We start from the raw sequence: 287,537 nt of genomic DNA, 5'->3' as shown, positions 1-287,537 counted from the left end.
GCTACAAAAACACCCAAAAGTACATTCTATGTCTTATGGAAGGATTACATCTTCTAAATCCTTACTTGTACTTGCATATTAATTCAACCAACAATTGGCTTCCAAACTAGTTATGCAATTCCTGCAGAGAGAAACTCAAACATCCAAGGGAAACACAACAAGAAAACATGCGTGGGGTGTCATTCTCCTTTAAACCACTAGATGGCAGTGTGTAACAATCCCATGAGAGCAGAGGAAGGTTCAAACGTTAGACATACAAACATAGTATTTTTGCTCAATGGCTACCTCTTCATTTATCAAAATTACATGTCTAATTCCTGAAAGACACAATTGAATCATTTGATTTATTCTCTTGTGTGATTTCACAACACTCCGCCTGCAGTTGTTCTTACTTCCCCATTTTTCTCTCCATCTCCATCCCATGACTTCTGCATTAATGTTGACCTGCTCTCTCTCCATATCTTCCTCCACCATTCTCCTCTTCCTCTTCCTCCTCCTCCTCTTGGTGTCCCCCCTGTTAACACACACACACACACACAGTCACACATCACCCCTAGCTGTGTCTACTCCTGCTCCCACGATTGAGACGACGCGCGGTGTAGGGCCTGTGACCTTCATGGTGGCTCAGATCTGCGGCTGGCACTGATTTCTGATTTAGTGTCGATCCGCTGCGCTTGTCAGGGGCTGCGAGGTGCTTTCCATGCGGTAATAGAAAAGCTCAAGGGCAGCTAGAGAAAGGAGGAGGGGGTCGGTTGAGGTGCAGTGAATGGGTTTTTAGATTTGGGGATGGTGTGATGCTCTGTTTGTTTAACTGTCTGTCAGATACCTGAATGGAGAGGTCACATGTGTAGACTCCAGAGACGTGAGTCAGAATGTAATTAATTAATGCAAAAGATGAGAAAGAATGTGATCCAAGTACAAAAGCATGAAGACGCCGTGAGGCACAATTATGCTTCGTTTTTTTACAACATGCTCATGAAAAAATAGCTGACATGCTGCTTTTAAGCTTGTTTACCATGTTCAACATCTTAGTTTCGCGTATTATCAACCTAACATTGACTACTTAGCACTACACACAAAGTACAGATGAATATCAGTATAGTTTTGCAGGTATTTTGTCGTGAACCAAAGTATTGGACACATCACATTTCCCGACCTGATGGTGTTGCGAGGTGAAAAATCAGAGAATTACCAAAGCTACTTCAATTCATCCTCAGGGGGACGTGAATGTCTGCTCTAAGTGTCATGACACTCCAAGACTCGTCAAAATATTTCAATAAAAATACAAAAATATTAACAAATATCAACCTCATGGGGACTCTTGAGGAAAAGTCCAGAGTCTTAACCAAAGTCATTAAGCTCCATCATCTGGTAACCATGAACATCTTATTCAAAGTATGCACAGTCCATACAATAGATATTGAGATATTTCACAGAATACATGAAGAATGTGACCTGTTGGTGGCGCTAGAGGAAATCACCAAAGACAGATTCATCCTCTGGTCTCAGGGAACATTTGCACTCACGGTAACATTTTGGAAATGATAGTTTTACTGGGAAAGTATGACGTCTGTCTCAAGGAACACCTCACTAGAGGTGTGTCCCTCTCCTTTCATCATCACCACTTTGTACTCGGTCCAGATCGACCACACAGGACATCACAGTGCTCTGTGGTATGCGGGGTTCATAGGGTCATGGAAAACCTGGAATTTTAAAATGGTTATTTCCAGGCCTGGAAAAGTACTGAAAAATCTCCAATGTTTACCAATGCGCTCTCAAACTGGCACATTTTTCTTGCTGTAAGTGAACGCACCTTAGCTGAAAAGACATGCATGTTTTTTTTATTTTATTCAAACTATTGTATCTCATTCATTTGTTTAATTTAAGGTTATACTGTATGCTTTGAAATTCTTCTTGTTAGTTCAAATACTACATGTTCTCAATTTCTCATGTATGCACCGAGATAAAAAATAAAAAAAGTTTGGTCATGGCAATTTGGTTTAAAGTCCTGGAGGAGTCCTGGAAATCCATTGGTCAACATGTGTGTGTGAACTCTTGGTGTGTGAGTGATCAGATGTGAGGCCTCCGCCGGGCAGCACTTTGCCCGACCTGCATGGCGTGCTGGAGACCATGGATCTGGATGTGAAGCCGTGGATTGGACGAGATGGGGCCTCCGATATGAACGGCCAATGGAAAGGCGTCTCTGCACTGCTCTTGTAATCATCCAAAATAATGTTAAACGCATGGGTATTTTTTCCAAGCAGGCCACTGACTGGTCGATGCATTGAGTGACCGACAGAGAGGCATTCGGGGTTCACCGGGAACAGATGGGGGGGGGGGGACAGGTAAGTGATCCTTGAGTGCAGCGACTCGGCCCGGTGCAGACGAGGTGTCAGATATGACCAATGGCAGGAATCAGCTAAGAGGTGAAGTTGTGATGCGATGGCCAACCAAAACACTCCGGGCACTAAAGACCAGAGTCAGGAGCGAAGCCTCCGGATTCCCTTCCCCCCCCCCCCCCCCCCGTTCTCCCCACTGTAAGGAAAACAAATGGTTATTATGATGGAAAAGGAATTAAGCTGTAATTTAACAGCGGGGGCCGGCGACAGTATTCGATAACGGGCTCCCTCCCTCCCTCGCCGTTCGGAGGGGTCGTGCAGAAGAGAGTCTCGTACTTGACCAGCACACTTCACTGTCCGTCTTCATCTGGCGTTCACTGTGTCCTGCTTTACCCGGCGAGGCCTCGCGGCTCACATGAGATCTGCACTCAGGAATTCTATCTGTAATTCATATTTCCTTTTCTTCTTTTTTTTGCCGATAAACCCAATATCTCCCTACTTTCCTATCCTTATTAGCTTAGCCTATTAATTCGCCCATCCAAAAAATAAAGTCACATACACTACCGTTCAACAGTTTGGGGTCATCCAGACAATTTCGTGTCTTCCATGAAAACTCACTTTTATTTATCAAATGAATTGAAAATTGAATAGAAAATATAGTCAAGACATTGACAAGGTTAGAAATAATGATTCATATTTGAAGTATTAATTTTGTTCTTCAAACTTCAAGCTCAAAGGAAGGCCAGTTGTATAGCTTATATCACCAGCATAACTGTTTTCAGCTGTGCTAACATAATTGCACAAGGGTTTTCTAATCAGACATTAGTCTTCTAAGGCGATTAGCAAACACAATGTACCATTAGAACACTGGAGTGATAGTTGATGGAAATGGGCCTCTATACACCTCTGGAGATATTTCATTAGAAACCAGACGTTTCCACCTAGAATAGTCATTTACCACATTAACAATGTATAGTGTGTATTTTTGATTAATCTTATCTTTATTGAAAAAACAGTGCTTTTCTTTGAAAAATAAAGACATTTCTAAGTGACCCCAAACTTTTGAACGGTAGTGTATATAAGTGGTATAAAAAGCATCTGTTCACAGTAGTTTTGACCAAAAGTCACTCAAACTAATGTGAATAGAGACTTTGTTGGGACTATTTCTTTCCGATTAATACACATTTGGTGTATTAGTGAGTATTTACAGCAGCAGCACATTGTATGTATGAATGTATGTTTTGGCTACACAGATAATCTCTGCGTTGCATTATTAATAATACCGTGTATTATTTAGTATGTCAGAGAAAGATGCAGTGGGTCTGCAAGTAAGAAGTAAGAAGTACCAGGATGTCGTGAATCCGGTGGCGTCTTGCAGTTTGTAAGCCAGCATCGGGTTATTCTGACCCGCAATCATTCGTGCAGCAGATAATGTCAGTTAAAAGGTCAAAGTTCAAGATGCCATGTTATGAGGAAGTAGCAGGAATGTATGTATGTATGCATACTGCATGTAACACTGCGTACTTATTCGGGGCAGCTGCAGTATAAAGAAACCGATTTGGAACGCAGTGATAACCCGTGAGCAGAATAATTAAATGAAGAGACGTCTGCACGAGCTAAAGGGACAACATCTGTGCGAAGATACATTTCAGAACAAGCCTTTTGCTTCAAGCATATCCTCAAAACACCAAACGTGAAGACCTGCTGCTCCAGATATAAACGGCTCACACTGGGGTTCTTCATGTCAGGTGATTAAACACGAAAAGAAAACACAATATATATGTAGATAAATCTAAATGTTACACACTGTACCATTAAAGGGCCAGTTACCCCCGAATAACCAAACAACTTCTCCCTTCTAATGATATTTAGCCATGTAATTGGATTGTATCCACTTTATTTGCAAGATTTGAAACATCTGCCTCGGATACATTTGTTAGAGGATTCATTCTTATTTTAATTGTAATGTAATGTGTGTGTGTGTGTGTGTGTGTGTGTGTGTGTGTGTGTGTGTGTGTTTGTGTGTGTTTGTTGCAAAAAATACCATTTAAAAATGCAATTTCTCCAGAATCATTGACCCAGTTGTTGTTTTTTTGGTTATTTTGATGATCCACGGAGCAGTTTTCACAATGAGTATGTGTTTCATAGAAAGTAGTTCCAGTAACTGACCCTTGGAACCTGCGCGGTGACTCTTGTGCCCTGAGACCTAATTAAAACCGAGTGCGTGTGGATCTGATTGGAATATATATGACACGTAATCCAGAGGGTGATGGTCTGAAGATGACCAGAGGAGATGCCTGAGTGTATTCAGGCTTGTCACTTTGATTTGTCACATGGGTATGAATGTAATTGCTGTGTTTCAGTCATCATAGGTTAATTATCAGCCTTGACCTATTACGTACACACACATGCAGACACATGCTTTAGACATGGGGATGGAAGAACCCTAAAAAAAAAAAAAAGTTAGAAGGGACACAGCTCATGTAAAGCTGCCACTTCTCTTTTACTCGTCTTCCTCGCCGTCTCACTGATCACCACTGCCTGTCTCAACCCTCCAGGTCCCCCCCCCCTCCCTCCCTCATCTGGTGACCCGCTAATGTTCTGTTCATTTTCTCTTATGAATAGATAATGGGCAGAAATCAAATCTCTTCATTTGCATGTAATACAATTAAGACCTCTTCAAACGATGACAAATGGAGGCAGCAGCGAGGTGTCAGTCAGCCTCGTCAGTCAGCCTCGTCAGCGGCAGCGGCGGCCAACCTCCTCCGTTCTTTAACGAAAAAATTAATAATAAAAAAAAACCTCAAATGGAATTTTCTCGCCGCCATCTGGCATAACAATCACCGAGACACTCCTGGAGAGTCTGCCTGTCGAATGAAATTAAAGATCTCATGAATTTGGATTCACAGCGTGGATGTGAAGCCACTACCACCCCCACCCCCCCCCCCCCTCTAAACCCTCCAATAATTACATATTTTTACACACTTCAATTTCAAGAAAAATTTGGATTTTGTGGCCCAAACTGATCTCAGAGATTAATTTCTGTGTTTCCTGATTACATTATTTAAGGACAGACATTAGAAAGCAGGTCATATTTGTGCTACTTAAAGGATAAAAGTCTATGTCCATGTGTATAAATATATTAACACTGTTTTTACTACTTATCCCTGAAGAGATCCCTTTATGCTATCTAAGCTTCATGAGAGCGGTGTCGGTCTTCTCATCAAGTTCACATGCAAAAAAAAGGCAGATGCAGTATTTCCCAAATGTCTCCAAATGCTCATGTTTCCAGTTATTTATTATCATATGCAGAGGAGCATGTTGTTATCAATGGATCTCAATTTCGCTCAATAAATACGTTTTCAAAAAACATCTTGGTTGTAGAAAATAATCTAATATACACAAGTGCAGAAGTTTAAATATAGAGGTAACATATTAGAAATGGCAATGAATGAGCTAAATGTAAATACAAAGGTATTAATGTAATGAGGAGTTATAGAATATATTATCCATAAAGGTAAATTGACAATGTAAGGGTGAATTAAAATGACTACAAACAATCACATTATCAGTTATTCGTTGAAAAGAATCTGAGACATTTTGGGGATATGTGATGATTTGTTTGTGTTTATTTTTCTTCAGATGAGAAGACTGATACCATCGATGTCTGTATGCAAGCTAAAGCCAGCAGTCGGTTAGCGTAGCTTAGCATAGGGACAGGGAAAGTGACTAATCAGCACATCTATTTTTACTTTGTATGTTGTTCTGTCAAGACGGGAATTAGGCAAATTGTGTTTTGTTCAGACAAAATAATGGAAAACAAATGAGGACCCTATAATTATTTAGATTTTTAATATAGTAGGCTGATGCTAATTCATCAATATAAACTCACATAAATTTAATTTAGACTTCCTTTCCCTTATTATATGCACACATAAACATGTGAACACAATAAATATGTACACACACACACACACATACACACACCGTCTCTCTCTCTCTCAAACACACACACGGAAAATTAATGAGCTCTCATTCATAATCCCGGACAGAGAGAGCCGTATTCACCCTTGGATGGTTTATTGACTGATTTCATTTATTTGTGTGGAATAAATAGGAGGTAAACATTGGCTCGCTCTCGCATTGTTCCGCGACACAATCGCTGCACAGCATTCTGGGAGAAATGATCCCACCGGCAGCGGGGTCACTGATTGGCTATACCTCGTCAGTGTGTGACAAATTACCCAATGAGAAATAGGTTACCCATTTCCACAAACTAATTAACCTGCGTGATAGTGAAACAGATTATTACATTTATGTAATATTATTTCACATCTGTCGCTAGACTGCAAAGATCTTCATCCGTGTGCTTCCCGGACTCTTTTTTCTTTGTGATTATAATCCAGACATCATGGAAGCTCTGCCCTTTACTGTCTGGTTCATGGAGAGGGACTTGTAGTATTTTACAGGATGATCGACAATACATTTATTTTAGCGATATGTATTGTGTTTATAACTTAGGGCTTTCATGATATTATCTTGTATTGTGAACGGCAGTTTTACCTGTAAAGCCTCTTTGGTTTAGTGCAATTCTTTAAAACATTGCTCATGGGTTAAAGGTGCAGTGTGTCACATCTCTAAACAATTAGAATATATTATTAGTGACTATGTTTTCAGAAATGTATAATCACGTGAAAATAAGATGAGTTGCATGCGTTGGAGACCTGAGAATGAGCCGATTCTACCGAAGCCCAGATTGGACAAACCAAGCAGGCGTGAAGTTTCCGTTGGTTGCAATCTGTAACCTCGCCACTAGATGTCGCCAGATCCCCAAAGTGCTGGCCCTTGAAAAGAGAAAGGTAACCGAGTCAAGGGACACAGAGAACCTGCTGACGACTATCTTCAGTTTAAATGCGCAGTGGTGCATGTGACCACAAAGAGTAAAGGCGTACAGATGACAGGTAAACGTGGATAACATGGATACAGCTGCAGTAGCTGAAGCAGGTTAAATAAGTCTTAAAGGTGACATGCATGTGTTGTTTCTAAAACATCCTTGTAATAATGCAGTATATATTTGAAGTATTAAAATCAATGCCGCTGAACCGGTGATTTTTTATTTTATTTCATGTATTCTGCTCCCTTTGTCAAAACCCGGGGCCTACGTTACCCACAATGCAATTCTAAAGCCAAAGGTTCTGTCTGAGATTCTGGTGGGTTGGCCTGCAGCAGAGATGAGTAGCGGGTTACAGAGGTCTCACTCGTTCTTTTCTTTAAATCAAATGTCTAACTGGTAGTTTTCTAGAGAGAGTTTTCAGTGATCTTAGTCCAACTTGAAGTTCTTTCATTTCGGGTTTTCATTTGAGCAGGTTTGGGATTCATATTTTGTGTTTTCAGCTAAAAGATAATAAAATGAAGTACAGCACCTTCGGGTCCTCTGCTAATTTATCAGGTTGGTCCTCACTGAGATTGAGTTTGACACCTCTGATTCTTGCCTATATAATTAATGGGAATTGAGCCTTTTGTGTAGAGTTGCTCCTTGATGACCTATATACAGGACTGTCTCAGAAAATTAGAATATTGATGAAGTTCTTTATTTTCTGCAATGCAATTAAAAAAACAAAAATGTCATGCATTCTGGATTCATTACAAATCAACTGAAATATTGCAAGCCTTTTATTCTTTTAATATTGCTGATTATGGCTTACAGCTTAAGAAAACTCAAATATCCTATCTCTAAATATTAGAATATCATGAAAAAGTATACTAGTAGGGTATTTAACAAATCACTTGAATTGTCTAATTAACTCGAAACACCTGCAAGGGTTTCCTGAGCCTTGACAAACACTCAGCTGTTATAAATCTTTTTTTACTTGGTCTGAGGAAATATGAAAATTTTATGAGATAGGATTTTAGAGTTTTCTTAAGCTGTAAGCCATAATCAGCAATATTAAAAGAATAAAAGGCTTGCAATATTTCAGTTGATTTGTAATGAATCCAGAATGCATGACATTTTTGTTTTTTTAATTGCATTACAGAAAATAAAGAACTTCATCACAATATTCTAATTTTCTGAGACAGTCCTGTATATATATAAAAAATGTAAATCATACTCCTTGAATTTAAATTGGAAATCTGCAAATGATAAGTTTTCAGATAAATGTATAATGGAGTAAAAGAAAAAGTACACTATTTCCTTCAGAAATAAATATATATTGTTCAAATGTCACTTCTTTTTTTAGCTTAAATGAGTTACTTGTGAGCTTTGACACGTATTTCCACCTTCTCCTCTTCTTCATGTCTTCTCTGACTGATGATGAGGTTAAATACATTTTTAAAAACTTTACATTTCCTAGCAAAGTCTGCACTTACTTTCTTTCTGACCTTTTTAACTGATTCAACAACAAAAGTGGGTTGATTCGTGATGTGACGTAATTGAAAATGATTTTTATTTGATCATTTACATTTAATTGATATAAACATGTCCATGAAACAAAAATGGTTCAAACATTTAAGAAAGTCATAACTTCATAATAAGCACAGACATACTGGTTTTTTTCTGGAAACAGAAGTTATCACAAACCGACCAAATGGGAACAAGAGTGCTTCCGCTACACAAAACATCCTATATAACAGATTATAGTTAAGTCAGTTTCCATGTCTTAATTTATAGTATTTCCCGTGTTTGTTTTTTTGTTTTTTTTGCCTCGGACAGCACATGCAGTCAAGTCCTCTTCCGTGATGTCCTGATTCCGAGGGGAATCTTTCTTCCTTTAAACCTCCAGGTGTCTGAAGGTCCAACATCCCTCCTCCCGGCGTTTAGAGGCGCGTGCTGTGCAGCAGGTGGGAAATAAAAAGGCATCACAACCAAGTTTTTATTTTATTTCAAAGTATCCCCAGAATTTGTCTTCAAAAGAAAAAAACAGTCAGACACCAAGCAAATGTCTCACTGAAAGAACCAGAGGGCCGCATGTGCCGAACAAATGAATAAATACAGGAACAAATAAGTTAATTTTAATAGATAAATAAATAGTTGCCACGTGGCTACATGCGAAATAATAAGTTATATCTTAGAACAGAACCCGTCCGATGCTCGATGGATCCATCTCCTCTTGTTTGTGATTTGTGGAGGAAAAATAAATAAGATGTGCTCTGAGATTTCATATTTGATCAAATATCCTGGTTGTATTTCTCCCGGCGCGCCGTTCGGATGGATGTGGATGCAGAAGAAGAACTAAATGCAGAAGATCTCGGCGGAGAAGAAAAAAAACATCTGTGCGCGCGCGCGCGCGCGGCCCCTGGTCACTAGGTGAAGCTCATGGACACTGTGTGCTCCAGCGCTTTGCGGCGCAGCGACGCGATGCTTGTCCCTCTCCACACCTCACTCTCCGGGGAGCTGCACAGCTGCGGCGAGTGGGTCATGTTGGTGGGGCCCGAGAGGGACGCGGGCACCATCCCGGGGAAAGTGGGCTGGTAGAGGTGCGACTGGAGCCCGGAGCCGTTCGACATGTTGGACAGACCCATGGAGTTGTGCGGCTGCCCGGCGCCGAGGCTGCACTGGGACAGCGACTGCGCCATGGCCTGCTGGCGGCCCAGAGACGGCGGCAGCTGCAGCTGAGACACACCGGGCATCCCCGCCGTGGCCCAGCGGGTGTCGTTGGCGTGGAAGGAGCACAGGCTGTCGCCCATGGCCACGGCCGCCGCCGCCGCCGCGGACGGGAACTGAGACAGGCCGTGGTGGTGCGTGGGCAGCAGGGTGCCCGGAGACCGGAAGACGTTGGAGGTCTTCTTGCGCTTCTTCCACTTGGCGCGTCGGTTCTGAAACCAGACCTGCAAGCAGCGGGGGGGCGGGGGGGGGGGAGAGAGAGAGAGGCGGGGATGAGTTATAGGAGCAGCCGTGGGGTGATGGCACCTCGGCGGGGTCATGTTGTCACGAGTGCACATAAAACACCGATGGTGACATCGGTCTGTGGTGATGATGATGATGATGATGATGACGATGATGATGATGTGAACCACTGGCGATAAATCTGCTGCTGATTTATTTTTGTTTGTTCTTATCAACTTGTAACACTCATTTACATTGTTATCATGTAGTATCACATTAATACAAATAAATTAATAAATACATTTATGACATCTGCCTCTCGGGACTAGATGAGAAATAGCCTCTTGGCTATACCTCTGGCACATTTACAGAATCCCGTATCAAATAAACCAAAGGGAAAACATTTTTTAAAAAAATAATAAAACCATGGATTATATTTGGATTAATTTCGTTATCTCGACAGGTTCAAGAAGCTTCCGCCTCTCTGAGGTCACATCATTTTTTATATGTTTTTTTTCTTCTGATTTTCCCTCAATAAGTTGACATTTTCATTTTTCACTTTTATGTGTAATTATTTCGATTTTGATACATGTGTAAATTAAGTTTGGGGCTTTATTTTTTTTAACACAATAATTTGAGCCCACATTACTGCTTCTTTTTGAGTCATTGAACACAACGCAGTCATGATAATCAAGACACCGGTATTACTGTGACAAACACACTGCGTTATGTGTGTGTGTGTGTGTGTGTGTGTGTGTGTGTGTGTGTGTGTGTGTGTGTGTGTGTGTGTGTGTGTGTGTGTGTGTGTGTGTGTGTGTGTGGGGGGGGGGTCATTGAGCTCTATGTACGTTTGGTAGTAAGCGCGCGCGTCTTTATGATTAATGTGAAGATTTGCTTGAGAAAGTGAGGCCTGGTAATAAGACCGGGAGGATCTCACTTCCCCCGGTTCCTCTCCACGTAGCCAGCCGTGAAATCCGGCCTGAAATGCATTACACTTCAAGAGAAAGAAAACGCCATTTCTCATTGCATTGAAAAAAAAAAAGAAGAAGAAGAAGAGAGAGTGATCATCCCTCCGCGCGAGATCTGGACTTCCTTCTTATTCTCATTCCATTCCTATTATATAGAAATATAAACCCATGCAATAATAATAATGTTAATGGCTATTGGAGTTTTATTTCAGAGTTTCACGTTTGCTAATGTTGTGGATATTTTATCTGAAGACGATAGAAGTCACCGAGGGCATCACAAACACACACACACACACACACACACACACACACACACAGTGAAGTAAATTGAGCTCCATTGTACAAGGTTCACGTCGGAGCAGAGGGTTTTAGCTGAAGTAATTAAGATGGAAACATAATTCAGATCAGTGTCAGATCATGTTTACCTGAGATGAACGCAGACGAGCCAATAGTGAATAAAGTCACCGGAAATAAGTTATATAGTGATATTATATAATAAGCGTGTACATTTTTTTGTGTTTTTGTTTTTTAAAGAGGAAATCTCGTGAAGTGCAGAGGACGACGACCGGATGTGTTGTTAATTAATTAACGATCTGATCTCAGGCGGTAATAACTGTCATGTGTGTGCGTGTGTGTGTGTGTGTGTGTGTGTGTGTGTGTGTGTGTGTGTGTGTGTGTGTGTGTGTGTGTGTGTGTGTGTTAATCTGCAAGTTTGAATCTCAAGTCACTGTCATGCCCTTGGGCAAGGCTCTCTCACTCTCACACACACACACATTTTAAAAAAGCATGACTTCAATAACAACCATGCTGTTGTAGTTTTCGTTTTTTGGTGAGTACAATTGTGAAATATAATGTGTCTGTTGTATATTAATATTTTTGTGTTTTATGTTGTAGGCTAGAATATTATTCAGTGTCACTGCTAATTGGAGAAGATAAATACACGTAAAGTTAAAATAACTTAAATTAAGACAACATATGTTATTTTAGGCTACCTAAATTACAATACAATACTTTTAGTTCCTCCAGTAATAAAATCATAACACCGACGGCTGAAATCAGAACATTTAATTATACAGCCATTAAAAATAATTTTAATGTCAGATTCTTTTTTTTAAAGCAAATTTACTTTGATTATTTATGAGAAATTCCTCATTTTAGAGGGTGCATTTTTTTTAAATGTAAAACAATTATTTAAACAAATGTACAAATGCTCATTAAGTGAACCCAATAAGACATAAAATAAAATAAATTAAAAAGTCGTTCGGAGGGATTTCATTTATATATTTCCGACAATAAAGCAGGTTTAAAAAATATATGTTTGTGTCTTTAATACGCGGATATATTCTGACCTCCGGCGTGTCTCGTGCATTTGATGCTGCTTTATGATTATAATATATATGTTTGAGTCCCCGTGACTTCCTCTCTGCCTCCGCCGATGAAAACAGATCCATCCCGCCCGTCTGTACCTGCACGCGGGACTCCGTGAGGCCGATCCGCAGCGCGAGCTCCTCCCGCATGAAGATGTCCGGGTAGTGCGTCTTGGCGAAGCTCCTCTCCAGCTCGTTGAGCTGCGCCGGCGTGAAGCGGGTCCGGTGCCGCTTCTGTTTCTGGCTCTGACTCTGGCTCTGGCTCTGGCTCCCTCCTCCGGACTGGTTGTTGTTGTTATTGTTGCTGCTGCTGTTGTTGTTGTTGCTGTTATTGTTCTGCTTCTCCTGCTCTTTGCTGTTCACCTGCACCGCGTTGGATCCTCCACCACCTCCTCCACCTCCACCTCCTCCGCCGCCGCTGATGTCGTCGCCCGGGAGCATCGTGGCTCCTTCCACGCCGTCCGAGCCCGGGCCGAGCTCCCCCCCGGAGTGCCCGGGGTCAGGCCCTCCTCCGCCGAGCCGGCACTTCAGAGCCTCCCGGTGGCCCAGCAGCTCCGCGGCCGCGTCCTTCATCCCTGCGCAACACAAAACACACCGGGTGAGATTTTTTGCAATTTTTTAAATTTTATTTAACACATTTTCTCTGGGAGGAAAAAAATAAACACACGGTTAGAACAATACACTTCTCATGCAACACGTTATTATTTGCTGCAATAGAAGAAGAAAAAGGATGCGCATACATGAATAAACAAGCTTTTAAAACACATGGTGCAGAAATGTGAAAACACAGCAATCAGCGCCTGCAGCTCTTTGAGAGAGACAACCACAGCATGCGCATTACAGTCTGCTCCTTAAATACTCTTAATTAAATTCGATTACACAGATATCTTAGGAAATTGTTAAATCAAATTACGCGGTAATATAATAATAATAATTACTTTTCCAATGAATTAAGCGAGTTTGGCTCACTTCGGTCACATTAAGAGGGAATAGGGAGCAAATTGACAACATTCAGAGCTTGATTTAGGATTTTAAAAAGTGCCTCCAGCTTACAGTAGAGTTGAAGACCGGAGTTTGGTGATGATAACTCACCGAGGCGAGCATCCAGGAGGTCGGCATGAGATAGCATTGCGCACCGCTCCAGCGCGAAAGTGCTATTCCCAGCTAAAAAAAATATATCTCTAGGACTTTAACCTATTTAAGAAATATATATAGACTAAATGAAAGCAAATTCGGGTTGTGGTTAAAAGGGAGGTCCGTTGCATTATAATGTAGTTTAGAGAAATGGGGAGGCGCTTAACAGCGGAATGAACCCATGAGCTTCTCCAAACGAGAGCCAATCAGAGATGAAGCCTGCGGTATGTCAGCTTTAGACCCCCAGCACCACCTCCTCCTCCTCCATCCTCCTCCTCCTCCATCCTCTCACATGCACAAGTTCATTCCTCCTCATTCCTGTAATTGGCTTTGATTTCTCCTCCAAATTACATCCAATAAAATAACCTGATTTAATATCATGTGTGAGAGCTTTCGACCCGTTCAAGAAATTGTTGGATCACCACAATGTTTGTTTAATTGTGCATGCTGCTCTGTTTTTGTCTTCTTTTTAAAATTTATTTATATAAAAATAATGACAGTACACGAATATATGTGTTTATTTATAGATGAGGATGAAGGCTGCATTGAGATGCACCTTGAATATGAATTTGAGTTTATAATGTGATATTTTGGTCTCCTTGATGATATTGTCGACCTCTTCAAAGACACTGAACGCCTCTTGGAGACCAAGTGAACCTCCTCTAATATTTCCCAGTCAGCCAAACAACAAACTTTATATAATTCTAACCAGGCTCTCATTTTCAAGGCCATTAGGCTTTTATGTAATTAGTGCAGCCGAATCTATAAACGCCTTTATTCCACATATCGGATCAGTGTTATTAGTGGTGATTTACTAGTATTTAGGCACGACTGTCAAGAAGGGAGGGACTTGGTATAAATGATGTGTGAGCGAATTAATTCGGCGGAAAGTGGAGGGAGTTCAACACGAGCCTTGAATGCTTGGAGAGACCCGAATTTGCAACACGAGGAGGAGGCCTTTAAATCTAAATGATTTATTCTCAATGAGAACAGAGGAAAAAAAGTAAAGAGATCCTTTTATCACTGAATAAACCGCCATTAGACTCAATTAGCACACACACATCCACGCGCACACACACAGCCTGCCTAAATATTTAAGGACACAAGTAAATCAGACACGCTTCAGGCAGATGTCGGGACGTTTTGTGAGCGAGCAGGTTTTTATTTATTATGTGCCAGAAAGAAAAAAAAGTGTTACAAAAGAGGCGTCCGAGCGTGAAGAAGCTTCTTCTTCTTCTTTTTTCTTTTTCTACTTCATAGAGGCGTCCGTCGCCTCCGCGCTCGTCTTTTATTTGTCTGCAATCTGGTGGCACGAGGGGACAGACCGGGAGGGGACGGACCGAGCGCGAGGCGTGTTGCGTGGGGGAGAAGAGCCGCTTCCTCGGAGGAGATGATGTGCCGATGGTCGGCGTCTTTCTGCCAAAAAAGGAGGAGGAGGAGAAGAAGAAGATGATGTGCATTTTGGAGATATTTCTCTCTATTATTTATTTTTTTAGAAGCTTGACTTTAAGGTGGATTTAAGGCTCCAACAAAGCGTTGATTTGTCTAAATATTTCATTTTTTAAGGACATATTAACATAATTATAAATACGTTATTTTATGCTATTCGTGTTCATAATCCGGTGCAAAATGTGGTTTTTATGTGTTTATTCTCGCGGCTGAAAGCCTATAAAGGATCATTTAAAGTCGTCCCAACGCGGGATGATGGACTGCGCGCTTCACTTTACGAGCCTCCGACAGCTCAGCGCTTTTATGGCTGCGTGTGCAAACACAAGTGCGCGAGTCCTCTTGTGGCGGCGGCTCATATTTAACCCCAAAAGAGACAGAGGGTGGTGGGGGGAAGACAAATACATAAATATACGATGATATTTAGTTTGATATTTACAAGCCGAGAAAAAAGCTGCACTATAATTATGTTTTCATGGTAAAGTGTCCCCCCCCCCCCAAAACCCCCCAAAACAAATCAACACTTTATTTTGCTTGCTGCTGCCTGTTATGCAATTTATTTAGTTGAATTGAATCTTGCAATATTTCGTGCTTTATTCAAACGTGCTGGATAATACAGAAATACTAGTAATCAATGCATCGGAGACGTAAACACAAGTTGGTGTTATTGTTATTATATTTGGAATGTGACCCAATTTGGAAGTTGTTGATCCTAGATGCAATGTATTTAGTTCGACTAATTCAAAGGCCTCATTTCACTTAATACTGTCAATAGATTGTGCGTGTGTGTGTGTGCGTGTGTCTGTTCGTGTGTGTGTGTGTGTGTTGAAGGTCCTGGTTCTGCTGACTTGCCGAGGCTGTAATTAGGGTAAACAAGGAGCACCGCGCCGTTCGCTACATCTCTCCACTAACGCGCTGACATCCATCTCATCCATGACATAAATAAAAATAGACAAACAAATTCGCCCCCTGCAAGTTAATGCGGTGCATCTGTGCGGAAAGTAGACGCTTTCACGCGCCGCGGAGATGAAGAGTGACTCTTAATAAAGGGTGGGAAACAACAACATACGAGTGTGATACTGTAATGTGAATGACGCATCAAGGTTGAAGCCTCGGAGGCTTTCTTGTACCTCCAGATTTACGTGTTTGACGCACAAGCATCAGGCGGGGCTCGAACCTGTGACCTCTTGGTTTACACTGCAGGCCCGGCTGATTCTATTTTCTTCCTCTCCTTCTTCTTTCCTCCCCTCTGCAGTCCGTATTCGCTCAATTAGAGATTTCTGAGGAGAAAAGAAAACAATCGATCCTCCATCTGCACGCGGCCCAGTTTAACACAGCGAGAGGCACGCGTCGTGCAGCCGACGCGGCGACAAGTCACGGCGCGGAGGGATCACGCAGGAGCAGCCGAACTACTCACTCTCCGCGGAGGAGAGAAGAGGGAGAGCATCTGAAGACAAACTTTAACGTGCACAAACTTCAGCGGCAGAAAAGGACAATGTTGTCACACGCGCGCGCGGTGAAACGCATCCGTCCTTTTACTTCTGCCGCTTCCGCGTTGCTTCTATTGAGATGACTGGAGGCGGCAACGCGCCGCTTACACGTCATGCATACGGCTCGTGTCGTCAATATTCCGCGTATAAAGCCTATATTTAATATCAATATACTCTTAACATATTGCTATGATCTTGTGACTATTTTCGGATTACTAGTATACTGAATTAGTGTGTTAATTAATACCATATGCTCATAATGTATGAGAATATTCATCTGGAAAGTAGCCTTTTAAAAAGTACATTATTTTAACAATTTTCCCACTGTATTTTGGAGTAAAAGTACCATAACATGACTTAAGTAAAGCCCACTGTATCACCATTACGTGTACAGCAGTTGAGCTCATGCAGGCCCACACTCGTGTGATATCGTCTCATTATTCTCTCTCACTGTGAGATTGGAAGTGTCAGGTCAGCTCAGAGGTTAGACACAGGCCAAATCCTCCATTTAGTGCTCATTGTATAAGCCCACAGTTGGTTTCTCTGATCATTCAGAGCAGACGAGCCCAACGGTCTTAAAGCAGCGTGTTTTTAGTCACACAGCACCACTAAATGAGATAATGTGTGAGTAATAGTTACTTAATTTAAGTAGCATTTCAAAGTACTTGCACTTTCCCTTTTTTTAATGCTTCTAGTCCACGTTTCAGATTGAGATAATTGTGCTTTTTAACTATTCATTTATCTGACAGAGACTAAAGATTTTTAAAGAAACATCAGTTTATAAAACAAGATGCACTTAAGCACCCTCCAAATAAACATTGAAATACTTCTTATTCACGTATTAGCAGCCTAATAAAAAAATCTAATTGCGCAATAAATATAACTGGCTGGGAAAAAAAGGGATTCGCGAGAGCTTTTATTTTGGTAGCGTACGTTAAATGTTGAGTATACTTCCGACATGGGCTGCACCGTGTTACCCAGCAGCCACTGCAGCCGCAGCCTGCACGGGGTCCTCGTGGTCACACCGACCCGGATGTAGCGCCCCGCCGTCGCATGTCATGCCTCAATTAGCGCCGCTGCCCCCCCCCCCCCCCCTCTGGACGGTCTCGATTAGGCCGTGATTTATCCGAAAGAAATATAATTATACCTGCAAATAAAATAATCAGCATTGAAGAGCGATTTCCTTAACGAGACGGAGCGGGGTGGATGTCACGGAGTGGCGGCGCCTCATTAGGGCGCTAATGAGACTTTGGGGGTGATCCCGATAATTATCAGAAATCTGTAAAATAAGGATCAAGTCAAATGTAACCTTAATTTGTCTGGCAATTGAGTTCATTTATTAGTATGACTATTTAGGAAGGACTCCGCCTGAAGGAAAAGGGGTCGTTATGTTAAGGCCATTTGGGGATAATAGATGAAACTGCACGTTTTATCATTCCTCTTTTAAACCGACCCCCCCTCCCCCTCCAAAAGTAATTCCTCTTTATTGCAGCTTCCATATCATATAACAACACACTGCAATTAACTCCATCAGTTAAGTGCTCAAAGCATCAGTTTATTAAATCCATTACAGAGAGAAAGAAAATTACATCCAACAACTTTGATAATTATCCCAAAAGAAATAAACAATCGTTCAAAGTTTCACAAATATGATTATTTTGTGTTTTATGTAACTTAAGGTTGAATATATCTGTGTTTTGGACACACAACACAAGTTAGAAAGGAAACGTCTTATTTTTTCTCCTGACATTTCAGAAACATTGATCTAAATAATGCAGTCGTGAAGCTTTAGTTAAATATTCTCGGACGCGTCGTCAGCCAATAAACGTCCTGCAGCCGTCAGCCCCTTTGATAAACATATAAAAAGAATGCAAAATATAATTCAGAAAAGTATGAATGTAAACGGTCACGTCATGGATTAGTGTTCCACCAGGGTCAAACCCACACCATTAGAAGTGATGGTCAGAAAAGACACACATTTGCGTGTGTATTACATTTTTGTCTTTTGAAATCTAGATTGGGCATCGGTAACAACAACAACAATGTACTCCTCTGCTGTGAATGTTTTACGCCTGTGGGATTATTTTTCTTTGCACACAGGAGGAGCGTGATCAGACGTGGTGGCACGTTAACGGTAAACAGGAGAAAATAATCACATCGAGAACGGATTCGCCCTCGGCGGTTTGCAAACAGGGCCTGACGAAAGGAATGAACATTTAAGAAGCAAGTGAATCTCACAGTGAGAACAGAAAACAGATCAGGAATCATCCTTCAAGCTTCACAGACTCCAACATTTTTCGAGCCTCTTTGTACTCCTCCAATTCGCCCAAATCCTCTTCGGCTTCCTGGAAAGACACAACACACACACACACTGAGTTTTATTTCCATTTTAGAACAACGTCGCCATCTCCTGCACACAAGAGAGGAATTACGGCTACTTAAGAACTACGCCGCAACTTTTTCCTTTTGAACCAAAAGTGGCGTCGTGGTGAAAAACTTAAATCCCGAGGTCACATTTCAGTCAGTGTCACGTGACGGAGATCAAACGTTTAGCAGTTACGGGGCGTCCGTGCCTTTAAAATAGAGTTCCTGCGGCGGTCACCGGAAAAAACGACAGCGTTGCTAACGAGCTGCGATGAGCGTGTGCATATGTGCACGTCTGTCTGGAGGAGGAGGAGGGGGAGGGGAGGATGCTAATTCCAGGTCAGCTCTCACACCGCCAGCCGCCCGACTGCTGCTCCGCTTTAATTGAGATGACACCGAGACACGCACGCTTACGTGTGCGTCATCAACCCGAGCCCCGAAGGGAAGAGACGCGCGCTGGGCGCCGTCACGCCGAAACGCCGTCAGTTGGTGCAACGTGTGACACGTGAACGTAAATCGTGTGTGAAATAAAGTTTTCCCGACTGTCTTTATCCGCTAATATTCAGTAAAATATACAATCGGGACGTGGGCATTAAAGCTTTTCGAGTCGCCGATCTCTACCGCTAATGCACAGCGGTTCAGTTCCACTACGATGCCTTCAGGCTCTGTCCAGTGAAAAGGAGTACTCTCATGATGTGTCCACATGTACAATGTAGTTGTTGGTTGTCTCAAGGTGCGTTCACACCAAAAGCGAAGCGATTTTTCGCTTCGCCCAAAACGCGAGAGTTCACTCGCTCGACCGTTCGCCGTGTTCTCGCCATGAGCGTCGAGACGCTCCACGAGGGGCGGGGCTTATCTCCGCGTCTCGTCTCCGTAAATTTTTTCGCTTTTGGTGTGAACGCACCTTTAGAAGGTAACAGGTCGCATTAAAACACAATAAAATGACGGCTGTGTCTGCGTCAACTTGTTTGGAGAACTTCTGCCTCTGAAAGGACAAAACACTATAAATGGATGCAGCTTTAATTTATGTAAATGAGTCAAATATTGATCACTGTCCACTTTCACCTAGCAACAAAAACATCCGTGGGTCAAGTGCCGTTCCAGATCAGATTTGGTTACTCAAGCACTAAAAAAGGTGCCTGGCTGGACGACGAGGTGAGGAACATATTTGGTGCTCCGCCACAGTGACTGTCTCCGTCGTCTCCCGAACGCAAACGGCCCGAAGGCGTCCGGAGACTCAGCGACACGGATTTGTCCCGCCGGGGAGGTTCACTTACGAGTAACTGGGCCAGGTCTTGGTGGGCGACGGTCAGACGTCGGTGGCAGTCCGGGACCATCATGTGGGCCTCCTGCAGAACCTCGATCTGAAACCACACAGAGGGATCGGTTCAATGAGACCGTCGTCACAAACACGAGCATAAAGCGAAATGGGCGTATGCCGCGGTTAACGTTTTAGAATGAGCTGGCGGTATGAAATATGTTATTGAGTTATCGATCGCGCCGCGAGGAGGTCCTGGGGGGGGGGGGGGGGAGACACCGCCCTGATCCGACTGACACACCTGGATGAATTAAGAAAACCGGCAGAGCCGAGGGCACCGTGATCAGGCGTGAAGCGGTATTACTACGCCTGGAGTGAAACTGTGTTGGGGGGGGGGGGGGGGGGGCTTTCACAGCCACGGTTGGTGTGGAATTCCCCCAGCTGGCACCCTGAAAGAGCAGAGAGGGGTTGGCTAACGCCGTCACTCACTGACAGATGCTGCCTCGCCTCGCCTCTGTCGAGTCACACGTGTCCATTACACGGCCGCGCACACAAACAGGCAGTCGGATGAACTCGTCCGCGGAGGGCCGGGCCGAAAGACGACCATCGGAGCCGGGCCGTCCGTCCCGATACGGTGTTGAAAGCGAGAGAAAGGTCGCGGCGCCCTCGGCGTGCGGTGGAATGATCCCATCAGGGCGGGATGACGGCGACGCTTACGGCGCATCGATTCCATTAAAACAAAAACCTCTAATCCATCCCGCCGCAGACCTCTCATCTCAAACCATAATCCATCTGGCCTCCCAATCTCTCCCGTTTAACGCCGGCTGCTGCCGCTCGGCGAACGAACAAACAAAATGACACAAAAAAAACACGGAATTTTAATGTTGCCGGGTAAACATCATCAGAAGCGCCGCCGGCCGGCTCCACCGGGGCGGGAAGATCCAAAATCAACTGGGAACCAGTACCCAACGGAGCGGGCCCGACACATTTAGCAACGTCGACATACTCGGCCGTTTTCAAGGTCACCGGGTTTCAGATTTAATCTTTCGTTCCTCTTTTTATAGATGAATTCATAAACAATGTCGACCATCTGGGCTCGACTACAAAAAGCTGTCGGAGCCTCAACATCGACAGCGAGCAGCTGTGGACGGTTAATCTGCCCCAAAGCGACGGACAGACAGAACCTGAAGAACTGGATCTTTACCAGTCAGATGTGTGAGCATGAACTGACTCCCTCCTCAGCGATTGTGTAAATAATTATTGTTTTTACGTCTGTTTTTTATTTTTTTAATGATTTTATGAAGTGTTTTATCGTAACCTGTAAGTTTATTGCTTTTTTATTATGTTAATGTGTTCACCTCATTCTCCTTTAGTGAAGGCTGTAACATCTGGCCACAGGGACCAAAGCTGAAATTTAGCCTTAGCTAACGTTAACACATTTACCCATGGGTTGATTAATGTGTATGGTCCCTTTTCAAATAAAAATACAACAAAAATATTTAAAAAAACATATTGCCGTTTAATATTCTTATTAATTGCAATTTTTCGTTCTGTATTCCGGGTTTAAAGTTATGAAAGAAACGCGTCGTCGTGTAAAGACGCACAGGTGAAGTCAGTGTTGAAGATGAAGACATGAAGCAAGTTCTCAAACCCTCAGCTGCTCTTCAGGTGCACACGATGAAGGATGGAGGGCGGCAGCACGGCGAGAGGAGGGACACTAAATCACCGGCATGTCGGTAATTATCAAACTCTTCTAAAGTAACATGATATAATTACATCTGCATCAAGCAAATTACCAAATCACTAATGGTTCCCCTCTCAAAACCTAATTCTTCATTATCACTGTGGACCGACCTCATTACGCCAAAGAAGAGAGAATCCACTTCCCCAACTAGAGAGAAAAACCTCTTCACTTACCGGCTGAGAGCGCGGGAGAAAACCCACGATGTGGAAATGGAGCACGGGGAGGTTTTGGAGTCGTCGTGCGGTAGCGGCACGAGAGCCGCGGGTTAAACTACAGAGTTTAACGTCAACCGTCACAGTGCGGAATAAAGTTTTCACCGACGATCGCCATCCGCCGATATTCAGTCGAATGTGAGACGGCGCGTCGGGTATTTCTGCGTTTCGTACGGAGGTTCGGTCTGGTGACACGATGATGTGTTCAGGCTCTGGTCGGTGAAAAGGAGCACCGGGAGTTCATGTCATCTCGTAAAATGTAGTTTTGGTGAGAAACTAGATTACACAGGGTTCTTACACATTTTGACCAGTGGATTTCCAGGACTTTAAACCAAATTTCCACGACCAAACTGAAATCTCGGTATAAACACGAACAATTTATAACATGTTGCGTATTGAGAGCGTACACCGGCTTGTATTTTGAGCGTCTTTCTTTAAAAAACTAATTATTTCACTCGGCGTAAATGATGTGATTATAACAACATTTCCATGACTTTTCCAAAACTTTTATGACTTACGTTTTTTCCATGACTTTTCCAGGCCTGGAAATGACCATTTTAAAATCCCATAAATTTTCCAGGTTTTCCATGACCGTACGAACCCCGATACATCCGGTTGTTTTTAAGAAGTTTACACAGCATCATGAATAGATATTAAAGATGAAGAATGAGCCGTTTACACTAAGCTCGAAGCAGCCGATAAAACATTAAAACTACTGATGACAAGATCGGTTTTAATACGGTTACCGACTTCATAGCGGTTGAAATTATTTTTGGGACGGTTGCAAATGTTTCCCCGTCTGGATCCTCGTCGTCCAGCTGCGTCAACGACCAGGGATCTCGAAAAGTTCGATTATTTTCGTTCCGATCGCACGGCATCAGAGGCCCACGCACCTGCTTCCGGAGGACGTACTCGTCTTCTTTCTCCACCCTCATGCGCTCGACCTTCTCCTCCTGCTGCGTCGCCTGGGTCATGTAGCAAAGCTTCTCCTTCGCCAGCCTGCCGGACGGGAAGAGAGGAGCAGACGGTGCACAGTTAAAAAGTGTCGCTGTCCCGTTAGATAGGAAGCGGAAACGCACGGCGGGCGATATCGGCCGGATCGGGATTTTAAAAAAGAAGGTTTTTATACAGGGTTCTTACACATTTTGACCGATGGATTTCCAGGACTTTAAACCAAATTTCCACGACCAAACTCAAATCTCGGTATAAACATGAACAATTTAGAAAATTGTGCGTATTGAGAGCGTACGCCGGCTTATATTTTGAGCGTCTTTCTTTAAAAAAAACATATTAATTATTTCACACTTGCCGTGAATGAACACGTGATTATAACAAAATCCATGACTTTTCCTAAACTTTTATGATTTCAGTTTTTTCCAGGATTGGAAATGACCATTTTAAAATTCCAGGACTTTTCCAGGTTTTCCATGACCGCACGAACCCCGATTATAAAAAGTCGGGCTGCGATGGTCACCTTCGACAGAGCTCACCCATCCTCATTCTCCCCAACGTCCCTCTGACCGAGGGGGGGGGGGGGGGGGTCATCTCCCGAGATACACGCCTCGACAACAACCCTAAACACACCGCATGCAGTAGAGTCGGATACGATTTTAAAAATAGCAAATCGCTCTCGTTCATTTATCGTAGACATCTCCAGAGGCAATTAAAGATTCTCGGTAAATGTCGTGCCATCAACTTTAATCAATCATTATTTGGTTATGCCTTTGTTTAAACACATTCTAAAAAGGTGAGACTCTGCAGTGACGCGGTTCACTTCATAAATCATAAATTATTGATAACATACGTCTTTCGTCATCATTCGGGCCGCACGGCAAATTGAATTCTGATTGAATTAATCGTTACCAATTAATTATTCAAATGAGAGAATTTCGAGTGTCACACAGAAACTTTGACTGAAGTTGCGCGTCGGCATCGTTACGCGTCGAGTAAACGGGCAACAAGACTAATAAAAAGGCTTTTGACGCGATATCCTCCCCGAGCTTCTCCGACTCCTCGATTCACCTCCAGCACACAGATCCTTTTAGAGATTAATTGATCATCAATTTAGTCCCTAATTTGCACCGAGTCAGGTGGTAAAACAGCCTCTTTTCCTTGATTGTTAGTGAAAATGGGCTCGAGTGCATTGATACATTTTGATTATTTATCAATTACGGGCCAAATGGAAGTAAATCTATTAAACAGATTCCGACCCTGATTGGCATAATGGAGTTTGAAAATATCGCTATTGATAATGATTCACAACTAATAGTCTCTTTCCGGCGGCGGCGGCCCGTCGCAGTGACAACACAGATTACATTTTTCATAAAAATGGGCTGCGTGAGCGTAAGTGAGTGATCCTTCATTAATCAGGAACATCATCGGAGGACCTTCCCTCCACGATGCGCCGCTCCTCGCTTCGCCGAGGATGCCGACGGCGCTCCGTCATATTCTAACATCGATTACTCATTCTGATCCGGTTCCATCAAGAAGCTTTTTAATAAAAAAAACAGCCACCATATGCAATAGCTGCGTGATGCAGAGTGAGCGATGTCAGCCGCTCGGAGTCAAAGGAGGTGGCGGAGAAGAAGGGGAAAGACGGAGGAAGGAAGGCTGGAATAATTTGAATAAAACTGAAGGACAGTCTAATAACAAAATGTCCATTCCTCCCGTTTTCCGAGGCCTGATGTTAATTTCTTATTTCTACTCAGACTTGGAGCGCGGCGTGAATGAGGGGTGGGGTCGGCGGCTGGTTTTTAAATAGACCTGCCACCTCGGGCTTAATGGAAAAGGCAGCTCGCTGGAAAATAGAAAAAGAGGAGAAAAAAAAGGGAATTAGAGCCAGCCGACACATTCGGACCGCCTCCTCTAGCACTGTATTTTTGAGCCGCGGTTGTAGTCTGTGCCGGCACCGGAATGACAAAGGCAAATTACTGTTGTCATTTTATTAAGGGCATCCGCCTCGCTGGGGCAGAAAAGGCACTGACTGGAATGTGCGGGAAAAAGCAACTGGAAATAGGGTCCCGGATAAAGGAGCAGGCAGGTTCCCTCGAAACTGTGATGTATGAAAAGGGGAGGAGGGAAGAGGGAGAGGCAAGGGAAGAGGAGAGACGAAGGAGAGGAGAAAGAGGGATATTATGAAGAGACAGAAAGCAGTGACAGGGTTCTTACACATTTTGACCAGGACTTTTCCAGGACTTTAAACCAGATTTCCACGACCAAACTGAAATCTCGGTATAAACATGAACAATTTAGAACATGTTGCGGATCGAGAGCGTACGCCGGCTTGTATTTTGAGCGTCTTTCTTTAAAAAAAACATATTAATTATTTCAAACTCGGCGTAAATGATGCGATCATAACACATTTCCATGACTTTTCCAAAACTTTTATGATTTACGTTTTTTCCATGACTTTTCCAGGCCTGGAAATGACCATTTTAAAATTCCATGACCTTTCCAGGTTTTCCATGACCGTACGAACCCTGAATGACATTTTGACCCCAGCAATTAAAACCTCCAGAAAATTATTATAATTAATATTGTTTCCCAAGTTTAAGTGTGAGGTACTTTATGTTTGTTTGTTGACTACCTAAATAGCCCTTTAAATATATAAAAAAGTTGATATTTCTTATATGTTTGACAGTGAAAAACAGCCTGGGGTCAAATTGACCCCAAAGAACACCGACATTAAACATTGAACGGGGTCAAATTGACCCTAAAGGTACCAGGAGGGTTAAAGCTCCATGTCAAGATGGTACCTCTCTGGCCAACAGAGGTGTAATATCTGTCGTATCCGATCGGACACTCAACCTCAAAAACATCGGACAGGTCGTTCGGGGAAACACGGCTTGATGAGGAGCACCGTCGTCCTGTTGTTTTCCCTCCACTGGACACATTATCCGCTGTGGGAAAATCCAGCCATCACCACCACCTCGGGGAGCCCGTTAGTAATCAGGCCCTCATCAAAACACAATCGATAGCACATTACACGACCACCGCTGACGGGGGGGAATTAGAAGTCTGCCCGATCGACGGAAAAAACTTCGAGCCTATGATGAGGACATTATGCAACGCATTTAGCTCAGAGGATGACGAGCCGTCTCAGGCCGCGCGCGCACGGCTACGTTTCCATTTTTAAAACGCACGTCCTTCCCTACGTTAACATCTGGCGTCCGCACTTAGTCCAGAAACCGCGGCGCATTTAAAGAACGGTGGCGTGGACAAAAGCAAAACTACACCGTTTATTCAACATGTAAACAGAATTAAAGGCGTCGCTGACTTTGTCGTCTTTAGTTTTAGCTGCTGTGCAGTTAAATTCATCCTTTTATAATTCTGCTACTTTCTACATGCAGAGGATAAAAGCCGCTATTGGACATTTGCAGTCCCGGTTTTTGGCTTTGTTCTGCACGACTATTGAAGAATTCACAAAAAACTGGAAACAAACCAAAGCAGAGATGTTCTCCAGTACAACAGGGACCTCCATGAGAGCTACCAGCGTGAGAACGGTCAACAACGAAAACAAGTGAGACACGCGTGTTGATAACATTCTGTTTGAAAATAAACGATCCTTCATGACATTTGAGCATTTTAATAGAAATAAATAGAAATTCATAACTCTTTTGTCCTGTAAAGGTGCGTTCACACCAAAAGCGAAACTATTTTTTCGTACGACCGAATCCCAAGAGAAGTCAACGTACAGACGCGATATTTTCCCGGGCGGTAGTGGTGAGCTATTCTGGTGGATGAAGGAGATGATAACGGTCTTTACGGAGACGAGACACGGAGATAAGCCCCGCCCCTCACGGAGCGTCTCGACGCTCATGGCGAGTGAACTCACGCGTTTTGGGCGACGCGAAAAATAGTTTCGCTTTTGGTGTGAACGCACCTTTAGAGTTGATTTTGTCAGACACACAATTAAGACAGAAAAATTCTTAGGCTACTTTCATCTTCAGCTCGAAAAAGATGCAAAACAGTGAAGAGGCAGTGGGTCAGAACATGGATTACATTTCTGCCATAATCTTTCTCTAGGAAAATAATATATCTGGGGAAATAACTGTTATTGAATCACTTGATTCCTGTGGATGAATATGATGAATCACTAGAGCTGAAGGAAAGTCAATAAATGACCAATTAATTAATTTGGAAATACTTTGAAAAACACAAGAATAATTTCACATTTCATTGATTTGAAACCGAAGTAACGAATATGCAGATTAATACAATTTGACTTGCAGTCATTCAGTGTTTGTTTAACCAAAATCCCAAAAGAACTATTTAACTCGACTGGTAATTTTATTAATCTAATATCTTCCTACTTGCTGCTACGAAAATAATAGTACAAGCTTTGGTGTGTTACGAGTAATGATCAACACAGGATCTGTAGATAGATAAACATTACAACGACCTAGATGAGTTTGATTGGGTGATATATAACCTCTGGTTACCTAAGGGTATACAAATATCAAATAAATCATTTCTTTGACCAGAGAAAGTTAGATGAATAGGAAAAGTAATATTAAATACAGGGTTGGTACACATGTTGACCAATGGAATTCCAGAACTTTTCCATGACTTTAAACCAAATTTCCATGACCAAACTGTAATCTCAGTGTGTACGTGAACTTTTTGAAATGTAATATTGAAACAATGAGAATTACAAAGCATACAATATACCTTAAATGAAACAAATGAATGAGACAATAGTTTGATTAAAAGAATAAACATTACTATACATGTTTATTCTTAGAAACACATATAAATGATTATTCTTTCAATCAAACTATTATCCTTTATGTGCAAATCCATCTGTTTGGACTTGGCGTACGCCGGCTTATAATTTGAGTCTTCCTTTCAAAAACATATGAATTATTTTAAACTCGACGTGAATGAGAATGTGAATATAACAAATTTCCATGACTTTTCCAAAACTTGTGATTTAAGTATTTACCATGACTTTTCCAGGCCTGGAAATGACCATTTTAAAATTCGATGACTTTTCCAGGTTTTCCATGACCGTACGAACCCTGACTTTTCAGTCATTGACCAGATACTCAATATCAAAAGCCTCACACACTGATGTGAACACAAGAGATTTGTCAAGATGATTTGTTCGTGCAGATCCATTATGGATCAGAATTGCATGTTTTGGTGCAGCAGGTCGCGATGCTGCGTCATAACGGTGCAGCTATTTCCTACATCGTCACACGTGTCCAGTCAGCTCAGACCTGGGGGGAAGTTATGCGTTATGGAGATTAAAACAATAACAGAACACGACGACGGTTTCCCAACCAGAGGGCTCGAAAGCCCCGGGGTAGAGTTGAAGAGCAGCCGGACAGACGCTCCTCCACGCGCGGTCCAACGTGGAGCTAGCTTGTCTTCCCCGGCTAAGCTAGTTAGCTTGCTACAACTGGCGTATGTACGTGTTTAGCTTCTTTTTTTTGGTACACGTTAAATGGTCAAACTGAAACCAAAAGACCACCATACCTTCTCACGATGCCGGTTTTGATCTTAATCTGTCGTATTCTTGGATCTGCCATGGCTGTAGATTGTAGATGGAACGAGCGGTCTGTATTTGACTGGCTGGAAGGCAGGGATGACGAGCCGATGGCAGATACATCGAACTCCAGGAGCGGATGATTGTCGAGTGGGTCGATCACGATGACGGTCCCAGTATCTTTTTTTTTTAGATTCAATTTATATTTTAGAAAGAATACATAATATAATATAATATATAAAATAAGAACTGCCGACATTTATTTAATAATAACAATCATTCTATTATTAATAATAATAATAATAATAATAATAATAACACCCTTTTATTTTATTTATTAAAATTGAAATTGAAATGATTTAAACCAGATTGTAAACATCTGCACGGAGATCAGAGGGTATAGCAGATATGAGGGGACTATTCTGTGACATTTGGTGATGATTTGGTGAAGCCTCGATGATCACCAACGTTAATCACAGAGTTCCCCAAGGTTTTGTGCTTGAACCAATTTTATTTACCATATATATGCTTCCTTTGGGCCATATTATCAGGAAACACTCCATAAACCTTCATTGATGATACTCAATTATATCAATCGATCAAACCAGAGGAGACCAACCAGCTCGCTAAACTTCAAGCATGTCTTAAAGACATAAAAACATGGATGACCTGCAACTTCCTAATATTATACTCAGACAAAAAAGTTGAATCTATCTATCTATCCATCTATCTATCCATCTATCTATCTATCTTTCTATCTTTCTATCTATCTATCATGTGTTTCACTGTTTACTTAATGGTTCAATTAAAGAATAATTAGATTAATTATTCAGCAGAATGGCCTTTCAACATGCAGTAAAATAACACACTTAGGTATCAACCCATAAGAATCCCGCTCTAAATCTTTCTGTGCATTTAATTGTGTCTTCTAACATTTAGTGTCAGTGAGCATTAAACTCTACAGACACATATTCAACGCTGTGTGTAAGTTAAAGTTTTATAAGCCCTTCTCTTTATTTACACAGTATATCACTTAAGCTAAACAATTGACATGGCTTATAAAGCTGTTACAAAGACAGCACATTAAATATCATTTGAATCTTTGTCCATCTGATATTGATTTGTGTGATCTATGAAAAATAATCAATTTCATAGTTTTCTTCAAGGCTGAGTGTGTCAAAAGCATATATATATATATATATATATATATAAATAACAATCCAGTCTTCAGCATGCCAATTTCATTCTAAGTTTATCTTACTCAACTACATTTCTGCACATTATGGTGCAACAGCTTGAACTCTAACAGTAGAAAACTTATATACAGATGTTACAAAGACACCTTTAATGTCTTCATTTATCATCACAACTGATCATAATAACAGCTTGACAGAGGGAATACATTTACACTTTTTGCTTCTGCAAATAAATCCACAACACAATCTGTCTCCTTAAAAAAAGTTGTTAAAGAATTTGCCGTATTATTGACATAAGTTGGCTTTGTGGTTTTCGTGTTTCTTCCTCTGTCGAAAAAGCAAAATACTTCATCATGTCATAATGATAAACATGAAAAAGATTTGAGTGCTCGAGTGATGCCAAAAATTAAGAGTTAAAACAGTGTATGACATGCTGGTGTATACTCCAACCGAAACAGCTTTATGTGCATCTAAAGACACAAAGTCAGCATTATATTGGTGGTGATATTATTTGAAATACAATCCATCCTTAATACAACATAACTGTCTTTTTAGATCTTTTCTTACATACCGAAACTCAAATTGATAACATATACTGCACATATTGCTCAACACAGAGATCAACCAGCACAAAGAGGGGTTAAATTACAGAAACATGCAGGACCAGGATTGGAATCAGTTGCTATTAATTTATATTAAACCAAGACTAAATAGGTTAACACAAGAGGGGAGAAACCCGTTCATTCTCTCTGCAACCGGAACGATCTCATGGTGCTAGATGAGATTTACTATGCATTATGCACAGCGTTATTAAAAAGAATATATATATTAATCCAAAAGGTGTAAACTTGTCTAATATTTATATATATATATAAATTTACATGTGTATATATGTATATATATAAATACATATATACATATAACTATATATATACATATAAATATATATATATATAATTTATTTTTAAAAAGAAAATATATTAATCCAAAAGGTGTGAGCTTGTCTAATATTTATATAACTATCTATATGTATGTGTGTATATATATACATATCAATAAATAATATTATTTATTTAAAATATTTATAAATATATAAACATATATATAATATATATGATATATGTAATATATATAATATTATATATAATAATATGTATTAATTACAAAATGAAATATATATGTGTGTGTGTGTGTGTGTGTGTGTGTGTGTGTGTGTGTGTGTGTGTGTGTGTGTGTGTTTCTCCCCCAGTCGGATACAACATGGGGCAGGTTTCTGGGTTTCTGCGGGTGCGCGCGTGCCTCCTTCAGGCCTGCGTGCACGGGAGCAACGAGCACGAGACAAAAACCAATACCGACTGAAGCTGGTGTGATTGCATCTGAGAGGTGGGAAAACCCCGAGCTCTTTACCCCCAGGCCCCCCTGCAGCTCCACGGACGTTGATTATTGGTATTTTCCGAGTTTTCCAAACTAATAAGTGGCACTATCAAGCATTTGGAAGCGCCGCGAGACTACAGACGGGCTGCTCGGCTTAATTGATATTGAGCGAGGCGCTGGTATAGCGCGCGCGGGGCCGCTGCTGGGTAATTTGCAGTTTAATCAGCGTTGGTAATGAGAGCCGCTGATTAGCGCGGGGTGGAAATAAAAGAGAGTTACAAGGAACGTCTGTCAGAGTCCGGTGATAATTCACGACTAATTGTAATGATTAGAGCAAACTGGATGACTTTGGAGTTTTCTAATGCGCCGCGTGCCTGTGTGTGATGTGTGTGTGTGTGTGTGTGTGTGTGTGTGAGTGTACTTGTAGTCTTGTTTTTGTCTGAGCGTGCATGTGTGTGCACGTGTACTTGCAGTATTTCTATTGTATATGAGCGTGCATGTGTGTGCACGTGTACTTGGAGTCTATATGTTATACATGAGTGTGTATGTGTGTGTGTGTGCGTGCGTGTACTTGGGGTCTTTATGTTGTATATGAGCGTGCACGTGTGTGTACACGTGCACTTGCAGTTATATATATGAGCGTGCAGGTGTATAGATGTGTGTGTATGTGTGTGTGTATGTGCAAATGCAAGGTAGTTATATCCCTAAAAAATCAGATTTTGGCAATTTTCTCCATCAGAAATAGGGTAAGGCATCTGCACACCGAGAGATGGAGAGGGAGGGAGAGAGAGAGAACCAGGCTGAATCACATAGATTTGATTATCAAACCAAAGCTAATTTATAACTGAGAGGAGGAGGGAGGGAGGAGGAGAGGAGGAGAGGAGGAGAGGAGGAGGAGGGGCGGGGGGGAGGAAATCGTTGATGGACTCTGCAGCAGTGAGAGCGAGATGTATTCCTCGAGACGTGCTCGGCCACTGCTGGAATAGCAAATGAGAAATTAGTGAGAAATGTGTGTATGAACGCCGACGGTCAATTAGTGGAAGGCGAGAGGAAGAAGAGGGGAGGAGGAGGAGGAAGAGGAGGCGAGAATATCAGCTGGTACTCTCACCCACACACACACACACACACACACACACTCACACACGCCTTCTGTCTTCCTTCTCTCAGAAGCTTCATGTGATTTCCTCTGAACTATAATACAAAATGGGGGAATAACATCTCTGACTGATGAGAGAATCAGAGAAGTGTTTTATGATTGGCTCGATTTCCTGGACCAATCACAGCCCTTTAAAGAGTCAGTTCACTCAACTTAAACCATAAATGAAAAACACTTAACTGCAGATATAGTTTGTATTTACTCTGACAAAATAAAGCACTGAACATTTATCATGGATATGTTTTTCTTTTATTCCAAACGTCACCGTGAACAGTTTTCATATTCTTCTAGTTCAGTTATGGACATTGGTTCTTATTAAAAGTTTATTGTGGCTCAAGTTGTTTTTTTGTGTGAAATATGTCGCACACACACACCTGGATCCAGAATCATCAGTAAAACAGTTTAACCCTTGTGTTGCCTTCGGGTCAATTTGACCCGATTCAATGTTTCACCCTCCTGTTACCTTTATATTTACTAACATATTTTACCCTTGAGGTCAATATGACCCCAGCTATTAAAATAATTAATATTGTTTTCCAAGTTTAAGTTACTTTATGTTTGTTTGTTTTACTCAAAGAACACCGACATTATAACATTGAAAAATCAAAAATTGACCAAGACAGGAGGGTTAATATTGTGAATTCACAAATGACCCGAAGGCAACACAAGGGTTAAAACACAACACGCTGTTAGGATTTAATAAAAAGTTAAATAGGCGACGTTAAAGTTCTCCTGTCGCTCGGCACTGAATAAAGGCCAATAAGTTCAAATCAATCAATCAATCAAACAATCAATAAGATAGAAGAGAGGGACAGTCTTGCTTTTACTGTAATGTGCAAAGAGAGATACAGTATTTTATTATATTTTTATGTTTTGAACTATCTGGACCTTGAGTCTGTAATAAAAGTTTGATTGATTGATTATAAACTTTTTATCTTCACAAACTCATATTGTTGACACACATTTTACAAACCCCAAATCATTATATATGTATTAACACACACACATATATATATATATATTAACCTTTCCATGCAAAGTATTCATTTATCTAAATATTGCGATATTTTCAATAAAACAAAATAAAATAAATAATAAAATAAAAAATAATAAAGTTTTGCTGTATTTGTGTGTAGAAATAACAAGACTTTAAAAAAGTACTGCAAACTGTTCTGTAATAATACTTTCAGAAATTACCTCAAAAGATCACCGTTGTATTTCTTGTATATTGTTGGTTCTCTTTATTAAAAGTGACAAAAATGCAGAGTTTGTGTTAAAAAGAAAACATATCGTGCACGTGGGCCATACAGACAATTTAAAAAGTGAAAAACAGAGACAAAGGTCAGCAAAGGTCAACCGACTTCAACAATGAGGAAAGCTTAAAAAAGAAAGAAATGTAAACCTGAATCGTGAACATTGTGATGAGAACGAGACTTGTGGTTAAAAAACTATATTTCTCCTGAAATGAATCAGTTCCTAGTTTTGTTTGCTAGGAGGCCTCTTGCCCCCCCCCCCCTCTCTCAGGGACCCCCGTTGGCTCCTGAAACCCTTTATTTTTTTTATTTTTTACAAAACCCTTATTAAAATGCATAAGGCCTCCCTGGGCTCCGCAGCAGCAGCAGCACGGATGACTCGTTTGGCATCAGGTGTGATGTGCCACTAAAGTGACCTTCTCCATCTGATGCCCTCCGACACACACACACACACACACACACACACACACGCCTGGCAGGAGCCCCGATCGATTCTCCCGCGAGAGGGTTATCTATATGTGGTATTTTAATGTCACGGAGTCAGGCCAAATTGATAGTGATAAATATTTGCCGGAAGATTAGGTGAGGGGAGCGTGCCGCGGGCGCTCCGTCTCAGACCTGTAACCCCGGCAGAGCTGCTCCTCTCTGTGTCGGATTAGCCCCATCCATCCAGTGTCAATGGCTGTCTTGTTGAGAAAATCAGTGAGTAAACACGGCTGACAGAGAGAGAGAGTTTGTGTGTGTGTGTGTGTGTGTGTGATAGGCTGATTACTCATACAAATAGACTCCAAACTCCGCCTGGTCCCTCCAGAAATGTGTTCTCCCTCTGTTCACCTCCTCTCCTCTTCTTTTTTCTCTCTCTCCTCTCCAATATTTACTCCCCCCTGCTGTCTCCGAGGACCCCTCCCCCCTCCCTCCAGCTCCACCCCCTCCAGCACCACCAGCCTGTCCTGCTGTTCCCACTTTGTCCCCCATCAATCACCGCACCATTGTGTCCTGGATGTTATATAGAGTGACTTAATATCCCCTCCTTCATCTCTATTCACTCCCAGACACATTTCGCTCGGGCGTCCAGCGCTGCGGCCGCGTTCCTTATTTATTTGTTTGTTTCTCGTCGTCTCTCTTGGTTTTATTGTTTCACTTATTGTACCGTTGTAACCGGGTTTAAATGCTCCGTCATGCTGCCGTGGGGCCTCCTGTCGTGTTGCGTTGCATCCGTAGGTTTACACAGTCAAATAATGTGTGTTAGTTTAGTCTGTTATCCACGTGAGATGAACCAGGAAATATAAAGGCCGAGTTATATTCACGTCTTTGTCTGAAACCTGACCTGGTAGTTTAGTTGCCTCAACTTCACCAAGTAGTTCAGTTGCCTCAACCTAACCGAGTAGTTTAGTTGCCTCAACCTAATAGAGTAGTTCAGTTGCCTCAACCTAACCAAGTAGTTTAGTTGCCTCAACTTAATAGAGTAGTTCAGTTGCCTCAACCTAATAGAGTAGTTTAGTTGCCTCAACCTAACCAAGTAGTTTAGTTGCCTCAACCTAATAGAGTAGTTTAGTTGCCTCAACTTAATAGAGTAGTTTAGTTGCCTCAACCTAACCAAGTAGTTTAGTTGCCTCAACTTAATAGAGTAGTTTAGTTGCCTCAACCTAACCAAGTAGTTTAGTTGCCTCAACTTAATAGAGTAGTTTAGTTGCCTCAACCTAACCAAGTAGTTTAGTTGCCTCAACCTAACCAAGTAGTTTAGTTGCCTCAACTTAATAGAGTAGTTCAGTTGCCTCAACCTAACCAAGTAGTTTAGTTGCATCAACCTAACCAAGTAGTTTAGTTGCCTCAACCTAACCAAGTAGTTTAGTTGCCTCAACCTAACCAAGTAGTTTAGTTGCCTCAACTTAATAGAGTAGTTTAGTTGCCTCAACCTAACCAAGTAGTTCAGTTGCCTCAACCTAACCAAGTAGTTTAGTTGCCTCAACCTAACCAAGTAGTTCAGTTGCCTCAACCTAACCGAGTAGTTTAGTTGCCTCAACCTAACCAAGTAGTTTAGTTGCCTCAACCTAACCAAGTAGTTCAGTTGCCTCAACCTAACCAAGTAGTTTAGTTGCCTCAACTTAATAAAGTAGTTTAGTTGCCTCAACCTAACTGAGTTTCCTGTAAAGTCAGAAGTTTATTTTGAAAGAATATATAAATTGCATGTAACTATAGTGGAAATTGACCAACACAGCTTAACTGTAACTTTACAAAATCTATCTTACAAACTGTTGCATGAAGACACGTTGCTTATTGCCTCACTTTGTTTTCAAAAAAATTGCAAACTCTGTTTTTAAAGGTGCTATATAAATAGTTGTCATGATTATTAGGAGGAACAGGAGAGTTGTTACTGCAATAATGTTCAACATTTTGCATCATTCAATGCTTTCCAAACATAAATGTCCTAAATGATGATCATCTCCACTTGGCTTTCTAATAAGATGGGTACCTCTCTCGTGTGTTTGATAACATATGAAGCTAGAGTTAGCATAACGACTGCACTTATTGTAAGTCGCTTTGGATAAAAGCGTCTGCTAAGTGACATGTAACGTAATGTAATGTAACAAAAGGTGCTCTTTGGTTTTTGAACTAATTCATGTTAATTGGTGAGTTTTAAATCTTCAGCCGGGCTAGCTGTCACCACCTGTTTCTAGTGTTTATGCTAAGCTAAGCTACATTTACTCTGTGGTTTAAAGATTCTGGTTTTGGCTCAATGTAAAGTCCCTGCAGACTTTTCTATGTTAAACTGGAACATCTTTCTCTGAAACCAAAACAGTTTAATAATTGTTGCATGATCGGTCAAATGGTGCAATCAACACTCGAGCCATTTGCCAAATGTGTTAATTAACATGTAAAGTAAATATAAAATGTAGTTTGGTTCGAATGACAAGGCATTTGCCAAACAAAAAAAAATAAATTCTAACAAGCACACGTTATATTTACAATAAATTATCAAACTGGCTGAAAATCTAACATTAGTAAATTAAACCAAAAAAAGAAAATCAACTAATTTCCTTTATGTTTATAAAACTTAAAACATAACACATTTAAAATAATGTTATTAAATTTTCAGCTGCAGCACTAAAGCACATTTAGTTAAATCCACCGGAATTGCCCATTTTCTCTCCTTTTTTCTCTTTGCCCTCCGCGGTAAATGAAGACATCACATCTCCAACGCCGTCCTCGTATTTTATGACGGGCCCCTGACAAATAGGGCCTCCCCGCCACGCCCGGGTGGGCGCCTTCATTCCGGACTTGGCTTGTTTACATAGCAGCAGCACCGTTTCCACGGATTAAACAAATCACGGCCCGAGGGGGACATCCATAATCCGCCAACGGGTCGCCAGCGAGACAGTTATAAATGCCTGTGTCTGGTGTTCGGGGGCTGGAATAGATGTCCGTGTCCAAAGATGACCTTCCCTGAATGCAGCACCCACCGCTCCATGCAGTTTATTATGGGATAGGGGAGGGGGAGGAAGGGAGGGGGACAGAAAGAAATGCTTTGTCACAAAAATGTTTTATTGTGTTTTTATTAAAGGGCTCGTTATCACAAAAAAAGAAAGAGAAGCGGGGGTTCGGAGGAGGAGGAGGAGGAGGAGAGAGGCTCGGTGATGAGAGCCCATCACCTTTTATCAGCTTCCATCACTCTCTGAATGACTCTGCGACACCTGCAGTAATAACCGGAGACGTTCCTCCCACGAACACAGAGGCCGGCGAGGACGACGGGGAAAAATATTGTGAGGATCTCGGACCAATTTCGCTCCACCGTCCCCACATCACAGCCTCGTGAATTGTTCAAATTCGATAACAAGCACTTTATTCGCGTTATTATGCAAGTTAAATTAGACTTTTGCTTAAAAGCAAATAAATAGATAACCGACGCAGCGGCATTCGGTGGCTCTTTGAATAAAAATTTAATTTGTGTGAGAATTTGTTGTATCTGTCACAAATATTCACATTTAGCGGCGGTAATTATTTGATAGTTTCTGCAATTAAGACTTAAACGGTTAAATTTGGAACTGTGTGGAGGCCTAATTGGCCTAAATGCAATATTTTGCATATTTGCATGATGAGGAAATTGGTAGAAAATTGTGTTCATTCATTTGTGAAAAAAAACCTATGAATTATATGAATTTGAAAGGTCTGTTCCTGCAGTCTGTGGCTTGGCTGGCGGCTCCCAGAGGAGCCCGCTGGAAAGTGGGGCGCAGGCGAGGGGCCAAAAGGAGGAGAACGGTTTTTAATCCAACTTTAACTTCGTAATCTGGCACCTGTAATGATTTAAATTACTTTCGTGCCGTTAGGCGGCACTTACGGTCCAAGTGGGTATGACCGAGAGGTTCGTGAGGAAGGTTGGTGGATTGGCCCCAAATACACCACAATGTGAATTCATCCGCCCCAGAAAATAGTCCCTAATTTCACTCTATACTCCTGATACCTGGTCATGCTTAAATTTATATAAGCGCTCGAGTTTATAGATACACATCTGTGCACCGTCACTTCTTCCATTTGAAAGGTCAAAGGTCACAAGCAGCCTGTTTGAACTTCTTGCTTCTTGAAGTTGAATCTGAAGGTTCCCAGATGTTCCGATGTTTCTTTATACTCGTCGTTGTTTTGCCTCTCTTTTTATTGTTTGTATTCGATGAGAATTTTGCCGTCATTAAGGTCATTTTCCCCTTTAACGTCCACAGATGGCGGCTTGTTATTAGGTGCACAACATACGCTGCAATTCTCCGTGACGACAAAAAAAACTTTCACAAGTTTTCTGTCATCGACCTATGAACACGTCTGCTTCTCTTCATAGTTAACGTGGGAAATGACGAATAAAATGACTGAAAATTCGCTAAAAAACGCAGCAAACAAAACAGCCAAAACATACAATATGTTTAATTAAAAACTACCATTTAGAGGCCGGAACAGATGAGGCATTAAGCGTCTGAGATGAAGAGATGATCCTGTTGCTTTATTAACATACCTATAGTGTGTTATAACCTGCTTATAACGTATGGTTACAGTTATAAGCACTCAGAAATATCCATAATGCTTTATAACAATAATTGTATCACGTTAGAGAACATTAATAAAGATATAATACTTGGCAATGTATTGTATTGTATTGTAATTCACATTATAATATATTATGTGTTTAGAATACACAAACATAAAGCATTATAATGTGATTATTTGTTACTTCTCATATGGAAAGCATATTTTATAATTCTAATTATTGCTCTCACAGTTATTCTTTATCCGTTTATCCGCCGGCTTCCACTCGGGAAGAGTTTAATTAAAATGTCTTTTCAACGTGTTTATTAAATGTTTACATGCTGCGTGTGAATACATGTCACCAACGACTCCATCTCTCTGAAACACAAACAACATGTTGATGCATCACTGACGCTTCGGCCTCTCTGTTGACACAATACAAAAAAACACACAAAAACAAAGAACGTCATTAAAAAAAAAGGAGAATCTGGTTTCTTTATGTTTTTCCGTTTTGAGGATTCTTCCGCATTTATTGCAATTTGACAGATCCAATTAAAACCTCCGGGGGAGTGGCCTCAAAACAAACAGCGCTAGTTTAATGCAAAAAAAGAAAAAGGTTGAGGGTCTGGATCCCGGGGCGATGAAGAGGAGCAACACAGGGACTACTTTTTCACGGCGTAGTCTCTTCTCTGTGCCGTTCCCCAGAAGCTCATAAAGCTCAGACAATAATGATCCCGCCATAGACTGTAATGATCCCACCATTTCATGGGGTATTACACTATAATGATGATAGTCCTCCACATTTGCATCCCATCCAGCCTTTAAGCTGCCGAGCTGCACCTCCATCTTTTTTTTTTTTTACCTGGCACGGGTAATTTATAGAGCAAAGGCGTGAATAAGCCGCTCTGGAATAATACAAGGCGCACTTAGAGTCAGCCGCGGAGATTTATTACGGGAGGGCGAAGCCCAGAAGGCAAATAGAAATGTTCGTGGTGTGTGTGTGTGTTTGTGGTCGGTGTTCAAGAATGAAGACATCCATGACAACCCGCCAATGACAGCACATAAAGGATGATGGGGAGCTGGGTGTGAGACCTGGGAGGAGGAGGAGGAGGAGGAGGAGGAGGAGGAGGATAAGGAGGAGGGAGGAATCCTAAAAATATTTGTCTACACACGAAAGAAAGAAAAAGGTGTTTCTCGACTAGAATTTTTTCACCAGCGTTCTTTACAAACAGAGAGACACGTGCAACACAAAGACACGACGAGGAGGAGGAGGAGGGGGAAAAAAACAACAACGCTGTGCGTATTTTACTCTGAGAGTTAATGGGAATAAAATACCTTGGTGGATGAGTGCAGATGTGTTTGATACAAATAGTCATTTTCCTATTTGCTGCCTCATTGAGCATGATGAATGATGGGAGTCAGGGAGGCGGCGTGATGAATGGCAGCACCTTGGCTCCATTGCATGCCCTATTGATTCTCCTTCTTTATTACTCCTACAACCCAGCTGGCTGCTCCTGCCCTCCCTACACTCTCTCCTCTCCACTGGGGGGGGGGGGTCTTCTTCCTACTGTAAGGGCCCACCTCCTATGTGCGTGTGTGTAAACAAGCATACTGTCTGTGTGTGTGTTTGTGTGTGTGTGCTGCTGGGAGTTCATGGATATGGGGGGTGGGGGGTGGGGGGGGAATGAGTTTTCTGATTAGCGGATTAGAGGCCAACCGTCTCTAATAGGGACTTGTCTGGGAGCTGCTTAGTTAGGAGGAGCTCTCAGGTGACAACGAGGGAGGAGGAGGAGGGGGAACAAAATCAGACTTTAAAAGTGTGAATTAAAAGAACGACAAAGGGAGACGGAGTTTCCACAACTTGCGTCGAGGGTTTTGAGACGAGGAAGAATAAGACATGACAATTTTTTCTATTAATTTTAATGTAACGCGTATCAACTTTCCCTCAGAAATGTAAATCCTTATAAAACGGATATTAAATCAATATAATATATAAATAATACGTCGCACAATTAAAACATGCACCAGAGCAGACAAAGATATGCACGATGGGAATATTTAGCTTCATGCAAAAACTACAATGTAAAATTATAGAATTATAGAATTTAACACAATTAAATTACGCATTTTTGCAATGAGTCATTTACGACGACACACATCTTCACCTTTTCTACTTAAAAAAATGAAAGTATTTCACACAATACTTTTAAAATTGATATTTTTGTATATATTTTTTTATACAAATCCCAAATCTGTAGACGTCGCACTGGGTAAAATACTCCGTTATCATCATAATGAATACTGTAGTTTATTTGGCCTCAATCCCACATGCACCGAAATAAATCACCGGCGCACCAAGTGTGGATTAATCCGCCGCTGAAAATAGTCCCTAACAAACGTACTATTTTGTCTCGTTTAACCCTCCTGTTACCTTTAGGGTAAATTTGACCCCATTCAATGTTTAATGTGGGTGTTCTTTTTTAAAAATATATTTAAAGGGATATTTAGGTAGTCAACAAACAAACATAAAGTACCTCACACTTAAACTTGGGAAACAATATTAATTCTAATAATTTTCTGGAGGTTTTAATTGCTGGGGTCAAATTGACCCCGAGGGTAAAATATGTTAGTAAATGTAAAGGTAACAGGAGGGTTAAGCAACGTTTGATGAAGCCCTCCGTGTGCCGGTTGATTTGGGACGTTATTTAGCCTTTTAAAGAATGAAAGCCATCCATCATCTCTGTTCTTCAGGCCCACCGGTCACCGGGTTAGAGAACACACTGTTGGAGTGGAGCCTTCAGAGACTCGCCTGGAACCTCAGTCCCTCCGGCTCTGTCAAAACAAAAGACCTGTTCATCCATCCGTCCTCTCATCTGAGTCCACATCTGAGGCCCACGACGGCGGCGGCGGCCCCCCTGTGGGGTTTTATATTTTTTCTCTGGAGGCGCGGGCGTGTCGTCTCAGAGTCTTTCTGCAGCCTCCCGTGACGTCGTCGGCCGAGAAGCCGACGCGGAGAAGGTTGAGATAAAGGTCACGACAAGGAAGGAGGAGGAGGAAGAGGAGGAGGAGACGCATTTGAAGCTCCACTTCCAGACTCTCGAGAAGGCGCCGTTGATTTATGTTTCAGTAAAGACTCTTCAACACAAACAAACATCTGTTTTTAAACCCAACTGTGAAGTTTATTTTGAAAAGCTGTCTGCATGGAACCAGAGACATCCGACATGTCGTTGCCGGACTTTGATAAATGAAACGCGTGAACATTTCTGGATGATCATCTGCATTCTCGAGCAGACTCTGCCTCCTCGGGGTCGGCGAGGACGACACCTGTAACCATGGTAACTGGGCACATCATAGATGGTGACGGCTGCAGCCAGACACGAGAACAAATTGGAAGACGGGCGAGGACGAAACGAGACTGAACTTACGACTTGAGGAAACAAAAACTAGAGACTCAAGATCAGACTCAACTCGGGTCAGTGAATCCAAGTCCCTGATTTGGAAAACAATACTCATTGAAAAAATAATGGGCAAACTCTGCAACTGATGAATTACATTTGGATTCATTTCCTAAATGGGGCGAGCTGGAGATAGAAAAGATCCCGACCAGTAATATGCAAACACATATCACCCTCTGAGCCACACACACACACACACACACACACACACACACACACACACACACACACACACACACACACACACACACACACACACACACACACACACACACACACACACACACACACACACACACACACACACACACACACACAATGTATCTATATATATATATATATATACACATATATACATCATGTATATATATGTATATATATGTTTATGTATATGTATACACACACACATCTTCATCTCAGACTAAATTACAAATGTTTCAGTGGATTAGAGTTGCAGGACATAATGAAGCAGTGCGGCACGCTGAGAGATGATTACCCAGCAGCATTGCTGCCGCTCTGCAGCGCTGCGAGGTGAGAGAGAAGATGAATAGCCAAAGTACAAAACCACTGACCCCTCAAAAGTTTCATTTACCATCTCCCCCTCCTCCTTGTATCTCCCTCCCCCTGGTTTTTTTTTGGGTGGGGGCTTGGAAGAGGTAATCATCTAGGGACAGTTTTGGTGGGTTTGATGAATGGTGTGTGTGGCTTTGGTGCTCGTACACACACACCTATTTATCTGCTCCGGGGCCTAAAAAAAACAACAAAAAACCCAGGCGAGCGGAGCTGGAGATGCGGAGCATGCTAAAGCTTTATTGAGTCACCAGGGCTAGCTGGGAGGGGGGGAGACAGAGCATAGGGTGGGGGGGGGGGGGAGCGATGGAAAAGAGGACACACCGCCTGGCTGGGAGACGTGGAGCCGATCAATTTCCCCCTCGAGCCCATCAGTCATGTCCTCTCACTCTGTCCGTTTCTGCTGATGACACACTTTCTCTGCCCATCGGCCCATTTCCAGGCGGAAAAAGAGGAAAAGTCGAGGTGTGTGTGTGTGTGTGTGTGTGAGAGAGAGAGGGGAAAGAAGGCACACCTGGGGGTCGTCCGAAGGGAGCGTCGTGGAAGACGGAGGCTGGCTTCTGTCAAAGAGTCCCGTCCTCCCCCCCCTCCCAGGAGTGCGAGCGTGGGACGGAGGAGGAAGGAGTGTGTGTGGGGGAGGGAGGTGGAGATGGAGAGGGAGGGGGGGGGCAGAGCGGAGGGCCCTCAGGTGAGGCCCGACTCGGCCTCCTTCTCCCCCGGCGTGCCAGCGGAGGTGGCAGCATCCAAAGCCTCGTCAATGCATAATGCATGAGAGGCCGCCTCCTCCTGACAGGCCGCTCTGCCGCCTTCCACTCCGGCAGCCCGCCCGCTAATCACAAACGACACATCCCAATGTCCAGACACACACACATGCGCACACACACATACAGGCAGAAATTTACTAATCAAAAAGTGTATTTCCTAGAGGCTGACTCCCAAGAGAAATCCAGCTGGAAGAAATTGGAATAATTTATTAGCTTACAAGTTTTCGTTGACAGTTAGCCCGAGGCTATTTATCTCAGTAATAGAGAACGTCTCCAATGTGGCAAAATTGACCAAATCAAACGGCTTTGATCAGAAAATGAATCTGGCAAGGCTGTCTGTCTCTGGGTGTCCCGCGAGGCGAGCGGGGGGGGAAACAAACAACAGCGAGAGACAGAGAGAGTAAGACGGAGAGAGAGAGATTGTTTAACAAGTGACCACGGGGAGTGAAGGATATAGGCTCACATTGCAAGTGAAATCTCTCGCTATAAATTATTATTAATTCAACAAAAAGGGAGAAGGGCGGTAGACGCCGCCGGATAAATAATGTGACAGCGGTGTAAACATCAGAGCAATCTGTGGAGTTTACGGTCTCTCTTCATCGAGACGGGAACAAATCAAATAAAAAATGCTCCTGCAGCCGAGCAGATGATTCACTTTACGGTGACGAGACAAAAGACGGAGAAAGGTCTCCGTCCTCCGTCCTGGGTTTCTTTTTGGGGTCCAAAACGTGTTCATCAACCAGATCAATAAATAAAAAGTAAAAATAAAAAGAGGGGAGGTCCAGCAGGTGCTTTATCAAACAGGTCAGGACCATTATGAGGCAACACATAACGGACAGCGAGCTAATCGGATATCAAGGAGACAAAAACACTTCCGGTCCAGGATGAAAATAAAGTGCTGGATTTTGCTCATGAATGCTCAACTTTTTGAGGTTTTTTAATGGAAGTGAATCAAGAATACTTCCCAAAAACAATTTGAAATGCTGCCTTTTCTCAGTGAAATAATATATGTATATATACATATACCTGTATATATATACACATATATATATACATACATATGTATATATATACATATGTATATATATATTATACACATATGTATATATATATACATATACATATATATGTATATATATACATATATATGTATATACATATATATATGTGTATATACATATATATATATATGTGTATATACATATATATGTATATATGTATATATGTATATATACATATGTATATATATACATATATATATTTGTATATATACGTATATATATCTACACATATATACAGGACTGTCTCAGAAAATTAGAATATTGTGATAAAGTTCTTTATTTTCTGTAATGCAATTAAAAAAACAAAAATGTCATGCATTCTGGATTCATTACAAATCAACTGAAATATTGCAAGCCTTTTATTCTTTTAATATTGCTGATTATGGCTTACAGCTTAAGAAAACTCAAATATCCTATTTCTAAATATTAGAATATCATGAAAAAGTATACTAGTAGGGTATTAAACAAATCACTTGAATCGTCTAATTAACTCGAAACACCTGGAAACACATTTTCAAATGTTTGATTTTGTTTTGCTGTTATAAATCTTTTTTTAACTTGGTCTGAGGAAATATTCAAATTTTATGAGATAGGATTTTAGAGTTTTCTTAAGCTGTAAGCCATAATCAGCAATATTAAAAGAATAAAAGGCTTGCAATATTTCAGTTGATTTGTAATGAATCCAGAATGCATGACATTTTTGTTTTTTTAATTGCATTACAGAAAATAAAGAACTTTATCACAATATTCTAATTTTCTGAGACAGTCCTGTACATATATATGTATATACACATATATATACATATATATGTATATATATACATATATAGATGTATATATATATACACGCATATATATATACATATGTGTATATATATATATATATATCACACATATATATATAAGCCACATTCCGATTCCCCTGAAGCCGAACACACTTCCATCCCTCTCTCCGTCACTCGGTCTCGGTCTCAGTGACAAAGACACTGAGGCGAGCTGTAAAACATGCTTTTGACACGATCCCCGCGGCACGCCTCTCACCGTGAGGGACACATCCATTTGCCGGGCGGACTGACAAGACGGTTCAAAGGGTCGTCAAGGCCGACGCGGAGAGAGAGAGAGAGAGGAGAGAGAGGGACAGTAAACGCACCACAACCGTCTCAATTAGCCGGGCGGCGTCGGGGCCTTTTGATTCACGGGGAGCCCGGAGACGGGTCTCATTATGTTAAATGCGTGTCAATCAAACGCGGGCAAACAACACGATGGAGATGGAGGAGGAAGACGAAGAGGAGGAGAGAGGAAGTGCGACGCGCGAGGAAATAAGACGAAAGTTTCACTCGAGTTTGTCGAACAACAGCAAAGTCTTTCCGGAAGCGGAGAGCGAACACCCGTTGGATCGCAGAGGGGAATTTCTCCACAGACTGGCATTAGCATTGACCCCCCCCCCCCCCTTACTCCCCACCTCCACCTGTTCCAGGCCTCCCTCTCCTCGTCCTCTCCAATCTATCCGCCTAATGAATTTTTACCTGGCACAGACTGTTTTAAACTCCATTTGGACTCGTGCCTACAATTACCTCCTCAGAGTCTCCAAAGTAACGGCGCTCAGCCTAATTAGTATGCATTATCAATTAACAAACTTAATAGCTGGCAGATTGATTGGATCCTCTGTAGAAGGGGGGGGAGGGGGGGGGGGCAGCAGAGCTGAAGCGAAACACAGAATGAAAAATCATCTCCCTCCGCACTTCTCATTTCTCTTGCACGACAGATTCCTTCGTTCAGATGTCGCACGTGCGTACGCGTTCGAAGGCGGGCACGTTGCTTTTTCAGAGTTGTTATCGTCGTTAAAAATCCATAAAATGTGCAGAAATATGAATATAATGATGAATTTGAGGTAGTATAATAGAATAGTGGATTGCTGATGGAGAAATACTGCAGAGGAAGAAGTATTCTGATCTTTTACTGCAGTAGAAGTAGTAAGAAGGTAGTATTATTGGAACAAATGACTTGGGTGTTCTTTTATTAGATATTGGATTATTGTAATTCATATTTCTGATGCATTCATGAGTAACATTTTACCGTCTTAGATGTTGGAGGTGGAGCTTTATGCTGTCGGGTACTATTCAAACAATATATGAGCAATCAGGTAAGATTAAAGGCAGAGTAAAATCTACAAAGTAGTTCAAAGTATAAAGCACGACAACTTAAATACTAGTAAAGTAAACCCACAGTTAAGTACATGTACTGGGGTTCCTCCTAATGACTGCACTTCACCTACTTATGTCGTAAAAAAAAAAAAATGATGACAAATACTGTCATTTAGGTTTTAGATAGATAGATTTTATTAAATACTTTATTAAAATTTCAGTAGTTCAGTACACACAACAATAAAAAAAAACAAAAACAAAAAATAAGAAGGGTTTAAGGGTGGTTAGGGTGAACTGTTGTAGAAAGAGCCTCATAGAGGCAGGAATTCTCCTGTATCTCTCCTTGTGGCAGCAGGCAGCGGAGGAGACGTCTGGAGAAAGTACTCCTCTGTCCCTGTAGGAGGTGGTGGAGAGGGTGGTCCGGGTTGTCCAATAGAAGTGTGTAGAAAGTTAAAATATTAAATACATATTATACACACATACCAAATAGGTATAGATATATAGAAGTACTCAATTACAAGGACAAATACTGCAATACAAAAGCCATTTATAAGTAAAAGTACATAGTAGCACCAAGGTCAAAGTATACCCACTATGCAGAAAAATGCTAAAGAAGTTATAGTTTATATTACTATTGTTTGATTATTATTAAGTATTGCACTGTTGTCGTTGGTAGAGGTGGAACCGATTGATTATTTTGATCTATAAGAATGTTGTTTTATGTTGGATCTTAATCAACAGCTGTCACATAAAGAAGTAACAATGTTCCCTGCCTAGATTGTCGTGGTGTAAAAGTATAAAGTAGCATAAAATAAAGTATTTTATACTTCCTCGCCACACACACACACACACACACACACACACACACACACACACACACACACACACACACACACACACACACACACACACACACACACACACACACACACACACACACACACACACACACACACACACACACACACACACACACACACACACACACACACACAGAGAGAGTAAAAGACACTTCCTGTAATTCAGTATTAGGAGCCTCATGAAGAAGAAAGGCGGCTGACGGAAGCCGCCGGCGGTGAGAAATGAAACGGCGTTAAGTGGCAGCCGGGGGAGGCCCGTTTGGCAGAAAGCAGCCAATTTGTCAGGGAGATGAAAACGACGCTTAAGGCGAGGATTCATTTCCTGGACATTGACGTTCGCCGTTAAAATTTGTGCTGCCCGACATAATAAAAGTCGCTGAATGGAAGAGGAACGTCTGCATTTTTCACTCCTCGTAATTAAAAACACTTTAATATCGCTCCAGAAGACAGACGAGTCCTTTTGTGTTTTTAAAACCTAGACTTCAACCAGACTTCTATGTCTAAAAAGTCGAGTTCTAGTTGACGTGTATTGTTCGGGTGCCGCGTGGCGATAGTAGTCAGAGTTAAAGCCGGCTGCTCCTTAGCAACACAACCGGTCCAGGCTCTTTAACGGCACTGCTCGTTGGTGAATAATCCACCTTAACCCTCCTGGTACCTTTAGGGTCAATTTGACCCCATTCAATGTTTAACGTCGGTGTTCTTTGGGGTCAATTTGACCCCAGGCTGTTTTTCACTGTCAAACATATAAGAAATATCAACTTTTTTATATATTTAAAGGGCTGTTTAGGTAGTCAACAAACAAACATAAAGTACCTCACACTTAAACTTGGAAAACAATATTAATTCTAGTAATTTTCTGGAGGTTTTAATTGCTGGGGTCAAATTGACCCCGAGGTTAAAATATGTCAGTAAATATAAAGGTAACAGGAGCGTTAAACATTAAATGGGGTCAAATTGACCCTAAGGTAACAGGAGGGTTAATATCGCTCTCCGTCCACGCCGCTAACGCCGGAATAACATTCATAAACGCGTTACCGAAACGCGCTTGACAGACTCGTTTTAGATGCAAATTGGCCGATACGTCTTCGGGCTTTAAGTGCGCCGTCCGCCGGCGGCGCGAAGAAATTACCGCCGCATCGATTCTCCGCATGCGCGTCGTAATGAATCCAAAACGTAGTTTTTTTTCTTCTTCACCCGATTCAAATGGTTTGATTAAAGAAACTCGGGCCTATTTACATAAATATCAATAAGAAGACATTATGACAATTACCCGCCCTATTGGCCACAAACTTTATATGCTTGAAAATATACTTTATTTTCATTAGGAAGGCATGAAATGCAGTCATTAGTGCATTCATTAAAGCCACTATAAACAATTATGTGGGTTAGTTTTGCAGTTATCCTGTAATGGGTCATTGTTGTGATGGCGTCAACACCGCAGTGAGACTAATTTCTACACAACGCCACTTAGGGCGGTGCAGAGGCCCGCGGCGCCACCGGCGCCACACGGAACGCCGTTTCGTCTTTTGTGGGAGGGTTTCTGGTGGGGGGGGGGGGAGGGAGTCCGGAGGATAAAAAAACCAAACAAAAAACAATCTATTATCTGGTGCAAACACCGGTTGTCCAGATAGTTCATAGCGCGGTAATACAGCGGCAGAAATGTGCTGTAAATGCAGGGAAGCAGCGAGATTGAAGAGTCACATGCAATGAGTGTCACCTCAGGGTGGGGGTGGGGTGAGTGGCCCTGGAGTGGGGGGGGGGGAGTTAGGGGGAGACAGAGGGGGGGGGGGCGGCTGCAGCAGGACTTTCTAAAACACTGCAGAAACTTTAAATGAAAAGAGAAACTTCTCTTGACTTTAATGTTAGATACAAGTTGGACTATTATCTTAAAAATAAAACGTTTTTAAAAATGTGATTTCACAAAACCAGTGACGGACCAGGAATATGAATGGATCGATACTCTCAGATTCTCAGATGTGAGGATTTGAATGCATGTGATATTGAATGTAGTGTTGGGTCATTTCACTGATCAGTGCAGTCCTGGTTCTGGTTCCCCCGGGTCTCCCTTCCCTTTAGGGGGCCCGGCATATGGCCCGGGTCTCCAGGTGATGGGGTCGGCTCACAGTAAAGTAAAGCCAATATTTTAACCCACAATTCCTTTCTAAACCCATAACTAGGAATATGTGTAGGCTAAACCTAACTAAGTATTTTCACGATATTTTATTAAACCTAAATTAAGTATTTTCACGATATTTTATTAAACCTAAATTAAGTATTTTCACGATATTTTATTAAACCCAAGTATTCTATAGCTGTTTTTTAAAGTCTTCCTAATTATTTTCACGATCTTTTCCTGAACTTAACTAAAGAGTTTCACGATCTTTTCTTTAATCTAACTCCGAGATGTTTACGATCTTTTCGTGAACCCAACTTTGAAGATTTTCAAAATCTTTTCGTGAACCTAACTTTAAAAAGTTCACGATCTTTTCTTAAACCAAAGTAATTTCCCGATCTTTCCCGAAACTTAAATAAGTCGTTTCTTCTGACGGAAGACATCAACACTAGTTGCTTCATCTTTTTAGAAGGCCTGAAAAAGTAAGCAGAGCGTTTTATTTAAACGACATACTAACCGTTGTAGGAGGACACGTTGACCAATCGCAATGTCTGCCCCTCAAAGCGACACTGTTTCTTTAAGAACATCACGTGGGTGAACACACTTCCCACCACTAGTAAAAAGGTGCATTGTATTTGAGCTTTGAGGTTCAAAGAGACACCTCAGACTCCATGGAGGATGTAAACCAGACCAATCGAGGACCAGCCCACGGCTCCAGATTGCGTCTAATCGACTGAGAGCACCTTTAAAAAGATGCGAATGAACGACTCATCGCTCGCCTGATGAAACATCGGAGGGTTCGAAATGGCCGATGCACGATTGTGTTCCTTCACAAATGACCAAAGCAAAAATTAGAAATGATTTTGCTATGAAATATCAAGGAATGTGTATATATATACAGGACTGTCTCAGAAAATTAGAATATTGTGATGAAGTTCTTTATTTTCTGTAATGCAATTAAAAAAACAAAAATGTCATGCATTCTGGATTCATTACAAATCAACTGAAATATTGCAAGCCTTTTATTCTTTTAATATTGCTGATTATGGCTTACAGCTTAAGAAAACTCTAAAATCCTATCTCATAAAATTTTAATATTTCCTCAGACCAAGTAAAAAAAAGATTTATAACAGCTGAGTGTTTGTCAAGGCTCAGGAAACCCTTGCAGGTGTTTCGAGTTAATTAGACAATTCAAGTGATTTGTTTAATACCCTACTAGTATACTTTTTCATGATATTCTAATATTTAGAGATAGGATATTTGAGTTTTCTTAAGCTGTAAATCATAATCAGCAATATTAAAAGAATAAAAGGCTTGCAATATTTCAGTTGATTTGTAATGAATCCAGAATGCATGACATTTTTGTTTTTTTAATTGCATTGCAGAAAATAAAGAACTTCATCACAATATTTTAATTTTCTGAGACAGTACTGTATATATATATATATATATGAGAGAGAGGGGGAGTAGAGCGAGCATACATGGGCATGCGTTTCAGTCTTGTGTGTGAGCATGTGGCTCCTTCGGCATTTTCCCCCGTTTTTTTTTGTTGCATTGATGTATATTTCGTTGTCCGCCGGCTTAATTTTGATTTATAGTCCGTCCATAAATTAGAAAAATATGTTTTAGAATTCCATGCCGCGGAGAGAGAAAAAAGCGTCCGTGATGTCATCGGGGGATTGGGTGATATTTAAGATGTCAGAAATACATATTGGATTAGTGCGCTTTGTTCCCCACACTGCAACAGCAGGTGTTTAATCATAGCTGATGGCTGCTGGTGAAATGCGTTGGGACAGGCCAGGCACCAAAAAACTGGAGCCGCGTTCCCATTGCGATAAATCATACGGCCCATGTGTTGTTACATTCTCACTCGGATGCCTCACACACACACACACGCACACACACACACGCTCGCTCAGGTATGTGTACTCCCATCATCACATGCTTTCCTCACACCTTTCCACCTGCGGGTTAAACCAATTGATCAGCGGTGTAATTGAAGCAATAGTCCATTATCTGAGCCCCACAGTGAAACAATTAGGCTCTAATATTCATTTAGAGCTAATAAACAACAACCCTGCTTTAGAGAAGACGCTTTGAATATATTTTCTTTTCCGTTTAGGACTGTGAACGCAACGCCGAGGCCCCGGCTGTCATTTCCCCCCCTATTAGCGCGGATGAGCAGTTGAGGACAAACCAATGCTGTCCTCTTTAAATCTGATATAAATCAAATCCATCACGCCAGAAAAAGAAGAAGCAAAAAACACAAATTCACGCCTTTCTGGAGGCATAATTGATTATTTTTTTCGTTGTTCAAATTTGGCCTTTTATGATTATTAGAAGTCCTGTTTAATGACTCCACCTCTAAACCCATCACATCCCCGTGATTATAACGTCTTTGTGCCCGGTTCCGGTTCGCCCCCCCCCCCGCCCCCCACTCCCAAACCGAGGCGGTTTTCCCCCGGGATCGGCCGTGGGAGACGTTTAGGAGAGCGAACATTTTCAAGGTCACCCGGTGAACTGGAACAAAAAGGAGGGAGATGCATGGAGAAAATAGTGCGTTTTGACACCCGAGCGCCGTTTGATTAAAAGGCAAAGTAATGGGTTTAAACACACGCACCCAGAATACCGCCAGACTCTGTTGCCCCCCCCTCCCCCCCCCCCCCCACACACAAATTACTTAACGGTGCAGTGATGGAAATAAGGTTGTAATGTTTGGTAATGGAAAAGAAAGCCTATTTATTCTTTTTTCTTCTGCTCTTCTTGTTTTCTGACACACATAAATTGCCCGAGCTAATAACCGTGGCGCGTGGGATTTTAAAATTTCTTTTTGTTGGTTATCTGCTCCTCCAGTGAGGGAGTTTTGATTATCTGCCATTTCATTAAAAATATATACATTTATTTTTACATTTGTGGTCAAAATGATGACACACCGATCTTGAAATGTGACTAGAAATAGTCGAAAAAAAGAATATAAATAAATTGTCACAAAAAAGCAGAAGTTGTGTTTTACAGAGTGTCTTTGAATGCCTCACAGTGGCACCTGCAGAAAGAAGCAACCTGCAGAGCAGTTATTTTTGTTATTCTGTTCTTCTTGTTTTCTGACATACACACAAAGAAATTGCCTGAGCTAATAACCGTGGCGCATCGGATTTCTTATTTATTTCTTATTTGCTCCTCCATTACAGAGGGAGTTTTGATTTTCTGCCTTTCATTAAAAAATATATATTTATTTTTAAATGTGGTCAAAATGATGATATATCAATCTTGTAATGTGACTGGCAATAGTAGAAAAAGAAAATAAATTGTGACCAAAAAAAGCAGAAAGCTGTGTTTTACAGAGTCTTTGAATGCCTCACCTGCAGAACGAAGCAACCTGCAGAGCAGAACAATGGAGGATTTGCTGAAACACACCGGAGGATGATTTAATAGCTGGCCGCGTGCACGCGTGAGGAAAACAACCTCAAGCATATTAGCTTCCAGAGAAAAGTGCTAATCATGCATGCGCGCCGAGAGGGAATTCTAAATATAGACTTTATTGAACATGGGAATCCAATAATCAAAGTGACTCGGCAGAAATCCACTGCGGGGCCTCGCGCGTTCTTCTGCGCGTGCACGCGTGTGTTTACCCTGGAACCAGCTCTCCAATGTCTCTTAATTCCTCTCTAATTCCGCGTGTCAGGGCCGCGTGCACCCGCCGCCCCGCCCTTTGTCGCCCCGGCTCTCCTCCCTGCAGCATTACTCAGCTCAATGACACACGGCAAATTGCATTTAATAAATTAGCTTAATGGATTCGACGATCGGTTAGCGCGGGCGCAGTGTTTCCTCTGGTTAAGCAAAACATTTATATCCCACAATCCCGCGCGCTCTCTCGCGCACACAGAGACACACGCGCACTCTCTCTCTCTCTCTCTGTCTGTGTTACATCACACACACACACACATCTCTGCTGCGATATGAACGCGTGCATTCTGAAATACACACGTGCACAATTAAAAAAAGGTGTCAGTCTCGCGCGCTTCCCTTGAACCTGCGCGTCATTTTAAACCACGTGCGTAAAGGTGATTCCAACTCTTATTATAGGCTATAACTCACCACCACCACCATCATCATCATCATCATCCTCCTCCTCTCGCAAACAGGCCACGCTGACTGCACGCGGTTAAATGTCATGACATGCCACCTCTTCCTCCTCCTCCTCCTCCCCTCCCCCACGCGCGCGCGCCACAACAATCCTTTATGGCCTCTGCATGTTTGGTTGCGCAAAACAATCTCATCGGACATTATTGATGTTACAGATGTTATAGTAATCAAATTATCGGCCTGTGAAGGGCCCCGCTGTCAGCGAGCCGTGTGATGAATTATCGTAAAGGTCACACAGCCTGCCGGGGCTTTATGGAGGTGTGTGTGTGTGTGTGCACGGTGACGCTCAGGTGAGCGCCTCCAGGGCCGCGCGCACACACCATTCGGTCAGGGTTTAAGGGCTTCCTGCCTCTCACGGGAGGAGGCGGAGCTGTGGGGGTCAACGTTCACAGGTAATGGGAGCTTGACTTCCCGTGAGCCTCTTGGTGCCCAGAGAAAAGTTAGAGCTAAACACACAGTGTCGTTTTCTTCTTTCATGCGTTGTGGATTATGGGATTTTGGGAAAGTGGAAAGAAAACTTCCAAAATACACATTTATTGTGTTTATGTTACTATTGTTTGCATCTGCAGATTCACCGAAAGTTATATATATATATATATATATATAGTTATTGAGTCATTACTGAATAAAGCTCGCAATGGAGCTTCAACTGAACTTTTTTGGTTTATCCTCCGATAACAGTCAATACCATATCTTCCCCCCAAAATTCCTATACGAAAGACAATTTGTGCTCATTCTTTTCAAAATAAAGGTCTGTCTTCACAGGAAACGATTTATTTAGTTGTCGGGAATAAAAGGCGGTTTGGGTTCAAACAACTACGGAAGTGGAGTTCAGGTGTGGATGTGACGGGATAAATAAATCAACGTGACTTCTCATGTCCCAGTGAGCTCCCATCCACCTGTTGGCATAATCTATACTTCCTGGTTGAAGAGCAGGTGGATTACGTATTAATACTGACGCTGTGAGAACAACATTTAAAGATGTAACTGAGTAAACTGCAGATTTCGAGGTTATGTTTTCCGAATGGTCAATAAATAAATCAATATTTTAAATTAATTAACCGCACGGTGATCCCTGCTTTTCTCTATACTCCCAAGGGCATTAAATACTTCATATAATCATATTAAAAAAATGAAAAATGAAGAATTTACCGCAAAATTAACAGTTTTGAGTGAAATTAATACATGTTTAATCAATACATGTATATGTTAACACGCATTTAATGTAGATTATGAGACATTTGAGTTATACAAGCTGTTTATTATCAATATATGTTATTCATCACGATATCTATATGATTTAGCAGGACATGATTCCATTTAAAGATGATACGTTATCCTGAATTATCGCCCTGAACATGCATACAAGGCTGATAAAACACCTCAAACACAGGAATGAGAATCAATTCCATGTTCAGATATCAATAACTGGTTTTGATGGGAAGCTTTGGCTTTCAGTCCGGGGCCACATTACATTAATCCAGATGCAATTAGGTGTCAGAGTTTGATGGGGGGGGGGGGGGGGGGGGAGAGAGAGAGAAAGAGAGAGTCCAATAATCAGGAGAGTAAACTCCGCTATATTTCAATTTGGGCGCGCGCTCTTCCGCTCCGGGGGGCCGCGGCACGGTAATAAATAAAGCCCCCCCCCCCTCCTGTTCTCCCGCTGGAGCTGCAGCTCGCCGGCGGCGGGGCTCGTAATCACAGCCCGCGTTTGGACGGCGGACATAAATCACACGATTGGAAACGCCATGATTAGGGATGCCAAACTAAGAAGAAAAAAACAAATGCAGCGTGTAACCTTGTCAGCCTCCCCCTCAACACCCCCCCCCCCCCCCCACACACACACACACACACAAGCGCGCGCGTATGAGGCTGATGCAGGAATCATCTTCCATGAGAAGACGAAACCTCCCCAAAAAAATGGACCAACTGAGGGCCAAATATTCAAAGCCGCGCCGCCGCCGCGCCCCCCCCCCCCGCGGTGTTAACCCCAACAGGATTAGCACCTCCTCTGGTGTAATCCCCCTCAGTATTATGACACGTCTGCTATTAATGTGACAAAAAGGTCTCGCGACCCCTTTCAAATGTTAACCGGCATGTTCCCGAGCCGGTCAGAGTGCTAATTGGCTGATTGAGTCCATTTATCTAATCCCGGAGTCTCTCCTCCAAGCCGCCAGTGGATTTGGGTGAAGTGCTGCGCGCGATCCTCTATTCAAATATTTCCATATGACAACTGGTCCAATTAAAGGCCGCTCGCGCTTCTATGCGAGTCGCCTCCAAAGAGCGCCGCCGTGTGCGTGGCGCACACAAAAGGATCTTTGCAGAGCATTTAACTCCCCAAAAGTGACTGCGGGCTCGACCCCCCGGGGGCCCCCTCTCAAAGGCTGCCGGCCCCTGGGGGGGGGGGGGGGGATTACATGCTGGATTTGGGGTATTGGAGCACCGCAGAGGGGACTGCGTGTGCGCGTGTGCGGCACCGTGGAAATTAGATGCGCATTTAAAAATCGGAGATCGGGGTTTGTGACTCCATCTATTGCCCAAGCGCAGCCAGGGGAAACCCCACCCGCTCGCCCCGCCCCGCCGGCCGGCCCAGGGGTTAATTAAGCGGCCCTCAGAGCTGCGGCAAGAGGAGGCTCGACCCTCTCTACATCTGTGGTTTCTAGAAAACGCATCTCCTCCCCGGAAGGGAGGATTTTTAAATGGAAAATTAGCATTCAGATGAGAGGCCGAGACACGGTTACAGATTACACAGCGGTCACTTTAGAGTCTATAGGATGCTGATTTACTAAGTGATGCTGCGTTCACTGACCGAAGGAAGAACAAGCACTCACTGAACAAATCAGATAAATATATATTTAAGTATATAGAACAATGAAGCAGTGTTACTAAGCATCTGTTAGAATGCTAATCGGGCTTTAAAGTGTCATCAACAAGATATTAAGTCTTATTAAACTAAAAAGTACTAACAAGTACAAAAAACAACGTTGTGTCTAAAAATGTTTTTCCAAATCAAAAGTCCAGCAGCTCGTACTTCAGTATTTCCATGTTCGGCGACATCATAGTCGACTCCTCAGATGGGAATATTGGACTATTTTGGGGACTTTTCAGATAAACATTTGACATTAAACAGGGTATGTTAACGGTTGTTATAAAATCCAAAAACTTTATTCAAGATTAGACCATGTGGCTCCCTGGTTTCTTTGAGCTGTCACACAAAAACTTTTACAATATTTTTTTCCCCACGTTTCACTTGTTTTCGAGTTGTTTTACAGTTTCACCAAAGAGACATTTCACCTCCAAACTTCTATTTAATTTAAATGAAAAAATAAAAAAATAACTATTGCCAAAAGGGGTAATAGATATTAAAATGATGGCTCAGATATTCTAACCAATAGGTTATGATGACCTATATACTATTAGTATGTAAGACTGAAAAATAGCACAACAAAATAAATGTTCTAGCTCCACCAACCTAACACACTGCTCTATTATTGAGAGAAACATTAACTATTTTAATATAAATGAGACTAACAAATGATTATTTTCATCACCGATGAATTATTTGGTCAGAAAATTAATAAATCAGTCAAAATGTCCAAGAGCTCAACGTGGCATAGATAGATAGATAAATACTTTATTAATCCCCAAGGGGAAATTTGTCGTAGCAGTAGCAGCACCAATAAACTAAACACACAAGAATAAAAAATAAAATATAAAAAACAGGGATGAAAGATATAGATGTATACAAGAAGTATACAAAGTAAAATATAAAATAATATATATATGTATATATACAACATATATGCATACACAATACAATACTAATGACTAAAATTAAATTAAAAATATTAAATATGTCATTTAGGACACAAAAGTAATGAATGTACAGACAAACAAACAAGAGAGAGATAGAGGGGCGGGGGGGGGGAGAGAGAAACAGAGAGAGAGAGAGACAAAAGAGAGAGAGAGAGGCATTTCTTTGATTTCCAGACTCCACTCCGGCTTTTATGATCATTGAAAGAACCCGGAGGCTGATGCAAAGTGTTTGCTCCGGCACTCTGCTCGTCACATACAGGTCTTCATTAGTGTGTGTGTGTGTGTGTGTGTGTGTGTGTTTGGAGAGGCGGTACTTTTGTGTGCGTGCATCACTGAGGTTTATGTGTCTTTTTTTTGTGTGCACCACTAATATGCCACTATGTCAGGGGGAGTCTGTTTTAGTGCGACGCTTTATGGGGCCAAATTGGCGGCGAATGGGCCTCCGGAGCACTTTAACCAGCACTCACCTCCTCCTCACCCCTTTTAACTTATTAACTTGCATTAACTCGTTTCAACCCGTCAACAGCTCGCCGTCTGTATCGCAAATAAATCACAGCAGTGGCCCTGCGGAGGAGAGCCGGGGCGCAGGATGTGTGAAGCTTTTTTTTTTTTTTTTTTAACCTCCCATAGTCTCTATTAATGAAGCCCATCTCCCCTTTTTTTTATACCGCGTGCTCACTTTTTAATGCACTTGAGTGTTTTTTAAAGTGCAATCAAATGCTAATTAAAGGCTGGCGGTGGGTGTTGACCATAAAATGCTCTTTTGTGCTTTCACTTTGGGAGAAACATAAGCATGAGTCAATTGTTAAATGCAGCTGCAAGATGGCCTCTTTAAAAAGGTAAACAATGCAATGAAAGCCTCTTAAGGATGTGAAGTTGTTTTTTTCTCGTTGCTCTCGGAGTGACAGAGCAGCAAGAGTTTATACATCGAAAGCTAATTATTCATACGTTATTATGACAAAAAAACTTCAGATGTCCCCGGTCACAAATATCTACGATGTCAAAGATTCATCCTCGTGTCGCTGAGGAAATGTTTACCGCAGAGCGACAAAGTCCCCGTGTAACGGATGAACCTCGGCTGGAGATTGATAAATGTTGGACACCGCAAAAAAAAAAAGGAAAGTGAAAAATCAAATCAGCAGAGCTGAATGCGTCTGTCCCTCTAATGAGCCGCTGATTGAACATTTCAGTGGGGAAACATGGAGTCATTAGTCTCCGAGCTCCGAAGAAGCATTTAAAAAAGAAACTTCAGTCGAGGAAGAAGACGAAGAAGAGGAAAGAAAGAAAAATCTAATTATGATACAGGAGAAACAGGAATAGCTGTGAAGCATCAATCTGAGCATAATCACCACAATTACCGTTCCCACGGGTCTGCTGGAGTTACTCAGTGATTGTTTTGGGGGAAATAAATTGTATTTGTGTGCTTATGACACTTGTGTCCCTTCAGATGTCGTGCATCTCGCCCATTACCTCGCAGGTTGGGGTTTCTAAGTGAGGCGCGATTAGCTCCACGAGGGGAACAGGAGATCAAACTGGAGGCGACTTGTGAAATGATCGGTGTCGTCAATTTATTGACCTTTAACAATCAGTACGAGGAGAGGAAGCATGTCTGTTGAGCAAGCGGAGCAAACTGTTTAAATAAAGAAAAGAGGGTCCGGTTCACCCAGTTTAGTTTTTTCAGAATGATCTCAACTAGATGCACTTCCATGTTTAGAATTGAGGTTTTTGTTTTACGACCAAAGAAATAGTCCCTGAACTATACTACCGTTCAAAAGTTTGGGGTCACTTAGAAATGTCTTTATTTTTCAAAGAAAAGCACTGTTTTTTCAATAAAGATAACATGAATAAAAAATACACACTATATATTGTTAATGTGGTAAATGACTATTCTAGGTGGGAACGTCTGGTTTCTAATGAAATATCTCCAGAGGTGTATAGAGGCCCATTTCCATCAACGATCACTCCAGTGTTCTAATGGTACATTGTGTTTGCTAATCGCCTTAGAAGACTAATGTCTGATTAGAAAACCCTTGTGCAATTATGTTAGCACAGCTGAAAACAGTTATGCTGGTGATATAAGCTATACAACTGGCCTTCCTTTGAGCTTAAAGTTTGAAGAACAAAATTAATACTTCAAATATTAATCATTATTTCTAACCTTGTCAATGTCTTGACTATATTTTCTATTCAATTTTCAATTCATTTGATAAATAAAAGTGAGTTTTCATGGAAGACACAAAATTGTCTGGATGACCCCAAACTTTTGAACGGTATTGTATATCTGCATGACATCATTGGATAACCGAGTGAGTGTTCCTTATGAAGCCCCTTCGTCCTCCGACACATTATTTTGATTACAAAAATTAAAAAAAACATTTAATTGAGAAGAATAATGAATGAAACCACAATAATTTAAATACACTTAGTTTGACAAATGTTCCCTTTTCTACTCAAAATCAAGCTGCAGTTTTCTGAACATTATTATAGAATAAAGTCTGGATGGAAAAGAAACGACTTGCGTCCCATTGGTGCAAAGAAAACTTGAATTCTTTAACGTGCTGATCGAGAAGTCGTTGAATCAAGTGGATTTTTTTTTTTTGACTGATGAAGGCACCATATAAAAGTATTTAATAGGTTTTGATATTGAGTTCATCTGTCAATCAACAGATCTGAAATTAAACTGAATATCGGAAACATATAATAAAAAACATTATATTATCTACTGACCACCAGGGGGCGACTCCTCTGGTTGTATAAAGGTCTATAAGGAAATAACTCTAATTTTCTCTTGATTTATTCCCTCAGTAATAAACATTCTACATCTCTAGTTTCAAGTCTTCAACACAGCGTGATGTTTGTTGAGTAAATTATGATCCATTTAGAGTCAAATAGAACACAGCAGGGTATAACTTATGCGGGGTGATTGACAGGTCTCTCTGCCAGAGACGTGTACGACTTCTCACTCCTCGTCAATCCAAATATGGTCACTTCCTGTCACTGGCGGCAAAAAAACCAACCTAGAGCAGTGTATACTTTAGGGCGGGGCTTAACGTGATTGACAAGTCGTCTCCGTATCAGTCCAAATATGGTCATTTCTGTTCACTGAATATGAGCTTTTTTGTTCCTGCCGAGTGTTGTTCATTTGTGAAGATTATCTTGCTGTGGGTAAATCATTTTCTGGAACAAATCTAAATCGGAAGAATCCTATTGGCTGTTTGTGGAGGCCGACATACACACGCCATATCCGTGCGACCGCTCAGTGTTATGTGAATTTAGCAGAAGGAAATGACGTGACATCCAGAGGATGTGCAGCAACCGTCCAGAACGACACCCGAGGTTGAAAGTAAAACTGGTCCTAATAAATCCATAACTTCTCCATGTGGCAGGTCTGTGGCTGGAGGAGCTGATCACAGACACGCCGGCTAATGAGAAGCTGCTCTCAGCGGTGAGGTCAGACAGGCGTTTCCTCAGCTGGGGATCCTCTGCTTTTACCCCCCCCCCACTCTCCTCAAACACAGGCCGCGATCAGACCAACTGAACAGCCCATCGTGTCGCTGTGCTGCAGCCCAGAGAGGGAAAGAAATCAAGCTGTCACTGGGAGAGCTGCAGGGGAAGAGAGGCGGCACCTCCACCTCTCACTGCCTCCCCAGAGCCCATTATAGCAGGTGCCAACGCCAGGAGATGGATATCACACACACACAGACACACACAATGTATGTATATATGTATATATATATACACACTATACATACATCATGTATGTATATATGTATATATATATACATATATACACACACACATATATATATATATATATATACATACATCATGTATGTATATATATATATATACATCATGTATGTATATATATACACATATATATATATATACATACATATATATATATACATACATCATGTAGACATATATATATATATATATATATACATACATGTATGTATGTAAAACAGTGTCCAGTATTTTAAGCTGGAGAACATTTCACCTCAAACTGAAAAATGTCAAATGTATATTCCAGCATTATAAATAATTAATAAATAACGCGATCATGCAACATATGCTGCAAGTATTGAGCTTTTCTTCTCTCCGATGTGTAAAGGCCAAAAGAACGTTATACCTGCTAAACATCAGCATGTCGTGTTTTACTTATTGACTTATTTTAATGAACAATGTTTGTTTCTGAAGAAGAATCCAGATGTTTGTTTGTATCAACGCCTTAAAATAGTTCAAACAGAGCTTGTAAAATGTGTAAATAAGTTTGAATACCTTCCATGTGGCAGCGGATCTGGATGATGTGTGTGTGTGTGTGTGTGTGTAATGGGAACAGCTGGCTGAGGGAATGAGTACAGAGGGAGAGGTGATGGATGCGAGTGGAGCTCCTGTGACAGACGAGCTAACAGGTGTTCACCGCCGCCCTCAGAGACGCTATTTATGAGCCGGAGCCGACAGCCAGAAGCAAAGCGCACGACGCCGAGGAGCTGCAAGGCGTCACGTGGCGCCGCACAACTTTTCTTCCACGGGCAGCAACTAAGACGAGCTGTCGCTAGGCGGACAATCGGCTCTTTAGTTTGCTAAAGAAAAAACTAAAGTTTATTAGCAGGGGTCGGCAGATAAATATATATAAAAAACACAGAGAAAACACAGAAAAACCAAACAAAAGCCATATATATACACACATATATATATATACATATACATACACATATATATATATATATATATACACACACATATATACACATACATATGTATATACATATATATATACACACATATTTATATATATATATATATAGCCTTTGTTTTGTTTTTCTGTGTCTTTTAATTCATTGAAAATTAAAACATATGTTGCAACTCAGGGCAGATATAGTTTCCACCCATTTTCTTTGTACTGTATTAAAAATACATTAAAGACACAAAGCCTCCCTTTATTTTTAAGAAGGATATATCTGTAAATATTTGGCCGCAAGGATAAAAATATATTTTTTTATTGGGATGGGAGATTTAACTATGTAAATATGTAATTATGTTCCTTTAACTATGTGTACATATGTATAAATGATAATAATGGTATACAAGGGATTATAAAATACTTAAATTCTGGTTCACGTCGACGTCATTAGGGCGTCGAGCACAAAAGGCTTCGCAAGTTGTTGCAGAGCTTAAATAAATTATATAAAAGGAATATTAAAGCACAACGTATGCATTTTAGATGCTTTAGAAACAGAAAGCCATGAAATAAATATATATTTTCAGTTTATGGGGTTAACTTTTTGTTTTTGCAGCAGACGTAATATTTTATTCATTCCGATAGTCTGGAAATGATTTTCCGACAGCAGGAAGTGTTCTGTGTTTTTTTTCTGAAGATGTTCTCGGTATTTATTTTCATTCTTAGCCGCCGCGTGACTCAAATGTAGAAACATGAGAATAAAACAGCAGCGGTTTATATTTCTGCTCCGCTGATAAGATATTTGTGTTTGTGCGAGTCATGAATCAGTTCTGGAATTAAAAACAGTTTTAATTTACAAGCTGCTCGTTCCACCAAATGAAAGTGGAAGTGGCAGATTTATATATATCGTATTTATTGAGGTTTACATGAGCCGTTACTCCACAGCCATCTATTCCATTTACAGTTTTACCTACAGAGTATAACTAATGCGCCCCAGATCACGAGTTTCTTCTTGCCTTCCGACGGTTTAAAGGAAACGACTCGGTGGATGGGACAATGAGAGGAGGGGGGTGGAGGGAGGGAGGACGAACATATGTTGGCAGGTGGAGCGACAGATTCATCAAAATCATGATGTCATGAGTGCATGGGACGCAGCTCATCCTGCCAATTAGCAGCGCTCATCATTAACGATGTTGTGTTTCAGCCACGTTCGTGTAAATGACGATAAATCACAGCGTGTTGGAGACACCGTCAGCTAAAATATATATATACTGTATGTATATATATATATATGAATATTTATAGAGACAAATATTTATTCGTTTTAATAAATTCATTTTATTGTTCAGGCAAAGCGGTACAAATAAAAAGACCTTGTTGATTTCAGTCTAACATTTAGGTTTTGGTTTTCTAAATAACATTATTTTCATATAGAAGGCACTTTAACACGTTTTTTTGGGGGGGGGGGGGGGGGCAGTGTAAAGGTTTGAATGTGGAGCTACGCCAGGGTCAGAGGCTCGTTTGGCGTTCATCATGTAACGAGGTCTAAACTGCTTTTCTCTTCTTCTTGGCACTAAAGTCGCTCCGACGATCGACGAAGACGAGCGGTCAGACTAGTGCGTTCTCCCAAAAGTGTCGGTACAACCGTTTGTGCATAATAATGTTGAGACGCCATGACATGTAGATAGTACCCGCTGAGGTAAACCACCAGGTGGTTTGAGATGATTGGCTGGGAAGGGACTTCTGAAGGTCACGTTAAAAATCTATTCTTCGATGCCCTCTGTGTGTGTGTCTAAAAGGGGTGTCGCCACTTTATATGAAGACCTTCATAAAGTTATCTCTGTGATTCAGGACAATCCTTTCTAAATAACCACGGATCATAAAAATGATTGATTCCAGTTCCATTCTCCGTGAGTGACACACGTTCAAGCGCTACTTTTTTCGGGGGGGGGGGGGGGGGGGGGGGTTCTGTATTTCGGATAAAAAGTGCCCAAATTGTCCTCAACCACAGAGATAAAATATGTGACATCTTTGATGAAGTGTGGTTCCCCTTTACCTTTACTAAAGGGAGGGCGGGCGGGATCTCTATGCCAGGGCGAGGGCTTGTTTGAGGTCTCGCAGCAACATGGACGCCATGACGCTCTTCTCCGTGTTGATGGTGAGCAGGGCGGCGGAGGGCTCCTTCAGCTCCAGCGAGACCAGGACCAGGGCTCCGCTGCTGACTGTTCGGCCAGCAAACCTGGAGGAGAGGAAGAGAAGTGAGGGGTCAGAGTCACAAAAACAAAGTCAGACTAATACTGAGCATTAAAGGCAATGGAACTACTTTCTACCAAAGAAATAGTCCCGATAAAAACGGTTCATCAACAGGTTTCTCTGAAGGGAATCGAATGTTCAGCTGGTTCTGAAACAGACTCACTGGTTTCTTTAGGACCTTCATGAGTAAACCAGACCGTTAGCGGGAAACCTGGTCATGTCTATACATTTATTCTTAATGCTCGTTATCGGATACCAAAACTCCTTCATCTCAGACTCCAGCTGAGACCAGTCCACAGAGGACAGACCCAGATCCAGACACCTGGATCTTTGACACTGAGCAGTGGTGCAGTACCACGTTTGTCCACAGGCGCCGCCAAAATCAACACAAGAGCAAAGTTTCTTGCAGCAACTTTCCTTTCGTGAAGATGGTTTGCTGTATCCTCTTCTACAAGTACATAGGAAAGGAAGCATTGAAACACCTTTCCTTAGCATTTAGAGAAATCAAGCAGCTCATTTATTGGCTGCCACTCGGATGCCTTCGGGTCATTTTATTCACTTTAGAACCTTCCAAAGCAAAAAAAAACCACTTTGACCACAGACAATGATTTCGTTGTAGTTCGGTGGCAAATTTGAAAAATTCACCTCGGTTGAAGTTAAAGTTAAACAAAAAGAATAAACATAATTCAACATCTGTTCGTGGGCAGTTGTTGGCGTCGGGTATTTCACACCATTTCAATAAAAAAATTGTTTTTTTACACTGAATACATTTTGTATTATAAATGTATATTTGATGACATTTATATTTCTGTTGCAGAGAATATGAAATGTGAACCACGTGGATGTGAATCCGATGGTTGACCTCTACATCAATGATCAATAACATATAACAAACACAAAGCTCCTTAAAAAAAAAAAGACAATAAAAACAGAGCCGACACACTTAACTCACATTTCTCCCTCGAACCTGAAAATCCCCTCACACCTTGTAATTACTCCAAATGAGTGAGTGAGACAAAGAAGGAAAACGATGTGACGGGAAAGAAATAGAGCGCCGAGCAACAGACAGTCCATTATTCCAGCTGACTGAAGATCCATGAGGGGCGGGATACGCCCTCCGTGTCAATCAAACTGTATTTAGCTGGGTTGTTTTATGAACTGTGGCGGTCTATGAGTGTGTGGGAAGCCTCTGGACCAGTATGAGGGGACGACCCCCCCCCCGTCCCACTGGCTCCCTCCGGACCATCGTGAGGATTCTTGGTCCGCCGTTCCCTTGGATACCGTCCCTGCAGACCGAGGGCAAATCTGGGCCCACATGGTCCCCATTGAGAGCGCTAACAAGAGGCAGACAGGGGCTATGACCCAGTGTGACCCCCCCCCCCCCACCACCCTCTTGCATCTCAGAGCCCGAGCGTGGCCGACTCCCAGCCATCTGCCTCCATTTAGCACGACATCCCGGCAACAAAGGCCCCCCCGTGGCAGCCTGCTTAGGCCTGACAAACAGCCTACAAAGAGCCCCACTTAGGCCTGACTAAAGCCTGTGAAGAGCAGGCCCCTCCCCCCCCCCCTCCCCTCGCAGGCCGGCCGGTGGGAAGAGCGGCGTGCTGTGCGGCAAGAGCGGCGAGCACATCCACCAATTAGCACGCACACGTTAAAGAGGGAGGGGGGGGGGGGGCATGCATATACAATGAGACCGGGCTCACACACCCCAGTGTGTCTGGGTGGGTCTCTGGGGAGCTGTAAATTACCATCAACAGAGGAGAGGGAGTTTATCAGGGAGCTCTCAGGGAGGAGAGAGAGAGTCCTCCTCGGGCTTAATTAAAATATTAGCCACTTCAGCAGGAAACACACAAGCCATTGAAGAAGAGGATTCTTTTTTTTCTCAACAACACCAAACCCTCTTTGCTTCTTTAAATAATTCAGGGGTTGTATGTCCAGTCAGGACGACTTGAAGACGCGTCGCCGTGTCATACTTTCCGTCAACCTTTGAACAACAATGCAAAAAGAAATTATCCTACTTATGCAAACATTTTGTATTCTAATGCAACACAAACATGAAGAACTAGTCAACATCCCCCCCCCCCCCCGACCCCCCCGCTGTCAGCAGCTTACGGTGTCTATGTGGTCCCTGTGGCTTTGCTAATGGATTTAGGATATAAATCTATCATTTACTCGGCCAGTTAACACTACCCCGAGGCTGCTTTTCATTCCGTCTCCGGAGACGCCGCTCTGGGCTTTTGTGCACGAGTTGCAGTACGAAGCGAGTGAAAAGAAAAAAACCAGAGCGGGTTTTTCGCCCGCGTTTGATCTCCAGGTGCACGCGCTGTGAACATTCTCGCTTTTGCGGGTTTTTGTGGCGAAGCAGATCGACGTCACAACATCAGGTCATTTTGGGGACTGGGAGTGGGGGGGGGGGGGACAGATTAGGGACGAGCAGGGCCTTAAACGGGTCATTGGTATTCCCCTGCACTCTTCACGCGCAGGGCTAAACACTGGATTAATTGCAGTGTATGGAAAGAAAAGCAAAGCATAACCCCTGGACTTAGAGCGGGCGGATTGGCATCGATCGGCTGGGCCGCGGCTAAGCATCACTCTCCAATTATCTGAGATTCTCCTCAGTGCAGAGAGCCCCGTGTGTGCCATCTGCCTCCCCCTCCACCCGGCAAACACAAAGTGGGCTTTTACCTTTACATTCACCCTCGGCAAGATGCAGAGGATTCTGCAACCGAGAATCCAGGCCTTAGCCCCCCCCCGCGGAACTTAACGAAACACTTTGGTTTTAGAAAAAAAAAAAGACCCGTGCGCGATGTTCCTACAGGAGCTCAGAAAGGCTCCATCCTGGTCCTCGGCCAGGTGGACAAGTGTCCTTCAACTGAGTGGTCAGCGAGGCCCGACCGCAGGCTGCGGTCGGGCAGATGGCCAGAGCCATTACCCCCAATTAGAGCGAGGAACCCCTCCACGCTTCTCCAGAGCTCGGCCATACGGACAGACCGCAGACGGGGCGGGAGGAGAGGACGAAGAGGCGGCACGGGGCTGATGGGAAATAGGAAGGGGAATAAAAAAAAACGTCCCAGAGCTCGACGTGCGACACGTCGCGTCGTCGTCCGTTTTCTACTCTTTTGAATCATCTGAAGATGTAGATCAGGAGCCACACTGTAAAGAGATCAGGCGTTTAATTAGTCGGCTTATAAATGACGACCGATTCAATTTTAAACGGGAACAAGAATTCAACTTTTCCAGGAAAAAAAGAGGGTGAATACAGTGTGTTTCTCGAGAAGCGTCATTTAATTAAATCAACGTGTAAAGTAAAGAGAAAGCACAGCTTGTAAATCAAGGGAGGGGGTTCAGGTTTGTTGTTTTTCCCCCTTAAATTAGGCTCTAACCAGAGGGATTGGCAATGCATGCAGAATTCGATCAAATTTGCTTTCAAACGGACTGAAAAATAGAGCACATTTATTCTATTCCGCCTGTTTAGACATAAACAAGAACAGCGTTTTCTACATTTGCTTTCCTGCTTGATTTATTGCCATCCTCCTTTCCAGCAATCAATTTATGTGTTTCAGTGGCATCCCCCCCCCCACCCCACCCCTACGCCTGTTTGGGAGAAGCAGTGCTGCACCCTGCTGATAAACCAGAGGAGTGCAGGGATGTACACAAGGAGGAGGAGGAGGAGGCGATCGCTTCGTTAGACAGAACCTCCGATGCCGCAATCAGAGGAGAAAAAGAAGGTCACGCATCACATTTAATGCAGAGTGACCTCCACAATAAGCTCTCAGTGGGTGCATCCGATCAGATCGATCACTGTGTGTGTGTGTGTGTGTGTGTGTATCAAAGTATGCACAGCAGCAACACGCAAAAACCACCACGACTAAAACCACCGGCCCTAAAACGATTAGGAACGGCAAGAATTTAATCAACAACAATTAATTGTTTCAGTCCGTTTATCAAAAGCAAAGAGACGAAACATTCTCCGGTTGCAGCTCCCTAAATGTGAGGATGTGTTGCTCTTCTGTTTTGTATGGCTGTGCATTTGATATTTTTGGACAGTGTGGACATCATATTTCAATCTGGGAACCTGCTTTGATCGTAATCAATAATCCACAGACTAATAGAAGATGTATTTCATCGTTAGTCGCAGCCCTTAAATATCATACCGCCGTGTTTTTAAGACTCGTTAAGTCGAGATGCACGGAGAGGTAAATGTAAATAAAGCTCCAGTACAGTATGAACAGTTAATGAAATTTACTTTGAATTTAATTTGTCATGTCTGATGACGTCTCGCCAACGGTCCATAGAAAATTAAGAAAAGGCTGAAACCAAAAGAGGTTTTTGTGGCTTTGATGATTTAGAGACGTTGCGGATTAACGTCACCGACTCGTCGAACGATGGCAGCAGCTCTAATCTTCTAATCTCAACAATACAATAATCATATCGATTCATGATTTGAACATGTGCCGCCACATGGCACCCAATCAGGAGCGTGAACGGACGGATTTAGAGATCTGTCCCCTCCCCCCCCCCCCCCCCCCATCAGCTCTAACGTGGAGGAGCCGCTCACCACCGGCAGACAACATGGACGACAGCGTCTTCATTATGAAAAGAGCCCGGGGCGACGCTGGAGGACCGTCTTCCTCAGAGGCAGGAGGGAGATTGATGGCACGGCGTCATTTGAGCCATCGGTTATTCTGAATGAAGTCTCGGTTTATTGGACGCAGGCCGACATTGATTTCCGCTCACTCGTTCGGCTCCCCGTGTCCTCGTGCTGCCGCCTCCCCTCTCATTCTTCCTCTCTACGCTTCCTCCCCGACCCTCGCTCATTCCTACACGTTTCCCCACTTCCTTTACGAGCGCTCAAAGACGACGGAGAGGGACGGGGGCGCGGCGAGAGACAAAGAGGAAGGTGTGTGGGGTGGGGTGGGGGGGTTGCAAGAGAGAGACAGAGCAGGAAACAGAGGGAGAGAGGGAGGTGTAATTATCTATCAGGTGTTCGGGTGTGCGTGACAGAGGAGGAAGCTCATTAGCACACTCTGTGTACACCAATTACACAGCCAGGCTTCTCAGGGCATTCCCCTGGCATGTGTGTGTGAGAGCCACTTCCACCCCATCATACACACATTTTATAATATTCATAGAAAAATCTATATATTTAAAAAAATAGAATTGAGGTGTGTGCCTCCACCAACCAGTCAAGTAGCGGTTAACATCCACGTCCGGTCAATACGTCATCATTTTGATACTCTTAGACTTTTGTGTCAAATTGTCAGAATTAGCATCAGAGTTTCTGCCAGAAAACGTCTGTATTTGTTTTGCGTGATCACAGACGTCTGAGCGTCAAAGTATCGCCAGGGCATCTGCTCCGCTTGAAAGCAAGTCTCTGCAGCACGCGTTCCTGAGGTATCGCGTTCACGAGAATGGGACGGATGAACAGCCTAAAAACACGGAAAATATTGGGGGGGGTGGGGGGGTATTATTCTGAGTAAAAAAAAAATTATATATATATAAATATATATACGACATCGGAAACGAAAAACTTTAGGATTCATCTCATAACACACAAGCAAATATTATGTATAAAAGGTCCAAGATAAGAATGAAGTACAACGCATACAGATTTCAGTATTATAGTTCATAAAAGAACATGAAAGACAACGTGTATATGTTCCTTTTAGGACTGAGGTCATGTCCTTAACATAACGTTACTTTAGATTTTTTTATATCAGATAATATTCAAGTGTTTTCTCTCGTACATTTTAGGTATTTCTGTCAGAATATTCTCCTCCTCGGCTACGATGTTATTATTTTGCCTCCAATGACTAAAATGTAAACGTGTCATGAATCCAACGCCTTAATATTATTATTAATAATATTCTTATTTGTATGAACAAAGCACATATTACAGCACCAGATGAAAAACTCTGCAACATATACTTCATCCATCCATCTATAAAAGTGTGGAAATGAGTTATATTCACAGAGGCGAGAAGAGCTCACCTGTGGAGGTCGTTGGGGCTGGACGACACCACTCCGACGTTGGCCACCGACAGGACCTGCTTGCTGATGGCCTGACTGGAGGTGTTTGCTGTTGCCATGGTGACGGTCGCCGAGGTCTCGTTCATGCCCAGGAGCTTACCTGATGGCATGCGAAACGTTCATCAAACAGAAGCTTCATTCAGGCACTTCTTGGATTCGTCGTTTCCAGCTTCAACTAAATATGCAGCAGATACGTTTGTACCATCACCATAAAGTGTTACGAATATCAAAATATATATTTTGGGACTGAGCAACAGAATTCGTCGGCAACTAAAATTAGGAAAAATCTGGCCAGTTCATGTGCACTTAGTAATGAACAAGGGTTTGAGAGAAATATGCACAAGTTAGGCAGAAATAAAAGAGCTCTTGCAGGCAAATATATATAACGAAAAAACCTGTAAACTGAAATAATTAATTGACTTTACTCAATTGGTATTAAGCAGCAATACACGTTTACAAATATAACGTTTTTCTTGAGCGACTGCTGCTGTAAATACTCACTAGAGCGCTCCGGTTTACTGCTGCTTGAGTTTCATGGACTGACATTACTTTTAGTAAATCTAATGATAGCAATAAAAAAAATATTGCATAAATCGAGCCTTATCCTGAAATCACAATACAGAGCATTTGAGAAAAGATTACAGCTCCTTGAGAAAATTCATATTTGAGACCAAATAGTCTAACAAAATTCCTTTTATAGACATATGAGAAGCAAATAAATAAATAATTTTTTCACTGGATTCAAAGCGAAGTAAAAAAGCAACAATATATACGTGAGTTACTTTTGAATAATAACCCATAATGCAGGAAATCGTCCTTGTCCAGTAATGTTGTATAGAATAAATAAGCCATGTACGTGTATGGTGAACAAGGTTTTATCAGAAGAGTTCACGTGCGTCAGACTTTAAATTAGTCGGGCAACAATTCCAGTTTGTATTCAGTGACCTTCACTGTGGTCATGGATTTGGTTTAGAGGACACTCCCCACCTTGCTCCTTGCTGAAGTCCTGCTCGGTCATGGTGCTGGGCATCAGCAGCTCGCCCACCCCCGGCTGGATGGACACACTGAACTGGTCCTCCTTGGTGCTGAGGGGAACCGCAGGAACAGGGAACACACACTTATTTACCCATAAAGCAGGAATCCAACATTTTAGAGAGTATGCTTTTCCTATTCTCATCTCAACTTTCTCTTCATGCGTTCATGGTGGTTTCACTTTGCTTGACTTTTGTATTTTAACCATAAACCAAAGAGACGGTTTAACCCTCCTGTTACCGTAGGGTCAATTTGACCCGATTCAATGTTTAACGTCGGTGTTCTTTCGGGTCAATTTGACCCCAGGCTGTTTTTCACTGTGTCAAACATATAAGAAATATCAACTTTTTTATATATTTAAAGGGCTATTTAGGTAGTCAAGAAACAAACATAAAGTACCTCACACTTAAACTTGGGAAACAATATTAATTCTAATAATTTTCTGGAGGTTTTAATTGCTGGGGTCAAATTGACCCCAAGGGTAAAATATGTCAGTAAATATAAAGGTAACAGGAGGGTTAAACATTGAATGGGGTCAAATTGACCCTAAGGCAACAGGAGGGTTAAAGCAAAACTGCATTCACGCTACCACTAGATACTCATTGTTTTTAAATACTGCATCATTATTGTTGTATTGGGCTGTGCAGTGCTGTCTTGATAATATTACGCCACCTATTTGTAAAATAAGTCTGTAAAAAGGAACTACAGATCAAAATTAGCACTCTAGCGACTCGCACGTTCACACTGGAGGTGGAAAGTGAAACCGTCTGTGGCAGATGGATCAATAGAAGTAAACATAGAAAATTGGTGAACTGTGTGCATGAGTTTTGTGCACTTTTGTCTATTCAGGGTGTGTTTGTGCATTCAATGTTTCTCCTCCGATGGCCATTCGCATGGTTTGCAAGGCATTTTGGGTCGGATTGATCGCTACCAGAACAGATTTTCTGATAAGGTTATTGATCAGCGGCAGCCGATGGCATTCAGCAGGTTGATTTGAGCTGGGCCCGATCACTGGCGTAATAATTGTTATCCCAGTGAACCCGGATCAATCGTGGCTGATGTCTCACCTGGGAGTGCCGGCACCGAGCCGGTAGGAAAAGGAGAATTAACAACAGAACCAATGAGAGAGGGGAGATACAAATAATACTAAAAAAAGGACGAGAGGATGCAAATTAACTTGAGAAAGAAACGCGTGAGGATGAAGTGAAAACTGGAGACATGGCTCTATAGGAGAAAAAAAAGAAAAAAAGATGCAAGACTGAAGGTCGGAGGAGAAGAAAGAAAAAAAAACCCGCTTGATATGAGCGATGTCAGGTTGTCTTACCACAACTGGAAGTTGGCTGCTTGTGTCGAGTCGCTGAAGTCAATACCCATGGAAACCGTCACCGAGGCCTCTGGCTCCAGCCGCTCTGAAGAAGAAAAAAAAAAGAAATCGTGAGTGACAAGGGCACAGTGTGCAACGTGAGGAAGGATGGAGCAAAGAGGGAGGAGGAGGTGGAGTAGATAGAGGGGGGGGCAGAGTGGAACAGACAGGCATCCACACCACTTGTGTTTTCTACTTCACAAAGCAAGGCCACCGTGTCTGAGAAATCTATCCACACACACACACACACACACACACACACACACACACACACACACACACAGACGCACACACGTCAAAGAGCGCATCAGCATCAAGAAAAGACGAGGAAGACAAGGGAGTTAAGTAAAGCCCCACAAATAAAATGAGTTGAAGAGAAAGTCTGGACAGCTAAATGAGAGGAGGAGGAGGAGGAGGAGGAGGAAGATGAGGTTAAGGATGAGAAGACCACAGACAGACAGAAACATCCTCCGTGGGGCAGAGAGCTATTTTACTGTGTAACTCTTCTCACGGACGGAGACGAGACTCCAGAGGAACCGCCCGGTGAAAACAGAGCCATCACCGACTCACAGTGCAGCGTCCACGTCGGCTCCAGCAGCCATTCATCGCATTCTTTATTTCTTTCAACGGTCTCATCCACTGTGTTAATATAAGATCGCAAGATAAACTGGTTCAAATACAGTCTGGAGAGACGATTAACCGATTTGTTCCCTCCTAATTGTGGGAAAAGACGAATGAATCCACCCGTGGAAGTGGAGACGACATTAAAGATACTTGGTGTTTTATTTACTCATTTTGGTCCCTTATCCGTTTGCACCTAAATTAGCACTTATATGTTTGAATCATGTTTTTAGATAATCAGCGACTTGACTTAGCCAGTAAGTAGTTTTTGTGTGTACAAATATACACTACCGTTCAAAAGTTTGGGGTCATCCAGACAATTCCGTGTCTTCCATGAAAACTCACTTTTATTTATCAAATGAATTGAAAATTGAATAGAAAATATAGTCAAGACATTGACAAGGTTAGAAATAATGATTAATATTTGAAGTATTAATTTTGTTCTTCAAACTTCAAGCTCAAAGGAAGGCCAGTTGTATAGTTTATATCACCAGCATAACTGTTTTCAGCTGTGCTAACATAATTGCACAAGGGTTTTCTAATCAGACATTAGTCTTCTAAGGCGATTAGCAAACACAATGTACCATTAGAACACTGGAGTGATAGTTGATGGAAATGGGCCTCTATACACCAATGGAGATATTTCATTAGAAACCAGACGTTTCCACCTAGAATAGTCATTTACCACATTAACAATATATAGTGTGTATTTTTGATTAATGTTATCTTTATTGAAAAAACAGTGCTTTTCTTTGAAAAGTAAAGACATTTCTAAGTGACCCCAAACTTTTGAACGGTAGTGTATATAATAAAGAAATTCAACGATTTAGGGACAAATTCGCAAAACAACATTTCATTTTCAGTTAAATTATTCGACGTGAAGCGCCTTTAGAGGCAATGTGCAACGTTTCCCACTAAACACGCGCCCTGTCGTTTATCATCCCGAGACAAACAAACACAAAACGGCATTATATAAACGCTTTGTCCGTCGTCCTCGGCAACTTATCAAAACCAACCGCGGCCGCCGGCTCGCAGTGGCCGGCCGCGATCGATCCAAATTACCCACCGTTTTCCTTCAATGCCCAATCAATCGCCTGCAATTGGCAGTTTTAACGCGCTCGACCGCACACCGGCGCCGCCTGTGTGCACGGAAATAAAAAAAATAAGAGGGAAAATCTTGAGGGAGCGCTGCATATTATACCGAGTGTACCAATCATATAACGTGGGTGACGAGAGTAACGGAGATGGTGCATGTTTGTTGGGCCTGATCGATACTCATGAACAGGGATTAGCCAAAGTAATATTGGCTGTTTTCAGGTTGCATGGGGGGGGGGGGTTGCTATTTGCTGAGCTGATAGCAAACAGGCTCAAAATGATCATTTAATATCGGTCTGAGAAAACAATCATAGGAGGTGTAGAAATTCCAGAAGGCCATCGTGAATGAATACAGGGGAGGCATCACGTGTTGCACGGATTGTAATAAACGAGGCGTCAATAAATCTGCAAATACTGAGCGCAGGTTGTGTGAGGACTGGCAGCGAGTTCAATAACCGGAGGAGGCCAGCAGACTAGAAAACTAGATTATGTAGAAGATGTAAGGCCACATACGGCTTTTTGTTTTTCTCAATCTGACTTTCTTGTGAAAAGAGTCGGTAGGTTTTCTGAATTGGCTTTTCGGTTGGAGGTCTGAAATAAAGTCTGGAGGGTTTTGTTCGACAATATAAACATACGTCAGTACGTCCCCCGTCCCTTGTGAATGTTAAAAAAGCAGTTTGCTATAAAGTCAGAGGTTGTTTGGGAAAGTGAGTGGCACCGGCCATATTTGGACTCCAGAGGAGTGACGACAGCTCTGGTAGCAACCTGTCAATCACCTTGAAGCCCCGCCCTCAAGCATCCCCTGCTTTATAGTTTGACCCTAAATGACCATCGTTTACTAAACGAACATCAAGCTGAACTGAAGAAGACTTGAAACTAGAGATTGAGAAATGAACTCATGTTTACAATTTTTACTGAGGGAATAAATCAAGAGAGAAGTAGAATCGTGTATATAGACTTATAGATAATGCAGGTTTGAGAAGCGTTGGCTTTCACGTCTCAGAACCGGAAGTTGCCGCCTTACACAGCCTGACTTTAGCTTTTTACTTCTGACGAATAGTTTTTGGACCACCGAGGGAAAAGATTTAACAAGCTGTTGAAATTTTAGTTTGAAGGATCTGTCAACAAACCAGTCGACAGTAAGACCCATATTATAATATTACCAGCCTTAAATCTTATGTCACATGTAGCTGCTGCAGGTAGTATTTCACTTGCGTGGCCCTCGTACTCACCGATGGTGTTGAAGCAGTGGATGCTCAGGCCCGCGGGGCTTCGGTCTCCGATGTGGATTTTCTCCAGGCTGTGGTCTGAGCTGTTGGCCAGTATGACCTGTACAGCCACCATCCTGGGCTGGTACAAACAGGGCTGCCGGGGGAAATGGTACTTGGCCGACAGACCTTTTCCAGTCATATGGTGAAGCAGCTCGTGGGTTTTCACAGGGCCAAAAGATGGAGTGGTGACCTAGAGAGAAGTCGAAAAAAAGACGGGATTAAACCTCAGCAACCAGTGATTCCATTCTCCTTTCCTAATATAACATTAGGTTTTTAAAAACATGGAAAGTCACGCTGAACACAGACGATCGGGTCTCCTTCCCCTTTGCCAATATGTTTTACAATGATTAGCCAAGTGAAATGACTGTTGTTGTCGATTAGAGAAGCGTATATAACGGCTGTTTCCCATCCAACTCTTTTTGGACCAAACCAAAGACGTGATGTTGAAAGAGGAACAAAGTTGGTGAGTTATAATAATTGCCCAAATCCCTGTTGATTGCATTCACAATATATTCACATACAAGATAACTGAAGACAAAAGTCAGGTGTTAGTATGGCAGGACGAAGCACGGCTGGAAACAACAGCCTGAGAGCAGAAAAGGAATATAAGAAAAAACAACAAAAAGAAAAACATGCAGAACATTACCCAGAAGCCTCGGGCTCTCCACATCACAACAACACAATATCCAGGGACGCCTCGCACATTACAGTGCAAATGCATTCGCACAAAAGGACAGATTAATACAAGAATCCCCGGTCTTTCCATCACACGCAATTCGCCGCGTCCAATCAGCGCGGGGAATGCAGCACTTCTGAGTGAAGTTGTACCGAGGGTTGGCCGACGACTCCCCACCAGCCCTCCCTTTATCACGGCGGCGGGGCGAAAGACGAGCCCATTTAAGAAATGTTCCCAATCAGCCTGGTTAGAGGGAAATGGGCTGGATGCTCGGTTCAAACCCTCCTGAATAAAAACGACCTCTAATGAATAGAAACACAAGTGCCTGCATGGGCCGAACCCGCCGCTCGCAGGGGCTTTTACCTTTTCAGACGCAGGAAATCACATTACCTTTGAGAGTTAGCGGCAAAGAAAAGGAGGCGGATGAAAATGAACATCTCGTTACTCGGAGGAACATTGTTCACGCTTTCCATGTTTTACTCTCGGCTTTCGGCCCACAAACGCAGAGAAGATATTAACCTGTCGAATATGACAAACGCCTCAATATGATAAAAAGCGTCGCCAAAAGTACGAATACTTTGAAGGCAGTCTCTTCAAGTCAAAGAGGCTCGTCTGCCTTGAGTGACGCCACTAATTATTTAGAAACGCCGGGGCGGACGGAGCCTTTTCACACCCTCTCAAACACTTAGCGCCTCCACGTATTCATATGCCGAGAGAGGCAACACAACATTTGAAAAATGATGAAAAATAGCTCTTTACCACCTCAAAGAGACGGGGAGAACAAACACTGAGGAATAGAAGGCGTACACGTTTAAGCAAAGGGTGTGAACTAATTAAGCTAATTGAATATGACTAATAATATGATGTGAAGAAACAATTAGGGCGCCGAGTGGCGTCCTCCCCCTCCTCCGACGTGTCGTGGGGAGACAGAATCGGTTTGACGTACGACGCGACGGCGATGAGTTTCGGGGCGTTAAGTAAAACTCACCATCATCAGCAAGACGCGAGGAAAAGCTGCAGGTTTGTCTCAAAGGATGTTTTTACTAAGCAGTAAGATGTAAGACATGACGCTATTTTCATCAACATTGAGGTCAATTAGTCAAAAACGACAAATTGTAGAAAGGGCTTTGAATGCCAGAGTCAGAGTCTTCCTCAATCTCGTTTATCTGACTGGATATATTGACTTATAAGTTCTCGTACGGCGGCTCGTGTCGAAGGACGGGGATACTGGTTTTGAAAAAGTAGATATGGGTAAATCGGACGACAGCAGAGATCACCACATCGTTGTATTCGACTCCACCGGAAGTCGGACTGAAACTGACTCTCAATCAGTCGGTTTCCACGACCTTCGATGTGGTTTATCTGTTGAATTGTGAAACTTTGCGGGGACTCGCAAAAGTCCGGACTGCTGCAGACGCTTTGGGAGGGTGAGGAGGGCCAGAAGCCGGGAGGCGGACCCGCTGCATGTTAACCCAGTTCTCCGATTACCCACGAGGCACCACAAACTTCGCCACAGGGGCACGCGATCAGATGGCAAACGAGCAGAATTGGGACTCTTTTTTTCCGAGATTCGAGTGGCGCCCGTATGAAACGCGTTTAAAAAACAAACCCCGCCGCCCGAGAGACGGCGCCGTCGAGGGAACCGGCAAAAGGAGGTCAAACAAACATCCTCCGGCGTGGCGTTGTGCCGCCGTGTGCATCGGGCCGCTCTTGTTGGAGCGGTCGCCCTCGATGAAGCCGCCTGTAATGTGAGATTTACCTCCCCGACAGACACGTGGTCAAGGTCCCGTCTCGTCGTTGGGCGGCGAGGACGGAGGCTTCAAACTGCTTGTCATCACCCACTTGACACCGTGGACGGTGAAAAGCCCGACACAAGCCCCCCCTTCACTCAAGTGTAAATAAGAGAAGAAGAGGGATGTAACCTTGACTTCTCTTGTCAGTCTCCCTTTTCTTTTCTTTTGGCTCCCCCCCCCCCTCCACCCCGGGACAGGAAGGAGGGAGGTGACAATGAGCGAGGGGGAAATTGATTGAGAGGCTCTATTATGCATCAACTTAAAGGAAGCTCCCGTGATGGATGACACAGACACCAGTCACCTTCAGAGCCCCCCGGACGCCACGCTCCCAGCATCCTCTCTGGCAAATGACCTGAAAATCCCGCTGACATATTCAAAAAAGAAAGAAAGAAAGAAGGGTTAAGCGGGGAGCTGGGGGGTAGCTTCGTGCCGTGTGCATAAGAGGGCCAATTTTAAAAAAAGAAAGTGGCGTGGGGAGCACAGAGATGTATGGGCATATATTGAAAATCCATTTCTGTTTCTCAGCCAGCCTCCAACGCCGGGGACAGGATTTCATTACGCTCGACAAGAGTTGTGAGGACTAAGGTAAGGGACATGTGTTTGACTTTAGGGCCTAATTGTTCCCCTCAGTCAGGAGATGACAATTAATTGAGGCGACGTCACAAAGACCTTGGCTGCAAATTGGATTAAGTAAATGTTACTACAGCCATCGAAAAACTACTTTAATGTAACAAGAAGTGTCTCCGGCGCATGTAGACAGAGGTTACTTCATTTATGACAATTTGTCAGTGAATTAGGCGTTTTAAAACAATTAATTTTTTTCGAAATTTTCCATTACAGAAGATTAGCAATAATAGACGATTGTTATTCAGAAACAGCATTGTCCTTCATTTAGCTTTGGAAGTATTGTTGGCAAACTGCGCCTTTGAATTTGCGTGATATTTAATGAACGATGGATTGTTTTCATCAACGATTAATCTGCCGATCGTCAATTAAATGTTCGAAAATACTGAAAAGTGCCCAATACAACGTCACACAGTCCAAAACTCAAAGATACAACAACATTTACTATAAACAATTAAGAGAAGAGAGACTTACAATTAAAGTAGATATTATAAATACTGTAACACTAGCTGCAAAACATGGAAGAAACTCAGTGTAGTTTTCTGCTACTTTATACTTATATTTGACTACATTTCAAATGTTACAAATATATTACAAATATCAGGTTAAGCCGAGTCCAGTATCGAATCCTGAAGCTAGTAAAAAGAGAGAGAAATCCTTTTATTATTTATATTATTATTGTTAATAGAAGTTAACTGGGTTCATGAATAGTCCCTTTTTTTCTTGAATCTTTTTTTTTTTTTATTAACAAAAAATAATAATAATCAGAATATTTGTAGTGAAATAGCATTTACAGTTTGTTATGCTGGAAATATTATTTTACAAAAAGAAAATATACAAATTTATAACCTTGTAGAAATCACCACACAAGGATGATGTTTTTTTTTTTTTTTTTTACATAAGATTTCTTGAATCTCTAATCGCAATCCATCATTTTGTCTTAATTTAAGAATCTCGCACAGGAAGTGAAACTTGAACTTTTAAGAATACATTAAATGTTTTTTTCTTTTTTTATGTTGTTACTTTGCTGCATCAAACCGATGTGGCATCATATTCATGGTTAAGAGCCTAATTCACTTGCTCAAACACACAAATGAAAAATAGGATTTTTAAGAGACCGCCGTCACGACCTCTGACCCCTCAGATAACAAACAAACACAAGACGACAGATCAAATGCCCCTACACACACACACACACACACAGAAATAAACAGACAAAAAGCTGGATTCTAAAACTAGGTAAAGTAAAATAATGCTGCATTAAAACAAAGTATCCACTTGCCACCGGAGCGGCGTCTGTGTGTGTGTGTGTGTGTGTGTGTGTGTGTGTGCATTTATTCCTGTTTAAGAGGCAATCTCCTCCGTTTGAGTGGCAGCGCGAGGTTTGGAGGGCAGCTTGCTGCTACATTCGCGGCGCTCGGGGGGTCCTTCTGCCGATTCATAATTAGACGTGAACCCCGAGCTCCCCACTACGGGGGGAGGTCAGCGGGGTGAGGAGGGAGGCGGCGGAGGAAGAGGGGGCCGAGCCGGCGCCCGCCTGATGGACACCAAATGAACAAATTATGATGGCCCCCTCTGGGCGTGATGGGGTCAAACGCCGCGCGCCCCGCCGCTGACAGTTCAATTTCCCCCCGAAGCAGCCCCATTCGCCGACTGCTAATTATGAATGAAAAGTTATCAGCCTCGGCCGCCCCCGCCGCGCACGGACAGCGGTCGGAAGAGGTTTCGGGGAGCGTTAAAGGGGATGGGGGGGGGGGGATTTAAGAGGCATTTGTGAGAGATCCTAATGTCAAAATGTTATTAGAGAGAGCGGTAGCATGCAGAAGCTGGAGGAGAGGAGGAGGAGACAGAAGAGGAGGCGGGTCAGAGACAGTGACCGGGGTTAATCTAAATGCCTTTGATAACCATGCAGTAATTCTCTAAAAGGGCCCGAGCGCTCAGCTGAGACAGACCCGCTGCCTCTGTGGGCAGATTGCTGAGAAATAGAAATGACACAGGGGCCAGCGTGTGTGTGTGTGTGGTGTGTGTGTGGTGTGTGTGTGAATAAAGGTGAGGTTATTTACCCTTGTCTATGAATCCCGATGCCCATCATGTATTTATGCATAGAATTGCCTCTAAATCAGATGTTGATGTGCGAAAAGTTCCCTGTTTCTAATCTGCATTTCTATTCTCTATTAACTCCAACGGCCTTCACCTGAGGAGTGGAAGGGGGACGGGTGGGGGGGGGGGGGGGGGTGACTAACAAGACTCGCGCTGCATAAACGCTGGTGCGAGAGCAGCTGTCAATCATACTGACAGACAGGCGGGCGACGCTCAGAATACAGAGTAACTCGGCAGAGCGGCGGCGCGGAGGCGTCCGTCCAAACGCAGGAAAACTAATCGTTCACGAGGAAAAGTTAACGCAGACTCACTTTGAAAGCATCTTTGAGATAAAGTCCTTCACTTTTCTGGCACACACTAATATAAGCAGCGCAGTGTGAAACTGTTGAGCTTCAGATGCGTTTTATGGAAGCAGATAATTGGCTGTAGTTGGTTTTTAAGAGAGCGTTCTTGATCTTCTCATCGAGAAACAAGCGCATTTCCCCAAAAATTTAATGAAACTTCTGTCTCCTCCCTCTTCCGCCACGCTGTTGTTTCCCCACAAAAACTAAAAAAGACAAGAGACGTCGATAGAGCGGGATTATAAAAAGGTACGAACTTAACTAAAGACCTACTACAAAATAAAACCCTGAAAAGGAAAAGGTTTGAAATTTAGCGTCGGCCGTGGAAACGTCAATACTCGCATCGGATCAGCTGTTTTCAGTTTGTGTATTTATAAAGCGTCCGTCATAAATACAGACATAAACAGGATAACACAATGTGGCCAAGTTCAGATCTACAAAATACAATCCATTCCTCTCTCAATTTGTATTGTAGAAGTGCTTCTATTAGGCTATTAATGGACAAGTCAGTTAGCTCAAAATGTATGTTTATCAATTATTTATTGACTTAATTGATCGCAAATCTTTATTTTTGCAAAAACAAACCCCCGTGCTCTGGATACTTTTAACCCTTAGGGTAAATTTTGACCATAATTAACCCTCCCCCCCCCTGGGTAGGTCATTTGACCCATTCAATTCACCCTCCTGTTACCTTTATATTTACTTTTTTATTTTTTTTTTTTTATTTCAGTTTGTCCAAATTAAAAAATTCCAAAAAATTATTAGATTTTTATTGTTTAAGTTTTTTTGTGTGTTAAGTGTTTTTGTTTGTTTTTGTGTTGAGAAAAATAAACATTAAACATTGAACATTTGAATGGGAAATTAATCCTGGGGGGGAGAGGTATTTGATAAGGTCAAAATGACCCTAAGGCAACACAAGGGTTAATCATTACATTATAAATTAAATTTAAAAAAGGATCCACAGATTAATTATTAAGTAGATTAATCGCTACATGCAGCCCACTTTTATATTTATGCATCATCTATTAACAGCAAACCACTTGAATAATTTAAATTAAAAGCCCACGTCAAACGCCTGGGTGAAACTGAACATACTGAACAAAAAACAGACCGTAAATGTTCCGATATAGAAACCTCCAGACAGCAGAATAGACAGCAGCAGCAGAAAGAACGGTCTGGACATTTGTCCTCCCGAGGGGAGGGGGGGGGATACAAAACATACAGACGTGTAGTCGCTCACATAGTGAGGAGAGAAAGGAGCCGTCACACTAGGAAAGGTCAACCATCAGATATACACAACGCGGAGACACAAGGGACACAACATCTGACAGAGAGAGATGGAAGGTGACAGAGAGGAGGAGAGTTAAGAGAGAGGGGATGGAGGGGGGGGAGGGGGTGGACTTATAGATGAGACGGAGAAATAGAGTTCAAGGGTGTGGGGAGAGCAAAAGACAGCGAGGGGTGAGAAAGACAGACTATAAGAGATACAGGAAACAGGAAGAGCAGTGGCGCCGTCCTCACGGGCTATAAATATAAGGAGGCAGAAAAGGTCAATAGTCGGCATCTGGGAGCAGAAAATGTTCCACAGGGGAGAGCGAGGATCATTCCAGCATCTCGTACCTCACCGCCGCTTCCATCAGTGTCAGACCGAAAAGGAACAATCGACTCTCAACACATGGTGATGGAGGAAATGTCATCACACGCACACGCACACGCACACGCTCACAAACCTGCATGGCGGAGGAGACGTTGGAGAGGGAGAGGCCCTCCAGGTCGGACAGCAGGGACGGAGAGATGACCGCGGGCTTCGGTGCGTTTGCGGGCGCGGGACAAACTGAAACAACAGAAGCCCCGTTAAAGCCGCGACGCCTCGACGTTTGACGCGGATGTCTCGTTTCGATGCCGACACTAGGGGGCGCTATAGACGAACATGTTCAGATTCCACACGCACCTGCTTTACAGCTATACTATTTCTGGCCACTTGGGGGCCGTGGAAAGAAAAGCAGAAAGCATCAACGAACACGTCGAATTACAACACACAAATTAGGTTGTTTTACAGGTGTGGATACCGCAGGCCTGTACGCGCTCAACATTTAGCATTTGTTTCAGGGATATTTTAATTAATTTAAGAGTAACATGAAGATTTATTTCATTAATATGAAGCTTATGTTACTCTAAAATGTCACAAAACATTTTTTTATATATTTATAAAAGGGCTAACCAGCTAAAGCTCTGGAAGTACAATCAAGGAGAACTTGTTTAATTTAAATTATTGTTTTATTTAAGTCTTATTTATCAGGAAACCTACTTTAGCCTATCAAGTGTAAACATGGGCTATTTATTTACACATACAGCAGGCACGGAAAAACACTGGAATGCATTTGGATTCGGCCACCTAACAAAATAAAAGCCCAATATTCCTCTCGCATTCGCTCTCTTCAGCTCCAGAGAAAAGCGCCCTGGTTCATTTATTGGTCGACGTTCGATTTTCTTCTCAGGGAATTTTCTAACTTTCTCTGTCTACCATTTGTTGTTCGGCAGCTAGAACACATTTCATTGATCAGAGCTTTGTTTTTGGAGCCTGCTGCAGTTGAAAACTGGGTCTTTTGCGGGCCATGAAACCGAAACTAGTCAAACTTGTCGGGGGATCAGTAACCGTAGAAACGACAATTTAAATGTAGTGATTCATAGCGGTAAAAGTGCAGATGAACTCACAGTCATCTAGATCCAGTAAGGAGACCTCCGTCTTGGACTTCTCTTCCACCTGGAAATCAAACACAGCAACATGACGATGAGCAGCACAGAAGACGAAGAGAACCAGGCAGAACCAGACAGAACCACCCACCCCCCCCACACACACACAAAAAAGACACTTCAAAACCAAAGTAATGAAATTGTGTGGTGTGAAATGTTTCAATTGTGCCGGCGGTGTCTCTGGAGACGCGACACATTCATCCCCAAAAAACAGATACTCTGCATTTATATATATGTGACACGTCTGGAATTTCCAGTGGCCAGTCATGCAGAGTGTCGCGGTGTCACAACCGATACACGCCACCCCGCGCGACTGAGGCGCGCTTGTCAGGCGTTGACGTGTGGGAATTACAACACAATAAAAAACGCACTTAAACCTACGAGCGCCTTTCATCGCCCCTTTTTTTCCTCCACGGCTCCTTTTTTCACGGCGCATAAAAAGAGCCATCAAATTCCACTCTGCAGACTTGAGTCGGCGGGAAGGGGACAAACAAGCTACACAAGAATAAGAATGAGTGAGGTGAAAAGCAAACAATGAAAGTTAGCAGCCGCATCTTATCAGATCTTCTCTGATTGCCGCTTGGTGGCGGTAATAGAGACGGAAACCGTGTTAGCGGGCGGAGGTCTGAAGGAGCGGGAGGGCTGTGAGAAAGATGCATAATTCATAGGCCATCTCCACATGACAAACTGTATGAAATGAGAATTTCATAGTGCAGATAAGGAAAGTGGAAGGTTAGAAATAATGTGATGAGCATAACAGGTAAGAAGAAGACGGGGGCGGGGGGGGGGGGGAAGAGAAAAGGGCGGGGGACTCGGAGATGAACGCGGAGGAGCAAAAATTATATCCCGAAATGTTAAATTGTTATTTCGACGCTCTGATCATGCGTGTGCGCCTCAGGAACAACGACTCCCAGGAGAAGCTGCCGTTTTGTACTTTGGAACAGCAGAGAGCCGAAACAAGAGCGTCTCCATTAATCCCGTTTGCAAAAGTATCCTCTACTACGCCGGGTAAACGTGCGGAAATGTAGATATTGTAGAATATTTTATCTCAGAGATAAACATACTTTACAGTTTGACACATGGCTATCTATCTATCTATTCATATATTTTTCTACATTTTTATTTGTGAGGAGCGGGGGTAATATTTTTTGAAAAAAGCAATTTTCCAAGATGAAATACCGATGAGAAATAAAACTTCTGAAATTCTGTGAGAATAAAGTTAAAAACAAAAAATTCTTATTCTGAAATTAAGTAAATTAGCAAGAAGAGATCATAAATGTTCTCCGAGATTATTAAGAATTAAATTAAAACCCCAGAACATGCCGACACATCGAATTTGACGTAGCAATCAGATTCAGCACTGAGGAAATACTTTCCATCACAAGAATCCAGACATTGCCATGAATTGGGCCTATTCAGAAGACAACAACATACTTATTTCCCCGTTGTTTCTTATTAGTCGCGCTTTGTAGAAGTAGTGAAGACATTTCCTTGATCTGAGATCCAAATGGACCTAACTTAACCCCAGGGTCACCTTGGTTTTGGCCTTCACGTCACTCTTCTTCTTCTGCTGTGCCGGGGGGGCGTCTGAATTGGAGTCGTCCTCGGAGTCGTCCTCGGAGTCGGTCTCGGAGCTGGAGGAGCTTTGGGCCGACGAGCTGCTGTCCTGGGCCACCGGTCCGTTCCCGTTCTCATCCGAGTCGCTGAAATGCAGCGGAAGAATAAAAACACTTCTACAGCTCTCATTGGTCGAAATCGGAACCAAGAGTCTCGGGGACGTCAAGCGTAAAAACCCGTAATTTCTTTTAATAATATTTGCCTTTTCCATCTGGACTGAAAAGCTGAACGAACAGCGATCAATCAGGTTTTTTAAATTCGTTTCATAAAGTTAATTCAACATTGCATTCGGTCCTAAAAAAAAAAGAAAAGAAAAAGAAAGAAGGCAAGAAGATTCTCCCCATCTTCCTCCACTCTCTTTCACTTGCCTCCGTCCCTCTTCAATTTGCCCCGATAATGAGTGTTTACTCCGCCTGCCTGGGATTTTCAGCCGTTAAATTAATGAGGGGAATTGTGACGGTAACTGGCTTTTTAACTTGGGCGATGATGAAAAGCCAGTATTAATTTGGCCTACAGATTTCATTTGCTGCGAACAGGAAAAAGTGATATAAATCACTGTGGGCCTGATTAGGCCCTGCCTGAAATGACTGGGCCATAATGAGGGCATTATGCTGTGTTTGTTGTGGAAGCACTGGGGTGAGCGGCTCTAATTACCGTGTGCACGCTCGTGTGTGTGTGTGTGCGTGTGCGTTTGTGTGTGTCTGAGCACCGGGGTGAGTTGCTCTAATCATTCTCTCTAATGGAGAGAACAGGGTCAGCCGGCGGCCTGTCACACAGAGAAATCGGGTACGATTCTGTTCGGTTTGTGTGTCCGCAGCCGAGTGCACGAGAAAACCAAACGTGTGCGCGCGAGCATATTTCGGCAGTAATGACTCAAATCGCATTCATTGGCAACACCAGGCTGCTAAATGACCAATCAGAAGTCATTATCCATTAGCCATGTAAATGTGGGTTACGCTACTGGAGGAAAACTCTCCTTGATTAGCTCGTTAAAGGAACTCGCACCAACGATATTCCAGCAGCGCCGCCAGCTTGATGAGCCTGTGTGTGAGAGACAGAGAGAGACGGTGTGTGTGTGTTTATATATATATTTATTTATGTAAAAAGAACAATAGGTGTATCTGTTGACTGAGATTTGGTTTGTTTGCTGCTTCGTTTCGGTTCTCGTTGAACTCTCAAATGGTCAAAAAGGGACAAAACGTGTTGGGACTGAAGGAGGAATAGTCATTCAAAGGGCTCGGCATTATATTGATTTGTATCTGTATCCCGATATTCGCCCAGATATGGTAGAAAAGCATCAGCGTTGTCCTTTTCTGGTTTTCTTTTCAAAGGCAGCATCACAGGAATATGATGTCATTTTCTGAACCTACCAGACTTTTCTAGCTTCTATTATTTGCCTTTACCCTCTTCGTCACTACTGATGTCAAATATCTTTTCAACCCTTCAAAATCGAAGTATTTGGTCAAATACTTGACCACGCCTTGATTTAAAGCTTTATTTATTTGGGTTGTGTTGACAGCACTCAGTTTGGCCAAGCAAAAAAAACAAACATGATCTACGCTCTCTTGCCCATAAGACTGTTTGGACCAAAACAGCGTTTTCACCTCGCCGAACGAGGTAGTTGTTCTTCTACCGCTGCCTCGATCGGTGTCGTGTGCGCTCGTGTTATCATGCGATTTCAATCTGAACCAACCCTTTGCTGTGCGATATAAATAAACTTGACTTACTAACCCACCAAAAACATGTCCAATCCGTCATAAAGATCCAGCAAGTATAAGAATCCAAAGCATGCACAATGTCAGATTACTGGCGAACATGAAGAATGAAGTGCTGATGAGCAGAAAGAGGTGGAACATGCTAGAAGGCGGGTCGTCGGGTAGATTCTAAAAACGTCCGACGCTGTGAACAGATGGCGGTTTGATTATCGATGAAGCAAAGCACGGATCGCATTTTGTTGTTGCCTACGACTCTCACGCGCACACCTGTCTCATTAGGTGGAGAGGTACGAAGGGAAAGGAACATCTGGAACGCACAGGGAAGAAAAATGATGCTTTCAGAGTCTCGCGGACGGGTTTAACTGTACCTGGAAGCAGCAGCAGTCGTCTTGCTCTTCTTCTGCGGCGCCTTCTTGGTCTTTTTCTTCATCTTCTTCTTCTGTTCGGATTCGGATTCACTGGAGCTCTTCTCCGAGCCGCTGGAACTCTTTCCGGAGTCGCTGGAGGTCTCGGACGACTCTTCGCTGCTCTGCTCCTCGCTCTCACTGCCCGACTCTGTGCGGACGTCAAACATCCACCCGGTCAAGTCAAGTTACAGGTCTTAGAACTGACAATGACTCTTCTTAACCCTCCTGTTACCTTTATGGTCAATTTGACCCCATTCAATGTTTAATGTCGGTGTTCTTTGGGGTCAATTTGACCCCAGGCTGTTTTTCACTGTGTCAAACATATAAGAAATATCAACTTTTTTATATATTTAAAGGGCTATTTAGGTAGTCAACAAACAAACATAAAGTACCTCACACTTAAACTTGGGAAACAATATTAATTCAAATAATTTTCTGGAGGTTTTAATTGCTGGGGTAAAATATGTTAGTAAATGTAAAGGTAACAGGAGGGTTAAAAAGTAATTTAGTGAAGTAAGTAATGAAACAATGAGCGGTTAGACACCTCGAATCTGCAGCAAGGCAACCGACTCCTTTAAGTGTCATATACAAATCTGCCATGATTACCTGACTTCTGTGTCACGAGTGTGTTTGGCTGAACTGCAAAAATATCCACTAGCTCATCGGTTGCATTTCGGTCAAAGTAGCCTCTAAATTTGCGCTTCCCGCTTTGCATTCTGGGACCTGTAGTGCTAAACGTCCCAGGCGTTACCACCGGCGACCACGCGTGTCGTCAAATCCACCAGAAGTCTTAAGGATATTATTATTCTGTATCCATCCAAACACAAAGACAAACCTTCACTGCTGCTGCTGTCACTGCTACCGCTCTCAGATGCTTTCTCTTCCTTCTCCTCTTCGTCGTCCGAGTAGAACTTGGCATCAGATTTGGGTTTCTTGGTCTTCCCGACCAACGGAGCCGACTCCTGCACCTGATCAGAAATGAGTGTTAATGAAGTTAAAAACATTCAAACAAGTCATTCAGAGGTATTCTCAAGGGTTTTTCTGCTTTGTTGGAGTTCGATGTGAAGAAAACTAATTTTCTTACAGACTTTATGAACTATTCACACAAAGCAAAGAGTAAAGCATGCAGCCATTAAAGTAGATTTGCACACCTCTCACTCAATCCACTCAGATGTAATGGAATCATTAACTCAGTTTTTTCAGGCATTTATTTTGTCCAGGACAACATAGATTTCCCAAGATACTGTATCGGTTATATTAACCTTTCATTTAAAACTAGGAGTAAAGTCAGTTGAAATGGTTGTTGTGTTCAGTTTTGTTGTTGTTTATTGTTTTATTTGGATCCCCATGAGCTGCCACAAAGTAACAATGATGAAGCTGGTGCTAAGAAAAAAAAAGAGAATCAATAATACCCCTGACTGAAAAACAAAGCTCTTTGATTTGTGTAATTTCTGTTCTTAAACTTCTAAACGGCACAACAAGTGATCGTCTCTGAATGTTTATTCTGCAAACACAAACTGATAAAACAGCCAATAAAACACGGTCGGAAAATGGCCAAGTTACAGGCCAGCGAATGTCTTTTTTAAACACAAGTAATAATATAAGTGTGCAGAATAAAACTTCTCATCGGTCAAAGATGCAAACAGAATTGTGATTCCATTTCTTTTGTGTTCCTGTGTGTCACTCAAATCATTTATCTTGTTAACAGTCTCTATAAACTAACCCACTGGCAGGTTCGAAAGGCATGTTTTGCTTGCTTATCATTGGATTTTCACACTTCCGACAGTCCTTGAATGCATCATGTGTGAAATGTAACCGAGTCTAAACTGAAAATAGTGACGCAGATAGAGTGAGATATAAATCTGATCACTCTGCCTCATGTGAAATCAAATCAGAAATTTTTTTTAACGTAGTTAGTGAGAAGTTTAAGTCTTAAGGAATGATGTGAGCCGAGGTTTTTCATGTACATCTTTCACTCGGCAATCGTAATAAGAATATTTCATATATTCTTCTTTTTTTATTTTATTTTTAAATATTTGTAAAAATCCTATTGATATTTTTATATTGTCGTATACTGCCCGGCACGATGACACTATTGAAATTAAACTTATTTGGTTGCTAAACATATGTATATATCGTGAAGCCCTCGTCTCGCACCGTTGATGTTTGTCGGGATTATTGAGAAATGTTTTGCAGAGACACAAAGAGAGAACCGAAGAAGTTAAAAACCAGGACTGTGTGTCAGGGCGGCGGATCTCTTACTGGCTCAATGACCTCCACGTTCCTCACAGACTGGTCCGGAGCGACCGCCGGCCAGTCCGAGAGCTCCTGGTAGCCGGTGGCTTTACTGTTGATGCTGTGGGAGAGAGTGCCCAGTTGGAAGCGGTCTCGATCTAAAAGTAGAAGAAATAAAACAAACAGAAATAAAACAATGAGAGCGATGAAAAGCAAAAGAGAGAGGGGAGAGAAATGGAAAATAAAATAAAAGACGAGACCAAAAACAAAAGGAAGTTTGTGCAGATGGAGGACGATTCAAGAGATCTTTAATAGAAGATGCATTCACATGCATATCAGCGCTTTGTTTGAGCGTGCACAGAAACGCACATTCACTCCCCCCCCCTCCACCCCCCTCGGTGTCCAATGCATGGAGATAATCAGTGTGTGTGCCTTGGGAGGTGTGCTCTAAAAACTGTGCTTTGCAGACCAAAAAGAGAGAAAATAGACTTTAGTTGTGAATATTAAGAATGACAGGGCTGGTTAGCGCTTTCCATGAACACCCAGTAGGTGCAAACCGCCTCTGAATTTTAATGTTGCGGGAGGCAGATTCTGTCCCTCTTGTCAAGTGTGTGTGGGGGGGGAGAGAGAGAGCGAGAGCGAGATGAGACAGCTAAATGAGGGATTTTTTTCCTCTTCTTTCTCAGTGTGTCTGAAAAAGGTGAGCAATAGCTCAATAATATACCCATCTCATTAGTCCAAGGTAAAGGGGTCTGACCTAACTGCCCTTCAGAGAGACAGACGCAGCAGGATAATAAAACCACCGCCTGAATCAACTTTGCATACCGCTGGAAATTGATGTGGAATAGAGGTCCGGTTAATATGGATTCAGTGATTGGCTTTAGATGACTTACCAAACAGGAGAGGAAAGGTATCTTAAAATATTCAACCTATTTAATACGTGCCGAAGATATAAGAAAAAAAAGAGGTCGCTGTATGAAAGTACCTTTGAAGGCAGACTCGAGCATCGGGGCCGGTTTGGGCGCCAGCAGGATGCGGCGGGCGTACTTGTTGAGGGCGCCGCTCTTCTCGTTGGGCACGATGAGCTGCCTGATGAAGCGGGTTCGGTCTCTGATGTCGTAGCTCTGGTCGTATTTGCCGAGGTTCAGGATGTACTGGGTCAGCAGCTTCGTCTGGGGGGGGAGAAGAGAAAGGCAGGAAGAGGTGGAAGACAGTGGAAAAGGATAAAAGGCAAGAGAAAAGGCCGTTTATTCAGTAGAGCAGAGAGAAATCTTATTAAAGAAGAATATCATCCACATTTTAGGTATAGAACCACAACTTCACTACATTATAAGATACACGGTCACACTTTCTATGATGCCCATGTCCATAATGCATTATGAACATATTTATCATCTGCTTATAACACTGTATAACATATAGATATAAGCCCTCATTGTTATTATCATAGTGTATAATAATTCACAAAGCATAATAAATTCTAACCTTTACTCAAAGTGGTCATTGTTTGCTTAAAGTAAAGTGACAAAAGAAAAAAACACACGATATGTTAAGCAATGAATTATGGCTGTTTGAGTGTTTGTGTTATAAGACAGGTATAACGCATAATAAGAAGGATTACAATGCATTCGACATGCAACATGTTCATTGTAAAGCTTTTGAGGCGAGAAAAATGTCTTAGAAAAAAAGAAAAGCAGGTTACCAAAAATGTCAATTAAATTATCTTGTTTATGTCACTGTCTCTTAACTTTTAGTTCTTTTAACTAGTCTTGTTCTGTGTTTTTTTGTTAATAACTATGTGTTTTTTTATGTTGCTGCCTGTCTCGGCCATGGTCTCCCTCGAAAAAAAGAGACTCAACTTTTGAAAGTTTTTTTTTGGTAATACTTTGAATGGAGCCAACCAGTTTCCAGTCTGTATGCTAAGCTAAGATAACTGCCTCCCGTTCTGTACTTAAGGAACATCCATGAGTGGCATCGACCGTCTCATCTAAATATATAATAAATACTCGTCCATTTTCCCAAAAATCCCCAAAAGTGGAATATAGCCATTTACTTTGTGCAAAACCCCGACCCTCATTGGGCCCTTAAACCCCCGGATGACTATCGGATTTCCTCTGGCCCAGAACAGCGAGACATGGAAACAGCAGCGCCACAACCCAGAATCCTGGATTGTCTCGAGTGTCTCCCCCTCTCCTCTCCATCCTCCCCGACACATGACGAGGAGCAGGAGGTGTAATGATGTGCTCGTTTGAGGCGGCGGCGTCTGGGCTCATAAACCCGCCTCGGGGGCCAAACTCACCCCCATCGCACCGAGCGGGCCTGTAAACACGGCGCCGCGCTCCGAGTCGCTCCGTTACGTCGAAGCCGTCTCGTTCACATGCTCTAAATTTTAAAAACGGAGCATTTAAGCTCCGAGGTTGCGGAAGTGTTCAATTTACCGGCGATCCATTGCCGTGACTCGCGAAATAAAAATCAGAACCATATTTAGATAACTGGAATCTGAATCTTTTATTATTATACTACAATCATGCAAATGATCATTTCAGACGTCATTAGAGTTAATCCGGCACCATATTTGCTCAATGATGGGCTTGACGCATTAAATAAATGCCTCCTGCTATTTAACGTACCTGCTTGGAGTTGGTGAGGTAGAGTTTGGCCGCCAGGTTGACCGTCTGCAGCTTGACGATGTCCTCCTCGGCCGTGAACGTCTTCGCCATTTTACGGAGGACGTCAGGTGCAATTTTTGGCACCCGCTCGCAGTATTCTCCCATCAGCCACAGGATGCTGGCTCGGGCCATGGAGACCTGCAGGCGACAAATACAACAGATAGTTACAGAGATATTTAAAATAAAATGTATATACATAATTTGATGTTCGTGCTATTATTCTTTTTTTTCCCTAAGTTATCAGTTCACATTAGCCTTTTATTATTATTTTTACTATGTCTCTTTCTTTTGGTTTTCTTTTTCTGGTTTTGTTGTTGTTGCTTGTACGACATTTTATGTTTTGATCCATATGTGTGTGTACTGTCTGTGTGCCTGTAGTAGTTGGGAGGGGGGGGGGTTAAAGGGTTAGGGGCGGGGCTAAAGGGTTAGGGGAGGGGCCGTCCAACTCCTCATCTCAGAGGAGCCTACAGACCTCGGTCTTTGGACGGTCCTCCATTCATAAATTTTTTCTGTTGTTAATGTCTGTCAGTATGTACACGTTATGTATGTACTTATGGAAAATAAATTACTTACTTACAGTTACATGTATTACTATCTGTAATTTAAAACGGTATCCAAAACTGCACATATTAGCACCTCTCTTGTTCTTGTACATATTACCACCTTCTCTACAGTGTATTCTTTTAGATTTTGTATTTTTTTTCTTTCTTATTATCGTGTTATTTCTAAACTGTTAAACTAGATTTGGGTCCGGACTGCTGGTCTCGGCACGAATGGCAAATACAAAAATTTGACTTGAATCTTGCAGATTTCGGCTTGGTCCAAGTACAAGAGTTGAAGTCTGCAAGCTTAACACACTTGAGCGTTTGCTTCTTCCGGACCAACGCAACGATGGAACGCACCGAGATGTTGTCGAAGATCTTGGCCATGTGTCTGATGATGTCACTGTGCTGGGTGGGCCGAGTCTGGAGCAGCTTCTTGATCACCACCACGCTCTCGGCCACCACCGTCTCTGCGAAGACAAAACAGACGACCGCGGCGGCGTGAAGCCGGAGCTCGGATGTTTTCAGGTACGTACGAGGAGAGGACCGCTCTCTTCAAAGCCGCCGGACTCTCACGAGCGTTGCTGGTGCACCGCTGCCTCCATCGGTTGCTTCATCCGGGATATTGTGAGACTTCAGGGTTTTAAATGGTCTCATGGATTGTGGAGGTCTGGATCTAATTATTCATACATTCTGTCATATTCATCGAATGTGTTTGTGTAACTCTGTAATGCTGTTCATTCTGGTCACATGACATATATTGCTTCTGTCCATCCTGGAGAGAGATCCTCCTCTGTTGCTCTCCTGAAGGTTTCCTGATCCGATGTGAGGTCAAAGGTCAGGGATGTCGTATGTGTAGGGATTGAAAAGCGCTCTGAGGCAAATTTTTTATTTGAGATATTCGGCAATAAAATATAAAATGAATTAAATTGAAAGTTTGAAGTTCAGCAAAGTCCCACAATAACTCTAACTAACTAACCGATCAGCGGTAGAACAGCAACTTGTGTGTTCAGCAAATTTATATGACTGATTTTAAATATAGAGACACAAACTGAGGTGTCTAAACGCGTACATCGCTTAATAAAAGTACCTCATTCAACCCTATCCCTGTAATACACGGTGGACGGTAAACACTCAGGCATCCTTCTCGATGTCGTCTTTTTACCGTCTCGGTTGGAAAGTAGCAGCACCAGACCGCTGAGACACGTGTCCGTCACCTCGGAGATGTCGGTGGCACAGCGGCCGATGGCTTGAATGGTGGCCGCTGCGAACGCCTTGTCCTGGCTCTTCACGTAGGTCTGGAGGGAAAAGACGAGGCGAGCGGCGCGAGGAAGGGAACACCGTGTCAGAGTCACACAGGAAGCGGACGATCACGGTTCTAATGTCACTTCATGGTTAAGAAACACAAACCTGAAACTCCCTCAGGATAGTTGAGATGTTGGCTTCATTGGCGAGGTTGGTCAGGATCTCCAACTACAAGAGAAAAGATTCATCCAGTGGGAAACTGTTGGTCATCCGTCGCTGGACAAAGTTAGAAAGAGAGCCGACATATTGAAATGAAATGAAATAAACAATAAAAAGGTGCAACAACCAAATGTACACATGCTAAAAGTAAAGAGCTGCCGGTGATGATTATGAACATGAACAGGTTGCAAATGCAAACCAGAGCTGTGCATAAGATAATGTACAATGTTACTGGGCAGCCTGGTAAATATATAGGATATGAGGGGAACACCTGAATAAATAGAGTGCAGAGTGTCAGTTATCTCTCTGGGAAAGCATATTGTTGAACGTGATGAGTATAATATTAATTGTTTGAACACAAGAGACGTTGTTTTGAAAGAGATTTTGTTGATGTTTATTTATTGATGTTACTTTACCTGCATGGCTTCCAGAAAGCTTAAATGTCAGCCTCGGTTTTATCGTGAAAAACAGGACCAACATTTGTACATTTCACGTGAATTAAAAAGCGACTTCAGTGTCGCTTTGAATCTGTACTCGCTTCATAACAGCAGTTCTTTGTGTAACTTCACAGTTGATAATAATTCATGCATTTTATTCTCTGTTGTATACAAACCTGGAATTAGCCTGCAGCTTGTTTTCCCCCCCCCGACTGATTTTAAAAAGATAACGCGCAAACACACGGTGTGAAGTTATTTCTAACGCTCGTTTCGCCGGCTCAAAATCCTTTTGACTCTCACTTATCGCGGTACGGTATGCAACAAACTAGTATTCACCTTCAGCGTTTTGATGTGCGTGGCATCTGTAGATCTCACGTAGAAACTCTTCAAGAAGGGCTCGAACATCCCCTGTTGGGAGAGAACGCACGTTATGAGGAGAGCCTGCGTCGGTGCACACGTGTCGCTCTGCTGTCCACGAGCAGACTCACCTTCCTCTGGATGGACATGGTGGCGATGTTCTGAAGCACAATGTACTGCACCTCTCTGCGCACGGGAGAGGGAACACATTCGGATGTCGGAGGAGAAGGCAGCATTTACATATTTACATATATACATACATACATAGACATATATATTTACATATATATATATACATACATATATATATATTTACATATATATATATACATACATATATATATAGATATATATTTACAAATATACATTTACATATATATATCTACATATATATATACACACATATATATATATTTACATATATATATATGTATCTATATATTTACATACATATATATATAATTTATAATGTTTTTAATTACCTGTGGCTTCTCAGCAGTCGAATCAGTGACTTGGTGACGATGTTGACTTCATGCTTAGGAGCCACATGCCAATAGAGCTGAGCGACAGACATCACCACCTGAAACACACCCACACAGTCGGAAATTATTTGAGTCCCTTTAAATATTTTTTAGCTTCCAGGCAGTGGTGGAGAAAGTATTCATATATTCTATATTTACTTCTGTAAATGTACTCATGCTACACTGTATAAACACTCCACTGCCAGTAAAGGTCCTGCACTCACTTCAGTGAAAGTATTTATCAGTAAAATGTGCTTAATGTAAAAAAAGTACTTGTGTCGTAGAATCCTCCCCATCAGTGATTTACTCTTATCTGATGTTTCTGGATTCATATTCCTGCTGCATTAATGTGTGTTTGTATCTTCCAGCTGATCCAAGAGGCTTTTTAAATTGTTAATTTATATAAAGGAGGAGGAGGAGCTTCTCAACACTTCATCCTTCAGTTGATCACAAACATTCAACACCAACAGATTTTATACATACATACATATATATACACATACACACAGGTTTTCACTGGACAGAAAGGAATGAAAAACATCATCTGAGAAGAAACTAAAGCTGTCTGACAAATGTAGTTGATTAAAAAGTACAATATTAATCTCTGAGATGTATAAGTGTAAAGTTTCATAAAATGGAAATACTAAAGTGACTTTTAAATAAATGTGCTTCACCATTCACCACTCCATGTGGGATTTTTTTGGTGCTTTTTACTCAACTTTACATGCTACTTTCCCTTGATTTTATGTTTTTGTACATTCTGAACAGCTCTTTGTAACCTATTATTATATGTTATTATTATTGTATTATTATTATTACACCACCATCGGTACAGAATGTTGCCACCCGTCTATCCAAGCCGAAATAAAATCCCTCCACGTGCATTTCTCTACCACAGCGCCCATGATGTGACTCTACGAAGGTAATCCTTCAGCGGGGCTTTAAATAGCAGGCCGACGTGTGTCCATCGTTGCAGGCAGGATGAAAAGGTTCAGGCGTCGATGAAGATGGACGACGTCATCGGGTTGTCGGGGTGTCACATTTTAATCAACACTTTCATTTGGGAGCATTTTTCCTTCCCGCTGCTACACACCGACAGAGACCTTGAGGCTCCTTGGTGATGGAGATCTGCACTCACTATGTTTGTTACATAGGGGGTGAGAGGGGGGGGAGGGGGCTGAGTTTGAAAGTGTTTATACATCCATACGGGACTAAACTAGTTTTAGTGCAGCTTTTACCTCTGAGACAGTGCTGAGATACGAGCAGAGCCCTTGATCAATGTTTATATCTCTTGACAGCTTAAAAGGCAGCCCACACACACACACACACACACTCCTAATGGCTTGACTACTGTGTGTGTATGTGTGTGTGTGTGTGTGTGTCCAGTGAACTCACAGCCGTGTTCCTGCTCTGCAGTAGCGGTTTGGTGTTCCTGAGCAGCAGTCTGTGATCTGGATCCATGACGTAGGCCGTGGCCTCCGTCTGGTCTTTCTTCTCCTCGGAGTTGGACTCGTAGAACGCCGTCTCGTTGTCCTCGTCGAACATGGCGCCCTGGAGCGAAGAAGAAAGAACAATACGTCACGCCGTGTATTTCGGCGGGTTATTGGGAGCTAAAACTCAAATTGAACACCACCCCCAGGCTCTGGAAAACCAGTTCTGCATTTTGGACACGATAGTCTTCAGCAAATGGGACTCAGACAGGAGGAAAATCAACAAAATTAATAAGCCTGGGACTATTTTCAGCATTGGATGAATACACCTTTGAGAATGTGTCACTGTAGTTTCATCCAACAAACAGGAGGATAGTGCATTTATTGGGCACTATTTTCAGCGGCGAATTAAGTTCCAGTGTGTGTTTGTGTGATTGAGTCAAATCAAACCACAGTGTGTGTGTGTTTGTGTGTGTGTGTGTTTGTTTGTTCATGGTGATGCAAGAACAACTGGGAGGCTGATTGATCGGTTTTGCTTAATTAATAAATCTCAGGAATTGTCCTTTAAGATCTGATGGAGAGATGTTCCTGATTTTGTTTGAATGTATAAGAGGTGAAATATCCATATATTCATGGATCTGTGTTTGTTTTGGTTTTAGTTGCCATGGTGACTGGGGGGCTCACCTCCTTCCAGGGGCTGGTGAACTGCGTCCTGGCGTAGCGCGTCAGCATGGAGATGATGACCACCTGGCCCCACTCCTCCACGTCCACCAGCAGGTTACACAGCTTCCGGTAGTTCTTGTGGATGAGGTCGATGCGATCCGGACACACCTCCTCGAACGCCACCACCACGCTGCCGGCCACCAGCTGCAGAGGAAACGAAGAGGAAGAACAGAGAGTGAGAACCACGCAAGGAAACAACGCCGTTTTGTATTCATTCCTCTGCGGCATTAACGGCGGCGTTAACGGGAGTTGAAAGGACGTGAAGCCGTTTTGTGAGACAAATTGAACAAATGCTTCATCGCTTAAAAAAAAGAAGAGAATCTGTTATATAAAAGACTCCGGGGAAATAAAAAGCTGGTTAACAGATGTAACCATCGGAAAGAAAAACACCATTACTACACTTAAAAAAAAAAACACACAAAAGCAATTTACCACTTTGATTACAATATGCACAGTTCAGCCGCTATGGAGTGAGTTGATCATTAGAAGGAAGCGCTTTACGTTTTAACTCACTTATTTCACACGATGAAAGAAATCCGTCTATGAATGTTTCTCATATTTTTCTTGTAAATTATATAAAAAAAATGTAGGCCACACACACACACAGTGTCTGTGAGTGACATGGCGGCGTATTAATATGCAAACACCATTATCATGGGCAGGCGAGGGTGAAGAAGAAGAGCGAGGGAGCAGAATCTGGTCTTCCCAATTAAAGCCTCCTGGCCCCCAGTGGCCCTGTGGGGACCCAGTGCATTTACCCATCAGCATTGTCATGAGCCTGCATTGATTGTGTGTGTGTGTGTGTGTGTGTGTGTGTGTGTGTGTGTGTGTGCACGGCTGCTGTCTGTAGATTATGAGAAATCTGGATCTCGAAAGCGAGTGGCGCTCACACACCGACACTGGATCGCCGGAGGATCAAACAACTCTATTTGACAGTTTCACTCTGATGTGTGACGTTCATCTCGTGGCCCACGGATAAGTTACATTCAAGCAATGAAACTGTTGGCATCAAGCCACCTTAATACTTAAGAGAGGCGTTGATTTAACGGTTGGATTATGTCGCATTTTAGTGAGGGGTGTTCGTATTAATATGACCAACCCATTTACATCAAAGAGTGCAGGCTAAATAACAGAAGTGCATCTGTGTGTGCTGTGATGTAGTGACTACGTCCTCCTGGTGAATCAACATGTTGAATGAACATTCATGAAGGGGAGATTCGTCGTTGTTTTAGACCGCATTAGTTTTAGCTGGGCGTACCTAATAAACTGAAACCGAGTGCTTATCGACTGACAGCCGAGACATCCCGTCAGCTCCTGAGAATATTAAGAACATCATTATATTTGTGAGTATCACCTGAATGGAGATTTACAATTACGTACATCGGCATGTCTCTGCATACATTAGCAACATTAATGTGAGGACATAGAGTTTGTGTCATGAGTACACACATCACACTATACTAGAGCTGCATCTAATGAGTCTATTTGATCTATTCTATTGGTCTCCAGCGGGTTGAATTATGTTTAAGGGAAATAAACTGTTTAGTTTCCGTAAATACCTGGATTAATCTGAGAGAAACCAAGTTGAGCAAATAAACTGACTTGTGTGATATCACATTGGGTGAGCCATCTGTTTGTCTGTGATCGATTAGCTGAGCAAGTTTACTTCATTTCAGGGAAGAGAAGCTGGACACACTGTTGTGTTCAATTGTTTTGATTAAAATATTACACACACAATTCAACTCTCACCTCAGATATTTTTTACCTAAGGCATCAAGTGTGGCAGTTTTATGATCTTGTGCATACTATATTACTCAAACATCCAACTTCAGCAGAGCTGTTGTTTATTCGACGGCATTTCAAGACGTCCGTCTGAGATTTCTGAAGGGAAACCAGGCGGCAAGCTTTGGTTCTGTCGAGTGACGCCAACGTGAAAGTGTCTTCAACCTGCATTCTCTCTACTGTCCACCAGGGGGAGATTCCTCTGGTTGTATAGAAGTCTATCTAAAATTATTCGACTTCTCTCTTGATTTATTCCCTCAGTAAACATTGTAAACATGAGTTTATGGTTTCAATCTCTAGTTTCAAGTCTTCTTCAACACAGCATGATGTTCATTTAGTCAATGATGATCCATTAAGAGTCAAATAGACCATAAAGCAGGGTCTGCTTTAGGGCGGGACTACCTTGTGATTGACAGGTCTCTCTATTAGAGACATATACGGCATATCTATGTCCCTCCTCTGCATTCCAGATCTGGCCTTTTCTGTTTACTGGTTGCAAAAAGCGAAGATGGCGACGGCCAAAAATGCCGAACTCGAGGCTTCAAAACCTCAGACCACCAACAAAGGAGGTATTAATATTATTTAACTTGGACAATCAAAAAATAAAACGTTTTCATCGGGACCAATAGAAAGTATTTCCAATGAAAAGTGTTCCCAGTATAAACTTAATCATGCCTTCTGCATATCTCTGTTAAAGTAGCTTCAGAGTAGCTTGAAGCACAGCTGGTCTCTTCAGGTTATATCTCAGCAGTCATTTGGAATATACATACTGTATATATTTTCAGCATGTACTGGCGGCGTGTATTCCTACTCTCCCAAGGCCTCTGAGGCCATTACAGGCAGCCCCGTCTCCATGCGGCTCCTGCTGCAAGGCGGCTTTGTGCATTCTCCCACCAGCTTCCCCCATTAGACGCAGCTCCAAGGTAAACTACATGCACCATCAACAAAACTGACACCCCAATCTATGGAGTTCATACGCCGCCTCCCGCTCCCCGACCGTATTATCTACCCTGCGTGACAAGCCGGTAATGGAAAAATCACACTAAGCAAATGGTTCTTCTAATAACAATAAATTTCCTATAAAATTATGAAGGGCCCAAACCGTTTCCTTGCATCTATTTTGCGATGAATTCTAATTAGGGTGCCAGAGAGGCAGAGAGTGCTGGGTCATCACGCCAGAGACAACGTGCGCCTCTTTGATTGATGGCGCGGCGCGGCGTCGGCCGATCCTCCCTTCGCTCCCGCTCTCTTCCGCCTCCCTCCTTTTTCTCTTAAATTAATGGGCATCTCACCTAGTTTCCCTGATCATACTACACCGCCCCCCTCCGCCTCTCCTCTCTGCTCCATTTCAATTTTGCAGAAGGTGCAGGGGGGAGTGGCGGTGGGAGGGATCGATCATTTATCTTGTAATGGCTGGATAATAGATCCATCACGGTAAAACAGCTGCACACACTCCTATGTTGTCTCTGTCATCAGGCCTTCCCATTTTCTCTTTAAACCATGCTGCCTTCTAAGCAGCTCGCCGCGTGTCACAGACATTTAACCCAACAGGCACATCTGTAAAGGTAAATGTCAGGAGGCCCGGCCGGCGACACGGACTGGAACAACAGACAAATGTTTCCTTCTTCCGCGCGCCGACATCAGCTAACGAGCATTTCCCTAAATGAAGTCACTGCTTTGCGCTTCGAATATTCATTAACATGAACACTGTTTTACAAAGCTAAAGATGTCAGGATAGATGGCCGTAAGGTGCATTTTAACGGCATTTATTATTGTCGCAGGACAAGTTCGGGTGTCGTGAATAACGTCGGGACTACGGCTCCGTTTGACATCGCATGTTCAAAAAACATTCATTGCAAGAATGATGCAAAAACGAGTTTGTGGTGCGCTCCAACCGCAAAGCGTGAGGGGATTGTGCCTGCAAGAAATGCCTGGATTAGCGAGGATGAGACATGAGTTTACTGGGAATACCCAGAATGCACTGCGACTCTTCATAGTGTCGCAGACGGCTGGACAAAATGATTAGGAATGATGGCGAGCGACGTTAGGTTCACATGTTTAATGTACTGTAGAAACATATTCAAAACTAAAACGTTTCATAATTTGCAGAATACCAATGATTTATATTTATTTATATTACTCATATTTTCATTCAGCGGAAGCTCGGCAACGTCGTGATCAATACAGTCACGGGATGCAGACTTGTGTCGTTGTTTTTGAGTGTACAAATACTTAAATACGCAAGAGGAAATGGAAATGTCCGTTTGCGTATCCATTGCCTCCACACGGCTCTCAACATGGCCACACACACACACACACACACACACACACACACACACACACACACACACACACACACACACACACACACACACACACACACACACACACACACACACACACACACACACACACACACACACACACACACACACACACACACACACACACACACACACACACACACACACACACACAGGGTGACTTCATTCTATCCTATGGGGGACATCACTCCTCTTTTACTTTTCAAAGTAAATAGTTGTTTGTATATTACTTCTATGAATCCTGTACAGATAGTTTTTTTTAGCTATATTACTTTCACCTTTGCTCTTCTTGCAAAGACGAGTCAAAAAGCTCCCCAGATAAACCTCCACATCTCTAGGTGTGGATGCGAGTGTGAATATCTCTGTATGTGTTAAAGTAATAGATGGCCTCCCGCCCAATGTTGGATCAAGACTGGAACTATTAGTTGACAGAGAAAATAAATAAGGAACAATTTTACTAATTAAATAATTGCACAAAGACAGCAAAAACCTTCGTCACTTTTTTGTCCATTTGCTAATTTTTATTATTTAATCCTTTTCACTTATTTCTATGTGTTTTTGGTTGGATGTGCTACAAAGCTGTGTCGCTATTCTTTGTTTAAACTCGACTCAAAGTTGTTGTTTTTACACTTCAAGTTTGTAGGTATACCCTAATATAAGGAATGTGTGCCTTGGTGTTTTGTTGCATATAAATAAACCTAGTAAGAGAAAATACATAAATATAGAATAGAAAAAAAATCCAATAATGGAAAACAATACTATCTGTATTAAAATGAAGAGAGATCTGCTGTTTTTCGTAGGAATATGCAAAATGTTGACGACGGATTGTGCGAAGGTTCACAGCATGAGGTATAATCCAGCCAATAGTCTTTTCATCTGCTTTCTGTTCAACATTTGCAGTCTGCAGGCCCAAGCTGAGAACAACCCCGTTGACATCATCAGGAGTTATTCTCTCAGACTTGACAAAACCCCTGCAGACCCACAGAAGACATAAATAAAAAATAAAAAAATGCTTCCTGTGCAGACCAGCAGCCTGACCTTTGTTATGTGTGATATCTGAGATGTTCCCCTTTGCGTTGAGCTACATGACGACAGCACTGAAGGAGCACATAGAATAAAACAACAACAACGACCATCTTCTAAATGTTACGAGGCGTCGCCCCGGCATCATCAAAAAAGAAGAAAGAAATCATCGTTTGCCACCATGTTTGGGTTTTTCACCATTCATCACAGACCTCTCTCTCTCCCTCTCCCTCCCTCTCTCCTCTCTCCCTCTCTCCCTCTCTCCCTCTCCTTTCCATCCACAGCCTCACAATGTGAGCTCCAATAGGGGGAGATGTGTCATCTGTCTTCGTTAGCGTCTGGGGCTAAATATGCTATGCATCTGGTACTTGGGTTTCCAACCCCCCCCCCCTCCCCCCCTCTTTGGCCTGAGCCGCTTTGTGTTGTTTGCATAATGACAGATATATACGCTATGAATACGTAATCGTGGCAAACTGTGCGTACAAGCGCGGCGGCGCACTCTGCATTCCCTCGCCAACGTCTACATATTTGAAATTTGGCATTTAAACATCGTCAGTGTTCACTGTGACCTCCTCGACTGAAACGGCCGCCGGCTGACTTCTAATGGGCTGTTTGTGTCCGACTGGGCCTAAACGCAGAATTTGGGAATCAGACTCATTTACGGTGCAGAAAAAAGAAGAAAAAAAAGTTGGCCTTTGAGAAAATTAGGTCGACACCAGCATCAGTGCAAAAAAATCACACCAAATGGACACTTAACAAGGAGCATCTGAAGATGTGTGGGTTTAAGTGGGTGTTAACAAACCATGGCATTGAATGAGCTGTGGGATGGAGCGCCGAGAGGAGAAGCGCTTGACTGCGGCGCCCTCCGGTGGTCGGCCTGTACTTCACAGTTGAACTCTTACTCACGGTGCTTTTGTCTTTCAGGAGTTTCTCGATCACTTCGATCAGCTGCTCTTTCTGGTCTGGATCCAGGCTGAAGACGAGGGAGAGAACGATAAACTGCTGACTGGGGAATGTTAACGACTCACAGAACATGAACACTTGATGGACTCGCAAATTAAATCGCGTCCCCTCTGCTCGCGATGCAGAGGGGACGCGTGTCACGTTGTGTTTTATGTTCTGATCTCGGCTGTTATGTATTTATCGAGGGCAGTGAAAAGAAGTGGTCACTGTGCTGAGATATAGGCAAACTATACATTAAAAAATAATAATAAATTGTCCTGAGAGCTTTGACGATCCCCTTGGACCCCCTGGTTGGGAGCCAGAGGTTTTGGGTTGCACCAATACATTGAGATTTTGGATATGTGGGTCTCATTAACATGTTGCATCATAACTGACAGGTGTAGTGTTGTACGGTTCTATTTCATAGAAAGGCGTGTACATGTCCGGGTTAGACCCGACACGAGTCGATTGATTAAATCGTTTGAATGTTTTCGCAAAATGTCCAAACATTTATTTGTTGCAGTGATTTCTGCTTTTGTTTTATGATATCTGATTGTAAAGTGAAAATTTGGGGATTTTCTTGGACTATTGGTTTACTAAAAAAAACAATTTGCTTTTGATAAATTCATAGTGGTCACCATTCCCCATTTTAATCGTTTGAATCAAGAAAATAATCGGCAGTGTCATGGATAATGACAACAACCATTCTTATAGTGCATCCCACTAAAACAAGATGCTGCACGATTTAGTAAAAAAAGGTGAGATTATGGACACGGCTCTGTAAATATGTCAATATGTAACCAAGCCAGTCAAGTTCAGGTTTACTACTTTGCTCATATTCTTTTGATCCACTCGGCCGATGAGAGCGAGATAACTGCAGGGCGAAACCCATTGTGTCAACATGAGCCGACGCTTACTGGTCTAACTCAGGAATGAGTGGGTGAAGCGTTGCGGCCTCAAAAACCCAGAACGCCGTGTGTGTCAGACCCGCGTGTTACCTGTAGAGCTTCTGGATGGCGTGGGCCGCCGTCTTCCTCACATACGGGGACATGTCGGCCGCCGCCTCCTTGATGGCCAGCATCATGACGGGGACGATGATGGAGACCCGGATACTGGACAGAACCCTCAGTGCGCTGGCCCGGATGAACTGGTTTGGCTCCTGCCGTGGAAATACAGGAGAAAATAAAACACACACACACACAGAGACACAGTAGTGTCAGTGTTTCTACTCATAACGATTCCTGTATCCAAAGCATTTAACACAAAATGTGTAGATGAGAAGAAAAGACCATGTTGGGTGTAATGAAGAGAGATGGGTCACCTTGAGGGCCCGCTGGAAGGTGCTGATGGACAGCAACGCCAGGTCCTGCTGCTCTTCTGCGTACCTCACCAGGTACACATACACCAGCTTCTTGAGCTGAGGAGGACAATCGCATCAAAACAGCAATCAATTGAAGCAGCTGTAAGGGGAAGTAAAGCAACACTGGGGGGGGGGGGACCAGCTGTGTTCTAAAAGTTCAGCAGGTTTATGATTACATAACATCACATGTCATTTAGCTGACGCTTACCATAAGTGCCTCAACCACGAGGACAAACTCAGAACAACAAGAAAGTAACATTTCTTCAAGAAAGCAAAACTAGAAAAATACAATAAGTAATACAATAAGTAATACAATAAGTAATACCATCAGTAATATCATCAGTAATACCATAACTAAGTGCTATTCAGGTGCCACTGAAGTGCTAATCTGTTTTTATTTACGGGATAGTCGGAAAAGATCTGTTTATGTTCAAGGTCTTTTTTTACATCAAAGCCTGCAGCTATAAAGAGGACTGAAATGAACAATACGGAATGAAACGACAGGAAGAGTCTTCTCTTAGTTCAGTTCTTCTGCGGGGAAATTAGAGTTTATTATTTCAATAGAGTAGAAAGAAAGTCTGGGCGTCCCGAGCTGCAGAGCCGACCCGGTGTTGTTTCAGGCGCAGAGCGAGGCGATGCTGCTTTCTGCCATGGCGGTTTTTTTGCCTCGCCGTCCTGCGTTTTTTAGCTTCGCGCTCTGTATTTTTTCCTCGCAGGAAAGCCCGAGATAATATTCGTTTGACACGGCGACAACTGGAGACCGGATATTTGCCCATCTGCCGATTCACATCGGCAATTAACGGGGGAAAAGAAACAAAAAAAGGCAGAACTAACGGAGCGAAATTGAGCCTCTGGGACCGCGGCCTCATCAATAGTGGAACTGTAATAAAAACGTGGTCGTTAGGAACGATGATTTACGTCAAGAACTATTTCTAAGTTCATTGTGGAGCGGATTTAAGGTGGAGGTCAGGGTTAAGGTCACATCTCAGGTGCAATCACCAAGAGTTTAGTTGGTAATCAGCGCCATGCTTTCTAATGCAGCGAGTATTGACCTGCAGCAGCGCACCAACGTTCTCCATCATCGTTCTGCTCATTACCGCTGGAATTAACGGCATTACTCACGATAAAAAAAGGGAGGCACCTCCAGGATCTGGTTTATTTGACCACAAAGCACCCCCGACTGATTTCAGTTTGAAGCAGGCGATTAAGGGCCCTGCAACTTTGCCCGGCAGCAAAAGAGACGTTATCTATTGCATATTTCTCTCTTCTTGTCACTTTCAGATGCATTCAACACGCATCATATCGTGTACCGTGTGTGTTGTTAAAATGACGCGCAGCCGTGATTAAAGAAAATAAAGCGCGGCGGCATTAAATCACGCTTTATTCTGTCAATAACCCGCATGCCTCTTGTGCCGTTTGCTAATGAGCGGGGGGTCGATGGCTGCTCGCGGCGACAGTGAGAGACGAGAACAAGGTGGGAACGAGGGGAGAGGCCATCTTTTAGAGGGACGTACTAAAAAAGGTGAGTAAAGTGTAGAAGGAGCAGAGAGAGAGATTGAGATATAGAGAGAGAGACAGATAGAGAGACAGAGAGACAGATAGAGAGACAAAGAGAGAGACAGAGAGACACAGAGAGACAGATAGAGAGAGAGACAGATAGAGAGAGAGAGACAGACAGATAGAGAGACAGATAGAGACAGATAGAGAGAGAGAGACAGAGAGACACAGAGAGAGATAGACAGAGAGAGAGAGAGAGAGACAGATAGAAAGAGAGACAGAGAGAGAGAGAGAGAGAGAGAGAGACAGAGAGAGACAGATAGAGAGAGACAGAGAGACAGAGAGACAGAGAGACACATAGATAGAGAGAGAGACAGAGAGACAGATAGACAGAGACAGATAGAGAGACAGATAGAGAGAGACAGAGAGAGAGACAGAGAGAGAGAGAGAGACAGAGAGACAGAGAGACAGATAGAGAGAGAGAGAGAGAGAGAAAACTGGCACTACCTCAGCAGCTGGTGTATACGAGGTGGGAGAGAGGAGACGTGACTGTGGGCTCACTGCTGCCAATTACATCCACCCACCTGCTTCACCCCCCCCCACCAGACCCGCCCGCCATGGGTTGCTTGGGCTGCATGCCTTGCACACCAGCGCCGGGTTCCAGGCCCCCCCCACGCCACCTGATTATTCTGCCGCTGCTAATCAATATCCACCGGCTCTGGGCATGGGAACCCCTCTTGAGCGGCTGCTTAGTGCTTTGGTCATTCGCTGGAGCACAAAGTCTGGCCATGATTCAGTGGCGTGTTTTACATAGAGACAGTTTTCTTTACAGTAGCGTTGTGCTGCTGCTGGAGATACGTGTGATTTGTAATACGACTAGTTGTGCTCCTGTTGACTGGAAAGACCATGTACTTTTGTTTTTATGTTAAACAAATAAGTCAAACCTAAAGAAAAAGTTACCCGGTCCCAGCCGGGTAGATCTGTGGAGCCGATATGATCGCAACAAGAGTCACTGTTACTGTCATTGTTATGTTACTTGTGTCATCACTAGTTTCCAATATTACCTCGTGAGACACATTTTAACTGATATTTTGACACAAAGCCTTTTACGTTGACCCAAGTAACATACTTGGTACTCAAAGATGTGTGGGGAAATAGTGGGAGACTATAAAAAAAGACATTGCTTGTCTCTAGAGTCTAGACTAATACAGAAAAAAATATAATTTTTTCTGTATGTAGTCTTGTCATTATTGTGATTTTTCTGCCAGCAACAAAAAAAGAGAAATTTCTATCACAATTTATTCTTATTTCCTTTTACCTGAAAAGGGGACACAGGTAGTTGTTGCTTTATTAGCCTAACCTAATTTGTGACTTTAAACTGATGATATTTAAGTTTTTAGTCCACCTTGCTCCTTTTTAATTCAAAAATGGTCATATGACGGAAAAAAAAAAATCAGTTTAAAGTTGCCCCCCCCCCTCTAATTTTTTTCTATTTTGGATATAAATATGTAGAAAATATATTATTCAACAACAGGGGGGAAAAGGTTTTAGGTTTGAGCTCTTATTGGGCAGCTCTTGGGTTTTAGGTTTTAGGTTTGAGCTCTTATTGGGCAGCTCTTGTGTTTATTTGAAGAAACCAAAAATATATATATTATGTTATGTTTGTCTGTTTAACTTTGTACAAAAAGGAAAATAAGCACAATCTAAATCAAGATCAAGCTTTTGAAGTTACTATTGCTCTGGAAGAGGAAGTGCCCTTTGTAATGTCAGGACACGCGCGCTGCGTCCCACGAGCATTGAATGAATCAAAACAACCAGCTGGGCTGAAGATGACAACATTAATGACGGTTTTTTCTGCGATACATTTCTTGATGTTGTCATACCTCGATGTTTTTACTGGCCACGTTCTTCACAACAGCGGGAAACAGCTCGGATGCATTTTTCCCTTTGGCAATCAGCTGAAAACAAATCGAACGACAAAACAATTTCATCCAGCCGTCTTTGTCACTGTTTCCAAACTAAACAGCTGAGAGACACACACAAACACACTCCCACACACAAACTGGTACAATGATGCGTTTAATAAGAATGTGTGTGATTTCCCACGATGCACTCACCCCAACCACCCGCTTCATGGCCTCCAGTTTGAGCGACTCCTTGTTGCTCTCCAACATCTCTTTAAGGTCTTCATTCCTGAGGACAGAAAACGGTGTAACTTACAACGTGAGCGGACACACAGAGCACAGGCGGACCCCACTAATCAGACCGAAGGCGGTGTGAACGCTCCGTGTACACAACATCTGCGTCAGCTCCCCAGATTACAGGGTCACGTACGCTGCTGGAGACCAAACACTGACAATGCACCCAATCGAAGAGCGGCGACGTCGTCCCTCACAAGAGGCCGAAGAGAAAGTGTGACGGCTGCACACACGTTCTGGAAATTAAATGTTTTGGAAACGGATTTTAGCCACTTGGCTCCAGAGTGAAAAATCTCAGCAACGGTTGAATTGATTGGCGGGTAACTTTGTAGAGACGTGTAGTTTTCAGAGGATGCATCCCGATAACGTTGGGCCTTTTTGGTGCCACAATCCGGTGAACACACTTTGGTTGATGACCAGGTAGCTGCAAAACTAATGACATCCCAATCAGCGTCAGCTGTACTTATTTTTGTTGTTGTTGTGCTAATTAGCAAACGGTTAACAAATGTCAGCATGCTTCCGTTAGCATTTTGCTCAAAACAAAAAGCTGCGTTTCATGTCGTGATGTTTATACAAAATATCATCAAAGAAAACAAATACAATGAATTTCCCAACATTGTGATGAACAACAATTGAAATCCTTCTGAAACATGATTTTGATATCTCTATATGTAAAGTACTAAAGAGACTTTTATTAAGGTTTTCTTTTTAAAAGACAGGCTGAGCGACATAATGAAACAACCCGAACTATGAGGTCAAAGGGGTGAAAACAAAAGACCCATCAGAGTGCTGCGGGTGATTCACAACAGTACCCGGCTTTGTGCGTCTCCGTGGGGCTCCTGCCGGTGTGTGTGAGGGCCTGCTCCTCCTGACTGAGGCCGGTCTTCAGAGTGAGCTGTAAGTTCTCGGCGGAGATCAGCGCCGTCCTCATGGCTCCCGCTGCCTCCGAGCGCATCGAGAAACCAACATCCATACCGGCTTTCCTCCAGCGCAGTCGTAAAAAAATAAATAAAATTGTTCTGTGTGTGTGTGTGTCATCCGTCTCAAGAATAGAGTCCACAAACCCCACTCGCTGCGTTTCAAGACACTCAAGAGTGAAACCGATAATTCCTTCCCTCCAGGCTGTGTGCCTCGTTCTCTTGGCTTTTATTTACAGTCGTCTTCTCGACTCGTTCGAAAAGCCGTCGACGCTGGAGGGAGACGTGGAAGAAAAGAAAAAAAACACACCGGCTCCACTGGCTCTGTGACGACTCTCTTCCTCTTCTCTTGGGCGGAAGAAAAAATAAAGAATAAGTCACAAGATGCCCCGCCGGCTCCGCTCATGGGTCTTCTGAAACTACCTGCCGGTCAGATGCGGTCGCCTCTCGCTGAGTCGCTGCTTTATTCTTCCCGTACGTGTCGATTTTTCCTCCGGAAAGGCGGATATCTCACCTGCCTCCCGGCTGTGATTGTGACTGTGTGTGTGTGACTGTGGTCACTTCCCTCGAGGGGGAAAAGGAGGGCCTTATCTACACTGCTGGGTAAACACAGAGCAACTTCTCATCACCTCCACAACAATCCACGGCGGCTCGACGTGCAGCGCCGTGCCGACCGGACGGGCCGACGGCGGCGATAACGGCGCCCGACTGAATGTCAGGAAATGCCCGTTGAGATGCGACTGGTGCAGAACTTTCTTCCTCGCCTTTCTTTGGGAGACTCCGGTCCCCTTTCACAAGCCACTAGAGATATCACGCAATCAATATCTCGGTGCAAAGTTTACATCTGCGGAAAAAATGTTTGGTTCTTGAATAACAACTGAACAAAAACGACGACCTGCGGCTCGACTCAAACCTTGAATTGTAAAATTGTATTTAAAAATGCAATAAACCATGTATGACATGTATGTAGCTTGATGAAAGAGCTACTACTATAATAGTATTGTTAAACTAGAACGGGCACTCGGTAGAGCGCATACCTTCGCATATCACAAGATTGGGTATTGAATTATGAACATGTTGGCATTAGTTGCATGCCAATTGGATAAAAATTGACAGCGCTATGGTAAAAATAAGATTTTGACCTTTTCATGAATTTGACGTTGACCTTTGACCCGATCGCTCCCAAAATCTAATCAAATGGTCCCCGGATAATAACCAATCATCCAACCAAATGTCATGCGATTCGGTTTAATACTTTTTGAGTTATGCGAATAACACGCACGCACGCATACAAATACACGGCGATCAAAACATAACCTTCCGCATTTTCAATGCGAAGGTAAAAACTAAAATGTTGGTAAACTTGGAGACTGCAAGAACTAACTAAACACATCAGTGACATATTAGCGTGACGTTGATATGGCATACTTGTTAGCGAACAGTTGCCGTACACATCCAGTCGACATTAAGCAGCATCATCATGTATCCGACTTCTCTTAACCCTCCTGGTACCTTTAGGGTCAATTTGACCCCATTCGATGTTTAACGTCGGTGTTCTTTCGGGTCAATTTGACCCCAGGCTGTTTTTCACTGTCAAACATATAAGAAATATCAACTTTTTTATATATTTAAAGGGCTATTTAGGTAGTCAACAAACAAACATAAAGTACCTCACACTTAAACTTGGGAAACAATATTAACTCTAATAATTTTCTGGAGGTTTTAATTGCTGGGGTCAAATTGACCCCGAGGGTTAAATATGTTAGTAAATGTGAAGTAACAGGAGGGTTAAGCTGTTAAATATGTCCTCTATATATGTGAAGTGTTTTTTGTTGGTGGAAAACAATGTAAGCGTGGCGAGTGAGAACTAAAACAGTGAAGTTTAGCGCAGGAAAAACATCTAAAATAATGTTTTTTTTAAATTTGTTGTTATGGTATTCAGATGTTTCCATGTCATTAAAACACCACGCTGCGTCACTCTCAATCTCCACGCACCAAAAAGCCAAATGCCTGCATCCCCAGGGTGATGAGGATGATGATGGCTTTTTCTGTCACTGCTGAGATTTATTATAAAACCATTTACACATGGCAGGTTCCTAATGAATATTCATCACACATGTGCCACATGTGTATCCATCTCATTTAATGCCATGATGTTATTTGTGTGAAGACAACAAGAACATTGGATTTGATCTCTTGTATTTCAATGCACATGTTAGGTTTTGAGGATTCTTTATAAGAACTATATTTTGCTTGTGCAAAAAAATGTCCATTAAAAACCTCAGTGAAATATTTCTTAAATTCTCAGTTAATAATTCAGTCACATGCTTGTGGCATAGAGCATTAAGTCAGTAAGGAGATGCCTTTAAGACAACTAAAGCGCAGGAATGTTGCCTTCACACAAGACGAACACACGGGAGTTTTAAACAACAGAAGCTTGATATAACTAATGCACAACGAGCGCTGATCCTAAAAAAAGCTAACTTTAATTAACAAATATGCAACAGACAATAATTCTGAAGAGGACTAAGCTAGTCTGAGATGCAGATTATTTAAAACCAGGCTCAGTTTACAGGCTTGGGCTTTGTGAACTGTGACAGACAGACAGACAGGGTTCTTACACATGTTGACTGATGGATTTCCAGGACTTTCCAGGACTTCAAACCAAATTTCCACGACCAAACTGAAATCTCGGTATAAACATGAACAATTTAGAGAATTTTGTATTCAAAAAATGAGAATTCCAAAGCATACAGTTTACCTTAAATGAAACAACTGAATGAGACAATAGTTTGATTAAAAGAATAAACATTTATATTCATGTTTATTCCTTTAAACACTTATAGAAATGTTTTTTCTTTATGTGCAAATCCATCTGTTTATATTAATTATTTCAAACTCGGCGTAAATGAACATGTGAATATACCAACATTTCCATGACTTTTCCAAAACTTATGATTTTAGTTTTTTTCCATGACTTTTCCAAAACTTTTATGATTTCAGTTTTTTCCCATGACTTTTCCAGGTCTGGAAATGACCATTTTAAAATTCCATGACTTTTCCAGGTTTTCCATGACCGTACAAACCCTGTAAACTGCATAAAAACACAGATTTTTACAAGAAATTACAAAAGGCAGAGGGCGGCTGCACTGATGATTGGCTGCCCTCCAGTGGCAGGTTTCTGAGATGAAAATCAAAAACATGCTGATGATCCAGTTTCAGTTTTTACACATGTGAAAAATTAACTAAACATGGTTCCGACGAGTCATGACGTGAAGTTAATATAAAAACTCAGAAACCTCTTCCCCTCAAGTAGCTTATTAGTATATCTAAAAATGTAATATGTAAATTAAAATACAGATTAGTCCCCTCCTGAACTTATCACTAACGGTGCAAGATGACACAGTCACTTGGTACAATATGGAAACGATGGTACCTATAAACTACGCGGTTTGCAGACAAATTCAAACAAGCCACACTCTTCCAGTTCATATGAATTCAATTTCTCTTCTGCATCAAGCTTATTAACATAAAAGTATTAGCATGTAACCTCAAATTGTGTTAAATACACATCATAATCACGAGTGAAACAAAGTGAAGAATAGTCTTAATTTCATGTTGTTTTTCAATATTTAGGGGTAAACATTTGATTTGATTGTTAATATGTGGATTGACAGAAATGAAAACATGTGAGAAATAAACAAAAAAAGGGATGCGTGCTACGACTTCTTCAATAAAGTAAGAAGCTCACTCATTCATAAAAGCTCATTTTCAGCGTTAGCCTGCTCAACAATTTTATATATAAATACGGACACTTCTTCTCTGCTTAATAAAACTGAGAAATCACTAGTTTAGACATTTTAAAAACTGATTTAGAGAACTGGTCATTTGTTGTTGTTGTTCTTTAGATTAAGTTTGACCTTTCTCACACTTATTTGTTATGAGTCTACTCATCGCTGCAAAGTGTAGGTATGTTTGCACGATGGTTTTATTATCGTGTCAAGCATACAAGGTCTCGTACAGCATCATAAATATATACAAGCCAGAGCAAAAGTGCTGCACACACCAAATCACACACACACATCTGTTTACCTGGGGAACCAACATGAATGGAGGAAGAAAAACAGTTATCAAGATAAAGACTCCGTCAGATACAATAAGTCCATATGTTCAAGAAGGAAACTGTTCTGAAGAGGTGCAGATTAATCATCGCTCTTTGTGGTGCTGCTGAAATGTATTGCTTTATACTTAGGAGGTGTTTCTACAATTTAGTTGATCCTCATTTGTATGCACTATTTTGACTGGGCAAAATATTAGAAACCCCTTTCAATATAAAGTAAAACATTGTTCGAAATGATCAGTTATATTAACCTTTTTCTCCAACAAAAAAGGACTATTATAACCTTCATACGAGTGTGATTTATTGCAAAAATGCTGTACTGGACTAAGTTTTGGATAGTTTTAATAAATAAACTGGCAATATAACATAATTACCTTCGCATTGAAAATGCGGAAGGTTATGTTTTGATCGCCTTATTTATTTATTTATTTGTATGCGTGTTATTCGCAGAACTCAAAAAGTATTGAACCGAATCGCATGGAATTGGGTGGGATGATTGGTTATTATCCGGGGACCATTTGATTAGATTTTGGGATCAATCGGGTCAAAGGTCAAGGTCATGGAAAGGTCAACATCTTTTTTTTACCATAGCACGATACATTTGTGTCCAATTGGCATGCAACTAATGCCAAAATGTTCATAATTCAATGCCCAATCTTGTGATATGCGAAGGTATGCGCTCTACCGAGTGCCCATTCTAGTTTATTTATTTGTATGCGTGTTACTCGCATAACTCAAAAAGTATTAAACCGAATCGCATGAAATTTGGTGGGATTATTGGTTATTATCCGGGGACCATTTGATTCGATTTTGGGATCAATTGGATCAAAGTCATGAAAAGGTCAAAATCTTCTTTTTACCATAGCACGGTCAATTTGTATCCAATTGGCATGCAACTAATGCCAAAATGTTCATAATTCAATGCCCAATCTTGTGATATGCGAAGGTATGCGCTCAACCGAGTGCCCATTCTAGTTCTTAGTGCAGCTGTATGCTGAACTTGTCTCGTGAATTGCAAACTCACAGGAGTAAAATAAAACAAAACATGTCAAAGAAACCTTTAAAATAGGGATAAGCTAACGTTAACGGCCAGTCGCCATCACCTCCTAGCTTGATGATGATGATGATGCTGGCTTCTCCACAAAGTCAGCTAACGTCGCACTGGAAGTTAGCCGAGCAGAAGGACCCCGGCACCGTCTAACTCCACCCCAAACGGACAGACGGAACCGATACGAAGCCAGCTTACTTTTTAAAATCGGCGCTGAAGAGTCCAAAGGTGCTGGAGGAGTTCGGGGTGCTATCCAGACCCGCTTCCAGGGCAGCCTCCGCTCCTCCTTGGTCGTTGTACAAGGCAACCGTCGACATGTCGGCGTTCAAACTAAAGTGTCCCTGGTATGTTGACGCTGTCTTCGGCTTTTTCAAATCTGCTCATAAACGTTAGGCGTATACAATTACCGCAAAGCCAAAACTTCTCCGAGATTTCGACCAACTTTCTTTTCTTTCTTTTTTTTTGTTGCACACACAGCACCGGAAGTGTGAGCTGGACAAGTTGGTGTCACATGATAGGACGGAGCATAGAACTAGATCAACTAGAAGACAACGGCTTCGCTGATCCCCACAGCGCCTGTAACGGACGTCGCTTTTAGAAGGTCTATCTCTATGCTGGAAACGCCCCAGAGCCGTTGTGTTGCCTGGGCAACAACGTTTCTTACCAGAAAAGACAGAAAGAGCCAACTTTGCGTACTCGTCTTACGTTGTTTACGTAAAACAACCAAAAACGCTAGTTTTGCCTGTTCAAGTAGTAAGTAAGAAATAAGTCAAAATACATAAGTATTTGCATCAAAACATACTTAGAGTGACAAAAAGTCAGAATGCTGAATGGCATTTGCAACAAATATTAATCTAAAAAAATCATTATTAATCCAAAATACTATTATATATGGGATTATAAATCGTCTCTCCACAAAGTAATTAAAGTTATAGCACTAATGGAGTGGAGTTTCTTTTACTTTGGTAAATATCTGAGTATTTATTTCACCGCTGGTGGTTCTAGGACGTGACGTTTTATACAAATCAAGAAATACCTTACATTACATACATTTACATTAATAAATACATTAATAAAAAAATAATAAATCGTAATGGAAAAATATTTCTCTGGTTCTGTTTCTTTTACTGAGGTAAATATCTGAGTATTTATTTCACCGCTGGTGGTTCTAGGACGTGACGTTTTATACAAATAAAGAAATACCTTACATTACATACATTGTAAATACATACATAAAAAAAAATAATAAATCGTAGTTCTGTTTCTTTTACTGAGGTAAATATCTGAGTATTTATTTCACCGCTGGTGGTTCTAGGACGTGACGTTTTATACAAATAAAGAAATACCTTACATTACATACATTTACATTGATAAATATATTAATAAAATAAAAATAAGAAATCGTAATGGAAAAATATTTCGCTGGTTCTGTTTCTTTTACTTAGGTAAATATCTGAGAATTTACTTCACCGCTGGTGGTTCTAGGACGTGACGTTTTATACAAATAAAGAAATACCTTACATTACATACATTTACATTAATAAATATATTAATAAAATAAAAAAACAGGTGACGTGTCTTCACTTCCGCCTGGCCCTTCGTTGCACGTGACCCGCTGCTGGCGACCAATCCCAATCTTATCTCCGGTAACAGTCAACGCTTGACTTCACTTCCGACCGTCAGTGTCATCTATCTGGCGTCTACCTCTGGCTTGCCTTTTTTTTTTTTTCACGGGAGTGGGTTTGAAAGAAGCTAGCTCTAATTTGGCTCATAATCTATTTTAAAAAATAAGAATTTGGGTGGGTTTCGAGACACATTTCAACGGAAAGACACCGGAGAGCATGTCAGATTTCGACAGCAACCCGTTCGCGGAACCGGAGATCAACCACCCGTTTCAGGTAACGTTAGCTAGCTACGTCAGCGAGCGTTATTTCACGTTAATAACGATGTCACTCAGCCAGGTCGGACACAACTGCCCCTCTTAGGCACACACACACACACACACACACACTTACTGTAAATATTGTGTTGTTATCTTGTTAATAGGTGGTCTTCAGTTTCAGTCTGTCTCGCTCTGCTGTGACGTAACGCGTACAGGTACCAGGGAGTGTTAAGCTAGTTTGACGTGTGTGCTGACCAACCGTGTGGTGTTTCATCTAAACCTGTCGTGAGACCTTTATGCTAGATTCAGTTTTAACTTTACATCCGTCTTTAAACCTTGCCCTTTAAAGACCATGTTAAAGGTGTCATACATGTTTTTGTGAGATGCATGAAACCGCTGTTAAACTGTTGCTGTTTTCGTGATTTGATTGGTCATTACATGGATGTTTCTTTAGATTAGATTCCCATAATGCACATTATTTATATATATATATGTGATGATTATGGCACGGATACATTTCAAAACAGTAGTTTCGGTCATGTGTCGCTCCAAAAACGGATACATAAATGCCTTCATTATGCTGTTGGCTTCATTAAACTACAGACATTCTTCATGCTCACGGTGTCTTGTTATCGTGAAAACATGCATCTGGTCATGTACTCTCCGGCCCTGCAGTGACTTCCTCCCTCTGTTAGCCTGCAATGACCTTTCCCTCTCATGTGTATTAAACATGGGCACGAGGGCATCAGATAGTTATCTTTTTCATCATAATTGATTCGTCGTTAGACATGGGTCATTTATGACTTTACATCATATCTGTGACGTGTCAAAATAAAAGCAGTGCTGCAAAGATTTTTCAATGTAAAAAAGATAATTTACTAATACAGAATTGTATTGATCATGCCATGTTCTCAAATATTATATTCTTTGGTCTTATGTGATAGTAAATTGAGTATTCAGGCGTTTGGGGCCTCCAGTATACCGTGATGGGCATTTTCCTCTTTTTCCCTAATGTTAATGCTCAGGTAAAACAATAAATTAATAAGAAGCTTAAGAATAAAAATAATAATTGTCTGCAGCCCTATTGTTTTAGATTAACATGTCAAAATTAATGCAATTCATAAATTACCATAACTGATGGATATAGATGTTCCACATCACCAGACATAACAAGGTATTCATGGAATAAAAATAAAAGCAAACCAGTCATTTGTAATGAAACAACTGGAATTCTATATGCAAAAAATATTAGTCGGAGTGTCAACCAATTAATTTTCTTTTTGAATTGGTATAAAATGGCTGAAAGATTATGGCACATATATTCCTGTGAATTTAAACATGGCTAAAATAAAGGATCTCTCTCTTTTTTAGAGGTTGTAATGTTTCAAACTTAAAAAGTCTCCACCATCTTGCTCTTTTAGAGTGTGTGTGTGTGTGACGGTGGAAGATGCTGACGAATTATTCATGGTCTTCATTAACATACTGACATGACTAGTGAACCCCTGCTGGTCTGACATGTTTCTCTCGTTTATCACACTTTTTTCTGTTGTTGTTTTTGTTGCCTGAGGAAAAACGGCGCTTTGTTCCCTTCTCTGAGCTATCTTCAATACTTCATGAAGTCATATGGTGCCGTCATGGCGACATGTGGTGCTAGGATCCCCTCGAGCCTCTTTCCTGCCAAATTTCATCACTCCCACTCAGTCGTGCATCAGATTAGTATCTCCGCAAGAAGATTCTGTCTCCGCTGGCGTGTGTCTGTGCACATCTCTGTGTCTGTCCACGGCTAATCGCGCACACTGCTGGACCCATTAGCCCAATATATTGTGTGTGCTCCTTTATGATTGTTTGTCCAAGGTTGCAGGGATTTAAAACTCAAGAAAACAGTCAACGTTTAGCATGGTAGCTAAGCACGCTTTAGCGGCACAGAGCCAGTGCAGGTGGCTGCGTAGATTAAAACTAGAATGGGCACTCGGTAGAGCGCATACCTTCGCATATCACAAGATTGGCATTAGTTGCATGCCAATTGGATACAAATTGACCGTGCTATGGTAAAAAGAAGATTTTGACCTTTTCATGACCTTGACCTTGACCTTTGACCCGATCGATCCCAAAATCTAATCAAATGGTCCCCGGATAATAACCAATCATCCCACCAAATTGCATGCGATTCGGTTTAATACTTTTTGAGTTATGCGAGTAACACGCACACAAATAAATAAATAAATACACGGCGATCAAAACATAACCTTCCGCATTTTCAATGCGAAGGTAATGAGAGCGTTGCAGTTGCAGTTCATTCTGTTTTGGCCTGTTTCTCTGGATGGAAGCAAATTAATAGAGCAATTAAGCTCCCATGTCAATTAATTAAAAAAACAAAGCATTGTAGCAGCTTTCCTATCCGGCAATTAGCTACTCTGCCACGTGCAGGAGAATACCTTGTTTTTGAGTGTGCCATCTCCCCCGTCACCCATTGATCAGACAACCTGTTGCACCTGTACCCCGTACGTTTCACCTGCCACACTCACCTAAAACTCACCCGTCGTCGACTCGACGCAGGCCGCAAATACGAACGGACGTGATTGATGGCTCCTCTGACGGAGCGTAGTTATTTCATTGCGTCGTATTAGCAGCTCAATGTGTGTCGCACAGGAACTGGTTTCCCTCCTGCTGACCCAGCAGTGTGTGTCGCACAGTGAAGCTTCACCACCAAATACAGGCCAGGAGGTGTTGGATTATAGGTCATCCGCTAGTGGGACGTCTGCACCTGGTAACTCATCAATGTCTGTTTTAGCTCCAGCAACACGGGTTTGTGCCTTTTATTAGGTGAAAGGAAATCCTTAAACATGAAATTGGCTTTCAAACAGGCAGATAGGTCGCTCTATTTTGATTTTTCACCTTTTGTAATTGTAGATGTGAAGATGAAATCTTGGTGCATGCGTTTGTTTGGCTGTGCAATAGGGCAACATTAAACTTTAATCACAACATACCCTAAAATATTCATTACCCTGGTCTGGTGATGAGAGAGAGAGAGAGAGAGACGCCCGCCCGCTGATGGTAAGCTTGAGATCAATATAAACAGCACCGTGTGATATTTTTGCTTAACTGATGCCGTCAGGAATTGTAATCGCAAATCGAGGCAGGAGATACTGTTTGTACTTTTAAAGTTTGCAGTAGCCGATAGTGGAAAACACCCCGTAAGTAAACACGGTTGTGACGTCACACCGATGACCGAGTCTGAACAATGTGGGGCTTTTTCCGAATGTCTTGCCGTCATTCATGATTCCACTTTGTGTGTTTACACGTTGCGTAGTAAAACCGTCTTTCACGAGCCGTCGTAAACTCGGTTATTCGCCTCGTAAATCAAGAATGAGCCTAAAAGCATCGGAAAGTGGTTTTTGAGGTTTTTGGGGCCCAGCGCGGCGCGCTAGAGAAACACAAAATCTCTCTTTGTCTATTTCTGTCTTAAGCGCCCCCCCCCCCCCCCCCCCGACTTCTGAAAATCATGTACTTGGTTATTTATAGATGTCTTCCCGTGAAAATTATTGGAATCATCCCGTCTTTGCCAGTATTGAATTATAGGCCTGTTGCATTTTGAATAAAGAGGGTTGTTTGGCCTTCATCTGACAGGATAATGGAGGGTTTTAACACTCACATGGGCTGTTTCTACTCTGTAAACATTTCCAATGCTGTCCTTGGTTAAAAAAAACCCCACAAGAATCGACGTTTGAAGACCAGTTCTCATCCCGTAATTACTCATAACATTTGAGTGGAATTCAACTTTTTTTTGGAAGCTTTTCTTTTTGCAGATTATTGAAAGTGTCCTTGTTTTCTCAGGATCCATCAGTGACACAAGTACGCCAGGCTGCTCCTCCGGGGCTGGAGGAGTACAATCCCTTCACAGATGCCAAACCAGTGAGCACTTCAACTCTTCACACACAACCAGTCCAAACGTCAAATAGATTTGAACAAATTCAACAGGATTCAGAGGAGTGAGTTCGAAGGAGATCCACGATATTATCCACGAGTGAGGCGCTAACCCTAAGAATATATTGGTCACTTTACATTAAAGATTGTGTAAAATGATAAATATGTAAATCCCTCCTGGTTTCGTAACTACATTTGGTAATAACACTGAATAAATCAAGTTTTTAATTACAATTATAATAACTCCATACACTTTGATTAAAGTTAGTTTAAATATACAAACACTCAGAATATTAACTTGGCGGTTTGTTTTTTTCATACTTGAATAAAATCCTCTACTTATTTTAGCATCATTAATCAAGTAATTGCAAGCTGGAGTCAAACAGTGTGAATATTTTTTTCTCTCTATTTGCATTGTTACTGTTTAAAAGGCCAGTGTGACTAGAGACACTCACCATTTTGAGAAAAGTAACTCTTTTTGCCGTGTCGCACAGCTTGGTAACGACAGCGTATTTCCGTTTCCTCCGTAGATGCCTCCGGGTATGGCGCCCAAGGCCGCGCCGCCCGCCATGAACACGCAACCCGCCATCATGAAACCCACGGAGGAGCCTCCGGCCTACACGCAGTCTCGGGCGCAGGTATTACTGACCTCACACTGCCCACAATCACTGCCTTGTTTTCTCTCATGCTGGCCGAGAAGTGACGTTTTGACATCGTCAGCATGCTGATGTTTGGCGTCTGTATAAGCAAGCAGGGCGGCGGCGGCGGCGACATGTCTGATTATTTCGTCCGGCATCGCGAGCAGAGATTCTGCACCGAAGGCAGAAACGTAACCGCTGGTTTCACGCTGAGTTTGTGGACGGGAAAGTAGCTCCGCAGGAGACTCCTGCTGTCTGTGCATGGGCTGTGCGAGATGCAGACTAAAACAAGAGAAACCCATTAACTCGGGATGTGATCGTGCATCTCATTTGTCTTCAGGCTCCTGGGAACAAGTTGTTGTGAAGTCTCGGCTCCTGCTGTTGTTGCTGTTGCTGCCTCCTGTCAACAACTGGTTTTATTCCAAAAGTAGAGTCTGAGAATTATAATTGAGCAGAGAGAAAAAACACGACGGACACTTCTGTAATTTTACCTGTGTGTTCATATCAGGCGGCAGCCTCCGGTTCTGAAAAGTGAAGCCAATGCTGAAGCGTCTTAAACCTGCATTATCTCTAATGGCCATCAGGGGGCGACTTTTCTAGTTGTGTCTATGAGAAAATGACTTGACTTCTCTCTTGATTTATTCCCTCAGTGAACATTGAAAACATGTTTATGGTCTCAATCTTTCACATAGTCCATTGAGAGTCAAATAGACCATAAAGTAGGGTCTGCTTTAGGGCGGGGCTACCATGGGACTGACGGGTTGGACCCTCTATGTCCCTCCTCCACAGTCCAAATATGGTAACTTATTTTCACTGGTTGCAAAAAACTAAACGACAACAGCCAAAACGACGAACTCAAGGCTTAGGTACACTTCTTATCTATGATTGACATCCGTTTTATATGTATAAATGTGTGTTTGTGTAGGACCAGTCGGGAGCAGCAGCTGAGCTGTTGAGGAGACAGGAGGAGCTGGAGAGGAAAGCTGCCGAGCTGGACCGCCGGGAGAGAGAAATGCAGTCTTTCAGCGCTTCAGGAGGTCAGCACCCGACGCAAACATCACATCAGAGAAATTATGTTTCTTAATCCTGACGGGCCGAAATGACCGTCTCCAACAGCAGGTCCAGCGCAGCCTTTTACGGTTGTGATACATGTTTTCTGACGCACGTGACGTAGACGAGAAGATCATACAACTCATGTCTTTATGGTAAACATGAAGATGGAAGCAAGAGGCAGATAGCTTAGCTTAGCATAAATGCAGAAAGCAGCGGAAACGGCTAGAAATCTGCTGACCAGCATTTCTAAATGTCACTAATTAACACCTATCATGTTTTAATGCATACAGAAATATAAATGTCATTGGAATAAGTAATTTCCTGTCTTAGGATATAGCATTTTTTCTTGTTATTCATTCAATAGATTGTCTACATGAAATGTCCACATGGTTCTGAAGATTCTTGTATGTATTAAATACTGAAATAAACAATCATTTTCTCAGGAACTTGAGTGAATTATCTGATTTTCGGATACATTTAAGTTATCGTGTGATTATTATTATCAATCTAGACGACGTAATAATGATTCCAATATCACTGAATATGATTACGTCATAAAGTGATTCTATTGATAGACAATAAATAATCATATTGGATTATTACCCAGACACAAGCAATGTAACTCACTGGTAAACATGATCTCACGCTTCTTTTTGTCTTTGCATTGTTGTTTTTTGTTTCAGGCAGGCAAAACAACTGGCCCCCCCTCCCGGAGAAGTTACCCGTGGGACCCTGTTTCTATCACGACATCACCGTGGACATTCCTGTCGAGTTCCAGAAGACGGTCAAGATTATGTACTACCTCTGGATGTGTGAGTGGCCGACTTTCCTTTATTACATGTTTCTTACCGCAAATATTTATAACATCTATTGCATTGTAAGGAAGTGACAGCAGTGAATTAACCCACATATAAAGTGAAGAAGAAGAAGAAGAGCCAAGCCAAACAAAGATTGACCCAAAATAATCTGCCTTCAAACAACTAGAGCTGAAACAATAAATCAACTATAAGCATGTCAGACAAATAATAGGCAACTATTTTGATTTGTTTTTTTAAGGGAATCCTGAATGATATACAGATATTTCACAATGTCAGTCCATTGTACAGGCCAGTTGATTCGTTTTGCAACCATCGCATTCTTCAGCATTGAGCCTCAGGGAGTCTTTTGTAGTCCTAATTTACCCACATGTCCAGGATGAGAAGGACACGTTAGACCCATGAGCCTCAGTTTCTGTGTGAATGTTCAAACAGGAATTACTGCTAACAGAATTATGACGTCAAAACTTGCAAATTGGTAAAACGTGGAGAATATAATAGGTCTAACTCATGAAGTAAGGGGAATGAAAAGTTGTCGTCTTTTTAATGCAATAAATGGCCTGGTTCAAGTTGATATCACAATTAATTAAATGTGGATATGCAAATAGAGCTGGTTTGGATGTTCAACAAAGAATCTTAAACAAGTTCATTAGTTCATTATCTATATATTTTTTCATATATTTTTAATATACTGTATATATAATTTTTTTTCGATATATACTAATATAGATTAGTGTATATATATATATTATTTTTTTTCTATTTTATTTATTTATTTTAAATAGAGAAAATACATAACCCAAGCTGTTTTTTTGTTTCATCAAAATAGTGAATTTTTACCACTGAACCCCCATAAAACTCTGAATAAGAGCAACTGCTTTTCCTCCTCCTACCACCTAGAAGCCATTCCAATTTCCATTTAGGAGTCAGGGAATCAGTGGCTTCAAGCGGCACTCTGTGACCACATGACGGGGGCACGCGGTGCAGTCATGTGGCCTGACGGAGGGTCTCGGGTCAGATGATTGCTTAACCCTTGTGTTGCCTTCGGGTCATTTTGACCCGATTCACTATTTAACCCTTGTGTCGCCTTCGGGTCAATTTGACCCGATTCAATGTTTAATGTCGGTGTTCTTTCGGGAGTCAACAAACAAACATAAAGTACCTCACACTTAAACTTGGAAAACTATATTAATTCTAATAATTTTCTGGAGATTTTAATAGCTGGGGTCATATTGACCTCAAGGGTAAAATATGTTAGTAAATATAAAGGTAACAGGAGGGTTAAACATTGAATCGGGTCATATTGACCCGAAGGCGACAGGAGGGTGTAATATTTAATCGGGTCAAATTGACCCGAAGGCAACACAAGGGTTAAAAGGTTGGTTTAGATGCAGAATTAGAGCGGCGGACACCCTCCCTCCCTCCCACTTTAGTTTCACCACAGATAAAAGCAAAGAATCTCAAGTGAAAAGGGATCTGGAGCTCCACCCCCGCTGACTGGTATGTCAACGAGCTTGTCATATTCCACACCGGCATGTAAAATCCCCTTTAGTTTTACACACTCTGTTAACGTGCCTTTAACCACGCAGGCACAAGTAAGGACTTCAACAGCAAGTGGTAGTAATGAATTATTAAATGAATGTGAGTGTGTGTGCTCTGTTCCCGGTCCTGCACGGCGCTGCGTGTTGAAATATTAAGAGTCTGTGTGCAGCAGAGTCTGGACACTGAGAAACAGCCTCTCACATTTACACCAGGAACTCCTTCCAGATCAGGGATATTATTACCTTCGCATTGAAAATGCGGAAGGTTATGTTTTGATCGCCGTGTATTTATTTATTTGTATGCGTGTTATTCGCAAAACTCAAAGTATTGAACCGAATCGCATGAAATTTGGTGGGATGATTGGTTATTATCCGGGGACCATTTGATTAGATTTTGGGATCAATCGGGTCAAAGGTCAAGGTCATGGAAAGGTCAAACTTTTTTTTTTACCATAGCACGATACATTTTTGTCCAATTGGCATGCAACTAATGCCAAAATGTTCATAATTCAATGCCCAATCTTGTGATATACGAAGGTATGCGCTCTACCGAGTGCCCATTCTAGTTTATTTGTATGCGTGTTATTCGCAGAACTCAAAAAGTATTGAACCGAATCGCATTAAATTTGGTGGGATGATTGGTTATTATCCGGGGACCAGTTGATTAGATTTTGGGATCGATCGGGTCAAAGGTCAAGGTCAAAGGTCATGAACAGGTCAACATCTTCTTGAATCGCATGAAATTTGGTGGGATGATTGGTTATTATCCGGGGACCATTTGATTAGATTTTGGGATCAATCGGGTCAAAGGTCAAGGTCAAGGTCATGGATAGGTAAAAATCATTTTTTTACCATAGCACGGTCAATTTATATCCAATTGGCATGCAACTAATGCCAACATGTTCATAATTCAATGCCCAATCTTGTGATATGCGAAGGTATGCGCTCTACCGAGTGCCCGTTCTAGTTTATACTTATTTTGACTGTTACTGATATACGCACATAGTTTTATTCCCCCCACATGATTGCAGGCGACGTTAAGTCTCCTCCTGTATTCACAGATATTATCTTAATACCGCGAAGGCCCACTGGCAAGATGCCAACTGTGCAACAAATCTCAGGTTACATGATAAACATGCCAATATTGTTACATTTTATAACATGTTCAAACTAAACTGATCATTCTATCTTCCTTTAACACATTTGGTTGGCTGATTCTGTCCCTGAGACGATCCTAAAAATAGGCACAACCAGTGCAAAGTTGCAAAACGGTAATATCTGTATTCAAACTTGTCGCGTTGAACAAATGTGATTTGAGTCCTTCTTTTACGCTGATTGCAACTTATCTTTGACCCGCACGCCCCAAACTCGTGGCCATTTCTAATGAGCTTACCCAAACCTGCCCTCTAGGGGTTGTGGGTGGAGCCACGCGGCAACCTGTCACGTCGGAGGAAATGCTCATTTCCGGGCCGATGCTGGAGTTTAATTTGAAAACCTTTTTTAAAATCTGCCGATGAAGACGTGGGCGTTACTGGCCGCGCGTCCCTGATCCAGAGCCCGTTCTGCTCATGCTGCAGTTCACACGGGGACGCTGCTGGCCAACATGGTGGGCTGCCTGGCCTGGTTCTGCGTGGACACGGTGCGCGGGGTGGACTTCGGCCTGTCCATCCTCTGGTTCATTCTCTTCACGCCGTGTTCGTTCATCTGTTGGTACAGACCGCTTTATGGAGCGTTCAGGTAAACGACAATTTTTTTTGTACCTCTCATTAAACAAATTAAAGACTCCACCGTTGTGTTTTTTTTACACCCCGTTTTATCTTTTCTTCCTCTGTCCTGCAGGAGTGACAGCTCATTCAGGTTTTTTGCGTTCTTCTTCGTGTACATCTGTCAGTTTGGCGTCTACTTGTTCCAGTGCATCGGCATCACGAGTTGGGGCGCCAGGTGAGAAATCGGGGCGAGGAGGGACCAATGTTTAGTGCGACCACGCCCTCAGACAGCTGGGAAACGACGCTTTGAGTCACTCAACGGGACTTGATTGTGTATTTGTTGGGGACATTTGATTGCTCCGTTCAGTGTTTGACAGCCCCTCATGTCTCACCTCGCCCTCTTAACGACTCTCTCTCTCTCCCTCTCTCTCTCTCTCGTCCAGCGGGTGGATCTCCGCTTTGACCGGCCTGAATCGCAGCATCCCAGTGGGCATCATAATGATCCTCATCGCTGCCCTCTTTACCTCAGAGGCCGTCCTGTCCCTCATCATGTTCAAAAAGGTAGACACGCACACCCACACACACACACACACACACACACGCATGCCTCAGTCGAGTTTGAATTGTGACGCGTCCTCTTCAGGTCCACGGGATGTACCGGACCACCGGGGCCAGCTTTGCGAAGGCCCAGCAGGAGTTCGCCACGGGCGTCATGTCCAACAAGACGGTCCAGACGGCCGCTGCGACCGCCGCCACCAGGGCTGCACAGGAGAGCTTCAAGGAGCAGATCTGATTGGCTCAGAGAGCGCCCTCATCTCCCCGTCCTCATCTCCCCACCCTCTTCTGCTCACACCCAGCTTCCACTTGAGCCAACTGCCCTGGAGAGTGTGTGTGGGTGTGTGCTTGTGTGTGTATGCTTTTGTGCCTCTTTTAAATGTCGGGTCCGTCCTCTGTAGACATCTTGTAATGCAACTGAAGTCCGACTTTCTATCGTCATTTGGGCATTTACCCCTTAAAATCGTCCCCAGCGATCCTTCCCCTGATTCATCAGCCTATTCGCCCACTTCCTATTTTTAGATGAATTAATTACTGGACAAATGGAAGTCACGTAGTACTCTCTAGTTTTCTGTTAATGCACACATGCAGTGGCACTCTCTCGGTTCGCTTGGCTGCTTTCCATGAGTTCATGGTGTAGCTCTGCTGCCCCCTGGTGGAGCGACCACGTATTGCTGAAGATGAATGCTGTGCATTCCAGTTCTCTGCCTGCCTGCTGTTTTTTTTGTTTTTTTTAGCATGCGCGTAATCTTACGATCTTAAAGTCGTGCTTCCCAAAATCGTTCAAATATCTCATTATCAAACATCTCAATATCAAACATCTCAATATCAAACATCTCATTATCAAACATCTCAATATCAAACATCTCATTATAAAACATCTCAATATCAAACATCTCATTATCCCAGGAAACATCATCTCAAATTGTTCCTGCAAAGATATTCAACGCACAGCGATGCGCCACTTTGGTTCAAACCGAGACATAAAAAATAAAAAAAAGAAGTTATCACCGTGAGAGTTTGTGCATGTGCTCCTGATCCCCAGAGGGTGATCCCCCGTGACTCCTCCTTCTAGCGCCATTCCCCACAACGTGGTCACCGTCTAACGCACGTCGTACCTGCTGAGCAACAACAGAATAACGACTGGAGTCGTACATCAGTGTTTTAAATGAATTTGAGATATTTTGCCCGTAACGGTCTATGTATCTATTATGAACGTACGCCGCCAAGTTGCACTTTAAATCTTTGTCTGCACACTGTAATCCGTGCAAACGGAAAGGATACCTATAAAAAAAATGTCCGCTCGCCTTCCCGCTCATTACTTCTGACATTTCAAGTTCAGCATCGTCTTCACGCGAAGCCTCCATTCTTGTGTAGTTTCCTAAGAAGTAAATTGAAACTGACACTGTTGACGTACAGTCAAGAGATATATCCTGGGTTACCGATGCATGTTCATACAGCTGTTTGTTTTCTAAAGAGGAAAGTGCAACTCGTCTCCAGCGTGGAGAATTACCTCAGTGTTGACTCAGGATGTTCACGCATCACGAGGTGAAAAGATGATCTGCGATTGTGTGAAATTGGACCCGTAACTGGCCCCCGGTTTTAAATACATGTGATTTAAATCAATATATACATATATGTATGCGTGTGTGTGTGGATGTATGTGTGTTTATAAATATATATATATAGGTGTGTATATATTTTTGTATATGTATGTATGTACATATATATATATATGTGTATATATTTTTATGTGTGTATGTATGTACATATATATATTAGGGCTGTCAATCGATTAAAAAAATTTAACTAATTAATCGCACATTTTGAAATTGCGATTAATTAATCGCAATTAAAAGTTAAAAGTTCATTCTTTTTAAAGACCAAACTTCACACAGAGCTGTGTTTCAAAGAGGCTCCTACCTATAAAGTGCCAGCGAGGTATTTAATATTGTGGATGATAAATTGTTTCTTCAGTGAAACATCAGATTAGTAAAAAAAAAAAATATATTGAGACCCCATTGGTCCTGTCATCTTTAACACTGAACAGCAGAACCAGTGGCCTTGGTAACTGACTGACATTCAAATATGTCACGTTAACCCTCTGGAGGCTGGGGGCATTTTATACATTTTACAACAACAACTAAATTCACCTTTTAAAGGCGTTTTCATATGACACATACCCACGTGTTCTACATCAAACATTCCAGAACAATCTCAGCTCTATTCAATGAGGCTCAGTTGTCCTGGTGCCGTGTTCTCTGCTCTCTGACTGACAGGCTGCTATAGAGCCTCACCCGTGAGGTGGGAGGTCCTTTGTGATTTACTGGGTGTTCATTGGTTGGTTTTTTCCCAAAATGTTGACAGACAAACGGATTGACCAATCACGTTGAAGGTTTCGTGTGACGAGTTCTTTCCGCGCCGCGTCCCCCGACACGTCGCCCTCCGTTCCTCTGTGTATCAGAGGGGGAGACGGGAGGAAGGAGGAGCAGGAGGAAACCCGACTGATTCATCCACGAGTTAAACTGATTTCTGCTTCTTATTTTCGCGGAAAAATAATTGTTTTAAAAACGGAAACAGTGTTAAACCGCACTGCCGCGGTTTGACACTCGGAAGTAAACAAAGTTGCGTTAATTGCGTTAAAATATTTTAGTGCGTTAACTCGGCCAAATTAATCGCATAGATTAACGCGTTAACGCTGACAGCCCTAATATATATATATATGTGTGTATATATTTTTATATATGTGTATGTATATACACATATGTGTGTGTGTGTATATATTATGTGTATATATATGTGTGTGTGTGTGTGTATATATATGTGTGTATATATATATTATGTGTGTATATATGTATGTGTATGTATACATGTGTATATATGTATACATGCATATGACAAACAAATGGAGCCAGTAATGTTGAGGTGGTTTTCTGATAGTTTGCATATTCATCATTTGACAATTGTGGCTCGACTTTCTCTGAACTCCAGAAATCAAATCTGACGCTAATTATTTTTTTTACGGTCCATTTCATTTCCAGTATGTTGTCCATTAAAAATAAAAAGGTTTCCTTTATGTGTGCAAAGCGGTTTGAATGCATCTGATCTCTTCGTTTAAAACCAGTTCAGCCTTTGTGTGTATTTGATGTGCAGGAGTGTAAATAGAGGGCATTTTGGGCCTTTAAGTCTTAACCTGTGTGCGGAGCAGAGTCCGGCTGGGGGTCTGGGGTCCTTCTTGACTTCTTTTCTTCAAAGATTCCTGCTACATTCCTTGTTTAGTTCTCTTACTCACTTCTCCTTTTTTTGTATTTCACACTGGTTTGATTTTAACCGGTGCCTGTTGTATTCCTCAGTACATTTATTTTACAAAACAACATGAGATTGTTTCCTTCAAAAGAATCAAACCGAGTGGCACTCTCCAGTATTTCGCTGTTTATTATTGATTTGCTTAAAACAAAAAACAAAAACCCTGTAAAATGTGAGCTGTGTGACGTGCTGTAGGTGGGATGTGGCTTCAAGCTGTGCTTTCATGGTCAACATGGTGGTAGAAACACTTGGCAATTAACTCATGAGCATCTCTTAACTATATAAAAAAATAATTAAATTATTGAAGCATAAATAGTACGGGATGTTTGTATATTTTGTACTATTATGGGCTATCTGCGCTACGATTGGTGTAATTTAAAGATGCACTCTGGTTTGACCTTCAGTCGCATGTTGAGTAGTTTTGAGTTTTGTATATTTATTGTATTAACACTGAATAAAACTTCTTCTGTATGTGTTTCGTGGTTTCTCTGATTAAATATATAAATATGTTCTGCATGTATTAAACTGTCAGAGTGAGGCTGCACTGGCGGGCGGAGGCCAGGCGAGGTCAGCAGTGGTCAAAGAACACGAGGCTGACGTCACAACTCCAGAAAGATGAAGATTAATATGCTGCTTCGTTGAGGTGAAGAGTCACTTCTCATATTTAGAATGAGTTATTTAAAAAGTTCCAAAGTCGTGACAAAAGAGAGATGGAAAATGTTTTATTAATTTAAAATCAAGATGATAATGAAAGCCCAAAATAGACAATAATGATGCTGTGTGATGTTACATGATGAGATCATGATGAACTAACTGACTTTTAATAACTTCATTATCCAGCCTTTCACATTTAGATGTGTAACTATAGAGACTGCAAACATGTGAGCCACAATCACTTCATTAAATAAATATATATTTTCCGTGTCCTAGAGAAGAAGGTTTTTTTTTGGGAGTCTCCTAAATCTAAACTTACTGGACCATAAAAAGGAAAATAGACGTTATGGTCCTGTCGGACTCTTCAGAACACAGAAAAGGGAAAAGGCTGAAAGCCCTCCGGCCCGAGCGTCTGGCACCGTGTGCCATGTGCGCCTAATCTGGAAGTCATCAAGCGCCGGGTTTCGTTTCCAGTGTGCTCGGTGGAGGGGAAGTGGAGCCACAAGGCTGGTGCCATGAGGCTCCTCTGTAGTCCACATGGAGGAGCAGCTGGTTGTCGCGTTTAGAAGGTTTATAATCACTATTTTCTGTAAGAATGATCTAATCTCATTTCACAAGGTGACGACGTGAAAACGGGTCACGGCAGATTTGAGTTTATAAACTGCGTGTAAGAAGTCGCTTCGCCGCTTTGAAGCCTCGAGTTCAACGTTATGGCCGTCGCCATCTTGGTTTTTCATTTTTTTTTATACCGGAAGTGAGTCACGAGGGGGCGGAGCTAAGCGCAGAATACATTTTTCGGCGACCAAAAAAGGTTTTAAAAGGTTTCTAGTTGTAAGACAACGAGTTCACAAGTTAGCCCCGCCCCAAAACCATACCCTGCTTTAGGATCCATTTGACCAAAATCTACGAAATGAACATCATGCTGTATTGAAGAAGACTTGAATCTAGAGATTGAGACCATAAATGCATGTTTACAATGTTTACTGAGGGAATAAATCAAGAAAGAAGTACAGTAATTAATATAGACTGTCATACAACCAGAGGAGTCGCCCTCTGGTGGACAGTAGAGAGAATGCAGCTTTAAGCACTTTTTAGAACCGGAGGTTGAAGCCTGGATTTAGCAGCTAAAGAGACACATATTTCCCTTGGTGGAGACCAAATCCAGAGCTAAAAGAGGGATCATTTATTGGACATGTTTGCCATAAACTCGACTCCCAATGATCAGATTATTAATACTTTAGTTTAGACTGCTTTGTATATATATTGTGCCTTTTACCTATTATTCTATTCTATTATTTGTATATATTGTGCATTTCTTTATCTATCTATCTGTCTATCTATCTATTCACGGACATCATGAATATTCGGTTACAGCGAGTTTTCCGAATCCAATTAATATAAATGCTGCATTCATCTCATTTAAGAGTTATTGTAACTATAACATCCAACAGTATTAGAGGTGATATCTTACTAAATAATACAGACATGTTATTTCAATTCACTTAATCTAATGTTTATAATGTAACCATGGCAGCTCGCAGTATTTTTGCTTCCTTAACCTTAGTCATTTGTCCCATTTGACTTGAATGCAGCATCATCCAACAGCTGTTTGTCAGAGGTGAGAGAATGAACCATGAATAACCATCTAGTCTTCATCACTGAAGACGTTGCTCTTTGCTCCTTTCAAGCATCAAGCTCACCTTTGTGTATCAGTTAGTTTAGTCCAGTGGTTCCCAATCTTGGGGTCATACCCCTCCAAAGGGTCACCAGATAAATCTGAAGGGTCGTGAGATAATTAATGGGAGAGAAGAAGAAGAAACAAGGTTCTGAAACACTAATTTGTACTAATTTGGGGATTTTCTTTTTTTCCTTCAATGAACAAATACACATTTTTAAGGGTACTCAATAATATAGTCAATAAATAACAATGTGCTTATCATGTGCTTATTTGTGTCGATTTTAAATTTGTGAAGTAACTAAACTGGTCAAATGAAAATAACTTGTCTTCTGTACTTCAAAACGATGATTTAGTTTTTTTCCTAAACTACAAACTCTTTTTCCTAAACCTTACTAAAGCAGGTTTGTGCCTCGAGTTGCTTCCTGTGAAGACGGAACTTTATTTTGAAAAGACTCAAAACGTGCAAATGAAACGAGCTGCTGGACTGTCGTAGGAATATCATGAGAATGTGTTTGAGGATACTTTGATTTAGCGTACACACACACAGAGGGAGGGGAGAGAGAGAGAGAGAGAGAGCGACACACACACACACATGCAGAGTTCAGTTCTGCATCAGTGGAAAATCTGATCACCCGCTGGCTGGAAAAAGTACCCACCCCCACCTCAAGGGCCAAACCAAGGTCTCAGCACCAAGCTGGCTGCTCCTCCTCCTCCTCCTCTTCCTCCTCCTCCTCCTCCTCCTCCTCACACAGTTAACGCTTCCACTCTGTAAAGAACTGAAACCATACTTTCTTTTCTCCGTTCTCTTTATTCGTTTTGGCAGAATCTCTCTACGACTCGACACACTTCCTGACACCAGGCGTCACTTCCACCCGCCACGTCCTCTTCCTCGTGCACGTCCACGACTCTGTGCACAGAATACCGGAGGTCTGGATGGACGAGGGGGGGGGGGACCAGACCCAGAGACCCCTGTGCACGGGGGCTTAAGCTCACTTCATTGTGCATGATCATTTCCTCCGTCGATACATTTTAAAAAGTCTGCGGACAACAGTCCATTCTGGAAGCTTTAAAAAGGGGGCGGCCCGCTCTGAGCTGGAGTTCATTCCGAGTAGTGGTTCCCTTGGTGAGTTGACGCTCACACGTGGCAGACAGGCAACAGGTCTGCTGCTCGTTGGTCTGGCGGCAACAACAAAAACTCAACATCAGTGTACTTTTTTCTTCTTTTCTTTGTTTTCTCGAGGCAAGAGTGACATCATCATCAGCCAATCATTCTGCGATCAATCGCTATGTACAACACACACACACACATATATATAAATCACACTTATTTACAGAACATGTGGCGACAGACTGGGCGTCCCACATGCTCGACGAACACGAGGACAAAGACGCACGCCGAGAAGAAAAGAAAACTTGGCACTCGTGGACTTCTCCCACGTAAACAGAGAACAGAGACAAACAAAGAGTCGGTTTTAGTGGTAAACAATGCAGGGGCCTCCATTTCACAGGCCAGCCTTATTAAAGACAGAAGACAGGTGTCTCTTCTTCTTCTTCTTCTTCTTCTTCTTCTTCTCCTTCTTCTTCATCTTCTTCTTCTTCTTTTCCCCACGTCAGGGCCAAAGTACCTGGGTGCCTCAGAGGAGGCAGATGAGGCTCTTCCCCTCCTCGATCTCCTCCTGGACCTTGTCGCTGGACGTGGCGATCTCGGCCTGCGCGGAGAAGACGGCGCACAGGAAGGTGAGCACGGTGCCGCCCATGGCGGTGTAGAAGGCCCAGCCCATGGAGCAGAGCCCGGCCCGGTACGGAGCCGCGTCGGTGCCGCAGTACAGCTGGACCTTGTCCGAACCCCAGCCGGCGGGGTACAGCATCAGACCCAGGATCAGAAACAGACCTGTGAGGCGGGGAAACGAGAGAGTGTATTAGAAATATTAAAAATACAACACGCGCGAAAAAAACGACACACAGGTGAGCGTGAAAGTTCATTCCGGGACCTTGAGGTGAGATATTTGCTGAACGCAGATTCAAACGTGAGCTGTCGTCTAACTATGGGGTCGGATCAGTCTCAATAATGGAAAATGCACACAGAGAGACTCACAAATACTTTTTTTTCAATATAGACCTATCTTTTGGCCAATCAGATGTCGCCCTCAGTTTTAAACACAGGGTTCTTACACATTTTGACCGATGGATTTCCAGGACTTTTCCATGACTTTAAACCAAATTCCCATGATCAAACTGAAATCTCGGTATAAACAGGAACAATTTAGAACATTTTGCGAATTGAGAGTATACGCCGGCTTATATTTTGAGCGTCTTTCTTTAAAAAACATATTCATTTTTTTTTTTTTTATGTGATGAAAACACATTTCCATGACTTTTCCAAAACTGTTATGATTTATGTTTTTTCCATGACTTTTCCAGGCCTGGAAATGACCATTTTAAAATTCCATGATTTTTCCAGATTTTCCATGACCGTACGAACCCTGTAAACCAGAGGTGTCAAACACAAGGCCCGCGGGCCGAATGCGGCCCACCACGTCATTTTATGCGGCCCCTGGCGGCTTGAAAGACACATGATCACCGTTATATCCTGTGCTTTTATTTTGAAGGTTACAAATTAAATTGGATATATTAAGAGAAATGTTCTTGTGTACAGTAGTTCTACTCGAGAATAAACAATAATCAAATGCAAAGAGAGTTATTTAACAATATATTCCGGAGTAGTTTATACACCGCTTCAGTTACACCGGCCCTTTAAGAGGCGGCATGATGCCGATGTGGCCCACGGTGAAGATGAGCCTGACGCCCCTGCTGTAAACAATCCCATGACTAGTCATAACAACAAGGAAGTTGTTGTAAGTTATTAAAACTTGGGTTTAATCTTGTAAAATGTGATTGGTTGGAAATGAGGGGCAACATCTGATTGGCTCCATATAGGTTTATGTTGAGAAAAAAAAACGCATTTGCGAATCGCCCAATGACAGAGGAGTCTCAAAAACCCCGAAACAAATGCGTAGCGATCCGCAAACAAACAAATCGTAATTTATTTATGTGTGCATTGGAATTTATTTTGTCATCGTTCTGCGTGCATTTGTGAATCTTTGTGTGCATTTGCAATGATTGAGACCTGACCCCATATCTAATTGGGCATTTTGCTCTTACTCGACTGGATCAGTCATTTTAAAGCCTGCGCTCCATCTTTACTTCCTGTCAGCTGATGTCATCCTCAAAACGCAGCAACAGGAACCTCACGAGATCCAACGGGCTTCGGGTTTTTTTCCGAGGGACCGCCGGCACCGCTCCTCTGGTACGGAAAACATTTCCTGCCGACTCGGCATTCAGAGCATCCCGTCAGGCGGAGATGAACCGCGAGGAAAGATAATCACAACGAGGCCTCCGGAAAGAGAGAGGCCGGATCCTGACACCACATGGCCGCCGCCGGCAACAACAGGAAGAGAGCTGCAGGGCTTTCCCGCCGACCCCCCCAGGCCTCGTGCGTCTCCGAAGGAAGCACGGAATCACTTCCTGTCTGGCTGTGACCCGCTTGTGGAAAGTACCCCTGCAACATTCTTCTGCTACTTTCTCCATCACAGACCTCACAACGTATGGGACACATTCAGATTACGAATACGAATTACAGTTCACGAGGAAATGACGTCATAATATTGTGGATAAAACTTTATTGATCCCTCTAGGGCCGTTATATTAACGGTTTTATTTCTTCAATACCGTTGAGCCAATAATTATTACCGCGAGACGCATTCTTTGACCTCACTAATCCAATAATAAAGTAATTCAATTAAAGTAATGACAATGAGCTCCTTTAAGTGATGAACACATGCATCAATAATCATAATATAATACACATCCTGCGTTATTAGTACTTTAGTTGTTTGAGTTCAGGACTTTTACTTGTAGTATTTTCTACAGTATTATATTGAATTACTATTATTATTACTATCTAAGTGAGACAGAGATAAAGTATTTGTAAGTACTTTATTTTTCGGTTCTGCAGTGAACACAAATGCACGTAGTGAGGGATCAAAATTTCAAGAGCACAACATAACCTGACCTGATCATGGCAAAAGACCAGCGAAACAGGAACACTGACAGGGGAATTTAAGCACATGGTAACAAGACACAGGTGGGACCAATCAGGGCGGGGTGATGAGCATAGGAGACAGGTGTGATGACAGGTGAAAACAATCAGGAAGCCTGGAATGAGAGAAAGCGAACATAAATGACCTGAACCTCTCTAGCATATCTGTCGGTGCACAACAGTACCTCTCTAGGGCCAACTCCTGATGGCCCAGGCTGATTGTAAAAGTCGTGGATAAGAGTCTTGTCTACGATAAATGAAGCAGCTATCCAGCTTCTAGCCTCAGGACCGTAACCCTTCCAGTCTACCAGGAATTGCTTGCCCTCCCTATTACGGACCTCCAGTAGCTTACGGACCTTGTAAACGTCACCCCTTCAAAGAACTGGGGCGGTGGAGGGGCTTGAGGCGGAACAAGTGTGCTCTCACACCGGCTTGATTCTACTAACGTGAAACGTTGGGTGCACTCTCAAGGTCCTGGGAGTTGCAAGCGTGCCGCCGGGTTGATGACTCTGCACACTGGAAACGGACCCACAAATCTCGGAGCCAGTTTCTTTGAGGCGACATGGAGTGGTAAGTCTTTGGTAGAGAGCCAAACCTTTGGCCTGGACTGTAGGAGGGAGCGACCCTGCGATGAACGTCCGCAACAGCCTTCATCCGAGCTGAACTGGAGAAGAGACTGGCGAGCACCAGCCCAAACTCTGCGACAACGCCTGATCATGGCATGTGCCGATGGAACCATCACCTCTTCCTCGTTGTTAGGGAAAAGTGGAGGCTGGAAACCATTGACACAATGGAATGGAGAGAGACCTGTGGCCGCCGTGAGGAAGGGTATTGTGGGCAACCTCGACCCATGTGAGGTGGTCACCCAGGTGGTCTGGTTCGGGAGACGAGACAACGAGCGTAGTCTCTAGTTCTTGGTTCAGACGCTCCGACTGTCCATTTGACTGAGGGTGATATCCTGATGACAGGCTGACGGTGGCACCTATGAGTCGACAAAACTCTTTCCAGAAGGCGGAAATGAATTGTGGACCCTGTCGGAAACAATGTCATTAGGGAATCCATGGATCCTGAATACGTGATTCATCATGACCTCTGCGGTGACTTTGGCAGAGGAAGCTTGGTCAATGGGATGAAGTGAGCCATTTTGAAAATCGATCAACCACTGTTAGAACCGTAGTCTTGCCTCTGGATGAGGAAATCCTGTCACAAAATCCATCGAAATGTGTGACCAAGGACGATGGGGAATCGGCAGCGGCTGGAGCAAGCCCATCTTAACTTGAGATGAGGTCTTATTACACGCACACACCGGACAAGCCGCTACATACTCGGCCACATTTTTCTTCATGGATGGCCACCAGAAACGTTGTTGAATCCTGAACATTGTTCTTGCTACTCCCGGATGGCACGAAAGCACAGATGAGTGAGCCCAGTGGATGACCTTGGAGTGAAGAGCCTCAGGAACAAACAGCAGATTGTTGGGACACTCGCTAGGCGCTGGATTCATGACATTTGCCTCTTTAACGCCTGACTCCACTTGCCAGGAAAAGGCTCCGATCACCCGGTTAAGTGGAAGGATGGTCTTGGGCTCTACCGCAAGTGGTTCGGGATCGTAAGACGAGACAAAGCATCGGGTTTTGATTCTGAGACCCGGACGAAAAGAGAGTGTGAAGTTGAATCTACTAAAGAAAAGTGTCCACCTGGCCTGACGGGAGTTGAGACGCTTAGCCTTTCTTATATATTCTAGATTCTTGTGATCTGTCCAGACTAAAACGGTTGCTCTGCACCCTCCAGCCAGTGTCTCCATTCCTCGAGGGCAGCTTTTACAGCTAACAATTCCTTGTTTCACGTCATAATTCCGCTCTGCCGTTGTCAACTTCCGCGACAGGTAAGCACATGGATGCATCTTGTTGTCTTCTGCAGAACGTTGAGACAGTACTCCTCCAATTCCCTCATTGGAAGCATCCACCTCGACCATAAACTGGCGCTGGGGATCTGGAATGGTGAGTATGGGAGCTGATGTGAATCTATCTCTGAGAAGTTTGAAAGCAAGATCCGCCTGGGGTCCACTTGAAGGAACCTTAGGAGAAGTCAGAACATGTAGAGGAGCAGCAACAGAACTGAAATTCCTAATAAACTTCCTATAGAAGTTAGCAAATCCTAGGAACTGCTGAACCTTTTCCTGGAGTCTGGTGTGGGCCACTGGGATACTGCACTGACTTTCGCAGGATCCATTTGGATATGATTAGGTGAGACTATGTATCCTAAGAAAGACACCTCTTCTGTGTGGAACTCGCACTTCTCTGCCTTGACATATAGCTGATTATCCAGTAGTTTCTGCAAAACTTGGCGGACATGGTTAACATGAGATTTAGCGTCTGGGGAGAAAATCAGTATGTCATCCAGATACACAAACACTGAAATATTCAAGAATTCCGCAAAACCTCATTCACAAAAGCTTGAAAACAGCGGTGCATTGCACAGTCCAAAAGGCATTACCAAGTACTCATAGTGACCATTCTGAGTGTTGAATCCAGTCTTCCACTCATCCCCTTGTTTTATTCTAACCAAGTGATATGCATTTCTTAAATCCAACTTGGTGAATATCTTGGCCGTTGAAGCAGTTCAAAAGCAGATGACATGAGTGGCAGAGGATAGCGGTTCTTCACCGTAATGTCATTTAGTGGACTGTAGTCTATGCAAGGTCTCAGAGACCCGTCTTTCTTTCCCACAAAGAATCCCGCTCCGGCTGGAGACGATGAAGGACGGATAATCCCTGATTTGAGTGAAGAGGAGATGTATTCATCCATTGCTGTTCTCTCAGGTCTCGAAATCGAGTAAAGTCTCCCTTGGGAATGGGGCTCGGTAAGAGATCAATGGGACAGTCAAAATCTCGGTGAGGAGGTAGCGACAAGGCTTTAGACTTGTTAAACGCTTCTTTAAATCATGGTAACAGGAAGGTACCTTGTGTAGATCAGGATAGTCAGGGTGATCTATAATGATCCTACTAGAGTCTGTTGGTGCATTAACAGGTTGCGAAAGTTTACACCTGCCCTTACAATCCTCTCCCATTCCTTAACTTTCCTGAAGGCCAGTCTATGTGAGGATTGTGGATCTTCAACCAAGGAAACCCCAAAATAATCGGGTGCTGAGTCGACTCAAAAATATGAAATTGCATGCTCGGTATGATCCTTATTTATAGTAATCTGTATGGGCTCAGTGCAATGGGTAACTGTGAACAACAAGCGGCCGTCTAAGGCACTGGCACTAACAGGATGAGATAGCGGACAGTTTTTATTTTTAGCTGTTTGACTAGGCCCCAGTCTATAAGGCTTTCGTCAGCCCCTGAGTCTATTAACACACCCTGGTCAATGGTCTGATTGTTAATACAAATGTCTACCTGAGTAACAGGTCGAGGAGGGAAGTCTGGGAAACTTGCTCACCAGCGCCTCCTTTTGACTGGTGAGCACGATCTTTCCCGGCATGAAGCGAGTTGATGACCCGGCTGGCGCAGTAGAAACAGCAACCCTCCCGTGACGGCGCTGCCTCTCCTCCAGAGAAAGCCTGGTTCTTCCAAGCTGCATGGGTTCACCGGAGTCATTCGAAGTGTAGTCCTCAGATGGTCCGGTAACATGAGCTGAAATCCTCCGCTGGCGCGACCTCCGAGGCGAATTCTGGAAGCTGGGAATAACATCTCGGTTGCCGACGCTCCCTCTCTTTCGAAGACGGTTATCGATCCGGATGGCCACAGCGATGAGGATTCCAGATCCCGGGTGTCTCCAGTGGAGCCAGCTGGTCCTTTATCGGTTCGAAAGTCCTGTCATGAAGGCGCCACGAAGAGCCGGAACATTCCATCCGCTGTCCGCTGCTGCTGTACGAAACTCGATGGCATAATCAACCACCTGACGGTTGAGCTGACGTATTTGAAACAGTCTTCTGCTGGCCTCCGTAGCAGGCGATGAGTGGTCAAAATGCGCCTCATAGTCTCTATGAAATCGGCCAATGAGTAACATAGTTCGGTGTCTCTAGACCATTCTGCAGTAGCCCAGGCTGCAGCTCTTCCCGTTAAATGAGACACAATAAACGCCACTTTACCATGCTCAGATAAAAAGCTGCTGGGATGGGGTGTAAATGCAGATCACACTGTACCAGTAAGGCTCTGCAATTGAAGAGTCTCCGGAAAATCTCTCCGGAAGAGCCAGCCGTAACGGGGAGGAAACAGCCTGACCTGGGTCGACAGCTGGAGTATTGACAGGCAAATTCTCAGCTGTGGATGACGTCACCGGAGGAGCAGTTTGTTGGTGAGTGAAAAATTATTCATTTGGGCAACCAGTTGTTGCATCTGTGTAGATAATTCTTCCTGAACCCCGCCTGGCGTCCTCTCAGCTCTTGTATTTCCGGCTGACTTTGTCCAGTTTTTCCTCGTGATGAAAAATCGTCACGCCCTGTACCGACAGAGCGGCGTGAAGCGTTCTTGGGTCGGCTGGGTCCATAATGTGGTCAGTTCGTTCTGTTACGATCTCAGACACTTAGGAAGTAGGACCCAATTGCACGACCGGGAGACAGAGATAAAGTATTTGTAAGTACTTTATTTTTCGGTTCTGCAGTGAACAAATGAAAGCGCTCACGAGTGAGGGATCAAAACTTTTCAAGAGCACAACATAACCCGACCTGATCATGGCAAAAGACCAGACGAACTGACAAGGAACACTGGGAGACAGGGGAATTTAAGCACATGGTAACAAGACACAGGTGGGACCAATCAGGGGCGGGGCTGACACTGATGAGCATAGGAGACAGGTGTGATGACAGGTGAAAACAATCAGGAAGCCTGGAATGAGAGAAAGCGAACATAAATGACCTGAACCTCTCTAGCATATCTGTCGGTGCACAACACTAAGTACTTCTTCCACCACTGTGCCACACTGCTCTCCTTATCAACTTTCTTCAGTGGGTCAGTCAGCTGGCTCGACCAATCAGAGCTCAGCAGGAAACGTGTACAATAATACTATTACAGACAATAAATGAACCAGACGGGGAGTTTGGGTCTCAACGTTTCAGGTCTCGCTGCTTTGCTTGATAGAGAAAAGAAAAATGTTTCTCCTTCTCTCTCTCTCTCTCTCTCCCTCTCCCTGCTCCTCCCCCTTTTCTCCCCCATTTACTTTCCCTTCTCAAAGCACCCAATATCATATTAAACAAGGAAATGAAAACTAGGTCATAAATTCTTTCCACATGTTGCTGCATTGCCCCGACGTCCAGACCGGCTCCAGTGATGGATTGAAGGTATGGTTTTGATTCCCAGCCCCCCCCCTCCTAAGACCCCCCCCCCCTACAAGCTAGACCTTCTAACCTAATATCCCTCTGCGCTCCACCCTCCCAACCCCACTACTCCCTTTGCACTGGCTCTCGTCTCCCTTAACTCCCAAACTGTCAGTTCCCCACCATGCCTCTCTGCTACCAACCTCCTCCTCCTCCTCTTCCTCCCCCTCCTCTCCAACCCCACAGCCTCCACCCTGTAATACAGCACAGCAGGTCTGCGCTCGGCTCCGAGAACTCTGACCGCCCCTTTTCCTTTCCAGGAAAATAAGGGGAACACAAATAAACGAGGGGAAGAGACAGCGAGAGGGCAAAGTAAAATACCGGCAACTATTTTCTCTTTTAATTATATTGATAATCATTTGGGGTCAATAAAGCAATCTTTTTTTTGTCCAACCAACACTCCAAAAGTCAAATATATTTAATTGACGACGGTGTTAAAAGAAGGAAAAGCAGGAAATCGTCACATTTCCGGAGCTGGAGCCGTCCGATGTTTGGTCTGCATCCAAAAAACGACTTCATCTATTGTCAAAACAATGTCAAAACATCGTGGATTCACTAATTACTCCATTTTTACTTCACGGTTCGACTTTTGTTTTGCATTTGCAGACACAGGCGGTCTCATGACTTCACTCACTGACCCTCTGATGTCATATCTGCATTAAATACTAAAACATGTTCACTTACAGTTGGAATTGGAAACAAACAGTTTTGCAGTTTGTTATCGACTCAAACCAGAACAATAACGACAAAGTTCCGTTTCAGATGGACGTCGGTCCGACAGCACGAGGTCACATCAGCAGGTGTTTCCTAAGATGTCGTGTTCCCCGCGATGTGGCCCCGTGCAGCCAGGTGTGTCTGATGAAGTGTCTGCTGAGGGCCGGTTAACGATTAGCTCGAAGCTCGACTTTAATGTGGCTCTTCGTCCTCATTTCGCCCTTGGAGCCGCATTCATGGACTTTTTATTGCACCGAGCTGTAAAACGCGGCGCTGACGTGCCGTCGCCCTCTGAAGATGTCGTGGTAAACAAAGTCACCTGTTCACACGTCCAACTCAAAAGGTGGAGGTCTCACCAGGTGCCTCCAAATGAAGGTAAAGACCCTAACCCTGACGGAGGATAAACAACTTATTTTGATTTTTTTATATCTTATTCTCCTGGTAATACCTGTTTTTTTACATGGGTAACATTTTAAACCGTAGACTTATATTTCAGTAAAGGGTTCTAGCTTATAAATAGACATAAGTAGACGTTTCAGTTGTGGAAAGTTTGGACTTTAGCATCAGATCAGACCTTAACTCTGAGCTTTAAAGCTGGTATTACGCGTTAAGCTTTAAAGCAGCGATAATACACTTTTTTGGCAAGTTTTGACTAACGTTAGTCACCAGTTATGTATTTCATTCGCAAAAGCATAATTAAATTAGTCGGATTTCTGTCCCTGATGAACTTTATTCTCCCTCTTTTGGCTCCGTTTTTGGTCCCCGCCGACTCTTTGAGCGGGAGGGAATACATCACGAATAAAAGCAACAGGGATTTATTATAATACCGTATTAACGTACAAAGCGTGAATCTGCTCTCCTCGAAGACACCACACTCCAGACTCATTTTAACACGGTCATGGAAACAAAGACTCGGCTCGTCTTTCCACTGTTCCAACTATCGCAATGAACTCTTAACTCAGTTAAATGTGAAAAGAAACAACAAGTGTTCCCTATCGTCGCCCATTTGCTCTCCGTTAGTTATTTTGAAGCAGCCACACCTCGCCGTAAACACAGATATCCAGGAAACGCCATTAAACGGATTGGAATCCTAGTATCAGTGAGCCAGCAGTCGTGTGTCACTCTTCTGCGTCACACGTCTTTAATCTCATGTCAGGATCGCCGTGACGCCGTGACGCTGCTCGTGTTCCCGTAGAACGCTTTGTAATTGTTTTCCTCCCGCTGAGTCACGGCCATCGCTCAGAGCTCTGTGACTCATGGCTGGAGGGAAAGTTTATGACGGGGTAGTAAAATAATTCGCCGCCGTCGGCAACGAAAGTCTCGGACAGCTTTACGGCCGAGTTCGTTTGCCTTCTTGTCTCTTAATCCTTTTTTTGGGGCGGGGGGGGGGGCTGAAGTTTAAACGCGAGCGACGCCGAGCGAGGACGGACGGAGACTTCGCTTACGAGTCGTCCCCGAGAAGCCTTCAGGGGGCGCTCTGGAAATGTCGCAACGCGCGGCCCCTCGACGGAGGGCCCGTCTGTTTTAGCCGTTCGGTTCCGTGAGGCAGAGGGAACGGGTTCACCTGAAGCCGAGACGAGTCTAATGACATGCGAGGGAGTCACGGGGGGGAGAAAAGAGTAAAAAGTACAAGTGACATCAGTTGGAGTGAAGATTAGGGTTAATGGGCTTTGGAGGCTCCGGTGGAATGACGTGACCGTCGCTGGCACCGCCGCCACAATCTTCCCATCTGAGGTCAATCACTTCCCTCCAAACATCTGCAGTCTGGCTTCAGTTTTCTCATCACCGGAGGGGTCGGCACGAGGAGTGGAAACGGTGATTAGCGGGGGGGGGGGGGATATCGGTGAGAGTGATGATGTCACTCACAGGCAACGACTCACCGATTGATTGATTTAACCCTCCTGTTACCTTCACATTTACTAACATATTTTACCCTCGGGGTCAATTTGACCCCAGCAATTAAAACCTCCAGAAAATTATTAGAATTAATATTGTTTCCCAAGTTTAAGTGTGAGGTACTTTATGTTTGTTTGTTGACTACCTAAATAGCCCTTTAAATATATAAAAAAGTTGATATTTCTTCTATGTTTGACACAGTGAAAAACAGCCTGGGGTCAAATTGACCCCAAAGAACACCGACATTAAACATTGAATGGGGTCAAATTGACCCTAAAGGTAACAGGAGGGTTAAATGCACGATAGTATTCAACTTTTTCGGAAATGCTGATGTTATTCGGGTTTTCAGGAGCGTTCTTTGGACTTCACCAAGTCCCGCCCTCCAGAAAGCAAACTGGCCAATCGTAGCGTGGAATCTGCCAGCTCGGTGACGTCATTTGAAAAAGCGATACTCGGATTAGAGAGGAGATTAAAATGTTTTTGAAACGTTACTTTTTCGAAAGATATTTCAACGGATAAAAGAGCAAAGTAAAATACACAGTAAAAGATGGCGCAATAAAAAACACAATAAAACAAATACACAAAATTAAAAGATCAAACGCAGGCCATAGACTATGTCATTTAACCAAATGCCAGTGTAAACAGGAATGTTTGGTGTAAACAGGAATGTTTAAACTGGATTTAAACATAGTCAGTGGTTTTGGAACGAGGTGAACACCGTGAGATGTGAGGTTCTCCGTCTTCTCTCTTCCTGCGGTGGAAAGGAGTAAAAGGTCATCGGCAGAGGGAAGACCTCCTGCCTCCTCGCCGTCTGTTTGAAGCTCCTCTCGCCCCCTTGTTCCTCTTCCTCTTCCTCTTCGTCCTCACAATGAGGGGACGTGCATTTTCCCACTTTCATTACTGAGGTGAGACTCTCAGCTCTTTATTTATGGTCAATAAATAAGTCACAATATTTCTTGTGGTGAGCAGTTAATCATGTTCTCTTTTATAAATGAAGTATTTCACAAAATAACTGTTGCCAAAAAATTACATGGAATGAAATATTATATGCTATTATGTTATAATATATTATATTTGTAATGTGTGTATCCATCAAGTGCAATTTCTGATGCATCCACGTGGTTCTTCTTTCCAAACCAGTCAGATTAAAAACAGAGTTTTAGCATTTTCAGCGATCCTTTGGTTTTTATATGACGTCGACGTACTGTTCTGCATGACAACGACATCGTATAACAACGCTGCTCGTTGAATTGCGACATCGCCCACAAATACCGAACGCCCAGAGATAAGAAAAGGGTAAGTCACACATTCATATCGTCTGAAACCCGAACGTCCAACTGACATGGATTAATCTCACTGACAGTCCGACATGTGAAGAAAATATAACAGAATAAAAGAAATAACATCCTGAGTCCTGAATAATCTTTCACTTTAAATTGTTCCAGACTTATGGACCAGAGAGAGAGAGAGAGAGAGAGAGAGAGAGAGAGAGCCTTCCGGTAGACGATGGTGATTCTCTCTCTCTCTCTCTCTCTCTCTCTCTCTCTCTCAGGGTCACAGGGCTGAGTTTACAGCTCGGCACGTCCTTCACCACACGCCCACCTTTTTCTGTTTGGGCCTGCACCAAATAAACAACTGTTGTGGGAGGACGGCCAAACCCCCACCACCACCACCCCCACCCTCACCACCACCCCCACGACCATCACCACCACCACAGAGCTGCAGTCGGCTAGGAGGTTCAGCGAGCATGATCTCATGGCCTCCTCCCTTCCGTAACTCACCACACCGAGTTAAAGTGGCCTGAGAGTAGGCCTCCGACTCACAAACACACACACACACACACACACACCCTTCACACACAAACGCAGATACGCACGCGCGTTCAGCTCGTTTTCTTATTCGGGCCAATCGAGAGTCGGGAAAAGCTCCAGCTGACTGGCTGGAGAGTAAATATTTGGGTGGCAGTCGCAACCCAAGGTCTGAACCGCCTCGGGGGGAAAAGTTCACACGGGGCGCTGTGAGAATCAAACACATCGCTGTGGCGATGGGAGTTGTGGCGCCCCGTAATAGACGCGTTAAGCCGAAAGTATAACTTATAGCGAACCGCGATGAACGGTGGACGCCCCGCGAATGAAGAGACAATGAAAGGTTAGACGGGCCGGCTCTGAGAGTCTCTTTAGATCAGAGCGGACAGAAAACACGTCATTTCTGAAGCAGTTTGACCCTCTGACCAGCAGTTCTGATGAAGTACCTGATGAAGTACCTGAGACACATACACTACCGTTCAAAAGTTTGGGGTCATCCAGACAATTTCGTGTCTTCCATGAAAACTCACTTTTATTTATCAAATGAATTGAAAATTTAATAGAAAATATAGTCAAGACATTGATGAGGTTAGAAATAATGATTAATATTTGAAGTATTAATTGTGTTCTTCAAACTTCAAGCTCAAAGGAAGGCCAGTTGTATAGCTTATATCACCAGCATAACTGTTTTCAGCTGTGCTAACATAATTGCACAAGGGTTTTCTAATCAGACATTAGTATTCTAAGGCGATTATCAAACACAATGTACCATTAGAACACTGGAGTGATAGTTGATGGAAATGGGCCTCTATACACCTCTGGAGATATTTAATTAGAAACCAGACGTTTCCACCTAGAATAGTCATTTACCACATTAACAATGTATAGTGGGTATTTTTGATTAATGTTATCTTTATTGAAAAAACAGTGCTTTTCTTTTAAATATAAAGACATTTCTTCGTGACCCCAAACTTTTGAACGGTAGTGTACCTCATTTCTGGTTTAACACAACCGAGTGACAGTAATCATGAGATCGGGGCTCACCTGCGATCCCTTGCAGCAGTCCGCACACGTTGAAGATGCTCTTCTTCATGATGCTCTGGAAGCACATGGTGAAGACGGAGATGAACGCCACGGCGCACAGCAGCAGGATCCCCGCCGCCAGGAAGATGGACGTGGCCTGCCAGAACCCGCTGGCGATCTCCCCAAAGTGTACGGCGTACGGTCCGCACAGAATCCCGCGCTTCAGGTGGGGCAGTCTGATGCAGCGGCCGTAGATGCCCAGCGTGGGCCTGTAAGCCTCGCCGGCCGCCGTGGCCCCGTGGGGGCTGAAGACGGCGTCCGGAGTGCGGGGGAATCCCACCAGCCAGTCGGTGCTCATGAAGGCGATGAGCTCCCCGAACGCGGCCACGATGCTCAGCAGCGTCCACAGCATGGAGCGGCAGGTGACGATGACGTGGCACATGGCGGCCGGGCGGGCTGGAGCCTCCGAAGAGACCCGGAGAGAGCCGGCGGGCGCGATGTCAAAGGTTCACGTCAATGATTCACAGGCTGCTCCTTCCTTTCTCTTTCCCCCACCCCTCTCCCGTCGTCTGCTCTCCTTTTCACTTCTTATCTCCTGCCGGTGTCGTTCGGCCACAGCTGTTCCTCCTCCTCCTGTGAAGTCGAACCTCCTTCCGTCGGCTCGGTCTTCAGACTCTTGTTCCGTCTGGTTTTCTGGCGTCTACATCGTATTGAGGCTGCGTTCCCTGAGCCAGCCCGCTGGCGTCACATCAGACACACCTAAGAGATAAAACAGGGACACGGAACAACAAGGGGGAGGGCTTTAATTGCGTGTATAAGAAGAAGAAGAAAAAGACGTAATTGCATGTACAAAAAAAAAGAAGCTCTCAGTCATTTTTGTTTTATTTGAAGAAGTGCAGCTCTCCAGTTTCTCCAGAGCAGAATGAGGTCGGAGGAGCGGTGGGGAGAGGAGGAAGGGCTCCGAAGAGGAGAGGCTTTAATGAGTCGTGTGGGGATCGCGTTTGTTTGAAGTGTTCGCCGTGTTGACGTGAAAGGATTTGCGATCGGGGTTGTCGTGTTCCGCTACTCCCTTCGTGACAGAGGAGGCGGAGATGAAAACTAGAAAAACATCGTGGAGGTGGAGGTGAAGGTGGGGAGGGTTGAAACGAGAGAAAAGGACGCAGACCGACAGGAAAAAACAAGCCGCCGGGCCTCTCATCAAGCGGCCCGCTCGGCTGACCCGGGGTCAGCCGCCGGCCGATAACCTCCGTGACATCGACCCCGCTGCGCTGCTCAGGAACGCCAACGGGATGATGCTGCACGTGGCGACATGGTGTCACATGGTAACACGACACAAGACACTCGTAAGAGCACCGCCTGGACCTGCTTTATATTTTTTAAAAGTGCCCATTGACGTAAGTGTGACGTAAGTGTCTTGCCTATTTCACAACTACGTAAATTACATCTAAATTATGAGCCCCGTTTTCACACCTTGTATGAAGTATTTATGTTCTTATTCCCTCGAGAAGACGCACGATGAACAGAGACCCTCTTCATCATCTCCATCCGAGGCCCTCGGGAGATTTAAACTCTGCTTCTTGTTTAAGTTATGAAACGTTTGAGATTTCTCATGGAAACACAGACGTTGGAAAGCCTTCATCCGGCCTCCGTGTCGGTGCTGTGACGCAGCTCTGGGCCCCGAGCTGACGGACGCTTCTATTCTTCCTGTTCTCCCGAGTCCGTTGGTCATTTACCCAAGCAGCGCTTTTGGCAGAGGGATCCGCGGGGGTTCGGGGGCTGTTGACACGTGTGACCGCCCGCGAGGTTTCCCTCATGGCGAGGGTCGCGGCCCCGCCCCTTTTGTGGTCACATCCCAGCAGAGAGTGTGTGCGAGAGATATCGACGACTGTTCTCTTTCCACCCCTGATCTGCGGTTTCTTACAGCACGGGGCGGTGTGTGTGTGTGTGTGTGTGTGTGTGTGGAGTGCGTTTTGGACTGTGTAAAACAGATGACATCATAAGAGCAGGCGCAGACAGCTGTCTCTGCGGACTTGAAACCAAAAATGAATTCTGTGAATCACGATGTGTTCTCGTTGCCTCACCGTGAACAGATGCAGGCTCCTTCTCACTGGCTGGACTGTTTTTAAACTCCCCCGCCGGCCGCTCGTCACTGTTGGAAAAACCCTTTGGAGCTGAAACAATGTGAACCAGCTGGGGGGGGGGGGGAGATATACGGAGCTTTGAAGGCCTGGACCCTTAACCTTTGACCTCGCCTGGCTGCCCTGCGTCTGCATTACGTGCCCGTTGGTTACACAGCGCCTGCTCGCGGGTCTCACTCTGTCCAGAGCCCGAATGTGGGTTAGTGGAACAAGCCTGGGCACGTCTGGATCCATTAATGTAGCCACTGTGTCACAACGGATCGGTTTCAAGAACAGAAGGTTTCCAAAGATAGAGCAAAGATTGGTAGCCCATGTATGTGAGGCTCGAGGCGGATTTATGATGTCCTCTATGCTCCCTGACCCTGGATTTGGGCATTATTTGGGGCTCGGTTTACATACGCAGAAGAGTTTACGAGCTTCAGACTGAAGCCACCACCCCGTTGACCCTCAGATGCTGATCCACATGCGTGATCCACACGCCGGCCAACACGCCGACACGCGCTCCCCACAAAGAGTGAGCGGGAGGGAAAACCTCTCCGGAGCTGGACCCCCGGTCTCCTCCAGAGGGTCAACGTTACATTCTGGATTAACTAATTAATGGTCTGGTAAAGACCGTTCACATGAAAAGACTTCAGCAATAGTCTGTGTGCTGATGTCGGGGTTCAGACAGTGCCAATGCTACCATGCTGCTGTTGGGAAGATAGGTCTACCATGGCGCGTTAGCATGCTGATATCTTCAGGTATTTGGTCATAAACCAAAGTATTTGAAACTAGAATGGGCACTCGGTAGAGCGCATACCTTCGCATATCACAAGATTGGGCATTGAATTATGAACATTTTGGCATTAGTTGCATGCCAATTGGATAAAAATTGACCGTGCTATGGTAAAAAGAAGATGTTGACCTTTTCATGACCTTGACCTTGACCTTTGACCCGATCGATCCCAAAGTCTAATCAAATGGTCCCCGGATAATAACCAATCATCCCACCAAATTTCATGCGATTCGGTTTACAACTTTTTTTGTTACGCGAATAACACGCATACAAATAAATAAATAAATATATGAATACACGGCGATCAAAACATAACCTTCCGCATTTTCAATGCGAAGGTAAAGATGGGCCTGAAGAAAAGCAAGGGGATCATCAACGTTATTACAGTTCATCCTCAGGGGGAAATGAATGTCCGCTCCGGAGTCCTCTAGCATTGATTTGTCAACACCGGATTGTAGCATGTAGTCAGGAGGAAGTCATTGGGCTTAAGAACTCTGGGGACCATGAATATCTGCCCACACGTCATGCCAATCCATCTGATAGGAAGACTGTTCAGGAAAAGGCCGGGGATCCCCGAAATCTTTAGGATTCAACCTCTGGGGATCATGAATGTCTGCACCGAACCCCAAGACCCTCCATCAAACAGTCGTTCGGATATTTCCGTCCCCGTTCGGCTGCGACTTCGACTCCCGTTCAAAGTGTCCACTCGGCATTTTTTCTCTCTCATCACAGCAACGGCACAGCAGGAAGCGCCTCTCCACGCCGCCGCCGGCCCGGAAATAATCGACAATCTCCACGTCTCCGTACGAGCCCCGGCCGCGACAGAGCGTTACTCCAGAGCTCAAGGAGAGTTCACGATAACGCTTCTACGACCGCCAGATGCTTCTCCTTCCTTCGTTTCTCAGTATTTCCCTCGCATCGTCCAGCCTCTTGCCTCGAGTGACATAACGAGAAGAGCAATTTCAAACACAAAGGGAGGGCTTATCGTCTGTGAGGATCTATTTCGAATGAGAAGCGCCTGCAGCTCCTGAGAGGGAAGCCGGTCGGTCGCGCAGGACCACAGACGCTCGGCCGGTCACTCTTTTGTTTTTGTCTCTGCTTAAAAAAACATGGTTAGGATGTCAAATAGAAGCAAAAAGCACGATTTCTTACTTTGGGCATTTATCTGATTTTGTATTATTTCATGGCTCTTTTGCCAAAGGACAGAATAATCACTCCCACCGCAGCTGTAGAGGTCTTTACGAACACGTCTGCACATCTGCTCAGCATCCTGCAGCTTCTGATTCAGACCATAACGCGTAACACTCTCGTCTCATCAGCAGACGGTTAAGTATGAATGAGTGACTCACCGCACAGTGGTTTAAAAAAGGGGGTAAATTACCGTACCGGATGTTTAAAATAACTCTAACAGCAGTCCCACCTGTCTCCATTTGTCTTTGGGTCGTCCAGCTCTCCCGGAGATGTGGCTCCTCTGCCCTGACTCTCCTCCTCTGCTCACACGCTTTTAATGTGTCTCTCTCTCTCTTTCTCGGACTCCTGACTCCGGGACCCTCCCCACGTCTCCTCTGATTGGCCGGGACCCCAACCCCCCCCCCCCCCCCAGAACACCGGAGCCCCGCTACTTGAGAGAGCGTCCACATGGTGTCCATATTTCAGCTGAATCTGGGTTAAAATAACAAGAGCTGGAGCTGCAGAGCGTCCCTCCTCTCGCTCGGCGTCTCTCACTTTCTCACTCGGGGGTTTCATTGCATTTTCATATAATTTACAAAAAAACACGTGAACCTAAACTACCCACCTTTGAGTTGACTTCGATAAATAAGCATATTGTTATTTGAATCATACAAGTGGACTAGGTCCATATTTATTCAGATATTACATCACATAGTTCATATAAGTATTCCTCAAAGTACATTAAATGTACTTCATGCCACAGAACTACAGTTATGTGTTATTTTGTGTACTTAAAAAGACCTCATAAAACAGTAAAAGTGCTTTATTGCTATTTTAATATGTATTACAACTAGTGGGATCTTTATGTTACTTTAAAGCAGCAGTGTAAAGTAACTAAGTACATTTACTCAAGTACTTTTCTTAAATGTAGAGTACTTGTGCTTTAATGGTGTATTTCCATTGTATTCTACTTCACTAGTTGCAGTCGTCATGTGTTTGATACCTTTAGTTACTTTGCAGATGCAGGTAAATAATGCAAAATATGAATAAATAAATAAGTAATGACGTATTATAGATGGCTACCAGTATTTAATATTTAAAATGAGCTCCATCTTTACCGGCTGCACCATGAAAGTGATAAACGATCATCATTATTATAATCCTATAATATAATATATAGTGTTATGAAATTCTGCACGGCGAGCACTTTTGTGAAATATATTTTGATGCAAATACTTTTACATGTAACATGTAACTGTGGAATAGCTCCTATGAGTACGTGCTCCACCACTGAAATAAAGTACACTGCATCATTTTGAACATAATATAGGACTTGTTATTTTAACAAATGTGTTTAAAGAAAATACAAAAATACATGACTAGTGTGTACTTCTAAAGGATCTAATGCATTCCTATTTTCTGTAATTAGTTTGTACATAAAGTTTCCTTTAAGTTTGCGCAATAACACACACACACACACACACACACGCATCCTGTCCCATCCTTCTTCAATCAATAATACATATGTGAGTGAACAGATCGCTGTCTGGATGACCAGCTAACCGACTGTTTGTATTCGCTCACACGGGGAGAACAAATGAGTTCCATATGAGGACTCGAACAGGAAGAGAAGCCGATAGGCCGGAGCACTTGAAGGCAGCGTGGAGAGGAAGGGGCCTTTTCTTATCAGTTTGAATGGGAGTCAAAAGCCCAAAATAGTGCATTTCTTAACCCAGATGCATGTAACCTAAAACTTTTGACCCATTTCCAATAGATCCTGGTGACTCATTCTCACCCCGCGGTTGTGATCTGGATGGAAAGAGGTTCAAGGACCTTTTTTTAAAGCCTTTTTTGCAGGAAAAAACAACAGCTGTCCGTTTTGCAGAGCGGCGCTGCCCTCAGATACGGTTGTTGTGCCTCTCGAGCTCCTTAAAGTTTACAACTCGCAAAAACTCTCAGTCATTTCTAAAACAATGGCGCCTTGATTTCAGACAGGCAGTAAACAAAAGCAGACTTTCCATTTTCTCGCCGGCAACTGCAGATTTTGCCAGCTGAAATGTTTCATGAGGTGATTTCTTTCTTTTTTTAAACTTTAAAATGGACTTATATCTATATATTCCCTTCTCTGGACTTCTGACCGCTCAAAGCACTTCAACCCCTTCGCGTCCTTCACCCATTCACACACATGGCACAGCGTAAACGCCCCTTTTGTCCAATAAACAGCAGGACGGAGCTGCTAACGTGAGCCGGAACTCTGCTGGTAGCATCTCGGCTTCATTTTAACACAGTCAGCATCTCCCCGGCCTTGGGATTAAAGCTCCGTGACTGTAAGTAGCGGACCTCGTTGATGTGGAAATACAGATGCACACATCAGACGCCGGGCTGACCACGTACATATCGCCTTACGGGCTTAATGGGAAGCCGACGGTGGCGAGAATTTCCCTCGTGTCGCGAAAGGAGCCGCGACGCAGAGCAGACCCTCGCTTCAAAAGACCCGGGGAGGATCAGAGGAACCCCGAATCCTCAGCGCACACGCGCACACACACACACACACACAAGGACACATTCCAGGGTAAAGCATCGTCGGTGCGGGTTCGACGGGAGCGCGGCCGCTAATCCATCTGTCATTGACAGACTGTGATCAATCGTATCTTGTAGATCTGAAGAGAGGCGAAGGGTGTGAATCAGAGCAGAGTGGAAACTGATGACAAGTCAGATAACAAGTCGGGGGAGGGGGGGGGGGGATGACACTTAAGCTAAGTGAAGATGTATTTATGAAGCGTCTCGTTGTCTTCTTACTTTGGTGTGAAACGAGATATTAAATTAAATATCACTGTTATCCTGAAACGTCCCCACTGTGGGACTAATAAAGGAATTTCTAATCTAATCTAATCTATCGACTGTAGCCCACCGGTCTATCAGCCCCTCCCCCCCCCCCCCCTGACAACGTAAAGTCATGACAACGACGGAAACAGCAAAGAGTTCCGTGTCTATAAACCCGTGACCTGGATATTCAGAGTCGGGCCAGGAAGTGATTTCACACTCCTGAAACCAAATGCTTGGTTTTGGCTCTCGTGTCGACGCACGAGTCCCAGATGTGCCTGGCGGATATCTGAATGAGGTTTTTTTTTTTAAAATCTTCACGTGTTTTCAATCCTGAGCGTTACGTCAGCGCGCAGCCACCCCGAAGAGGCTACGCAGGGTTCACCGAGGAAGAGAGAGAGAGAGAGAGATGATGGAAACGGACGGACGGCCTGATGGATTGTTGAGGAAAAATGATAATCAATCGCTCTCTGGAGTGCTCAGAGAAAATGTTCTGGGGGGCGAGGAGAGCATGCCCGATGGTAGAATATGGATGTAAACAAATCAATTCAGTTTATTTGTATAGCCCAATTTCAGAAATTACAAATTTGTCTCGGAGTGCTTTACAATCGGTACACATAGACATCCCTGCCCCAAAACCTCACATCGGATCAGGAAAAACTCCCAAATAACCAATAAACAGCACACTCTCTCAAATACGCAACCCGAAAGCAGATCCCGAGAGGCGAATAATGGATGTCGGGGGACTCTCCGCCGCCGTACGCTCGCTTCTCCGCGCAATCAGAGAAGCCTGAGCTCGGCCCGGACCCCATCTGGCCCCTTCAAGGCCGATCAGGTCGACAGATGTTAGACATCGGGCTCGCAGCCTGGGCAGCGCTGGGTGTTCGCTACCAACATGGAACTGTTTCCATACCTCGCTTTCAGACATAACAACGTGATTTCCTGTTGATGAAAAACATTTTTTTTCTCAATCATCAAAGAGCCGACGTTAGAAGTCGTCCAAGCACAAGAACGTGGCCTGAATAATCGGCACAGACGCATTCAGGTCACAGACGTCCGTCCCTCGCTCCGCCTCTTTCCAATGAGACATTCTGCTTTGGCGTGTATATATTGTCACTCACAAGCTCAAGATCGTATTCGTGCATTTGCCGCCGATCCGTTCACGTGATCCGACAGATGAGGTCGCGAGACGGACGCGTTTACCCCCCCGGCAAGGTCACGGCACATCGTCTTTTATCCATTACGCTCCTGTCAGCGGCGGTTACAGTCGAACGCACCGTAGAGATATCTCCCGTTTCTGAACCGGAGCATAAACGCACGGATGTGCTGAAGGTGAGGAAATGCCAATAGTGGAGGGCGGGGGTGGGAGGGGGGGGGGGGGGGGGGGCGTGGGAAAGAGAGAAGGAGATGGAAAAAGGAATAAGGTGAGCGGGGACACACCTCCGGCTGGGTTTGCAGTGTATTGGGAGGTGGGGGGGGGTCACTAATCCCAAAAGTCCTTTTTTTTGTTCTACGTCCAAATACATACATGGAATATAATAAAAAACACATTTTTTCTTTTCTTTTTCTCCTTGTTTTCATCTTATGTAAAAAATAAAAATAAAAACATCATCCTTGTGTGGTGATTTCTACAAGGTTATACATTTGTATATTTTCTTTTTGTAAAATAATATTTTCAGCATAACAAAATGTAAATGCTATTTCACAACAAATATTCTGAATTTTGTTTTTTTTGTTCATAAAAAAAAATCTATAAAAAAAAAAACGGAGCCGCGCAAAAACACTCGCAGCTCCATTTCGACCCCCCCCCTGGAAACATCTGTTTATGCGATCCGGCTGACTGTGCGTGTCGGTCCAGGTTCGAGCGGCGAGGTGCAGCGGGAGCCACTTCTGGAGGAGGCTCGGGGGGGCACTCTTCAGCCGGGCCTCCTCCTTCTCCGAGGAAGGAGGTCAACGAAATCCCCTCATCTTCTCGTATTGTTCCACGCCGCGAGGGTTAAGAGGACGATGAAAAACAAAAGGAGCGCCTGACATCTCTCAGCGGTCTCGAAGTGGGTGGCCTTCATCTTGCGAGCCGGTTACGTTGTGCCGCAGAAGAGGGTTTTTTTTGGGGGGGGGGTTTAGCTTGCGTGGCATCTCGGAGCGGTTAGAAATCAGCTCGTGCTCCTTTGAGCGGAGGATTAAAAGAGGCCGAGGAACGGCAACAGAGGCAGAGATAACATCCGTCACAGCGGCGCGGCGCCCTGAAGGAGCGATCACGCTGTTTGTTGTGTGACAAAAACCAAAAAAACAGAAAGTGCGTGACCCACAAACAAGAGCCTCCAGCGAAGAATCATCGCATCGTTAGCCGTGCTAGCGGCGGGCGGGAATACCTCGCCGACGGGGGGATCGACGGCAATTATGTAATGTTCAGATTATGTCAGCGTCCTCTCTCAACTCAGGGTTCTTACACATTTTGACCGATGGATTTCCAGGACTTTTCCAGGACTTTTCAATGACTTTAAACCAAATTCCCACGACCAAACTGAAATCTCCGTATAAACATGAACAATTTAGAAAATGTTGTGCGTTTTTGAGCGTCTTTCTTTAAAAAAACATAGCAATTATTTCAAACTAGGTGTAAATGAACACGTGATTCTAACACATTTCCATGACTTTCCCAAAAACTTTTATAATTTGAGTTTTTTCCATGACTTTTCCAGGCCTGGAAATGACCATTTTAAAATTCCATGACTTTTCCAGCTTTTCCATGACCGTACGAACCCTGTCAACTGCTCTCGACCGTGAGTCCAAATCACAAAACCATACCGTCTCCGGAGAGCGGCGGTTCAGTCATCGTTGGCTCCGCAGCGTTTTTGCAATTATGTAATGTTCCCCGCCATGTTTTTAATTTAGTGCAAAACACTTACGTTTTTAACGGAAATACCTAAAAAATCTAACGACGCTCTCGGCAAACTTGGTCGTACTTTGTGATTTTGCTTGTTAGCATTTAGCTCATAGCACCGCAGACGTGTTAAAAATACATATTTAGCCGGCTTAGAAACTACAAATGTCACTTTATTATTGATCGTTTCATAAACATGCTTCTAAGCATCACTTTGTTTACATTAACATTCAAATAATCCCCAGATATTCGACTTTTTTTTGGACGTTAACTTTTTGATCGACATTTCATCAATGTAAGAGCGAAACAATTTAGAATATTCGACAGGTTTTTAAGAAATAAGGGTCTACATTCTTCGCACCTATAATTCCTCTGCCTGCTGATGGACTGGGGGGGAGGGGGGGGGGGAGGCGTTTCTCACTGTTAGAGAGCTGCGGAGCTTGGGGGCCCTCAGGTCTAACAGTGTCTCCATTATGCTTAACCATTTCCAGCACCTTAGCCCCTTCACACAGCCCCGGGGACCATAAACACTGGGGGGTGAGGAGGGGGTGAGGAGGGGGTGAGGAGGGGGTGGATCGCCGTACTTTTTGTTTCCCAGGCCAGACTCAGGAAATCAGTCCCTGTGCTGAGCCGGCTGGACGGTATGTGGCCCTCTCCTCTGGGGGCCCGGGGGGCATTGTTCTCACTGTGTTTTGTGCTCGGGATGAGTGCAGTTTAATCCCACATTCCCTGTGGCTCCGACACAATCTCCCCTGCAAACTGAGACCTCGCTGGCTGCTTTATCCAAACGTCCCCTGGGGAGGACAGCGGGGGCCCGAGGGGGGCCGGAGGGGGGTCGGAGACATTGCTGTTGTGGGCACTCCGACCTCAACCCGATACCCTCCTGAAAATCAAAAGTAAGCACCGCTGAGGAACGTTGGCACCGGACTCTCTCTCCAGTTACCCACAACAGAAGTATCGAGTGGTGTCTTCCCCCGCCAGCAGGCACGTAGGAGGCGAGGAGGCGAGGAGACGAGGGATGGAGACAAACGAGGGGAGGCGGCGAGTGAAAAGGAGACGCCAGAGAGGCCAAAGCGCAGAGGTGCGAAGCTGGGAAATGAAGACGCGTGCCGCTGTTGTCAGATCGGTTTTCATGGGGGGGAGGGGGGGGGAGTAAGTGCTTCCACTTCCAGACGGGATCGTCACGGTTTTCTATTTATGGAAAAATTCCAAAGTCACAAAAGAAAGTCAAAACATTGCGATTTCCAGCAGACACAAAGAGGAGAAATCTGTCGGCTCTGCAGGATTTATTAAAACCGTCTCATCTTATACATCCAGAATGTGTGATGTGAGGATAACAGCTGTTCAACAAACCTCCCGATCAGAAATAAGAGTGTGTTTGACACCCCCCCCCCCCCCCCTCATCGATGCGTCCCAACATAGAGCACAAAGACAAAGGGAGGTCCAGTCCAAAACAAGTGTGAGATAACAGGAAGTGTCTCCCTATTTATAAAGTGACAAACAATTCTTCTGTTTATTCTCTTAGCGGGGCGAGGGGCGGGGCTTTCCACTTTGAAATGACCTTCACAGGTGGTCCCTGCTCATTATATCTCTCACGCCGTTGTTCTCCTCCGTGTTGGAAAAACATGGCCACCCCCGCAACGCCCACAGCTTCCTCCTTCTTCCTCCGGATAAATACAGCGGCGAGATTTCCAGCGTGCGCTTCGCCTTCGGTGAACTGAGGGGTTGAAGCGGCACGGAGGTCTTAGAACAGAGGCGGCCAGACGACTCACAGGGAAGTAACATGGAAAACATACAACTGGACGCCCGTTTATTAGAAACACGTCTCAAAGACTCTGCGAAGCTCCTTCAATCAAACCCAAACTCTTTATTTGATTACAACCTCTGTGATTGGAGGATTTATTGCATTGTTGCTGTTTCAGACTTGATTTAGCAAAGTGTTCCTAATAAACTGGCAACTGAGTCAATATTGCAATAGATGCTGCTCTGAATCTATCATTTATTTTTCTATACTACTGGATAACTTTACCTTCAAATATATCTAAATAAATAAATCTGAAAATGACTCTTTGGTTAAACTAAACTCACGAGACATAATGAACGTAGTGGAAACTGGAAGCTGGCTCTAAACCTCAGATTTAAAGCCAACTTTCTCTCTCTTTACGTTTCCAATCGTCCTTGTTGTTGTTTATAATAATAATAATAATAATAATAACTTTATTTATATAGCACCTTTAAAAACAAAATCTACAACGTGCTCTACAGAGAGTTACGGCAAAACAAATAGAATGGTAAGATACAAATATTAAAAAATATATATTTTTTTAAATTAAAAATAAATTAATAAAAACAGAAAAACTAAATTAGGGGAACCAAAGATCAGCATAAAAGGATGACATCACTTAAAAGCTGTTCTATAAAAATGGGTTTTAAGAAGTGATTTAAAAGAAGTTACTGATTCTGTGAATGTACACAAACGCTTTTTTATACACTCGTGATTTTTTTGCCTGCAGCTTTCCAAAGAGCTGCTCGTCCCCACGACGTTGTCTCGTATAAACTCAGCTCTACGGGGATCGATCAGATATGATTGACGCTGGCAGAAAAAGGAAAAAACTCATTTCGCAACTGTGCATCGGAGAAAGTTTGTTTTCAAAGCTGCTCTAACTTTCCCAGATGACTTTGGAGCCGCTCGCTCGCAGCGAGAAGCCGGCGTTAAAGCCCCGACGTGTGGAACAATAGGGCCCCCGTGGGAGCAGCTGGGGTTTCCACCGGTGACCGGCAGGTGCCAGGAACCCCAATAACACCAGAAGAAGAAAAGCAGGAAACCGGTTTGTTTTGTCGGCCTGCACACAAACTCCAAAGGGCCTTCCATCCCGTGAGGAAGAGCTCTGTACACGGAGTCACTTCAGATGCAAACACAAGGGCAAACAACACCGACCTCTCGTGTGGACGGATTCTCTCCCCCCCCCCCCCCCCTCCCGAATCCAGATTATGTCAGCGTCCTCTCTCAACTCAGGGTTCTTACACATTTTGACCAGTGGATTTCCAGGACTTTTCAATGACTTTAAACCAAATTTACACGACCAAACTGAAATCTCCGAATAAACATGAACAATTTAGAAAATGTTGTGCGTTTTTGAGCATCTTTAAAAAAACAAAAACATAGCAATTATTTCAAAGTCGGCGTAAATGAACATGTGATTATAACACATTTCCATGACTTTTTCAAAAACTTTTATAATTGGAGTTTTTTCCATGACTTTTCCAGGCCTGGAAATTACCATTTTAAAATTCCATGACTTTTCCAGGTTCTGCTCCCGACATGGAGTCACCAGAAACAACCATGAGTCCAAATCACAAAACCATACCGTCTCCGGAGAGCGGCGGTTCAGTCATCGTTGGCTCCGCGGCGTTTTAATGAGCATCTTTTTTTTTTCTTGGTATTTTTCCATTCTAACCTGAGACGGACGAGCAGCTGCACCTGGAGAGAACTTTAAAACTGTTTCACATGTTCGTCGTAAAGAGAGAGAAGAAAGAAAGAAAAAAGACGCTGATGTCTGCATCGCTAATTTGACGTGACGCGGGTCCCTGTGGGGGACGTTGCATCATGTCGAGCACAAGAAAACACATTGTGTGCATTACGTCGTGCTTATGTCATGCACCCGAGTCCCCGGGAGGGACTTACATCATCACTCCTGTGACAGCTTCGTTTTCAATCTGGAATCACACAGACATCCAAAAATGAGTGAATAACTTCAGCTCCATGCTTTATGCACGGACTCTAAAGATGATGTGTGTCCACACACACACACACACACACACACCTCTCAAACACGCCTCGCTGGAGATGATTAACTAATGGACGACTCTCTCCTCCCCCTTTTTTCTCGGCACCGTCGAGGCTTTTTCGTTTTTAATGGATATCGTCCGGAGAGAAGCAGCACTCAGCTCTGGTCAATAGTCTGAAGTCAATAGTCACAACATCAACAGCACCGCAGAGCTTTCCCCCAACACGGGCACACAAGAGGGCCACGGAAGGCTCGCTCTCTCCGGAGGAGGCTAAAGGTCGAGGCTTGTGCAAATAGATGAATGTCATGTGACAGTGGGGGACATTGTTTCTGTGACAATGCGTGTAATCAGTGGCCTCGGGGCTTTTTCCACAGCAGACACACACACAGACACACACACACAGAGACACACACACACACACACAGAGACACACGGGTTAGCTTTCCTTGACGATAGATAAGATACAAAGTCTCCTTTGTCTCGTTCAACACCACAGGAGAGGGGGGGGGGGGTATCAGCAAACACATCCATGTCTGTCCAAAATGTAATCGCTTCGCCATTTTATCTTGATTATTGTCCTCTATTAACTCAGCACTTCAGAAATAGCACTTTTTGTGATGTCACAGTGACAATCAAAGTCTATTCAGTTCATTTTTGTGCCAAATTTGAAGAAATTCTTTTTAAGAATGGAAGAAAACCGAACTCCTCTGGTCACAGCTGTCACACATACATTTAAAGAAGAAGAAAAAAAAGTTCCTTCTAATGTTCCCAACATGTGGATCTGGTCCTTCATCAAAGTCAACGCAACAAGAGAGACGTTCTTCCCGGAGGACGAAGGCACGGAGGAAGCGCCTCGCTGCAGCGTCGCTCTTCAGCTCGTGGTCGCTCGGGGGGGCGAGGGCTCCACCTCGGCCCGCCGCCGCCGCCGCTGTCGAGCAATCATTTACGAGCCGTCAGATTCTACGACCTGCAGCGGGCCGGTAAGTGTTTTCTCTTTTAAGTGCATCGTGCATGCAGGAACAAATTATTTATTTAGGTGGCATTTGCTGAATCAATATTATTTCCACTGCGTTGTTTTTTAAAGACAGAAAGAAAAGTTGAATCTGTGAAATGAAAGAGGTCATCTTTTCCATCTGAGATGTGTCTTTGTTCCCCACCACGACAAGTTAATAAAAAAATTCTGATCATATTTTGTTGATAAATCTTTGGGTGTTCATGCTCTCAAACCTCTCCACACCTGAGCTGCCCTCCAGCAGCAGGTGTGGAACCCCAAAATAAATCGTCGAGGTCAGAAAAAAAACAGCATTTCTTTTTTTTAAATGCAAAGTGATACTCTGATAAGGTAATATATGACATAATCAAAGTAAGGTATACTCAACATTGGCGTCTGGGTTTTGAACAGTGGAAAAACAAGCAGTGATTTTGCCACAACAACTCTGGAATGAGCGCTAAGTAATACACAGATGACAAACACCGAGCACACAGCGGCCTCTTCAGCGTCGAATGTGACACTTTGGTACTTGTTGGGTTCCTTCAGCGGTGGAAGATTGAGAACTCAATAACACCGGCGGCACACTGTTCAAACACCTGACTATCTCCTTCTTTTTTCTCACGCTGTCATCTGGCGAAAAAAAAGGAGATGAAAGCAAAGCAAGAATTTTACCGACAAGTTCCATGAAATGAGCAGCGACGGAGGATAAAAACGGCTCGCCAACGGAGGACAACACAATAATTGTGGAGGATGTTTTGTCCCCGGGGTGAATTCTTGTCGGGGCACTTTGCAATTAACAGAAGTGGATATATATATTATATACATATATATATATATAAAATATATATATATATCTATACATATATACATATATACATATTTATTTTAAAAAATATATATATATATATTATATATATATATATAAATTGCTGCTGTTCCGGCCCTTTAAAGTGATGACACAAAATGCCCTGCATTCTGGATTCATTACAAAGCAACTGTTTAGGAGCTGTGCTGCTGGACCCTTTCACAGCTGGGGGCAGACTATTACTGGGGGGGGGGGGGGGGGGTTCTGCAGCATGGTCCAGCACAAAAGGCTCTTTATTATAGCTAAATTTAGAATATCATGAAAAAAGTATACTAGTAGGGTATTAAACAAATCCTGTTAGAATTGTCTATTTCACTGCACACCCTGCAAAAATTTTTTTTTAGTCTGAAATCTTATTAAAATTTATTTATGAGATAGGATTGTTTTTTTTTTTTGTGTCTGTATAATCAAAAATAAAAAAAAAAAAAAAATTTTGAAAAAAAATTTCATTTGATTTGTAAATCCAGAAATTTGTTTTTTTGTTTTTTTTGTTTTTTAAAGAAAATAAAGAACTTTAACTTTAATATAATATTCTAATTTCCTCCTGTTATATATAAAAATATATATAATATATATATATATATTATATATATATATAAATTGTGCTGTTCCGCCCTTTAAAGTGATGACACAAACTCCTGTTACCTTCACATTTACGAACATATTTTACAATTAAAACCTCCAGAAAATTATTAGAATTAATATTGTTTCCCAAGTTTAAGTGTGAGGTACTTTATGTTTGTTTGTTGACTACCTAAATCGCCCTTTAAATATATAAAAAAGTTGATATTTCTTATATGTTTGACACAGTGAAAAACAGCCTGCGGTCAAATTGACCCCAAAGAACACCGACGTTAAACATTGAATGGGGTCAAATTGACCCTAAACGTAACAGGAGGTATGGTGAATACACTTATTCACCTTCTTGCTTGAGAGTCATGTGAGTAAATAGATGCTGGAGTGATTAGCTTAGCTTAGCATAACGACTGGAAGCAGGGGGGGAGAGGGAATCTGATTTTGTCAAACAATGAGAATAACTATAAAGACATAGAGAATCTTCTCTCTGATGGTCTCGTTTAAATAGATTATTAAATTGAGGATTGTTTCGTTTCCTCACAGTAACTTTATATGAGTGAGCTGTTTGTTTCTCTTACCTTCTGACATAAGGCTGAGATGAGGGGATTATTCAATTAATCAATCATAAGAGAATGAATCAATTTTATGATTCTGATTCATTAAAAAAAAGTTCTCTTCCAGTAAGTTATTTTGTTTTGATGATGTCATCCTGCGCTGTAGGATATTTAAACTGAAGTTTTTTTCCCCCGACAACCTAAATTCCTCGCATGGCACGTTGACCGATGATGAAAATAAAGGTTTTAAATGACCGCTGCAGCTCTACCTCGGACAGAGCGGTCTCCAGTCAGTTTGCTGGTTCATCTAAATCAGAGCTCATTTTCATTAAGACACATCAAGCTCTAATAGCGCGTCCTCCACAACCGTCTGCATCTGTTGCACATGCATTCCTCCAATCCCCCGTACTCCTCTCTTCAGGCACACACACAGATTGTTTGTGCACCTCTGCTGGCTAATCTCCAAAAAGGTCAAATACATGTTTATCTAAAGATAAACAACAAAAAAAGGGGATTTTTATGAATTACAAACTAATTGTTGCCATCTGTTTCTAGAGTTTACAGGTATACATATATATATATATATATATATAAATATATATATATATAAAGTAAATATAAATATGTATATATATCTATGAATAAATATATATAAATACGTATATATACACATATATATAAATAAATGTATACAAATATATATATATATATAGGAATAAATATATATAAATACATAAATATACATATATATATATAAATAAATGTATACAAATATATATATATATACATATATATGTATATATACATATATATATATATATTATATATATATATATATGTAACCAGCAGAAGTGCCTGATATCCGTGGCACATGGCTTTTCACGATGCTGTACTTTGTCATGTGAACTGTATGCAACGTATATACAAAATAAAAAGCAATTCTTGTTGTTAACAATAAGCATTGTCTGCTCCGGCTCAGCTGGGCAGCTGCAATACATTCACCACACATCATTTGTTGGAGCCAGAGCTGAGACAGACGGGCTTTGAAGGCCTTTGCCAGGCGCTCTTCAAAGAGAGGAGGGAAGAAAAGAAAAAAAACTTTGGGTTTCTGGAGTCCGTGCCGCTTCCGCCTCGGGTTTGGGCGCGAGCTCGGCCCGCCGGCGGCCACAGTGAGCCAGAAACAACATGTTTCAAGAAATCCTCAATGGGACTGAACGTAGACAGATGGGACTGGTGCAAAGATCCTGTTCATGTAAGTTTTAACCACGAGTTTTAATTATTTCAACCTTGTTTCTGTCAGGTTTTAAATACTACAAGACCCAAGAAACTCTGCCGCTGTCGCCATGAAGAAGAACCCAGTCAGAGCCGTGAGTCAGAGGGAGCGTTGTTGTTGCAGTCGGGACACAAAACACGGTGCCACAGTTGGTGAATTCGCCCCAAAATCGAGCCAGAATTTCAAAGGCAATGGCTCTGTAATGTGGAAGGAGTTGCTCGAAGTCAAGAACCCACAAGCGTTTCAGCATCTTACAGCTCTTTTGGGTTTTTATGTGGCACACAGCGCTACTCTTTGTTTTCCCTCTCACCAGTAAAATAAAAAAAGCTGAGTCAGACAGCAACCTCCACTTCTGAAAAGTGAAGCCAATACTTTGTGTCTTAAAGCTGCATTCTCTCCGCTGACCACCAGGGAGCGACTCATCTGGTTGAAGAAGTCTATGAGAAAACGACTCTCTTTATTCCCTCAGTAAACATTGTAAACATGAGTTTATGGTCTCAATCTCTCGCTTCAAGTCTTCTTCAATACAGCATGATGTTGATTTTGTAAATGATGGTCCATGCGGGGTCAAATAGACCATAAAGCAGGGTATGCTGGAGGGCGGGGCTACAAGGTGATTGACAGGTCTTCACCATGGCGTTTGTCGAGGTCTAAAAGCTTTAGATGTATTATTATACGGTCAGTTCCATTCACTGGTTGCAAAGTAGCCAAGATGGCGACGGCGGTGAAGAAACCAACGGATGACGTCACAACGCCCGCGTCCACTTCAAAGAGCTTCTATCCGCCATTAGCGGCGCACTTCAACACAATATTTAAAGCTCGGTAATTGGACGTTTCTTGCTAAATCGTACACAGGCTTGTTCAATGAACTTCTTTTTTTTAATCACAGAAGCAGATGTTTTCTAACCCGGTCCTTAATCACGCATCAGCCGTAAATCCACCGAGAAACAAAGATTCTACGAAGATCCGAAGATCCGAAGACAATTCATCCCCAGAATTCTTTGAGGTGATCGTCTGGACGCACAAATCGGTTGAACCCCTTTTGAAATGACGTCACACCCCAGAGGTCCAGCTCCATCTCCCTTTAATTCCCTTTCACGCCCCCTTTCCACCTCTGCACAAAAACACTGAACACAGCAGTTACAGAAGGACGCGGCCTGTAAAGTACAAACACGCCGTGTGTTTCTGCTCCCTACACTCTGCACTAATGCAATGATTAGCCACACTCTATCCAATTTCCTCTCTTGTATATACATATATACTGTATATATGCATATATATATATGTATATATATATATGTGTGTGTGTCCGGCCTATAAAATCCAGACCACACACAGCGATGACATCACCTTGCAGTGATTAGTCCGGTAGCTCAACGTTAAACACGACAGATGTCTGCGGGGGGATCACTCAGGGAGGAGGGTTTATAACTCTCATTAGAGATAAAGAGCTTTCAAGGTTAAATATGGAATCCAAGAGGACATCAAAATATATATATACATATATATGTGTGATTATTAACTGATTTTGATCGAGTTGTCTTTGTTCAGATGTGGTGATGTCATCTTGGAGGTCTCTCCGGATCATTAAAGACAAGTGCTCTTTAATGTGGAGAGGAAGGTCATTTCTCAGGGTTGGATGAGAGCCAAGTTTATACCAGACATGGTGACAGATATAATGGGTAAATGGGTTTCACGTGAGTTCAAACACACACACACACACACACACACACACATACACACACACTCCTGCGAGGAACGCCATGTGCTGCAGTCTCGCCAAATTGGGTTATCGTGTCTGTAATTGTCTCTGCGAGGCCTCGTCTTTCCTGTCTAGCCTCTGAACGTTTGAACCCTCGGTGATAAAGATTCCCAGTCAGTGTCACAGGCTACTGGCCCCGTGGAATCCAACGGCCCTCAGCAACGGGGGCCATGTCGCGGCTCCCTGAACGTGCCTGACCATCCTGAAAAGAGGACAAGCGTTTACATTATCGGCCGAGCAGAACGTAGACACTGAAACGGCTGTTTAGGCGACGAGTCTCCTCCTCGACCGCGAGAGAAATGTGGAGGGAGGTCCTCAGAATCGGGGTCAGTCTGGGAAGTTTTGGCCGTGTTCCATTGGGAACGTCAGAGGAGACGGGGACAGCAGAAACAGCTGATCAGTCGGGCGAGTTAAACTCTCGCTACAGCAGAATTAATTGTGTAAAAAGCGTTTCCATTACCCGGATCAACTCTGTCTCAACCATCTCAACCACTTTTTTTTGCAATACTTCGAATGCAAACAGGAATAATGACACAAAGGCTCCATTCCAGACCGATACAGCAGACCCGGTATTTAAAAAACTGTCACCCAACGCTGTCTTTAGTAAATAAAAAATGGCCACTTGGTGTGGAAACAAGGGCGAATGGGAGGGAAAAAAAGGATTTCAGAAGCACATGAATGTGGACATGATAAGTCAATTCTGGACAGAAGGACAGAATAACAGATGGAGGTCAGAGGCAGCGACTAAAAAAGAAGAAGGGGGTTCCCCTCCTCAGAGTGAGTGATCTCTGGGGCAGCGGGGTTGTCGAAAGGGAAGGCACGCTGCTGCTGGAGGGGGAGGGAGGGGGGAGGGAGGAGGGAGGAGGGAGGGGGGGGGAAGGGGAGGCACGCTGCTGCTGGAGGGGGAGGGAGGGAGGGGGGGAGAGAGAAAGGGGAGGCGCGCAGGAAGGAGGGGGAGAGAGAGGTCAGAAAGGCAGCTCCAGACGCCGGCCCCTGGGAGATGGATCACGGATGTCTGACTCGGAGGCGCTCCAGTTAATTGTGAAACAAAAGCTTCAGCTTCTCTTTCTTTCTCTCTCTCTCTCTCTCTCTCTCTGTCTCTCTCTCTCTCTCCACCCTCCTCCTCCCTCCCTTTGCGCCTGCTCTCTGTCTCCCTACTCTGTCATTACTGCCCTCTGTGATTCACTTTTTCTTGTGCCTGTGCGCGTGTGTGTGCGTGTGTGTGTACGTGTGTGTGTGCGTGTGTGTACGTGTGTGTGTGTGTGTGTGTGTGTGTGTACGTGTGTGTGTGTGCGTGTGTGTGTGTGCGTGTGTGTGTACGTGTGTGTGTGTGTGTGTGCGTGTGTACGTGTGTGTGCGTGTGTGTACGTGTGTGTGTGCGTGTGTGTGTGTGTGTGTGTGTGTGTGTACGTGTGTGTGTGCGTGTGTGTGTGTGTGTGTGTGTGTGTGTGTGTACGTGTGTGTGTGTGTACGTGTGTGTACGTGTGTGTGTGTACGTGTGTGTGTGTACGTGTGTGTGTGTACGTGTGTGTACGTGTGTGTGTGTACGTGTGTGTGTGCGTGTGTGTGTGCGTGTGTGTGTCTGTGTGTGTGTGTGTGTGTGTGTGTGTGTGTGTGTGTGTTTACTCTCCCTTCTCCACGCGGCGGGCGACGCCGTCGTCCCCGCTCGTCTTCAGATGTGCAAATGCCACTTAGCTGCCGAGGGCCCCAGATGACAACAGCAAACACAGAAATGCTTCTCGTTCCCGGCCAGCATGCGAGTCCAGAGGGGTTTTTGGGACGAGCCGGAGGTCAAAAGGTCAAACCGAGCCGAGCGGGGCAATGAGCTCGTAGCCGAACCCGGAGCGGTGCCGATCGAACCCGAGATGGAATCAAACAGGATGCATCTGTGGATGAGCATGTGGTGGTGGTGTGGGTGTGTGTGTGTGTGTGTGTGTGGGGGGGGAGGGGTAATTCAATTAGGCCTTTCTCACATCAGTGCAGAGCTCCGGGGCGATTCTCGGTCGACCGGGTGAATCGTGGGAAAGCGGGCGGCCGCGCGGCCCCACAGGTGCTGTAACTTTATCCCACCCGGCGGAGGGGTCACCTGGAGCACCCCCCCCTCCCCCCGCCCGCCCGCCGCACATCAATCCACAGCTGCAGAGGGAAGATCAGCGCGGACGTTTACTCAAGAGATTCCTGAGGCTTTACAGAAAGTTTAACCCCAAAGTTTCATAATGAACCCTCGAAAGGTTTTTACATTTAACCCCTTCCCCAAAACTAGGGAGTCACGGGTAAAATATGCCATGTATTTAAAAATCACACAGGAGTTTGTTTCTATTCAGTTGCTTATAATCTATCGTCGTTAAAATATTCACACATCTGTTTGTACCCGATGTGTGTGTGAGTAGCGTGGAGGGGGCGACAACCGCATGTCGGCGTGCAAGCTTGTACTGTATATTCAAAAAAATTAAAAAAACATTTAACATACGGTATAAATATTAGCATCTGATGAACTGACTAACCGATATGTGTGTGTTGAGGTCAAATAAAGCCGCTTAGCCCATTTGACCTGGTCAAATAAATGCTTCATCAGCGAATGTTCTAAAACCACTGGTGCTAATGAGCTGGAGACTGAAACAAAGAAAGGGTTTCCATGGCGCTGGTGAAAGCGACCGGGACACAAACACTGGGGGGAATCGGACCTCCGTGCTGAGAGCCGCCAGTGAAAGTGAGTGAAAGTGAAAGGAGTCGACTAGAGGGAACGACCAGTGGGACGAAGGGGACTTTTTTTTATGGGGGGGGGGGGGGCTGGACCAGCTGGACCACCTGCTGGCTCCAGCTTCAGAGACAGCAATACCAACATCTCCCGAGCTATATTTGTTCCTATTTGTCCAATGAAAGATAATAATAAGCGACCGCCTTCAGGTAATAATCCACCTCTTTGTTGTCATTGTATTCTCCCTCTCACATAAACTCGTGTAATCTGGCTCATGCAGCTTGAAGCCGTTTCCACGACCTGAGCCCCACTGACCGTACGACGCCGTCTTATCGCACGTCACACACAGACGGCCCATTGTGGCGGGTCGCGACCTTTCCCCCCCCCGATTAGCATACGGCCGAGAGGCCGAGGTCCCCCCCCCCCGAGCGGCTCCAGATCGATCAACATCCAGACACGTCGGGTACGACATATCAGCTCAGAGAGGAGACATGGTGGGGGGTCAAAAGAAAGAAGATTCTCTCCAAATCCGACCGGCAACCGCCTTCTTTATATTCATTTCATTTTCATAAATAGTTCAAAAATATTGCCAGTTTTTCCAAAACAACAAAACTACCTCAACAACCAACAAACCAGACATTAAAAAAAGTGAAAACAAAAATTCAAATAAAGATCTTTGCATGTGTTTGACTTTCATCGAAATATTATTAAAAAATATATATACATGCTAAAAACTAAATATATACATATATATACATATATATATGCTAAACATTTAATATAAATATACATCACTCAATATATATTTCTATATATTTAGTTTTTAGCATATATATATAGATATAAACTTTTAATGTGTTATAATTCATGGTAAATAAAAGGTTCCCTCCTCACCCCTCATCCACTGCGAGGGGGGGGGGGGGGGGGTTGAACCCAAGTGGACTGAACACGACCGGCACAGTTTAACGAGCCTGCAGCTGCTCGGGGCCGAGGTGGAGCGCTGGAGGCCACGCAGCTGCACGGCCCGCCGGCCGTCTGCCGCGCGCTCCCCTGAGACCCCCCCCCCCCCCCCCAGCTCCGCCACAAAGGAACAAAAACAAACCGCCGCCGATTCTTTCTCCTCATTTCTCCCAATCTGATCAGAGAGCATGACTGCCCCACGGTGTAGCATGTGTGTGTGTGTGTGTGTGTGTGTGTGTGTGTAGGGGGGTGTTGTGTCACTCAGAGGGCCACGGAGGTCATCACGCGAACGCTGCCGTCACATTTCACACGGGGGTGACGTGGTTTGAGCTCAAGGGCGACTCTCTGCAGCCGAATGAAGAGGAGGATTTAGGTTTCAGTTGCGACTCGCTAACTTCTATTTTCCCCCCGTGAAAAACTACAAACCGCCACCATCGGATTCACTCCGTCCCTGATCTGTGAACCCAGAGAAGACTTTTACCGATATCGATACTGAGAGGAGACATCGGTCCAATTGTGGCCCGAGCAGCCGGGTCGGGTGACGACGAGCCGATCTGCTATTGGATCCCATTATTTAGAACAAAGCCTCCCGGACGCCGCTCTGCTCCTCTGTAAACTCAGACTGTGACCCAGACTTTTCCAGTACCGGTTAGAAACGGACCGTTTCTAACAAACTCGGACACACGGCTGCTTTCAATCCCCTCAGAACTGCTCCTTTCCGCCTGCAACGGAAAACCTCATCGCGTCATGCGACCCAGTTAAGATTTGACGGAATCTTTAAGACCGTCTTCCTTTTGCTTTACGTCAAGTTTATGGCCACATAAACAATTTTTTAAGGCAACGAGACGCTTATTTAAAGCCTCTGTGATGTGTCGGTTTCATTACAGCACTTCCTGGACGCTTCCGTAGAAACTTTTATTGACCGCACTCGTTGAGAAACAAAAGAATACTGTGGGCGAAATAATGCCCCCCCCCCCCCCTACAAAAAAAAGTGCTGATCGTCAAAAAAAACAGCTGGGAAAGTGAATATTTGAACTCCAGAGTAGTGCAACAGTAGTCTGAGGAAATATGGCCCGTGGAAACCAGTCTTGTTATCGGGATTCATCTCCTAGCCACAGCAGGGCTGGAACAATCTGTAATCCAGATGTTAACCCCAGCCGGCCGGAGTCATCCGGTTGACCTCTGACCCGGTGAGCGTCCGTTCGATGAGTGGATTTCACACTCCGGTCACGGTGATGCCACGGCCCTGGCTTCGGTTTCAAGCACACACTGATAGTGCCCAGGTCTGATTTCCATCAGCGGGGGGGGGGGGGGGGGGGGGTCTCACAGGCGCTTTAAAAGTGTTTATTTAGTCTCCGAATGCTTTGGAGATGAAGATCAAATCCTCCACGAATAGTCGTCATAACAGGAAGGGAGACAAGGGAGACACGTGGACTGACCCTCTCCCATAACCTGCAGCCAGGCATCCTGGATGAATGCCAGCAGCCACCAAGGCCCAGAGAAAAGCACCAGACACAGATGATGTGGTCTGTATGGATGGCATGGTAGTTTATCTTTTATTATTTTTATTATCATTATTATTATTTACGTGCATTAGAAGTAGCACCGACTGCTTCACCTGCCACCGGGCAACAAAAAACAAAACATAAAAATATGTCTGGTGAATATTTTATTTCCACGCTTTGAAAGTTTACTATTTCAGGAAAGGAAAGTAAAAAATAGTGTATTTAAAAAAACAATGAAGAGTTTCTCCAAAGCATCTGCGCTGCCATGCTGCCAGTTCTGTGGCCTGAACGGAGGGTCGTAACGAATGAAGCCCGGCATTATTTTAAGGGCCCAACACGGAGCCCTGAGGGACCCCGTGCCCTGGCACATCGACTCAAACCACCGAGAGCCGACTGCGACAAACCGCCATCTTTGACGCTAGTCGCTCCTCCAGAGACGACCGAAGCCTCGTTTAACATCTGAAGCTTATTTTCCTGTGCCTTAAAAAAATTTAATAAAATTACAACGACACAGCTCGAGCTAATTACAGAATATTGAATTCGCGGGCCGACACCGCACGGCGGCTACGCTGCAGCTGGTAATAAAGCGACAACTGTACACTTAACCCTCCTGTTACCTTTATATTTACTAACATATTTTACCCTCGGGGTCAATTTGACCCCAGCAATTAAAACCTCCAGAAAATTATTAGAATTAATATTGTTTCCCAAGTTTAAGTGTGAGGTACTTTATGTTTGTTTGTTGACTACATAAATAGCCCTTTAAATATATAAAAAAGTTGATATTTCTTATATGTTTGACACAGTGAAAAACAGCCTGGGGTCAAATTGACCCCAAAGAACACCGACGTTAAACATTGAATGGGGTCAAATTGACCCTAAAGGTAACAGGAGGGTTAAACAACAATTTACGATTAAATACAAAAACGACGAGCGCTGCCGTGTTAATCGAGTAGCAGAGGGAGTAAATTCCACGTGGAAAAAGACAGTTATGATGTTTCCTACCACAATGCATCAGTGACTGGGGTTTGGAACCAAAACACGACGCGCCTCATGAACACCGAGTCTGTTAAAACATCGAATTAAAGAGCATCACACGTGTGGGGGGGGGTGTAAAATCGCTGCTGGTAGGATAAAATCAAAGTATGGTGGTTTTTATACGCATGTGTTCTTTATTCACCTCATGGCCTCATGGCCCAAAGACTTCACACATAAATAAAAAAAGAGCTTTCATCCCAGGAGCTCTTTCTCATTACCCACACAAACACGTACAGGTGGGACCTGTTCTCAGGTTTACTGTTGAAACACAACACAACACACACACACACACACACACACACACACACACACACACACACACACGCACACAAAGACAAGAACGTATCACACTTGGTCGAGACCACTGACAGACCTCCTCCTGATGTCACAACAGCATCATAGACCTCCATTATGTGTCACAGTGCCAGGTGTCAGCGATGCTTTCGGTTTATATAACCTCCGATGGAAAACTAACCGTGGCGTTTCATTTGAAGTAATTTTACAAGATAAAATACAAAACAAAGCCTAATTACAGCTTCTACATTGTTGCTATTCTGTCTTTTTTTTTATTGTAATCTGTTCGTCGGACGAAATAGGACTTTTGGAAAGATTATCTTTCGCTTTGGAGACATTATAAAGGGCATTTTTCACCATTTATGGACTAAAGCAGAGTTTTGATGTGTCATCTTTCCATCTTTATTAACCCTTTTACGAGGTAATAATGCATGGAGCAACACATGGAGGAATAAAAGGGAAAGGTATGTTGAAACAGCTGCAAGTAATAATGAATTGCACCAGAAGATAAATTGATTAACTAATAAGAAATTAATCTGCAACAGACTTTGTTTTGTTTGAGCTTCTCAAATGTGAACATGTGATGTTAACATTATCGTAAATTGTTTATTTGGGGATTAAAAACCCATTTCCGCTTTTATATCCATACTTTGTGTGACAGCTTGCAGTGGTCGGTTTGGATTGAACTCGTTTATGAATAAAAACCCGTAATAATGAAGGAAGCGCACGTGTGATGAATGTCACACTTACATCCCATAATAACACGGGGGATGGGGGTCACACTGTGCTGCTGCCTTGCCGGGCAAAGCATCAGTGTGCTCGGCTTTCCTGCCACGAGTTTCCCCATGAAAGCTCCGGTGAGCAAACGCCAGAATAAAATCAAAACAACAACAACAACAACAGCAACAGCAATGTGAAAACTCTTGAAAGTCACAATACGCGCGACTGAGAAAACCTCCACGAATACTGCTTCACCGATTATTGAGGTAGAAAAATACTTTTTTTAAACAGAGATTTTCTACTTACGCGAAACTGCTGCGACTCTTCTCTTCTCTACTCTTCTTTTCTTTCTTTTTTGTTCGCCTCTGAGGACCTGTGTGTGCGTGTGTGCGTGTGTGCGTGTGTGTCTCTGTGTGTGTGTCTTGTTCGTGGAGTTGTCGGTTTTTCACTGTCTCCTCTTCATCTTCCACGTTTCCTCCGGGCCCCGCAGCAGAATGAATGGTCCCTCCTCCTCCTCCTCCTCCGCTGCCAGGGACAGACTACCGATGGGACGGGAGTGCCGGCCCCCGCCGGCCCCCGCCCGCCTCCACCAATCACAGCTGCTCACACCCGGACTCACGAGGACCGACACATTATTTATTTAACGTCACTTTATGGGAGAGACCTCTGGCTGTGCGGTGGGAGGCTGGGACATGTGGGTAAATATATTTTTTATTTTCAGATTAAATTTAAAAAACAAAAGCTGAGTGAAAGCAACTCATTCAAACAGGACACAGTGTGAAAGTGTATCTGATAGCAACCAGTTGCCAGAACTGGGCAATCTTTAGGTTGACATTAGCTGTGATGGAGACACTTTATTTTGAAAATATATTTATTATAAATGTCATTTTTCAACCAAGAATGTTAAAAGATGTTCATGATGTCAGCTGTGAGGATGTACTGCTTCTCTTCATTGTCGGCTATGATAACAAACTAAAATCATGTGGGTTAATGAAAACACCACTTTGAGATTTAGGAGATTATACAATGAGCATGAATTATAAACTAAATGATAAATCAGTTAATCAAGAAAGTAAATCATTTAAATGATCGCCGTTTGCAAAAACTGGCTGAAATTTACAAACTGCAATATTGATTCTCATATTATTTTCTTCCACGTGAAATGCATTCAAGAGGAAACATTTTTTTAAACGTCGCGGAGCAGATGTTGTCCGAGCGTCTCTGACGACTTTCCCCTGAAGACGAGCCGCTCACTCAGCGCCACGTGGACATCCGGGTCGTCTCCATGTCGCATTCTCATCGCTCTGAGTCTTAACCTTCACTGGGAGACCAACAGCTGAGTTTAAGGCTCACCGCTCACGCCATCAACGCAGATTAATCACATTCTGAAGGTCCGACATGTCCGTACGCGGCTCAGCCGTGCATCATTTCCATCACACACTACCGTTCAAAAGTTTGGGGTCATCCAGACAATTTCGTGTCTCCCATGAAAACTCACTTTTATTTATCAAATGAATTGAAAATTGAATAGAAAATATAGTCAAGACATTGACAAGGTTAGAAATAATGATTAATATTTGAAGTATTAATTTTGTTCTTCAAACTTCAAGCTCAAAGGAAGGCCAGTTGTATAGCTTATATCACCAGCATAACTGTTTTCAGCTGTGCTAACATAATTGCACAAGGGTTTTCTAATCAGATATTAGTCTTCTAAGGCGATGACCAAACACAATGTACCATTAGAACACTGGAGTGATCGTTGATGGAAATGGGCCTCTATACACCTCTGGAGATATTTCATTAGAAACCAGACGTTTCCACCTAGAATAGTCATTTACCACATTAACAATGTATAGTGTGTATTTTTGATTAATGTTATCTTTATTGAAAAAACAGTGCTTTTCTTTGAAAAATAAAGACATTTCTAAGTGACCCCAAACTTTTGACCGGTAGTGTACATGTCATCGATACGCACGCACCTCCCATTCCCCGTCTTTCATTCTCGTCAAATACAGCTCGCAGGAACCGTGCCACACTTTTGTATATTAATGCACGCTTTGCACGGCGGTGGTCGAGCGTGAATGGACTATTTGGAGGCTGTTGAGACCGGGCGGGGGACAAGTGGAGCCGGGACCTCGGCCGGTCAGACGGGCCTCGATTGCAGTGAAGCCAGACGAGGGCCGTCCCGTGACTCGGCCCGGGTGTTTCTGGTCAAAACAGCAGTTATTGTCAATAATAACATCCCTGATGTTATCCATCCAGTTCCTGGGATCGGCGCGAACCCAGACTGACCTCCGGCTTGACAATCAGCATGAAAGCACAGAAGAGAAACTCCCATTATTCTCTGTGTGTCGTGTAGTTTGAGCTTCGAGGTTATAGCTCCCCGATCAGAGATCTGAAAGGGGTTTAAACAGATTCAAAATCCTGCATGAAAATACTTTCGACCCAAATAAACAATGAGAAAATAGATCATAATGTTATATTGTGTGTTTATACTGTTTTTAAATCAATGTTAATATTCTATATTTGATTTGTTTGTCTATTTTCTATGATACTGGTACGATATATTTCAACTTTACCTGGAGATGAGCATCCAAGAATTTCCCTTCACTGTGTATGTTTATATAAGTGAGAATAAAACTGGACTTCACTGGGAAGACCAGTACTTATTCACTTCATAAGGTGCTTCAATTAAGTGATCATTATCAAATGCTTGCATGCTAACATGCATTTATTTACTAAGTGAAAAAGCCACAAGTACTTTCATGGCATAGCGATTGCACGATTACATAAAGGAATGATAGATATATTTCCCAGTTCATACCTTGTACCTATTTAATGATTTTTTTTTAAAGTTTAAGGAGTAATTAAAACGTTGTTACATATATATTCCCTGTACTTCTTTCCCCTCAGCTAAGTATCTCATTGGTATTGAATGAAATGTTTACATTGTATTTTGCTGGATTTAATCTAAAGTGTTGCCCCCCCACCCCCTCGCCTGTTTGAGGAGAAGAAAGGGGAAGTTTACCGAGCCCACACTTAACCCTCCTGTTACCTTCACATTTACTAACATAATTTATCCTCGGGGTCAACTTGACCCCAGCAATTAAAACCTCCAGAAAATTATTAGAATTAATATTGTTTCCCAAGTTTAAGTGTGAGGTACTTTATGTTTGTTTGTTGACTACCTAAATAGCCCTTTAAATATATAAAAAAGTAGATATTTCTTATATGTTTGACAGTGAAAAACAGCCTGGGGTCAAATTGACCCCAAAGATCACCGACATTAAACATTGAATGGGGTCAAATTGACCCTAAAGGTAACAGGAGAGGAGGAGTTGAGCTTGAATCTTCTCAAACTTTTTCCATCTGTAATTACTCTTAAGTGACAACATGCTTGAGGAAGTGTGATAAGTTGCACTTTCTAACACTTTAAGGGTTTCCTGTCTAATATCGCCTCCTTGGATGTGATCTAGTATTTTTGGTGGTCTGTCCAGCACCGCGAGGAGCTGTTTTTCTTTGTTAGGTGTGACGAGCTGTTGGATTTCCCCCCTCCGAGGCTCAAGGTTCACATTCCTTCCCGCACATATGATTTTAATCTGTTTTCACAGGCAGCGAAGACACAATCTGGTTTGGAATTCCAGTCCCACCTCACTCCGGTGTCTCAGGGTGGACGTACCGAAGGGGAATCCAGGGTGGCAGCCGTTTTATTTTTTTAAAACATGTGTCTCTCTCTCCCATGTGTTCACCATCATAACATCTGTTGTCATATCTGTCATATCTTTCAGGGGCATCACACATTTAGCTCCGTCACAGCTGAAAAAACATTTTTTTTAAAGTGAAGAGTCGGGATGGGGGGTGTGTGTGTGTGGGGGGGGGGTCCCATGTGTTGACTCAGCAGAGGCAAAGCGGAGTGCGTTTGTCACTCCGCGAGGCCGACTTCACAGGGCCGAGGCAAAGTGCAGGATTAAGTGTGAAAGACACACCGAAACCACTTTGGAAGCGGCGCGAGGAGGAGACGAGCCGCGACACTCGTAATGACAAGACGGGAGAGCTCGTCGGGAGGGGCGGTCCACCACAAACGGGGGGGATGAGAAGTGAAAAAGTGGTATGTAGACTGAAACTCGCAGGCCTCTGTTTTTCTTTCGGTTCTTTGAGATGAATGGCGAGCGGCAGCAGCGTCTAATTAGAGCCATCCCATCATCTTCAAGAGCAGAGTCTGGATTGTGGAGTCAACGAACGGAACAAGCGAGAGACAAATTTGTAGCCTCAGCGATGAAAGAAGCGCTTTCTCAGAAACATAAAATCACCATGTGGTGTTCTGACAGTCGGCCGTAACCAAAAACACAGATTAAAAATTCCATTTAACGGTCGCTTTGGTATAAATTGGCGGGTTTCTTTTGTTTGTTTGTTTTAAAGCACGTAGACACTTTAGATCAAACACTCAAAATTAGAAACCAGATTTTTTTTAAAGCAAGGGGATATAAAAAGTAGTTTTTAAAAATGGAGGCACATTAGTGGCAGCCCATATGGAGGCGACCGTTACCAATTCAATAATTCAGTGAAATACGACCTAAAATCTCAAAGAAACGCTCAATAATTAGCCATCAAAGTTCCATCTGGGTCGAGTTTGTCACCTTCACACACAAAAATCCAAAATGTTAAGGTTTTTATGGATGATGTCACCAAGACAACCGAGCAAATCAAAGACCGTGCACTGAAAAAAATGTTATGTTGGAATTACGCAATTTTTTTTAGGGAAGTGATTGCACGAAATAAAATCATCTAAATCCAGACATATTTTTTAAGTTGATTGTACTTATTATTTTCAACTAATTTCAGCCTAATTATATTTATATTTTCTGCTCAACGATTTTGATTAGTGTTAACTCAATTATATTTAAAAAAATTCCAACTAAACCCATTGGGGTTCAGTTTACTAGAATGGATTAAGTAACTTTAATAATTGTTTTTGTTTGTATGCAAATCAATTTAATGTTTACATACTAAAATTAAGTTTAATCACATGTGATGCAGCTGAAAGCGAGAGATAACACACCTATCTGTCGAGGACGATGCTAAATTAGCTTAGCATAAAGAGTGGGAATAGGGGGAAACAGCTAGCATGGCTCTGTAGAACGGGAAAGGCTTACCTGCATGTTTCATATCAACATATAGTGGATGAACTAAAAGTATTTTTCATTCAGTTTCAAGCTAGCCGTTTCCAGTCTTTATGAAACAAAATTAAACAATAAAAACCAACAACTTTTGTCTTTCATGGCGATATGTCTCACAATCTCTCAAAGAAACACACATTTATAAAAGGAAACGAGAGTATGTGACATCTTGCTGTTCTCCACACTAAGCTGCATTGTTGTTGTTGTTGTTTGCCTCCCCACTCAGCCGCCAATCAACACCCATGACAGGTTAAGGGTCACAGCCCACGTGAGAACAGCGCCGCCCATTTCCTGTGGTGGTCTGCAAGCTGCCGCCAGTGGAGGTCAAAGGTCAAAGAGCGTGGCTGTATTAAGGAAATGAGTTTCTCCTGCTTACATTTTAAATATGCAGATTATCCCTTTTGGAAGCATCAGATTTTCTTTTTCCTCACATTTCCAAACTCTAAAACTAGAAATGCGCCGACTCGTGAACAACTGGACGGGAACTAAGACCCCTGAAGAAAGAGCGTGTCGTTAGCGTCCAGAATCATAACGCTCAACCTTTTAACTCATTCTCACCTCTTGTTTATTATGTTTTTTTTTCACCAGACAAAACACACACATTCGGCAACACATCTTGAGCCTTGACAAGTAGCACTTACGAATAGCGTGATGTAAACAATTCATTAAAAAAAACCAAAAGTACAGCGCAGTTCAATCAAAGCAACATATTTTAACCCTGCATTCATATTTTTAGGGGAAATACGAAAACATTTATATATTATCAACTCATAAAAGATCATGTTTGCAAACAGTTGCATATTTACACTTCCAGCAGTTAGGAGCACGATTACATATTTACTGGTTACATATTTAAAAAGATATTTTCATGATCTAATGGATGTCCATATTTAATATTTCCCCAAACTTCCAGCGAAAAAGTGGATTTAAACTTTTTATTTTTTTATTTGTCATTTCATTTCAAGAAGACAAAATATAAAAAATATATATCTTTGAAGATACAAGCTTTGGTCGTCTGCTATTTGGTGACGGGGGGAAAGAAGGATTGTTTGTTTCTCAGAGCTTGTTTACTTTAAAAAGGTTCCTGCTGCTGACGGGACGTACACAGATGAGAGCTGTGGGACTCAACCGAAACAACGAGCTAAAAGATGCTACAACGCTGCGCCGCTGCGTGGAGTCTGAAGACAAGTTACGCATCGAAATCAAAAATATAAAAAAACGTTACGAGCGTCTGCATTCTCTTGAACGCAGCTCACGTTTTGCTCTCTCCCGCACGATCCTTAAAAAGCACCTAAAAAAATATACCTTATACCATTTCTCCCAGGTTTAAAAACAAGTTTGACACCACATGCAAAGGAGCCTGTGGCTTGTCAACTGTAGATAAATGAAGTGTAAATACCTGAAGCACCGATGGGGGGGGGGGGGGGAGATAGTCTTTACTGATCAGCAACATGTGTAGCTGACGCCGTTTACGCATTCGCTTCGACTAAACCTCGGAAAGCATCTCAGAGCCGGGACGCTCTAGTCGCCCGTGTATAAAAATTCGGATTAAAAAACCCCCAACAGAATCAGCGATTTTAGACCGCTGTGATCCGTCTTCATGTCGTCAACAGAGTAAAACAAATGTCCCCGCGATACCCGCCAAGTGCATCCACCTTCACGCCCTCACCGCCGCTCAAGCCCAGGGTCCCCAGGCTCCAGAGGGGCCCGGATCACACCGGGGGTCCTCGTCGGGGAAGTTGATCGGCTGAGCGCTCCTCTGGTGCTGGTGGAGCCGGCTGAGGAGGTTATCCACGATGCCGGGGAAGGAGGCGGACACTTCGTCCCTCTCCTGCGGATCCTTTTCGATGTTAAACAGCATCACGGGCTTCAGAGGATCCCGCGGGCCGTCGGACTCGTTGTGGCCGGGCCGCGGGAACCAAACGTCACAACCTGCAGGAGGACCATGAAGGAAGAGGAGCTCAGTGGCAGGTAGGTGGTGTGTACTTTAGTGCTTTCATTCAATGCGCTGCATGGCGGAGGGAAAGGCTCAGAATCATTGTTTGAGGTGAAAAAGGTAAAAGTACTCAGGTGAAAAATAAATATGATAAGTTTAAATATACTTCTCATATTTATTGAAGCCCTACCAATTATAAGTATACTTAAAGTGTGTTATTTTGGATCAACTCATTTTGTACTTAATAAATTTAAGTTGTGATTAAATAGTATTTAAGTAATATTTGAAGTGTGTCAAGTATTTTCTTTGTTGCTAAATTGGAACAACTTAAAGTATACTTGGCACAATATAAGTACATGACTGTGTTTGCAAATATTCATGCCAATAGTTCACTTAAATTATATTTGTATTGTATTTAAAGAATATTTGAAATTAATATTGTGTATATATCCACTATCAGTGCCGCTGCTAGCCATGTCGGTGCCCTAAGCATAACTCCTTCGTTACCATTTTATAACCACTTTTATAAATATATCTCTTGTTCTGCCTGTTTTGTGATATACATGTCTAAAAGGTGCCTAATATTTCTATACTGAAATAATAATGGCATTATAATTATTATAACTATGAGGATTTTTTTAGTTGTCTATTTTTTGGTGCCCCCTCAGGACTTGGTGCCCTACGTTATGGGATAAAAAGTTGATTAAAAAAAATGTCTTTAGTCTTCTATCCTACCCCATTAATCATCTCACAACCCTTAGATTATCACTGAACTTAACTAACTATATAAAGTAGGTCAAACTAGCTCCGCCAATAAATAGCCAATTTTATTGCTCAGTGGAAACGGCCTCATAACCGGTTCCTCCCAGTAACTTGAAGTACATTTTGCTAATGAAACCGTTGTGGTGTTACTTCAGAGATAACAAGTAAATGGACTTCTGTGCATTTCATTTTCCGCTGAGACTAAACACGGCCTAGAGGGAGGCGGAGGACACTGACCCGGGTAGCCAGTCAGCAGCTTCCAGTGGGTGGATCGGATGGCGGCGTGAATGGACACATTGAAGCCGCCGTCGGGCCGGAGGCGTCCGTCGACCGCCTGAGCCGAAGTACGCCGACTCCGCTTGCCAGGACCTGCGGAGCGCGAGAGGACAGGAGCGGATCACGGAGGTCATCTTCTCTCCAACAACACGCACAGCACTAGAAAACGCCGATTAGGCCGATATTAAAACTCTGTGGACGGCTATGTAAACCACACCAGTTGGTAGACTGGCTCCAAGTGGCTGCGCATACCTGGGAATCAAGTGAAGGTGTCAAAATAAATACGGCAATAAGAAAAGCCCTCTTTTTGTGCTTTTAAAAAGAAGAAAAAAATCTTTAAAAAACAGCAGGAATTGAGCACTTCAAAGTAATCATTTCCTTAAGAGAACAGAAATTATTGCACGTATGAATTTCCTCAACGAAAAAAAAACATGTGGAACTTTTAGGGCCGGAGGAATTTGACAAATCTGGTGGCAACGTGGTCGACGGTGCACCGGTCTCTTCATCTCGGCCAAGCACAATGAATAATTTGCCATTACTGCCGTTGGGCAGATTTAAGCGGTATGAAAACGATCAAACTGGCACCAATTCACCACTTTCAGAAAGCAAAAGCATTTATCTTTGAGAGGAACGTCTGCAGCCTCCAGCTGCTCCTGCTCTTACGGGAAAATGTCTCCCAGCAGAGCGCACACCTTTCTCCAAAAAAAAAAAAAAAAAAAAAGCCTCGAGAGCGTTCTCAGGTTCAAGCTGCGCGTGACCCCGACAATATGGTCCCGATTAGACAGATTTGAGAGTATTCTCGACGACCCAACGCTGTCAAAAGCAAGTATTCCACCCACATTCTCTGCATATAGACAAATCCCCGCCCACACAAAGCCAACTCGCTTTTTATAAGTCGACCCGACCACAGCGACATCACTGGAGGATTAAAACATGTCCGATCTCAGCGTTTTTCTGCGACCACATGACAGAAGCCTCCACGTCGATTTCTTCACTGACGACTGTGCAAAATGCCGTGTGGGTATCCTAATTGTTCACACATGCACCGACTACGCCGAGGCCCCGGACCGAACCGGATTCGTGTAACCAACCAGACGTGCGGAGGAGGCTGGTTGAAAAGGGTTGGTCGTGTTACGCAAGCAAGTGGCTTCGATTTTCATTTCCGAGCTCTTCTTCCACTCGCTTCTTTAACCCTCCTGTTACCTTTAGGGTCAATTTGACCCCATTCAATGTTTAACGTCGGTGTTCTTTGGGGTCAATTTGACCCCAGGCTGTTTTTCACTGTGTCAAACATATAAGAAATATCAACTTTTTTATATATTTAAAGGGCTATTTAGGTAGTCAACAAACAAACATAAAGTACCTCACACTTAAACTTGGGAAACAATATTAATTCTAATAATTTTCTGGAGGTTTTAAATGCTGGGGTCAAATTGACCCCGAGGGTAAAATATGTTAGTAAATGTTAAGGTAACAGGAGGGTTAAGATCGGGGGCCTCTCAAACACCAGCACGCCTCACATTCATTCCTTTGCATGAGGGCGTCAAAGCTTTGAGGCCTCGCTCATCTGGATCCACAGGACAATCCACACAAAAAATGAGGGAGGCAAAGTGTGTGGGCAGGGAGGGGGAGGGAGGGGGGAGTGGGAAGAGACCAGAGGAGGTTCGGTGGGGGTGATTTAAGGCCTGGGCCAAGTCCAGGGTTTCTCCGCGAGGAGTTCAGGGACCCCTCTGTGACCCATTTAGTCGTCGGGATCCCTCTTCTCACACAGCGAGCGCAAAGAACGGTGGACTTGAAAAGGAGGACGTGTATAAAAAAAGAGAAAAAAGGGGGACAAAGCTCTTTCATGAGCTATAAAGAATTTTAAAAAACGGGGGGAGAAAGCCGGGGTCCTCAAAGAGGGGCCGGGTTAATAGGAAAAGAGGAATCTGGGCCTGGAATGCATCAGGAGGAGCCGGTTGTCACTGTGGAGGCGGACAATAAAGACGGGAACATAAAACATGGACGCCTGTAAAGCAGCAGCGCTGCGGAGGAATCGGATGGAAATGACCCGCGGTAAACTTGGAGGAGAACTTGCTTTCAGAAAATCTGATGAATCCATGATTGGATTGTAAAAAAGTGCATTCATTTAAAACTATTTGGGTCTTTTTCCAGCAGTCCTTGTTGACGTTGTTTGAGACGGAATGTGAAAAGAGTCGCTCGTCTTACAACAAAACATCCGCTCCACGGAACGTTTTAACACATTTCAGCTCATTGTTTTGTTTTTATAGCCCGGAACTTTATAATGTTTTGGTCTCACGGCGGTCATCAACAATGTTCCCATTCAGCCCTTATAAAGACTTTTTTAAAAAAGAGATACTATGCCGATGTTGTGGTTACAGCTTGTTACGCTGCACCCAAGAGGCCCAAATAAATATATGAACGCTTTAGAAAAGAGGAGAGGTTAAATTGACCCTCGCTGTACAAAACCAGTTCTTACACATGTTTGTGTTACCTCACAGCCAACAATGGAGATGGCATTGGAACATGATCCCTCACTGGCTTGAAGCCAAGACGGAACCTGGACCTGAATCTGTGATTCAGTTGCTAGGCAGATCGTAGATTATGAATCATAAATCGTCGCACACCGATTACCAAACGCTGCGTACGGTGTTGAGCGGCAATGAAGAGTCTTTAGAAGAACTGCTCTGTTCAGAGATGACGACACCGGTATGCATCTATTCTCATGAGGAGCCATGATGTGCCCATTACGGCACATCTGTGAAACATTTCAGCAACAAAAAAAATCCTCCTCCTCCTCCTATTTTTAAAACGTGTAACCAAAAGGTGCAGCATTCACCACAAAGTCAGAAATAGTGGCTTCAAGACCAGGACCACCTAATGGGGGACACACACACACACACACACACACACACACACACACACACACACACACACACACACACACACACACACACACACACACACACACACACACACACACACACACACACACACACACACACACACACACACACACACACACACACACACACACACACACCGTGCAGGATTCCCCTCCGGCCGGGTTCCTCGTAAACTCTCAATCCACTCAAACCGATTTCAAACCCTCATAACAAACACACGGCGTGTTCATCATTGGGGGAACGTTACGTAAAGCCGAGCTATTCTTAGGCCCCCGGTCTTCTCTGACTTGAGTTAATTGGATCCACGATGTCCGCCGTGTTTGTGAATACTGGCTCAATGAGCCTCTTGATACTTGAGGGCCGCGATGGAAGGAAGGAAGGGGGGGGAGAGAATTAAAACAACACAACCTTCCGCGAAACCGGCGCATACATACCACAAGATTGGGCATTGAGTTATGAACATTTGGCATTAGTTGCATGCAATTGGACACAAATGTATCGGTAAATGTAAAAAAAGATGTTGACCTTTTTGACCTTTGACTGACTTGATTGATTTGATATAAAATCCCAAAAGGGTCCCGTGGATAATAACCAATCATCCACCAATTTCATGCGATTCGGTTCAATTTTTTTTTTTTTTTTGAATAACGCGCACAATAAATAAATAAATAAATAATAAATAAATACACGGCGATCAAAACATAACCTTCCGCATTTTCAATGCGAAGGTAACAAAGGGATACACATTTGCAGACATCGTGAACACCGGGAGGAGGGGGAAGAGGAGGAGGGCACATGAGATTTCCATCACCTCGACACACTTTATCAAATAGTTTTCACTGGTACGTTAAAGAAATGTTGTACGTAGTCGGGTGACTAACACGTAACTCAATTGCCTCGTAAGAGCAAATCTATATCAGTCCGCCCTGTGACAGACTGGTGACCAGTCCTCCCTCCCAGTGGGAGCTGGGAAAAGACTCCCACTGGTGCACAGGATTTATTGACAGAGAATCGCTGCACGAGTTGAAACCGGCGGTTCAGAGATTACCGGATTATCAAACGACTGGAGAAGCTTCAGACTCCTCCCAGACACCCTTCAAAAACACGAAAGGCACAAAATAACCGATCGCGACTCTTTATGAATGCACCGCGTGTTTATGACGAGGGTTTGAATGGATGAAGAGTTGACGAGGAACCCGGCTGGAGGGGAACCTCACATGGCGTCTGGATTATGATCAGTGGATGTCCCTTAATCTCAGCAGCTTCGGGAAATGTAAATGCACGTTAATTTCAGTGAGGGTAATATTTAGATGACGATCAAAAGCAGTTTTTATTTGAATGTAAACAGTCTTGAATTCAAATGAAACATCTTCTACTTGTGCACACATTTGAGCCAGTTTGATTTTTTCAGAGTCACGCTACTGCGATCGTTTGGTTTTTACCTTCGCATTGAAAATGCGGAAGGTTATGTTTTGATCGCCGTGTATTTATTTATTTATTTGTATGCGTGTTACTCGCATAACACAAAAAGTATTAAACCGAATCACATGAAATTTGGTGGGATGATTGGTTACTCTCCGGGGACCATTTGATTAGATATTGGGATCAATCGGGTCAAAGGTCAAGGTCAAGAAAAGGTCAACATCTTCTTTTTACCATTGCACAGTCAATTTTTATCCAATTGGCATGCAACTAATGCCAACATGTTCATAATGCAATGCCCAATCTTGTGGTATGCGAAGGTATGCGCTCTACCGAGTTTAAGGTTTAAGGTTTTTTATTTGCCATCTGTGCCTAGACCAGCAGTCCAGACACATCGGAATTATTTTTGCAGGGTTCTCCGAGTCAAGAGGTACAAAACAACACACTATAATAACAGTAACAGTGCCCATTCTAGTTATATATATATGTTTAGAAATACGGGAATAACGGGACACATGTTCGGACTATCTCGTGGAAGACGAGACGTGTTGAAGTCTGTCGTCCAGATGAAAGAGCACTCCAGTCGTTGTGTCAAGAATGAAGAAAGAAGGAGAGCGCCGAGTGAGATGTTCAAACGCCGGACGCCTCATCCCACGTCTGAAAGGTGTGACGGTGGTGATGTGTTTCTAAAGCGTGTGGACGCCACTTCAGTTAGACTCCAAAAGTCCCAACAACACAAACCAACTGCTGTTTTTTCCCAATGCAGACTGGTGGAGAGTCTTTGGAGAGAATGTCGATCACGCCTTCAGTTCCCCGTTGGAAAGGTCCGTCTAGCAGCTAATTGAAGTGGTGAAAGTATTCTAAATATAGCGTGGACTTAATCAGATGCTTTAACCCTCCTGTTACCTTTCGGGTCAATTTGACCCCATTCAATGTTTAACGTCGGTATTCTTTGGGGTCAATTTGACCCCAGGCTGTTTTTCACTGTGTCAAACATATAAGAATCCAGAACGGCACTTCTTTCATTATAGCGCATAAGATTGGATTTTGAATTGAATTATTTTTGGCATTAGTTGCATGCCAATTGGATTGGAAAAAAATGTAAAAATGTAAAAAAAAAGATGACCTGACCATGACTGACCTTGACCTTGACCTTGTTGATTGATCCAAAATATAAAAAAATAATTCAATCGGATAATAAACAATCATCCACCAAATTGTACACGATCTTGTTCATACTTTTTTGAGTTTTACGAAACACAATACAACAAAATAAAAATAGCGCTCAAAAACATAACCTTCCGGCATTTTCAATGCGAAGGTAAATATCGACTTTTTTATATATTTAAAGGGCTATTTAGGTAGTCAACAAACAAACATAAAGTACCTCACACTTAAAATTGGAAAACAATATTAATTCTAATAATTTTCTGGAGGTTTTAATTGCTGGGGTCAAATTGACCCCGAGAGTAAAATATGTCAGTAAATATAAAGGTAACAGGAGGGTTAAACATTGAATGGGGTCAAATTGACCCTAAGGCAACAGGAGGGTTAAGTTTATGTCCGACACGTCCACAGCAGGACGTTGCTTTGCTGCTCCTCCAAACTTTTTTAAATTGTTTTTATGAAAGCAAGTGATGGACGACTGGGAGGATTTTCCTCATTTCCGTTTGCCGGAGAGAAGACATGCAGCCGCATCGGTATGAAACGACCGGGTGAGGCGATCTCAGCCCGTTGGCAGCGAAGCGGTGGGATCTCTGCGGCGAGTGTCGGCCAACGTTTGTAGTTCACGAGATCGCGTTTCAAAACGTCAGAACTCTCTCTCCACCAGATGGACATGTCCACTGTTCACGCGCTCTTACGCAGCAGATGGAGGACAGGAAACCCCCAACTGGGTCCTAATCCTGAAATGAAACCCTCCGGGGGGGGGGGGGGGTATTCGATGGTATATGTTGGGATGCACAGAGCGTACAGACTTACAGAGAAACACGGGAACTTACATTGAGCGATGTCGACATACAGAGGGTCGATGTTGTGCAGCAGCTCCAGTCGGGGAGAGGCAAATCCTTTGCTGTAACATTAAAAAAAAAAGCAGAACATATGGATACACACACACACACACACAGTCTGACTCATGCACCGTAAAATCCACTGGGATCTGTAAATGTAAACCAGCTGGCTGTTGTTCATATGCTCTAACCGCACTCCACCACAGAGAATACACACTCCCAGTGACCACGGTGTGTGATAACACACCTAAAATAACTATCTTCTGCCTAACTACTGGTCCGGGCCTTTTATTTGCTGGCGTTATTTTTTTTTTCTCCATTTGCTGCTTTTTCTTTTTTTTTCTTTTACAAGGTCGAGCCAATAAAAATAAAAATAAAAAACAGAAATTAAAACTGCAAAGCGGCGGAAAAACAAAAGCAGAAAGTTTGCATTCTGGTGCAGCGAGCCGGCGGTCAGCTGATGCGCGTCGGCCAATCGAGTCCCAGAGAAGGCCGGGAAGTAGTAGTTAGCGGTCCTGGCTGAGCCTTGATTTTCTGCTGCAGCCCTCAATTTCACCTCCTTTTCGTTGCGTCCGCATTTAAGTTTACAAATATAACGTGTCAGTCGGCGACGGCCTGTGTGACGATCTGCACACGGGAAAGTGAAAAGTGCATCTGCGGTGAGTCGCAAACAGTTTGCAAAAGATCTTCAAAAGCAATAATTAAAATATATATTACCTATAATTTTTTTTTTACAACTTCTCAGGTGTGCTGCCAGATGAAGGGATTGGCAGCTAAACTAATGAGCTCATCCAATAGCAGGCTGGCTCGGTGGGGATGGAGAGAGGAGAGAGGGGAGGGGGGAGGGGAAGACGACTGCAGAGTTGTGTGAGAATGACTGATGGAATTTCCTTCTCTTTGAGCTCCCATTGCCCCAGTAACAAAGGGCTTATTGAAGGAGCTGGGGCTCCGACAAGGAAAAAAGACGTGGGGTCAGGGAGACGGGCAGAGGGAGATCACAAGGTGTGTGGGGGGGGGAGCAGGCTGTCAAACGTTAAGAACACGGTATCGCTCACACTGGTAAACTCTGACCTGCCAATTCTCACACACACAAACTCTCTCTCACACACACAAACTCTCTCACACACAGCTCAGCTCACCTGATTGCGTTCCACACGTTGAACCCGTCCAGCGGCCTCGAGGAGTTGCACCCTCCTGCCAGGCCGACGAGGGTCGGCAACCAATCGGAGACGTGGATGAGTTCCCGGCAGACGGTCCCGGGTCGCTTCAGCAGCGGGCTGGCGACGAAGCCGACTCCCCGGATCCCGCCTTCCCACAGAGACCACTTCCTCCCTCGCAGAGGCCAGTTGCTGCCGCCGCTCAGCGTCTGACCGCCGTTATCTGGGGGGGACGAAATGTCAAGACGCAAGGAGATAAAAACATATATATAAATAAGTGACTAAATACTATAACAATCAAATCATGAAAATGAGATCCAGTGAAATGCTCAAGGAGAGCCTAACCCAAACGTGTATATGCAGTATTAAGAGCAGAGTGGCAATATGGCTTTTCATTTAGTTTTTTCCCCAAAATATGTTATCCAGAAAAAAAGTTGAAATGATAAATTAACAAATCGGAAAGTAGTAATTTCCACCGAGTTTGTGGAGAGAACACCACGCGCAGAACAAAGTCTGGGGTAAAAGAAAAAACAAAAGTAGAGGTAAGACTGAGTTTCGACGGTATCAAATATAAATGTTGACCCGATGGCGGTGAGGTGATTGTGGAGCCGACACACCTGATCCTCGAGGTGGCGCTGGAGGAAAAGTCGGAGGATCACCAAAGTCATTAAGAGCCATCCTCTGTGGGACATGAATGTGAAACACGTCTGTATAATATTTAATGGTAATCAATGGACACGTTGTTGAGAGATTTCAGTCTGAATCAACAGAGCCGTTGACCACTGTCATCAACCCAATGAGCCTGTCCAGTATTAACACACTTGACCAATCACATCCAGGCGGGGCTCCCCGTGCAATGAGAGTCCAGGAAGTAGTCCGTGCCGATTCACGAACTGTTCTGGAAACGACCGTCTGCTCTCTGAATGCCTTTTCAAGCTGCTCCGGCTCCCTTGAGGCCGATTCTCTCTCTCCTTCTCTCCCTCCCTCCCTCTCTCCCTCCAGTTTCCCCTCAAGCTCTTTCGCCTAATTTACTTACAGTAAAGTCCCGGTGAGGCAGAAAGTTTCATCACGAAGGAACTTCAAGGTTAGAGCTCAATCCTTTCCCGTCGAGCCTGACACACGTGGCCCAATAACAACAGCTTGAACATGACTTGTAGATATGACGAATAAAAGCCGTTGATAGAGCCGACGACGGGATGTTTATGCGTTTTGGAACTCTATCCTGTGTATGACATAACATCCGTGCATCACATTGACACAGAAGGTAGGAGGAAGGATTTGGAGGGGGGTTTTTCCCCCTCGGTGTCTGCCCGGCACATGGTCGGCTGAGTCCTTCCACTCCAATGTGTGGAAGGGGAACAATGAAACAGGCCACCTACCGCAGGCATGAAGAGAAAGAAGGAGGGGAGGAAAAAAACCGTTGCACTTTGCTTTCACAGCATTGTTCCTGTCTTCTAATTACCCTTAAAAAAAAAAGAACTAACAATAATCCTCAAAGGGAGTTACCTACTTCAGACGTGATCCATTGGAATGCGCCCGAGCAGGCGCATGTTGGGATCATCGCTCCTCTTTAACGTATTCACCGGTGTGTTCGCCATTAAAAGGTCAAAAATGATCGTTTCAAGAGTCAACCGGACTGCGTGGTGTGTGTGGAAGCCAATGAAAGCGTCCGTTAAATGTCCACATGCACCGTGACCAGGAGCAAAACACTGCTCCCTAGTGGACAGTTGGTGGATTACAGGATCTCTTTCCTTTTCATTTGCAAACACCAAACGTGGAAGGATATCCGTTTACATGCACCCCCCCTCTTGTGTAATAACATGTATAATCAATCCATTTGATGCGTTAACTCAATAAGCCCGTCGCCTGAACTCCTCTCAACCTTTGGAGAGTTGGCATTGGCGCACAAAGAGTAGATGTGGTTTGGAGTCTGTGGACATCAAATGTAATTGGCTCTTTGCTGAGCACTCACTACTTTAGTTTCTATTCTGGCACACTATTTAAAAAAAAAAAAGAGTTAGACAGAGACGGACAATAAAAGCAGCGGAAAGTATATTCGCATTCCCAGGAGGCGTCCACCTGATTATCCTATTTATGTGTAAATAAAACTGAAATGTCAGAGGTGAACTCTGATGCAGTAAGATGATCCGGTGCGTCGGTGATGTGCAGCATTTGCTTCCATCTTTAAAAGAACTAAACGTTTCCACAGAGGATGATCTGTTCCTCGGTACGAACACGTACCCGTCGAGAACACCAGGACCGTGTCGTCCCAAAGGCCCCGCTCCTGCAAAGACCGAGTGATGTTGCCCACCGCCTCGTCCATGGCGGACACCATGCCGGCGTACAGCCTGCGCTGGGGGTCTTCGATGAAACCGTAGGGGGCCAGGTAGCGCTCGGGCACCTGCAGGGGACTGTGGACGGCTTGCAGCGCCACGTAGAGGAAGAGCGGCTGCGAGACGGAAGAGAACGGCACGTGAAGACTCGCCCGACAGTCGGAATGCGTCGCCACATCAGACAGACTGGCTAGACTCTCTCACAAGTTCTCTATTCAAAATCCTGCTTACCTAAAAGTACAGTCATGTTATCAGTGAAATGTACAGCAATAATCAGGAGGACAAGTGGTTGTTTTGTACGTTAATTAATACATTTCTTTGCAGACAGTTAAAGTGCAACATAATGCTTCATTAAGAGTCTTGCTTCTGACAATCTGAGTCCAATATTCTCTCTTTTAGCTCATTTTCTGGTCTCCACCAACTCCTGAGGGACACATCTGTCTAGCTGCTAAACGCTCCTCTACGTTCGCCAGTTGGCCTTGAACCGCGTCGGCCTGTTGCAGTTGTATTGACGTCAGTCGACTTGTAACTAATCTTTTCTTAATGCTACAAAATGGCAAAGTACACAAATGTCTTGAATGTTTCACAGCAAAAAAACACTTAATATGAAAATCAGTATATATTACATCAGAGTGAGTATATTTAAATGTGACATATATAGAGAAATAATAAGGTGAAATAAGTTCTCTAAGGTCCACGTCTGTAACCTCTTTCTAGGTGGCAAAGATCATTAGATGACTGAAATTAGAATTGACTGTGTGCGTGCGTGTGTCTATGTATGCATCCATGTACACTACCGTTCAAAAGTTTGGGGTCATCCAATTTCGTGTCTTCCATGAAAACTCACTTTTATTTATCAAATGAATTGAAAATTGAATAGAAAATATAGTCAAGACATTGACAAGGTTAGAAATAATGATTAATATTTGAAGTATTAATTTTGTTCTTCAAACTTCAAGCTCAAAGGAAGGCCAGTTGTATAGCTTATATCACCAGCATAACTGTTTTCAGCTGTGCTAGCATAATTGCACAAGGGTTTTCTAATCAGACATTAGTCTTCTAAGGCGATTAGAAAACACAAATGTACCATTAGAACACTGGAGTGATAGTTGATGGAAATGGGCCTCTATACACCTATGGAGATATTTCATAAGAAACCAGACGTTTCCACCTAGAATAGTCATTTACCACATTAACAATGTAGAGAGCGTATTTTTGATTAATGTTATCTTTATTGAAAAAAACAGTGCTTTTCTTTGAAAAATAAAGACATTTCTAAGTGACCCCAAACTTTTGAACGGTAGTGTATGCCTGCATGTGTGTGTGTATGTATGCATCCATGTATGCCTGCATGTGTGTGTGTATGTATGTGCGTCACCTTATCAGGGTTGTGTTTTTCAATAATTCCGGTTGCCCTCTCGCTGAACATCTCAGTGGAATAAACTCCTTGGTATCCCGTGGCGACCTCCTCTCCGTCCCGCAGGTCCAACGCACAGCGAGTCATGTTCAGAGCCGCGATGCGAGTGCAGGAGACATGAGTGAAGTAATCCTCGCTGCCCGACAGGTAGCCTGGTGCACACAGTATTCATCTTAGTAACGTTAGAAATACAACGGCCCCCATAGTTGCATCAGTGTCTGTTATTAATGAAATATACCAAAGTATGTGTCGAAGCCGCGGCGCGTGGGCAGACACTCCTTCTTGTACATGCCCAGGTGCCACTTGCCCACCATGTGTGTGTCGTAGCCCGCCTCCTTCATGCGCTGAGGCAGCAGTTTCTCCTCCAGAGGCACACAGTAGGGCTGACAGGGCCAGATGATCTGATGCTGCATGCCCGTGTGGATCTGAGGAGGTTAATACAACATTTGACATAGTTAGGAAATATGTAGTCCTTGTGTTGAAAATACCACAACGGAACATGTAAGAAAAGCAAAAAGGGGAAGCAGCGGGGGAGTGATGCAGAGAGAAGTTTCCAAATAAGGACTTTGTCCTTTTCTTCTTTTTTCCACCGTTGTTTAAATTAAATTGTTGTTCTTCTAAAAGTGCCCAAAGCAAGGAGGAGGCTCCTTGAATGTGACATGATTTGCTTCGTGTTCAAACAAGGACCAAATTGTAGGTTCTCCAGTATGTCCGCTCTGACAGGTTTACATTCGTCTGACAGGTTTAGTTACTAATACTGTATCAACTGAAGGGTTTCCTTTTGTGTTGAGAAAATCCTCATACTTTGTTCAATAAATACACCTGTTATAAAAAAAGGAGGAGCTGGAAAAAAATGCATCTTTGCAAAGAAGATGCATTCATGTAGATTAAAGCAGTTTTTCAACACACACATTAATGCAGGAGGAATAATAATCCAGAAACATCAGATAAGACAGTTACTGCACAATGAGTACTGTTCACACCTGCTCAAAGATCAGTGTCACACGCCGTGCAGGGCGATGTGACCAACCCTAGAAATAGGGTGAAGCAGGCAGCAAGGTGCGGTGTTACACCCCTACTGGTTTTCAAACCTACTGGTTTCCCTGCGCGTTGTGTTCTCTTAACATCTGCAGCGGGGCTCTGTCTCGCGCACCAGATTCGTCACACATTCACAAACATATTGCTGGAGATCTTCAAGCCACCTTTCATATCCATTTCGGCGATTACGATTGTATAAGTGAACAGTGCATCACAGCCACGGATGAAGAAATACATTTTAGAAAAAATAAAAATAAAAAGATCGCCCGACCTGGTTTCGATCTCTTTCACGCAAAAGGAGACTGCACTCAAAGATGCGCAGTCTGTGCACTGCACCACCAGATATTAGTTTCAGCTCAAGTAATTTATATATTGATCCATTAAGTCACATTTCTTATTTTTTCATGGGAACAGTTTGGTCGAAGGGATCTGAGACAACTGGTTACCTTGAGCGGATATGTACACTTTGAAACATGTTTAGCGATGCTTGTTCGCAACACTTTTGCCACACAATACCGACGCATTTTGACAACAACTAATTGACTTTCGTGACGAGTATACAATGACGATGGTACTGTGAAAATAAATTAGAAACATTGCGAACACTGAGCAACAGGAAGAATGGAATACTAGTAATGTTCTATCTACAAAACAATGTAGAACATATTGCTGGAGCTCTTGAAGCCACATGTCACATGTATTTACAGTTGTGCAAGTAAGCACCACGTCACACATGACGAAACACATGTAGGAATGTATTTTTATGAAAGATCGCAACGACCTGGATTCGATCTCTGTCGAGCAAAAAAGATGATGTCCAGTTCATCATCGCTGGTGCTTCTGATTGCACCACCAGTAAACACAAAAGTATAAGACATTTAAAAAGCTATTCTTAATGTCACATCTCGTGTCCAGGGAACTGTTTGGTGTCAGGGATTTGAAACAACTAGTTGCCTCGGGCGGATATTAAAGCTTCCAAACATATTCAGCGATGCTTTTATAAATAATATTCAGACTTGCATACCATAATACAAAAATAATAACTATATTTACATATCACACAAATTATTCACAGCCGTCAAAACAAAAATCTAACACAACGGCCAAGATAGACAGTGAAAGAAAACATGCTGGACAGCAGAAGTCCAGTGTCTGCCACTTTTTCCATTTATACTAATGTCGCTAAGTTATTAATTGATTCTGATAACATGATTTGCAATTGGACGGCTTATTTTCAGATTTGAGGTCTGTGAAGCATTTGCTAAACTCGTGGAATATATAAATAAAGTTTATCAATACAATTTTTGTGTTATGATAGTCTGAATATTATTTATAAAAGCATGGCTGAACAAGTCAATTAGTTGTCAAAATGCGTCGGTATTGTGTGGCAAAAGTGTTGCGAACAAGCATCGCTAAACATGTTTCAAAGTGTACATATACGCTCAAGGTAACCAGTTGGGGTGCAACACCGGTCCTCACCTGGTACCTCCCGGTCATGAGCTGGTTCCTGGACGGTGTGCACAGGGGCTGGACGTAGTAGTTCTCCAGCCGGACTCCTCCTGCCGACAGCTTGTCCAGGTTCGGGGTGATGATCTCAGAGTTGTGATAGCCGACATCGTTCCAACCAAAGTCATCCGCAAGGATGAAGACGACGTGAGGCGGCCGCGCTGCTAAAGACACCGGAAAACTTGCACAAAACACACTTATGAAAAGCGAAAAGTCCATCGCTAGTTTCTAGGTCTGAGCCTCGTTAGTCGAAATAGTTTGTCGAGAGCGTCCGTTGGGTTTTATGTGTCGGTTAAAGAAAGACGTAAACGTGGCTTCGTTAACTGGTGAGTCCCTTCATTGTGATGATATACGAATCAAATCATTGAAGTATAAAGGTTACAACCCCATCCAGCTGTCACTTCCGTATTATGCAGGTTGAAAACGCACATCGTCTGCGGTGGCCAATCAGATGCCTAGAAGAACAGCCAATCACGTGAAGGTATGGAAGCCGACATGGGTAAATATACATACGCTTCGCGTCGGTGAGAAAAGCGGTCGAAATCAACGACGCATGGGGGATTGGATTAGAGCTGAAGCCATTTGTTGATTAATCGATTAGCTGATCAACAAATAATTAATCAACAATAATAATAATTTGATAATAGATCGTTTGAGTCACTTTCCAAGTAAAAATATCTCTAAAATTGGCAATTTGAATGTCACTTTAAATTAATATCTTTGGGTTTTGATCTGTTGAGAAAAAATGTGAAATAATCAAAATTTTCTTAGAGGAATACAAATGAATCGATTGAGGGAGAAAATAATTATCAGAATTATTGATAATTAAATTAATTGATAGGAGACCTCATTTGGATGTAATGAAGATGTAGAAAAATATAATCTAAATATATCAATCTAATAAATTGTTATAAATCACTCAAACATAACACTGTCACACCGTTGTTTGTGTGTTTGTTTACATCTTTCCACTGTTATTATTCTATTTTTTTTAAACATATATTGTGCATTTATATATTAATATTTATTTCCTTGTTCCTACATTCACTAATAAAAGAAGTGAAATCCTCCAAAGTTTGACTGAATGAAACAATCACACGTTATCGAGCATCACGAGAATCTTTTGGAACATGCAACATTTGATTCTGACGATTAAAAAAACGTGTAACTTCCTGTTAATAATCCAATCCAACAATTAAAAAAATTTAAAAAACAAGAATCAAGCACCGATAAATCTTAATAATTTTCTCATGATTTTACAAATATGATACTTCTGCAATTCAACGTTAACTGTGCAACACAATGGCATTATGGGCTGTTGTGTGACTCCAGGGAGCCGTGGATCCTGCAGGTCCAGGGCCTCGATTGATGCTTTTAGTGTCTGAAGTAATGACGGCTAATGCTGTGTCCCTCCCCCACAGGTCAAAGGTCACGGCTTGACGTAGGCCGAAGTCGGACAGTCTCTTTGGATGAGCCTCGACCGACGGTTAAAACCATTTCAACACAATAGCTGGCATCTTTTCATATTCAATAAGTCCTGTTTTTGATGACGTAATACATCTCACATTTACATTAGTTCTTCTTCTACACCTTTTACGTTCTCACTACAATGTGCTTTGGATTTCAAACAACAAAAAGGGAGAACCCGGTCGGCGTGGAGTCGACGGTCCTCCCCACTCGGGCCGATTTATTACAAAATGAAGTGATGACCTCCGAACAGCAACGCACACTTCAATATTGCTCAAGCGTCTGAGACGCGACCTAAATGCGTCGTCGGGGGCGAATATCAAAAACCAAAACCACACCATATCTAAAGATATTAAGACATTAATCACCGGTAGAGGGTTTTTTTTCTCCTTCACCTCCTCGCCACGGTCTGCCGCTCTGCAAGCAACATAAACAGATTCTGGACCTCTTGGTATACATTACAAACACTATAAACTATACTGTAGTACACAAGCAGGGGCCGCTGTTGCATGGATGTAACTTTACACAAGTGGTCTTACTATTAATGCTATTCAGTCTGGTACATTAGGCAATACAAGCATTTTAAAGTAAAAATGATTTTATTGTATAACATAAATTATTCATGTTTTAAGTCTGAATGAAGACTTACACACAAAAAGAGGGAAAGGAGTTAAGACACAACACACCTTATATAAGACAGTGAGGTGCTTTTGATTTAATTATCAAGGTATTAATATAAACCAATTGAATTACATATTCGTAAAAAATAACAGATTTATAAAACAATGTTTGTACAAGTGGACGAGCCTTCTGTTTCTCGTGGTTATTAGTGTTTATACACTTTGTCACATTTAGTGCTAAATGCGATTCTTCAAACATGTTCTTTTTATTCAACCCCTCCAGTTGAAATCTCAAGAATCAAGCATCCTTCACAAAACGTTTGAACTATAAAACATTTCCATTCATAAAAATAAAAAAATTTAAAAAAAGGAAATTACTCACTACTTTTAGACATTTTGATGCAGGAAAATTAAACATTTTTATTTCCCTGTATTCGTGAAGCACACTCGCAATGGGTTTTCAACATCGCCCCCGGGAAGAGACAAAACAGGAAGACAGAGTTTCTTTCCACCCCTGAACTGTCCACAAACAGTCGGCCACGGATATATAAGACTCTCGTTAATACGTCGCAATAAACTCGTTCTTCATTAGCTGGGGAGGAACTGATCGAGGACGGCTTATGCTTTTCCCTTTGCCTTCTTCTGCAGCCGGGTCCGCGTGGGCTCGGTGAGGGCCAGGGGCTCCTGGATGACCATGGCGCGGTATTTCCTCCCCATCAGCTCCACCTCCAGCTTCTGGCCCACCGAGCACAGCTCCACGGGCAGGTAGGCGAACGCCAGGCTCTGCTGGCTGCTGTAGCTGTAGGCGCCGGACGTTGTGTTGCCGACCACCTGGCGGGGAGGGGGGGGGGGGACATCGGCTTGTGTGAGAAAATGACCACAGAATGACCACGTGAAGCTTTCCCACTGGACCGCTTTCGCCGTTGCCGACCTTGCCGTTGAGCCAGATGGTCTCGTTGCCTTCGGGGTCGATGTCATCCGTGTCCAGCGAGATGTAGGACAGCTTCCTCTTCAGGCCCTTGGCTTTGATCTCCTGAATGGCCGCTTTGCCAATAAAGTCAGCAGGCTGGAGAACAGAAAACAGTGTTAGGCTATTCACAATTTATTTGGGTTATAGAGGAAATAAATTATGAAACTAGATTTCCGATGGACGGTTACCTTGTTCATTTTGATGAAATAATCCAATCCAGCCTCCAGTGGATTTGTGTCACAGTTCATCTGTAAAAATCGACATGAATATGAAGCTACAGCCAGTTAGCTTAGCTTAGCATAAAGACTGGAAACAGCTAGCCTAGCTCTTTTAAAGTGAACAAAATATATACAACTGCACCTTTAAAGTTCAATGATTAACATGTTATATAATATGTGTGTGTGTGTGTGTGTGTGTGTGTGTTGTGTGTGCGCACCTCGGCTCCCCAGCCTCTGAAGCCCTTTTCCAGTCTGAGGGAGGACATGGCGTAGGTGCCGAAATTGTCGATGCCCTCGTCTTTTCCTGCTTTCATCATGGCCTCGTACACAGTCGCCATGTTTTTCTGCTCGATGTACATCTCCCACCCGAGCTCACCTAAACACATAAACACACACACACACACACACGCACGTTTAGTGTCACTGACCAGTGTGTCAGTGCTAAAAAGTGTCATTTGCACGGCCGTCTACTGGCCAGAGGCCTTCAGCAGACTTTAGTTTGTGTAGTTTAGAAGAAGAGTTTATCAGTATTTAGTGAACTTAAATTGAAATGATAAAAACTAAGCATTTATTCTTTTAGCAGACCTATTACAGAACTGTATACAAGTAAGAATACTAATCAGAGTCCGAAAGCCAAAGCTACGAACATTATTAAAAAAAGGAAAAGCAGAATTCTTTTAAACGTTTGACAGGTTTTGTTTGCAAAAATACTAAAACAATTGATTTTTTAAGCAGTTAAGAAATTACTCGACTTATTTTTTTTCAGCTACACAACAATAAAAAATGCACTAGTAATTGGTTTCCAAGGTAAATTTGATGATTTGTCTATTTGCCTTATTCTCTCTAGTTTTAAAATAATTACATCACTTATGGAGATCAAGGTGATAATAGGAGACTGATGCAGGTATGGTGGGACAAGGACGCTGCAATGTGTGTGTGTATATATGTGAACTATATTACAGACAATTCCCCTGGAGTCAAGAGAAATTGTTATTTTATTTTGCTCCTCTGGTAAAATATTGTATTTGTTTTGAAAACACCAATAAAAAGGACTCTTTAACCCTCCTGTTACCTTTACATTTACTAACATATTTTACCCTCTGGGTCAATTTGACCCCAGCAATTAAAACCTCCAGAAAATTATTAGAATTAATATTGTTTTCCAAGTTTAAGTGTGAGGTACTTTATGTTTGTTTGTTGACTACCTAAATAGCCCTTTAAATTAGTGCTGTGAAAAATAACGCGTTAACTCAGTTAATTCAATTACAGGTTTAACTAGTTATTTTTGTAAACGCATTTAACGCATGCGCAGAATGAGCTTCCAATCCGTCTGTTGTTGGTCGTCGGGACGAAAAAAAAGTCACTTGCAAAATGAGCTTCCAATACACCACTTCAATCTGAACTCTGTCCGCTCTCATGCAGACGGTCTGTTCATCGGTAATGATCCTTCCGCAGGTTCACCTCCGGAAACCTTGTTACGACTTTTACTTCCTGTAGATCAGGGTCTCAACACGTCGATCGCGACCTGCCAGTCGATCGCGGCGTAGTGTTGGTAGATCGCATGACATTAAAGAGATTGGCCCGCCCCCTGACATGTTCTCTAGAGCACGTCTTTGTTCTTTTATCAAACTAAACGTCTGTTGTTGATCGTATCTCCACAGCAGCATGTCATTTCTGTCTCTTCGCGTTGCGTTAACACTTATCGATCTCCGTCTCGCGCGCCACAGAGCTCCGTGCGCGCGCATCGGAACCGAGCAAAAAAAAAGTAACTTGTCAATCTGTCCACCTGTCCGGGCCGGTGAGGTTTCAGCTTTGCAGCGGTGTCCCCGCCGTCCCTTTCATCACGGCCCAGTTCATGAAGAAAACCCACACAGTCAGTTTGCCTCAGCAGCTGCTAGAGGAAGACTAGAGGCCTTTAGATTGTATCATGGTGGAGTTAATGGTTGACAAACAAGAGAAACATGTTCTGTTTAACCCTCCTGTTACCTTTACATTTACTAACATATTTTACCCTCGGGGTCAATTTGACCCCAGCAATTAAAACCTCCAGAAAATTATTAGAATTAATATTGCTTCCCAAGTTTAAGTGTGAGGTACTTTATGTTTGTTTGTTGACTACCTAAATAGCCCTTTAAATAAATAAAAAAGTTGATATTTCTTATATGTTTGACACAGTGAAAACAGCCTGGGGTCAAATTGACCCCAAAGAACACCGACATTAAACATTGAATGGGGTCAAATTGACCCGAAAGGTAACAGGAGGGTTAAACATTCTGTTTAGGATGAAGATGTATTAATGTTCCATATTGAAGAAAACTGCTAAATAACTGCTGAGTTGCAGCACCATTGTATAGAAGAATGTATAAATGTATATATCTGTCTTTTGTCATAAATCTCTATGTTCTCACAAAATATACCGAGAATATCGGTAATATGTGATTAATCATGATTAATCCACAAAAACCTGTGATTAACCCGATTAAAATTTTTTATCGTTTCACAGCCCTACTTTAAATATATAAAAAAGTTGATATTTCTTATATGTTTGACACAGTGAAAAACAAACTGGGGTCAAATTGACCCCAAAGAACACCGACATTAAACATTGAATGGGGTCAAATTGACCCTAAGGTAACAGGAGGGTTAAAGCAAACAGGAAGTACTTCACAACGTGTGCAGCACCTGTGTAGGAGATCCTGATGGCCCGGACGGGAACGCCGGCCAACTGGATGACCTTGCAGTGTAGAAACTTGAACCCGGCGTCACTCAGATCCTCCTCCGTCAGCTTCTGAAGAACTTTCCGCGAGTTTGGCCCCGCGATGCCCAGCACGCCCATATCCTCCGTCACATTCTTGATGTCCACGTCATACCCTCCGTCTTCAGCTTCTGCCTCTATCCACCTGGAGAAAGTTAAAATACGCAAAGAAGAAGAAAAAAAACAATAAAGAAATTGTAGACGTTTCTAAATTTCACACACTGTTTCTTTAAAAAATATTACGCTGTACAAATAGACCTCAAAGGGAGTAACACTGAATGTAAACGTGACTATAAAAACATGTATCTTCCACTGAGTATTTCATATACCGTCACATCTCAGCCACGTGGCTGACGTGAACTGGTTGAACTCTTAATCCGTCGTCTTCACCAGTAGAGGGCGCTACGGAGCACTACAACCTGTCCTTCCCTCTCTTGTGTTAGAGACAGTTTGAACGCACTGCCTGCTGATTGGAGCAAATGGAGGGGAGTCGTGTTGACAGCTGCTCTGAGGTTTTAGGTTTCTGCCGTATAAAACAGACTGTCAGAGAGTTTTCTTCAGCACAGTTTGGGGAGCAGCTCTGGCCAGGGAGTGAGAACCCACATTGTGTACTCTGCTAAATGAATATTTTTAGTCTACTCTTGTACGAAAGTGTGTGAGTGTGTGTGTCAGGGTTTGTGCAGGTGGCCTTTGTTTATTGGGCCATCCTGCTGAGATGCATGAGTGTAAAAACATCAGAAGTACTAAAACTACAAGTTGCAAAGTGGAAGGAGCTCGTCTTATATTACACGTTTTTTTTAAACTACTCTTTTTCATTCAAAGAAAATGCACTGGCGGCATCTTTTAAGAATATAACAATAAATGAATTCCTATTTCAGGGCATCTCTGGTGGAAGTAAATGCTTCATTAATTTATTTCTAAATAATAGGCAATTCAGAGTTAGAAAATATCTGGAAAATATATCTTGTAGATTCTCTGTGGCAACGGTGGCCGACGCTCATGGGTATCGTAGTGTTTAGAGCGTAGACTGTCTATAAGAGGTGGACCTAGTCATCGTGACGTCACTCACTGGTTTGTGAACTGCGGTTTTTAAACCTCGAGTTCAACATGTTGGTCACCGTCACCTTTGATATTAGCGGTATTGACCATATTTGGCTATTATGAAAACATCCCATTATATAATCTATAACCTTCTTATGTTCTGCTTGCGTCAATATTTAGGCAGGATAAAAAATCCATTCAGCTATACTGTTGAAGCACAGTTTCACCTGAGGTCATGTCCCTCTGACCCCGCGCCCGTGATGAGCAGGAACTCCCCCGGTGACAGCTGGGTGATGGTGACCTCGGCAAAGACTTTCCCCGTGGGTGTCAACATGTGGCTGATGTTCGTGAGGCCCACCTGAACACCAAGAGGATGATGAGGAAGATGAGAGAGAGAGAGAGGACGTCCAACATTCCACCTGGTGTGAGCAAAGCGCCGTACCTTGGGCAGGGTGTTGGCGAACAGGCGGTCCAGCAGCTTGTGCGAGTCCTTCCCCTTCACCAGGAACTTTCCGAAGGGCGTCAGGTCGATCACTCCCACCTTCTCCATCACCAGCTTGCACTCCCTGCCAACCGGTCCGAACCAGTTCGTGCGTCGGAAACTGGGCCTGAATGCAGCACGGAAATCTCGTTATAATCGTTCTCTATAATGAATACAAACCTCTGTTCTTAAGGGCTACATTGAAGAATGCAAAAAAATTAATGTGGAAGTATCATGAATGAACAGAGTTGAAGCTATTTCCCGTTGACTTGGATAGTATATTGAGTCAACGGGCATGTCAGTGGCCCTGTGAGGCTGCACTGAGAGCTAACTGCAGCATGTACACTGTGTTTAGGTATAAATATAAATAAAAATATAAAGTTCACCATCTTGGTTGAGCGTCATTTTTGACATGATGGTGTCTCCCGAGGAAAAGTCACAGGATCACGACACTAATTTGCGATATTCATCCTCTAAAAACCACCAATGTCCGCATACAGTTTCATGTCAATACATCCAACAGTTGCTGAGATATCCAAGTCTTTACCAATAAGTGTGCCTAAAAAAAACAATTTGAGCTATTTTTAACCCTCCTGTTAGATTTACATTTACTAACATATTTTACCCTCGGGGTCAATTTGACCCCAGCAATTAAAACCTCCAGAAAATTATTACAATGAATATTGTTTCCCAAGTTTAAGTGTGAGGTACTTTATGTTTGTTTGTTGACTACCTAAATAGCCCTTTAAATATATAAAAAAGTTGATATTTCTTATATGTTTGACACAGTGAAAAACAGCCTGGGGTCAAATTGACCCCAAAGAACACCGACGTTAAACATTGAATGGGGTCAAATTGACCCTAAAGGTAACAGGAGGGTTAAGGAACAAGTACATGAAAGTCATATTTTAGAACAGCGTCTCGATGCCTTACTTGTATTCAACGTCATCCCCAGGTTTGTAGAACCAGTGCGGTTGTTCCCATCCGGAGTGAAAGCCCATGGAAGCTTTGTCCTTCAGCAGCCCGTAAACGCCACTTTTCCGTTTGGTCGGTCGACCGGCGAATCGCTCCTCCTTCGGGTAACCGACTGGCGAGGCCGACAAGAGGCGGGAGGGTGTTACCGTTCGGCGACGGTTAAAAGAGAAGGTTTTTTTCCGCCCGATGAGTGTGTGATCGTCTTCTTCTTACCCACATTGTTGAAGCCGTACGATTCCCGAGCTTTGGCGCACAGGAAAGACACGTCCGACCATCTGCCGTAGCGGTTGGGGTCGCATTCGATCAGGTCGTAGGGGGGCTCCCCATTCCTGATCCAGTCGCTCAGGAACTTGCCGATCCCGCCGGCGTGGATGACTCCATACCTGAAATCAGTCCAAAGCTTTGAGCGTCACGAATCTGCCCTCATCTGCTCCCCAGTCTCCGGCCCCAACACACACCCGAAGCCAATGGCCGTCCAGTAGTTGCGAACTCCTTGGTGCGGCCCGACCATGGGCAGCAGGTCAGGGGTGTACGTGATCGGTCCAGACACCGTGTTGATGATGTCAGCCTCCTTCAGCACGGGGACCATCTCCATGGCCATCTCGACATGCTCCATTATCCGGTCCAGGTCCGACTCAAACAGCTCCTTCCCGAAACCTGCAGCAGCCACACAGGAAGTGAGCTAAAAGAAATCAAACATGAAAAAGACTAAATGTGTTTTGCGTGGCGGACCGACCTGCGGGCACGCCGTCTCTGACCCAGGAGTCCTGCAGCACCATCTTCTCCATCTTTTCGTACGGGCCGAACAGCAGGCCGTCCCTTTCCTGGCGCATGTAGTAGGAGGCCTCCAGGTCCCGGATGACGGCCAGCTCCTTCTTCAGAGCCTTGACCTCTGGAACCGTTGCCGTCACGACATACTGGTGGTGCACCGGGATGGTGGGGTGTTCGAATCCAATCATCTTGCCCACCTCCCGGGCCCAGAAACCTTAAAAAAAAGTTAAAAAAATTAAAAACAGGGATGGGGTAAAATCAAGTTACAATATTAAGTCGGCTCCACTTTGCGGGCAGCATTTGAATTAGTGAGAACGAATGATCAATTAAATTCAATTAAAATATTTCCTATTTAGGCAAATCCTGTAGAAGTCTATGAGAAAATGACTCGACTTATTCCCTCAGTAAACATTGTAAACATGAGTTCATGTCTCAATATCTAGTTTCAGGTCTTCTTCAATACGGCATGATGTCATCATTTAGTAAATGATGTTCTTTTAGAGGCAAACAGACCATAAAGCAGGGTCTGCTTTAGGGCGGGGCTACAAGTTGATTATAGAATGAGATTTACTAGCTGGTGTGATTTAAGTTTCATCACCGAAACGACACAAAAATAACATCACAAAAGAAAAAGAAAAACCTTCTTCTTTTTTTGGATGCTTTTATTTTGTAATTTAGGTGAACTGACCCTATATTAAGAATGTTTTTATTGTAACAAGACTGGGCTGATGCAGCATTGTGTGACTTTAAGGTTGAGAAATGTAAAGTGCAAACATTGAGAGCACAAACACAACAATTAACAAAAAATCAACACCGGGCGGCGAAAAACAGACGGACCAATAACGACAAAGAAAACAGCGGCGAGGAATTAAAGCTATTTGAAGAGAAGGAATTCTTGTAATCAAATACAGGATCTCCTGTTTTAACATCCTGGCATTTCTAAAAACACAACTGAGTGATGCATGTGTGTAGTTAAATGTGCAGCGTGTACACACCTGATCAGCTCAAACCGTCACATTCTGCTGCATTGACGACGACAAACTGCCAATATTTCACATTTTCTAAAAGACACCAGAGCTGTGTGTGAGGACCCAGGACATCATAGTGTCACAGCAGCACTCAGCCTCAGGGGTTACGGTCATGTACGTTATGGAACTGCAACTTCTCAGCATCTCATCCAGCAGACGCAAAGGGAACGAGAGACCGTCTTGCATGTTATGCCGCTCTGCAAAGATCGGGCCAGGGGCATAAAATGTCCCCTTTCCTATTTCCTAGCCCCCGACTTCCAGAAGCCCTTCCTTGGACCACACTCATCTTCGTACATCTCACATGGTTGTGACTTTGTCTCTGGGACAAAATATATCCACATAACACCTGGCAAAGTACTCAAAACCTCCTATGTGGTGGTTCCTGATACAACAGGTGTCTCCAGGGCACACACACACACACACTGAATGTTACAGCCGTCTGTCTCCTCGGCTGCTAAATGTTCCCCTCTGTTCACCAGCTGGTTCTTATATCAACAGCCCAACACAACCAATATGCTGTGCCGTGAACAAGTGGCAACCTCTGTTGCTGAGAAAGTGAGATGTGCCAAAACCTGAAGTTCCTCAAATGGCCAATTGAGGCGTCAGAAAGCGAGTCGATCCCCGTAGACCTCCATGTTAAAATGTCCAACTTTACAGCAGAAATAAACATGTTGACAGGCCAGTACAAATACAGTTTCGGTCTTTAAAGCTAATTTAACTCACATATTTTAAAGAGGCATGCACACAACATCCAGATAAGGTCTCGGGCGATTTATGCAAGAGGGCCGTGTTTACCAGACGATTCACTGGGTTCCCCAGGAGAAGAGCGAGGAACGGAGTCAACAAGCTCGCCAAAATAAAACAACCTTTGAAACCAGTCCTGCTGTGTCCACATCAGCTGCTGCACTCGGTTTGTTTCTCCATTCATGAATATAAACGTATCATAATCAGGTCAGAAGGTCGCAGGATGAATACAATGTGGAAATGTTGTGAGGGCACAAATTACAATTCAATTAAAAAAAAATACACATAACAAATCAGCTGTAACTTGTAACAGAGAGTGTGAAATCTAGTTTGCAAGCCTGCAAAAAAGTTATATAATCAACAGTGTTGCAACATCAACGTCTAGTGTTTACGCCTATTATCGAGAACACTTTCCAGTTTGCAGGTTTGAAAAGTGTCGCTGTCCTCTTCACTCAAAAGGTCAAAACAAGGCTGACCTGTTGAAACTGATCCTATGGGGTCACATTCTAGGCGACCTTTGACCTTAATTTAGGGTCTCTAATGTCTAACTGGTAGGAGGGAGTACAAGTGGAGCTGCTTTCCAGACTGCTCTGAAGTTTGAATATATATATATATATATATATTATATCTCTTCTACTGAAGCACATTCCGGATAAACAAACAACAGCAGCTGGGATGAAAGGAGTCCTTGCCAACACAATCCCCCCAGAACTGGTATGACCCGGTTCAAGCCAAAGTCTAAACACTCTGATCTCGGCGAGCAGTGGTCTGTGTGGGCAAAGGTCTCCTGCTGAACAGCGTCCACAGATAACGTAGAGCGGCGACTACGGGATGGTTCTGCTTTGTGTCTTTATCGGCAGATATTCTCACCCGTGTTACATTTTATCGTCATACTTTTCCATTTTTCAATGCGTTCAAAGAAAATAAACTAGAATGGGCACTCGGTAGAGCGCATACCTTCGCATATCACAAGATTGGGCATTGAATTATGAACATTTTGGCATTAGTTGCATGCCAATTGGATAGAAATTGGTAAAAAGATGTTGACCTTTTCATGACCTTGACCTTGACCTTTGACCCGATCGATCCCAAAATCTAATCAAATGGTCCCCGGATAATAACCAATCATCCCACCAAATCTCATGCGATTCGGTTTAATACTTTTTGATTTATGCGAATAACACGCACGCATGAATACAAATACACGGCGATCAAAACATCACCAATGCGAAGATAAAAAGGACATCCATGTAAAATTCGAATTTTTGTTCACACATAGAAAGTGTATATACTAAATGTAATGCATAGACCAAAGCTTAGTGTATGAACTGTCGTATATATGAGCCTCACGTTGTTGCATTTATATGAAACATATTGTAACTAAAGCAGACTTTGACGCGAAAGAGAAATTCAAGGCCCGAAAACAGCAAAAGCAGAATCCATCAACATGTCGTCTCTAAATCGATCGTGAGGTACAAACCTGTTGCGTTGACGATGCGATTGGCGCGGATGGTCCCGTGAGGAGTCTGGACGTCCCACTTGCCGTCAGCGGTCGGGGTGAGGCCGGTGACCGGGGCCGGGTTGTAGATCTGGGCTCCGTACATGCGAGCACCGGCTGCCAGGGCCATAGTCAGGGAGTAAGGGTCAATGTGGCCGTCTCCTGGGGTGTACAGGCCTGCCAACACCTGGACAGAGAGAGAGAGACTCCAATTTACATGTTGGCCTGTTGGCCATTTGCCTTTGTGGTGGCAACCTGCCAATATTTCATGATTTAAATACGAGTCGACATGTTGGCCTCCTGAAAATGATGAAAGATACAAAATGGAAAGGGCTCTTCTTCTTCTTCTTCTTCTTCTTCTTCTTCTTCTTCTTCTTCTTCTTCTCCTCCTCCTCTTCTTCTTCTTCTTCTCCTTCTTCTCCTTCTCCTCCTCCTCCTCCCTCCTCCTCCTCCTCCTCTTCTTCTTCTTCTTCTCCTCCTCCTTCTTCTTCTTCTTCTTCTTCTTCTTCTTCTCCTTCTCCTCCTCCTCCTCCTCCTCCTCTTCTTCTTCTTCTTCTTCTTCTTCTCCTTCTTCTCCTTCTTCTCCTCCTCCTCCTCCTCCTCCTCTTCTTCTTCTTCTTCTTCTTCTTCTTCTTCTTCTTCTTCTTCTTCTTCTTCTTCTTCTTCTTCTTCTTCTCCTCCTCCTCCTCCTCCTCTTCTTCTTCTTCTTCTCCTCCTCCTCTTCCTCCTCTTCTTCTTCTTCTTCTTCTTCTTCTTCTTCTTCTTCTCTTTAGAATTAGATTTGGACAATTTTGGGGCACAAAGACTGATTTTGTTCTTGTGGGCGTGCCAGACAAACGAAAAGGGGCTCATTATCTTCCGGGGAACATAATAAAAAATGCACGTGGACCTGCCAAATATTTGATGATGTTTTTTGTGTGTGCAAAGTTGACGTTTTAGCCGACTGATGATGATGTAAGAGGAAAACTGGAAGAACATTTAAAAAGGTTCTTCCTCTGAGGAGCATGAACGCAAGAATGTGCTCGTAACAGTTTAGTTCCACACCTTCGTTTTATTCGTTGTATTCATCCTGTCGGCCTGTTTCACCAACTATCACGTCATTCCTGATCCTGCTTCCCATCTCGTTAGTCTAACTCCCTTCACCTGTTCTCTCACCTGCCTCTGATCACTCCCTCGTTAATCCCTCATTCCCTTCACCTGGTCTTCATGCCCGTCTCACCTGTTGCACATTCCCTCGTTAGTCTCCGTCTACTTAGGTCCCCTCACTTGCATTTGCCCTCTGTCAGATTCTCCTGTGTTTTCCAGCCCAAGCCCTCGTGCGGTCCACATTGTGTCCGTATATTTCTTAGTGTTCTGTTTCTGACGATACTCTGAGTAAAGATCATTGTTTGCAGTTCTGCCTCAGTCGTGCTATTGGGTTCATGCTAATTGACCCGTGACGGTGCTGCTATATTTTATGGAAAATTCCTGTGCACAAAAGGTAATTTCAGTCTTATGATGCTGCCAGACAAAAATTAAAGATCACTCATAATCAAAGTGAATAATCTTCTGGGGATCATGAATATTTATAGCAAAATTCATGGCTATCTGGCCCATAATTGTTGAGGAATCTGGAGATTATTTACCAAACGGACCGAACGGACTTTCCCATCTTTAACTGATTACTCTGTTTTTTATAGAAATATGCCAATGTGTCCACACATAATCATAATACTAAGTTTGACCTTTGTGTGACCTCACTGATTTTGCCTGGCTGTCGCTTCATATTTCCAACAGACAAATAAGAGAGTGGTATTTATCCTCTAAAATAACTCTTAGCAAGCAAGCACAAATGTTTAACTGCAGGACGAGGACGAGAATGCAGAATTTCAAACGCCTTCTAGAGGAGATGTTGTACTGTGGTATGGTGAATGAATCACCAGAAATCAATCTATCATTAATCCACTGGAATCACGTTCCTTGTGAGGTGTTAAATCCACCAACATTTCCATGGATCGTACAGACCTTGTTTATATCGAGGAGAGGGAAAAGTTCCAGGACTTTCTCCGGTCCGATGACATACTGTTCGGTACAATTCCAGTGTGTGCGCGTCATCTGGTACTTCATCTCATCCACTCGAGCCGCCGTTCCGGCGATGCGGACGCTGCCGGGCTGATGGAAGCCCACCGCCTGCGGACGAAAAGACGAAAACCAACGACACGTGAGCACTCGGATAAAAAACGCTCATCGACGCATCAAAGTGAGGAGTGAGGCGGCTCACCTGTCCAGTTTCAGCCTCCAGCTTCTCGTATAATTTAAGGCTGTCATAGTGGACTTTTTTGATGTTGATGCCTGGGTGGTAATATGTTGTCAAACCAGCCTGGAATACAAAACCTGGGTGTGAAAACACATCCACAGCACTCACCGCTGCATTAACAGAGCGATTAAAGACTGGGAACACAACACTGACAACATATTTAATTCATATGTTTGCAAACCTCTCTTTTGGTCCCCACCACCTCCTTAAACAAATATCTGGCTCCTTAGCAGCTAAATGCTTCCCTGTCTTCTTGATCTAGTCACTCTAGCTCTGTCTGTGTGTCGTTTGGTGATCGTGGCGTACGGGTTTAGGGTCTAACGGCACTAACGAGAGCTGTGTGAGTGAACGTTAAAATCAAAACGATGAGATTTAAAGATGCTGAAACACTCCGCAGAGCTGCAAAGTCTTCCTCACGACCTCTTTGTCATTAGTCATTTGTTTATTGATTTTATTTTATTTGATATTCCTTTATTTGTCCCACAGTGGGGACATTTCAAAAATCACAATTATGTTGTAAATGTAAATATATTGATCATAGCAACTTTAATTAAACTGACTATAACTCATAGAAGGAGTTCCCTGCCACTCACACAAATGCATGCTGGGATAGGCTCTCGACCCCCGAGAGATAAAGAGAGTAACATAAGCGTACGTTCCCCATGTCTGACATGTCGAGCGGGTATTAATAGCATCGCAGTGAAGGGAATGAGCGGCGGGGTCGGTAAGTGGGTCGAGACCTCAAATTACGTGAAATTGTTGAACATCAATGTCTGTAAACATCTTCACTAAGTGAGGCTGTCGAGGAAGAATGCTCTCCACTGGAATATGATTCAGAGGAATTCTATTAATTTAGCTTTTAATTATGAGGAACATTTCCTGTCATATACTGTAAATACAATCCAAGTTGAGCCTTTATGAATCCATGTTTCAAAAGTGTCAAAGTTTATATTATGTAATTTTTAAAGAAGAAATGCCAAATATTTCCAAATTCCAGAGCCTAACATGGGAGGATTCATTAATTTGTCAATCTAAACATTTTTTATCTGAAACTATTTCCATAATCGATTCAGTTACTGTTTAAATTTTTTTTTTATACAGTAAAATATGTAATTTTATTTTAAAAAAGTTATAGTATCAATATATATATATATATATATATATATATATATATATATGAGGATTGAAATGACTGTAAATGACACTACATTTAATATTCTGTAGTTCTGGACTCTTGGTCAGATATTTAAAACTATTAATCCAAAAAATATATGTGCAGATTATTTGAAATTGAGTTTTTTGCCCTATACATTTTACGGTAACTAGATTAATTAAACTGTAAATCTAAGTAAATTGTGATTATTGTGACTATTTTATGACATTGTATTGAGGAAAAATCATAAATAAATTAGTTGCAAACCAAAAATGGAAACGTGTCATTTTATGATGTGTGACAATGTGCTCATGCTGTGTGACACAGATCACATCCAAGAAACATCTTATTTAACCATTCACATCTGTCCACCTTCTCATTCACTGGGTAAATAGACTTTGACCTACAGCGTGCCAGGTGGACCCAGCCGTCAGGTCAGATTTCTCCAGCAGCACCACATCCTTCACGCCACCTTTGGCCAGGTGATAGGCCACGCTGACCCCCACGCATCCCCCGCCGATGATGACCGTGTCGGCGGTGTCCTTCCACCTCTTTCTGAGAGCTGAGGTCGCATCACTGCAGAAAGACAGAGACGTTACAGGTGAATCATTGCAGCTTTACAACATGCACCCCTCGCTAGTCTGTTTACAATGCCGCGCCACCTGCAACCAGAGCGGACATATTATCACAACCATGTGCGACATTATTTTATGAGCTTTGTCTGTTTATGAGCTTTGTCTGTTTTGAATTTGTGAGTCTTCTTGTTGCATGTCTTGTTAGTAGGCTACTTGAGAATGTATGAGTATATTCACTATTCTTACTATTAATTGTTTGTGCACTCTTTGGAAAGCGTAAATATTGTACAAACATTGTATTTATGTAATCTTGTGTTTTTAGGTTTGTTTTATGACATCTGCCTCTCGGAACTACAGATGGAAAATAGCCTCTTGGCACATTTACAGGATTTTTAAATTAATGTGCACTGTACCTTATCAAATAAAATAAAGATACAAATGATGCACCATAACTGCTTTAACATTTCTGCGCAAAGCTGTGTGTACAACTTTACGCGCATTTTACGCACGGCAGGTTCTATGTAATGTATCCTCATCCATCACAAACGTGTTCAATGAAAATGTCCAGCAGCGCGCACGTGAACGTCTCACCTCTCCTCTGCCTGTTTTCTTGAGGTGCAGCAGATGGTTCTCAAAGGAAGGCGCGCTCCCCCTCCACACGCCGCGAAATCTCTCCGCAAATGAAAGTTGATTAGGTTTAATATACGTGACATAACTGAGGTGATATTTGTGTATTTAAACTATACATGCAAGTTAAAGCCTAACCAGCCCCCCATCCTCTCTCTCACTGGAGCCCTTCACTGCCCTGAGTGGTAACAAATATCCCTGTTGCAACCTGTCCCTGACTGGCGTGTTGGCACGCCCACAGGTCGAGGACCAAGTCCGAAACTTTACCAGGAACAACGTTCAAGCGGGTTAACACTTTGAATGCCAAAACAACAATATGTAGGTGACTGAGATCCGAATATATGTGAATGATTTTAATTTCTTTCTTTCTTTCTTGAATTTAAATGTCATTCGTTGTTCAGATACTTATCAGGCAGCAACAAGTGAAGCCAATGCTGAAGTGCCTTCAACTTGCATTATTTCTAATGTCCATCTTCTGGTTGTATAGAAGTCTATAGAAATGACTCTTCTTCTCTCTTGATTTATTCCCTCAGTAAACATTGTAAACATGAGTTTATGGTCTCAATCTCTAGTTTTAAGTTTTCTTCAATACAGCATGATGTTCATTTAACAAATCATGGTGCATATAGAATCAAATTGACCATAAAGCATTGTTATGCTTTGGGGCGGGGCTTCGAGGTGATTGACAGGTATCAGGTGTCTCTAGTCAACCCTCCTCAGTCCAAATATGGTCACTTCAGTTCACTAAAGCCAAGATGGCGACAGCCAAAAGGCCAAATTCGAGGCTTCAAAATGTCCACAAACTAATATGCGGCATCACGGTGACATATGTCCACTTTTAAATGTTGACCTGATGATGGCACTAGACTAAAAATTATGACAACACAGAAAGAATTGTGATTTATCCTGAGGGGAACATAATGTTCAACCAAACGTCAACACTGTCAAACAAATACACATCTGAGGATTTATGAAGTCATGAAGATTCATCCTCTGATGCCAATTTATCCAATAATTGAGGCAATTCTTTTTTATAAAATATTTACATTTTCTTTATTATTTCATTTAAAACCGTAATTAAAAACACAAGCGAAAATCCTCAAACCTTTTAAATTCTGAAACATGTATTGTTGCATAAAACCATTTAAAGCAACAGTGCAGCTAAACAACACTCAACTCTATCCAAGAATGGCTTCGCTCTGGTTATCTGCATCTTATGTAACTTGTGTAAAAACGTGAACGCTCATCAGAGTCGACCTCTAATCGATACCGTACACTGATCTCTCAGAGGTCCTTGAGCCTTTTATTGCAACACAGCTTCCTCCAACCCACCTGGAACGGCTGCGGCAGGTTTGAACCGGACGTGTATCGTCACAGCTGCTTTACATGAACACCGATGTGCAGAAGCAAATGTATTTATGGACCGACTGCAAATTATGTGAACGTGTGCCCAGTTTATCGAACACTATTGGGTTGATTTACAAGAGAACTTGGAGTTAAATAGTTAGTAAGTGTTTCAGGCAAACATGGTGCACCAGACTTTAACTGTGTGAAGTTACGCAACATCATGCGGCCCAGAGGCTGCCATTATCTCTGGACTGTTTGCTTTAAGCTGGTCCCAAGGCAAAGCCTCTCTTTCTATGTCTGCATTAGTTTGTATTTTGTAAATAGTTTTCACCTGTAAGGTGCATAGTTCAGGTTGCACTTTTTTTCGTGTTTTTTGCCACGCTAGCGACATCACTCCAGGGACGGTTCACCAACACATTCAACCCGTTCTCACTCCCAATCGGGTGGATGCTAATATTTGCACCAAAAGCAACTCGGCTGATGGAAATGTAGTTATTTTTACAGGTATTAATTAACTTCCGGTTCTGAAAATGTGAGCCAATGATGAAGTGTCTTGAACCTGCATTCTCTCTCATGGCCACCAGGGGGCGACTCCTCTGGTTGTATAGAAGTCTATGGGGAAATGACTCTACTTCTCTCTTGATTTATTCCCTCAGTAAACATTGAAAACATGAGTTTATAGTCTCAATCTCTATTTTAATGATGTTCTTTTAGTAAATCATAGTCCATTTAGAGTCAAACAGATATAGAAAGGTATGCTTTAGGGCGGGGCTACAAGGTGATTCACACGTAGCCCCGCCGGAGGTCGGAGGTCGACACAGAGAGGCCACCTTTACTGCCTGTTTGTGTTACGTCTTTTCCTAAACTAACTACTAACTAAATAGTTGTGTTGCCTAACCTAAACTTCCTGTGAAGTTTATTTTGAAAGGACACTACGCATGGAACGTGGATTTACAAGCCGTTACGACCAAACTGTTCCCTGGACACAGAAGAGATGTGACGTAATGGGTGAATATCTAAATTACTGGCAATGAAACTAACAACAGGTGGCGTGGCGCGAAGACAAGACATCTATGCAAACATTATCATTGTGCTTGAAAGAGATAGAATCCAGGTCATTGTGATCTTTCTCAAGAAAAGATCATTAATATTATTCTAATAATGAATTCACGACCAATTTGAAAGTTTAACATATCATTTCCCCAGAGACTAGGGTACCATGCAGTCAGGGTATAACAGATTTGTACCCCTGCACACAATCTTCTTCTTCTTCTGGTGCATCACATGCTCCTGTTTTTGTGTGTGCATTTATCACAGAATTATGGCTTCTGACCAATAACGTGAACACCTTCATCAGCAAGCACAAAGGTTCTATACTTTCAGAACATCATCTAAATATGCTCATCACTGTAACATCTGCATATTTAAGGTTATGTGTTTTGCATTATGTATCAAACAAACCAGTTACAACCTGACTGTACTTTGGTTTGCACGAGTCAAAACAGATAATCACCTTGTTCTCATCTAATTAAAAAATTACATTTTAAATGTTCTTCCCTCAAATAAATGTATTTCACGAGAGTCTCATGAACAACTTCTTGTCTTGTGCAGACCTCCCGGAAAAAGAAAGAAAAAAGCAAAGCAGACGAGCCGTGCAGGAGGAAGGCGGTTCCTCCTGAGTGACAGCTGCAGGCACCACGCCCTCCTCGGATTATAAAGGCCGCGTGCACGTCTGAGCCGAGACCCTTCCGACCTCAGAGGGACTCTGCAGCCGAGAAGAGAGGGCCGGCCACTGCTGCGATAACCATGGCACCAGGAGCAAAGAAGGTGGGCAGAAAGGATGCGTCACGAAATCGTGTTGAACCACTTTTTGTTTTTGTTTGTTTGTTTAAAAAAAAAAAAAGGAAGTGCAACACACCTTTTCTTACATTTATTGATGTGCTTTTCTGTGCATCCTGCGTGTGACTTGTCTCAGGGCATCTTGGAGCGTCTGGATGCAGGAGAGATCGTCATCGGGGACGGAGGCTTCGTCTTCGCCCTCGAGAAGAGGGGCTACGTCAAGGCGGGGCCGTGGACCCCCGAGGCCGCAGCCGAGCACCCAGAAGCAGGTAATGCTGCTGGTTGTTGTTGTTGTTGTTGTTGTTGCTTTTCCTTTTTCCTTTCCTTTTTTTGTTGTTGCTCTCACTGAGCCTGCACACGGTGACTGACGTCATGTTGTCGTTTCAGTGCGTCAGCTGCACAGAGAGTTCCTGAGGGCCGGATCCAGTGTCATGCAGACCTTCACGTTCTATGCAAGCGACGACAAACTGGAGAACAGGGGCCACACGCAGAGCTTCACTGTGAGTAGAGCTCTGCTCTACTACCTGCAGCATGCATGGGTTTTACTTTTTGTTTTGTAATGTACACTACCGTTCAAAAGGTTGGCGCCACTTAGAAATGTCCTTATTTTTCAAAGAAAAGCACTTTTTTTTCAATGAAAATAACATTAAATTAATCAGAAATACACTCTATATATTGTTAATGTGGTAAATGACTATTGTTGGTGGAAACATCTGGTTTTGAATGAAATATCTCCAGAGGTGTGTCGAGGCCCATCTCCAGTGTTCTAATGGTACATTGTGTTGTCGCCTTAGAAGACTAACGGAGGGTTAGAAAACCCATTTTATGTTAGCACAGCTGGAGAGAAGCTGTAAAACGGACCTTCCTTTGAATTACAACATTAATATTTCAAATAAGAATCATTATTTCTAACCTTATCAATGTCTTGACTATATTTTCTCTTCATTTTGCAACTCATTTGATGAATAAAAGTGAGTTTTCATGGAAAACACGATATTGTCTGGGTGACTTTTGAACGGTAGTGTTTACATACCTCTTTTAAACTTTAGGGGCAGCAAATCAACGAGGCCGCGTGTGACCTGGCCAGGGAGGTGGCCGATGAGGGCGACGCTCTGGTGGCGGGAGGCGTCTCTCAGACCCCCGCGTACCTCAGCTGCAAGAGCGAGGATGACGTCAAGGCCATCTTCAAGAAACAGATTGACGTCTTCGTCACGAAAAACGTGGACTTCTTGCTTGCAGAGGTACGTGGTGAGCTGCGTTGGTGAGTTCAATGTGAAACGGGGAGGAAAAGTCTGGGGAAATTCGGTTTATTTTAGCATTGCACTCTCATAAAGCTGTAAATAAACCAACACTGGACCCTACACTTCCCACCATGCAACCAGGGACATTTTCATTAAATCCCCCTCTGCTCATTGTTCAGGTTTAATGTTCTCAGACTGTAGAAAAAGTCCAGGGCGACACAAGATTAAAAACAACAACACTCCCTTGTAGAGAACTTTATGGCATTTTTGTTTATAACAATCCGTTGAGTGTCTTTGAAAAGAGTGACGCCTCGTCGTAAACTCATCACAGGTAACTCTGATCAAGTCTTTTAAATCCGCCAGAGTTACACCACAAGGTAAATGTCCATCTTCACGTCCGTGCTCTACGATAACTGCATTAATTTACTGCCGCGATGCCCACGATGCCACGTGTTGCTGCTGATTGACGGCAACTGATCGTCGTTGCGTTGGAATGTATTTAAACCTGCATTACCACAGTAGAAAGAAACTGCTCACTAGACACGACCTCTCTTTAAGTTGACGTGCAGAACTTGTTGGCTGACGGTGGACTCCTGCAGCTGTTGCAGAGCAACATTTATATTGGTCTCCAACTCCTGATGGACATATCTCACCAGCTGGTCTGTTGAATGGCCTTTGCTGCCCAGCAGGTGCAGCACAGTAGCTTTACATAACGTCTCATTAATATAGCAGCTTAAAAAAATGTCTGCATCAGGAAATGGGGCTTCAATCTTTATATATTTAGCTGCCAACGGTGACTTTTTTAATATTGTGAATAAAAACCTACCCATTTAAAGTAATTCAATGTTCTTTATGCTTCGTGTGCTTTTGCTCGCAGTACTTTGAGCACGTGGAAGAGGCCGAGTGGGCCGTGCAGGTTCTGAAGAGCACCGGGAAGCCCGTGGCTGCAACTCTGTGCATCGGGCCAGAGGGAGACCTGAACGGAGTCAGCCCCGGAGACTGTGCCGTCAGACTCGTCAAAGCTGGTATGACAACATGTTGCTGCATCTGCTGCAGGAATGAGTTTTAAAACGTTGTGTTGCACAATGTGCTGCAGGAATGAGCCCTGAAATATAGGAATGATCCCTGAAACACAGGAATGAGCCCTGAAATGCTGGAATGAGTTGTGTTTTTGCACTTCTGGAACGCTCGTCTCGAAGTAGATGTTTTTTTCTTTTGTTCAGATGCCTGAAATAAAGTTGTTGGTGAATGCACGCTGGGGAGATTTTAACGTTCTACAATATACAATTAATTGATAAATAAACCACTTGGGAATTTTGAAACTTTTATGTTACTTTAAAAACAAGTGGCTAAACGAGACTAAACTACATCACGCCGGGGGATACTGAACGTCTGTGTGCATCTGTTTAAAATTAAAAGATCTGTTCAATGTTTTAAAAGAGGATGGAATATGCAAATATTCACCATTATAAATGATATGCAATGAAGATTTTTGATGAAACAATCTAATATATCAACTTTTCAAACTACAGTTTAAGTGTGTGGAGGATTTGCGATTTGAGTTTGGCGCCATCTAGTGGACCCACACCACCACGGCAGACTAAATAACACACTGCTCCAGAGGGCAACACAATAGATGCGCCATAGTTCTCACCTGGATTGTCATTCGTTCCTCTAAAGTTTGCATGTTCCCCCTCCGTAGGAGCTCAGATTGTGGGCATCAACTGCCACTTTGACCCGGAGACCTGCGTGAAGTCTGTGAAGATGATGAAGGAGGGAGTGGAGAAGGCCGGGCTGAAGGCTCACTACATGTGCCAGCCGCTGGCTTACCACACTCCTGACTGCAACTGCCAGGGTTTCATTGATCTGCCCGAGTTCCCTTTCGGTACGCGTCCTCGCTCGGAACCTGCTGCTCCTCAACGTCTCGCTCTAAACCAGACTAACGTCCTACTGCGTCTCCTCCGACAGGTCTGGAGCCGAGGATCCTGACCCGGTGGGACATGCAGAAATACGCCCGGGAGGCCTACAATGCCGGCATCCGCTACATCGGGGGCTGCTGTGGCTTCGAGCCCTATCACATCCGTGCCCTGGCTGAGGAGCTGGCCACCGAGAGGGGTTTCCTCTCTGCCGGCTCCGAGAAGCACGGCAACTGGGGCGCTGGTCTGGAGATGCACACGAAGCCTTGGGTCAGAGCCAGGTACTGGACTGGCTTCTTTCTTTTAACCTCACGTTTACTCTCCAAATACCTCCAGTTTGGTTTAAAATAGGAGGTGTTCCTCTGTGCAGGGCCCGTCGAGACTACTGGGAGACGCTGAAGCCCGCCTCCGGCCGCCCCCTCTGCCCCTCGATGGCCTCGCCCGACGGCTGGGGGGTCACCAAAGGTCACGCTGACATGATGCAGCAGAGGGAGGCCACCTCCCAGGATCAACTGAAGGCTCTCTTTGACAAGGCCAATAAAATCCAGTGAAGACGAGAGGAGACGTGTTCACGCTGCCTCTGAAGTTTACGTCCCAAAAAGAGTGACGTTGACATCTTTCTCTCTTTTAGGACCATTTTTACTGTATGTGGAAGACTGTCATCATAATGCTGAAACTTTTTTAATGAGCTTTCAAGCCTAAAGCAACAAGAAAATCACAACTGTGAATTGCCGAGGCTGCAGAAACCCCAAAGCAGCAGCTGTGAACGCACTAAAAGAAATGCCTTAACGCTCTAACTGCGCCTGATGTTTTCTTACAAAATAATTGAATGATGTGCAGCAATAAACTTCAAATTAAACAAAATATGCCTGTGTTCTGTAGTTTATATTTTTTTATCTTAAAAAATATATATACAATTTTTAAAAAAAAGTTTGCTTCAAATGAGTGGACAATTGCGTTTTTATGATAAAGTCTTGGTTTATAGATGCCGTGGAGGAATAAGTACTGAGGGGTTTTCTGCTTCATTTCAGTGGCAACTATTATACTGTTTACACTTCTATATGCATGTTATGCCTTGTAGTTAGTTTCTTGGTTAATGTTATAAATAAAGTGATGAAGGAACCCCTTAGCTCCACATCAAAGTTGCTTGTTTACCGTATACATCACACCTGAATTAACTTAATTTAGCAAAAACGGTTTAGTTAAATTCACTTTTTTTAAAAGCTTCCTTTTTATGTATTTTATTTTGTAAACTCATCCATTTTTTTTTTTTTGAAATGAGAGAAGAACATGCATTTATTATTAAAGTATGTATTATTTATAATTCATCCAGTTCAATTTGAAAACTACATTTTGTTGAGATGGTATCCAATTGAACTACATACAGACATTAATACAACTACTAGGCCACGTGTATTGGTATTGTGTTTTCAACTCTAAGAAAAATCATTTTGAAATGTGTCAGTTCTGGAGGTCATTACGTGTGTTTCATGCATAGGTCCATTTTATCTAATGGCTGCAGGTATTTAGAGTGTTATTGTTCTCAAACGAATGGAAACGATAGCAGCATTAATCTCTCTGGAGAGTAACAACAATACAAACCCGCTGCTGCCATCTAGCGGATGAAAAAACACAGAATATTAGGAGAATCTAAACTGTTTTTGATCAACATAGCTTTAAAAAAATTATAAAAAATGATCTGCAGACATCAGTAGTGCTCGTATTTTTGAACCACATAACATTTAATAAATGTAATGTGTGTGTGTGTGTGTGTGTGTGTGTGTGTGTGTGTCCAAAGGGAGTTGTGATTTCCTGTGTTTGTCTGCACAGCGATGTGGAAATATTAGGATGTGGTATTCCTTACTTTTAAAATAGATATAATGGATAACCTTCACCCGGTGTACCACATTTAAAACATATATCCTGGTGTGACAAAGCCTCAAATAATTATAGATAAACATACCTCGTGATATGTCAGGACCAACCAATTCTGAATATGTTAGAGTGGAATATGTTGGGTAAATATAACATGAAAGATGGATAATAATCTTCTATCATTTATGAATTATTATTATTTTAAGAATTGTGTATTTATGTATACATGTATGTCATCTGAAATTATGGTGAGCAGATAATTAGGCACACATGTTACAATGAAACTATCTGGAGGGATATATAGTAAGCAAGTGAGGGATTGTTTCACCATGAAGTCTTTTTTATTTAATCGATTTGCTCGTTCTAAATGGACATCTCTAGGTTGTTTTTATCAAATGTATTTTGTCCTAGTTGACTTGCCGTATATACAGTAATCATCACGTTCTCTGCGGCCTTGCGTCATGGATTTTCCCACGTGCAGATGTTTTTGCTCCTCGTGCACGTCCGCAGCTAACAGAGAGCGATTCGAAGAAAGCGAAGGATTGATTGAGGAAAACTGACCATTTTTTATTATTAAAAACATGAAATTATAAAATAATAAAACACATTTTTGCAGATGTGTTGTAAGCCTTTGCATTTCGCTTTGTTTAATAAACTCTCCTTTTTAAAGGGACTGTTGTGCTGCCTTCAGGTAACATGGGAAACATGTTTTTCCTCATGCTTCTAACGGTGATCGGTAAAATGTACAGAACACATATATAGTAGTATTATTACTATATATACAAACTATTACAACTGGTGTAATAGTTTGTATATACAGTAATAGTTTAAAGTAAAACGAGCAAAAATAAAAATTAGATATAGCATATATATCCATTATACATATATATATGTATATATATATATGTATATATATATACATATATTTGAGCAAAATACCTACGTAATACTTAAAAATAACTTAAATACAAAAGTGGGAGAAGTATGGCAGAATGCGAAGTTGCATTTCGTGCTAATACTTTTACTTCTTTAAAAGTATTTCTGAGCGTGTTTTTTTCATCACTGTTATTTCCCATTCTCACTACGGATTCTGAACGCAACACCGTGCACCAGTTAAATCCCTCCCCGGATTTGACAACACGCACGCACCTTCGCTGCTTGTAAACAGAAGCTCACACGTGACACAGAGCCAGAGCCGCACGAGCGCATTGTCTGCTCGCGGACAAAGAGCGACACAGTCCGCGTTCGTCTCAGCCGAGAGCGAGCGTCGTACGGAGGGGGCAAGCGAACAGGTTAACGGGCATGTGACACGATGACAACAACCGACATTACGGAGCCGACTTTCCGCCGCTGTATCCGCGCGCGTGCGGCCAACTGAACTTCTTCACGTCTGGATACCCCAAGATCCGAGAAACGACGCTCACTGCGCGCGCGCGACTGCCAACGGTTTACCACAAAGCCGGACCTCCTTTGTGTGACCGTGTAATGTATTTCGTCGGTAGCTTTTACTTTTTGTTGTTGTAAACAAATCTCACTTTTATGGATGACGTCAGCTAGCTAGCAATAGAGCCGTTAGCCGTGACGTCAGATTAATTTATTTTTATTTTTAGCTCGCGTTAATCTTTTGTAGGGGGGGGGGGTGTTATTCTAGATGTCATTCACAATGGAGGATAACTTGGAGGCCGAGTGGGTGTCCGTCCGGCCAAGGGTCTTCGACGAAAAAGAGAGGCACAAATTTGTCTTCATCGTGGCCTGGAACGTTGTCGAGGGAAAGTTCGCCATAACCTGCCACAACAGAACCGTCCAGAGGCGGACTACTTTTCTCCTGGACCCGCTCCCTCCGCCGCCCGGTGCCCCCGCGGTAGAAAAACACGCGAAAAGTAGGAAAGATGAAGTTAGACCGCACTCTGTCCCGAAAGGAAAGCCCACGACAAACACTATTGTTGGGGATAAACATGCTTTAAAACCCGGCGGTTCAAAGTCGTCCGAGTGCGTCAGCCCCGCGTCGGGCTCCTGGGATGTTGTGACACCCAAGGTGATGGACGTGGAGCTCCTGGACCACGTGGATGTCCCGCTCTCTCCGGACGATGGAGACCCAGAGGACGGCGACGGCAGCGGGCTCGCGGACTTCAGCTGGGCCGGGCTGTTCTCCTTCCAGGACCTGAGGGCGGCCCACCATCAGCTGTGCGCCGTCAACTCGGACTTGGAGCCGTGTTTGCCCTCCTTCCCCGAGGAGCAGTCCGGCGTGTGGTCGCTGCTCTTCGGGGGCGTCGTCGCCGCGGTGTCGCAGGGGGAGACCGAAGCCCTGTGCTACCAGCTGCAGGTGTACCTGGGTCACGCCCTGGACACCTGCGGCTGGAAGATCCTCTCCGAGGTGCTTTTCTCCGGGAGCGAGGACACGGATGAGTACTACGAGAGCCTGAGCGAGCTGAGGCGGAACGGCTACGAAGAGGCTGTGGGGAGGGCCAAGAGAAGCATGCTGGAGGTACATGAACGTGTGTTTCCATTTGAATGAGATGCTTAATGTCTATAAAACCACATTTTACAGCTCTAGATCACATGGGAAGGGTGTTTTAAGATCAACCTCATAGTTTTTTTCCTCCAGCATAATTGTGCTTCATAGTCCGTTTACACTCCTCTTCCTTTGTCCCCCCCCCCCCCCCTGTGATCTACCATCTGTTGCTGCACAGTCACAGACCTTGTAATATGATCTGCTCTGGCCAGACATCACAATCTAGTTGGCTGAACAGTTTAAAGAGAGTCTGTACAATATAAAAAAAACTACAAATGGGAGAACAGCTCGAGGCGGAGTTAAAGACATGTTGATATTTAAGCATTAAAGGCAGCTGTAAAAGTATCGGGATCCTGAATTATCTTTTTATATATGTCCGCAGCGAATGTGCCAAATAGTAAGTGGTAGAGGAAGTATTCAGATCCTTTAGTCAAGTAAAAATACTAATACTACATCGTGAAACTACCCCTTACAAGTAAAAGTCCTTCTGACTCCTTTTCTATCCGGTTTGCTTGTTTAATCTACAGCTTTGCGATGAGACACTTTCCAGCTCATCAATTAATCTTTTTATAGGGTTTATTTAGCTGAAGAAGTAGGAGGATTTTCTCAACCCATAATGTCATGATCACAGTTGCTATTTTTAGAGGAGACAAAGCCTCAGGGAGAGTCTTCCACCGCCCGTGTTGTTTTGTTCAGCTGAATGATTCAGGTCTTGGCCTAACCAGGAAGAAATGATTTAATGACACTTAATGACAGAGCTCAGAAGCAGATGGTGGCCGATGTTGTTGCACCTGGTTTTATTAAAGTGACACAAATGGATATGGTGTCTAACATCTAGTGGGGCTGCAGTGTCAGAAAATAGCCCAAAATCCAAAGTTTTGTATCATGTATTGCAAAAAAAGGTTCTCCAACAAATAGATGCCAGTTTTTCTTCCCACTATCGGTTCTTTGGACCACAAAAATCTGTTTTTGTACTGGATGCGGTGCGTTTTAATTGATTCTCTATTTTTAAAAACGAGGGATGGAGTATTTCTGTGTTGCTGTTCTAGTTTGTCAACGCGAGGATGAGAACAGAGGCACACGTAACGTAAGAGATCTGAAATGGTTTATTGATCTCAAAGATTTGTAGATGGACAGAAAATGGATATGCTACTTTCTGATTGTTTATTACTTCTTGCAGCTGTTTTTAAAGCAACATTTCCCTCTAGTTATATATTTAAAAAAACAAGTATTCTCTTTTCTTTCATCGTGAATTTAAAATCTCTTTTGTTTTGAAGGGTCAGACAAAACAAACAATTTAAGGACGTCAACGTGGGCTCTGAGTAATGGTGAGATATAAATGTATGACAAACTAAACTGACAGACTAAAACGGAAAATATATGCATATATAATATATAAAGAGATGATTTATTATTTTCTGAATCGATAATGAGAAATAATCATTAGTTGCAGACACAGAAAACATTGTCCTTGTGACTTGCCGATGTTTGTCAAGTCTTCTACTTTGTTCCAAGAAACATTAAATTAAAAAAATGTCAGAAGTTAATGCAATCCAGAGTCAATCACAATTAGTCTCTGAGAAGAGTGGTAGTCGTCGGTACAGGATGGTTTGATTGGATCGCACGTGTTTCCATTTTCCTCCTAAATAAATCTAATTCAAATATATAAAATTAAATATAATTAAAAGTGAAAACCTGCTCTAAAAAGGTTTAGCCTGGATTGAATGACATGTTGTCAAGGAGTGTACATTTGTGATTATTATTCATCGGATTACGCTCTAATGCACCGTATGCCTCATCCACAGCGCCGCGCCGACTTGGATTAAAATATTATGTCATAAGAGAAAAGTAAAAGGAGAGCATTACTCGAAGATGCTTCTCCTAGCGATGGTGTATTTTTGGGAGCCTGGTGGTTTGGCGAGTACGGAGCCGATGGAGAATGTGGTGTCTGAGTCCTGTTTGTGATGATAACTGGACCAAATACGCACAAAGACAGACCGGTGGTTGAAAATCCAAGAGCCAGGCATGACGGGAAGAATCAAATGTACAGTTATAGCTTTAAAGGAGTCTGCGATGGGACGTAACGCACTCATGGGGAGTCTGGTAAGGAGGCAATCTGTTCACATAGACATCCCTGATCTTTGACCTCACGTCGGATCAGGAAAAACTCCCAAATAACCCTTCAGGGGGAAAAAAGGGAAGAACCCTTCAGGAGAGAACAGAGGAGGATCCCTCTCCAGGATGGACAGAACAATAGATGTCATGTGACCAGAAGGACAGATTTGGAGTTAAAATACATTCAATGAATATGACAGAGTGAATGAAGAGTTCGTACATTAAGACTGCAGCAATTATTTTCATTATCAATTATTCTGCTGATTAGTTTCCACACCCTTTTTTAAACTATTTAAATGTCTTGTGAAACCAAACCAAACAATATCCATTTACTGTTAGAAAAATAACAAGGACAACTAGAATGGGCACTCGGTAGAGCGCATACCTTCGCACATCACAAGATTGGGCATTGAATTATGAACATTTTGGCATTAGTTGCATGGCAATTGGATACAAATTGACCGTGCTATGGTAAAAAGAAGATTTTGACCTTTTCATGACCTTGACTTTGACCTTTGACCCGATCGATCCCAAAATCTAATCAAATGGTCCCCGGAAAATAACCAATCATCCCACCAAATTTCATGCGATTCGGTCTAATACTTTTTGAGTTATGCGAGTAACACGCACACAAATAAATAAATACACGGCGATCAAAACAGAACCTTCTGCATTTTCAATGCGAAGGTAACAAGCTCAGTCATATTTATAGAGCTGGAACCACAACATTTTGGGCATGTGTTTTATACATTTTCTGGCGAACAGTTCAGTGTTTACCGACCAATTGTTATGCATCTCAGACTTAATTTCTCGCTCTTTACACATTTTCTGGGATAACATGCTGTCGAAGTGGCCTCAGTTTGTCTAGTCACGGCGAGCGAGCCGCTGGCGCCGCCGTGGGATTAGTCCGCCGTACTGTGGCTTTGCGGCACAACATTTAAGCTCCGTTTGTTTACATTGCGTAATTCATCGCGCCGACACATTTATTTATCTTTATCGAAAGCCGAAATATCGTCTGCCGTTCCCACGGATGCGAAAGCCTCGAACGCGGTGACGATTCAACCCACCTGACTCAAATGAGTTCTAGCTGCAGGTCTGAGTTCAGTTGACTCTCGGGTGCCGGCAGCTCTGCAGAAGAGCCGTGCGATTGAGTCTCTTAAGATAACTGCGATTCCCCTTTTGCATTCGTGTCTCCGAAATAGCATTCGGTTCACTGGGAGCTATTAAACGGCGTCGAGGCGTGTTCCTCCTGTGAGAGACTTCAATGAAGAGAGAAAAGTACTCCAGCGAGACGGAGCCGATTCAGTGCGGACCAACTGGAAGAGTTGGTACTCATGATGATGCTTACGTGTCTGTAGTTAAGTGTAATAATGCAGCTTAAATCACTGCTTTTTAATGACAGACTCATCGCACTGTGGAGTGCTCTGCGTACAGTCGCTTATATTCGATTGACGTCTTTTAACCCTCCTGGTACCTTTGGGGTCAATTTGTTTCCTAATTTATTGGGGACAACTGGGAAAACATGAAATTAACACAATGATATGTTTTCAATGTCCTGAACACAACTTCTACGCATCAATTTGACCCCAGGCTGTTTTTCACTGTGTAAAACATACAAGAAATATCAACTTTTTTATTTATTTAAAAGGCTATTTAGGTAGTCGACAAACAAACATAAAGTACCCGACACTTAAACTTGGGAAACAATATTAATTCTACTAGTTTTCTGGAGGTTTTATTTGCTGGGGTCAAATTGGCCCCACGGGTAAAAGATGTAATTTTGAAGGTAACAGGAGGGTTAAACGAGTTGGAAACATGAGAAACTAGAACGGGCACTCGGTAGAGCGCATACCTTCACATATCACAAGATTGGGCTTAATTATGAACATTTTGGCATTAGTTGCATGCCAATTGGATACAAATTGACCGTGCTATGGTAAAAAGAAGAGTGACCTTTTCATGACCTTGGCCTTTGACCCGATCGATCCCAAAATCTAATCAAATGGTCCCCGGATAATAACCAATCATCCCACCAAATTTCATGCGATTCGGTTTAATACTTTTTGAGTTATGCGAGTAACACGCAAACAAATAAATAAATAAATACACGGCGATCAAAACATAACCTTTCGCATTTTCAAGGTAAATATGGCATGATACAAAAACAAACGTCTCTGTCTTCAAAGGAAGTAGTAAAAGAGACTCCAGTGTCGGAGACGTCTTTATTCCACCACGTGTATGCGTGAGAATTCCACCGATTCTATAAATGCTAAAGCGTTGTCGTTTTGCGTGGCTCGTTCCCAGGCAGGAATCTGCTCATTTATCACCGGGGGCTTCCTGGCGAGCAGCGACTGCAGGGGCATGGAGTCGGTCAGTGGTTACCAGGGAAACGCAGGGCCAAGGTAAACAGTAGGCGCAGTGTTTGCAGCTGAATCGTGCAGTGTCCATCCCCAACATGGAGGGCTTTTGGAAAAAAGCAGCCTGGAGTAAATATAAGAGTCTCTATTCATATCTGTTGCTCCTCGCAGAGAGAAGAGCACTTTATAACCGCCGCTTTGCACGAATATTGGGCGGCGGCACATTTCAATATCGTCTGAGGGCCGAAGCGAAGCGGACGTATTGTGTCCGTGTGAATCGGAGCCACTGGTTTCTAGGAGATGGTTTGTGTACAATAGCGTTTTTTCGAGCGTTTATCCCCCGTACAATGAGCCGCCTGTGGACAGCACGACATATGGTACCAATCATCTCATGGTGCTACACTCAAATATATTTAATGATTGAGTTACTGAACACCCACAGACTCTCTCCAACTTTCATAGATTAGGTTTTGATTTGATTCTTTTTTAGGATTGTAATCATAAATTGGATTCACTGGACAATAAAATCCAGTTTTTCTCTTGATATTATCAAAGCTCGCCTCGCAGCACGGTCTTATGCATAACTAACCGTAATAAATAGGCTTTGGTTTGACAATATATTGAATTTATTCTCGGTTGGCTGTGTTTGGAGGGAAATTCTGCTGATGGTCTTTATTTTTCTCATTGTCAACAAAGGACTCGTTCAAAACTAGAGCTGCAACTAACAATTATTTTGATTATTTGTTCTAAAGATAATTTTCCACAAGTTGCTTCGGTTATAACAATTTTAAAAGTCTTTTTTTTCCCTGCGACCAACAGTCCAAAACCTAAAAAAATGTTTTTAGTTTACTGCATAGAAAATTAATTTTAGAACCTGGAGCCAGAGGACATGGCTTGGCAAATGGCATTTGCTTTTTAAAGAAAATACTTAAACACAGTGCGCTGCTGTTTAAAGGAACGATGTCTCCTTTTCAAATAAAAAAGGGGGTCGACATGAAGGTCTTTATTCTTTAAAACACATACATACGTCTTCAGTATGAACCAAAAGCCACAGTTGGAGTAGAGAAGTCGGAACGTATTAAGACGCATACTAACACATCGTTGGTTTGGGCCTTCTATATGGGATTTGCTGACTAAGAAAATCCTAACGCACCTCCATCCTTGTCCTTTAACATATACAGTTAGTGGAGTATGCGTTGGATCTCTGCTCCCACTGCTCCGTCTTTTCATCACGACATGCTTGTTGTTGTTTTTTTGTCCCAGGTGTTGGAGAAGCACAAAGCCACGGACAGCATGGTGGAGCTGCTGCAGGTGTACCCCGAGGAGGACGAGACGTACGGAGAGCTGCTGGAGGCGACGACTCAGCTCTACCACTACCTGCTGCAGCCGTTCAGGGACATGAGGGAACTGGCAATGTTGCGCAGGCAGCAGATTAAGGTAATGCACACAGGCCGATACACATACCATCTGTTTTCAGCTTGATTTAAGCTGTGGATGGTTAGCCGGTCTGTCCTGGAGGACACGACGACCGCCCGTCTACTGCATCTTTTATCCAAAGCGACTTACAATAAGTGCATCAATCTAGAGTACAAACTAAGAACAACAAGAATACAGAAAGTAACATTTCCTCAACATAGTCAAACTACAAAAGTACCATAATAAATATAATTAAAAAAAGTACCATAATAAGAGCTATTTAAGTGCCACTGAAATGCTAATCTGTGTTTTAATCCAGATATAGTCGGAAAAAATGTGTTTTTAGTTCACCTACTATGCTATTCTTGTGGTTACCTTCGCATTGAAAATGCGGAAGGTTATATTTTGATCGCCATTTATTTATTTGTATGCGTGTTATTCGCATAACAAAAAAAGTTTTAAACCGAATCGCATTAAATTTGGTGGGATGATTGGTTATTATCCGGGGACCATTTGATTAGATTTTGGGATCGACCGGGTCAAAGGTCAAGGTCAAGGTCATGAAAAGGTAAAAATCTTCTTGAATCGCATGAAATTTGGTGGGATGATTGGTTATTATCCGGGGGCCATTTGATTAGATTTTGGGATCAATCGGGTCAAAGGTCAAGGTCATGGAAAGGTCAAAATCTTCTTTTTACCATAGCGCGGTCAATTTGTATCCAATTGGCATGCAACTAATGCCAAAATGTTCATAATTCAATGCCCAATCTTGTGATATGCGAAGGTATGCGCTCTACCGAGTGCCCGTTCTAGTTTTAAATGCAATGCTTGAGTGATTTGAAACGAGCCCTGCAGCATTGCATGGTAATGCCCTCTATTCAGCCCCCTAAACCCACTGCAATGACATTAGTTGCCGTGGCGATGGTGGTGTAGTAGCCGGTCTGTAGCTGTGCATCTGTAGGCTGTGTGGAGGGAAGGGGATCAGCCAGAGAGGCTTTCCCCTCCACCCAGAGCGGCTTACCGACCAGCATAAGTATTATTACAGCAGCCACTAAACCACTCGGTAACTCCGCAGCATCGGCACAGTCTTCTGTTTTCCACTCTTTCTTCACTCCATCTCTGTTGTTCATTCGAGGATTGAAGGGGGAAGTAAATCCGCAGGTTGGTCTCCACTGTCGAGCGCGGTTTAGTCCCATCGCGTGCCTGGTTGAGTCACTCGTACAGGTCGTTCATTGACGCTCAAATGCATTTGATAATATTGAAATGCAACAGCAGATTTTTATTTCGTGGATTCTATTATTGGTTCACTTTGATGCTGAAGAAAAACTAAAATCGTGATCACACCGAGGCAAGTTCTGCAGTCTTTTTTTTCCGACTCCTGAGCAGATTTACGGATGTTAATCTGTGGTGCACATCGAAATGTTGTCCTCAGAAAGTCGCACGACACACAAGTGTGTCACGTCCGTTTGCTCAGAGTTGACTGGCTTCTGACTCTGTGGAGGAGGACTGTGTCGACTCAAACAGCAGGAATCTGCTTTCATTTCCTCCCATGAGCTGCAGTTCTGATTTTTAGAACTATCCTTTTTTCCCCCGAGAATTTCCAAACTGATTTACGGATGTTTTTATTGATATAAATCCCTCTGAATCTGAAATTCTGTGTGTGCTCACTCGACCCAGTTATGACGGAACTACTTCCTGTTGTCGTATTCAGATCACCAACATGCACCTATCCTCTTTCCACATCACTCCACATCTTTTCCTCACATCTATCCCACAGTCTGAGCTCTACAGTGGGCAGTAAATAAGAGAATTTGGATGTGAATCTTCATCACAAACGGGCGATAACATCCTATAAAATGTTTTTGCTTCATGGGATTGTCAGCAGAAAGTAACGTACATGACACTATTGCACCGTGTGAATATTTGAGGCATTTGTACAGAAGTTAGACATTCAAATTAAGTGACTGGATGTCGCGCTCTACGAAGTGATTGATTTCAGACGCGGCTTTTGTAACTCCGGTAACCCCGCTGCGTTCAGGTGTCTCCATTCAAGGTGGAGTCCAACCCGGACGCTCAGAAAAAAACACACAACGGAGGAGAGCGTCGGCACAGCGGCAAAGACAACAAGAGCGGAGCGTGTGCCTTTGATGTCGTGTGTTTAAGAGCGTTGCATGCTGGGTAGCTGGACGCACACCGTCTCTCCGAGGCCTCTGCAGTCGGCCGCTCTTCTCTTGTGTTGTGGGAACTTTCCCGTCTCAACTACATTCCTCGAAGCTCGCTCGCCCCGCCTCGTGTCACCACCAACACACACGAGTGTCTGTGTGACTGCGGGTGTGTTTCCCAGAGTGTGTGTTTGTGTGTTGCAGTTTGATGGTATTTAGACTGTTGGGCGGGTGCTGCTCTACATTTAGAGACGTATGGAGCGTCTCTTCTTCAAGGATCGGCCCTAAAAAAAGCAATACTTGTATTTATTTAAGTATAGTGTGTATATCAAAGATTTAACTTCTTCCTCCGTGTCATATTGTCGCTTGTTTTGTGCGACCAACAATCTTAAATTGACAGCCAAAGATATGGAAAAAAGAATTTTCCTCTTGATTTTATTGACAAATCTATAAAATTGAGTTTTTCCACAAAGAATCCCACTCTTTCTCAGATGTGCTCCGAAGTTTCTTGGAAATAGTTGCCGATTCGATCGACCCCAATATTGCTGACATTGTTAGAAATCTGTATTTCATAATGTCCACGTGTTCAGGAATGTAAAACCTTCCCAGAGAGCCAACTTCTCTCTCTATGCAGCCGTCATTACAAACTGGAGACGTGAGTTTTGAAAGAAGTGGATGTGTAGGGGGCCACAGAGCATCTGATGAAAGATACTTTGCAGTTGCATTATGGGAATTGTCGTGAGCAGGAGCTTGGCACAGACTCGAGCTGCTAGAAACTGTTCAAATCTCGTCGACCGGAAAGACCCGAGGTGCACGACCCCATCCGGTCCGGCTTGTTTAGGACTGGCTTTGCGGAGCGACTGAGCTCTGCGCGGCGGAAAAGTTTCCAGTTCTCCCAGCTGCTGCCCCGGGGCGATCCAACGGCTGAAAACAAAGCTGCATGCAAATGAGCCCTCGATGCCGGCGGAGGCGGTTGGTTTCTCCCAAGCTGATGAGCCCAGGGATCACGGAGAGTCTGTTTGTGACTGTCATTTACATCCAGTTTGCATCCTAGTTTAGGTCTCATTGTCGATGCGAGACGGACCCGTCGTTGGTCGATGGACCTCATTTGCACGTGTGAATACACGTGGAAACGCACGAGGAAGTTGGAAAGCAGACAAAGAAAAACAAAGAAAGAGCCCCAGAGATTCAAATCTGAGTCAAACTGTTGAGGAAAAGTTGCCCAGGAGGTTCGATGTGGCGTCGTATGCTACACAGGTTGAGCGTTGCAGTGAATTAGTGCGATAACTAACGATTAATTAAATTATCGAGTGATTTTTTTATTGTCTTGGTTAATTTTATGAACTATAAAATGTCCGAAAATAGAGACGTTTCCATCCAAAACTTCACGTTTCTTGATTTAAAGTCAAACTCCAAAGATACTTTGTTTAATGTCACATAAAAGCACACACGTTATTGTTGGTTGTTTCATTCCATTTTATTTTATTTTATTTGCTCTATTGTCCTTTAACCCTCGGTCCAACATGTGCATCACTTTGTAAATTTGATTATTATGATTATAACGTACAAGATGAGCGGCAAATCCTCCCAAATGAGAAGCTGAAACTTGAGATCGTTGCTCGATAAACGAATCGACGATTTAATAAATCGGCGTTTCAGCTTCTTTATTCTTCTCTTTCCAACTAGAACTTAAAAGTTACTGAATCAGAACGCGAGAGAGCAGATGGAGCCGCGAATGAACGGCCACCCGCGCGAGTCCTCGACAAAGGGCGCCGAGTCCGTCGTGAGCGGGGCGTCGTCGGGCGGCTGTCGGCTCTTCGGGCGCCGCGGTGTCCTGTGGCCTGGGGGGGTCAGAGGGCGGCCATGAATTAAAAATGTGTTTTCTCGGCGGAGCGTCGGGGATGCTTTTGTCTCTCAGCGAGCTCCAGTTACTGTTGCAGTTACCAGGCAACGATCGTCATGGCACCTGCTGTGTTTACCTCCAGTTCTGACTCATGAGGCACATAAGTAGCTCTATTGTCTGAGTCACAGTTTTCCTGGATGTTGCTTTTGATCAAGCTTTTCTCATAAAATAAATAATGACTCAATTGATTAAATATTTTCTCTCGGGTTACAACAAATTATTATTAAGTCAACCTTTTTCCTCAAATAATGAAACATACATGTGGCAATTGTCTAAAGCCAAAACTGATATCTTCAAATATCTTGTTCAGTGCGACCGGCAATTAAAATATAGATATTCAGTTTACAAGGATATAAGACCATTAAATTACAGATTCATTTTTTCTCCAACTATAATTGATCCATTTTTCCAGCTCTAATCATCAAATAAATAACTCAGACTGCTTATAAATCTGAATTTTGTTGTGTTTTTTAATGTGTAATGTAGAGTTATCACATGATATAACAAACTCAACCACGATATTTCTAAATATGAATACAAAGGTTTCATGACAGAGGTGGAGGTGAGACGGGTCCAGAGGTCTTGTGTTTTAAAGGAGAAGAGTGGTGTTTTTCTATATTTTGCTTTCCGTCAACATATCATGAAAAGACAACGTATCAAAACCTTCCTCTGAACACATGACTCTCACAAACGTGTCGTCTCATTTCTTAATAAAGACATCCATAAAGCTGGACGCCGCAGATTTTAGCCAACGTCACTTAAACGACACATAATGGTGAGTTCGTCGGAGACTGTCGGCGGCGGATTAATCCACATTTGGAGCTCTTGTTGGCGTCATATAAGCCCCAGTGTGCGTTGACGTTAACGAGGGGAGGGGGTCACAACAGTGAGGCTCATTGATGTGCTTTTAATCATTTTCGGACAACAATGGAACTCTCAGGCGCAGATGGATGAGATGTATATCAGCGGTTGGAGACACGGACAGAACTCCATTGTTTTGGACTTTCAATGAGAGAAAATATTTCAACAATCTGCTGGCCATCCTGCTACCAACACCCCCCCCCCCCACACACACACACAGATGCCTGATGAACACTACCTAGTATCTCACATTGTTTTTACCAGACGATAAGGCGCCGCCGGGACCGAATCCGCGGCCTAATCCCAGCGCTCCGCGGCGGGAAGTGGCCTCACTGCTATTTTGGGCGAGTTTGACACGTCTGTGTTTTGTCATCGGAGGTGTTGATGGAAATGAGTCACAGTTGCAGCTTCCTGCTTGTTTTAGTTGTACACAAGTTGGAGGCTGACTAAATGGGTGTTAAACTGGCGCTTAATAATGTGGTTTGTTTACTTTATATTTACAGACAACCTCACAGTAACAAAGCATTCGTTCCAACACCCCTCAAAGGCACCACGCAACTCCAGAATACAAACTATTGTGAGTTTATTTGAGTTCAAATCTAAATGTAGGTCAACAGTAGTGGGTTAATAAATGAACGGTGCTCACATTGTGTGTTATTCATGAGGCAGGAACTGAGTCACAGCAGGAGGTGACGGGTGAGAGGTTAAATGCCTTGTATGTGATATTCCATCATCTTTTTTTTAAATTCAGTCTGGTGTTGATGTGATATTTTAAACTCTTTTTCCCTTTTTCAGAGCATTGTATGTAAAAGTGATGAGGACGTTGTTGTTGTTGTGTTTTTTATTCAGTCAATCAAATCAAATACAATATTATTCTATATAATATGCAAAACAGAAAGACTGAAAAGGTATAGGTAGAAGCAAAAAATGCTTATATATTCCTAACCTAAATTATAAAATAAATCAGAAAATTATTATAAAATAAAAATAATATATATATACACATCTTCCATATAAATACGTTTTTAATCACATTTATAACTCAAGAATTGTTTTATAAATAATTCCCTTGAAAACCAAAAAGGAGTTCACCATTCTTACATCCATTTTAACATTATTCCATAATTGAACTAACAGAAATACATCTTCTTTTAATCCCTTTTTTAGCCTTTTGTACAGTAAACCTACAAACATCTCTCAAATCATATTTACACTCATGTATTGAAAATAAAAGTTGTACACAGTCTGGCGGTGACTTTGCGTTTGCTCTGTACATTGTCTGCATTATTTTATAATAAACCAAATCATTAAATTTGATAACATGTGATCTGTAAAAACAAAGGAGTGCAGGTCCATAAAAGGCCGACATTCACAAAGTAGGGTTAAAAGAAACCCTGAATTCTTCTATCACAGTCATGTTGGGTTGAATGAGCTCCTGGACCTTCATTGTGAATACTCAGAACAAACGGAAGTTAATCAACCGATGCTTTTGAATGTGTGTCGGTGTGACGTGTCACCTGTGTCTCCTCCTCTGGGTGGGTCATGCCGGAGCGTCTCTCCTCCTCAGACGTGTGCGCATGTCGTTGGTACTGTTCGCTTTCGGCTCCCTGAACACTGAGCTCACTCGCGAGGTTTTTGAATTTATATTTTCTTTTCTTCCTTTTTGTAAAAAAAATTTTTTTACTCCACTCATTCCTAATTTACAGACTTTCTGGTCTCTGACGTAATCCATCCTCCCCGTTTTGCTCCAAGGTTCACCCCAAAACCACTCCCTGTTCTTGAGCCACACACACACACACACAGTGTAAAAAGCACATATGCTAACTGACGAGGCATTTGAGGTTTGTTGGTGTTTTAGTTTTTAAGCACCTACACACACACACACACACATCTGTTTCACATTGAGATATTATAACTTGAAGTGCACGAGGCCCTCACAAGGAGGGAATCTGCTTATGTACATTTAGTTCCATGGTTTATTCCTTGAGGGGGGTTCAGGAGTCCACGTGGCACTGCTCCCCCCCCCCCCCCCCCCGTTTCAAACTCTTTCTCCACATGGTCTGACCCGGGGTGGCGGACGGTGAACTCGGAACTCCTGCCAGAGTGTATTCAGAGTTGTTTGTCATCAGAGATTTGGTTTGTGTCTATTTATCGCTTGTCCAGCAGGACACTGGGTGACTGTCACTCTCCACATAAACATCAGTGCTACCGCCATCTGCTGTAAGGTGCCGGTATCACATTGACCGCTGCAGTAAACGGCCGGTACTGAGCCAGGAGAAGAGGCGAGGCCGAGATCCGGTGGAGGGGACGTCTGCGTGCGGGGGTGTTCCCCGGAGTCACGGCACGCACACACGACGCACATTTGTCGGTGACTTTCCGAGGCTGACGTTTCAAAGTCCGTCACAGATTAACATCCGTAAATCTGCCGAACTTCCCCGAGAATACACTTATTATCAAAGTAATCCAGTGATGGATGCAAACAAGACCCGCTTATAGTTTCTTAATAATTCTTCGTGCTTTTAATGATGCCGGGAGTCGGATGCACCAATCTATCGGTTTCCGACTATCTGCCGATACGGAGTACCGATCTGATACCAGTGTTTAATTAAGGCGCTGTATCCCTCACTGTGTGGAAGAAACCAGGATCAGTACTTAATGCGTAGGACACCATCCGGCTTTCCTAACTTGGTCAAACAAAGTGTAACACATATAAACTAGAACGGGCACTCGGTAGAGCGCATACCTTCGCACATCACGAGATTGGGCATTGAATTATGAACTTTTTTGATTTTCGCAAATGGCTGCAATGAAACAAAGAGTGAACATTTTAAAGGGGTCTGAATACTTTCTGGACCCATCGGTCCAAGTTCAGCCATGACACGGAACATGTAGAACTAGAACGGGCACTCGATAGAGTGCATACCTTCGCATATCACAAGATTGGGCATTGAATTATGAACATTTTGGCATTAGTTGCATGCTAATTGGATATAAATTGACCGCGCTATGGTAAAAAGAAGATTTTGACCTTTTCATGACCTTGACCTTTGACCCGATCGATCCCAAAGTCTAATCAAATAGTCCCCGGATAATAACCAATCATCCCACCAAATTTCATGCGATTCTGTTTAATACTTTTTGAGTTATGCGAGGAACACGCACACAAATAAATAAATAAATACACGGCAATCAAAACATAACCTTCCGCATTTTCAATGCGAAGGTAAACGTGGGTATAAATGTACAGAATGTATTAAATGAATGTATCAGATACCTGATCATCTTTTTGAGGCAGTATTTGGTTCATAGACTATAACATGTCCACGGCTAACTCACTGAATCCATGGCAACATTTTACTTCCTGTTTACATGATCCACCAAAGCAATGGAAGAAAATATTAACAATAATAGGAGGGGAAGAAAACTATGAATACAAACTGTTGTCATGTTGCAGTATAGCTCTGTAACATGTGTTAATGTGGTGTTGGTAATCAGGGTTCGTACGGGCATGGAAAACCTGGAAAAGTCATGGAATTTTTAAATGGTCATTTCCAGGCCTGGAAAAGTCATGGAAAAAAGTTAAATCATAAAAGTTTGGGAAAAGTCATGGAAATTTGTTGTTCATTCATGTTCATTTATGGCGAGTTTAAAATAATTAATACGTTTTTTAAAGAAAGACGCTCAAAATATAAGCCGGCGTATGCTCTCAATACGCACAATTTTCAAAAATGTTCATGTTTATACCGAGATTTCAGTTTGGTCGTGGACATTTGGTTTAAAGTCCTGTAAATCCATTGGTCAACATGTGTAAGAACCCTGGGTAATGCTGATCGGCTTCAATGACCTTCTGTGACCCCCATCAGATCTCCCTGGAGACGGAGCGTCTGGGTCCCCGTCGAGTGGAGGGCCTGAGGAAGGAAGACGAGGAGTGGCAGAAGAAGGCTCACGCCGCCGTTCTCTCCATACAAGACCTGACCGTCAAGTTCTTTGAAACCACGACTCGGGCCCAGAAAGGTAAAGAGGAGGCTTTTAGAACGAGTCTTTTGTCTCCGCTGTGACCTTCTGAGCTCCATGAAGAAGTGCAGATAACGCTCCAACTGTGGTTTATAAACGACAGTCCCGGTCTCAGATCTCCAACCTCATGCACACCGAAGAGATCCCCCCCCCCCTTCCTCCAGAAGTATTTTAATCCCTAAAAACATCTCGGCTATGAAATGCTCGTTAATATGTCAACATATTTCTGTTCAGACGTGATGCAGGTTTCACTTCCCTCCAGTAAAGCACACGTGCACTAAACACTGCTTTTATTTTCCATTTAAGGACATCAACTAACAGTTATTTCCTTTTGATTAATTGGTTGATTGGTCTCTGATTAGTTGAACTCGGGTTCAGTTTGTCGGACATTAGAAAATAATGAAAGATGCTGTCAAATATGACGGTGGCCTCTTCAAATGTTCCGTCCTTTCTGACTAAATCGTACGAAAACCCCAAATATTGAAAGATTCTCTCATTGGAGAAACGGACAGGAAAATGTAAAATATAGAATAAACGCTTTTAATTGGTGTCGATCACCTCAATGATGAGTCGGCCCCGGGTCCATTTCTGACAACGGTGTTGTTTGTGTTGCAGCTTTGCACGAGCGGATGCGTGCCGACCAGAAGAAGTTCGGCAACTCTGCGTGGGCGGCGGCGGCGGCGGAGCGCATGGAGCAGCTGCAGTACGCCGCCTCCAAGGAAACGCTGCAGCTGATGAGGGCCAAGGAAGTGTGCCTGGAGCAGAGGAAACACGGCTTGAAGGAGGAGGTACGGGTCACCGAGGAAGAGGAAGAGAGGAAGAGAGGGAGGGAGAGGGAGAGGGAGGGAGAGGGAGAGGGAGAGACTGTAGAAGTCTTCTGTGGGTAAAAATATTAGCATCAAATACTTGATGTACCAAAAGTCCTAATTATGCAGAGGGACCCATGTCAGAATAATCTAGATTATTTTCCTGGATTATAATTATTGATTCATTATTGAAGGTCTTTCTCACTACTTAATATACTGCCGGGGAGTTTAATCTCTAATGATAAATCCTAATTCATAAATTTGATTCATATTTTTGTATCGCTAATCTGAATCTGCAAAGCAACGACTAATAAATCAACAAATGTCGGCAAATAAATCGGCTCAAAATATCATGTCTTCCAAAATGTTGAAGTATGAATTATTATTATTATTACAAAATGGAAATATTTCGTACAAGTTCCTCCAACTTGTACATCAGTGCAGTACTTGAGTAAATGTCCGCGTCAATAACAACAGTGAGGGAGAGATGATGATGATGATGATGATGGTGGGTGCGTTTGAAGCGTGACCTCATGGCTCAGACATCCTGCAGAGGGAATAACATCCTGCTGTGCAACAGTGGAAATGGCTCATTGGGATTGAGTGTCAGGCTCTAACTCCGGCTGCACAGGGTAAATGCACGAAGGCCTGTGACAGACCCCCCCCCCCCCCTCCCCTCAGCAACTGTGCGTCTGTGCTTCTAGATGCAGAGTCTGCGTGGCGGCGAGGACGCCATGCTGCGCCTGGACCGGCTGGAGGAGCTGTACTACGAGCTGCAGCTGCAGCTGTACGGCGTGCAGGCCGAGCTGCTGCGCTGCGAGGAGCTGCTGCTCACCGCGCAGCTGCAGAGCCTGCGCAGGCAGACGACAGGTGAGCGCCGGGCTCCGGATGTTCACATTCATCCATCGGGGAGCATCGTGATGAAATAATGACACTGTGTGTCCGTTGGACTTCTCGAAGAATTCAGAAACGGATAAACGGAGTGAATCAAAACATCCGTTTACAAACTCTCACAGAATTCGCACAGTTAAATGTGCATCTTATTAGTCTAAAACTACGATTTCATCACGCATGAACGTGAGTAATGTCAGTTTTAAACGGGTCGATTTCAGCGATTTACTTGAGTTCATCAGGGATTTTGTAGTTTTCTGATTCTGTTCACTGTGGAGGCGGAAACTACGTTTTCTTTAAGAGATTGAGGCACCATGAGAGAAGTGACTCATAAACACAAGTATTCCTTTAATCTCATTTAACCCTCCTGTTGCCTTAGGGTCAATTTGACCCCATTCAATGTTTAACCCTCCTGTTACCTTTATATTTACTGACATATTTTACCCTTGGGGTCAATTTGACCCCAGCAATTAAAACCTCCAGAAAATTATTAGAATTAATATTGTTTTCCAAGTTTAAGTGTTACTTTATGTTTGTTTGTTGACTACCTACATAGCCCTTTAAATATATAAAAAAGTTGATATTTCTGATATGTTTGACACAGTGAAAAACAGCCTGGGGTCAAATTGACCCCAAAGAACACCGACATTAAACATTGAATGGGGTCAAATTGACCCTAAAGGTAAAAGGAGGGTTAAGGACATCCGATGTCTTGAACCACATTTAGCTCCTTTTAGCTTTCAAGTGACAAAACATTTTATTTGTAACGTAAACACTTTTATGGAGCTGGATTAAAGCACCTGAAGCGGTGTTTATAACTGCGTTCTGTTGGATCTGTTCTGACGTTGTACCAGAGCGACAGGATGAGGTCGTTTACTACGACGCCTTCGAGAGCCCCGACGCCATGAAGGGGGAGGAGGGTCCCGCCACGCCGACGCCCCCCCTCAGAGACGAAGACATCGTGGTCCTGCAGCAGAGGACGCGGCAGCTCGAGGCCCGCAGGGGGCGCATCACCGCCAAGAGAGTCTACCTCAAAAACAAGAAGGTCAGCGATGATGATGAAGATGACGAAGACGACGACGACTCTGAAGTCTGTTCAGAGCTTCATTGACATCCGTTGTTTTTCTTGAACAGGAAATCTGTATCGTCAATCACAACCAAAAGATTAAGCAGCGACAAGGTAGCCGTGTTTCCCTGCAGACGCTGCAACAGGTAAGACTCCGGACAACTCGTCAGCAGATTCAGTTTTATGAGTTGTTGCGTAATAAATGGAGATTATCCATTAACGGTGTATTTCAGTTGGGCCAATGGCTTTAAACTGAAGCTCTCTTGTAACACATCTTTTAGTTTTGAGTTTTATTCATGTAAAAAAAAAAAAAAATGGCGAACGATTCGCATGAAAAAGGATGTAAAGGCCCTTTGTTAATATTAATGGAATTAGTTTAAGTGGGAGGGGTCAGTAATGGAGAAGGCCCGATATCCCCCCCCCGCCCGCCCCAGGTCCGGTGCTTGGCCAGAGTAAAGCTGCGTTCGCACCAAAAGCGGAACTATTTTTCGCGTCGCCCAAAACGCGTGAGTTTACTCGCTCGACCGTTCGCCGTGTTCTCGTCATGAGCGTCGAGACGCTCCGTGAGGGGCGGGGCTTATCTCCGTGTCTCATCTCCGTAGAGACCGTTATCATCTCCTTCATCCACCAGAATAACTAACCACTAGTTCTGCTTTATATTTGTTGTGGACGTCCCACACACTGACGCCCTCGTGTTTGGGTTGATGACATCACCCGTAGGCTCACTCAGCTCGGTGACTTTCACCGATGAAGTTACCGTTACGTCTGAAAGACTTCCGCCTCCAGCGCGACGAGAGCGGAACACGAGAGCCGATTGGCCCGAGTTGCGAGATGACCGCCTCAAAGTTGAAATATTTCAACTCGGGGCGAAAATTGCGGCGCTGAAAACGCGTCGCCTGGGAAAATATCGCGTCTGTACGTTGACTTTTCATGGGATTCGGTGGCGCGAAAAAATAGTTTCGCTTTTGGTGTGAACGCACCTTCAGAGGGGTAAGAGGAGTAAGAGGTCGGGTCGCGGCTCAGAGCGTGTTGGTTCGATCCTTGGAAGCGACCCGAGAGCCTCCTTTAAAGCGGTCGGGTTTGAGTTCAAGCGACCGTTCACAGCGTCGGCAACGAGCCGCGTGGCGAGCGCTCGTTGCCCCCGGACGCTCACACGTGTTTCCTGTGCAGGGAGAGGACGCGGAGGAAGACGGCGAAGCCTCGAGCGACGCCCGAGTGAGTCGGGAGCGCCAGCGGACTCTGGACCGACTGCGCAGCCTCAAGCAGGTGAGACGCTCGGCTCCACCCGGAGAGCGCCGCCGACCCGCGACTGACTCTGGATCTCTTGGTCACCAGCGTTACCCCGGCCAGGTGACTCTGAAGTCCAGCCGGCTGCGTCTGAGTCAGCCTCTCGGCCGGAGGAGAGCCGGTCAGCAGCGCGGCTCCCACTCGGCCGGCGTTCAGACCGACCTCCCGCGCCTCTCTGCGGCTCCTCCGCCCGACGCCCACGTCTCTTTACCGACGGTCGAACTCCACGACCTCGACTCTTCGCCCGCTTTCCTCTCGCTGCCTCCTCCACCGCCTCCCCCTCTGCCTCCTCCTCCCTCAGAGGACCAGCAGGAGGAGAATAATCCCAGTCCATTGCGGCGTCACGAGGCCGAATCTTCCTCTCTTCCCCTGGCTCCGTTTTCCCCTCGCTTCTTTGACAGCAGTCAGCTGCAGACGGCGAGGAAGAAGCTGAAGAAGACGTCCTCGCTGGACTCATCGCAGTGGAGGAGGGGTGAGGAGGGAACCTTTTATTTACCATGAATTTACTATATTACTATATTTACTATATATTATTATTTATATATTATATATTATTATATATATAATATTATTAAAACACATTAAAAGTTTATATGTGTATATATTTATATTTAGTTTTTAGCATGTATATATTTTTTTTTTTTGTTGCTAAAAACTAAATATAAATATATATTTAATTATATATATGCTCACAACTAAATATAAATATATATATATTTAATGATATATATATATGCTAACAACTAAATATAAAGATATGGAACAATATATAAGTGTATGTGTATATATATTTATATTTAGTTATATATATTTATATTTATTTATATACATATTCATATTGTGCCTTCTGTTTTTCAGTGATACTTTAATACTTTGGCCTTTTTAAACAGGTTATAAATTGCGTGTTAAAAAGTCTTCTCCTTGCGTGTTCTCCGCAGCGAGCTCCCCCATGGACGAGGTGCTGGCGTCCCTCAAGCGCGGCTGCTTCCACCTGAGGAAGGCGGAGCTGCGGGTTCTGGCCCCCGACCCGGACGACGAGGACGACAACATCCTGACTCAGATCCGGCAGGGCGTGCGCCTGAAGAAGGTGCGGACCCGGCCGGAGCAGCAGCGCCACGCCAGGAGCTTCACCCACTCGGCCGACGCCCTGACCCGCAGCATCCACGAGGCCCTGAGGAGGATCAAGGAGGCGTCGCCCGACTCTGAGTCCGAGGACGAAGGCCTCCCGTGCACTGACTGGGAAAACTAGCTCGCCCTTTTTTTCCCTTTTTTTTTTTTTATGGATACCTGGAGCCAAAACCAAGAGAAGACAAGCGGACGAGCGAAATCCCCTAGTGGTCGCTCGGCGCAATTGGAACAAAAAAAAAACCTTGATTTTTATTCTTTTCTTTTTTATATATATCAGAAAACTGCTCAGAAGTATGTTGTTGTTTTTTGTATTCGTACTTCTGTGTTTGTGAAGATGGACCACTAATCCTTTTTGTTTCCTTGGCGAGGAGACGACCTCTGACCTCTCGTGACGTGGGAGTCGGAGCTCGCTGTGATGGGTTTGTTTGAGGAAGTGAGTATTTAGTTTACTACGTTTCTCTCTTACAGGAAGAACTCTGACTCTTCCCTGAACACGTGTGCTCTACACGTTCACATCCAACGACACGACAACCGTTTAGAAAGTGCATAAAAATGCCGAAACATGGCAGTCGGATAATTCCCACTTCCTGAAAGTAATAGTTTGACGTTTTTCCGTAGCGAATAAGTCCGTTTCCTAAATCTACTACATCACATTACTGACATTTTCAGATTTTAGGTCCTTTTCTTCATGGGAAGAATGTGAAAACGTGCTTTGATTTGTGTATTTATCAAATCAACAATGCTTTGTTCTTAGCATTTTCACTTTATAAATAATAGATATATTTAAAAATCTAAGTTGCATATAGAGTTCAATGTGACTTTACAAACCGCAGAACATTTTAGGAGAAGGATGTGAAAGTCCACCTCGAGCTCCATCACCTGATGAAGCAACACGGAGCCGTTTACAAATATCAGCAGATACATATTCATAACTTATATATATATTTACACCAATGACTTACAGTTCAACCCAAAAAACATCCGGAACAAAGAAACGTAACTTTTTTCGCCTAATTTCTTTGAAAGCAGAAAGTCGCCCGTCTCTCTGGTCGTCTTTTCTTAAATGTGATTTGCTGCTTTTTTTCCCGTTTTCCATCACTTTCTGTTTTTCTTCGGACAAAACAAGCCATTTGAAAACGTCGTTTTTCACGATTATTGACTCGAAGATTAATTGATTCCTTGAGAAAATAACCTGCAGCTTTATTAGTGCTGAGGAATAGTTGACGCCCCTCCCCCCTCCTATTTCCTATTCCTAAAAAAAAAAAATCCATATTGTGGAGGATGTTTCTAGTTTGGATACTCAAACCTTTCCTTGCAGCCGATTGGACCCTTCAGGCTGCAGCGCCCTCTGCTGGTCAACAGACATTTACATCACGTGGTGATTATATTTATTTGTCATTTTATAAACCCAAAAGAGAGAGGGAGTCTCCTCTCGGCCCACTGCCTGCAAACATTTGTTTCCAACCTGATTTACTTACTGGAGTTGTGTGTGTGTGTGTGTGTGTGTGTGTGTGTGTGATCTTTATACCTGTCTCCTTATTATGTGTCAAACACGTCATTAACAGAAACTCACCCTCCTGTATTTAACGAGTAACGCACTGAGTACCACGGTTACATTTAAAAGGAAGCGGTTGACTTTTTTTCTGGCCGAGAGTTTGACGAGAAGATGAGAAAACGTTAAATATGATGAGCTTATGCTTAAAGGAAACGGGGGAATCTGCTCGCCTCGCTTTGTTTACACGAGATAAAAACAGCGACTGGAGGAGCAGTGTGTGCGTTCTGCTGTCTGGCCACAGGGGGGCAGTAATGAGCACAACTGAAGACGCAATGCACACATTGAAACTTAGTCAGAGTTATATTTATTGGACTATTTGATGATCAAATGTTTTAAAGAAATGAAAAATAACGTTCTTTATGCTAAGCTAATCATATATATATATATCATATTCTCGTTAAATCTCGGAAAAGCCCGAAGCTGTAGTTTCCCAGAGTCCAGCTGTTCACTGTCGACATAAAGAGTCACAGCCGCCATTTAAATAGAGAAACTGTTGCCAAGTGTGTGAAAAGCCTCGTGAGTCTCGAACATGTTTGCATGCAGCGCGACGACATCGTGGCTCGAGCCGAGATCTTTCATGTGACTTCAGGTTTTTTTTGTTTTTGACATCATGAAAATATTGACGGCAGATATTTGCTCTCAGTCCCCTGAGCTCACTAGTCTGACCTTGTCTGACCTTGTCTGACCTTGTCTGACCTCGTCTGACCGTATGCATATCACCGGCTTTTAGGACGAACCCATCACAACGCAAGTGCAATAATTAAGAAGAAAAGTCATTTTTATGAATTAAATACTGTATGAAATGTAAAATGATATCCGCATGCCTAAATGTATTGAAGTATTTATTGAAACTTCATATTTTAAAAGCATACAAATGTACTTTACTCCGTTTTTTTTGTTGCTCTTTGGTTCCTATCATGACATTCCTCTGCTTTCTATGTCCTTAAAAAATGAAATATATATATTTCCCCTTTTCAAAATAAAATTAAGCACCAACACGTTGTCTTAGAATTCTTTGTTATCCGTTACTTTAAACCATTATTTAGTATTTTTAAGCAGTTGACATGATGACATTAAATGTAACTCCTCCCTTTGTAGAATAATACAAAATATGAATTGCTATACATTCCTTAAAGCAAGAGGAAACTAATGCATTATGATTGTTAGACTGCTTTTATTTTGGTGCACTTGAGATTTGTCTGGAGTATTTATTTCATTGTTCACATTGTATAATTGGTACTTTTACTGAAGTAAAACACGTGAATACCGGATGAAACCGGTTTGCGAAAGAATGACACGACAGCACGATTTGCATTATTTTTTTTACTATAAACTCAAAATTACAATTTGTGTTTTTTAAGCATGTGGTATATATAATCAACATTTAAAAGTCTTTATTCAAATGTTTTTTTAATATTCATAATTTTCAACACGATAAAGCCGCCGCTAAAATCATTTCAAGTCTCCCAAATGAACCCGAACCAACAACAAGCCCTTAAATAGTGTTCTTCAGGTGTGTGTGTGTGTGTGTGTGTGTACTATTCTTATACAAATTTTTGGCAATAGTAAATCCCACAAAAAATAAAGTCGCGCTAGTCGTCTCGTCTCCGGACCGAAGGCAACGGCAGCCGCTCAATTCTGTACAAGAAAAAAACTATTTGGCAAAAGAAAGAAGATTCTCTCCAAATCCGACCGGCAACCGCCTTCTTTATATTCATTTCATTTTCATAAAAAGTTCAAAAATATTGCCAGTTTTTCCAAAACAACAAAACTACCAGTCAACAACCAACAAACCAGACATTAAAAAAAAGTGAAAACAAAAATTCAAATAAAGATCTTTGCATGTGTTTGACTTTCATCTTCAGAAATATTTAGTAATAAATTAACAAAACTAAAAAGGATTCAATCGCTGCACTCCAACAGAAACGAGAAAGATTCACGCACACAAACTCCATTTTTACAAGTGCACTATGAATTTGTATATATTCTTTAAAAAAAGAATAGTATATAAAGAAAGTGAGTTACATCTCGCTTGTGGTCTAAACGTATCCGAGGAGTAAAAGTACCTGAAGGTGAGAGACGAGTTTATTTACCCTCTGATGCTCCCTTTTTTATTCATATTGCTCATATATGGGATAAGAATATCAGACGGATGTCCTCGCCGGCCCTTTAAAGAAACACAAACAAAGTGTGAGTCTTTTTTTGGCAGTCCCTCGGTGGAGTTCAGTCACAGGAGGAACCTTTAGTCTCTTCGCCTCTTCGCCTCTTCGTCTTCAGCCTCCAGAGGCCGACCGACTCTCGAGGAATCGGAGCGTGGGAAAAGCTCGAGTCCGACTCGCGAGTGAAGAGAGAAGATGGAGGGAAGCGAACAATCAGTCAGTCCGGTGACACGCAGCTCGCCTCTAATCCACTGACTCGGAGCAAAATACAACAACAACAACAACAAATCCCAGCAAACGGCGTTCTCTCTCTCTCTCTCTCTCTCAAGTTGCATGTCGGTGACGACGCACTCAATTTCGTTTCCTCGGCCCTAGCCACGTCTCCTCCACCCTAGCTGCATTTCCACCGCCCTAGCTGTGTTTCCTCGGCCCTAGTCACGTCTCCTCCACCCTAGTTGCGTCTCCTCCGCCCTAGCTGTGTTTCCTCGGCCCTAGTCACGTCTCCTCCACCCTAGCTGCGTCTCCTCCGCCCTAGCTGTGTTTCCTCAGCCCTAGTCACGTCTCCTCCACCCTAGCTGCGTCTCCTCCGCCCTAGCTGTGTTTCCTCCGCCCTAGCCACATCTCCTCCGCCCTAGCCACGTCTCCTCCGCCCTAGCTGCGTCTCCTCCACCCTAGTCACGTCTCCTCCGCCCTAGCCACGTCTCCTCCGCCCTAGCCACGTCTCCTCCACCCTAGCTGCGTCTCCTCCACCCTAGCTGCGTCTCCTCCACCCTAGCCGCGTCTCCTCCACCCTAGCCACGTCTCCTCAACCCTAGCCGCGTCTCCTCCACCCTAGCCACGTCTCCTCCACCCTAGCTGCGTCTCCTCCACCCTAGCTGCGTCTCCTCCACCCTAGTCACGTCTCCTCCACCCTAGCTGCATTTCCTCCGCCCTAGCTGTGTTTCCTCGGCCCTAGCCACGTCTCCTCCACCCTAGCTGCGTCTCCTCCACCCTAGCCACGTCTCCTCCACCCTAGCCGCGTCTCCTCCACCCTAGCCACGTCTCCTCCACCCTAGCTGCATTTCCTCCTCCCTAGCTGTGTTTCCTTGGTCCTAGCCACGTCTCCTCCACCCTAGCCGCGTCTCCTCCGCCCTAGCTGCTCTCCAGGAGCTTGCCCAGCGCGTCCCGCAGCTCCGTCAGCTCCAGCAGCTTCCCGTCCAGCAGCTGCAGCAGCGATCGGAGGCTCTGGCGGAACGCCGCCCGCTCCCGCTGCTCGCTCCGCCGCCGCCGCTCCAGCTCGCCGAGCCGGGCCTCCAGCGCCTGGTTCATGGCCTCCGTGTCCTGGAGACCCAAATCATGCAGTTCAAAACTAAAAACTGAAAACAAACAGTTGTCTTCCGTTCACGCAGAAGTGTAAAGTGTAAAAGGTGTTTGACTGAAAGAACGTCTTCCCGTCGGGCGTTTCACGCAAACGACGGCGGAAAGAAAATCTTCAGAATGACGAATAAAAATACATAAAACAACCAAAACTAGGATTACAATTATATTTCATCAGACTAGGAAACCGTGATTTATTCAACTGAAACCAACATGCTGTGAAACTGGGACTGAAACAGGATGCTGAACATGGAGGAGAGGAGAGAGGAGGAGAGGAAAGGAGAGAGGAAAGGAGGAGAGGAGGGGAGGAGAGAGGAGGAGGGGAGAGGAGAGGAGATGAGGAGAGGAGGGGAGAGAAGAGAGAGGGGAGGAGAGAGAGGAGGACAGGAGGAGAGGAGAGAGGAAAGGAGGAGAGGAGGGGAGGAGGAGGAGAGGAGGAGGAGAGAGAAGAGGAGGGAGGAGGAGGAGGAGAGAGGAGAGGAAGGAGGAGGAGGAGGAGGAGGAGGAGAGAGAGGAGGAGAGAGAGGAGAGGAAAGGAGAGAGGAGAGGAGAGGAGAGGAGATGAGGAGGAAAGGATAGGAGAGGAGATGAGGAGGGGAGAGAGGAGAGGAGGGGAGGAGAGGAGATGAGATGAGAAGCGGTGAGGAGATAGGAAAGGAGAGGACAGAGGAGAGGAGATGAGGAGGAGAGAGGAGGAAAGGAGAGGAGGGGAGAGAGGAGGAAAGGAGGAGAGAGGAGAGGAGAGGTTTAATGGTAATAGCGCGTAGAGGAGCCTCCATTTTTCATTTACAACATTGGTAACACTTTTGTACATGTGAGATACATAGATTTCCAATTTCTGTAAAAATAAATGAATCTTTATGTTTTTCATGACTAATGTCTTTATTCATTCTGCCCATGAGGCGTGTCTTTGAGTTCTCTCTGTTTCCTTCGAGCTGCAGGACTTTTCTACTGCAGAGAATAAACAAGTAAACAAACTAACATCTGCTTTGAGTCCTGATGCAGACGTGTTATTATTGGATGTTTTTAACCCTTTGTGGAGACTTTCTGCGGCGCTTTTCAGAAACTCGGCGGTATTGCAGCGGTCCAAAATCCCCCCCCCCCATGTTCACATGTACAGACTTTCCCCCGTGCCCTGAACGCAGCGTCGGCAGCCACGTGAAGCTGCAGGTGCGCCCGTTTCGCTCACCTGCAGCTTCTGCGTCAGGGAGTCCTTCTGAGACGGGAACTCGTCGGCGCTCTCCACCTCCACCTCCACCTCCACCTCCACTCTCAGCCTCTCCAGCTCCTGGAAGAGATGGAAAAGGAAAAAACAGTCATTAAAAAAGATCAAAGGAGGCGCGTGGCGCTCCTCGGCACACGGACCCCGCTCCTCGCACCTCCTCCTTGGCCCTCAGGGCCGACTCCAGCTCCTCTATCGTCTGGTTGAGTTCCGTCTTTTGGGATTGGATCACCGGGGTTTGGCCGCTCACGCACTCCAGCTCCGTCACCTGGGAAACGAACGACCAACCGTCAGCGATTCGTCGCCACGCCGACCGATCGGCAGCGAGGAGGATCCCACGTGGAGGGAACGAGGCGATACCCGCTTGTGCAGCCGCTCCGCCTCCTCCTGGTACGCCGCCAGCTGCTGCTTCCACTGCTTGACGTTGGCCGTGGACTCCAGCAGCGCCGCCGTCAGCTTGGCGTTGTTCCCCTTGAGCGCCGCCAGCTCCGCCTCCCAGTGCTTGTTGACGTTGGACGAACTGGGACGGACGGAGGAGGAGAGCGTGAGGACGGGCCGAGACCGACCCGGACCCGGGTCTGCGTGTGAGAACCGGTCCGGCGCCGAGAGGGGCGCCGTTAACTCCACCCGCCGGGAGCGCTTGTTGTTATTGCCTTCGCATTGAAAATGCGGAAGGTAATGTTTTGATCGCCGTGTATTTATTTATTTGTATGCGTGTTATTCGCATAAGTAAAAAAGTATTAAACCGAATCGCATGAAATTTGGTGGGATGATTGGTTATTATCCGGGGACCATTTGATTCGATTTTGGGATTGATCGGGTCAAAGGTCAAGGTCATGAAAAGGTCAACATCTTCTTTTTACCATAGCGCGGTAAATTTTTATCCAATTGGCATGCAACTAATGCCAACATGTTCATAATTCAATGCCCAATCTTGTGATATGCGAAGGTATGCACTCTACCGAGTGCCCGTTCTAGTTCTACATGTTCCGTGTCATGGCTGAACTTGGACCGATGGGTCCAGAAAGTATTCAGACCCTTTAAAATGTTCACTCTTTGTTTCATTGCAGCCATTTGCGAAAATCAAAAAAGTTCATTTTATTTCTCCTTATTGTTCACTCAGCACCCCATCTTGACACAAAAAAACAGAAATGTAGAAATTTGTGTTAATTTATTAAAAAAGAAAAACTGAATACAGGTGTATTGGAGCATATATTCAGACTTCATAAGAACAAAAACAAGAGCTTTGAGTGGACACTTTAAAAAAGGGGCGGTCCCCATTCGTTACTATCGTTTGCTTTCAACACAACTTTAACATTACCGCCGCATTAATATCCCCTAAAGCGCAGCGGACAAATCTATCTCCACTCGTTTACTTCTGTGTAATTAACAGGAAGCACGCGCGGTGTTTTAATGCAACGCCGTCCAGAGGCCCGGGGAGCAGATTCATCATGAATTCACGAGCGGCGCTGTGTGCCGATTTCCATTTTAATTCGCCACTCCAGAGAAGTGAATCTCGCGAATGCGATCGCCTCATGCCTGGCTCACCTGTGAGAGAAGCACAGTGCATTCTGGGAAGGCGGTGCTCGGGGTTCGGCGTGCTGAGGCGAGGCCCTCTCGTCGTCTGTGCCGTTGATGCTCTCCGGGGTCAAAGGTGACAGCAGGTCACCTGCCACCGACTCCTGGTTGCACACATCAAACAATATTTAAATATATATTAGCAGAAAATACATATTTGGACCTTTTGCTGAGATTATATATATACATATATATATATATATATATATATAAATATATATAAATATATATATAAATATATCTATATATATCTATATGCATAGATATATATAGATATTTTCGCTTTTATTCCGAGAGTTTTGCGTCTGTATGATAAACATGAGACTCGAGCCAGGAGGGAGGTTAGCTTAGCTTAGCATAGAGACTGGAAACGGGTGGAAACAGCTAGCCTGGCTCCCCCCAAAGGTCACTAACTCCTCCCAGATTAAACCAAAGGCATAGAACATGTTCATATTGAGCTTATTGATCCACGCTGGCTGTTTCCGGTCTCTATGCCGAGCGGCTGCAGATGCATATTGATCCAACGGACGTGAGGGATATTGATCTTTTGCAATTTGGACGAAACTAATCGAATCAGTGAGAATGTTTCCGCGCTCTCAGAAAAGAACCGGAGCCCCTGTTGACATCTCGTTCACCGTCTTTTCTGTGGCGCTCGGAAATATCCGCACACACGTTTTAGACGGAATTATTACTTCTTTTTAATTTATCTTTGTCAGTTTTGCATCGGAGTCATGAAAATGATACCTTCCACTTATTTTGTACCGTCTGTTTGCCGGCTGTGTTGACTGACAACACATTCCTTTTTACGGCGCCCCCCTGAGGATGCTTGAGGGAGAGCAGAGGCCAAAAAATATAGCCAAAAAAAGATCCACATATAAAAGCTACCAGGACGATTTCCATCCGTAACTCTCTATGCTTCCCTCTTGTGAAAACATGGAATTTAGTTTTCATTTATACATCCATCCATTGGTGTTTCTTTCAAATACTTTGTTGTATTTTATGGTTTTATTCTAAACTATAATGTCTGTCTGTGTGTGTGTGTGTGTGTGTGTGTGTGTGTGTGTGTGTGTGTGTGTGTGTGTGTGCTACCTGGGAGGGAGAGCTGGTGAGCTCCATCTTCTCCTGAGACTTCTCCTTCGCTAACCTCGCCGCCTCCTTGAACTCGGCAAACTTTTCTGCAAACTAGAAGCAACAGGAGCGAGTACAACAACAACAACAACAACAGCAGGAGCGGGAGCGGTGTCCGTGTTCCGCGCCCGCTCGCCGTGACCTTGCCGCTCTCGGGGCTCTCACCTTGGCCAGGTTGCTCTCGGACGAGAAGCCGAGGCCGTACACGGTGTTCGCCCGGCTGTCGGCCCACTGGCCGAACTTCTGCGACGTCTTGGTGAAGGTCATGTTGGGCGTGATGGTGCTGTTGATGACGGCCTGTCGCGGGAGACCAGGTCCAACGGAACAAATCAAATACATCAGAGTCGGGAAACAGATGTGATGGAGCCGTAATGCAGCGATGTTCAGGTGTGACATCACCGCTGGGCGTGGCCTAAACCACGGCTTTTCAGCCTGACGTCATGTTGCTCTTTAAATGTAAGTTAAGATGTGAGTCACTGGACACGGTGAGTCATAATAAGATGACTCAGCAGTTTGACAGAAGGTTTGTCGACACAGACTGTAAGGAGTTAGCAGCGAATAAAGATGTAATAGATGTGCAAAATGGGGAAACTGGTTCGAAAAGAGAGACTTTCACAAGTGGAAGCGAGCTTGTAGATGTAATACGGTACAGCAGCTCTGGGTTAACCCCCCCGAGGTCAACGCCTCATGTTTATTACCTTTGCATTGAAAATGCGGAAGGTTATGTTTTGATCGCCGTGTATTTATTTATTTATTTATTTGTATGCGTGTTATTCGCATAACACAAAAAGTATTAAACCGAATCACATGAAATTTGGTGGGATGATTGGTTATTATCCGGGGACCATTTGATTAGATTTTGGGATCGATCGGGTCAAAGCTCAAGGTCATGGAAAGGTAAAAATCTTCTTTTTACCATAGCGCGGTCAATTTTTATCCAATTGGCATGCAACTAATGCCAACATGTTCATAATTCAATGCCCAATCTTGTGATATGCGAAGGTATGCGCTCTACCGAGTGCCCGTTCTAGTTTAATATGTAACGACGTGATTAAAAAAGGAAAAAGTCACACGGTGAATTAGAGATGAAGTGCGAGGCGAGACCATTAACGTGAGAACGCATTAATGCAACACAAAGCACTTTGTTTCGTTGTTTTGTCTTGTAACCTTTACTTCCTTGGAAAAACAGATTATGGTCAAGCCAGGACAACCCCACCCGTAAATGACGGAGATTGTTTTGTTTTATTTTAGTTTCGGGAAAATCCAGAGGCATTTTCATGAATTTTTTTTTTTGAGGTGTTATCATTTCTAGACTTTGGAAAGAAAAGCAGAGATTGTTTTTCGTGTCTCGTTTCTAAACGTGTGGCATCTGTCTCGCTTGTTTTCTTTCTCTGAGCTGAAAAGACTTTTCTCTGTCTCTGACTTGTTTGTCTGGATCCCAACGTCCTCCAGCTCCAACCCACACCAGCTCTGCTATTTCCAGCAGAACATTTAAAAAAAAGAAGAAAAAAAACCGGACTGGTTCAACAACAGCAGTTTTCACCCAGAGAGGCGGTTACATAACTCTGCCGACTCCACCCATGCACCTCTCTGGAAACCAAAATAATCGGCGCCGCATCGATATGACGGACCCGACCGCCTCCTTCACGGCTTCAGCACAGAGGGAGGAGAGGTCGAGGCAACGAGTCAGGAGAGGTGGAAGCAACACACACATACACACACACACACACACACACACCTTGGTTCCATCCAGGCTGATGATCCGATACACATTCCTGGTGTTGTCGAAGAAGTAGGAGACGGTGACGGCGTGTTTACTGGTGGGGACCCAGTTCTTCTTGGTGCTCGGGTCGATTTGGAAGACGTGGGCCCGGGTGCTGAAGATGGGCTGCTCCCTGTGCGGAGGAGGAGGAGGAGGAGGGAGGAAGCAGAAAGGGGAAAGTTGTTTGTCAGTATCCAGGCCTCAACTCTGTGGGTGAAGCTTTAAGTGGGAGGAAAGAGAAACGAGCTTCGGTTCCACCAAAATAGATCAAGCGACAGCGCTGCCGCCACACGGACGGCCCGGCACCCCGCCGCCGTCGTGTGGTCGCGCTGAAGGACAAACAAGGTTCAACCAAGTTCACGGCTCTGTACTTAAAAAGACACTTTAACAAAATATTACAAATATTATGACAAAAAAGTCAACCTCCCGGTGGGGTCAGCGGTGTCACCGGAGTCGGTAGGGTTAATCCTCAGGGGGCCACGAACGATGTTCCAATCCATCGAGCAGATGTTTAGATATTTCAGTGAAATAAATTATTATGTTGATGATGGCACAAGAGGAACTCAAAAGCCTTGTAGGTGAGACATTTCACCAAAAAAAAGCACAAGTGTCCACCTTGTGGTGCCGCTAGATGAAAAGTCAGATCGGAGTCAGATTTCATTGCAATCCCTCCGACAGCTGTGCGACAGGAAGTGCCATTCCTAGAGTCGCATCGCTGGCTAAAAGACACACGGGCAAAACTTGTGAACACAGCGCCGCATGAAATATCCAGCACTGCTCTGCAAAAGCAAAGAGAGAGTGGAAGTGCTGAGGAACGTGATGAATCAGGGGGAGGTGAGAGAAACTACTTCCCGGATCCCATTAAATCCATTATTCACAAGCCTGCTGTGTTGCTGCGGGAAGGAATGAGGCATTCACGGCGAGAGCGAGTGTGTTTAAGTACAAACACACAAGGGCAGGAAGTACATCAACTCAAAACGCTATATTATATAAATAAATATATATATATATTATATCAATATTGTTATTTATTTGATAAATTATATATATATATTATTTATTTTATATATTATTTATTAAATAAATATTATATATATGTATATATTATTTATTAAATAAATATATATTATGCATTTTTAAATACATATAAATAAGTAAATATATATTCCTACATCTTTTTTATTTAGATATATAAATATATATAAATAAGTAAATATATTTATATGAAACTAATAAATCGAAATATGTATTTATTTATATATACATATATCTTTATTTTGATATATTTATTATATTTTATATTTACTTATTTAACAACATGTTCTGTTTGGTGGGAGACTTCAGTCACCCAAGGGGGGAATGTGGTGGTTAAAAAACTTAAAATGTTTCAAATGGTGTGCTTCTACAACATATATACATAGGGTGTATTAAGCTTTTCCATTGTGTTATATTTGGCTTAAATTACATCTACAAAGATGATCGAGAGGGCACACACAGCTCTCTCGCTGAGACGAGGTTCAAGAACGCCAGACATAGAAAGACACAGCGGCTTTGTGCTGCTCCAGTATTAACCGGTAGAGAGGAGACTGTAGAGCGAGGACCGGGAGGTTAGACACAATAACGATAAGTAACGAGGGGGGAGACGTCAGCAAGAACCTCCACATTCCTTAGGAACTGTCTGGAACGGGGACAGGGGTTAAACTGAGGGAAAGGGGCGGGGGCGGCTCCTCTAGGGAGTACGATGTTATAATAATATGTCAATACGTTTGTTCGGGGGTTGGGAAAGACAGATGTGGAGGGAGGTTGTTGTCTTTCATACCGGACCCAGCTCAGGTTTATTTGTGAAACTGTTGGTTACAAATAAATCTACGTGAATTGAACTCTGATCCAAACTCTCTGTGACCTGTGGGTGTTTGTTTACTGAGGTCCAGAGGGTGAGTATCCTGCGGTGTCTCACCAGCAGTCAGATAGCAAAGAGAAACGAGTTTATATGCATCAGGATAAGAGATTAGTCAGAATGGACCAAAAGGGAAGAAATCTAGCCACAACAATATATATCTTTATTTTGATATGTATATATATATATATATAAATATATATATCAAAATAAAGATATATATATATATATATATATAGCGAAGATATATATATGCAAATAAATGACTTAATAGTCGAAACTAAACAATGGTCTTAAAGAAAAGTAGATTTTCAGCAATGTTTCAAAACACAAATAAATTATTATAATTCCCCGATCACTCCACTATTTGGAGTTAATGAACCGTTGCAGCCAGCGGGGTAATGAAGTCATTAAAAGGGATTTATTTTCAAAATAAAGCCTCATGGAAGCGTGACAAAATAATGTCATCATGATGCTCAGATTTATTGCCATATAGGTTTTCACATTCGAGGAAGCTGCCCTGCGTTATGATGCACAACCGTCACACAAATAAATATAGTCCTGAATTAGAGGCGAGGAATACGTCCGGGATGAGGGTGACTTTCTTTTGAGCGTCTGCCTAATCATTGTGTGTGGGCGATAAAGATAGCAGTGGCGCTGATGTCACTCCTAGTTTTAAAACACCAAGAGAGGAACACAATGCAGCAGAGCCCACGGAGGCCGAACAACCATCAGCACCAACGGCCGCTCGCTGTGAAAAGAGGCCAACGCTGGCGTGGAGACGCCGGAGCGATGCCAGAGGTGACCTGGAAGCACCTGTGCCGACAGACAGAGATATCAGCACGCCCCGGTGTCCCGGGGTTTTTGGATTAACAGCAAAACAAGCCGGAACAGTCCGGTTGTAACTGGTTTGAACGCTCCACAATAAACTAGGAGGTAAACCTGGAGACATCCGGATTATTATTGTTATTGTCTTCAGAAAAAATATTAAAAAGTGGGATTTCTACAGCTCAAAAGGAGTTTGTAAAAAAATAAAATTCATTAAATACAAGAATATATGTATATATATATATACAAGAATATATGTATATATATATGTGTGTGTGTGTATATAACATATAATATATTATAAATATATATATATAAATTCTACTTTAAAAGTTGCACAAATCAAACAATAACTTCAAATTCAATACAAATGTCATATTTAAATAATAAGCAGGTCAAATAAGCCATGCTACCGGGCCTTTAACCAACACGTTGAAGTTTAGCATCAATAATGTTCTGCTTCTTACTTTAGCATCTTAGCATCTGATTGGTGCAACACAGAGTTTTACGCAAATTAGCATTTTCAACCAGATGATCAAAAATGAATTTAAATTCAACATTTGATTAAAATAAATCCAAATACGAGCACTAAATGTTGAGTTATCTTCGTCTGGACCAAAGTGGTGGAAAGGTCGTGCCGATAGAGACGTCTATAAATGTTGTGGTTACCGTCGCTGATACTCGTATCTGAAACCGGTTCTTAAAATACAGACAGTCGAGTTCCTCTTCCTGCCGTCACTCTGGACAAAAACAAACAAACTGAAGTACGACTAACTGTTATGAATGTGTGTAGTTTCATAATCTCCTGGTTTTATTTGGATGACCACAAACGTCCCATAAGCATCAGCAGCGGTGGAACAAGAATTCAAATTATTATATCCAGTTTATGAGTCAGATCCTTTACCCGAGTGAAAATACTAAAACTACACCATGAGAATATATCAATGCCAGTAAAACTGCATTAAAAACCTTCCTGAAGGAAAAGTATTGACTGTGCAGTAACATGTATTTTTTATCTGATGTCTCTGGATTCATAAATATGTGTGTAAATGAAGTACAGTAGGAGTGGTGAAACAAACACATTTACTGAGGAACTGTACTTAAATACAACTTTGAGGTACTTTACTTGAGTATTTCCATTGTAGGGAACTTTTTACTTTTACGACATTATGTCAGAGTGAAATATTGTAGTTTTTACTTCATTATAGTCACTTGAAGCGGAGCTACATTGCAGATTTAATTGATTAAAAACACAAATATTATAAAAGTAATGAATTATGATGTTATACATAGAGACTTTAAGGAATACAAAGTAGTGGAAATCACGATTCAATCCAATCTGTCACATTTAGCTCCACACTCATTGATCCACAGGAATACACTATCCAATGGCGCGGCAGTGTCCAGTCGCCGTCGCGGCAGCTCCGCGGAGATTGTGCGCTCTTTTAGTTTTTGTGTTTATTTTTAATATTTTCTTTGCCACAAACACATCGGCACTAACAACATACGACCGCAGCACACTTTTGGACATAAACTTTTGCGCAAAACAAGGGTTTTTGTCCACTTTTTCCATCGATCCAGCGTGGCGGCAGAGATCGTGCGGCGAACCACAACAACAGCAGTGGAGCCGCTACTACGGGAGAGCGAAAACATCGAGGGAAACGGGCGGAATTCGGAACAGACTGAGAGTTCAAGCCCACCGTCCACCTCTGCCCAGCATCCTTCTTGCTAACGTCCAGTCTCTGGAAAATAAGATGGATGATTTTAGGGCAAGGATCAGATTCCAACGGGACATGCGGGATTGTAACATCTTTTGTCTGACGGAAACATGGCTGACCCCGCTGGTGCGGATCGAGTCATATGTCCAACCGAGTCCTTCTCTGTTTTCCGTGCAGACAGAACGGAAGAGTCTGGTAAATCTAAGGGTGGAGGGTCTGCTTCATGACAAACAACATGTGGTGCGACCCCAAGAACATTAAGACTCTTTCTCGTTCCTGCTCGCGAACCTGGAACATCTGACGATCTCATGCCGTCCATTCTACCTTCCCGGGAGTTCAGCTCGGTCATCACCACAGCCGTCTACATTCCACCACAAGCGGACACCGACGTAGCACTATCGGACCTACATGATGTGTTATGTCGGCATCAGAACAAGTATCCCGGCGGCTGTGGTGGTGGCTGGGGACTTTAACAGGGCAAACCTAAAAAGTCATGCGAACTTTCACCAGCACATTACGTGTGCTACCAGAGGAAAGAACGTTGGACCACTGCTATCGCCATTCAAGAGAGGCTATAAGGCTGTCTCTCTCCCTCCGTTAGGAAATCAGACCATGCCGCCATTTTCTGCTTCCGGAGTATAAACAAAGGATCGCGGGAAGCGGTAGTGACGAGGCGAATGCGGTGGTCTGACCAATCAGAGGCTGAGCTACAGGGCGCTCTGAGTATTGTCGACTGGGACATGATCCAATCCAGTTCCAGTGGCGTCAGCGAGTTCTTGGAGTAGCAATGAGCCTCATAGCAACGCTTAACGGACACCATCGTCCCCACGGTAAAGTTAGGGTCTTTCCTAACCAAAAGCCGTGGGTTGATAGATCCATCCGTGAAGCTGTGAACGCCCGTACTGCTGCCTATAACTCCGGTCTTGTATCCGGCAACATGGACGAGTACAAGGCAGCGGTCTATGGACTGAGGAGGCGGTGAAGGAAGCCAAGAGGAGGTACCGAGACAGAGTGGAATCACAGATGGAGCAGCGCGACACCAGGCGCCTATGGCAGGGGCTACGGACTATTACAAACTACCAGAGCAGACCCCGCAATGGTGAGTGCCGGCGCATCCCTAGCGGACGACCTGAACTCATTTTATGCACGGTTTGAGGCTAGCAACAACAGCGCTAGCTCGCCGCTAACAACAACACCGTTAAGCGTAGCCGAGGTGAGTTCTACCGCTGGGGATGAACACACACTCTCTGTGACCGAGCACAGTGTGAGGAGGGCTCTGTTGAGGTGAACACCAGGAAAGCTGCAGGTCCAGATGGCATATCTGGGCGAGTACTGAAGACCTGTGCTAACCAGCTAGCTCCAGTGTTCACCACAATATTCAACCTCTCCTGGCTGAGTCCGTGGTCCCCGCCTGCTTCAAGAGATCCACTATTGTCCCTGTGCCCAAGAATGCTTCTCCAGCATGTATGAATGACTACCGACCGGTGGCCCTCACCTCGGTGGTCATGAAATGCTTTGAGAGGCTGATAAAGGACTACATCTGCGCCTTCCTCCCTTCCTCCATGGACCCGCTGCAGTTTGCTTATCGCCCAAACAGATCCACGGATGATGCTGTCTCCCAGGTACTGCACACCACACTCTCTCATCTGGACAGCCAGAGGGGGCTATGTGAGACTGCTGTTCATTGATTATAGTTCAGCTTTCAACACCATAGTCCCCTCAGACTGGCGGCAAGCTGATTGAGCTGGGACTGAACACCCCTGTGTGCTTGGATCCTGGACTTCCTGACCGCCAGGCCACAGGTGGTCAGGGTGGGCAGACACACCTCAAATCCCTCACCCTGAACACAGGATCCCCCAGGGTTGCGTCCTCAGCCCCTACTGTACTCCCTGTACACACATGACTGTGTGGCCAGGTTCAGCTCAACACCATCATCAAGTTTGCGGATGACACAGTGGTGGTGGGCCTGATCTCCGACAACGACGAGAAGGCCTACCTGGAGGAAGTTGCTGATCTGTCACTCTGGTGCGGGACAACAGCCTCATCATGAATGTCACCAAAACTAAGGAGCTGATTGTGGACTTTAGGAAGGTACAACAACAGAGGACGTACTCACCACTGGGGATTAACGGGACTACTGTGGAGAGGGTGAGCGGGTATAAATACCTGGGAGTCCACATCACCGAGGATCTGACATGGTCAACAAACACAGACACTCTGGTGAGAAAGGCAAGGCAGCGCCTCTACCACCTCAGGCAGCTGAGGAAATTTAAAGTTTCCCAGAGGATCCTTCAGTCCTTCTACTCTGGAGCTGTAGAGAGCGTCCTGACAGGAAGCATCACAGCCTGGTTTGGCAACTGCTCCGCTCAGGACAGGAAGGCTCTGCAGAGAGTAGTGCGTTCGGCTGAGCGCACTATTGGAACTACACTCCCACCCTGCAGGACTTGTACACCAGGAGGTGCAGAACCAGAGCCGGCAGGATCATGAAGGATCCTCACCACCCCAACAACAGACTGTTTCAGCTGCTGCGGTCAGGCAGGCGCCTCCGTAGTCACGCTGCAAGAACAGAGAGACTGAGACGGAGTTTCTTTCCTCAGGCCATCAGGATTGTGAACTCCGACCTCACCAGGACCCCCATAGACCCACACAACTGCCCCTCTTAGGCACACACACACACACACACACACACACACACTTACTGTAAATATTGTGTTGTTTTTTATTTGTAAATAGTGTGTACTTGTTGCCCTTGCACATTCCTGCTGAGCATTGCCACTTTCATTTCACTGCACACCCTGTGTGTGTATGTGACAAATAAAACATCTTGAATCTTGAATCTTGAATTAGTTGTTTTCATCCCGTCTGCCTCACTAACTATCACGTCTTTCCAGATCCTGCGTCCCATCTCGTTAGTCCAACTCCCTTCACCTGTTCTCTCACCTGCCTCTGATCACCTCGTTAGTCCCTCATTCCCTTCACCTGGTCCTCATGCCCGTCTCACCAGTTGCCCATTCTCTCGTTAGTCTCTGTCTACTTAGGTCCCCTCGCTTGCTATTCTCCTCCGCCAGATTCTCCTGTGTTTTTCCGACCAAGCCCTCGAGTGTTCCACATTGTGTTTGTATATTTCTGTCTGTTCCGTTCCTGACGACGCTCTGAGTCAAAGATCCTTATTTGCATTACCTGTCTCCTGAGTTGTGCTATTGGATCCACCCTCATCGCCCCTGTGACACAATAATAATAAATGCATTATTCTGGAATGGGAAATCTGCATAACGAGTAGATTTAGACGCCAATACTTTTGTACTTGGGACAGAGTTTGAGGGCTTTCACTATTTTTGGATACTTTTACTGAAGTAAAATATCGAAATAAGACGAAAATAAAGTTGTAAATTTCATTAAAACAAACTTCGCTCTTCCTTTGTTGACTTCCTCCAACATGATTTGCTTGCAGCATCTCTTCCTCTTTGTCATGTTCAGGACGCAGTATAATGTTAAACCAACAGGCAGAGTTTTACATTTTTTTATTTAAAACAATTTCCCAAATAAAGTTCCATCTTATCTCGTCACTCGGCGACGATTTAGTTTATACGTTTGTCCCGTTTAAAGACTTCAGTCGACTCCATGCAGACGACACCCAGCATTCAAAGAAGCTGAAAACTAGTTATCTCTCTTTGATGGAGAGCCCTGGGGCCTTCCCCCTTCCTCGTGGGAACAGTGAGGGTATAAGACCTCAGATCAAAAAAGTGTAGAGAGAGTTGGTTTTTGGGAAGAGTGTAGGCCGGTTGGACTGTTTTTATCTTGTCATACCTTTTTCTTTAATTTTTCTTCTTTGTTTGAATGAAATACTCGCTGCCTCTCAGTTTGTAAACTTTATAGGCCTACACTGTTGTCGAGCGTCTTGTTTTATCCTCTTTTTTTTTACGCCTTTCCTCCACCAAGACCAGCCCGTCCAGCCCCCGAGGTGAGTCTGAGCTACGTCCGCACGGCTACACCTGCACATACTGATTAATCACACACACTGGCATTTGTCCTGGGAGATATTAACTGGGAGACCTCTGGCGAGGGACCGGGCGTCGGTACCGGTAAAATTGTCCGTTACTCCTCTGAGGGCCACTAGCCAGCCAGGCCGGTTCCCCGTGTTCTCTCCGGGGCGCAGGTTGTCAGCGCTGCACCTGTGCGTCGCTGACGTGTTTTAGGCAGTTTTATGCACTTCTGGTCCTAAAGCGCGCTCCCTGAATAAGTAACCGATAAGCAACCCCACACCTTTTCCCCTCCCTTACCCAAAAATTAAACCGAGTCGCTTTTCTTTCCATCTCCCGGTGATTGAATCGCACGCTCCATTTATCAATATATATATATATATGTGTGTATATATATATATATGTATATATATATATACAGGACTGTCTCAGAAAATTAGAATATTGTGATAAAGTTCTTTATTTTCTGTAATGCAATTAAAAAAACAAAAATGTCATGCATTCTGGATTCATTACAAATCAACTGAAATATTGCAAGCCTTTTATTCTTTTAATATTGCTGATTATGGCTTGCAGCTTAAGAAAACTCTAAAATCCTATCTCATAAAATTTGAATATTTCCTCAGACCAAGTTAAAAAAAAGATTTATAACAGCAAAACAAAATCAAACATTTGAAAATGTGTTTCCAGGTGTTTCGAGTTAATTAGACGATTCAAGTGATTTGTTTAATACCCTACTAGTATTCTTTTTCATGATATTCTAATATTTAGAGATAGGATATTTGAGTTTTCTTAAGCTGTAAGCCATAATCAGCAATATTAAAAGAATAAAAGGCTTGCAATATTTCAGTTGATTTGTAATGAATCCAGAATGCATGACATTTTTGTTTTTTTAATTGCATTACAGAAAATAAAGAACTTAATCACAATATTCTAATTTTCTGAGACAGTCCTGTATATGTGTGTGTATATATATATACTGTATATGTGTATATATATATGTATATATATGTTTGTATATATATATGTGTATATGTATATATATATATATGTGTATATATATATATATTTTTTTAAAATATATATATGTGTATATGTCCCGTGCCTGTAGAATATATTGTGTTATCAGCTAGTGGCTTAGTTTAACTTTACTTTTAAAGATTTGTTATCATTGGGATTTTTTTCCTTCCTCTTCAGACGACAAAAGGGTGAATAAAAAATAATCAATGAGTTAAAACAAAAAAAAGGGAGAAAGCAGGAATTGAATTCGGCCAACTGAAAATGAACTTTAATCTAATTTTGAAATACCTGCCAAAGAGAAAATTATTCTTTAGCATTGTTTTTATAATGTGGGAAAATGATCCCAACCACATTTCTACCAGGACATTTTATATTCCATTCATTTGTCAGACAGTGTGGCCCAGATCAAAGTATGCCCCTGTGATGTGTGTGTGTGTGTGTGTGTGTGTGTCGATTGTTAGCCCATAATCCCTTTTCACAATGAAGCGTACCGAGGTATTCACGTCTCAATGACAAGTGCTTTGACAGGAATCCGACCGCAGATGTTATCAGATCAGCATTTCTGTAGCTCCAACCAGCAGAAAACAGAAGACACACACACACACTCACACACACGCGCACACACACACACACGCACCAGTGTTTGCATACTGAGGGGGAACAAAGACATGTAGTGTGTCTGTGTCTGTGTTCGTTTTCAGGACATTGAGCCACATTTGTACCTCGGAATCCTGAGACCTTATATATTATATTATATTCCTGATTTATAAATGTCTTGTTTAGCTCTAAGGATATTTGATTAATAAGACGTAAAACTAAAAAAAGCAGTGCATTTGTCTTTGACGTGGCTCCCATAGCATCTTGGGTTGTTATGGATTAATAATGTGTTCATTTTCTTCCTTCACAGATTAACTGTTTGGTCCATAACATTTCTGAAAAGAAAACTATTTTTCAGTTTTAGAGTCTAACGATAAATAGTCATAAATTGAACAAGAAAACCAGAAAAATTTTCACGATTCAAATGTCTTCTTTTTAAAGACTACTTAAAATAATGAAAGGTGCATTAACTCAGGTTATAAAACGGTAAACATTCATCACGCATTAAACACGGCCCAGTCTGGGCATGCAGGGAAAAATAACCCTGCATTACTAACTTAGCTGGCGCGTCGTCGTGGCAACAGCCATGTGATTTAGGGCTGGTCATGAGCTGCAGACATCCTCCAACTCTCTCTCTCTCTCATTCCCACTACATGCTCTCTCGCCCAATCCGATCCCGGGTTAACCCACTCACCGAGAGGCAGCGGGGGCTTGGCAGGGCAACACCCCCAGTTACAAAAAAACACCCATATGTCGTTTACTCCCTCAGATCATCGTTGAACATTATATTTAATACTCGGGGGTAAAGGTTTTGGTATAATACAACTAACAAAGGAAGGGAAAGAAAAAGAGATACACAAGCTGAAGTTTAGCTTAACGCTAAAACATCATGCAACACTGACAAGTTAAAATAATGATTTTGTTATTAATAAATAGACATTTCATTCTTTATTCATTATTTGCTGTCTGGAAAATCAGCAAATGGCAGCAGAAAAAAACCATCACAAGTTCCCCGAACCCATAATGATATCCTAAAATGTTTAGTTTTGTCTGACCTCCAGTCAAAAATCCAAAAATATTCAGTTTAATGTCACAGAAGATGATTTCTAAATATTCACATTAGAGAAGCGGGTGCAGGGTGCGCAGGTACCTGAGATAAAGAGATGGAACAGGTGTAGCATCTTTTCAGATACTGAACCGGTTTGATTTCTAAAGAATATGAATTAATGTGAGGTCTTTCGACAGGAATGTTTTATTTAGGACTGAGTTTAAGAAACTAACAATCTAATATTGATGTCCACCATCCATCCAGGAACCTGAGCTGCTGCAGCTCCTCTCCCTCCTACTGCTTCACCTTTCTACTGTGACTATCACATAAAGACATGAGGGCTCGTTTTATGCTCCACTGATGGGAAAACTAATTGGCTTCTGCGAAGCCGCCATGAGTCACACTAGAAACAAACAAACAAACACTGAACACACAGGTTCAATAAAGTACCCACAGCTGGAATAAGTCATGTCGAACCATACAAACAAAAATAGGCTCAAGCCCATGTGTTGCCAGTAAAAGAAAAATAATAAGATGAAAATGTAGCCATGATAATAAAAATAGCATACTTATGATATAAATTAGTTTTTTTATCTCATAACTATACATTTCTATTCTCATTTTGACTTTCTGTCTCATCATTATGACTTTCTATTTCATAATTAAGACTTTCTATTTCATAATTATGACTTTATCTCACAATTATGGCTTTCTATCACATAATTAAGACTTTCCATCTCATAACTGACTTCTATCTCATAATTATGACTTTCTATTTCATAATTAAGACTTTCTATCTCACAATTTTGACTTTATTTCATAATTATGACTTACTATCTCATAATTATGACTTTCTATCTCATAAGTATGACTTAGTATCTCATAATTATGACTTTCTATTTCATAATTAAGACTTTCTATCTCACAATTTTGACTTTATTTCACAATTATGGCTTTCTATCTCATAATTAAGACTTTCCATCTCATAACTATGACTTCTATCTCATAAGTACGACTTACCACGGGAATATTTGTATTATCACTGCAAATATTCCTCTTAATTCTGGTCTTTAACTGTCCCTGTGTATATACTGTCAGCATGAGACTTAAATATAGCGATGCGTTATCTCACTATTCACCCGTGCAATAAAGCCCCAGTGGGCCACGCTCGTGAACTGCTGCCCTCGCTGGTTAAGCAGAGACAGATTCCCCGGGCGCCGTCTTGTTTCGGGTCGCTCCACAAGAACAGAAGCTGCGGTGCTCGTTGGAACGGCTCATCGTGGGGGTGACTGCACACGCGCTCTCTTTCTGAGTCTGAGGGAATTGATTGTTGGGGTGGATTATGACCATTGGCCTTGAGAATTACAGAGGATGTTCTCCCCCTCCACCCCTACCACAATATGACAGCAGGCCAATCCCATGCTACATCATCTGCTCTCATCAGGAACAACAACTCGGTCGCTCTTGATCGGTGGAGTCACCCAAACATCTGCAGCTTCAGCAGCACACAGCCAAGTGCAGGGGGGGCGGGGGGTCATTATAAGAATAAGAATATACACTTTTATTAATCCCCAAGGGGAAATTAGTTATTTAGTTAGAAATTATGGTCTGGTGGGGGAATTAAATAGCTTTGGTTGTTTCCATTTGGCAGCAAAACATATATATATATTATTTTGTCTGCATTCTTTTATAATCAGGTTGTAGCAACATAATCAACTGTCTGAGCTGTGACCCTTTACACCTGCTTCATTGCAGCCGATAATCTGTCTGCACTAATCTAACATGTCAGGAGTATGGAGGCTGCGAGGAGATATACAGATGGGACAGATATACTTATTATACTTGCAGCAGGGACCAGGCTCTCCTACACACAGCTGATAGGGGGGACTTTACACAGTTTGCCATAGGTGGCCACATTGAGAGTGAGAACTGCAGCTCGACATACCCCATTTTTGCAGGATGTTGGAGGCTTTAGTTGAGTCAAACACGCTCCTCTCGGGTCTCTTGAGGGCGGTGTGAGTCGGCTCCTGAAGCTTCAGCTCCTGGTTCCCCCCCTCCGCTCTCTCCCGCGCTCTGTGTCCGACTAAAGCCGCTTGGTGTGAGGCTCTCACGGCCACGGAGCCGCTCTCGGTCCAGACATTGGGCTCGGTGCCGGTGCCGGTGACGTTTATGCCCTCAGGTGCATTCTTGTGTGTTTTGTTTGTCGGCTTCACCAAAGCGAACGTGTCCGGGCATGCATGGTGACGGAGGACGGCTCCTCGCAAGGGAGGATTAACATCGCGGGACTGAAATTCGGGGCAACGCTGACAGGGAAGGGTGCTGTGATTTATAACCACGTTAAGCTTGCGAAGTAATATTATCTTCTTTCTTTTTTTACATGCAAATATAACATGTCGAAAGAAACAAACCCCTCTCTACCCCGCCAAAAAAAAGCGGTCCTGGTGGTAAAATAACGCAAAGGATATATAAATGATATTAAGTAGCGTTACTCGGTTCGCGGTTCCTGGTTTGTAGCGTTACAACACCGGGAAAAACGGACACTCTGGTCCACGTTTGGGGTGGTTGTCCTCAGCCGAAAAAAATACACCATAACCGGAGTGTTCAATAATCCCACTTTCAGTCACCCGGCTCTTCTTTGCAGTCCAGTTTCCATTAAAATAAAAAATAAATTTAAAAAATCCCTCTACCGAGTGCGCGGCATTGGAGAGTTCTTTAACTGCCGCTTCGTGGGACCTTGAACGCCTCTTTGCATGGTGGCCGTCGTCCTTCGAGCGAGGGCTTCATCTCCGGTGTTTCTGGAGAAAAGACAGAAAACACTCGGTGCACGCGCGGGGATTTGACATCACCGTCCTCCTCGAGCACGCTCCGCTTCACCGACGTAAATGGCGTAAATTAATGTGCACCAGTTAATTTAATTTAATGTCTTATTTTTTTCCCCACTTGATTGTTGAAGTCATTTAAGACGAGCGTTAAATCAGGATTTAATGTATGACCCCGGTGCTCCATCGGCCGGCTCATCCTCTCGCCATCCGCCTGTCTGGTCGCGATCAGCCCGCATCTCATTCATCTAACGTGCTGCTCTGTATAGGGAGCATTACACCAACGACGTCATTACGTCATCTCTGGAAAAGAAAACATCCGGCGAGTGTGCAAAGAATATAAATCAAGGAAGGGTCGTATACCTCAAAAGGTACACCAGCACAGTACTTGATGCAATGCAGTTAATAAACAATAATATAAATTATACTATTAAGCAAAACATCCGGGGGAAAAGTTGAATAAAGTCTGAGCAAATTTGAAGAAAATATGTTCCCATTTACAAATATTCATTGTTTCCTGCTAATACATATTACGGCTGCACTTAATCATTGTTTTTTTATTCTAAAATAATCTAATTTGGCCTATAAAAGATGAGATAGCAGTACAAAAATAACACCCATTCCAATATCCTATAGGGCCCAAGGATACATCTATAAATAATTAAATACATTTGTTTTGTCTAAACAACAATACAAAACCAGATCATATTAAATTCACAATAATGTAAGACAGTTATAGTGACACAGAAACACAATATCTGCTACTGATGATTGCCATCTTGTGGACAGTTGTTGATGCAAGCAGCATGAAGCGCACAGATCATTTAGTCTTTCCAATTTTATTGTGACAAACACATTTTATGGCCCAATTTATTAATTGATTTGTGAATTGATATCTAAACCGCTTGTTACTGGCAAGTCTAAAATACACACACTTACAGTAAATATGGTGTTTAAAGTAGGAAAGTGACAATCTGCAGATGACATGCTTAACTCTAATGTAAATGATTAATTGTTGATAGTTAACTGTTAGTTGAATGTAATATAAATGAGCCAAACGTGCTAAAACATTGGTAAAAGAAAGTGCACCCATACCAGTATATTTTTAGCCTTTATGATTTACTGAAGGTTTGCAGGACCAGTTTACAACGTTTGCCCGGATACAACCTGTTGACTTTAAAACCCTCCCCAACTCCTCCATGTCCCATGCAGTACCTCCGTCACACTGCCAGACGGACACAGACAGGTGCAAGTTTTACTTTTTAGTTTAGTAGTTTGGATTTACATAAAGCAGATTTGTATTATACAAAATGCTGAAGATAAAAATATGTACAATAGCCCATACGTGTGTGTGTTATTAGGACAAATAGTATATAAACTTGCTCTATATTTATTTATTTATTGCTCCTCGCTAGTTCACTTTCAAAGCCTAATTTGGGATTTATTTGATCCCTTCTAACAAATAAAACTAACCAAATACTTATGTGCTTATATCTGCTCCTGACAGACTTAACAGACGGGATCATGACATTGGATATCGGCTACCAGCAAAACATTATATTTAGACCTGGCTAAAATAATATTTTAATAGTTTTTCCGTACAGTTCATCACACGCTAAAACTAATTAACCCAGATGAAGCTGTTTACTGCATATGCCAAATGCAAGCGTTCAGCCAGTGTGACCAGACGACATGTTGACCTCCCTGCATGCTGCAAATGCTTCAGGTGAAACACTGGAGGACCAGTTTTCTATTTCAAGATTACGCTGAGCATGAAGACTCAGCTGGAGGACGGCCCGGCTTCGAATGTGATCAACAGAGCAGCGGCGAGTCGTGGTCACAGGGTCTAAAGCAGGTTGATCAAGAGTTTACAACAATGGATACTTTGACAGAAGATGTGTCGCGGGCGGATCTGGACTCTGAGATGAGAGTGCTGACGCCTGAAGATATCACCGGACGAGACCTGGAGGCCGGCGATGAAGTGGAGATCCTCAGAAACAGGTAGAGATGGATTCTCAGTGTTAAAAGTGGTCTGTGTCATGAGGTTTGCGTCACTTGGAACAAATCACAAATTGCTCAGAGGCAACGACAGATTTTACTAAAATAAATTGGATCCGTTCCCGTATGAGTGTTTGAGTGCATACATATACAGTTGCCAGTTTTTCGGGTACACCTGGCGAAGATGAATGCAGACTACTGCAAAAAGAAATCAACCCTCAAGGTTATAATGTTCAGTTTTTTTTAATTGTTTTAGAGATATTCAATTTTATGATAATTTTGGAGGGGATCATGTTGAATTGTATTATACAGATAGGTTTATCTATAAATTACCTCAAATCCAATACAGTTCAACCCTTTAAAGTGAGCATTAAGACAAATCAACACTTCTCTAAAATATATATATTTTAAACAAACAAGGGAGGATTCAAGGCTGTTATTCGACTGCATTAGTTTTAGTTTGGTGAACGTGAGAAGAACATCCTCATTGCGGCCCAATATCACAAATTGTCCTCCAGGGGCTTGACAATCTGTCCCCCCTGTTTTAAAATCAAACTGGCACATAATCATTTAGCATGATAATCACGAGGTGATCAAAATAATACATTTATAATGTAAAGATATTTCCAAAGCCAGTCGACTGACAATTGAAAACCACATTTGATTATTTTATCTGATGGATATTGGATTTCTATACACTGCCTCCGTGTTGTTTCCCCGCCTTTAGTTTACGCGAGGCCGTCCACGATGACAACGTCCGACCCAAGATGCAGTGCCTGATGATGGACTCCTCCTTCTCCATGGTCACCATGCAAGGCGAGGACAGCGGGATCGTGTGGGAGATGACCCCCAGCCGCTGCGCCACGCCCTGGGGGTCCGAAGCTGGAGGAAGCCTCGGCGTGGACCTCGGCCGTGCCGCACCCGGGTCTGGGCCGGCGGGGAAGATCATCTTCGTCATGGACGAGGGGCTGATTTCAAGACCAAAGAGAACTAAAGAGAGGGTTAGTCAGAAGAGCAAAGCAGGAAGACAACCAAAGGTCCTCGGAGAAAGTTCCGACGACGTCTCCGGGAGGCCGGAGTTAGTAGAAGTCTCGCAGCCGAATGTGAAGCCCGAGGAAGGCGACGAGGAGGACGACCCTCTGGTGGATAAAGAGCAGCAGCTGTTCAGCTTGGTCTGCGAGGGCTCTGAAATCCTCAACATTGTTGTTCCTGCAAAACTGGCAACTGTGGATGAAGAGGAGAGCAAAGAAATGGTGGACAACCTTTCGTATCTGGAGGAGAGCCTCGTTCCCAAAGCCAGCGTGGAGACTCCCGATAACGAGCCGGCGTTGACAGGATCGGACGCAGCGAGAGGGCACCGGGTCGAGCCCTCGCCTTCCGTAGGTACGAGCGCGATGGATCCGCCCGGCGCTCCGGTGGCCAGGCCGGCGGGCAGAGGAGCTGCTGGCAACCTGGACTACTTCGATGCCTTCGCCCTGATTGATGGCCAGGCTCCGGGAGGTCCTTCTGGGGCCGCACAGGTGGAGCAGGAGGCGATGGTTGTCCACGAGATCCAAGACAACAAGAACCCCGTGCAGTCCGAAGACAACAACACCTCCACAACAACGGCTGCGGATAATGACAAGTCCGACACTCTGAGTCTGTTGGAAATCACCAGCGAGCTTCTGGATGAAGTCTTCTACGGCGGTACGGGCAGCTACTCCATGACACCCCTGGACAAAGACGACGGACGCGCTGCGCCCTCCAGGTTGCCTTCGAAAGCCAGCGGCTCCAATTTGTTTGGCAGCCAAGAGGAGATCCTGACTCCGATCTTCCTGCCAGACGGACCTCCCAAGATTATCGACCAAATTTTGCTGGAAGAGCCCCAAGCCATGGCTTTCCTTTACACCGACCTGTACGAGGAAGCAGTCGGCAGCCGGAAAATAGAAGAGGACACAGAGAGCGTGACGTCCGAGAAGTCCTTCCACAGCAGGCAATCGGACCGGGAGGCCCGAGGGTATCTGGAGAAATATGTCCTCATAGATGAGACTCCTGCGCTGGAAGTGGAGCCGTCCGACGAAGACCAATCTCCAGAGGAAGGTCCTCGGGTACTGGTCCAAGATTTGTATGATTTTGACGATTTGATTTCCATGCCTGAAAAAGTTGATGTGCCAAATTCCGAGGAGGAAATCACAGACTTCTTCAGGTCCAGTGACAACTCCTCTCCGTTGGATGTAGAGCCTTTCTCACGATCTCTCAAGGAGGACGAACTCCAAGCAACTCCAACAACCAAAGACAAAAAAAGCAAAAACGTCTCCATCAAGGTAGAGAATGTGGCTAAAATCCCAGTGGATCCACTCGGCGCCTCAAGCTTCGAGTTTCTCCCGGAAGAACCCGACTGGGGAAGCGAAGACGATCATCTTGCGGCTCTGGACGAGAAGGAGCTTGACGTAGATCAGGAATTGCGGAAGCCAGTCGCCCCTCCAAGGAGAAAGGCCACATCCTCTCCCAAGGCGTGTCTGGACCTCACACCTTTGACTCCGGCCGACGTTACAACGCAGGAAAAGGAAGAGGCTGGCGGGAAGGAGCAGAGGGTGGAGGAGAAAGAGACGGCGTCACCGGCGGAGACCGCCGAGGAGCGAGATGGTGAGGAAACGACGGAGCCCGTCTGCGATGCTGCTCTCCTTCAAAATGCCTTGGTGGCAATGGAGTCCCAACAAACTGAGAGCGCAGCCGGCGTCAGAGACACAGAACCAGCTGCAGCTCACAAGAGAGACGCTGAAACAAGTGAGAGTGAAGCGGCGACAAAACAAACTGAACCGCAAGAAGTAGACGTTAAAACTGAGGTTCATCCAGATAAACAAGTCGATAGTTCCGCTAAAGACAAAGGACAGTGTGTAATACTTTAGGTGAGCTCCTGTGTTCAACAGGCGTGTTGCTGATGTGTCTTCAAAGTCTTAAAATCATCGTAGAATTAAGGGAAATTCTTTACTTTTCATATTTAGAAGTGCCAAATAGTTTGTATTGCATGATCTAATTTGCTCCCGGCTGTACTCATAGTCCATAAAGTTAAAGATCTAAACTTTATTTAAAAACATTGACCAAATATCCAGAGGAGGAAATGTTCCTTATTTATATTTTTTCATCCAGTCTCTGCCGTTTGAGGGGTTGGTGCGTGAATCTTGGCGTGTTTGAAGGGAGAAGTTTGGGTCACGAGTGAGAATAAAAAAGGTTGAGCGTGCGTGTGTCGGTGTCGATGTGACTTCAGTGCAGATCTTCAGCTATAAATAAGCCTCTCTGTTAACCTGACACCTCAACTCCACTTAGAGTCGGTGAACTCTTTTGTAAACAGTCAAAGAAATAATAAAAACAAGTGTAATATGTGAAAACATGTGCATATTCATACACTTATTGTTAAACAAATCTTCCATAACTACAATTATTGCAAACTTAAAAAAAATAATTTTACTCTACATTATCCACACCAAATATCAGCCAAAACACTGATGTTTATGACTGTGTATAGATGTTTTTTTAGTCAATCAGAAGGAGCTGTCTTTACACAAGACGGGTCATTCAAGCGGGTGTAGGTTGAGCAGTATTTGAAGACACCGTTGCTTCTCGGCCTGAATCCACTTGATCCCATATGGAGCTCAGCTGTGATCCCTGAAGTGACCTTGAAGAGGAAAGTCCCAGGTATTAATACAAACATACACAAATGTGGTGTAAATAGGATATACACTGAAGTAAAGGTGCAGTACAAGTTGTTTTGGTAGACTGACGGTTGTGTTAAATGCACTCTGGTGACATCCAGTGCAACAAATGAGCATTTCCCAATTTAATGACTAAAATGTTTTCTAATCCTCCACGCCGACAGGTGGCAGCAGTGAGTCTATAGCTTAGAAATACAGTCGATAGAAAAACAACAGATAGAACGGATATGCTTATTCACACAGATAAATAAAACATAATGTAATAACCACATATTTACAACAAACAAAATGAATTAATGTGTAAACAAAAAAGAGCTCAACCTTAAAAAAAAGAGACAAGACAACTCCCAACGATTTCTCCAAACGAGGAAGCAGTTTAACCGGTTCACGGCGTCTCTAGTTGGTGCATTTCTATATATATATTTTATTTTTTTATTTTTTGCATCAGTTAGCAATGGACCATGTCGCCGACGTGTGCCCCTCGGTCTCTTCTGAAGAAAATGGAGCCGCCGCCGGCGACGACGACGACAGCTCGTCGACGGACGACGGACTTGTGGACGCGTTCGTCGACCTGGCGGCGCTGCCGGTGGAGGTCGGCGAGAGAAGACCGACGTGCCTGCGGTGCCGGTGAGCGGAATTCACGTTAAAGTTAAATGCTAGCTAGCTAGCTGACCAGTGTGGTCGGACGCTTCTCCTCCTCTTCCTCATACCCGGCATGCTTTAACGAGGGGACGGATTAATGTTGCAGAAGAGCTCGAGACCGGAGCTTCACGTGTTCAACTTTCCCCCATGCAGTCGCCCTCAGAAGGTGTGTCTGTGTCCTTTCCTCCCGACACAGCCCCTGGAGGTGTCCACGTGTCTGTACGTCGTGCAGCACCCTGCGGAGGTGAGTTGTTGTTACCGGTGTCGGTTCTGGCGTTGCATTGGTCGTGCTCCTCACAATGGCCACCATCAGTCGTTGTTTTTATCATGTAAAGTGCCTCGAGTGTAATTTACCTTCTTTTTTTTTTAAGAGGATATTTCTTTATTCACCAATTTTTTTTGTTAGAATCATTCTTCCTGTTCATTTTGAGTGTAGTGGCCATTTGTCTGACACATAAAAAAAAAAAACACAAGTCAAAGAGCCACTGACCCTTTAGTTTGGGGAACAAAACAAGCAAACATAGTAATATAAAACAGAGGCCCACCCAGGTGCATGCTGGTCCTGTACCTGCCTGCTCATACATATAGCCTCAGTTCATACACAAAGGGAACAATCCCCAAAACTAAGTATAACTAGACAACAACAAATAATTAAACTAAATAAAAAGTCATCCTCATATATCAAAAAATCTAAGCAAACAGCTAGAGTAATTAAACAATACGACTTCTGCGTAAAATAACAATACTAACACATAAATAGCTCCTACAATGTGTATTGAGAGCCCTGTCCTCTAATTCAGATGTGATATTGTGCATACAGCCATGCCATATTTTTGGTTGTACACCTTTTCTATTTTTATGTATTGTTGGATTAATAAAAGTCACTAAATCATGTTTATTATGGGACGTTATTTACACGGTTGATATTAATCTATTTGACAAAACCTGCATTCACACAAATGTGTTTTTTTGCGTTGCCTGGATGAAGAATGCCTCGTTGTGTGTCCCACACTTTTACCCAAAGTAAAATGCAAACGGGCCATTTAGTGACGACCGTCTCCATGAGAGGCTCCTCGTTCTCACCTCTCGTGTGCTCTCAGGAAAGCAGAGTTCTTCGCACGGTGCCGCTCCTCGCTGCTTGCTTGCCGCAAGGAAAATGCAACGTCATCGTGGGAAGGAGATTCACTGAGGAAAAGTAAGCCGGTGTTCTAGTTCGCTGCGCTGATTTCACAACGCCGATGTCACAACGCCGATGTCACGGGTTTCTCCTGATGCATTTTATTTTTCCTCTCAGGAACCCAGAGCTGGCAGCGGTGTGTCGGGACAGCCGGACGCTGATCCTGTACCCGGGTCCCAAATCCCAGAACCTGGAGGATTTGGTGCTACACCAGGAAGTAGGAGCGGTGAAACATAATGTGATCATCATCGACGGCACCTGGAGCCAGGCCAAAAACATGTTCCTCAAAAACAGCTTGTTCCACCTGCCCAAACAGGTGTGTGTGTGTATAACTTGTCACTTTAAAGAGGCCTCAGTCACAACATCTTGCTGGAATAGAGCAGAGTGCTTTGTCCACTTGAGACGGTTTACATTCTCCCATCATAATCATCATGGGAAAGCTGCTTCGAAATGACTAATTTTACCTCAAAGGACTGTAGTTTTTCTTTTGTTACAGTGTTTTTTGTTCTGGCTTAATGCAATAATAGACATATTGAGTTTGAGTTTTTAAGGACTGTGTGCAGTTTACTCTGTTGCTTTCGTGCTTCTATTGTACTTATAATTGCCCTTTTTTTTTTTAAGCTCCTAAAGTTGAAGTACTTACACTTGAAGGACAGCTTGATATTACGACATCTGGTGGGAACAACAAGTGCAGATTAACACGACAGTGCCCAGCATTTTGGTGGAAATGTTTGGTTCGCATGAATGAGGCTGACGTCAATTAGATTTAATTTAATCCACTTAATGACGTCCGGAGTTCTTTGTACGTGTGAAGGCAATATGAATCCAGCAGTCATGGCTGCCACTAATAATGAAAACTACATAGAGAGGCAATTACTGACTAGATACATTAAATGACGGTCATAAATGGTATAAAAAAAACAAGGTTTAATTTCATAAAAATTATGAATATTATAACATTTAAACTTTAAAAGCCGTTCCCTATTATGTCAGCGAAGAGAGAAGGCCCCACTTTGTCGCTAATCACCTCTGCTTTTTGTTTCCCAGGTGCAGCTCAATAGGACTCTTTCCAGTCAGTACGTGATCCGCACACAACCCTCCAACATCTGTCTGTCCACGCTGGAATGCGCCGCCGTCGCCCTGTCCCTACTGGAGCGGAACGACGACATCCAAGAGGTGACGTCACGGTTTTTGTGTCCACTTTAAGGCAGCAGAATCGATCTGTTGACACGACACTGACTCATGTGTATCGTCAAGGTGATAGACTAGAGATTAGATTAGATTTGACTTGACTTTATTCATCCCCAGGGGGAAAGTTCTTGACACAGCAGCAAAACGTTTTTCACACGTATACAATACAATAAAATAGCAGGTATATTACAGTTAAGAATTTAAATAATAAAGGAAATGAAAACAAAATTAATAAATGAAAGGTTAACCAAATGTCAATGGAAAAAGTGAAAAAAAAGACAATAAATTAAAACACAGCGCCATATTGCATATTTATGGTATGATGTTTTAAATTATAGCAGCTGTGAAATCTCTAAAGCCATATTACCAGATATTTGCAGCACATAGATGTTTATCTCTGGGTAAAACACAGGTGGTTTCAGTGTAAAATACATAACAGTTGTATTTGTACCACTCTCCACAGGTCCTGCTGAGGCCCCTGAAAGCCCTGTGCTCCTTCCAGCTGCAGCACGGCGCTCAGATTCACCACAGCAAGGAGCATCTCCTGAAGAACGGCATGTTCGACAAACACATGCCCAAGAACAAACGCAAGATCAAGAGGATGGAGAAGCTCGTCACTGACCACAACGGCTGCCCGAGATGAGGGGGCGACCAGGCGGAGAAGCTCGACTCCCCTCCGGATGTCTTTCACGCTGCACAGGACTGTTTCACCAGAGCAGCATGTGACGGGGCGCAGGCACGGAAACCACTGGACTTTTTGGGGGAGTTTGTTTTTATATAATTGCTGGTAAATGTAATTAATGTAATTGTTCTTAATTAAAAATAAATTAACGCAAGAAAGAAACTGAGTTTTGTGTTGTACTATATGTGAGCTCTTTCCCATATACAGTAAGGTAATATTTCTAACTTCTAAGATATTTTACAAGGATTTCCTTTTTTAAAATTAATTATATCACCCAGATGGAATTAAAATAACTGACTGTGGACATGGTTGTGTATTATACAATAACATGTACATGTTCTAATCTTATTTTTAAGTGTCGATTTTGCCATTTGGAAAAGCTGATAATTGAATTGAGCAAGTTATATCTCGTTATAATTTAAATTTAATAATTGCAAACCAGGCAGGTATAGTTTATTGGGGTTTACCGATGGGCTTCAAGACACTTTAACTTGTACATGTGGTGTATGGATCAAAATATAGCTTGAATTGAAAGGATGTACACTAGTTACAGCTGAGGAAATTTAAAGTTTCCCAGAGGATCCTTCAGTCCTTCTACTCTGAGACAGAGAGCGTCCCTGAGGGGACAGCCTCACAGCCTGGTTGCAGGTTTGCTCAGGCTAGTAGTGCGTTCGGGTGAGGCAGAGATGAGTGTTCAATGCTGAGCGCACTCACTTTTACACACCTCCCACCCTGCAGGACTGCAGAACCAGGAACACAGGATCATGAAGGATCCCAACCACAGGATCAACAGACTGTTTCAGCTCTTGCAGGGTCAGGCAGGGGCCAGGCAGGCGCGCTGCAGACAGAGAGAGCTGAGAGTTTTCTTTCCTCAGGGTTTCCAGGCCCACAGTGACCACACCAGGACAGGACCCACACACCACCCCCCATAGACCACACACACACACACACACACACACACCACACACACACACACACACATATGTGTTTGTTTTTTTTTTGTTTATTGTGTACTTGTTGCCTTTTGTTGTTCCATTCCTGCTGAGCATTTTGCATTTCACTGCACACACACCCTGTGTGTGTATGTGACAAATAAAACATCTTGAATCTTGAATCTTGAATCTTGAATTAAAACATTGCATCAGCTTGCTTTGCTGATCTTTGAAAGAAGCTCTGGGACACACGAGGCAGCAAAGACCACATTTCACACATTGGACGGTAAAGTGCGATTTTTCTTTTAAATACAATTTCCAGTAATGTGGAAATTATCTTTTTAAGTGAATAGAAAACTAAATATAAGCAGTTGGGAGACCTCAAAGGGAGCTAAATCTGTGTGTATATATATATATATTCAGCTGAATGTTAGTCCATGTTTTTCTGGCATCTGGTTAAATGCATTTTAGGGGTAAAGGCAGGTCACATGAACAAGACCATGTATTTAATGTTTTTTTGGTTTCTCCGTCTAAAATATTCTTAATCGAGATTAAATGGTGTGGTGACATGGCACATTGCAGAATAAATATAATATAATATTAACATGAGGTACATCAATTAAGGAGATAATAAAATGAAGACGTAATATAATAAAAGGTACAGTTCATATCTTTCATTGGAAACAGAAATAAAGGGGCATTTTTGGTAAACACACGAGAGAAACGTCAGTATTTTGTAACGTCTTGATGTTGCCTTTGGCTCTATCGCTTGCGCATGCGCGTTTCGCCTCGGCTCCGGTCGCTCCGCCATCTTTATCGGCGGCCCCATTGTTCACTCAGCGGCGGTTAAGCAGTTCACACTGCGCAATAGAATAACTTGACGGGTGTTACAGGCAGCTGCCCCGCGACAGTCGTGGACTTTCTTTCAGGGTTGCGACTTGTTCTCGGCCAGCAAGTTAAACAGAATGGACGATGACCAGCCTAAAACCCTGTAAGTGTGTGCGTGCGCGCGCGCGTCTGCGTTGCCGCTAGCTTAACCGCTCGTAGTCGTCACGTAGCTCTGTTAGCAGATGCAGCGTAATACCCCCCCCCCCCCAAAAACGGTCATTTCTCAACGTTTAACTCCATTATAAATCCATATATTGTGTGACGCGTTGAACCGAATAGCCTCGGTGATAACTAAACGCGCCGTATCGAGCTAACATCTGGTGAATTCGCCTCAGCCGATCCAACCAATAGCTTCAGAATTAACGCGTCGGTTCGCGCCGCTCGCCGAGGAAACTGTCATGTTTTGCATTGAAATTAATATGTTTAGCGTGTGCCGAATTAAACGGCGACTCGCACGGATTGGCCTCGTGTGAGAAGCTGCTGTCCTCGGCCAGCAGGTCCGGCGATGGGCAGGAGAACACTGAGCTGGTTTGTTTTTTTTCCACGGAGTTTGGTGTGCGGTCAACTCCACGACGCGGGGCGACGGTCCGTGCTCGGGCCTCGGAGCGAGGCATGTGAAGGGCCGGTGTTGGTACCCGTCAACCCTCGGAACATTTTACCATACGCTGATGCTAATTTAGATCAGAAAACGGTTTATTTGTATTGCCCCCCTAAGGTTAATCTATTTAAAGCCAGCGGTGTTGTATCACGAGTTCAGGGAGCACATATTGTAACGGTGGTATCTACCCATCGTTGCTCTCTGTTTCTTTTATTAAATGCACGCTGCATTTATTAATTTTATTAATTTTATTAATTTTATTTGCTTGCCATAAACGGTGTGTAGACTTTTGCATGTTCTTGCACACTAAAGGTGGATTTGACATTTGATTACTGCTGGGTATCTTTCTTTTTCTTCTTTCTGTGTGCTTTTGGCATTCACACATACGCCAGTCTCAATAATATCATTTAATTGTAAAAAGCTAACATTAAAACACTACAGGAACATGTAGGAACTTAACAGCATTGTAATCGAGCAGGTAACGCCATTTATCTTCCAGAGGCAAACCACTTTTTTTACCTTTACCTGGTGATCTAATTGAACTTGTGTGGAAATTAATACAATCTTAAAACACTGCCTGGACCCAGAGCTCCTGGTTAATTGCCTCAGGAACAAGTGAATATAATGTTTAGGCTACCTCTACCATATATATAAATATAAATATATATCCATTACAACACTGTCTTTTGCCCATTATAGGTATGTGGGGAATCTGTCCCGGGACGTGACAGAGGCCCTCATCTTGGAGTTGTTTGGCCAGATTGGACCCTGCAAAAGCTGCAAAATGATAGTAGATGTGAGTTTGTTTGTCTCCCCCTCAACCCCCCCCTTGCCTGAGAAGATTGCTTGGAATACAGCAAGCACCTTTGGCAGTACAATCCAAGGACAACCATTGTACAACCTATGATGATCCCTAAATCTATATAACGCTCCCCAATCGTGGGATCTGGTTTCGTCACCTGCTCACCTTTTCTGAGTGTCCCTCCTGTCAAATGCACAACAATTCATCCAGAGTCCAGGACTATTCTGCAGTGTTCACCATTAATGTTTGGTCCGTATTGGTGCTCATCACAAAACAAAAAAGACCAAACTAAATAGTCATGTTTAATATTCATGTAAGTTTCGCGCCCACAACCTCTTACAGGGTTTGTACGGTCATGGAAAACCTGGAAAAGTCATGGAATTTAAAAATGGTCATTTCCAGGCCTGGAAAAGTCATGGAAAAAACTTAAATCATAAAAGTTTTGGAGAAGTCATGGAAATGTGTTAAAATCACATGTTAATTTACGCCGAGTTTGAAATAATTCATATATTTTTTTAAAGAAAGGCGCTCAAAATATAAGCCAGCGATAGCTCTCGATACGCAATTTTTTTTCCGTTTTCATGTTTATACCGAGATTTCAGTTTGGTCATGGAAATTTGGTTTAATGTCATGGAAAGCCATTGGTCAAAATGTGTAAGAACCCTGCTCTTAACGCCACCGACTCGACTCCTGTTTCCAGGATCCTTGAAACGTTCATTTAGGCTGAAGATGCCATTTTATTCACAAGTGCTCAATCAGCACTGCAAGCACAACTCTCATAAGAAGTGGAGGAGGAAGGAAGCCAAGATGGCTCGCTCATTAGCTGTTGCTATGGTCGGCTTTAGAAAAATCTGTTTGTTTAATTATTTTTCAGTTAGATTAACGAGCTTGACGTAGCATTTTACAATCCCCAGGCGAAGGGGGACCCTGTTAAGTCCTGTTTTGACCCCCGGTGGAGTATAATATGTGTGTTTCTTGTCCACTCCAGACGGCAGGTCACGATCCGTACTGCTTTGTGGAGTTCTATGAGTATAGACATGCCACTGCCACAATCGCAGCCATGAATGGTCGGAAAATACTGGGTAAGGTAAGCTATCCTATCTCCTGGGTGAGTCAACTATGGCGAGGCTGGGTGGGCATGGTTGAAGTGAAGCAACTGGAAAAACTTGTATCTTTTTAGAGCTCATCTTACTTCCTTGTTCCTGCGCCACTTCATTTGTTTTATTCCCCCGCGCACGTAGTCCTCCTGCGCTCGATCTGATACGAGCGCGGCGGGAACACCGGCGACTCTGTAATGTTGCCGCTGTGCATTAAAAAAAATCATTACGCCTTAACGCTCAACAATGTGAGCTTTTGGTTATTCATTGTAATAGTTTCTGCTTGAGTCGCTAGATGACTCAAGTGATTGGATTTAAAAATACAAAAGCCATGATGGATTGAAAGTAATTGGATTTAAATGACGAGATTATTATAGTGTATTCTGCACTTTTCTGTGTTTATCCCCCTCGTAGTTGTACATTTTGGAGGCAAAAGGATGGTGTTACTTTTTAAAATTCCTTTAGAGAGGAGCAAATTCATTCCAGGACTTTTAACAACATTCAGACTGATGCAGTTTATTCAATTTTAACACCTTTTATGATTTTTAATCTTTCGACTCTTTCTTAAAAGTTGAACAAGCACTGAAACTATGAATATGTTAATACACATTTTAGCATTATTGACATCATACTTTTACTGAACAATAATATCCATTATTTTCAAGTCTGCTGTTTTGCATGCTCGGGCCTTTTTAACCCTTGTGTTGCCTTCGGGTCTTTTGACCCGATTAAATATTACACCCTCCCCCCGCCTTTGGGTCATTTTGACCCGATTCAATGTTTCACCCTCCTGTTACCTTTATATTTACTAACATATTTTACCCTTTGGGTTCAATTTGACGCCAGCAATTAAAACCTCCAGAAAATGATTAGAATTAATATTGTTTTCCAAGTTTAAGTGTGAGGCACTTTATGTTTGTTTGTTGACTACCGAAAGAACACCGACATTAAACATTGAATGGGGTCAAATTAACCCGAAGGCGGCAGGAGGGTGTAATATTGATTCGGGTCAAAATGACCCGAAGGCAACACAAGGGTTAAGTAAATAAGTGCTAATATTGACTTTTAATAATTGGATTGTTTGTTCTATTAAGTGGAATAGCTGTAGGGGTAGAATAGGTGTTTTGAGTAAATATTACAGACGACTATGAAACCCAGTAAATATCCACACACTGGAGAAGCTGAGCCATCGATATTTTACTTTATATTAATTTTCTAATAATGTTAAATGGATCACACTACTTTCACATTAATCACACGAGTTTAGACATTTGGCCCTTTCAGTTCTCAAAGCCTTTTAAAAATCTCCAACAGGCTGCAGCATGGTCATACCTAAATATCTGATGCATTACAAGGTGCTGTTTGAAATCCGTAGTGTCCCTGAATGCATCATTCTGTCTGTGGTTCCTCAAAGTGAGTTGTCCATCCTGTTGACTGATTGGCGTCACATGGCCCTGCTGTGTCCTCATGCTCCATGTCTTTGATCTCCTTGAATTGATGCTCTTCTCTCCCCATCTTTACTGCTGTGTGTTCTTTTGCAAAGTTATTTCCACGTAGAATCCACTTAAGAGCAACTTGAAGACAAATACATTCAGTTGAAAATATTTTATCCTCAACAGGTATTGAAGGACCATTTGAGGAGTATAACAAGTTCGTAAAAATCACTTGTTTGTAAGTCCCTTGTTATTTGGACCTTACTTCCTACAGTTTTTCTCCAAATTTTTTACTTGACTGAGACTGAAATGTTCCTGATTATGAAGGTGAAATCTTGATATCCCTTTTTTTATGTTCTCCACTGTATTCTGCTGTTTTATTGACTAATGCAAAGGTATGTAAAATTAGATAATATCAATGGGTGAATCAATTTGTCGTGGCGGTTTTAAGAACCCACGTGTGGCCCAGAGAGACCACCTTATGAAAACTTTCTCAATCACAAAATATAAAAGTAAACTGGTGTGACAAAACCTCTAATCAAAGAGAAAGCACCTTCCTCCCTTGCGCGAGCGTACATCCCATCTCACCTCGTTCCCTCTTCCTTCCGCTCTCGACTGTCTCTCCTGCAGGAGGTCAAAGTCAACTGGGCCACGACGCCAACCAGCCAAAAGAAAGACACAAGTAGTAAGTAGTTCATCAAGGTCACGTGGGTTCTCCTTCAGGGTTTCAAGGTCGAACATATAAGCGCGTGCATACACTTGGTGAGAAAGTTGCTTTCCTCCAGTGCTACGCTTATGCACAATATTATTTGTATGTATCCACTACCGCTCAAAAGTTTGGGGTCACCCAGAGAATTTATGTGAATGTATGTTTTTGTTTTCTTTAGGTCACTTCCACGTCTTTGTTGGAGATTTAAGTCCTGAAATCACGACGGATGACATAAAAGCAGCTTTTGCTCCGTTTGGGAAAATATCGTAAGTGTATTCTCGTGATCGTTATTCGTGTGATTCAATGTTTATTCTCTAAAATGAATTTACATCAGACGGGCTACGTCATTAGCTAATATTTAATATTTTTGTATTTGATTTGATTTGTCATTGGTGTTGTGTGTTGTGTATGCATCTGTGTTGTATATGTACATATATGTTTTGTTTTGTATTTTACTTTTATTTTACTTTGTATACTTCTATATCTTTCATCCCTGTTTCTTATATTTTGTGTTTTTTAAATTTTTATTCTTGTGTGTTTGGTTTATTGGTGCTGCTACTGTCACGACAAATTTCCCCTTGGGGATTAATAAAGTATATATCTATATCTATCTTACTTTATATTAGCACATTCTTGATGGATATTAAACTTTAAAAAATGAAAATATTGATTATTGTCAACAAATCCTGTGAAAAGATCACAACCAGCATTGTGTTGGTTTGTCTCCCAACACTCTGTGTCACTTTACAACAAGTCTATTAGTTCGACAGTGTGAAAGAGTTACAACTATATAGGTATAATATCAGTAATTCATATATAATTAATGAAAGGAATTAACCTTTTTTTAAAAGGTTAATTACTCAAACGTGAGGAAACGAGCTAATTTGTCTGGGACTATTTCCAGCGGCGGATTAATCCACATTTGGTGGTTTACTGAGTATTTGTGTGAATGTGAGATTGAGTCAAAATAGAATAAACTACAGTGTTAATATGTGGTCATAATGAAGGAACCTAACATCTGGTGCCACGGTGAGGCAAAGAGGAAGAAGATGCACCAGGCTTTAATACACACAATACAAACAGTTGTTGTGGTCTTTTCAAGGGATTTGTATGTAATACAATAATCATACGCGCCACAAACCCTTGCGTATGTCCAACTCTAAATTTCCCTCTTTGAATTACAAATTAAAACGTATTAATGTAAGTGAGTTACTCTGATAATTTCACGTATTTGAGACGAAGAACTGAATTTCCCGACTGACCGTGTTCCGTTTTTTCCACAGGGATTGTCGAGTGGTGAAAGACATGGCCACAGGTAAATCTAAAGGCTATGGCTTTGTCTCCTTCTTCAACAAATGGGTAAGTGTGCCAGTACTGCCCCCGTGTTAGAGGACTGCCCACACATTAGCGGGCTCCGATTGTTAACGTCGTTGAGGCGGGGGGGGGTTCACATGCAGCGAGACGTTCACATGCAGCGAGACGTTCGGTGTCGGTGACGAGTCTTGAGGAGGTTTGCGTGTTTCTCTGCATGATCAGGATGCGGAGAACGCCATCCAGCAGATGGGAGGCCAGTGGCTGGGAGGACGGCAGATCAGGACCAACTGGGCCACCAGGAAGCCTGCCCCGAAAACTACAAACGAGAGCAAGTCCTCTGAATTTTAATTAAGAAAGAATAGATTGATAGATACCAAACGTTTCCAGATTTTCTGGCTCATCCCAGAACACAAAATTACTGAATTTTCCATTTGATGTTTTTCGCAGGACTAATAAACACGTTGCCATAGGCGCACAAAGTATTAAATATACGTTTTTAATTCAGCTGATACAGTAGAGGCGCACGGTACAGACGACGACAATGTAAATAACAACCTGCTCAACCCGTTTATTTAGCACCCAACGCCAAGCAGCTATCTTTTGATGAGGTGGTGAACCAGTCCAGCCCCAGCAACTGCACCGTCTACTGCGGCGGAGTCACAACAGGTCTCACAGGTGAGTCCGTCAACAGAAGACCGAGCTGCGGGGCTCGGAAGCACTTCTCTGAACACGGAATATTTATCGGTTTCATTTTCTTTTGTAGAGCAAATCATGAGACAGACCTTCTCGCCTTTCGGCCAAATAATGGAAATCCGCGTTTTCCCAGACAAAGGCTACTCGTTTGTGAGGTAAGGTGACCTATCAGGCATTTATTTTAAACGGTA

At 43.2% G+C, this 287,537-nt stretch overlaps 13 protein-coding genes and 2 long non-coding RNA genes across 21 annotated transcripts in view; 7 read left to right on the top strand and 8 right to left on the bottom strand.

Moving 5' to 3' along the window:
• Positions 1 to 8,893: 8,893 nt before the first annotated feature.
• On the bottom strand, positions 8,894 to 13,806 carry otpa (orthopedia homeobox a). Its single transcript, XM_056432898.1, has 4 exons — positions 13,592 to 13,806; positions 12,811 to 13,074; positions 12,599 to 12,771; positions 8,894 to 10,166 (listed from the first exon to the last, which is right to left on the bottom strand). Exons 1-4 carry the CDS (start codon positions 13,626 to 13,628, stop codon positions 9,642 to 9,644), a joined length of 999 nt encoding a protein of 332 aa, XP_056288873.1. The 5' UTR covers positions 13,629 to 13,806; the 3' UTR covers positions 8,894 to 9,641.
• A 968-nt stretch (positions 13,807 to 14,774) lies between these two features.
• LOC130205586 (uncharacterized) lies at positions 14,775 to 16,574 on the bottom strand. The gene is made up of 2 exons (XR_008833947.1): positions 16,210 to 16,574; positions 14,775 to 15,049 (listed from the first exon to the last, which is right to left on the bottom strand). It is a non-coding gene; the product is annotated as an uncharacterized LOC130205586 (long non-coding RNA).
• A 1,521-nt stretch (positions 16,575 to 18,095) lies between these two features.
• tbca (tubulin cofactor a) lies at positions 18,096 to 28,739 on the bottom strand. Of its 2 annotated transcripts, XM_056432938.1 has the most exons (5): positions 28,628 to 28,739; positions 23,041 to 23,146; positions 20,211 to 20,297; positions 18,808 to 18,914; positions 18,096 to 18,415 (listed from the first exon to the last, which is right to left on the bottom strand). In XM_056432938.1, the coding sequence occupies exons 1-4, from the start codon at positions 28,678 to 28,680 to the stop codon at positions 18,834 to 18,836; spliced, it is 327 nt and encodes a 108-aa protein (XP_056288913.1). In that variant the 5' UTR covers positions 28,681 to 28,739; the 3' UTR covers positions 18,096 to 18,415; positions 18,808 to 18,833. The 2 variants fall into 2 exon arrangements, with proteins under 2 accessions (XP_056288913.1, XP_056288912.1); XM_056432937.1 differs by having other exon boundaries at positions 18,096 to 18,914.
• Positions 28,740 to 63,696: 34,957 nt separating this feature from the next.
• ap3b1a (adaptor related protein complex 3 subunit beta 1a) lies at positions 63,697 to 115,980 on the bottom strand. 2 transcript variants are annotated; one of them, XM_056432498.1, is made up of 27 exons: positions 115,716 to 115,980; positions 109,352 to 109,427; positions 109,118 to 109,192; positions 105,699 to 105,794; positions 105,376 to 105,536; positions 104,342 to 104,408; positions 98,268 to 98,450; positions 97,549 to 97,704; positions 96,115 to 96,212; positions 95,764 to 95,818; positions 95,612 to 95,683; positions 94,785 to 94,847; positions 94,540 to 94,672; positions 93,735 to 93,844; positions 92,794 to 92,970; positions 91,149 to 91,335; positions 90,191 to 90,321; positions 88,764 to 88,896; positions 87,890 to 88,076; positions 85,724 to 85,892; positions 84,151 to 84,199; positions 83,166 to 83,269; positions 75,863 to 76,091; positions 72,876 to 72,960; positions 71,507 to 71,604; positions 70,481 to 70,619; positions 63,697 to 64,475 (listed from the first exon to the last, which is right to left on the bottom strand). In XM_056432498.1, the coding sequence occupies exons 1-27, from the start codon at positions 115,832 to 115,834 to the stop codon at positions 64,322 to 64,324; spliced, it is 3,306 nt and encodes a 1,101-aa protein (XP_056288473.1). In that variant the 5' UTR covers positions 115,835 to 115,980; the 3' UTR covers positions 63,697 to 64,321. The 2 variants fall into 2 exon arrangements, with proteins under 2 accessions (XP_056288473.1, XP_056288472.1); XM_056432497.1 differs by lacking the exon at positions 115,716 to 115,980 and adding an exon at positions 110,245 to 110,968.
• A 1,202-nt stretch (positions 115,981 to 117,182) lies between these two features.
• Positions 117,183 to 131,412, top strand: LOC130205520 (secretory carrier-associated membrane protein 1-like). The gene is made up of 9 exons (XM_056432939.1): positions 117,183 to 117,415; positions 121,234 to 121,311; positions 121,854 to 121,961; positions 122,887 to 122,998; positions 123,698 to 123,826; positions 126,948 to 127,107; positions 127,210 to 127,311; positions 127,520 to 127,637; positions 127,720 to 131,412. The coding sequence occupies exons 1-9, from the start codon at positions 117,359 to 117,361 to the stop codon at positions 127,867 to 127,869; spliced, it is 1,014 nt and encodes a 337-aa protein (XP_056288914.1). The 5' UTR covers positions 117,183 to 117,358; the 3' UTR covers positions 127,870 to 131,412.
• Positions 131,413 to 134,057: 2,645 nt separating this feature from the next.
• On the bottom strand, positions 134,058 to 175,377 carry lhfpl2a (LHFPL tetraspan subfamily member 2a). Of its 3 annotated transcripts, none has more exons than XM_056433252.1 (3): positions 175,244 to 175,377; positions 148,144 to 148,881; positions 134,058 to 135,160 (listed from the first exon to the last, which is right to left on the bottom strand). In XM_056433252.1, the coding sequence occupies exons 2-3, from the start codon at positions 148,562 to 148,564 to the stop codon at positions 134,904 to 134,906; spliced, it is 678 nt and encodes a 225-aa protein (XP_056289227.1). In that variant the 5' UTR covers positions 148,565 to 148,881; positions 175,244 to 175,377; the 3' UTR covers positions 134,058 to 134,903. The 3 variants fall into 3 exon arrangements, with proteins under 3 accessions (XP_056289227.1, XP_056289226.1, XP_056289228.1); XM_056433251.1 differs by lacking the exon at positions 175,244 to 175,377 and adding an exon at positions 152,456 to 152,521; XM_056433253.1 differs by lacking the exon at positions 175,244 to 175,377 and adding an exon at positions 150,204 to 150,271.
• On the top strand, positions 162,243 to 166,309 carry LOC130205747 (uncharacterized). The gene is made up of 2 exons (XR_008833961.1): positions 162,243 to 162,681; positions 165,988 to 166,309. It is a non-coding gene; the product is annotated as an uncharacterized LOC130205747 (long non-coding RNA).
• Positions 175,378 to 180,662: 5,285 nt separating the features above from the next.
• arsb (arylsulfatase B) lies at positions 180,663 to 197,231 on the bottom strand. The gene is made up of 8 exons (XM_056433257.1): positions 196,850 to 197,231; positions 194,571 to 194,757; positions 194,294 to 194,484; positions 192,824 to 193,031; positions 190,565 to 190,805; positions 189,417 to 189,487; positions 183,050 to 183,181; positions 180,663 to 182,046 (listed from the first exon to the last, which is right to left on the bottom strand). Exons 1-8 carry the CDS (start codon positions 197,093 to 197,095, stop codon positions 181,790 to 181,792), a joined length of 1,533 nt encoding a protein of 510 aa, XP_056289232.1. The 5' UTR covers positions 197,096 to 197,231; the 3' UTR covers positions 180,663 to 181,789.
• A 1,692-nt stretch (positions 197,232 to 198,923) lies between these two features.
• dmgdh (dimethylglycine dehydrogenase) lies at positions 198,924 to 214,254 on the bottom strand. Its single transcript, XM_056432757.1, has 16 exons — positions 214,060 to 214,254; positions 213,301 to 213,469; positions 211,705 to 211,803; positions 211,449 to 211,613; positions 209,427 to 209,631; positions 206,140 to 206,388; positions 205,862 to 206,060; positions 205,617 to 205,786; positions 205,362 to 205,515; positions 204,390 to 204,555; positions 204,175 to 204,305; positions 202,834 to 203,051; positions 200,370 to 200,527; positions 200,122 to 200,181; positions 199,895 to 200,029; positions 198,924 to 199,794 (listed from the first exon to the last, which is right to left on the bottom strand). Exons 1-16 carry the CDS (start codon positions 214,179 to 214,181, stop codon positions 199,582 to 199,584), a joined length of 2,613 nt encoding a protein of 870 aa, XP_056288732.1. The 5' UTR covers positions 214,182 to 214,254; the 3' UTR covers positions 198,924 to 199,581.
• Positions 214,255 to 217,162: 2,908 nt separating this feature from the next.
• Positions 217,163 to 221,304, top strand: bhmt (betaine-homocysteine methyltransferase). Its single transcript, XM_056432758.1, has 8 exons — positions 217,163 to 217,269; positions 217,418 to 217,550; positions 217,669 to 217,781; positions 218,331 to 218,522; positions 219,400 to 219,547; positions 220,225 to 220,407; positions 220,491 to 220,719; positions 220,809 to 221,304. Exons 1-8 carry the CDS (start codon positions 217,249 to 217,251, stop codon positions 220,987 to 220,989), a joined length of 1,200 nt encoding a protein of 399 aa, XP_056288733.1. The 5' UTR covers positions 217,163 to 217,248; the 3' UTR covers positions 220,990 to 221,304.
• Positions 221,305 to 223,465: 2,161 nt separating this feature from the next.
• On the top strand, positions 223,466 to 247,384 carry jmy (junction mediating and regulatory protein, p53 cofactor). 2 transcript variants are annotated; one of them, XM_056432037.1, is made up of 10 exons: positions 223,467 to 224,798; positions 230,561 to 230,734; positions 239,503 to 239,653; positions 240,269 to 240,441; positions 241,164 to 241,329; positions 242,205 to 242,395; positions 242,485 to 242,562; positions 243,587 to 243,682; positions 243,752 to 244,175; positions 244,642 to 247,384. In XM_056432037.1, the coding sequence occupies exons 1-10, from the start codon at positions 223,965 to 223,967 to the stop codon at positions 244,950 to 244,952; spliced, it is 2,598 nt and encodes an 865-aa protein (XP_056288012.1). In that variant the 5' UTR covers positions 223,467 to 223,964; the 3' UTR covers positions 244,953 to 247,384. The 2 variants fall into 2 exon arrangements, with proteins under 2 accessions (XP_056288011.1, XP_056288012.1); XM_056432036.1 differs by having other exon boundaries at positions 223,466 to 224,798; positions 243,587 to 244,175.
• Positions 247,385 to 247,690: 306 nt separating this feature from the next.
• Positions 247,691 to 269,699, bottom strand: LOC130204976 (homer protein homolog 1). The gene is made up of 9 exons (XM_056432038.1): positions 268,625 to 269,699; positions 255,568 to 255,724; positions 253,995 to 254,126; positions 253,791 to 253,883; positions 252,672 to 252,805; positions 251,484 to 251,643; positions 251,281 to 251,391; positions 251,091 to 251,189; positions 247,691 to 249,865 (listed from the first exon to the last, which is right to left on the bottom strand). Exons 1-9 carry the CDS (start codon positions 268,627 to 268,629, stop codon positions 249,677 to 249,679), a joined length of 1,080 nt encoding a protein of 359 aa, XP_056288013.1. The 5' UTR covers positions 268,630 to 269,699; the 3' UTR covers positions 247,691 to 249,676.
• Positions 269,700 to 271,266: 1,567 nt separating this feature from the next.
• si:ch1073-398f15.1 (cardiomyopathy-associated protein 5) lies at positions 271,267 to 274,716 on the top strand. Its single transcript, XM_056432825.1, has 2 exons — positions 271,267 to 271,499; positions 272,224 to 274,716. Exons 1-2 carry the CDS (start codon positions 271,375 to 271,377, stop codon positions 274,382 to 274,384), a joined length of 2,286 nt encoding a protein of 761 aa, XP_056288800.1. The 5' UTR covers positions 271,267 to 271,374; the 3' UTR covers positions 274,385 to 274,716.
• Positions 274,717 to 275,627: 911 nt separating this feature from the next.
• dtwd2 (DTW domain containing 2) lies at positions 275,628 to 279,046 on the top strand. The gene is made up of 6 exons (XM_056432479.1): positions 275,628 to 275,815; positions 275,984 to 276,074; positions 276,931 to 277,025; positions 277,125 to 277,323; positions 278,055 to 278,183; positions 278,662 to 279,046. Exons 1-6 carry the CDS (start codon positions 275,643 to 275,645, stop codon positions 278,839 to 278,841), a joined length of 867 nt encoding a protein of 288 aa, XP_056288454.1. The 5' UTR covers positions 275,628 to 275,642; the 3' UTR covers positions 278,842 to 279,046.
• Positions 279,047 to 280,624: 1,578 nt separating this feature from the next.
• Positions 280,625 to 287,537, top strand: part of LOC130205036 (cytotoxic granule associated RNA binding protein TIA1-like) — a 10,707-nt gene continuing 3,794 nt past the window's right edge. For both annotated transcript variants that reach the window (XM_056432133.1, XM_056432132.1), the window contains exons 1-9: positions 280,625 to 280,803; positions 281,998 to 282,094; positions 283,089 to 283,187; positions 285,261 to 285,315; positions 285,518 to 285,605; positions 286,623 to 286,698; positions 286,876 to 286,981; positions 287,230 to 287,328; positions 287,417 to 287,501. In XM_056432133.1, coding sequence (XP_056288108.1) covers positions 280,778 to 280,803; positions 281,998 to 282,094; positions 283,089 to 283,187; positions 285,261 to 285,315; positions 285,518 to 285,605; positions 286,623 to 286,698; positions 286,876 to 286,981; positions 287,230 to 287,328; positions 287,417 to 287,501 — 731 coding nt within the window. In that variant the 5' untranslated portion in view covers positions 280,625 to 280,777. The remainder of the gene's footprint in view (positions 280,804 to 281,997; positions 282,095 to 283,088; positions 283,188 to 285,260; positions 285,316 to 285,517; positions 285,606 to 286,622; positions 286,699 to 286,875; positions 286,982 to 287,229; positions 287,329 to 287,416; positions 287,502 to 287,537) is intronic.

The sequence above is a fragment of the Pseudoliparis swirei genome, chromosome 15 (genome assembly GCF_029220125.1).
Source record: "Pseudoliparis swirei isolate HS2019 ecotype Mariana Trench chromosome 15, NWPU_hadal_v1, whole genome shotgun sequence".
In the NCBI taxonomy this organism is placed as follows: Eukaryota; Metazoa; Chordata; class Actinopteri; order Perciformes; family Liparidae; genus Pseudoliparis; species Pseudoliparis swirei.
Note: the sequence above shows the minus strand (reverse complement) of the source record. Positions and strands in the feature narration are given on the sequence as shown.

Excerpts from the sequence above, each read along its gene's own strand:
- jmy (XM_056432036.1), top strand. The coding sequence starts at position 223,965 with ATGTCATTCACAATGGAGGATAACTTGGAGGCCGAGTGGGTGTCCGTC. Across the intron at positions 230,735-239,502 it reads TGCGCAGGCAGCAGATTAAG|ATCTCCCTGGAGACGGAGCG; the intron begins GTAATGCACACA and ends GACCCCCATCAG. Across the intron at positions 239,654-240,268 it reads CACGACTCGGGCCCAGAAAG|CTTTGCACGAGCGGATGCGT; the intron begins GTAAAGAGGAGG and ends TTTGTGTTGCAG.
- dmgdh (XM_056432757.1), bottom strand. The coding sequence starts at position 214,181 with ATGTCACGTATATTAAACCTAATCAACTTTCATTTGCGGAGAGATTTC. Across the intron at positions 211,614-211,704 it reads TGGAGGCTGAAACTGGACAG|GCGGTGGGCTTCCATCAGCC; the intron begins GTGAGCCGCCTC and ends TTTCGTCCGCAG. Across the intron at positions 205,516-205,616 it reads GTACGGCTTCAACAATGTGG|TCGGTTACCCGAAGGAGGAG; the intron begins GTAAGAAGAAGA and ends CGGCCTCGCCAG.
- otpa (XM_056432898.1), bottom strand. The coding sequence starts at position 13,628 with ATGCTATCTCATGCCGACCTCCTGGATGCTCGCCTCG. Across the intron at positions 12,772-12,810 it reads TAACAGCAACAACAACAACA|GGAGCCAGAGCCAGAGCCAG; the intron begins GCAGCAGCAACA and ends AGTCCGGAGGAG. Across the intron at positions 10,167-12,598 it reads TCACGGAGTCCCGCGTGCAG|GTCTGGTTTCAGAACCGACG; the intron begins GTACAGACGGGC and ends CGCTGCTTGCAG.
- ap3b1a (XM_056432497.1), bottom strand. The coding sequence starts at position 110,405 with ATGGATGTTGGTTTCTCGATGCGCTCGGAGGCAGCGGGAGCCATGAGG. Across the intron at positions 95,684-95,763 it reads CCATGTCCATCCAGAGGAAG|GGGATGTTCGAGCCCTTCTT; the intron begins GTGAGTCTGCTC and ends CTCTCCCAACAG. Across the intron at positions 84,200-85,723 it reads ACGTGAAGGCCAAAACCAAG|GTGGAAGAGAAGTCCAAGAC; the intron begins GTGACCCTGGGG and ends TTTGATTTCCAG.
- si:ch1073-398f15.1 (XM_056432825.1), top strand. The coding sequence starts at position 271,375 with ATGGATACTTTGACAGAAGATGTGTCGCGGGCGGATCTGGACTCTGAG. Across the intron at positions 271,500-272,223 it reads GTGGAGATCCTCAGAAACAG|TTTACGCGAGGCCGTCCACG; the intron begins GTAGAGATGGAT and ends CCCCGCCTTTAG.
- arsb (XM_056433257.1), bottom strand. The coding sequence starts at position 197,095 with ATGGACTTTTCGCTTTTCATAAGTGTGTTTTGTGCAAGTTTTCCGGTG. Across the intron at positions 193,032-194,293 it reads AAAAACACAACCCTGATAAG|CCGCTCTTCCTCTACGTGGC; the intron begins GTGACGCACATA and ends TCCGTCTCGCAG. Across the intron at positions 189,488-190,564 it reads AACGTGTGGAACGCAATCAG|CAAAGGATTTGCCTCTCCCC; the intron begins GTGAGCTGAGCT and ends TTAATGTTACAG.
- LOC130205520 (XM_056432939.1), top strand. The coding sequence starts at position 117,359 with ATGTCAGATTTCGACAGCAACCCGTTCGCGGAACCGGAGATCAACCAC. Across the intron at positions 123,827-126,947 it reads TATGTACTACCTCTGGATGT|TTCACACGGGGACGCTGCTG; the intron begins GTGAGTGGCCGA and ends CTCATGCTGCAG. Across the intron at positions 127,312-127,519 it reads ATCACGAGTTGGGGCGCCAG|CGGGTGGATCTCCGCTTTGA; the intron begins GTGAGAAATCGG and ends TCTCTCGTCCAG.
- tbca (XM_056432937.1), bottom strand. The coding sequence starts at position 28,680 with ATGGCAGATCCAAGAATACGACAGATTAAGATCAAAACCGGCATCGTG. Across the intron at positions 23,147-28,627 it reads AAAACCGGCATCGTGAGAAG|GCTGGCGAAGGAGAAGCTTT; the intron begins GTATGGTGGTCT and ends CCCGTCCGGCAG. Across the intron at positions 20,298-23,040 it reads AGTACGTCCTCCGGAAGCAG|ATCGAGGTTCTGCAGGAGGC; the intron begins GTGCGTGGGCCT and ends GTGTGGTTTCAG.
- dtwd2 (XM_056432479.1), top strand. The coding sequence starts at position 275,643 with ATGGACCATGTCGCCGACGTGTGCCCCTCGGTCTCTTCTGAAGAAAAT. Across the intron at positions 275,816-275,983 it reads CCGACGTGCCTGCGGTGCCG|TCGCCCTCAGAAGGTGTGTC; the intron begins GTGAGCGGAATT and ends TCCCCCATGCAG. Across the intron at positions 277,324-278,054 it reads TGTTCCACCTGCCCAAACAG|GTGCAGCTCAATAGGACTCT; the intron begins GTGTGTGTGTGT and ends TTTGTTTCCCAG.
- LOC130204976 (XM_056432038.1), bottom strand. Across the intron at positions 253,884-253,994 it reads CCGAGAGCAACCTGGCCAAG|TTTGCAGAAAAGTTTGCCGA; the intron begins GTGAGAGCCCCG and ends TGTTGCTTCTAG. Across the intron at positions 251,644-252,671 it reads GCACTGTGCTTCTCTCACAG|TTCGTCCAACGTCAACAAGC; the intron begins GTGAGCCAGGCA and ends CGTCCGTCCCAG.
- lhfpl2a (XM_056433252.1), bottom strand. The coding sequence starts at position 148,564 with ATGTGCCACGTCATCGTCACCTGCCGCTCCATGCTGTGGACGCTGCTG. Across the intron at positions 135,161-148,143 it reads ACTGCTGCAAGGGATCGCAG|GTCTGTTTCTGATCCTGGGT; the intron begins GTGAGCCCCGAT and ends CCCGCCTCACAG.
- bhmt (XM_056432758.1), top strand. The coding sequence starts at position 217,249 with ATGGCACCAGGAGCAAAGAAG. Across the intron at positions 217,270-217,417 it reads TGGCACCAGGAGCAAAGAAG|GGCATCTTGGAGCGTCTGGA; the intron begins GTGGGCAGAAAG and ends GACTTGTCTCAG. Across the intron at positions 218,523-219,399 it reads TGGACTTCTTGCTTGCAGAG|TACTTTGAGCACGTGGAAGA; the intron begins GTACGTGGTGAG and ends TTTTGCTCGCAG.